We start from the raw sequence: 288358 nt of genomic DNA on the forward strand, positions 1-288358 counted from the left end.
CTGCCACAGGAGGGATGGACAATAGATGTCATGCAAGTTCTTTTCCCTAAGCACATATGACGACACACGGAATGCATGCCTACATCACAATTACGAACGGGAGCTAGCCACATATCTCTCCGTGTTATAACTGTTGCATGATGAATATCATCCAAACAAATCACCGACCCATTGCCTACGAGTTTGTCCCACTTCTGCTGTTACTTGTTTTGCTTTGCTATTGTTACTACTGTTGCTGCTGCTGTTACTTACTACTGTTGCTACTGTTGTTACTTGCTACTGTTGCTACTTGCTACTGTTGTCACTACTGCTGTTCCTTGCCACCGCTGCTACTCGTTATACTGCTGATACCTGCTACAATTTTGGTTCGCTAGTCATTGACGGGAAAAGACAATTTCCGTCAACGGGAAACTTCAGGCGCCATTGATACAATCGTTAGGAATAGTCTGCCGTCAACAGATCGTTTCTGACACCGTTGTTATCATACTACTTTGCTGCTGAAACTTTGCTTGCAGATACTAATCTTTCAGGTGTGGTTCAATCTGACACATTCAGCTGCTAATACTTGAGAGTATCCTCTCACCTCCTATCGGCAAATCAACAAATTGGGTTGAATACTCTACCCTCGAAAACTGCCTCGATCCCATGCGCTGGTGGGTTATTGCAAGACAATTTCTAATTGTTGAGCAATCGAGAACATCATTCGTCTAGCTATTGCCAGAGTGTGCTAGTCACCACTCGGTAGTCTTCCAGCCAGGTCTCTAGCTTTGACTCGCCAATGAATTTTCCGATCCCCCTGGCCAACTGGTAGTTGGAGGGGATTTCGACCTCTCGGATGTGTCGGCCAAAGCACTCGAGGTCGAACACTCCCCAGCCTGCTCGCGATCGATCGATCACCTCCTGCGTGATGAAAAATTGAGCTATAAACTCGGGGGCCCGGTAGTCGCCGCCCTCGTTACCACGTCGCCGATTGGGGCTTGGCTGGCGGTCATGAGGACGACGTCCGACTGAGCCACTCCCGTGAGGGGGTGACCTGCTTTGGTCTCGGTGACCTTGCCTCCAGTCTCCCAACGGTCCTCTCGGAAGAGGAGGAGACCTTTGGTGTCGCCTATGTGTTGGGGAATGTTGCATGGGAAACAAAAAATTTCCTACGCACGCGCAATACCTATCCATGGTGATGATCATCCCTTGTATATCGCTAAGCGGAAGCGTGTATAACGCGGTTGATGTAGTGAAACATCTCCGCGATCCAAATCGCAGCCCATCCCGCGATCTCATCACGATCCGTCCCGCGATCCCATCGCGATCTAGTGCCGAACGGACGACACCTCCGCGTTCAGCACACGTACAACTAGATGACAATCCCCGACTTCTTGATCCAGCAAGAGGGGCAGAGAGGTAGATGTGTTCTCCAACACGGTGGTGTGGTGGTGGTGGTGAACTAATCCTGGAGGGCTTCGCCTAAGTACCGCCAAACTAGACTAGAGGAGAAACAGATCTTGAGAGAAGTAGAGGGAGCACGTGGGAATTAGGGTTAGACCTCACCTCTAAAACCTCTAGTATATATAGGAGGGAGAGGAGAAGAGGTTGCCTTGGCCCTCCTCCAAGGAGAGGTTCGACCGAGCCAACAAGGGAGTAATCACCTCCCACAAGGGAGGTGGAATCTGATGACCCACAAGTATAGGGGATCAATCATAGTCCTTTCGATAAGTAAGAGCGTCGAACCCAACGAGGAGTGGAAGGCTCTAATAAACAGTTTTCAACAAGGTAATAACTGCAGGCACTGAAAGTAGCGGTAACAAGTAATGGTGTAGCAAGGTGAAACGTAGCAAGTGAAAAGTAACAAGTAACAAGTAGTAGCAATGGTGCAGCAAGTGGCCCAATCCCTTTTGTAACAAGGGACAAGCCTGAACAAAGTCTTATAGGAGTAAAAACGCTCCCGAGGACACACGGGAATTTCTGTCATGCTAGTTTCATCATCTTCATGTGATTCGCGTTCGTTACTTTGATAGTTTGATATGTGGGTGGACCGGCGCTTGGGTACTGCCCTTACTTGGACAAGCATCCCACTTATGATTAACCCCTCTTCCAAGCATCCGCAACGCATAGACTAGGGTTTAAGCTTCTGTCACTCCAGCAACCCATCATCTACTTACTACTCCCCAATGCCTTCCTCTAGGCCCAAGCATGGTGAAGTGTTATGTAGTCGACGTTCACATAACACCATTAGAGGAAAAGACAACATACAACATATCAAAATACCGAACGAATACCAAATTCACATGACTATTATCAGCATGACTTATCCCATGTCTTCAGGAACAAAAGTAACTACTCACAAAGCATAATCATAATCATGATCAGAGGTGTAATGAATAGCATCAAGGATCTGAACATAAACTCTTCCACCAAGTAATCCAACTAGCATCAACTACAAAGAGTAATCAACACTACTAGCAACCTTACAAGTACCAATCGGAGTTGCGAGACGGAGATTGGTTACAAGAGATGAACTAGGGATTGGAGAGGAGATAGTGCTGATGAAGATGTTGATGAAGATGCCTCCCCTCTGACGAGAGGAGTGTTGATGATGACGATGGCGACAATTACCCCCTCCGGGAGGGAAGTTTCCCAGCAGGATCGTCCTGCCGGAGCTCTAGACTGGATCTGCTCAAGTTCCGTCTCGTGGCGGCGGCAAAACCACGAAAAAGCTCCCTCTTGATTTTTCTGGAATGAAACCCTTCATATTGCAAAAGAGGGGGGCAAGTGGGTCGTCAGGCAGCCCACAAGCCTTGTAGCCGCCACCAGGGGGGTGGCGGCTACCAGGCTTGTGGGGCCCTGGTAGCTCCCCTCTGGTACTTCTTTTGCCTAGTATTTTTTATATATTCCCAAAAAAATTCGACGTAAATTTTCAGGGCAATTGGAGTTGTGCAGAATAGAGGACTCAGATTTGCTCCTTTTCCAGTCCAGAATTCCAGCTGCCTGAATTCTCCCTCTTCAAATAAACCTTGCAAAATAAGAGAGAAAAGGCATAAATACGGTACCACCAAGTAAGATAACAGCCCATAAAGCGATAAATATCAACATGAAAGCATGATGCAAAATGGACGTATCAACTCCCCCAAGCTTAGACCTCGCTTGTCCTCAAGCAAAAACCAAGTTCCATAAACATGTCCACATGTTTAGGGACGAAGGTGTCAATAAAACATAATACGTACATGAGGGCATCATGATCACACATAAAACAGCAATACATCATAAAGATTCTTATGGGAAAGTAACAATTCCTTCACAAAGCAAAGTATGAAGCAAAAACCTTACCGAGAAGTAACCAACAACAGTCCAAAGTCATTGAAACAATTGCAATTTATCATAACATCAGAAAGAGTCAAACAAGAGCTTGTAAGGCAAACCCACATACTCAATCATCTCTTTTATTTTCAACAATTGTTACAACTCACGTGGTACTCATGGTATCAAAGTTTCAGCTGGACACGGAGGAAGATAGGGGCTTATAGTTTTGCCTCCTAACTATTTACCTCAAGGGTAAAGTCAACAATAATAAAGCATAAGTACTCAACTCCAAGTTGATATATGAATATAGATCTTTCCCAAGCATGTGACGGTAGCCAAGACAAAGGCAAAAATAGGGAATTGGTGAAGATCACCATGACTCTTAGAAGGGCAAAAGGTAAAGGTACAAGATAGGCCCTTCTCAGAGGGAAGCAGAGGTTGTCATGCGCTTTTGAGGTTTGAATGCGTGTCCTCTTAGTGCGGAGGAAAGTCACTTTATATTGCCTCCTGTGATAAAGAACTTTATTATGCAGTCTGTCACTTTTCTGTCTTCCTCATCACAGGTTCGTATAAAGCTTATTTTCCACACACTAATAGATCATACATATTAGAGAGCAATTTTTATTGCTTGCACCGATGAAAACTTACTTGAGGGATCTTATTCAATCTATAGGTAGGTATGGTGGATACTCATGGTAAAACTGGGTTGAAGATGTGTGGATGCACAAGTAGTATCTCTACTTGGTGCGGGAGTTTTGGCTAATATGAGGTGGAAGCAATCGTCACATGCTAAGGGATCTCTAATCATATAACATTGTTTGGAACCAAGCAAACACAATTCATTATGTTGTCTTCCTTGTCCAACATCTACTCCTAAGCATGTAATAGTTTGGTGAGTGCTCACAATTGTAAAAAGTGTCTAAGATGATATATTTATATGTGAACCTCTCTTTCCTTATTACTTCTTATTAATTGCAACAATGACTGAGGTCTATGTTGATTTATCCTCAACAAGTTTCAATCATCATACGTGTCAGATGTGAAGCTATCACTTTCCATAAGATCATCTCATGATCTTTCATGCTATCGTTCTTTTCATACTTTTGATCACTACACAAAGCAAAGCCCTTGACTAAGATACTCTTTATTATATAGCTTGCAAGCTCGAATACATCGGGGGAGACACCAGGTAAAAGACTCAAACTAAACAATAAATACTTATTCCACTAAGAGAAGAAATAAAAACTGAAAAGGAAAGAACTAAAACAAAGGTAAAAGCAAAAGATATAAAGGTGATACGATACGAGGGCAACTCCCCCAAGCTTGGCCGAAGCCAAGGGGATTGCCCATACCAATGATTAGTTGTCTTCCTTTGGTGGTGATGGTGGTGGAGTTGTTAAAGCAATCTTGAGCTTGTCTAATTTTCACTTGAGCAAAAAATTCTGCTCCCTTAGATCATCATTTTCCTCCTCAAGTGCAACACTCTATGGCAAAGCTCCTGCTTACTCTCCTGCAAGAAACGAGAGGGGATAAATATGGTCTTAGGCTTCTTCCTGGAGTTGGGGAGGGTTGACTTCTTGAACTCCACATGGGTGTTTGCAGGTTGAGGTAAAGGAGCCTCCTCTTCATCGGAACTCGTTTGCTCTTTCCCCTTGGGCTCATAGTCCTCTTCCTCGTCAGTGGTCCAGCCATGTGGTTCCTAGTCCCCATTAATCCTAGAGTCAGCAAGATCATCGGCCACATAGATCTCTTCTTCTAAATCTTGAGAAGACATCTTGACCTAAATCTGCGGCAGACAACAGGCTCGAAATGAAAAACAGAGGAAAACTGCGCGATACAGAGATCTAAACCTTCGGGCGTATATATAATGATTTTTTCTGGACCATAAGGAGTGCTCCACAAGAAAACGGAGTCCGGGAGGCACACGAGGTGCCCACAAGCCCTGTAGCTGCCGCTAGGGGGTAGGTGGCGGCTACCAAGCTTGTGGCCGCCTCGTGCGCTCTCCGGACTGCTTTTTATTTTTCTAATTTTCCAAAAATTCCAAAACGGAGGAAATTTCCTATTGGAAAAGCTTCGGTGTCCAATTACTTACCGAAACAGATACCTCTTCGTTTTCAGGGTCTGAAACAGGCTGATAAACATCCCTTATGTACTCCTCTGGAATTATGATATTGATGATATTGGTCTCAACATTTATGGGAGTACCAGAGATATAATGCTTGATTCTTTGCCCATTTACCACTCTAGGAAAATTTCCTTCCGTGTTATTGATTTTGATGGCACCGGAACGATATACTTCCTCGATAACGTAAGGACCTTCCCATTTAGAGAGAAGCTTGCCTGTGAAGAATCTTAAGCGAGAATTGTATAGCAGGACATAATCACCTACATTGAACTCTCGTTTCTGTATTCGTTTATCGTGCCATCTCTTAACCTTTTCCTTGATCAACTTGGCATTCTCATATGCCTGGGCCCTCCATTCATCTAACGAGCTGATATCAAACAACCGCTTCTCACCGACAAGTTTAAATCGAAGTTGAGCTTTTTTATTGCCCAATAAGCTTTGTGTTTTAGCTCAAGAGGTAAATGACATGCCTTACCGTAAACCATTTTATACGGCGACATGCCCATGGGATTCGTATAAGCAGTCCTGTAAGCCCATAGTGCATCATCAAGTTTGCTGGACCACTTCTTTCGAGAACTATTGACAGTCTTTTGTAGGATCAATTTGATCTCCCTATTACTCAACTCCACTTGACCACTAGACTGAGGATGATAAGGATATGCAACTCTATGGTTGACATCATACTTAGCGAGCATCTTGCGGAAAACACCATGAATGAAGTGTGAACCGCCATCAGTCATCAAATATCTAGGGACTCCAAATCTTGGGAAAATGTCTTCTTTAAGCATCTTAATAGAGGTGTGGTGATCAACATTTTTAGTGAGGATAGCTTCTACCCACTTAGTGACGTAATCCACAACAACTAACATGTGAGTGTACCCATTAGAACTCGGGAAGGGTCCCATATAATCAAAGCCCCATACATCAAACGGTTCAATGACAAGTGAATAGTTCATAGGCATTTCCTGACGCTTACTGATGTTCCCTATTCTTTGGCATTCCTCACAAGACAAGACAAAGTTACGGTCATCCTTGAAGAGAATGGGCCAATAGAAACCTGATTGCAATACCTTATGAGCAGTTCTATCTCCAGCATGGTGTCCTCCGTAGGCTTCGGAATGAAAATTCTGGAGGATCTGTCCCTGTTCATGTTCATGCACACAACGTCTAATAACACCATCTACTCCTTCCTTATAAAGGTGAGGATCATCCCAAAAGTAGTGTCTCAAATCAAAGAAGAATTTCTTCTTTTGCTGATAGGTGAAACTGGGTGGTATGTATTTGGCTACGATATAATTTGCGTAATCAGCATACCACGGTGCACTATGTGAAGTGCGGATGACATTTAATTGCTCATCAGGAAAGATGTCATCAATAGGTCGTGGGTCATCAAGGACATTCTCTAGCCTAGACAAGTTATCTGCTACAGGGTTATCAGCACCCTTTTGGTCAACGATGTGCAAATCAAATTCCTGTAGCAGGAGAACCCATCTGATCAGCCTAGGCTTAGCGTCCTTCTTCTCCATAAGGTACTTAATAGCAGCATGATCAGAGTGAATAGTGACTTTGGAATCAACTATATAAGATCTGAGCTTTTCACATTGTAACATCCCAAATTTTGGAATGTTAAAATAATTATTAGATTGTTTGTTTGTTTGCTTGAGTGATTGAAACTTGTGTGAAATCTGAAACTTTTCAAAAACTTTTGAATGAGAGGGAATAAAATGACTTTCCCCATATCCGATGAATTCAAATTCAATCTTTTAAAAGCAATAAGAGAAGATGACATGACTTCTTCAACTATAAAGAATTTGAATGGAGCTGGCATTTGAATTTCCTTCGATTTTAATTTGCAAATTCTATTTTCCCTCCACTCAAGAAATGTCGGGGAATAATATTCTGTCAAACAGAAAAGAGAGGAGGAACATGACCCTCCAAAGCCAGGGCATTTGTTGAAGTATTTTGAGCCAAGGAAACAAAATTTAATTTGAGAAAATAATTGCAAAAAGAAATAATGCTTTTAGGGATTTTTTTTGGAAAAACATTTTTTTAAGTTTTTATTTTGGCCATGGAAAAATGCCCATCATTTAGATTTTATTTTTCTGATAATTTTAGTATATAGAAACTCTATATTCCGAATTGATTTGATTTCCCTTTTATCGTTTTAGTTTCCTAGTTTTGAAAAAGGAAAGAAATCGTGTTTAAATGGAAATAAACGGTGGCCCATTAAGACCTTCCAAAAAGTGGCCCAACGGGATCTTCTTCTTCTTCTATCTCCTTCCTCATGTGCACAGGACCTTCCTTAGCCATGGACAGAGAAATCCTCACTTCCGGAATTCGCGAAGTTCTTTCCCTCCTAGCCTCTCCCGTCGCCCCTATAAGAAGGCCCCGGTCCTCCTCGTTCCATTCCCGTTGGAACTGCCGCCTCTCCCCACCTCCTCCTCCCCCTGTGGACCTCGCCGGAGTCGGCCACAAGAACTCGCCGGCGACCTTCCCCATCGGCCCTGCACCCCCTCCCCACCCCGCCGACTTTCCCCATCGCCCCTGCACCTCCTCCACCACCCCACCCCGTCGCCCCCCCCTGCATCCCTCCCCATCCCCACCGAGCTCCCTGCCAGGAGTTCCTCGCCAGGACGCTAGGAGCACCGGAGCAGCCCCTGACGCCCCTCGCCCCTGCTTGACCAGGAGCTCCCTGGAGCCTCGCCGCCACTCCCCTACGTCGCCCGCACCCCCCCGGCGGCAACCCCACCCCGCCGGAGTTGTTCCCCCCCTCGCCGGAGTGCCTCCTCCTCGCCACTGCTTCTCTGAAGCACGAGGTAACCCCCTCTCATTTACTTTTTTTTCTTTTTCTTTTCTTTTGTTTTACTTCTACCGTTAGATCTAGAATCAACGCGGCAGATTAGAAGCCCCGATACCCTTTCGGTTTAGTTAAGAAAATCACTCAGATTTCTATTACATTAGTTTAGCCGAAGCGGTTTTATTATATTTCGGCCGTTTGCTTATATGTCTCGCAGCAAACACCCCTTTAGCCAATCAGAGAGCACCACGTGGACCCCTTGTTCACTAGTTGGATTTTTTCTATTTTCAGTTTAATTCAAAAACAGAGGCAGGTTCAATTTTCTTTTGATCATAACTTTTGATCCACAACTCCAATGGAGTTGATTCTTTTTCCAGTAGATCAAAAAATTTCTGTAGTTTTTAAAAACATATAATTTGTCTATGTTTGAAATTTGCAAATTTGAATTAGATCAGATTTAGTGTAAACCTTGTTTTGCCTATTCCAGGAGTTTAAAAATAGCTTTTAATTTGATTCCTTCTGCTACTGATCACTAGTGATCTTAGTTATCAGTGGTAAAAAATTCAGATTTATTTGAGTATTTTAGCTCATGGTTTCTTGTGAAACAATTTCTGTTTCACCTCTTTTAGGATTGTGACTAATTTCCTTTCTTTAGTTGTTTTTAAATTATTTTCTTTTATATTTCAGAAAGATTATTGTTTTGTTTATGTTAGTTAACAGTAGTTTTGCAACAAGTTTTGATTTTATTTTTATTTGTTATCATGGAATCAATTCTAGTTCCTTAGTAACTTGCAATTGGTTTCTCCACTGTTTCAAATCCCGTTTGGAATTACTTTCAAATAGTTTTGTGAAAAATACTTTATTTTATCTTAGTTAAATTTATATCTTAGTTCCTTGTTATTATTTTCTGTTAGACAAAAACTATTTAGTGTTTGATGTAGTAGAAGACTCCCTAGTCTTATTTGAAGTTTCTTTCGGATTCCTATTCGCTCTCTCTTTTGTTTTGATTGCTAGAATGATTGCTAGTATGAGTGCTTATGTGAATGATATGTTTGTGATATAGATTTCATCGGAGAGTGACGAGTAGTCTATCCAGTTATTTCTCGAGAAATTCTTCTTCGTCAACATCACCAGGCAAGTCACTTTGATCATACTATCACCTATGTTTTATGCATCGTAGTTCTACCATCCTATGCCCAATTGCATGCTGCTTAGGTACTTGGAAATTTTAGTATAGATTGTAGTATCATGTGGTAGGCACACAACAACCCCGATACTTGGCCCTGGGACGACAAATTTCATATTGCTATGCTTGAGTAGACGGGAATTCAGTTTAGTGCATAACACGAGTGATGCGAGGTTGATGAAATAATCAAGACCGGTTAAGATAAGATCTTCAAGACCTCGGACGCAATGCAACTCTGGGTGAAGGACGGTTGATCGGCTCCCTGGAGAAACCAGTGGATGACCCGGGATGCTGGGGACGGCCATGACATCCTGCGGAAAGCTTCACCCAGGCTCAAAGAGACGGACGACTATTTTCAAGACCCAAGGCTTACCTGCACAACCAGAAGTCATTATGGGCTCTGGCTTGGTTGGACAACGCGGCGACTCTGGACAGGCGGTGCTAGCAGATGTAGAAGAACGGTAGGAATGGATGGGCACCGACAGGGATTCAGAGGGACCCGTTGAAAGACCATGTTTTGATCATCCAGTCTTCAAACACCCTGGAGTGCGAGGACATACCCGAAGGCGATCAAATCTTGTGGGGAACGTGTGCAAAACTCTCCAGAGTACTCACACCTAATCGATTAGCCGTGTCCACGGGCATGGACAACTTGAGCCAAAGGAACTGAAGTTATCTGAAATTCTCAACACAAATAATAATATTGATGTGGGAATTATTGACAACTCGGGTACGAGAACTGGTTGGCGGAACCATCTCGTTAACAACGAACAACGTAGTAACATTTTGCTTTTAAGCCTCTCTTGATGTAGGAGAAAACTTGCTTTTCGCTAAAAACTTATAGCCCCACCTGCCATATATGCATATAGTATAGATGATTACTTTTCACCCCTCTCTTATGTGACTTGCCGGCATATTCAATATGCTGACCTACACGGCTGCAACGTCTTATGTTGCAGATATTTTTCTTCGACGAGTAAGAGTACGATTCAGGGTTACGGTCTACACTCAACTTGTCGTTGGTGTTTATTGGGACTCCACTCCCTTGACCGCTTCCGCTGACATATTTAAGGTATATATATCAGTTTTACGCTATTTACATGTGATTGGACTTGATATATACATTGATGTACTGTGTGTGCCAACATACTGATCCAGAGATGGCACAGAAACACAGAGGCTTGACTCGTTTTGAGTCGGGTCGCTACAGAAATGGTATCAGAGCACATGTTGACTGTAGGACGTGACCCTAGAAACTGGAATTTCTTAGGATAGGATCTCTCAAAAATCTTATTTTCGAGAACACCTTTCACTCCTGATCTCTTCTGATTTCATCAAATGTTCTCTCTCACCTCAAATAGTTATACAATCCCCTTACCCCTTTGACCTCATGAAGAATCAACGGAGTTCTACTTCAAAGTAAAGAGGATTTCACCACGCGTTTGAAGAATTGAAGCTACACCAACAGAAGACTCTCAAGACCCGAAGAGCTCACAGACCCTGAAGTGTTTGTATAATTATATGACCATTAGAAGTCCAAACCCCTTTTATGTACCCACGTTAGATACGATGATTTTTGAGCCGTCATTGGTGTGTGTTTTGCGACGGCCACAACTAAAACCTGTTATCAAAAATATTGTTTGTATTGTGTGTATCTCCCTCCCTCTTACACGTCTCATCCCCAAAACCTCAACCCTACCAGATGGAGTATGAAGTTGGACTTGTAGTCTCTGGACCAATGACCCAGCTGGAAGCTGAGATATGGATTCAAAACATGGAGAACCACTTCGGGAGCAACTTGATCTCAAGGAAGTATGGAGTGGAACACGCTCTCCAGCACTTTACCTAAAGTGCTGCTATCTGGTGGAAAATGCACCATGCCATACAAGGATTTAGTGGAGAAGAAACCTGGGACGAATTCAAGAAGACTTTGTTAAGATCCCATCTTATTCAAAAGTGTTATGATAATCCGAAGGAGAATACTTGTGCATGCAAGATCTATGGAGAAACAGGACACACCCAGGAAGAACACAAGGATGGATGCACTCATTGTGAAGAAAATCACCCAGCTGAGGAGTGCCCAAGTAGTCAGGTGACTTGTTTCCTTTGTGAAGGAACCACCCACTACCCAGCTCAGTGTCACATTTACCCCAAGGTGCAACAGGTTGTCAAGCAGCAGAAAGATGGAGTGAAGGAAATCCTCAAGAAGAAGATTCTAGAAGAACCGATGATGAACGGAAATATTGAAGACCCTGATGGACAAGGTCTGACCAGATTTTTCTCCAATGCATGCTACTCATGTGGAGAAGAAGGACATTATTCACAGGATTGCACGAAGAGAAGCCAAGAGTATCTGGGAAACTTCCCGACGGAAGAAGTGGAGTTTGATCCACTTGAAATAGAAGAACTGGCCAAAATAAAGGAGTCCGGAAAGAAGAAAAAGTACCCTCGGAAGAGCCAAATCTCTGCAGGCATAGACCTGAGTCATGTCAGATGTTAGAATTGTATGGACTTTGGCCACCACAAATACATGTGCTCAGGAAGGAAGCCGGGAACCCAAGGAGCAAAAGCAAACAGTAAGACGCCTCGAGACTTGTCAGAACTCATTTGCTTTTGTTGCAAAGAAGCAGGACATTTTGCCAGCGATTGTCCACAAAGGAAGAAAGCTAAAAAGGAGTAGTTAAGTTTTGACTGCGGCAATTAGTGTAATTTGAAGCACTCTTGTTTTTTTTCATGAGATCATGGAGTGAATTTTTTTTGTAACAGAAGTCCCTGACATTGTAATAACATCATGAATAAATGGAATTTCTTGTCTCATGATTGTCTATGTTGAAACTGTATGCGTTGTTTCTCTTCGAACAAAGATCTCTCAACAATTATGAGGATATGAGAAAATACGATCTATGCAGGCATGAGTATAATTCATTTAAGTGTGGTAGTAATCAGTAAACCCACAGGATCCACTGAGTAGGAATGTACCATGATTACCAAGGAGACATATACATTCCTCTGAGTACCTATTTACTGACACCTGCAGATGACAACTCTCTACGAGTCATTCCTCAAGGGCCCAGAAACGATCATGACCCTGACCAGTGACCATGATTACCCAAAAATCCTGAAGGACATGATGAAGCACATTCATCTTGAAGGAGATGCAGTCTACAAAGGCTACCCATTTGTGGAAAATGGAGTGGAACTTTGGTACATGGAAGTACACCTCCACCATGTGAAAGGAGTTTGTCCAAAGACTATGGGGCAATACTTTTTCATTTCACGTGTACCACGAGCAACCTTCTTTGATGCTGTTCGTGAAGCTGCCATGGAGGCCATACGTCAGATCGGAGAAATACTTGAAGCAAGACTCCGTCATACCCAGGAATACCTGAGTGAGGTACGTGCGGAGATGATGGAGATGAAGCTCATGGCCACCATGATGAAGCAAAATATGGATGATTTCAAGGAGCACCTCAGAAAGTTCCAGTGGAACTAAAGTACCTCCAAGAGAGATAGATGAATAAAGTTGGCAGAAATGCTTGACCATACCGAACAATGTGGATGGCAGCATTGTAATAGAGTACTTTTGAATTGGAGTTTTTGAGAAGAAATTAAGGATGTAATAAAGGATTGATTATGAAATGAATATGATTTATGATGGATTGGCAAATGTTTCCTTAGGAACATACGAAAGCCAGAGAGTTGTGAAGATACGATAGATGTTTTGTTCAGCTTGCAAAACCAATGGATTATCCGAACTTCGTTCGTGGACAAGAGAAATTCTGCAATGCTTGTGAGGAGGCCCAAGTGTTAGAATGCGGGATTCGCTAAACCTTATACAGAGAAATGATTTGGGTGCGGAATGGATTGATCACCATGACGACTTACTCTTATCATTTATCTTGCTATTCGGAATGGTAAATCTGAGAGACTTACCCATATAGAGAGACGACGTTCTTTGAAGCTTTTGTTTAAGCCTTAGAATGGTACAAGGAAAGCCCCATGTACATGGCAGTTGTTGTCACGCGTAGGAAATTTTACGGTGAGAATGAAACCAAGACCCCTCTCTCTACAGGATAACCACAAATGGTAGACCACCATGAGAACCATCGATATGTTATTTAGAATTGACCACGAGACTGTCAGTTAAGAAGACCCAGTAACGGAAGAATCTTATATCAACAGAAGAACCCTCATTTTTGATGGAGACGTTATGAATATAACGGAAGATATGAAGACTGTGAGGACTCAGATTCCAAAACCCCAGAGGATTGTTAAAATCTTAAGGGAGCAGTAACCTTCATTTTAAGTGTGGTAGCATCCCACTTTGCAGGAGATTGGAATTGTTAGAAGACCCCCAACCCTAACCTTTCTTTCTAGCCTCTTCGAATCTCGAGGACGAGATTCATTTTAAGTGTGGTAGGTTTGTAACATCCCAAATTTTGGAATGTTAAAATAATTATTAGATTGTTTGTTTGTTTGCTTGAGTGATTGAAACTTGTGTGAAATTTGAAACTTTTCAAAAACTTTTGAATGAGAGGGAATAAAATGACTTTCCCCATCTCCGATGAATTCAAATTCAATCTTTTAAAAGCAATGAGAGAAGATGACATGACTTCTTCAACTATAAAGAATTTGAATGGAGCTGGCATTTGAATTTCCTTCAATTTTAATTTGCAAATCCTATTTTCCGTCCACTCAAGAAATGCCGGGGAATAATATTCTGTCAAACAGAAAAGAGAGGAGGAACAAGACCCTCCAAAGCCAGGGGTATTTGTTGAAGTATTTTGAGCCAAGGAAACAAAATATAATTTGAGAAAATAATTTCAAAAAGAAATAATGCTTTTAGGGATTTTTTTTGGAAAAACATTTTTTAAGTTTTTATTTTGGCCATGGAAAAATGCCCATCATTTAGATTTTATTTTTCTGATAATTTTAGTATATAGAAACTCTATATTCCGAATTGATTTGATTTCCCTTTTATCGTTTTAGTTTCCTAGTTTTGAAAAAGGAAAGAAATCGTGTTTAAATGGAAATAAACGGTGGCCCATTAAGACCTTCCAAAAACTGGCCCAACAGGATCTTCTTCTTCCTCTATCTCCTTCCTAACGTGCACAGGACCTTCCTTAGCCATGGACAGAGAAATCCTCACTTCCGGAATTCGTGAAGTTCTTTCCCTCCTAGCCTCTCCCGTCGCCCCTATAAGAAGGCCCCGGTCCTCCTCGTTCCATTCCAGTTGGAACCGCCGCCTCTCCCCACCTCCTCCTCCCCCTGTGGACCTCGCCGGAGTCGGCCACAGGAACTCGCCGGCGACCGTCCCCATCGCCCGTGCACCCCCTCCCCACTCCGCCGACTTTCCCCATCGCCCCTGCACCTCCTCCACCACCCCACCCCGTGGCACCCCCTGCATCCCTCCCCATCCCCACCGAGCTCCCTGCCAGGAGTTCCTCGCCAGGACGCTAGGAGCACCGGAGCAGCCCTTGACGCCCCTCGCCCCTGCTCGACCAGGAGCTCCCTGGAGCCTCGCCGCCACTCCCCTACATCGCCCGCACCCCCCCGCCGGCGACCCCACCCCACCGGAGTTGCCCCCCCCCCTCGCCGGAGTGCCTCCTCCTTGCCACTACTTCTCTGAAGCACGAGGTAACCCCCTCTCATTTACTTTTTTTTATTTTTCTTTTCTTTTGTTTTAGTTCTACCGTTAGATCTAGAATCAACGCGGCAGATTAGAAGCCCCGATACCCTTTCGGTTTAGTTAAGAAAACCACTCAGATTTCTATTACATTAGTTTAGCCGAAGCGGTTTTATTATATTTCGGCCGTTTGCTTATATGTCTCGCAGCAAACACCCCCTTAGCCAATCAGAGAGCACCACGTGGCCCCCCTGTTCACTAGTTGGATTTTTTCTATTTTCAGTTTAATTCAAAAATAGAGGCAGGTTCAATTTTCTTTTGATCATAACTTTTGGTCCACAACTCCAATGGAGTTGATTCTTTTTCCAGTAGATCAAAAAAATTCTGTAGTTTTTAAAAACATATAATTTGTCTATGTTTGAAAGTTTCAAATTTGAATTAGATCAGATTTAGTTTAAACCTTGTTTTGCCTATTCCAGGAGTTTAAAAATAGCTTTTAATTTGATTCCTTTTGCTACTGATCACTAGTGATCTTAGTTATCTGTGGTTAAAATTGCAGATTTCTTTGAGTATTGTAGCTCATTGTTTCTTGTGAAACAATTTCTGTTTCACCTCTTTTAGGATTGTGACTAATTTCCTTTCTTTAGTTGTTTTTAAATTATTTTATTTTATATTTCAGAAATATTATTGTTTTGTTTATGTTAGTTAACAGTAGTTTTGCAACAAGTTTTGATTTTATTTTTATTTGTTATCATGAAATCAATTCTAGTTCCTTAGTAACTTGCAATTGGTTTCTCCACTGTTTCAAATCCCGTTTGGAAATACTTTCAAATAGTTTTGTGAAAAATAATTTATTTTATCTTAGTTAAATTTATATCTTAGTTCCTTGTTATTATTTTCTGTTAGACAAAAACTATTTAGTGTTTGACGTAGTAGAAGACTCCCTAGTCTTATTTGAAGTTTCTTTCGGATTCGTATTCGCTCTCTCTTTTGTTTTGATTGCTAGAATGATTGCTAGTATGAGTGCTTATGTGAATGATATGTTTGTTATATAGATGTCATCGGAGAGTGACGAGTAGTCTATCCAGTTATTTCTCGAGAAATTCTTCTTCGTCAACATCACCAGGCAAGTCACTTTGGTCATACTATCACCTATGTTTTATGCATCGTAGTTCTACCATCCTATACCCAATTGCATGTTGCTTAGGTACTTGAAAATTTTAGTATAGATTGTAGTATCATGTGGTAGGCACACAACAACCCCGATACTTGGCCCCGGGACGACAAATTTCATATTGCTATGCTTGAGTAGACGGGAATTCGGTTGAGTGCATAACACGAGTGATGCGAGGTTGATTAAATAATCAAGACCGGTTAAGACAAGATTTTCAAGACCTCGGACGCAATGCAACTTTGGGTGAAGGACGGTTGATCGGCTCCCTGGAGAAACCAGTGGATGACCCGGGATGCTGGGGACGGCCATGACATCCTGTGGAAAGCTTCACCCAGGCTCAAAGAGACGGACGGATATTTTCAAGACCCAAGGATTGCCTGCACAGCCACAAGTCATTATGGGCTCTGGCTTGGTTGGACAATGCGGCGACTCTGGACAGGCGGTGCTAGCAGATGTAGAAGAACGGTAGGAATGGATGGGCACCGACAGGGATTCAGAGGGACCCGTTGAAAGACCATGTTTTGATCATCCGGTCTTCAAACACCCTGAAGTGCGAGGACATACCCGGAGGCGATCAAATCTTGTGGGGAACGTGTGCAAAACTCTGCAGAGTACTCAAACCTAATCGATTAGCCGTGTCCACGGTCATGGACAACTTGAGCCAAAGGAACTGAAGTTATCTGAAATTCTCAACAGAAATAATAATATTGAAGTGGGAATTATTGACAACTCGGGTACGAGAACTAGTTGGCGGAACCATCTCGTTAACAACGAACAACGTAGTAACATTTTGCTTCTAAGCCTCTCTTGATGTAGGAGAAAACTTGCTTTTCGCTGAAAACTTATAGCCCCACCTGCCATATATGCATATAGTATAGATGATTACTTTTCACCCCTCTCTTATGTGACTTGCCGGCATATTCAATATGCTGACCTACACGGCTGCAACGTCTTATGTTGCAGATATTTTTCTTCGACGAGTAAGAGTACGATCCAGGGTTACGGTCTACACTGAACTTGCCGTTGGTGTTTATTGGGACTCCACTCCCTTGATCGCTTCCGCTGAGATATTTAAGGTATATATATCAGTTTTACGCTATTTACATGTGATTGCACTTGATATATACATTGATGTACTGTGTGTGCCAGCATACTGATCCAGGGATGGCACAGAAACACAGAGGCTTGACTCGTTTTGAGTCGGGTCGCTACACACATGCAAACACGATTGCTAAAAACTCCTTTTCCGTAGTGGCATAATTTCTTTGGGCACTGTCTAGAGTTTTACTAGCGTAGTGAATAACATTCAACTTCTTGTCAACTCTTTGTCCTAGAACAGCACCAACAGCATAATCACTAGCGTCGCACATGATTTCAAAGGGCAAGTTCCAGTCAGGTGGTTGAACAATAGGTGCGGTTATCAAAGCCTTCTTAAGTATTTCGAAAGCTTCCTCACAATCCTCATCAGAAACAAAAGGAACATCCTTCTGCAAGAGGTTGGTAAGAGGCCTAGAAATCTTAGAGAAGTCTTTAATGAACCTTCTATAGAAACCAGCATGACCTAGGAAACTTCGTATACCTCTGATATCTGTGGGGCAAGGCATTTTCTCAATTATATCAACCTTAGCCTTATCAACTTCAATGCCTCTTTCAGAGATTTTCTGTGCTAAGACGATGCCTTCATTAACCATAAAGTGGCACTTCTCCCAATTCAAGACGAGGTTGGTATCTTTGCATCTCTGTAAGACTCGATCAAGGTTGCTGAGCTAATCATCAAAGGAAGACCCGTAAATAGAGAAGTCATCCATGAAAACCTCGACAATCTTTTCACAAAAGTCAGAGAATATAGGCATCATACATCTTTGAAAGGTGGCAGGTGCATTGCATAAGCCAAAAGGCATACGTCTATAAGCAAAGGTACCGAAGGGGCAGGTGAAAGTGGTTTTCTGCTGATCAGATTGTGCAACACGTATTTGCGAGAAACCTGAATAACCTTCTAGAAAGCAGAAGTGTGTGTGTTTGGATAGCCTTTCTAGCATTTGGTCGATAAACGACAAAGGATAATGGTCTTTCCTGGTTGCCTTGTTCAGTTTCCGGAAGTCTATCACCATCCTATAGCCAGTAATAATCCTTGGTGGGATTAATTCATTCTTATCACTAGGAACGACGGTGATACCTCCCTTCTTAGGTACGCAATGTACTGGACTTAACCAATCACTATGAGTAACAGGATAAATGATTCCTGCTTCCAGAAGCTTTAATATTTCTTTTCTAATGACCTCTTTCATCCTAGGATTTAATCTCCTTTGATGATCAGCAACTGTTTAGAATCAGGATCGGTTTCAATCTTGTGCTGACATAGAGAGGGACTAATACCCTTAAGACCATCAAGACTATATCCAATAGCAGCACGGTGCTTCCTCAGACTTCTTAGTAACTTCTTCTCTTCGTGCTCTGAGAGAAGAGCACTAATAATAACAGGATATATCTCCTTCTCATCAAGATAGGCATACTTAAGAGTATCAGGCAACTCTTTAAGCTCGAATACAGGATCACCCTTTGGTGGGGGAGGATCCCCAAGCAGTTCAACAGGCAGATTATTCTTGAGAATAGGATATTGTTCTAATACAGTTTTATCTATCTCATCTCTTTCCTCCATATGTATATCATTTTCATTCTCAAGCAGATATTGCTCTAAAGGATCCGTAGGAGGTAAGGCAATAGAGGCAAGAGCAATGATTTCATCCCTACCAGACGACTCTTTTTCATGGGGTTGTCTTCCAAACTTGGAGAAGTTAAATTCATGAGACACACCCTCGAAACTAACATTGACAGTCTGCTTAATGCAATCAATGTGAGCATTGACAGTGTTGAGAAAGGGGCTACCGAATATGGTGGGACAAAAGCTATCTTGTGGAGTACCAAGGACGACGAAATCAGTAGGATACTTCATCTTACCACACAGGACATCTACGTCTCCCACAATTCCCAGAGGGCAGATAGTGTCTCTATTAGCTAGCGTAATAGTGAGATCAATGGGTTCTAGCTCAGCAGGTGCAATCTCATCTTTGATTTCATCATATAGGGAACGGGGTATTACACTAACACTAGCTCCCATATCACATAAACCATGGTAACAGTGATCTCCTATCTTGACAGAAACAACGGGCAGGCCAACTGCAGGTCTGTATTTGTCTTTCGCATGAGGTTTAGCAATTCTAGCGGAGTCCTCATAGAATTTGATAACTGGCCCATCTATATCTTCGGCTAAGAGATCTTTGATAATAGCAACACTAGGTTCAACTCTAATTTCCTCAGGGGTGCAAGTGGTCTAATGTAACCCCTACGTATCACAGTTGGAGCTTTAGAATAATCCTTTTTCCTAGCAGGGTAAGGTGGTTTCTCACCGTACGCAAAAGGAACAATAGGATCACTAAAAGCAATGACTTTCTCCTCAACTAGATTGGTTTTTACTATGTTGCTTTCTACAGGAGGATGATACTTAAACCACTTGTCTTTGGGAAGATCAACGTGAGCAGCAAAAGATTCACATAGAGAAGCTACTATCTCAGAGTCAAGTCCATACTTAGCGCTAAAATCTCTAGAAGTATTTGTCTCAACAAAAGATTTAACACAATCAAACTGGAAATTCATACCTGACTCCTTACCTTCTTCCAGCTCCCTATCTTCAGAGTTACGTTCGATTCTTTCCAATAAATTCCACTTGTGGTCAATATCCTTCTTCATGAAAGAACCGATACGAGAAGTGTCAAGCATGGTACGATCTTCATGAGAAAGCCGAGCATAAAAGTTTTGAGTGATAATTTCTATTGAGAGCTCATGATTGGGGCATCAATATAGCATTGATTTAACGCTCCCCCAAGCTTGAGCTATGCTTTCCCTGTCACGAGGCCAAAAGATATAAATATAATTCCAATCACGATGTACTAAATGCATAGGATAGAACTTTTGATGAAATTCCAATTTCAACCGATTGTAGTCCCATGATCCAGTATCATCACATGGCCTATACCATGTCAACGCCTTATCCTTCAAAGATAAAGGAAAGAATTTCTTCTTTACCTCATCCTCGGGCAAACCTGCAAGCTTAAATAAACCACAAACTTCATCTACATAGATTAGATGCAAGTCTGGATGTGAAGATCCATCTCCTGTAAAAGGATTAGCCAGCAGTTTCTCAAGCATACCCGAAGGAATTTCATAAAAGATATTTTTAGTAGGTACCTCAGGTTGAGGAACAACTCCCCCGAACAAACTCCTCAAAGGAACAGTTTCCATAGTGACAACTGACAATAAATTTCAGCACAGTATATACATGTTTCCTTACAAAATTCCACTTACCAAAGGCGCTTCACTCCCCGCCAACGGCGCCAGAAAAGAGTCCTGATGACCCACAAGTATAGGGGATCAATCGTAGTCCTTTCGATAAGTAAGAGTGTCGAACCCAACGAGGAGCAAAAGGCTCTGATAAACAGTTTCCAGCAAGGTAATAACTGCAAGCACTGAAAGTAGCGGTAACAAGTGATGGTGTAGCGAGGTGAAACGTAGCAAGTGAAAAGTAACAAGTAACAAGTAGTAGAAATGGTGCAGAAAGTGGCCCAATCCCTTTTGTAGCAAGGGACAAGCCTGAACAATGTCTTATAGGAGTAAAAACGCTCCCGAGGACACACAGGAATTTCTGTCATGCTAGTTTCATCATGTTCATGTGATTTGCGTTCGTTACTTTGATAGTTTGATATGTGGGTGGACCGAAGCTTGGGTACTTCCATTACTTGGACAAGCATCCCACTTATGATTAACCCTCTCGCAAGCATCTGCAACTACGAAAGAAGAATTAAGACAACGTCTAACCATAGCATTAAACTAGTGGGTCCAAATCAGCCCCTTACGAAGCAATGCATAGACTGGGGTTTAAGATTCTGTCACTCCAGCAACCCATCATCTACTTACTACTCCCCAATACTTTCCTCTAGGCCCAAGCATGGTGAAGTGTTATGTAGTCGACGTTCACATAACACCACTAGAGGAAAAGACAACATACATCATATCAAAATACGGAACGAATACCAAATTCACATGACTATTATTAGCATGACTTATCCCATGTCCTCAGGAACAAAAGTAACTACTCACAAAGCATAATCATAATCATGATCAGAGGTGTAATGAATAGCATGAAGGATCTGAACATAAACCCTTCCACCAAGTAATTCAACTAGCATCAACTACAAAGAGTAATCAACACTACTAGCAACCTTACAAGTACCAATCGGAGTCGCGAGACAGAGATTGGTTACAAGAGATGAACTAGGGATTGGAGAGGAGATGGTGCTGATGAAGATGTTGATGAAGATGCCTCCCCTCCGACAAGAGGAGTGTTGGTGATGACGATGGCGACGATTTCCCCCTCCGGGAGGGAAGTTTCCCCAGCAGGATCGTCCTGCCGGAGCTCTAGATTGGATCTGCTCAAGTTCTGCCTCGTGGCGGCGGCGAAACCATGAAAAAGCTCCCTCTAGATTTTTTCTGGAACGAAACCCTTCATATAGCAAAAGAGGGGGGGTCAGTGGGCCGTCAGGGAGCCCACAAGCCCTGTAGCCGCCACGAGGGGGTGGCGGCTACCTGTCTTGTGGTGTCGTGGTAGCTCTTCTCTCTACTTCTTTCGCCCAGTATTTTTTATATATTCCCAAAAAAATTCACGTAAATTTTCAGGGAAATTGGAGTTGTGCAGAATAGAGGACTCAGATTTGCTACTTTTCCAGTCCAGAATTCTAGCTGCCTGAATTCTCCCTCTTCAAATAAACCTTGCAAAATAAGAGAGAAAAGGCATAAATATGGTACCACAAAGTAATATAACAACCCATAAAGCGATAAATATCAACATGAAAGCATGATGCAGAATGGACGTATCAGAATCCTATTAGGACTCCTTCCTAATTTAGAAAGCCTTTCCACCTTTTGGCTTTTTGCCTTATTCCTCCACTCGAGCCGCATGGGATCTTAGGGGAGGCTTTGGCCAGCCCACTAGGGGCTGGTCTAGCTCCTCTCATAGCCCATGAAGCCTTTAGGTCGTCACACCCTTCCCGGCGGTCCCCCAGTACCCTCCCGGCACTCCCGGTACACTACCGATGAGCCTGAAACTTTTCCGGTGACCAAAACAGGACTTCATATATATCACCCTCTACCCCCGGACCATTCCAGAGCTCCTCGTGATGTCCAGGATCTCATCTGGGACTCCGAACAACCTTCAGTCACCAACACCTATAACTCAACTATACCGAAACATCACCGAACCTTAAGTGTGTAGATCCTTCGGGTTCGAGAACTATGCATACATGACTTGAGACATTCTCCGGTCAATAACCAATAGTGGGACCTGGATGTCCATGTTGTCTCCTACATATTCTATGAAGGTCTCTATTGGTTGAACCTCAATGTCGAGGATTCAGTTAATTCCGTATGCTCTTCCCTTTGTCCTTCGATATGTTACTTGCCCGAGATTCGATCGTCGGTATCTCCATACCTAGTTCAATCTCGTTACCAGCAAGTCTCTTTACTCGTTCCATAATGCAATATCTCGTTCCCAACTTCTTAGTCACATTGCTTGCAAGGCTTGTTGTGATGTTGTATTATCGAGTGGGCCCCGAGATACCTCTCCGTCATACGGAGTGACAAATCCCAGTCTTGATCCATGCCAACCCAAAGACACCTTCAGAGATATCTGTTGAGCACCTTTATAGTCACCGAGTAATGTTGCAACATTTGATACACACATGGTATTCCTCTGGGGACCGGGAGTTGCATGATCTCATGGTCATAGGAACAGATACATTCACATGCAGAAAACAGTAGCAATAAACTAACACAATCATATGCTATGTTTATAGTTTAGGTCTTGTCCATCACATCAATCTCCTAATTATGTGATACCGTTATCAAGTGACAACACTTGTCTATGGCCAGGAAACCTTGACCATATTTGATCAACGAGCTAGTCAACTAGAGGCTCACTAGGGACATTGTGTTGTCTATGTATCCACACATGTATTTGAGTTTCCAATCAATACAATTCTAGCATGGATAATAAACGATTATCATGAACAAGGACATATAATAATAACCAATTTACTATTGCCTCTAGGGCATATTTCCAACAGTCTCCCACTTGCACTAGAGTCAATAATCTAGTTCACATCACTATGTGATTGCAATGAATCTAACACCCATACAATTCTGGGGTTCGGTCATGTCTTGCTTGAGAGTGGTTTTTAGTCAACGGTTCTGAACCTTTCAGATCCGTGTGTGCTTTACAAATCTCTATGTGCTCCTATACATGCTGCTACCATGCACCATTTGGAACTATTCCAAATGACTGCTCCACTATATATACGAATCCGGTTTACTACTTAGAGTTATTCAGATTAGTGTCAAAGCTTGCATCGACGTAACACTTTATGATGAACTCTTTAATCACCTCCATTATCGAGAAAAAATCCTTAGTCCACTAGTTACTAAGGATAACTTTGACAACTGTTCAGTGACTCAATCCTGGATCACTCTTTGTACCCCTTGACAAACTCACGGCAAGGCATACATCAGGTGTGGTACATAACATGGTATACTTTAGAGCCTACAGCTAAGGCATCGGGGACGACCTTCGTCCTTTCTCTTTCTTCTGCCGTGGTCGGGCTTTGAGTCTTATTCACACCTTACAACACAGCCAAGAACTCCTTCTTTGGTGATCTGTTTTGAACTCCTTGAAAAACTTATCAAGGCATGCATTTGATTGAAAGTTCTATTAAGCGTCTTAATCTATCTCTATAGATCTTGATGTTCAATGTTCAAGTAGCTTAATCCATGTTTTCCTTTGAAAACTCCTTTGAAATAACCCTTTATGCTTTCCAGAAATTCTACATCATTTCTGATCAAAAATATGTCAATCACATATACTAACCAGAAATTCTATAGTGCTCCCACTCATTATTTGGGAAATACAAGTTTCTCAGAAACTTTGTATAAAACCAAAAACTTTGATCATCTCATCAAAGCGTGTATTCCAACTCCGAGATGCTTGCTCCAGTTCATAGAAGGATCACTGGAGCTTGCATACTTGTTAGCATCCTTAGGATCGACAAAACCTTCTGGTTGTATCACATACATACTTTCCTCAAGGAAACCATCGAGGAAACAATGTTTTGACATCCTATCTGCAAGATTTCATAAATAATGCAACAACTGCTAACATAATTCCAATAGACTTTTAGCATCTCTACGAGTGACAAAGTCTCATCATAGTCAACTCTTTGAACTTGTCGGAAACATCTTTGCGACAAGTCGACCTTTCTTAATGGTGAGTTTTCACCATCATCGCCTGTCTTCCTTTTAAAGATCCATCTGTACTTAACAGTCTTACGACCATCAATTAGTTCTTCCAAAGTCTACACTTTGTTTTCATACATGGATCCTCTGTCGGGTTTTATGGCCTCCAGCCATTTGACGGAATCTAGGCCCACCATCGCTTCTCGATAGCTTGTAGGTTCATTCTTTTCCAATAACATGACCTCCAAGACAGGGATATTATAGCACCCTAGAGCAGTACGCGACCCTGTCGACCTACGAGGCTTGTAGTAACTTGATCATGAAGCTTCATGATCACTATCATCAGCTTCCACTTCAATTGGAGTAGGCTCCAGAGGAACAACTTCATGTGCCCTACTACACACTGGTTGAAGTGACGGTTAAATAACCTCATCAAGTTCCACCATCCTCCCAGTCAATTCTTTCAAGAGAAACTTTTCCTCGAGAAAGGACCCGTTTATAGAAACAAAGACTTTGCTTCCGGATCAGAGATAGGAGATATACCAAACTGTTTTGGGTATCCTATGAAGATGAATTTATCCACTTTGGGTTCGAACTTATCACGTTGAAACTTTTTCACATAGGAGTCGCAACCCCAAACTTTTAAGAAACGACAACGTAGGTTTCTCCAAACCATAGTTCATACAATGTCGTCTCAATGGAATTACGTGGTGCCCTATTTATATGAATGCGGTTGTCTCTAATGCCTAACCCCCAAAATGATAGTGATAATTTGATAAGAGACAACATAGTATGCACCATGTCCAATAGGGCGCGGCTATGATGTTGTGACACACCCACTATAGGAATCAGCTTCTTTGCCGTCTGCCATAACCGACGGCAAAGAGGACTCCACCGATAGCATTGATCAATCCGCAGACGGCAAAGAGAACACCCGTCGGCAAAGATTCTGCGTCAGCTTACGATGGCATTGTAGCTTCTTTGCCGTCAGCCTACCCTAAGTAGAAGGCAAAGCTCTTTGCCGTCAGTGTCAGACAATCAGCTGTCGGCAAAGAATTTGAGATGACAAACGACAGGCGACGCCTTCGTTAGGGCTAACGGAGGCTTTGTCGTCTGCTTCCCTCCGCACCTTTGCCGTCTGCTTCCCTCCCCATCTTTGCCGTCTGCTTCTATGGGCCAGCACAGAGTTGGGCCAGCGCCTGTCGGCTTCTCTACCGTCTGCCTCCCTACCGCTTTGCCATCAGCCTACTGAGGCAGCGAACGACAAAGAGCCCATATGGCCAGCTGCTGCTGCCCAGGTTGCATAGCTGGGTTCCACGTGGCACCTTTGCCGTCAGCTGCCTGATGGCAAAGGCCTTTGCCATCAACTGGCACACGGAAAAGAGCCAATATTGTCAAATTTTTGTTTATTTTTTCTATTCAGAGCACATATATATATATATATATATATATAATTCATAGCACATATATTATATATAGGTCACAACACATATATGATATACATATAAAGTTCATCAATGCCATTTGTTCATCAATGTACATCCCATATATCGAAAGAACCGACACATACAAAGTTTCATCCATATATACATACATATAGTTCCACATATATTATTCATCCATATATACATATACATATAGTTCCACATTGTTCATCAACCAAAATAAAAACTAGAACTAAAGCACTCCAATGCCAGCTTCCATGCATGTAGTACATCCAATCTGCAAAATGGGAATAAGAATGTCAGAAGAAGAAGAAGAACAACATATATATGAAAAATAAGCTAAATTGAAGAAGAAAGAGAAGAAGCAAGTAGAGAAGGAGGAGAAAAACAAGAATAAGGAGGAGGAGGAGGAGGAGAAGGAAAAGGAGAAGGAGAAGGAGAAGGAGAAGGAGAAGGAGGAGGAGAAGAGGAGAAGAAGAAGGAGAAGAAGGAGGATAAGGAGGAGAGAAGAAGAAGGAGATAAAGGAGGGCTCCTTCTCCTTCTTCTCCTCCTTCTCCTTCTTCTCTTATTCTGCTCCTCCTCCTTCTTCTCCTTCTCCTTCTCTTCTGTTTCTCTTCTTATTTTTCTTCTTCCTTTTCATTTCTCCTCTTCTTGGAGCTAAATTAGCTAAATATGTCTTTTTGGAGCTAAATGGGCTAATTATGTCATTTAGGAGAGAACTTAGCTAATTATGTCATTTAGGAGAGAACTTAGCTAATTATGTCATTTAGGATAGAACTTAGAGAAGGAGGAGAAGGAGGAGAGAAGAAGGAGAAGAAGAAGGAGAAGAAGGAGGGCTCCTTCTCCTCCTCCTCCATCTCCTTCTTCTTGTCTTCTTCTTCTCTTCTTCTTCTTCTTCCATGTTTTCATTATTCCTCTTTCTTCTCCTCTTCTCCTCCTCCTCCTCCTCCTCTTCTCCTCTTCTTCCTCCTCTTCTTCTTCTTCTTCCTCTTATTTTTATTTCTATTTTTCTTTATCCTCTTCTTTTACTTATTCTTCTTTTCTTCCTTTTTCTCTTCTTCTCCTTCTTATTTTCTTCTTATTCTCTTCTTCTCTTAGGCCTTATTATGTCATTTAGGAGAGAAATTAGCTAAGCATAGGTCATTTTTTTATTAAATAGGTCAATTTGGAGCTAACTAAGCTAATTATGTCATTTTGGAGGATAATTAGCTAAGTTGTGAGCTAACCAAGGTTCTTATGATGTTTTTACCCTAACAAAGCTAATTATGTCATTTGGAGGATGATACGTCCATTTTGCATCATGCTTTTATGTTGATATTTATCGCTTTATGGGCTGTTATTACACTTCATGGTACAATACTTATGCCTTTTCTCTCTTATTTTGCAAGGTTTACATGAAGAGGTAGAATGCCAGCAGCTGGAATTCTGGCCTGAAAAAGGAGCAAGTTTGAGATACCTATTCTGCGCAACTCCAAAAGCCATGAAAATCAACGAGGAATTATTTTGGAATTTATAGAAAATACTGGGCGGAAGAAGTATCACAGGGGAGCCACCAGGAGGCCACAAGCCTGCTAGGCGCGGCCTACCCCCTGGACGCGCCTACGGAGCTTGTGGGCTCCCTGTTGGCCCTCTGGCTCCCCTCTTTTGCTATAAGGAGGGTTTAGTTCTAGAAAAAATCAGGAGGAAGCTTTCGGGAGGAATCGCCGCCGCCACGAGGCGGAACTTGAGCAGAACCAATCTAGAGCTCTGGCTAGGTCGTCCAGCCGGGGAAACTTCCCTCCCAAAGGGGGAAATCGTCGCCATCGTCATCACCAACACTCCTCTCATCGGAGGGGACTCATCACCATCAACATCTTCATCAGCACCATATCATCTCCAAACCCTAGTTCATCTCTTGTAACCAATCTCCATCTCGTGACTCCGATTGGTACTTGTAAGGTTGCTAGTAGAGTTAATTACTCTTTGTAGTTGATGTTAGTTGGATTACTCGGTGGAAGATTATATGTTCAGATCCTTGATGCTATTCAATACCTCTCTAGTCATGAACATAATTATGCCTTTTGAGTAGTTACTTTTGTTCCTGAGGACATGGGATAAGTCATGCTATAAGTAGTCATGTGAATTTGGTATTCGTATGATATTTGTTGCGTTGTATGTTGTTTCTCCTTTAGTGGTGTTATGTGAACGTCGACTACATAACACTTCACCATTATTTGGGCCTTGAGGAAGGCATTGGGAATTAGTAAGTAGATGATGGGTTGCTAGAGTGACAGAAGCTTAAACCCTAGTTTATGCGTTGCTTCGTAAGGGGCTGATTTGGATCCACTAGTTTAATGCTATGGTTAGACTTTGTCTTAATTCTTCTTTCATAGTTGCGGATGCTTGCGAGAGGGGTTAATCATAAGTGGGATGTTTGTCCAAGTAGAGGCAGCACCCAAGCACCGGCCCACCCACATATCAAACTATCAAAGTAGAAACGCGAATCATATGAACATGATAAAAACTAGCTTGACATAAATTCCCATGTGTCCTCGGGAGCGCTTTACCTCCTATAAGAGTATGTCCAGGCTTGTCCCTTGCTACAAAAGGGATTGGGCCACTTTGTTGCACCGTTGCGACTATTGTTACTTTCTACTTGCTACGAATCATCTTACCACACAACATTCTGTTACCGATAATTTCAGTGCTTGCAGAGAATACCTTGCGGAAAACCACTTGTCAGATCCTTCTGCTCCTCGTTGGGTTCGACACTCTTACTTATCGAAAGGACTATGATAGATCCCCTACACTTGTGGTTCATCAAGATTATTTTCTGGCGCTGTTTTTGGGGAGTGAAGCGCCTTTGGTAAGTGGAATTTGGTAAGGACACATTTTTATAGTGTGCTGAAATTTATTGCCACTTGTTACTATGGAAACTAATCCTTTGAGGAGCTTGTTCGGGGTATCTTCATCTCAAACGGAAGCACAAGGACTTGATCCTCAACCTGCTGCACCTACTGAAAATATTTGCTATGAATTTCCTTCGGGTATGCTTGAGAAACAGTTGGCTAATCCTTTTACAGGAGATGGAACATCACATCCCGACTTGCATCTAATCTATGTATATGAAGTTTGTGGTTTATTTAGGCTTGCAGGTTTGCCCGAGGATGAGGTAAATAAGAAGGTCTTTCCCTTATCTTCGAGGGATAGAGCATTGACATGGTATAGGCTATGTTATGATACTGGATCATGGAACTACAATCGATTGAAATTGGAATTTCAGCAAAGGTTTTATCCTATGCATTTGGTACATCGTGATCGTAATTATATTTATAATTTTTGGCCTCGTGACAGACAAAGTATAGCTCAATCCTGGGGGAGGCTTAAATCAATGTTATATTCATGCCCCAACCATGAGCTCTTGAGAGAAATTATCATTCAGAACTTCTATGCTCGGCTTTCTCATGATAATCGCACCATGCTTGACACTTCTTGTACCGAATCTTTTATGAAGGGAGATATTGACTTCAGATGGAATTTATTGGAAAGAATTAAACGCAACTCTGAAGATTGTGAGTTTGATGAAGGTAAGGAGTCAGGTATGAATCTCAAGTTTGATTGCGTGAAATCCTTTGTTGAAACAAATGCCTTTTGTGATTTTAGCGCTAAATTTGGACTTGACTCTGAGATAGTAGCCTCATTGTGTGAATCATTTGCTGCTCATATTGATCTCCCTAAAGAGAAATGGTTTAAATATGATCCTCCCTTAGAAGTCAATATAGTTAAACCTAATCCAGGTGAAGATAAAGTCATTGCTTATAATGATCCTATTGTTCCTAGTGCTTACACTGGGAAACCACCTTTCCCTGTTAGGATAAAAGATCATTCTAAAGTTTCAACTGTGATACGTAGGGGCTACATTAGGACACCTACACCCCCTGAGAAAATTAGAGTTGAACCTAGCATTGCTATTATCAAAGATCTCCTGTCCGACAATGTTGATGGCCATGATATTCACTTCTGTGAAGATGCTGCTAGAATTGCTAAACAACATGCTAGAGACAAACATAAGTCTGTTGTTGGCACGCCTGTTGTTTCTGCTAAGATAGGAGATCATTGTTATCATGGTTTATGTGACGTGGATGCTAGTGTTAGTGCAATACCTCAATCCTTATATGATGAAATTAAAGACGAGATTGCACCTGTTTGAGATGGAACCTATTGATGTCACTATTCAGCTTGCCAATAGAGATACTATCTGCCCTTTGGGAATTGTTAGAGATGTTGAAGTCTTGTGTGGTAAAACGAAGTATCCTGTTGATTTTCTCGTTCTTGCTACCACACAAGATAGCTTTTTTCCCATCATATTTGGCAGACCTTTCCTCAATACTATCAATGCTCGTATTGACTGTGGGAATCAAGCTGTCACTGTTGGCTTTGAAGGTGTGTCACATGAGTTCAATTTCTCCAAGTTTGGTAGACAACCTCATGAAAAAGAGTAGCCTACTAAGGATGAAATTATTGCCCTAGCTTCTATTGTTGTGCCTCCTACTGATCCTTTAGAGCAATACTTGCTTGAGCATGAAAATGATATGCATATGGATGAAAGGAATGAGATAGATAAAGTTATCTTTGAACAACATCCTATCCTTAAGAATAATTTGCCTGTTGAACTCCTTGGAGATCCACCCCCACCAAAAGGTGATCCTGTGTTTGAACTTAAGCAGTTACCTGATAGTCTTAAGTATTCTTATCTCGATGAAAAGAGATATATCCTATTATTATTAGTGCTAGCCTCTCAAAGCATGAAGAAAAGAAGTTACTAAAAACTCTGAGGAAGCACCGTGTGGCTATTGGATATACTCTTGATGATCTTAAGGGCATTAGTCCCACTCTATGCCAGCACAAAATTAAAAATGATCCTGATTCCACACCAGTTGCCGATCATCAACGGAGATTAAATCCTAAAATTAAAAATGGTGATTGATTTTAGGAAATTGAATAAGACCACTAGGAAATATCATTACCCTTTGCCTTTTATCGACCAAATGCTAGAAAGACTGTCTAAACACACACACTTCTGCTTTCTAGATGGTTATTCTGGTTTCTCCCAAATACCTGTTGCACAATCTGATCAGGAGAAAACCAACTTCACCTGCCCTTTCTGTACCTTTGCTTATAGACGTATGCCTTTTGGCTTATGTAATGCTCCTGCTACCTTTCAAAGATGTATGATGGCTATATTCTCTGACTTTTCTGAAAAGATTGTTGAGGTTTTCATGGATGACTTCTCCATTTACGGTTCTTCTTTTGATGATTACCTCAGCAACCTTGATCGACTCTTGCAGAGATGTAAATATACCAACCTTGTCTTGAAGTGGGAGAAGTGCCACTTTATGGTTAATGAAGGCATCGTCTTAGGACATAAAATTTCCGAAAGAGGTATTGAAGTCGATAAGGCTAAGGTTGATGCGATCGAAAAAATGCCATTCCCTACAGATATCAAAGGTATAAGAAGTTTCCTTGGTCATGCTGGTTTCTATAGAAGGTTCATTAAGGACTTTTCTAAGATTTCTAGGCCTTTTACCAATCTCTTGCAAAAGGATATTCCTTTTTTTTACGATGATTGTGAGGAAGCCTTCGAAATACTTAAAAAGGCCTTGATAACTGCACCTATTGTTCAACCACCTGATTGGAACTTACCTTTTGAAATTATGTGTGATGCTAGTGACTATGCTGTTGGTGTTGTCCTAGGACAAAGAGTTGATAAGAAATTAAATGTTATTCACTATGCTAGTAAAACTCTAGACAGTGCCCAAAGAAACTATGCTACTACTGAAAAGGAATTTTTAGCAATCGTGTTTGCATGTGAAAAGTTCAGATCTTACATAGTTGATTCCAAAGTCACTATTCACACTGATCACGCTGCTATTAAGTACCTCATGGAAAATAAAGACGCTAAACCTAGACTTATCAGATGGGTTCTCTTGCTACAAGAATTTGATTTGCATGTTGTTGACAGGAAGGGTGCTGAGAACCCCGTAGCAGATAACTTGTCTAGGTTGGAGAATGTTCTTGATGACCCACAACCTTTTGATGATAGCTTTCCTGATGATCAACTGAATGTCATCGATACTTCATGAAGTACACCGTGGTATGCTGATTATGCAAATTATATCGTTGCCAAATATATACCACACAGTTTCACATACCAGCAAAACAAGAAATTCTTCTTTGATTTAAGACATTACTTTTGGGATGATCCTCACCTTTATAAGGAAGGAGTGGATGGTGTTATTAGACATTGTGTACGTGAACATGAACAGGGACAGATCCTATAGAAGTGTCACTCCGAGGCTTACGGAGGACACCATGCGGGAGATAGAACTGCACACAAGGTACTGCAATCAGGTTTTTATTGGCCCACTCTCTTCAAGGATGCCTGTAAGTTTGTCTTGTCTTGTGACGAATGTCAAAGAATAGGTAATATCGGTAAACGTCAGGAAATGCCTATAAACTATTCACTTGTTATTGAACCATTTGATGTTTGGGGCTTTGATTATATGGGACCTTTACCAAAATCCAACGGGTATACTCGTCTCCTAGTTGCTGTTGATTACGTTACTAAGTGGGTAGAAGCTATCCCAACTAGTAGTGCTGATCACAACACCTATATCAGGATGCTTCAAGAAGTTATTTTCCCTAGATTTGGAGTCCCTAGATATCTACTGATGGTGGTTCACATTTTATTCATGATGCTTTCCGTAAAACGCTTGCTAAGTATGATGTCAAACATAGAATTGCATCTCCCTATTATCCTCAGTCCACTCGTCAAGTAGAGATAAGTAATAGAGAGATTAAACTAATTCTGCAAAAGACTGTTAATAGGTCTAGAAAGAATTGGTCTAAGAAGCTCGATGATGCACCGTCGGCTTATAGAAATGCTTATAAGAATCCCATGGGCATGTCTCCGTACAAAATGGTTTATGGTAAAGCATGTCATTTACCTCTTGAGCTAGAGCATAAGGCTTATTGGGCAATCAAAGAGCTCAACTTTGATTTCAAACTTGCTGCTGAGAAGAGGTTATTTGATATTAGCTTGCTTGATGAATGGAGAGCTCATGCATATGAAATTGCCAAGTTGTTTAAAGAAAAGGTTAAGAGGTGGCATGATATAAGGATACAAAAACGTGAGTTCAATGTAGGTGATTATGTCTTGCCATATAATTCTCATTTAAGATTTTTTGCACGCAAGCTTCTCTCTAAATGGGAAGGTCCTTACATTGTTGAGGAAGTATATTGTTCCGGTGCCATCAAGATCAATAACACGGAAGGTAACTCTCCGAGAGTGGTAAATGGGCAAAGAATCAAGCATTATATCTCAGGTACTCCCATAAATGTTGAAAGCAATATTATCTATACCATAACTCCGGAGGAGTACATAAGGGATCTTTATCAACCTGTTTTAGACTCCGAAAATGAAGAGGTATGTGATTCGTTAAGTAAACCGACTCCAAAACTTTTCCAGTATGATTTTTTCTCCGTTTTGGAATTTTTAGAAAAATAGAAAAACTTAAAGTAGTCCAGAAAACGCACGAGGAGGCGACAAGCCTGCCAGGCACGGGCCACCCCCCGGCCGCGCCTAGGGGGCTTGTGACCACCTCGTGTGCCTCCCGGACTCCGTTTTCTTGCGGATTACTCCTTCTGGTCGAGAAAAAAATCATTATATATTCTCCCGAAAGGTCCAACCCTCGTATCACGCAAATTTCCTCTGTTTTTGTTTCGAGCTGTTGTGCAGATAGATCTAGACCGCTATGGCGTCCCCAAAAGCTCCGACGGACAAGTTCTTCGAGAAGGTCATCAATCCCTACCTCGCGGGAGTGCTGCAACACCCTCAATCTATCGAGATGTGTGAGGGCGTGTTGCACATCCGTGATGTTGAGGGGCCCAAGAAGACCGGAAGCACGGAGGCGAGGCTCGAAGCAATGGAGCAACAAGTTTTCAAGTGCCAAGGGATGGTGGAACGCGGACTCAACGCCAAGCACATGATGACCATGGAGTTCACCAACAAGCACAAGATTGATCCCAATGACATCGCAAAACACCTCTCCAGACTCTATGACAGAATTGATCACCTCCAAGCCAGATCTATGACCTGCAGAACCAAAACTGTGAGTATGAGTATAGATTTAAATCAATACGGTTGGTTGCAGATTTGAGGATTCCAGAGACTCGATCATCTTTCCATGATGGAGAACCTATCCCTTGGAAGATGGAGGATCAAACCCAGGTTGCAACAACTCCACCACCATCACCTCCAAAGCAAGACAACTAAGCACGTGTATGGGCAATCCCCTTGGCTTGTGCCAAGCTTGGGGGAGTTGCCCCGGTATCGTATCACCATCACATCTTTTGCCTTTACCTTTTCTTAGTTCGATCCTTTTTGCTTTTATCTTTATCTAGTAGAATAAAGTTCTTAGTGTTTTAGGCTTGAGTTTTGCTTTGTGTCACCCCCGATGTATTCGAGTTCGTGAGTCATATAATAAAGAGTGTTTTAGTTAAGGGCCCTGCTTCATGCCATGATCTAAAGAAAAAATGATAAAAGAGCAAAAGCATGAAAGATCATGTAATGATCTTATGGGAAGTGATGGTTTCACATATAAAAAGAATGTTGATTGAAACTTGTTGCGGGTGGATAAACGTAGACCTTGGTCATTGCTGCAATTAATAGGAAGTAATAAAGAAAGAGAGGTTCACTTATAAATATATCATCTTGGGCACCATCTATGGTTGTGAACACTCACTAAACTATTGCATGCTTAGAAGTAGAAGTTGGACAAGGAAGACAATATAATGAATTATGTTTGCTTGGTTCCGAATAATGATTATATGACTAGAGATCCCTTAACATGTGACGATTTCTTCCACCCCATATGAGCCAAAACTTCCGCACCGAGTAGAGATACTACTTGTGCATCCATAAACCTTCAACCCAGTTTTTCCATGAGAGTCCACCATATCTACCTATGGGTTGAATAAGATCCCTCAAGTAAGTTGTCATCGGTGCAAGCAATAAAAAATGCTCCCTAAATATGTATGGTCTATTAGTGTGTGGAAAATAAGCTTTGTACGAACCTGTGATGAGGAAGACATAAAAGCGACAGACTGCATAATAAAGTTCTTTATCATAGGAGGCAATATAAAGTGACGTTCCTTCACACTAAGAGGTCACACATCCAAACCTCAAAACCGCATGACAACCTCTGGTTCCCTCTGCGAAGGGCCTATCTTGTACCTTTACTTTTTTCCCTTGAAAGAGTCATGGTGATCTACACCAATTCCTTTTTTTCCGCCTTTATCTTGGCTAACTTCATATGCTAGGGAAAGATCTATATTCATATGTCAACTTGGAAGTAAGTATTCATGAATTATTATTCTTGACATTACCCTTGAGGTAAATAGTTGGGAGGCGAAACTATAAGCCCCTATCTTCCTCTGTGTCCGACTGAAACTTTGATCTCATGAGTACCATGTGAGTTGTAGCAATTGTAGAAGACGAAAGGATGATTGAGTATGTGGATTTGCTTTACAAGCTCTTATTTGACTCTTTCCGATGTTATGATAAATTGCAATTGCTTCAATGACTAAAGGCTATTGGTTGTTAATTATCAATAAGGTTCTTGATCCATACTTTACTTTGTGAAGGAATTTTAACTTTAGCACAAGAGATTATATGATGATATTGTTGTTCTAATTATGATCATGATGCCTGCATGTCCGTATTTTGTTTTGTCGACACCTCTCTCTCTAAACATGTGGGCATATTTATTGATCTCGGTTTCCGCTTGAGGACAAGCGAAGTCTAAGCTTGGGGGAGTTGATAGTCCATTTTGCATCATGCTTTTATATTGATATTTATCGCTTTATGGGTTGTTATTACACTTCATGGTACAATACATATGCCTTTTCTCTCTTATTTTGCTAGGTTTACATGAAGAGGGAGAATGCTGGCAACTGGGATTCTGGCCTAAAAAGGAGTAAGTTTGAGATACCTATTCTGCGCAACTCCAAAAGCCGTGAAAATCAGCGAGGAATTATTTTGGAATTTATAAAAAATACTGGGCAGAAGAAGTATCAGAAGGGAGCCACCACGAGGCCACAAGCCTGCTAGGCGCGGCCTACCCCCCTGGTCGTGCCTAGTGGGCTTGTGGGCTCCCTGTTGGCCCTCTGGCTCCCCTCTTTTGCTATATGGAGGGTTTCATTCCATAAAAAATCCGGAGGAGGCTTTCGGGAGGAATTGCCGACGCCACGAGGCGAAACTTGAGCAGAACCAATCTATAGCTCCGGCAGGGTCGTCCTGTCGGGGAAACTTCCCTCCCGGAGGGGAAATCGTCGCCATCGTCATCACCAACACTCCTCTCATCGGAGGGGACTCGTCACCATCCACATATTCATCAGCACCATCTCATCTCCAAACCCTAGTTCATCTCTTGTAACCAATCTCCGTCTCGCGACTCCAATTGGTACTTGTAAGGTTGCTAGTAGTGTTAATTACTCTTTGTAGTTGATGTTAGTTGGATTACTCAGTGGAAGATTATATGTTCAGATCCTTGATGCTATTCAATACCTCTTTGGTCATGAACATAATTATGCTTTGTGAGTAGTTACTTTTGTTCCTGAGGACATGGGATAAGTCATGCTATAAGTAGTCATGTGAATTTGGTATTCGTTCGATATTTTGATGTGTTGTATGTTGTTTCTCCTCTAGTGGTGTTATGTGAACGTCGACTACATAACACTTCACCATTATTTGGGGCTAGGGGAAGGCATTGGGAAGTAGTAAGTTGATGATGGGTTGCTAGAGTGACAGAAGCTTAAACCCTAGTTTATGTGTTGCTTCGTAAGGGGCTGATTTGGATCCACTAGTTTAATGCTATGTTTAGACTTTGTCTTAATTCTTATTTTGCCGTTGTGGATGCTTGCGAGAGGGGTTAATCATACATGGGATGTTTGTCCAAGTAAGGGCAGCACCCAAGCACCGGTCCACCCACATATCAAACTATCAAAGTAGCGAACGCGAATCATATGAACATGATGAAAACTAGCTTGACAAAAATTCCCATGTGTCCTCGGGAGCGCTTTACCTCCTATAAGAGTTTGTCCAGGCTTGTCCCTTGCTACAAAAGGGATTGGGCCACTTTGCTGCACCGTTGTGACTATTGTTACTTTCTACTTGCTACGAATCATCTTACCACACAACTTTCTGTTACAGATAATTTCAGTGCTTGCAGAGAATACCTTGCTGAAAACCACTTGTCAGATCCTTCCGCTCCTCGTTGGGTTCGACACTCTTACTTGTCAAAAGGACTACGATAGATCCCCTACACTTGTGGGTCATCAGAGGGTAATTAGCTAAGTATATCTTTGTTGGGGAAAATAAGCTAAATGGAAGAAGAAAGAGAAGAAGCAAGAAGATAAGAAGGAGAAGAAAAAGAAGAAGGAGAAGGAGGAAGAGAAGAAGAAAGAGAAGAAGGAGGAGAGAAGAAGGATAAAAGGAGGGAGAAGAAGAAGGAGAAGAAGGAGAAGAATGAGGGGTCTTTCTCCTCCTCCTCCTTCTCCTTCTTCTTCTCTTCTTCTTCTCTTCTTCTTCTTCTTCCTTCTTTTCAGTTTTTCTCTTTCTTCTCCTCTTCTCCTCTTCTTCTTCTTCTTATTCTTCTTCTCCTCCTCCTCCTCCTCCTCCACCTCCTCTCCTCTTCTTCCTCCTCCTCTTCTTCTTCTTCTTCTTCCTCTTATTTCTATTTCCATTTTTCTTTATCCTCTTCTTCTAGTAATTCTTCTTTTCTTCTTTTTTCTCTTCTTCTCCTTCTTATTTTTTTCTTCTTCTCTTAGGCCTTATTATGTCATTTAGGAGAGAACTTAGATAAGTGTAGGTCATTTTTTTATTAAATAGGCCATTTTGGAGCTAACTAAGCTAATTATGTCATTTTGGAGGATAATTAGCTAAGTTGTGAGTTAACCAAGGTTCTTATGATGTTTTTACCCTAACTAAGCTAATTATGTCGTGTTGGAGGATAATTAGCTAAGTATTTCTTTGTTGGGGAAAATAAGCTCAATTGAAGAAGAAGCAGAAGAAGCAAGAAGAGAAGAAGGAGAAGAAAAATAAGAAGGAGAAGATGGAGAAGAAGGGAGAAGAAGAAGGAGGAGAGAAGAAGGAGAAGAAGGAGGGCTCCTTCTCCTCCTCCTCCTTCTCCTTCTTCTTCTCTTCTTCTTCTCTTCTTCTTCTTCTTCTTCCTTCTTTTCATTTTTCCTCTTTCTTCTCCTCTTCTGCTCCTCTTCTTCTTCTTCTTCTCCTCCTCCTCCTCCTCCTCCTCCTCTTCTCGTCTTCTTCCTCCTCATCTTATTCTTCTTCTTCCTCTTATTTCTATTTGTATTTTTCTTTATCCTCTTCTTCTACTCATTATTATTTTCTTCTTTTTTCTCTTCTTCCCCTTCTTATTTTTTTCTTCTTCTCTTCTTCTCTTAGGCTTTATTATGTCGTTTATGAGAGAACTTAGCTAAGTATAGGTCATTTTTTATTAAATAGTCCATTTTGGAGGTAACTAAGATAATTATGTCATTTAGGTGGAAGCCTAGCTAACTATAGGTTATTTCATAGCTAACTTGGGTTAAATAGGTCATTTCGGAGCAAACTATGCTTATTATGCCTTTTTGGAGCTAGCTAAGCTAATTATAGGCCATTTTATACCTAAGTTAGGGGGAATAGGTCATCTTGGATCTACGTAAGCCTTATTATGTAATTTAGGGAGAGAACTTAGCTAATTATAGGTCATTTTATTAAATAGGTCATTTTGGAGCTAACTAAGCTAATTATGTCATTTAGGTGGAAGCCAAGCTAACCATATGTCGTTTTGGAGCTAACTTGGGTTAAATATTTCATTTTAGAGGAGAAGGAGCTAAATTATCTAATTATGTTAAAATGAAATAGAGAAAACTTACCGTCGTGGTTATCAAGGAGGAGAAACACCAGGGTTTCTCGCGCCGGCTTCGTTTGGAGACGGTTGCCCTGGAGAAGTGTCGTGCGATGCGGCTCGAGAGTTATTCTGCAGAAAAGATATTTTGCAATATGTGAGTTAGCATGATGACACTAAATTTTTAATACTAGTTTATAATTACCATTTAAATAAAAATCACCGTGCCAATCGCAGAGAAGACAGGCATTGGCGGAGGGACTTGACCGTTCTTCTCGCAAGACTGTGAAGAGTCGGTCGTATTAGTTAGGAATGAAACAGACATTACAGACATGATTTGGCTAATGTGAAAAAAACTTACCACAAAAAGCTCGTACATGGCCCATTGACCCACGACATTCCGGGCCCTCTCCTCCTCAATCATTCGTGCCGTGGTCTGGTCCCTCTCCTCAAGAGCAACCTAGCTTGCCAATCTCTCTTTCTCAAGAGCAGCCTGGTTTGCCGCTCTCTCTTTTTGAAGAGCAGCCTGCAACACCATTCCTCGTTACCACAGTAATGATCGATGGTCACACACATAATGAAATAGATGAAAGTTTTTTGAGTCCGTACAACTAACCTCGATGGCAAGATCGACTGGCCATGGACCAGGCATTATCTCAGGACAGGAGCTTGACTGGCGCGCTTTGATCTCCGGGAGAGTGAGTGGAGAACGTATTATCCCTTCTCCAATGGCTATCGAGCCATGGGGCCTCCCGCCACCAGATATCATCACCAGCTGTGGATCCAAATGTTCCTGGCTCGGGTTAAAGTCCTCCCCTTTCCTAGCCTTCCCCGTGTCCCTGTATGTCACGATCTTGTGGTGGGATGATATGTTGGTGAAGTTATTTGGATCATCGAGGTCAGACACAGAGAATGCCTTCGCCTTCTTGTAGGAGGCACTATGGGCCATGCCATAAAGGTCGTACAAATGTGGCATCTGTATCTTATTGTGATGCGCCTAAAAGAGAGGAACAAAGTATTAGTAAGGGGCTCAAGCTAGCATGAAGAATGAATTGCATGAATCATGAAGCAAACCACATACCCAGTTTCGTCGGAACTGAAGTACGTTGGCGCTGCCTTGATGGTGTGGCACACCAACCATTTGGCTACGCCGATCCTTCGCATTGTCATGGACGGCTCGCTAGTTCCCTATGCACCACTCATCCACCAACGCCTCCCAACAATCCATCTTATCCGCACAACATCTCGGGGGCACCTATACGTTATTAGAGAGAATTTTGAGCGCTACACCTATGAGTCAAATCAAGAGAACTATGTAGAAGGCCTTAAGAATAGGTAATTATCTTCATGTACTGCTCCTTCTTCAGATACTTTCCGCGACACTCCTTCTTCTGCTTCTTAATACCACGCGCGGCGTAGTAGTCTCGAATAGCCTGCGACCGAGCCTCGTGGCGTAAGTTCTGTAATAACCGCATACACTCGGCCTCGAGAACCTTGGCCGCCTCCTACTCATATCCCTCCTCACACCTATAGAAGGTTTGCAATCAAACGAGACAACACCGATTAGTACAATAATTAGCTATATTGTTAATTTTAGATTGTGTAAAAGGATAATTTACCCAAAAGCTCTTGATCACCATCTCGGCCCTCGTGTGGCACAAGACACCATCTATAATTTCCTCCGGCGGGGCCTCCGCAGCCTGGTAGTGCTCCTAGGAAAATCTTGGTGTAGGAACCTGACCCTCACCAGGCAACGTGACAAACCCCGGAAAATTTGTCCGACAAAGCACACCAAAGACGATGTTCGGCTTGCGGACTCCACGAGGGTGTGCCCATCCCGTGCAGTATGATAAGGTCAACGCATTGGATATTTCAAGAAACTTGAAGGCAAAAGCTAAAAAAGAGTAAATGTACTTACCTATCCCCTTCAGGCTTAATCACCGACCTCTGCTCGCGAGTAGCCGGCACGACCGGGAGACGTGTACTACCACACTTGTACACGGTGACCTCGTCCACCTGCACAACGCCCTCACTATCCGTAAACTCATCCCCGCCATCAACAGAACAGCCACCCGGACCCTCGGTCCAATCCGGCACCTCAGTCCAATCCGACACCTTGGACCGATCCTCCTAGGCACCCCATCCGGACCTCTCCACGTCGGGCGAAGCGTGTGTGGCAGGAGTCTCCTGGGACGTAGCCTCAGGAATCGGAGTCTCGTGGGCCGAGGGCACCTCGACCCGAGGCTGATCCTGGACCGGAGTCTCATGGGCCGAATGCCTGTCCACTCGAGGCTCCTCGTCCGGAGTCCCCGTAGCCTCCTCCTCAAACGGGTCCACCATAGTAGTCGTGTGCTTGGGTGAATGAGCTGGTGGTGGTGGCGAGGATGGCGCAACAGTCCGCCTACCTCTTCCGCGGCCACCACCTCTCCCTGTAACCTTCCCCTTCTTCCCTACCCGACCAACACCTCTCCCAATGGGCAATGCCGCCGACGAAGAAGCACCTGCGGGTGGTGTCGTCAGACTGTCTTCCAAGGCTCTACGGAGATATAGGGGCGGAATGGAAGTACGACCCCTCGTGTGGGCCACCGAAGAAGAACCCGTCGAGCAATCTGGACCTGCGCCCACCATCTTTCAACACCTGCTGACGTGCCATGATAAATATTAAGAGAAATTAGTACAACATAAAAAAATTTGAAAAGCTAACAACTAAATAACAACTACAATAACATTAACCACTACTACAACAACTACAATAACTACTACAACAATTCCTAGCGCTGCCCATGTCGGTTAGCTTCTTTAGTCTGGTTGTGTAAACCAAGTTGGATGGGAGCAATATATATGCACACACACTAGATGATAGGTAGGTACAAGTCAATGTGATAAAAACACAGCGACAAGGTGGATGGTGTGTAGGCATAGCAATAAGATGAATTATTTATTTAACTTGCTATATGTTCTGTTAAATGAACTATAGTAGCGTTGGACAAACTGCACATCCACTCCTCCTACAAAGTGAGGTTGTGGTACTCCACTAGATATTAAGATGAAATATAAAATATACAAGGAAGTAATTTCATTTAGCTACAATTCTTTGTGTGAAAATCTTTTGGAAGCTAATATACCACATCTTGTTATGTATTGAATACATATAATCGAGAAAACCAATAGATGAGTCATGTTGTGATACAAAATGAACATGTACAGAGTATCATCTTTTATAGCTAGAGCCCATGGTACCGATGGTCTTAAGATGTTTAGTACAATGATGACGATATGGTGGACGTGCTCCATTGACTAAAAGGGAGCACACTGAATTTACTTTATGGTTTTTTTAGATACCTTGAATAAAAGAGAGTCCTCCAAAATTAATTCACTGGCTAGAATGAATGTTCATGCTATTCCTGAAAAATGTTCCTTACAATAAATGATTTTTTTTCTCATAATTAAACTATACATTGTTATAATATGTACTAATCATATGAATAAATCGCAACATATTCCGGATAACCAAATCTCAACAAAAAATATATATACTGCAAGCAATTCCAAAATATATATAATACATCCATTGCAAGAAAATCTCAACAAAATGTTGGAATTAAAATTTCTTTATAGATTCATATATAGGGGTGTGGGTGTGGGGGCTCACCGGCAGGGGCGGCTCTGGCGTCGTGGTCGGTGGGCCGGGGGTGTTGGGGCGGCGTCGGGGTGTTGGGGCTGTGGGGCGGCTCCGGGGGCGATGGGGCGGGGGCGGCGAGGCTGTGGGCACCGGGGAGGCTCCGGGGGCGCGGGGGGCGATGGCGCGACGGTGGTGGCGGCGATGGGAAGAAGAGAAGAAGAGAGTGAGAGAGAGAGGGCCGGGGTGGGGGCGGGACGGCCGTTACGAAATACTACGGCTTTGTTGTCCGCTGGCTGACGGAAAGGGTCTAAACTCTTTGCCGTCTGCCTCCGGACTCTTTGCCGTCCGCCAGTAGACGACAAAGAAGGTACTATAGTTTGACCTAGCGTTCACCCGGTCAGGTGGGCCCATTGCAAAGCTTTGCCGTCTGCTGTCCTAATCTTTACCGTCAGCCGCTGATGGCAAAGACTTTCAATGCCATCAGCCTGTTCTTTTCCGTCATCTTTTTGGCAGCGGACGACAAAGACACTCTTTGCCGTCAGCTAGCAGACGGCAAAAAACTGAATTCCAGTAGTGACTATCACATCATGGTGTTCTAGGTGGCATTAGTTGTGAAACTATTTCCACGATGTCTTAATTGTGTACCAAACTCGCAACTCAGATATTCATCTCTACGATCATATCGTAGATATTTTATCCTTTTGTCACGATGATCTTCAACTTCACTTTGAAATTACTTGAACCTTTCAATAATTCAAACTTGTGTTTCATCAAGTAAATATACCAGTATCTACTCAAATAATCTGTGAGGTAAGAACATAATGATATCCACTGCATGCCTCAGCACTCATTGGACCGCATACATCAAAATGTATTACTTGCAACAAGTTACTTTCTTGTTCCATCTCACTGAAAACAAGACCTTCAGTCATCTTGCCCATGTGGCATGATTTGCATGTCTCAAGTGATTCAAAATCAAGTGAGTCCAAACAATCCATATGGATGTCGTTTCTTCACGCGTTTACACCAATTAGCATGGTTCGCATGTCTCAAACGATTTAAAAACGAGTGAGTCCAAAGATCCATTAGTATGGAGCTTCGTCATGCGTTTTACACCAATATGACTCAAGGGGGAGTGCCACAAGTAAGTGGTACTATCATTACTACTTTGTATCTTTTGGCATCAATATTATGAACATGTGTATCACTACGATCGAGATTCAATATTATTAGGTGCAAAACCATTGAAGGTATTATTCCAATAAATAGAGTTAACCACTATTCTCTTTAAATGAATAACCGTATCGCGATAAACACAATGTAATCATGTCTATGCTCAATGAAAACACCAAATAAAAATTATTTAGGTTTAACACTAATCCCGATGGTAGAGGGAGCGTGCGATGTTTGATCACATCAACCTTGGAAACACTTCCAACACATATCGTCACCTTGCCTTTAGCTAGTCTCCGTTTATTCCGTAGCTTTTATTTCGAGTTACTAACACTTAGCAACCGAACTGGTATCTAATACCGTGGTGCTACTAGGAGTACTAGTAAAGTACACATCAATATCATGTATATCCAATATACTTTTGTCGACTTTGCCAGCCTTCTCATCTACCAAGTAACTAGGGTAGTTCCACTTCATTGAGCATTCCCCTTATTACAGAAGCACTTAGTCTCAGGTCTGGGTTCAACCTTGGGTTTCTTCACTAGAGCAGCAGCTGGTTTGTTGTTTCATGATGTATCCCTTCTTGCCCTTGACCTTCTTGAAACTAGTTTGTTTTACTACAATTCCCCAGATGTAACCCTTGCCATATTTGGATCCTTTCCTATTTTGGAACCATATTTTCAATGCTATAAGAGTTATCATTTCATGTGGCTTTGTATTGCACTAGTAGAAAACGGGCCTTTGGCATGGACCATTTAGTCCCGGAGTGCCTCTGGGCCGGGACTAAAGGCCCGGCCACGTCGCCCCAATTCTCAATGCCTCCCTCTAGGCTTTAGTCCCGGGCCGTAAGGAGCCTTTAGTCCCGGTTCATGTCCCAAAGCGGGACTAAAGGGCTACGCGGCAGGCGGTGGTGGTGGCAACCGTTCGAATCCCCCTTTAGTCCCGGTTGGTGGCTCAACCCGGGACTAAAGGCCTAACACGTGGCATGCCGTGGTTGTGGCGGCGGTTGGTATACCTCTTTAGTCCCGGTTGGTGGTTCAACCCGGGACTAAAGGACTAACACGTGGCCTGCCGTAGTGGGGCGACCGTTGGCATACCTCTTTAGTCCCGGTTGGTGGTTGAACCCGGGACTAAAAGCCTAACACGTGGCATGCCGTAGTGGTGGCAACCGTTTGGTATACCTCTTTAGTCCCGGTTGGTGGCTCAACCCGGGATTAATGGCCCAAAAGCTTTGCATCCCGCGTCGTTTCAGGCGATGAAAAGCACGAACGGAAGCGTACAGTCGCCATTTCTCTGTTCTTCTTCTCTCTCGCGTCGCCCTCTCTGTTCTTCTTCTCTCTCGCGTCGCCCTCTCTGTTCTTCTCCTCTCTTCTTCCCTTCTCTTCTTCCACCATGCCAACTATCTTTTGTGAGGTGGCCGCGCATGGCGCGACGAAGCTCCTTGTCGTGTACACGAACCTGAGCATGGAGGTGCCGTTTTTCCTTCAACAGTTGAAGGAACGATGGTTTAACCATGCACCGGATCATGAGAAGTTCTTCGGGCTTGATCTGGAGTACACGGCCGATCAACGTGGTGTCGCCGTCATCCAAATATGCTTCGCAACCCATGTATTGATCTTCCAATGGGCGAAGTAAGTTTTGAGGCTTTCTTTGATCCAAGATAATCCCTCCCCTAGGGTCACTACTCCCACGTTCACATGGATTTTTTGTATTTGTGTATCTGATTAAGTAGCGTAGTAGATTTTGTGTATTTGTACATTTGATTCAGTAGTGTAGTATGTGTGGAATACATTTGATTTAGTAGTGTAGTACATTTGATTTAGTAGTGTAGTACATTTGATTTAGTACTGGAATACATTTGATTTAGTAGTATAGTACATTTGATTTAGTAGTGTAGTACATTTGATTTAGTAGTGGAATACATTTGATTTAGTAGTGTAGTACATTTGATTTTGTGTATTTGTACATTTGATTTAGTAGTGTAGTACATTTGATTTAGTAGTGTAGTATGTGTGGAGTACATTTGATTTATTTGTGTTCATTTATAATTCACATTGGATCGAATTTTGTCAATCCGATAAGACTTAGTTTGTAGTTTGGATTTACTAGTTAACAAGCTTTATTTTGTTTGCATATTATGCATAATGTCCATAATCTATCATAGTGAATTCCACGTATAAGTTTATTTGTTTCTATCATAGTTGGTCCCCTTCAAATAGTTGTAGTGAAACATGTTTCCTTATTGCAGCAGTAGGTTCATAATCTATCTCTAGGTTCCATTGCATATGTGCTATATGAATCCTAAAGATAAGTTTCTCTTTAGTTGTAGTGAAACATGTTTCCTTATTGCAGCAGTATGTAACATTTGGTCCATTTTAATTTGTTTCTGTTGCAGGAGTGACAAGCATTGTCCAGGACTCATGGAGTTCCTTCGCAGCGGGGTCACTTTTGCTTCCGTTGACATAAGGAACTACAGGCTGAAGATGAGGCACAGCTTTGGTATTGAGATACGAGCTGGTTGCCTCGTTGATATCTAAACGATATTCAAGCTTCAACATGACAGGACTTCGATGGCTCGTATGGCAGTTGCCTTGATCGACGATTCATATGCTGATATGAAGACCAGTTTCCCAAGGTCTCAGCACAGACTTTAGGAGAAGGGCCCACTTGATGATATCAACATTGAGTATGCAGCAAAAGATGCATATGTTTCATACGAGTTGTACCGCGGGATTCGACTCATCCACTATGGCCAGCGTCACCTATATCCCCTCGAGGAAGGTGGACATTCTGATTCAGATGATTCAGACGAGTAGTGTTCTTAACGTCGAACACTTGTATATATATCTATTGTAGCTATTATTATGTACTGTTTGGACTAGTATCATGTACTTCTTGGACCAATTTATATATGTCTAGTTTCTGTTTGTGCCATTATAGTTTCCAAATTTGAATGGTTTAGCCCTTTCTAACTTCATTTGCTACTTTTGAATGGTTTAGCCCTTTCTAACTTCATGGTATCATGCATTTCGACGACATATATATACAAAAAGTCTTCAGTTCAAATAAGTTCAAAAAATGAAATCCCATTTGTAACAGATCTGTTTTTGATTAAAACACTCACTTCTGCTTCTTCTCCTTATGCTAGATATTGGTTATGCACTAGGGGAAGTAGGAGTAGCGACCATCATCGATGGTTGAAAAATCAGGTGAGCTAGTGTCCACCATATATGAGAGAAGAAGAAATCCCTTTGTGATGTGCCTTTGAATGGTGCATTTTGAGCACACAAAAAGTACGGAGTTCAAATAAGTAAAAAAAATGATATCCCTTTGTAAGAGATGAGTTCTCGTTCGAAACCCTGCCACTTCGAGAGAGATTGTCAGTTTTGTACACGAAGTGCATCCAGTCTTTGTCGTAGCCCTCTCAACTTTTTAACACATGCTATGTGGTTGAAATGATGATAGCATGCCAACTTTCAACATTTTCAGAGTTCATTTGTAGTGCTTTTCAATTTGAAGGTCAACTAGCTAAAAAAAAGTAAATGCAAGAAATATACCAAATGAAGTCAGAAATTGTTGAAATTTTGTGATGTGCCTTTGAATGTTGCATTTTGAACACACAAAAAGTATGGAGTTCAAATCAGTTTTAAAAAATGAAATCCCTTTGTAAGAGATGAGTTCTCGATCGAAACCCTCCTACTTCGAGAGAGATTGTCAGTTTTGTACACGAACTGGATCCAGTCTTTGTCGTAGCCCTCTCAACTTTTTAACACATGCTATGTGGGTGAAATGATGATAGCATGCCAACTTTCAACATTTTCAGAGTTCATTTGTAATGCTTTTCAATTTCAGGGTCAACTAGCTCAAAAAAAAAAGTAAATGCACGAAATATAACAAATTAAGTCAGAAATTGTTGAATTTTTGTGATGTGCCTTTGAATGGTGCATTTTGAACACACAAAAAGTATGGAGTTCAAATAAGTTTAAAAAAATGAAACCCCTTTGTCAGAGATGACTTCTCGTTCGAAACCCTGCTACTTCGAGAGAGATTGTCAGTTTTGTACACGAACTGCATCCAGTCTTTGTCGTAGCCCTCTCAACTTTTTAACACATGCTATGTGGGTGAAATAATGATAGCATGCCAACTTTCACCATTTTCAGAGTTCATTTGTAGTGCTTTTCAATTTCAGGGTCAACTAGCTCAAAAACAATAAGTAAATGCACGAAATATAACAAATTAAGTCAGAAATTGTTGAAATTTTGTGATGTGCCTTTGAATGGTGCATTTTGAACACACAAAAAGTATGGAGTTCAAATAAGTTTAAAAAAATGAAATCCCTTTGTAAGAGATGAGTTCTCGTTCGAAACCCTCCTACTTCGAGAGAGATTGTCAGTTTTGTACACGAACTGCATCCAGTCTTTGTCGTAGCCCTCTCAACTTTTTAACACATGCTATGTGGGTGAAATGATGATAGCATGCCAACTTTCAACATTTTCAGAGTTCATTTGTAGTGCTTTTCAATTTCAGGGTCAACTAGCTCAAAAAAAATAAGTAAATGCACGAAATATAACAAATTAAGTCAAAATAACAAAATAGATAATAGTTTGGATAGTCAAAATTATTAATTATGAAAATAAAAAATAGTTTTGCATTATTTATTCAATTTGAAACACTTTTCATTATCATAGTTTTGTCAAATTCTCAAATATGCAAAAAGAATTTTTAATAAACATAGTTTTTAATTGAAAATAACAAAATAGATAATAGTTTGGATAGTCAAAATTATTAATTATGAAAATAGAAAATAGTTTTGCATTATTTATTCAATTTGAAACACTTTTCATTATCATAGTTTTGTCAAATTCTCAAATATGCAAAAAGAATTTTTAATAAACATAGTTTTTAATTGAAAATAACAAAATAGATAATAGTTTGGATAGTCATAATTATTAATTATGAAACTAAAAAAAAGTTTTGCATTATTTATTCAATTTGAAACACTTTTCATTATCATAGTTTTGTCAAATTCTCAAATATGCAAAAAGAATTTTTAACAAACATAGTTTTTAATTGAAAATAACAAAATAGATAATAGTTTGGATAGTCAAAATTATTAATTATGAAAATAAAATAAATTGAAACTATATTCGAGATCATAGCGAAAATTCAATCTAAATTCTCATTTGAATTTAGATTGAATTTTCCCTATAATTTCTAATATAGTTACAATTTTCCGTGAGTTTAGGCCCGTAAGCCTGCTTTAGAGAGGAGCTCGATGGAGAAGGTGCGACGGGGCTTATAAACAAGTGTTAGTCCCCCCCGCTGGGCGAGGTGGGACTAAACTTATCGTACAGCCGAGGAGGGTCTTTAGTCCCGGCTGGTGCCACGCCCCGGGACTAAAGACCCCATTAAGTCCCAGCTGGAGCCACGCACCGGGACTAAAGACCCCCTGCTTCCCGCCTCTTGGTCTGCCCGAAAAGAGGCGTTTAGTCTCGGGTCGTGGCTCCACCCGGGACTAAAGGGGGTCTTTAGTCCCGGCCCGAGCCACGCACCGGGACTATAGATCCACCTATATAAGCGAGACTTCGAAAATTTCCAACCCAATTCGTCCATTTCTCGTTCTCCTGCCCGGCGCGGCACAGCGACGAATGTAACCGACGCCGTCAGGCTGCCCGCCGTTGCGCCGTCCTCCTCGCCGCCGCGCCGTCCTCCTAGCCGTCCTCCTCGCCGCCTAGCCGTCCTCCTCGCCGCCGAGCCGTCCTCCTCGCCGTCGCGCCGTCCTCCTAGCTGTCGCGCCGTGCTCCTCACCGTCGCGCCGTCCTCCGCGCCGTCCTCCTCGCCAACACTCCGGCCAGTAAGCCCCCCTCCCCCTCCTCCCCAACACTCCAGCCAGTATAGAAGAAAAGAAGAAAAAGGAGAAGAGAAGAAGAAAAAGGAGAAGAAAGGAAGAAAAAAGAGAAGAAAAGAAGAAAAAGAAAAGATTTTTTTGTCATTTAATTCCTATTGTTATTAGGTTTGTGCTAGATTATTAGGGTTAGTAATATTTAGAATTAGGTTAGGGTTACAAGAAGAAGAAATATGAACAAAAATAAGAAAAGAAGATTAGGAAAAATGAAAATAAGAAGAGGAGGAGAAGAAAAGAAGAAAAAGTATATATGCTTAAGTGTATAGTGTATATAGTGTATAGTGTATAAGGAGAGGAGGAATTTTGCTATACTGTATATAGTGTATAGTGTATAAGAAAAGAAGAAAATAAGAGGAGGAGAAGAGAAGAAAAGAAGAGGAGGAGAAGAGAAGAAAGAAGAGGAGGAGAAGAAAAATGAAAATAAGTGTTAATAGTTTAATTTTCCTATTGTATATGCTCAAGTGTTAATAGTTTATTTTTAGCAAGAAAATTAATAGAACTAGTTTATTTTTTAGTTCATTTTACGATGCCTATCCCGCATCCTCGTCATCGACTCGGCGGAGGACACCTGCTTGATCAGAGGGGCCCTGTCCGGGACTGGGCTCCGCCCGGCTGGTATTGGGAGGTGCTACCTTCCGGGGGGCGTAGGTTGGTGAGGAGCCAGCCCGTCGTTGACCCGATCCTTGTTTGGTGGCGGTCGCATGGGCCAGAGAGGGTGCCGAGGCTTTCGGACACCGCGGAGGTGGTACGTCACCGTGTCAGCGAGGAGGATGAGCACGTCCGTCGCTACATGGTTGCGTTGGAGGGCAGGTTCGGGCATACCTGGCAGGTTCTTCGGGGATCTCACTGGAGCTATGATCCTGTGATGGTTCCTTCTCTATGGGTGTCCACCGCCCGCGCCGATACCCGACGGGCGCTACGGTTCTAGATGTATTAGTGATGTTATATGTATGATAGTATTCGAGGAGTATTAATGATAATATTCGACGATGTACGGACAAAAGTGATGATGTATTAGCTTATAATTGAATGCATGCTAATTTGAATACTACTTTATTTTACGATTTGGTTTTGCTTAGTGAATGCTCAAATTGGAAATTTACTCCTACTTTGAATACCATGCAGAAATCTAGGAGTCTCAAATTGGAAAAGTACTCCTACTTTGGTTTTTGGTACAAAGGTTAAGAGAATCCGTTTTTTGCAGAACTATGGATCCACATATCAGGAACCTCGAAGAGGAAGAACTTCTGGAAGATATAATCAAAGACGGCCCCGACGTTGAACCAGTTGAATCTCCGTCGTTAGATCTAAACCAGGACGTTGGAATGGAGGTCGAGCGACACGAAGATGAAGCCGATGGGGCAGGAGATAGGTCCAATGACGGAGAAGGTGATAGCTCCACTGATGGAGAAGCCGGTGAAGAGGAGAAGTCCGGCGAGGTATACATATGAAGTTTGACAATCACTTGTAATATGTGAAAAATATTGGAGATAGCTCTATATTGTATACATATACATTCATTTGACAAATGTTTCTCCCTCTTAGGCCTCCACATCGAGCAAAACTACGAAACGAGGCCCAACTAGAAAGTTGGATGCACGGACGCATTACACATTTGAGGTGATATTTCCGACGGGCGAACCCAAGCTTCCTAAGAATGCTGCTGACACATTCAAGAAGCAATGCGGAGTTCTCGTTAGGGATCACGTCCCGATCAGCGTTCGGGAGTGGAACAAGCGCAAAGGGGCAGCCGATAGTGACTATGTCGCCGAAAGGTACAAAGATAATCTTTCGAATGATCTCATGTCACATTTCAACCTGCCAGAATGTGAGAATGAAGACGCCGCAGACAAACTGAGGGCCAAAGTCAAGCAGTGGACTCTGAAGAAGATGGCCGAACTGTTCCGTAGGTGGAAGAAGAAGCTATGGAAAAACTATCTGAAGACACAGAAGTGCCAGTATTCGAGGGGTTTCTAACCAAGCAGGCGAATCACTGGAAGGCATTTCAAGAGTACAAGGAGTCAGAAGATGCCCAGGCATTATCAGAAAAGAACAAGATAAATGCCGACAAGAAGATATATCACCACAAGCTGGGGCCAGGGTGTTGGGGATATTACCTATGGATGACCCGCCCTAGTTGGGCCAGGTCAACCATTGGGCGATTCACCCAAACATTTAGTTGGGCCTCGTTGTGGCCGAATCAAGGTCGTATGACGGTTGTGGCTCTTGGAAGGTCTCCAAGCTTCGGAAGATGGCGACTTAGAAACCACAGGGGTCACGAGTTGTAGGAAGGAAAGAATTCTTGTAAACCCTAGGGGATCGACCTGTATATAAAGGCAAGTCCCGGGGGACAGAGGGAGGTTAGAAATCATCGAGTGCTAGGTTTAGGCGAGTTACGCCTTCCTTGTAATCGAATCCATATCAATACACACCAAAGCAGGACGTAGGCTATTACCTCTTCAGAGGGGCCGAACCTGGGTAAATCGCCGTGTCTCTCCCGCTTAACCCCTTTGAGTCGCCACCAAGGTGTGATGGCTCCAGTACTAAGTCCTTTCACGAGGACATCTGCCGTGAAAAAACCACGACAGTTGGCGCCCACCGTGGGGCCTACGCACGGTGGAGTTGAGTTCTCAAAGGGAGCCCTACCAGGGTTTGGGAGTTACGCGACGACGCTCATGACTCGGAGCCGCCGCGGGATAACCTACATCGACAACCAGCGATGGGGACCTGAAGCGAATTCGATCGAATCTGGCTACAGGGTCCCCTTCGGCAAGATCAACATCTTCATCGGCATGACCGGATCATCCGTTCCTGAGCCGGACATCTCCACCGACATCGTCGAGCCGGCCAGGTACGTCCGCCCAGTCATAACACATAATTTAACTCGCCCGGTCTTTGTGGGGTTCACGCAGGGATCGGAGGAACCAGAACACTTGGCGACTCAGGAAGTTACCCCGGTCAACTCTGACGACGATTCATCCATGGGCGACTCAGATTCCATCCGGTCTCTCCATGGGGACGGTCTCGGAGGATTGTCGCTGGCCATGGATCCGGAAATCCTTGATCGAACCCGCCGCTAGATCGCCATCTACATGGCTGGGGCAACTCAACCCGCACAAAACCCTACCGGAGGCGATGGGACCGGCGGGACATCCAGAAGTGCATCCGCAGTCCTGGTGGATTTAGCGGCGGAAATCACAAGACTAATGGCGACTCCCCTCACGCCAGAGAACCAAGAGGAGATAAACGCAGAGTTAGCAAAGCTCAGAGAGGCGGTGGCAAAGGCCCACCAGGATGCTGAGATGGAGTCCGCCAGGATCGAGACTCGACAAGCCCAAATCACGGCCGAAAGGATGCGATTAAACACTGACAACTAGCGGCTCGAAAGACAGCAGCGCGCGTCCGACGCCATCCATCAGCGGAGACACCAGGATCGCCTGCCCCATGACCTCAACCCGACCCATCTGTTCGACACTCCCCGAACCCCCGGGATGGGAGCCGGCCCGGCAGGAGGACCGGGCCGCCCACCTAACCCGCCGTTTCAGCCGATTGAGGGTAAAATTCCTCGTTTCCGGACCCCTCAAGGCCACTTCTCCAACCCGGTGGATAACGTGCTTGCCGCAACTCGCCACCTGGAGTCCCTTCCGATTCATGGCAACACCCCGGCTGAGATTGAAGCGAGGAACGCCATCGAGATGTTGAAAACAGCGGTGGTTCAAAACGCCCAGTTCTCGCATAGCCTCGAGAGGTTGCACTCCACCCCTCAGGCAAGCTATACCAGGAGCAGGCCGGAGGACCAGCCTGCCGTAAACAGTGGGCCGCGACACTTCACGCAGGACAACCCGCCGGGCCGAGATCTCCCGAATATCCAAGATGCCCCGGCCCCCTCGTAGGGGGCGGAGGGCGAGTTGGGGTACCATGCTTATCCTCGGCCCTTCGGAACGAAAGGATGCCCAAAGACTTTAAGGGACCAAGGAAAGTGCCTAATTATACACCAGACCTTGAACCAACGTCATGGATCGAGGGTTACGAGATTGCGACGGACATGCTCGACGTAAACGAGGCGGTTTGCGCCCGATACTTCACTATGATGCTCGAGGGGTCGGCACGCACCTGGTTGAAAAATTTGCCTCCCAATTCCATCCAGTCCTGGGCCGAGTTAAAAGAGCATTTCATCAAAAACTTCCGGGGAACCTGCAAACGTCCAATGACGATTGTCGATCTACAACACTGTGTTCAATGCCCGGACGAATCAGCCCACCATTGGTCGCGGCGGGTGGTAGAAATTATTCATTCGTCAGATGGTATTACGGCGGCTCAAGCTATGCTCATCCTCGAGCACAATTGTCATTACGAGCCCTTAGTATAGAAGTTGGGGCGACTCAAACGGAAGGTCCAAGACATGGGCAAACTAATGGACACCCTCACTAGGTATGCCGAGGCCGATGATACTAAGGATCCCGGCGAGGATGGCAAGGCTAACTCACCCAAAAAGGGCGAGTCGTCCAAAAACCATACCCGTTTCCAGGGGCACAACCGTCACAATCAGGGGACCAATGGCAAGCGTAGACCGCAGTACCTTCGCAGATTCAACGAGGAACGACGCAAGGCGATTGGAGAAGAAGTCGGCCGCCTTTTAGCCGCCGGGTTCATCGTGGAAGTTTTTCACCCCAAATGGCTGGCTAACCCGGTGTTGGTACTCAAGAAGAATGGCACTCTCCGTATGTGCATTCACTATACAAACCTCAACAGGGCTTGTCCCAAAGATCCTTTCGCTCTTCCCCGCATCGATCAAATCATTGACTCGGTGGCGGGATGCGAACGATTGTGTTTTCTGGACGATTATTCAGGATATCACCAGATCAAGATGGCCGTGGAAGATCAGGAGAAGACGGCCTTCATAACCCCCTTCGGGGCCTTTTGCTATGTGTCCATGCCTTTCGGACTCAAAAGCGCGGGGGCGACTTATCAACGCTGTATCCAGAATTGTCTTTGTAACCAAATTGGTCGCAACGTCCATGCCTATGTCGACGATATTGTGATCAAGACCCGCTAGCGGGAGACACTATTGGAAGACCTTAAGGAGACTTTTGATAATTTATGGGTATATCAGATGAAGTTAAATCCTACCAAGTGCGTTTTTGGTGTACCTGCAGGAAAATTGCTGGGTTTCTTGGTATCGGAGCGCGGCATCGAGGCTAACCCGGACAAGATCGAAGCGGTTACCGCTCTCGGAAAGCCGGCGAATGTTAATCAAGTTCAACGGCTGGCAGGTCGCATTGCGGCTTTAAGTCGTTTTGTGAGTCGCCTAGGGGAAAAGGCGATTCCTCTTTATCAATTATTAAGGAAGTCTGATCGATTCGTGTGGACAAATGAGGCAGACCAGGCGCTTGAGGCCCTAAAACGCCAATTGGTTAACCCGTCGGTCCTGGCAGCCCCGACTGAAAAGGAGCCTATGCTTATGTATATCGCGGCGAATTCCAAGGCAGTAAGTGTGGCTGTGGTCGTTGAAAGAAAGCAAGAAGGGAAGGAATACCCAGTGCAACGCCCAGTATATTTTATCAGCGAGGTGTGAACTCTTTCCAAACAGCGATACCCGCATTGGCAAAAACTGGTCTATGGGGTGTTTATGGCGAGTCGAAAACTTAAGCATTACTTCCAGGAGCACCCGATCACAGTGGTAAGTTCTGCTCCCCTTGGTGACATTATCTAGAATCGGGAGGCAACAGGGCGAATCGCCAAATGGGCGATAGAGCTTGGGTCTCATCACATACAGTATACTCCCCGCACAGCTATCAAATCCCAGGCACTAGTTGATTTCGTTAACGACTGGACCGAGCTACAGGTTCCGGAAGACCGGCCTGACCTTACCTACTGGACTATCTACTTTGAAGGATCTAGGCAGCTGGAAGGCTCGGGGGCTGGTGTGGTGTTAGTATCCCCTCAAGGAGATAAGTTCTGTTACGTTCTCCGACTCATGTTTCCCTACACTAATAATGCGGCGGAATATGAAGCTTTGCTTCATGGCTTACGACTCGCGAAAGAGATGAACCTAACACGAGTCAGGTGTTTTGGCGATTCCGATTTGGTGGCGCAACAAGTTTCGGGTACCTGGGACTCTCGGGATCCCATGATGGCGGCTTACAGACGAGTTGTGTCTAACGTAGCGGGTTATTTTCATGGCTATCAGGTGGACCATATTGACCGGCGACTCAACGAGGCAGCTGACGCCCTCTCGTGACACGGCTCACAGAGAAAACCGGTTCCCCCTAATGTTTTTCTGGATATCTTGCATATGCCATCCGTGGTCTTACCCTCAGAGGAGGAATTGGCGATACCAGATCCCGAGTCTCAGCTCGTGGCAGCTCTGCATGTCATTCCGGATTGGGTTCTCCCTTATCTGGCTTATCTCACTCGCGGCGAGTTACCCACCGACGAAGTTTTGGATCGCCAGATCATTCGGCGCAGCAAATCCATGATCATCATTAATGGCGAGTTGTATAAACGGAGCGCTTCTGGGGTTTTTCAGCGATGTGTCTCCCCCGAAGAAGGATGCGCGATCCTAAATGACATTCATTCCGGAGACTGTGGACGTCACGCCGGGTCACGTTCTTTGGTATCAAAGGCTTTTCGTCATGGTTTCTTTTGGCTGACGGCTCACGCAGATGCAGAAGACATAGTTCGTCGGTGCGAAGGGTGCCAACGTTATGGGAGGCAGGCTCACGTGCCGGCTCAGGAATTGAGAATGATTCCCATTACTTGGCCTTTCGCAGTCTGGGGGCTGGACATGGTTGGTCCTTTTAAAATGTCCTCCAACAAAAAGACCCACCTATTGGTGGCGGTTGATAAATTCACCAAGTGGGTTGAGGCGGAACCTGTTGGACCTTGCGATGCGGAGACAGCGGTCAAATTTTTGAAGAAGCTGATTTGCCGGTTTGGATATCCGCACAGCATTATTACTGATAATGGTACGAACTTGTCCCAAGGGGCGATGCAGGATTTTTGTCGTCGAGAACATATCCGACTTGATATTTCTGTGGTTGCTCACCCGCAATCTAATGGGCAAGCAGAACGGGCGAATCAGGAGGTCTTGCGAGGGATCAAGCCCCGACTCATGGTTCCCCTGGAAAGGACTCCAGGGTGTTGGGTTGAAGAGTTACCTTTGGTATTGTGGAGTATTCGGACTACCCCGAACCGGTCCACGGGATTCACCCCTTTCTTTTTGGTCTATGGAGCAGAGGTTGTTCTTCCTACGGACATAAGGCATGACTCCCTTAGAGTCGCTGCATATGTGGAGCAAGATAATGAGCTGGCGCGTCAAGATTCTTTGGATGCCTTGGAGGAGGCGCGTGACCTGGCTGCGGCCCGTTCGGCTATCTACCAGCAAGATCTGTGGCGTTATCATAGTCGCCGGGTTAAGAGTCAGACCTTTCAGGAAGGCGACTTAGTGCTTCGTCTAATACAAGATCGAGCAGGCATGCACAAGTTGTCACCCCCTTGGGAAGGGCCGATCGTCGTCAGCAAGAACCTCCGCAATGGCTCTTACTATTTGGTGGATCTTCGACCTAATCGACCGACCACAGAGGCTGAGTCAACTCGCCCCTGGAATATTGCCCATTTGCGGCCTTACTACACTTAAGCTCTTAAACTTTACACTTTGTAAGTTTTTCAGTTTCATTATGAAGTAATAAAATATTCCCCGACTTGGGGGCTTCTCTATTAAAAAGCAAATTGTGTCATCCTGTTCCGACCATATGAGTCGACAGAATCTGTATTTAGGGTGGGTGCACGAGCTTTCTGACTCGCCTCCCCCTGTCGCGACCTTATGAGCCGACGAAACCTGCATTTAGGGTGGGTGCACGAGCTTTCTGACTCGCCTCCCCCTGTCGTGACCTTATGAGCCGACGAAACCTGCATTTAGGGTGGGTGCACGAGCTTTCTGACTCGCCTCCCCAAGTCGTGACCTTATGAGCCGACGAAACCTGCATTTAGGGTGGGTGCACGAGCTTTCTGACTCGCCTCCCCCTGTCGCGACCTTATGAGCCGACGAAACCTGCATTTAGGGTGGGTGCACGAGCTTTCTGACTCGCCTCCCCCTGTCGCGACCTTATGAGCCGACGAAACCTGCATTTAGGGTGGGTGCACGAGCTTTCTGACTCGCCTCCCCCTGTCGCGACCTTATGAGCCGACGAAACCTGCATTTAGGGTGGGTGCACGAGCTTTCTGACTCGCCTCCCCCTGTCGCGACCTTATGAGCCGACGAAACCTGCATTTAGGGTGGGTGCCCGAGCTTTCTGACTCGCCTCCCCCTGTCGCGACCTTATGAGCCGACGAAATTACTATTGCTATTTTTCGTTGTGGCATAGTTCTGAAGGTTTTAAGCCTTTTCTTTCTGATGCTTGTTGAAAATATCTATAGTTTGTTTGTTTTCACATATGCTTTTCTCAAGGCTTAAGACAGGAGGGTGATAAGAGTTGTTTCATCCATGGCGAATTACGCGCTATAAAAGACTCTTATAAAAAGTCGGGTCAAATATTTCAAGTCGTCTTAAGGGCTATATAAAGATTCTTGCAAGAGGTATCATCAAAGACAGTACTGACTTATGGAAAAGGGACCTATTACATGGCTCTCAGGCCAAACTCAATAAAATTTACTTTGCTGGCGCCTCGGGATCATCCTGATGTGAGCTCTGGCTGACTTCGATTTGCAAGTCGCCCAGTACCCAATTGCACTTGGCCAAAGCAGCAAAGTCATCTTCATCAGTCAGAATTGATGCCAGGTCCGCCTCCAAGTCGAAAGGATTCTTGGGTCGCCGAGGAGTTAGGCTGGTCGTCACAAAGGTTGGCGGGCTGATCTTCTTGTTTCTGCTATCATAAGCCGTCTGGTATTTTGTTAAGTCAAGGCTTGCGGCAAGTTGAGTCGCGGCTAGCCGAGAATTCTTGACGACTCGCTGATAGTCCTCTTCAACAAATTCGGACCCATCGTCCTTGAGCTGAGGAAAGCCTGCGGCTACTTCTTCTACGTTGATTTCTGGGGCATATGCCAAACAACGACTCAGGGCAGTCAGAATACCTCTCCGGGTGGCTGACCGAGTTAACTCGCCAATCTGAGGGGGAAGTGTGGACAAGCAGCCAAGCACCTTCTTGATGGAAGTGATAGGTTTTTTGGCACCCATCACAGCTTTCACTGTCAAGACACTGCATGTGTATAATTGCTCTGTCAGCGTGTAAATCGCCTTCAGCATCAACACACAGTCTTCTTGAAGGTTGGCGGCTCTTTGACCTGAATCATGATGATTAGCGACTTATCATAAGTAAAACAAAGAAGAGAGGAGGAGATCAAAGGTTTAAGTAAAGCTTACCAAAGACGGCTTGCGTCATGGTGGAGATATGACGCTTTAAGCCGGACAATTCCTGTTGTACAGTGGCCAGCCTAGCTTCAGCTTTCTCTGCCCTCTTCAAGGCGGCATTTTGTTCAGCCTGAGCTTCTTTTAACCCGGCCTTAAGTTTTACCAGTTCGGTCAAGGCCAATTGACATTTTTCCTCCGACTTAGCTCGGGCGTCTTGTTGTCCAGCTAAGTTTTTCCTTAAATCGCCCAGCGCCGATTCGGTCTGAGCAAGGTTTTCCTATTGAAAGTTTAAAATAAGAACAAGTCTCAGAATTACTACAAAGCAATATCCCTAACACTTGGGGGCTAATGTATAATTTTTTCAGGTGAAATTATACAAAAATCAAGACCCGACTCATCTTTTTACTGATGACCCAGCCCTTGGGGGTTACTGGTCGCGAAGCTTTTTCTAAATTTTCAAGACCCGGCTCATCTTTTTACTGATGACCCGGCCCTTGGGGGTTACTAGTCGCGAACGTTTTTCTAAATTTTCGAAGACCCGGATCATCTTTTTACTGATGACCCGGCCCTTGGGGGTTAATGGGAATAATATAAGTATAACAAAATTTACCTCATGTTTGTTGTTTAACATCTTCAACATGTTTTTCTCCATCTCATAGCTCGCCTCCAGGCGACTTGCAAAGCCAGAACAGAGTTCCTTAAACTCCAAATTTGCATAATCGAAAAGTTTCGCCTTGGAGAGCCCAGACTCGGGAATGGCCTGAGAGGAGGATGCTACATGTTTGGACAAAACTGTCGCCGCCGGCTTAGAAAAGCCAGAGCCACTAATAACTACAGCATCTGGGTCTTCTGTTGTCATCAATGGATTCGGCGATTTAGAGGCATCCATTGTTTCCTTCGGCGACTCAGGAAGATCCACTTGAATCGCAGGCTCAGCCTGATCCGGATTGTCTTGAGTCGGAGTTGATTTCTTCGGGGGTTCTGAAGTTGCATCAGGAGTTGATCCACTGGTTTTTCTTTTCTTGGCTTATGCCCTAACAAAAGGGAATAAGCATGTTAAGGAATTGAAAAGATCGTTATTCTCAAAAGTCGAGGCAAGGTTATCAAAAGACTTACCCCGGAACTCGAATCATTAGTGGAAGTGTTGACATCACTGAGTCGCCGGAAGTGGGAGGAGAGTTCTGCAAGAGTTATACATCAATAATACAGGCGGGTTACAAATGTGATCCAAAGGAGCATGAATAATGGTTACTCATAAAAGTACCTCGCTTGGCTTTCTTTTGTTCGTTGCTGGTAAGCCAGATACCAGATCGCCAGAGTGACTTCGTGTTTTCCGGTTTGAGGCGTGCTGTGCTTTCTTCAGTAGGAAATTTGGGTCCAAATAAGCATTTGGATGTGAGAAGGGAACTTTCCCACATATTCGCCGGGCCGGCTTAGGTGGAGAAGGAGATGAATCGGAGGAAACAGAAATTACCTCAAGAGAGTCTTCTTGGCTTTCGTTAACTTCATTCTATTACAAGGAGAGAGATATATATAAATACGAAGGTTAACAGCAATGAATGGCGAGTGAAAGGAGGACGAATTTTTACCTCTGAAAGTGCATCGCCGACTTGAGATTCATCAACTTCGGATGGCTCAGCTGCGGCAGATTTGCCCTTACCCTTGGTTTTCTTTGAGGGCGGCTTAGCACTTTTCATGGCTTGTTTTTTGGGCTTCCTGGACCAGAACTTATCGCCTTTCTGAAATGGCATATGTTACAAAACTACAAACACAAATGAAGCATAAAGCATAAAAACCAAGGGCGGTTTAGGTTTGTTTACCTTGGGTGCCGGGTTAGTTTTGCAAAAAGGCTTGAGGCCGATTTGGCCACATTTTCCCGCAGGCTCGCCAGTCAGCTTTTTGATAATGGTAACAATGTCCTTCTCCGTTAAAGACGTATGGAAGTAGCATTGAGGATGATCCAGGGTACCATCAAATTCGCACAGCAGCCCATCCCGGCGGCTCAGAGGAAGGATGCGCCATTCGACCAAACAACGGATTAGGTCAATCCCGGTAAGCCCGTTGTTCGTCAAGGATCTTAACTCGGACAATATTGGGATGAATTCCGATTCTTCCTCCTCGGTGAGCTTGTCTGGGAGCTTGAAATTGGTTGGAAGGCGAGTTGGCCTGTAGCCCAGAAGCTTGTTCTCGCCAGCAGGAGATGTCTCTTGACAGTAAAACCAAGACTAGCCCGAGCCTTTGGGATGGCTAGGCATGATAAGTGAGGCGAATGGGGTATCCCTGCGGCGCTGGACGTTGACACCACCAAGTTCCAAGCTGGGACCGTTGTGGAATTCCGTTTGGCGATTCAGATGGAAAAAATGCCAGAATAACGGGACAGAAGGCTCGATCCGCAGATAAGCCTCACAGAGAACTTGGAATTGGCACAAATTACTTATAGAGTTGGGTCCCAGATCCTGGAGGCGGACGTTCATGAAAGATAAGGCGTCTCTAAGAAACTTTGATCCGGGCGGCTTAAAACCTCGCTCCAGGTGTTCAACAAAAATGACTATCTCCCCTTCCTTGGGGTTAGGGAGGTCTTCTCCGAACCCGGTGCGCCAGCCAATAACGTCCTGAGGATCCAAGCTGCCCGTTTTCACATAATCGGCTAAAATGGAGTCGTCAACCTTGGTAGGAAGCCAGTCACTCTTGAAGACGGCGCCCATGCTACAAATAAGTAAAGTATGATATTACATGTCTTCGACGCCTATTGTATGGGATAAAATCAGTTCATTTAACCCGCCGGGTGCTTTGGTTAAAAAAGGGTTTTTGACCCGCCAGATCAAAGGGGCGGGTTGGATCACTATGGCGACTTATGGAAGGATGGCTATTCCCAAGGGTTGCATTCTGGGGACGGTGAAGGCATTCGTTTGAAGTACCACAAGATGAAGACTATCAGACAGACGCGAAAACCTAGAGAAAATGACTAGTCGTGACAGTTTATTATCAGATGATGCCCATCGCTTAGTGAAGATGTTGTTTTCAAGGATTCACAAGTACAGCGGATAAGTGAAAGTATTCGGGGTATTAAGCTATTCTACTGACACTCGTGTTAATCGATTCGAAGCAGATAACATCTATATGCGACGAGCTTCAAGAAAATCGAGGAGTAAGAAGAGGCCAATCAGTAATGGTTTGGCGACTTAAGGGATTTTCAGTGCCCAATGGCGGGTGTACGATTTTTGACATATGAGGAAAAATGAGGGATGAATCGCCTTCAATGGAGCAGAGGTGTTGGCATGAAAAACAAAAACTTCAAGTCAATTTGGGGCCTAATATTGGGGATATTACCTGTGGATGACCCGCCCTAGTTGGGCCGAGTCATCCATTGGGCGATTCACCCAAACATTTAGTTGGGCCTCGTTGTGGCTGAATCAAGGTCGTATGACGGTTGTGGCTCTTGGAACGTCTCCAAGCTTTGGAAGATGGCGACTTAGAAACCACAGGGGTCACGAGTTGTAGGAAGGAAAGAATCCTTGTAAACCCTAGGGGATCGACCTGTATATAAAGGCGAGTCCCGAGGGACAGAGGGAGGTTAGAAATCATCGAGTGCTAGGTTTAGGCGAGTTACGCCTTCCTTGTAATCGAATCCATATCAATACACACCAAAGCAGGACGTAGGCTATTACCTCTTCAGAGGGGCCGAACCTGGGTAAATCGCCGTGTCTCTCCCGCTTAACCCCTTTGAGTCGCCACCAAGGTGTGATGGCTCCAGTACTAAGTCCTTTCACGAGGACATCTGCCGTGAAAAAACCATGACACAGGGGGCTATGAGACTGCCATCCCAAAGTGGGGTAAGAAAGAGCAAGATCTGATAGATAAAGGCGTCGTACCTGAACTACTCCATGATGATTGGGAATTGAGAGCAAGAAATTGGTTCCTTGCGCATGATGGGTCGTACGACGAAACAACAGGGGACCTTATCTGCAATGATAATCTTAGGATACCGAGGGAGAATTGGAAAAGGATAGTGAAAGAAATTAAGGAGGGAAGAAGAAAGTTCACTGCAGATAGAGAGAAAGATTTGCTCACACTGGTCCTCGGCAATGATGAACATGGAGGACGAACGCGACGCTTCGGTCCTTCTTACCCGTGGTGGCTTGGGTTTTCCAGAGACCAAGACACTTAGAGAAGCCGAGAGAGAGCAAAGAAGCGGCAGCAGGATGAGGAGAATGACAAGTTCAACCAGTTGCTTGCCAGGATTAACGAGCAACAGAAGCAGATTGATGAGCTTAGAGGAGTACCGCGCCAGGAAGATCCTGCAGTTGATATTACCGGCGCCCCATCTAAGCGGAAAAGCAGCGTGGCTGAATCTGAGGCCCCGCCCGATGACGAACGAAGAATGATAGAGGGCGGTCCCGGCTACCCTGTGGATGGAATCAAGGATTCAACATCATGTGAACTCCATCAGAAATTCAAGAACATATCCATGAAGGTGGCCGTCGGACAAGCTTTACCTTCTGGCCCTCATGCACGCTGGCATGGCCGTGAGATTCCAGCTCGCTTTGCTAAAGTCGGGGTGGATGAAATCATGACGGGGTTTAATGATATGGAGCTCAACATAGCTGGACCCGAAGATGAGAGGACACTCGGAGAAGTATTGGGTGGAGTCATCCTATGGGACAAGAACTACATCAAGCTTCCAGGCTCAGCCCCAAGGACAACACCGCCTCCGAGTCGTCGCAGGTCACCTACACCTCCATTACCTCCAAGCCCTCCACATGACGTCGGCTAGCACAACACGAGTCCATCTAGATCACCGCCGCCGGACTTGGGTCGTCCGTCTTCGCCGCCGCCCGCATATGATACTAAGCGGAAGCGTGCCAGCAAGAACGCTTCGTCGATGATTTCTAAGCGACGGAGCTCCCCAAAGCGCAAACTTTCGCCCCTCCCAAAGGTACCTCACACTACTGGAATTCCTATATTTGCCGTCTGCCAAATCTTTGCCATCAGCCAGCAGACGGCGAAGAACCTCTTTACCGTGTGTTGGCATAAAACAGACGGTAAAGAAGAGGCTGATGGAAAAATACATATTTGCCATCAGCCACCTCTTTGCCGTGTGTCAACAGACGGCAAAGGTAGGGATGGCAGACGGGAAAGCTATCCCACCCCACCCCTCCTCTCTCCCCATCCCACCCCGGCACCACCCACCCCTTTGCTGTCTGCCTGACTAGCTTTGCCGTCCGTGGCAGACGGCAAAGGGGATGGACCCCCCAAACGTTAACGGTCGCCGCGCGCCCCACCTCTCTCCTCTCTCCCACGCACTCTCTCTCACTGCTCTCCCCTCAACGCCGCCGCAGCAGCCCCCGGCCCCCAGCGCCGCCGCCGCCCCACTGCCGCCGCCGCCCCACCGCCGCCGCCGCCGCCGCCACCCCCACCCCACCTCACCCCTCTCTGTGCGAGCGCCGCCGCCTCCCTCGTCGTCACCCTCCGCCCGCACCCTCGCCCTCGCCCTCCTCGCCGTCCTCCCTCCGCCCGCACCCTCGCCCTCGCCCTCCTCGCCGTCCTCCCTCCGCCCTCGCCCTCCCATCACCGGCCAGACCCCCTCCTCGCTCAGCGGCACTCCTCCCTCCACCGTCTTGGAGCAGCAACCCCATGGCAATGACGAGGTCACCCGGACGCCATTGACTCTCGAGACCAGCGTCGGAGCCAGGAGCAGCAGCCCTTCGACCGATTCCTCTCGCCCAAATCACAAGGTGAGCTCCAACAATGGATTTCTACCATTGTTTTTTGACTTTGGATAAGTACTAGTGGACTGGACAGGAACTTGTTATGTGTTGAATATCCCTTAATTAGTTTATGCCACCACAATCTTGTTTTAGTTTAGGTTTAGGTTTAGATTTAGTTTTAGTTTAGGTTTATGTTTAGTCTTAGGTTTATGTTTAGTCTTAGGTTAGTTTCCTGTTTAGTAGAAGAAAATAAGAAAAAGTAGAATAAGAAAAAAGGAGAAGAAGAAGAAGAAGAGCTAGAGGAGGAGGAGGAGAAGAAGAAGAATAAGAAGAAGAAGAAGAAGAAGGAAAATAAGAAGGAATAAAAGGAAAAGGCAAAAGGAAAATAAGAAAAGAATAAGAAGAAGAAGGAGAAAGGAGAAGAAAAAAAAAGAAGAAGGAAAAGAAGAAGAAGGAAAAGAAGATGAGGAGAAGAAAGAAGAAGAAGAAGAAGAAGAAGAAGAAGAAGAAGAAGAAGAAGAAAAATAGGAGAGGAAGAGAAGAATAAGAGGAAAAAAGAAAATAAGAAGAAGAAGAAGAAGAAGAAGAAGGAGGAGGAGGAGGAGGAGGAGAAGGCCAAGGACCTTCTAGTCCTTCTCCCCCTCCTCCTTCTTCTCCTTCTCCTCCTTCTTCTTGATTTCTTCTTCTTCTCCTCCTCCTCCTCCTTCTTCTCCTGTTTCATATTATCCTTGCTTTAATTAACCCAACAATGACATAATTAGCCCATTTAGCTCCAAAATACCATAATAAGCACAAAATGGCATAAGAACCTTGGTTAGCTCATGAATATTATATACTTAGCTTGTTTTTCCCTAAAATGACATAATTAGCCCATTTAGCTCAAAAAAGACATAATTATGTAATTTAGCTCCAACAAGAGGAGAAGAGGAGAAGAAATAGGCAAAATGAAAAGAAAGAAGAAGAAGAGATGAAGAAGAAGAGAAGAAGGAGGAGGACGAGGAGGAGGAGGAGGAGGAGAAGGCCAAGGACCTTCTATCCTTCTCCTCCTCTTTCATATTTAGCTTGTTTTCCTCTAAAATGACATAATTGGAATATTTGTGTTGATCGGGTGGATTTACATGTGATAGTTGTCTCGTCGCTGTGAGGTCTGCTGTGCGAAGATCTGCCCGTGCGTTGTACGAGCTCCGCCCCTGCATTCGTGGGTCAGTACAAATTTCATCTCCTCCCCGCCCCTTCATTTACTGTGGCTCGGTTTCCGGATGCAACTTTCTAGATTTAGGTAATTCAATTAATTTATCAGTATGCGTGACCAGTATGCGTCTCCCGTTCGAAAGGGCGACATCTATAAATGTGCATGTCTTTGCATATTGATAACCGCCATCCTTTTGAATTGTCCAACATTATCCATGGACAGCCCGAGTATGTTTAGATTGGGTTCGTTTTCCCGTATGCTGTGCTCTGGATCCGATGCGGAATTTCGTCAGTGCCTCCCTGTTGTTCTCTGGATGGACATCCTCTCCGTTTATTGCGGAGACATGTATCAGGAGAACAGCGGGGAGGTGCTGCCGAAATTTTGCGTTGGATCCAGAGCAGAGCATGGGAAAACGAACCCAATCTACACATACTCGGGTGGGATTAGGACCTATCTTTACCTATTAGCGTGTAGGTTGCCTGGACGTAATAAAAATGGCGAAAGATGAATATAAATGCTAAATTATATATAAATATATTTCTTCTGTCTTTAGTAGCTACGCAAGATGAGTGATCGTGCGTGGATGTATACCGGTTACCCTAGTCAGAAAGAGATGACGAAAGAATGGTTTTTAAAAACAAAGGAATTTGTGAAAGCCGCATTCGCAAATGGCCAGGCAAGAAACTATTGCCCCTGTCCTGGATGCGACAACTATAAAAAGACGACAGAGGTTGTAATGATTAAACACCTGCAGAGGAGGGGTTTTAAGCCTAATTATACGGTGTGGACATTTCATGGTGAGTCTATACAACGCACAAGAGCTGAGGTGGTCCGTCGTCGCACGGACGAGCATGGTACTGGGATCGAAGACATGGTGCAAGACTTTGATGATGCTCGGGATTCGGAAGATGAGATGGAGGAATCTCCAAAGGCCTTTTATGAAATGTTGGAGTCTTCAAAACGTCCTCTCCATGAGCACACCGAGCTCTGTCAGCTGGATGCAATTGCACAAGTAATGGCTCTGAAGGCTCAGTTCAACTTGGGAAGAGAATGCTACGACGCGATGATGACACTATTTGAACGTTTCCTACCCAAAGGCCATGTCATGCCTGCAAACCTGTACCAGTCGGACAAAATACTTCGTGTACTTAAGATGCCCTATGAGAAGATAGATGCATGTGAGAAAGGATGTGTCTTATTTAGGAAGGAGTATGCACACTTGGACTATTGTCCCAATTGCGAGTCTTGCAGGTATCTTGTGGTAGACAACGGTATGGGTGAGAAGAGGCAGACCAAAATCGCAGTTAGTGTTCTTCGGTATATGCCAATCGTACCAAGACTTCAACGTATTTTCATGGTCGAAGAGACAGCCAGAAAGATGACATGGCACAAATTGGGCAAAAGAACCGAACTAGATGCGGATGGGAATAAGATGATGGTACACACATCGGATGGGGAAGCGTGGAAACATTTCGATGGATTGCATCAAGATAAAGCGGCAGATCCAAGGAATCCTCGAGTCTGCGCCGCCACGGATGGTTTTAATCCCTTCGGCATGACGGCAACCCAATACAGTTGTTGGCCTGTATTTGTCATTCCACTGAATCTCCCCCCCGGGCAGATTATGCAAAGAAAGAACATATTTCTGATGTTGATAATTCCAGGGCCCAATTATCCGGGGAAGAATATGAATGTGTACCTGCAACCGCTTAAGGATGAATTGGAAGAAGCTTGGGAAAATGGGGTCAAGACATACGATGCCGCTAGAAAAGAAAACATCAAAATGCATGTGTGGTACATGTACTCTATGCATGACTTGCCAGCGTATGCGCTCTTCTCTGGATGGTGTGTGCATGGAAGGTTCCCGTGCCCCCAATGCAAGGCAGCTCTTCAGTTTCATTGGTTGAAGGAGGGTCGGAAGTATTCTTGCTTTGACTTGCATAGACAGTTCCTGGATCCTGACCATCAGTTCAGAAAAGACAAGAAGAACTTTACCAAAGGTAAAGTTGTCAAAAACTTGGCACCACATGCGTTCACAGGCCAACAGATCCTGGATCAGTTAAACGCCCTCGAGCCTGATCCAGAGTGTCTAGGGTATTTCAAGGGGTATAATTCAAAACATGCCTGGACTCACAAGCCATGCTTCTGGGATCTGCCTTACTTCAAAGACCTCCTTCTTCCACACAATATCGACATGATGCACACTGAAAAGAATATCGGAGAGGCTATTTTTGGTACATTATTCGACATAGATGGGAAGACAAAGGATAATATTAAGGCTAGAGTCGATCAAGAGACACTATTTCATAGACCGTTACAAAACATGCAAGAAGGCAAAGGAATGCAGATGTGGTCGAAGCCAAAGGCCTGGTTCAATCTTGGAAGGCCAGCTATGAGGGAAATTATCTTGTGGGTCAAAATGCACTTGATGTTCCCTGATGGGTATGCAGCGAATCTAAAGAGGGGAGCGAGTCTTGAAAAATTAAAAATCTTTGGTCTCAAGAGTCATGATTGGCACATATGGCTAGAGCGGGTAATGCCGGTGATGTTACGTGGCTTTATTCCTGAGGATGAATGGCTAGTACTGGCGGAGCTGAGCTATTTCTTCCGTGTTCTTTGTGCGAAAGAATTTTCGCCTGGCGTGGTAGAAGATCTTTCCACCGGGCTTCTTTAATCCAATGCAGCATTTGATTTTACATCTACCGACCGAGGCAAGATTGGGTGGGCCCGTGCAAAATCGTTGGTGCTTTGCAACTGAGAGGATGCAGAAGACCCTTCGAGCTAAATGTAAAAATAAGCGTAGAACTGAAGCATCGATGGCTGAGGCAGTCATTACTGAGGACGTGGCAAACTTTGTGACAACACACTACGAAGCCAAAATTCATCATTTGCATAATCCGAAGCCTCGGCACAATGATGGAGACCCTAAAAAAGGTGGGTCCAACCTCGGCCTATTCAAAGGGAAGCTCGCACCAGCCGGTGCTTCGAAACCAATAATGTTGGATATCAAAGAATGGCGGAACATTTCGTTGTATATCTTCAACAACCTAACAGAAGTGCGGCCGTACATCGAGTGAGTTCTCGGCACATTTTCCCGTAACTTCTAATTCATTTGAACTGCTCTTATTCCCGGATATTTCAAACAGCCGTTACGTCGTCAAATTCTCGGATGGAGCGGTGATCGAAAATGATTCCGTCGAAGAGTATGAGCTTCTGTCAAAGACAGGAGGCGGCTATCCCGGTTTCATCTCTTGGTTCAAACAAACGGTAATTATCAATAATGGACCATTTCATTCTTGGTCTAACTTGCGGCTAATGCAACAACCGTTTCGTATTAAACTTGTAGGCTAATTCAGAGTCTATGGACGCCGAATTGAGACAAGTCGCTGATGGTTTTGACTATAAGGTCCGTTCATTTGAGAAATACAACATCAACGGGTATCTCTTTTGTACCTTTGGCAAAGAGCTATCTATGCCCGACCGGAAATCTACAAATTGTGGTGTCTCTGCTATCGGCGAAGGTGTTATCGAGTATTATGGAAGAGTTGAAGCAATTTATGAACTTCAATTCTATGGTGAAAACCCACCGAACGTCGTAGTCTTCAAATGTTATTGGTTCCAGCCGAAGGAGACTAGAAGGACTCATGAACATATAGGACTAGTCGAAATCAATCCAAACACCCATTTAGATGTTCCCGATGTCTATATTACGGCTCAACAGGCGACCCAAGTTTTCTACCTACCGTGGGCATGCCAAACGGATAAGAATCTGGAAGGTTGGTATGTTGTTTATGAAGTGCCGCCACATGTCAGACCACCTCTCCCAAATGAACAAGATTATGAACCTCACATTAACCCAGACACATATGATGGAGAATTCTTCCAAGAAACACGTCTTTCCAAGAAACGTTTCAAGAACTACCGTGCTTCATCCAAGAACATGGAAGTAGACAGCGACAATGAATCCGACTCCAGCCCTGAGCCAGAACCAGAAGACCTGGAACTCGTAGAGGTTACTGATGCGGATGACCTGTCAATGCTTCAACGATTAAAGGAAGGCATTTCACAACTTCACGCTGTTGAACCCGATGAGCACGTCATTCATGAAGACATGCGTGATAGTGATGATGATGATGCATTTATTGATGATGATTATTAGTTTGTAAGATTCACAACTTAAATTATATATATTTTAATCTTTATTATTCATGTATATATTATTATTCATGTCAGTCATTCAATTTTTTTCATGTTGTACTAATTTCTTTTAATCTTTATCATGGCAGGTGTTGAAAGATGGTGGGCGCGGGTCCAGATCGCTCGACGGGTTCTTCCCAGGCGCCCCGCACGAGGGGTGGTACTTCCATTCCACCCCTATCTCTCCGGAAAGCCTTGGCAGACAGTCTTTCGACACCAGCCGTGGGTTCTTCTTCGTCGGCGGCATTGCCCGCTGGGAGAGGTGCTGGTCGGGTAGGGAAGAAGGGGAAGGGTACAGGGAGAGGTGGTGGCCGCGAAAGATCCAGGAGGACTGTTGAGCCGTCCTCGCCACCACCACCAGCTCATTCACCCGAGCATAGGACTAGTATGGTCGACCCGTTTGCGGAGGAGGCTACGGGGACTCCGGTCCAGGAGCCTGGTGTTCACGGGCATTCGTCCCATGAGACTCCGGTCCAGGAGCAGCCTCGGGTCGAGGTGCACTCGGCCCAGGAGCAGCCGGAGGAGATTACGGTTTTGGAGGCTTCACCCGACCTGGAGAGGTTCGGATGGGAGCCTTGGCCGGATCGTACCGAGTTGCCGGATTGGACCGAGGGTCCGGGTGGCTCAGGAGGTGGGGATGGCGGGGATGAGCTTACGGATAGCGAGGGCGATGTGCAGGTGGACGGGGCCCCGGCTACCGTGTACAAGCATGGTAGTACATGTCTCCAGGTCGCCCCGGCTACCCGCGAGCAGAGGCCGGTGATTAAACCTGAAGGAGATAGGTAAGTACATTTGCCTTCAAGTTTGTTCAAATATCTAATGCGCTGACCTTATCATACTGCAGGGGATGGGTACACCCTCTTGGAGTCCGTAGGCCGAACTCCGTCCTTGGTGTGCTTTGCCGGACAAATTTCCCGGGGTTTGTCACGTTGCCTGGTGAGGGTCAGGTTCCTACACTAGGATTTACCTGGGAGCACTACCAGGCTGCGCAGGCCCCGCCGGAGGAGATTATAGATGTTGTCTTGTGCCACACGAGGGCCGAGATGGTGATCAGGAACTTTTGGGTAAATTATCCTTTACATAATCTAAAATTAACAAGATAGCTAATTATGGTACTAATCGGTGTTTTCACGTTTGATTGCAGACCTTCTATAGGTGTGAGGATGGATATGAGGAGGAGGCGGCCAGGGTTCTCGAGGTCGAGTGTAGGCGGTTACTACAGAACTTGCGCCCCGAGGCTCGGCCGCAGGCTATTCGAGATTACTACGCCACGCGTGGTATTAAGAAGGAGAAGAAGGATTGCCGCGGAAAGTTTCTGAAGAAGGAGCAATACATGAAGGTAATTACCTATTCTTAAGTCCTTCTACGTAGTTTTCTTGATTTCATTCATAGGGGTAGTGCTAAAAATTCTTTCTAATAACTTACAGGTGCCCCCGAGATGGTGTGCGGATAAGATGGATTGTTGGGAAGCGTTGGTTGATGAGTGGTGCACAGGCAGCTAGTGAGCCGTCCACGATAATGCGAAGGATCGGCGTAGCCAAATGGTTGGTGTGCCACACCATCAAGGCAGCGCCAACTTACTTCAGTTTGGACGAAACTGGGTATGTGATTTGCTTCATGATTCATGCAATTCATTCTTATGCTAATATTTTGTTCCTCTCTTTGAGGCGCATCACAATAAGACTGAGATGCCACACTTGTACGACCTTTATGGCATGGCCCATACTGCCTCGTACAAGAAGGCGAAGGCATTCTCTAAGTCTGACCTAGATGATCCCAGTAACTTCACCAACATATCATCCCACCAGAAGCTCGTCGCATACAGGGACGCGGGGAAGGCTACGAAAGGGGATGACTTTAACCCTAGCCAGGAACCTTTGGATCCAGAGCTGGTGATGATATCTGTTGGCGGGAGGCCCCATGGCTCGATAGCCATTGGAGATGGGATAATACGTTGTACACTCACTCTTCCGGAGATCAAGGCGTGCCAGTCGAGCAACTGTCCTGAGATAACGCGTCGTCCACGGCCAGTCGAACTTGCCATCGAGGTTAGTTGTACGGACTAAGAACACTTTCATCCATTTCATTATGTGTGTCACCATAGATCATTACTGTGGTAACGAGGAATGGTTTTTCAGGCTGCTCTTCAGAAAGAGAGAGCGGCAAACCAGGCTGCTCTTGAGAAAGAGAGATTGGCAAGCCAGGCTGCTCTTCAGGCTACTCTTGATGAGAGGGACTAGAGCACGGCACGATTGCTTGAGGAGGAGAGGGCCCGAAATGAGGCGGGTCAACGGGCCCTGTACGAGCTTTTTGTGGTATGTTTTTTTTCACATTAGCCAAATCATGTGTGTAATGTCTGTTTCAATACTAACTAATACGACCCACTCTTCAGGGTCTGTGCGAGAAGAGCGGTCAAGTCCCTCCGCCGATGCCCGTCTTCTCTTCGATTGGCACGGTGAGTTTCATTATAAATTAGTATTAATAATTGAGTGTCATCATGCTAACTAAGACATTGCAAAATATCTTTTCTCCAGAATAACTCCCGAGCGGCATCGCACGACCCTTCTCCAGGGCAACCGTCTCCAAACGAAGCCGACGCGAGCAACCCTGGTGTTTCTCCTACTTGATGACCACTACGGTAAGTTTCTCCTCCAAACTTAGCTTGTTTTCCTCTAAACTGAGATAATTAGCCAATTTAGCTCCAAGAAGACATAATTAGGTAATTTAGCTCAAAAAAGACATAATTAGGTAATTTAGCTCAAAAAAGACATAGAGAGGAGGAGGAGGAGGAGGAGGAGGCCAAGGCCAATTTCGCGTCCCAGCCGCCAGAATGTCATCGTGAGGGCGTCGAAGTCCCACACGATGGGCCCGAGGGTCCGGAGAAAGTCCACACCGAGGATGAAGTCGAAACAGCCGAGGTCGATGCCGGCACAGCTAATGGAAAAGTGTTCGCCCCCGATGGTGATGGGAACGTCGCGGGCGAGTCCATGACACTGGAGGCGGTCACCGTTGGCCACCGTGATCCGAAGGCGCTCCCCGCCCGTGGTCGGAATAGCTAGACGACGCATGGTTGCCTCGGGCATGAAGTTATGAGTGGAGCCCGTATCCAGCAGGGCGACCAGCTGCTCGCCATGGATCGTCACGGGCAGCAACATGGTCCGCTCATGGCGGATGCCGGCGAGGGCGTGGAGAGAGACGACGCAGGCCGTCGCCGTAGAATCTGCGGCCGGGTCTGGTGCGTCGTTCGTCTCGTCCGCCTCGGTGTAGTCGACCGTCTCCAAGTAGAAGAGGCGGGGGCAGACATGTGTCCGCGTGTAGGGCTCATCGCAGTTAAAGCAGAGACCGTGTGGCGGCCGGAGGTGCGGCCGTTGCGGCTGGCGGAGGCCGGCCCGGTGCTGGAAGGGTCGGCACGGGTCGACTGAGCTGGCGGCCGCCCCGTCCGGGCGGTTGCTGCAGTGCCTGGGCCCGCTGCTCGAAGGCCCGGGCGTAGTACATGGCGGACTGAAGGTCGGGGGGTTCCCGGAGCTCGACATCCACGCGAATATGGTCCGGTAGGCCACCCACAAATAGCTCAGCGCGCTGAGACGCGGATATGCCTGGCGCGTGGCATGCTAGGGCTTGGAATCGGTCGGCGTAGTCCTGGACCGTTGAGGTAAACGGTAAGCGGCCGAGGGCTGCCAGTCGGCTGCCACGGATGGGGGGGCCAAACCGGAGAAGGCAGAGCTCGCGAAAGCGGTCCCATGGTGGCATGCCGCCCTCGTCCTGCTCGAGGGCGTAGTACCAAGTCTGGGCAGTACCACGGAGATGATAGGACGTGAGCCAGGTGCGATCCGACGCGAGCGTCCGCTGCCCCCGAAAGAACTGCTCGCACTGGTTGAGCCAGTTGAGGGGGTCTTCCGCGCCGTCGTAAGTGGTGAAGTTCAGCTTAGCGAACCGAGGAGATGTCGGCCCGCCGTGTCCGGGAGCCGCGGATGTCGGTGGCCTCGCGTATGCCGGGTCGGGAAACTCTGGGCCGTAGGGCGCCGAGCTGGAGGACCGCTCGAACGGCAGAGAGGGCGCCGGGTGTTCCGGTGCCGGGGTATAGATCGGACCCGAAGATGATCCGGCTGCCCACGCGCGAATTGGCGATGGCGATGACGGGAACTGCACTTGGTGCAGGGGCCGACCGGTGGTTCGGGGCGCTGGAGGTGCTGCTGTCGATGGCGGCGGCGGCTGCTGGTGCGGCGCCGGAGCCTACGCCGTGGTGGCCGGTAGCGACTGGTGGGGCAGCCCCCCCAGCGGCGCGGTGGTGGCCGGCCACACCGGCCAGGGAGTGCCCGCGGCGTGGTAGTGCTGCAGAAGCAGCTGCGGCGGCGCCCCTCCGTGGAGTGGCTGGAAGGCCGGGGTGGCCCACGGCAGCGACGACGGCCCGTAGGTAGTGGGGGCGACGCTCGGCGGTGGGGGTTGGGTCCCAGCGAGGTAGAGGCTGATGCCTCGGACCGCTTGGACAAGCTCCCGCAGGGTGCCCGATATCGCCTCGGGCGAGAGTATGGGGAGCGGCTCCTCCGCGGTGATGATCGGCACTGGCGAGGGAGCGGTCCCGGACGTGAGCGCCAGCGGCGGCGGGGCGGTGGTGGTGGTTTGCGGCAGTGGGGCGGTGGTGGTGTTGAGCGGCGGCGGTGGTGGAGGGAGCGACATGATCAGCCTGGAATCTCTGGATACCAAATTGGTAGGACTAGGGTTACTACCGGGCCTCCGGCGTAGGTTGTAAGGGCAGGGAGGAGGGGAGCGAGGGCTGGAGTGGACGCGTCGGCGAGATGGTGCCGTCGCGGCTAGGGTTAGGTGCGGCGGAGGCTAGGGTTCCGGCTCCTTGGAGAGCCGGGCAACAGAAGATAATATCTTTATTGCTTGATCTCAATTGATGTCTTACAACTAGTATTTATAACTCGAGCCTAAGATAACTTTCCTAAAGTAATTTACCTAAGATAACTTGCGGGCCAAGCCGCTAATATTAACGCCCAATGGGCCTACGCTGGCCATAGGCCAAGCCGGTCATAACAGAGGAGGAGGAGGAGGAGGAGGAGGAGGAGGCCAAGGACCTTCTATCCTTCTCCTCCTCCTCCTCCTTCTTCTTGATTTCTTCTTCTTCTCCTCCTCCTCCTCTTTCTTCTCCTCTTTCATATTATCCTTGCTTTAATTAACCCAGCAATGACATAATTAGCCCATTTAGCTCCAAAATACCATAATAAGCTCAAAATGGCATAAGAACCTTGGTTAGCTCATGAATATTATATACTTAGCTTGTTTTCCTCTAAAATGACATAATTAGCCCATTTAGCTCAAAAAAGACATAATTAGGTAATTTAGCTCCAACAAGAGGAGAAGAGGAGAAGAAATAGGCAAAATGAAAAGAAAGAAGAAGAAGAGATGAAGAAGAAGAGAAGGAGGAGGAGGAGGAGGAGGAGCAGGAGCAGGAGAAGACCAAGGACCTTCTATCCTTCTCCTCCTCCTCCTTCTCCTCCTCCTCCTCCTTCTTCTTGATTTCTTCTTCTTCTCCTCCTCCTCCTCTTTCTTCTCCTCTTTCATATTATCCTTGCTTTAATTAACCCAACAATGACATAATTAGCCCATTTAGCTCCACAATACCATAATAAGCTCAAAATGGCATCAGAACCTTGGTTAGCTCATGAATATTATATACTTAGCTTGTTTTCCTCTAAAATGACATAATTGGAATATTTAGCTCAAAAAAGACATAATTAGGTAATTTAGCTCCAACAAGAGGAGAAGAGGAGAAGAAATAGGCAAAATGAACAGAAAGAAGAAGAAGAGATGAAGAAGAAGAGAAGAAGGAGGAGGAGGAGGAGGAGGAGGAGGAGAAGGCCAAGGACCTTCTATCCTTCTCCTCCTCCTCCTTCTCCTCCTCCTCCTTCTTCTTGATTTCTTCTTCTTCTCCTCCTCCTCCTCTTTCTTCTCCTCTTTCATATTATCCTTGCTTTAATTAACCCAACAATGACATAATTAGCCCATTTAGCTCCAAAATGCCATAATAAGCTCAACATGGCATAAGAACCTTGGTTAGCTCATGAATATTATATACTTAGCTTGTTTTTCCCTAAAATGACATAATTAGCCCATTTAGCTCAAAAAAGACATAATTATGTAATTTAGCTCCAACAAGAGGAGAAGAGGAGAAGAAATAGGCAAAATGAAAAGAAAGAAGAAGAAGAGATGAAGAAGAAGAGAAGAAGGAGGAGGACGAGGAGGAGGAGGAGGAGGAGAAGGCCAAGGACCTTCTATCCTTCTCCTCCTCCTCCTTCTCCTCCTTCTTCTTGATTTCTTCTTCTTCTCCTCCTCCTCCTCTTTCTTCTCCTCTTTCATATTATCCTTGCTTTAATTAACCCAACAATGACATAATTAGCCCATTTAGCTCCAAAATACCATAATAAGCTCAAAATGGCATAAGAACCTTTGTTAGCTCATGAATATTATATACTTAGCTTGTTTTCCTCTAAAATGACACAATTGGAATATTTAGCTCAAAAAGAAGGAGAAGGAAGAAGAAGAAGAAGAAGAGAAGAAGAATAGAAGGAGAAGGAGAAGAATAAGGAGGAGAAGGAGAAGAATAAGATGGAGGAGCAGAAGAAGAGAAGAAGAAGGAGAAGGAGGAGAAGAAGAAGGAGAAGGAGAAGGAGCCCTCCTTCTTCTCCTTCTTCTTCTCTCCTTCTTCTCCTCCTTCTTCTCCTTCTTCTTCTCTTCTTTTTTCTTCTTCTCCTCCTCCTTCTCCTTCTCCTTCCCCTTCCCCTCCTCCTTCTTGTTTCTCTTCTCCTTGTTCTCTTATTGCTTCTTCTCTTTCTTCTTAAATTTAGCTTATTTGTCATATATATGTTGGTGTTCTTCTTCTACTTACTTTCTTATTCCCATTTTGCAGATTGGATGTACTACATGCATGGAAGCTGGCGTTGGAGTGCTTTAGTTTCCGTTTTTATTTGAGTTGATGAACAATGTGTTGGTTCTTTGTATGTGTTGATGAACAATATATGTGCAACTATATGTATGTATATATGGATGAAACTTCATATGTGTTGGTTCTTTTGATATATGGGATGTACGTTGATGAACAAATGGCATTGATGAGCTTTATATGTATATCATATATGTGTTGTGATCTATTTATGATATATGTGCTCTGAATTATATGTATATGTGATGTGAAATAGAAAAAATAAATAAAAATGGGACAATATAGGATCTTTGCCGTCTGCCAGCTGATGGCAAAGGCCTTTGCCATCAGCCAGCAGACGGCAAAGGTGCCACGTGGCACCCAGCTGTGCAACCTGGGCAGTAGCAGCTGACCATATAGTCTCTTTGTCGTCTGCCTGCTGGGTGGGCAGACGGCAAAGAAGAGGGCACCGAGGAGGGGGCAGAAGACAAAAGTGGAGAGAGGGGGGATGGGAGGACACGGCAGACGGCAAAGATAGTCAAGGGGGCAGACGGCAAAGCTTGACCGGGAGGCAGACGACAAAGATTGCCGAGGAGGCACACGGCAAAGGCTCCGTTAACCCCTAACGGAGGCAACGCCTCTCGGCTACCGTCCCAAACTCTTTGCCGACTGCTCCTCAGGAAAGCTGACGGCAAAGAGCTTTGCCGTCCTCTTTAGGGGGGCAGACGGCAAAGAAGGTCCTATGCCGTCGTAGGCTGACGCAGAAAATTTGCCGGCCGTGACAATCTTTGCCGTCTGTGGTACTGTCTTTGCCGTCCGGGTATTTGTCTTTGCCGTCTGTGATGGCAGACGGCAAAGAAGGTGATTCCTGTAGTGTCATGCTAATCTTCCTATCAGACCTTATGATCGTACCCCCGAGGAAAACGCCAGGATAGCAAAGGAACAACATGAGGCGCAGATGAAAAGGAAGGAACCCGAGCCCAGCCCGAAATACACTGAGAAGAACATAGCATGGGAAAAAGACTCCATAACCACTCCATCACAGTATGACTTACACTATAAGCCTGATGACTATACACGCACATTGCAGAAGGAAGTGAAAAAGAGAAAGTCACATGCAAGTGCAAGTGGGAGCAAATCAAGTTCAACTACAAGCAAGAAAAAATCAGACGTTCCTCAGCTTGGACAACAGGACAAACAGTCGATCCCACCCCTCAAGGTGTTAACCGAGAATGTTACCCCTCCGGTGCAGGGGCAAGCTTTTGAAAACGCAAAGGAGTTGGCGGATGAATGTGGTATCTCGGTTGAAAATTTGCTGGCTAATTCCCAAGACGACAGGATACCCAAGGCTGTGGTAGCCCCTAAGCCACAGTTTGTCATGGGAGAGCCTTTGCTCAGCAAAGATGATCTCCCAACAAATATGCGTTACTTGCATAAATGGTACTTAAGTGAATCAAAGAATGGGAGAACGATGATCGTGCTGAGTGTCCCACAGGAGTACTACGGCCGCTCCAAAGAAATCCATATCGACTTTGATGAACTCTTCCAGATGTACAATGGCGACGCCCTCGACAAATCGCTTATGAGTTGCTATTGTCTGTAAGTTTTTCAATTCGTTGTCTACATATAACTTGTTTAGTTATTTCAATTCATTGTCTATATATAACTTGTACTCTATTATGCAGAATGAAGATTCTGGAGTGTAAAAGTAAGAGCATCATAAATATTGGGTTTATTGATCCAGATAAAATACATATAGCAACGCTAACTAAATATCCCAAGGAGACGGAGGAAAACCTTCTAAGGTTTCTAAGAGATCAAAATTTCTGTGACCACATACTGTTTCCATACAACTTCAAGTGAGGGTCTTTACTCTGTTGTGTCCATTCACTTATAAGTGTAATTGATAAGTTACTCACACACACATATATATATATACATGTGCAGCTTCCATTGGACTCTGTTGGACATTCAAATTGATAAGGGAATAGTTGATGCCTTCGACCCATTATCGAGACCCTTGGAACAGTTCCAAAGCCTGCAGGACACGCTCCAAGTGTAATTTTAATCATTCTTGCGCTCTATCGGTCTCTTTCGATGATTTTATGATATATCAATTAATGAAAAACTTAGCAAATCATTATCCTTGTCGGGCAGGGTTTGGAATCGGTTCAAGTGCGTGACTCCCGGTAACTTTCCTGAGAAGCTGACCTTTAGAGCGGCTCAGGTAAGTAGTAGTATGATATACTTCTATTAATTTTCAATACATTTATGATGCTAGATTATTATTTTGATTATATATATTCCATTCTTGTAAAGTGCGACCAGCAGCCACGGGGAACGCATCTATGCAGATACTATGTTTGCGAGACCATTCGCACGTTTACCTCTGAGTTCAAGGAGCACAGATTCGACGTAAGCAATGAACATTCACACCTCTATTTTTACCCGTCATTCTTTGTTATCATGATTGATATACATATTCATCTCCTCTTCTTATATAGCACGAGGCCATGAGGATGAAGGTCCTACCAGAGCAACGCGCGATTGCTGTTGCAGAGGAGCTTGTGGGATTTCTGAGGATGGAAGCTATAGAAGACAAAGGACGATTTAGTGTAGCTAAGGGCCATTACTGATGTTCGTCCATGTAATCGAATAGACGGGCTCTAGTCCCAATAATTCAGATCTCCATATAATTGTATATGATCGCTTGTAAGATGAGTTAATCTTATATATATATAAATATATGCATAATTATTTCTATTTTAAATTATATGAAAACTAATTCCCGAACACAAAACGAGTCATCACGTTAATCTCCTGAACACCTAAACCCTAAAAACCTAAAACCCAAAAATAATTTCATTCAAAAAAAAAGCCAAAAACCAGCAAAATCTGAAAATCTTGAGTCCCGGTCCGTGTAACGAGCCGGGACTAAAGGTCCTGCCCCTGGGGCGCTACGAGGCGCCCACGTGGAGCACCTTTAGTCCCGGCGTGTAAGAGGGCCGGGACGAAAAGGTTAGGCCTTTAGTCCCGCCCCTTTAGTCCCGGATGGTGAACCGGGACTAAAGCCCCTTATGGGCCGGGGCTATAGGCCCTGTCCCCACTAGTGTTGTGTCTCCATTTTGCATCATAGCATTCATTTGCATGCATGGCATTCCATTGTGATCTTGTTGTTGCTTGATCCATTAAGAGTGCTAGTGTGGTTGTGTTGATGATTTCAAACTATGTTGTTTTCAAACAAGGTTTCAAAACCCCCTTCTCCATTAATATCTGAACTCATGAATTCACTTTGTTTAAACCTGTTTTAAAAATGCTGATCATCTGGTGTTTTATCTTGTGTTTGAAGGGGTGTTGTCTTGGGGTTTTAAAACTTAAGTCATATAGGGTTTTATAAACAAAACAACATATTAAATTCAGTTTTGAATATAATCTAGTTGCTCCAAAAATCAGTTTTATATTTTATTTAAATAGGGCATAATTCCCTTATGCCCTAAGTATTTTTATTTTATTTTCTTCAAACCCGTGTGTGGCTATTGCATTTTGTTTGGTGTTGTTTATTTAAAAAATAGAAAGCCTTTTGTTCTTATTCAGTGAGGCCCAGGTGGGCTGGCTCCCTCCTTCTTTCCTGGGCCGCATGTCTTCTGTCGCCAGCGCAGCCCGCTCGCCTTTCCTTCTTCCTCCTTGCTGTCGTCACCCAGTATGACTCCACCTCCACCACCGATCCTTTCCCTCTTTGGTCCGGCGGCTCCAAGCGCGCATCCCGAGGCCATATAAGTGGCTCGACGCCCTCTCCACCCCTAAACCATTCCATTTTATCCCTCCTCTCTCCCTCGCGCTGTCAGGGGTGACCCTTCGATGCCGACGCCATAGAAGGGCTCCGGTGAGCCTGGTAGCAGGTAGCAGATCGGCCTCCTCCGCCTCTTCATCGGCGCCAGGAGCACACGGTGGCCATGGAAGCTCCGTTCCCGCAGCAACCGGACGCCGATGGCTCCTTCCACGACGTCCATGGCGATGAATTCTTCCTCTGCTTCCTGCAAGCTCCTCTGCTCCGTCTCATCGCCCTCCCTCCTCTCCTGTGCCGGATCGTCGCCTAGACCCTAGTTGAGCCGCGCATCGTTCTCCCCCGCTCCCCCTCTCTGTCCGCGCAGGTAGATGGTCGAGGCGATGCCCTGCCTGAGTTGAGCCGTAGGAGCGCGAGCAGTAGATGCCGAGGCAGCTCCTCGCAGTAGTAGCAGTGCAAAGTTGGGGTTTTTCCCGCGCTAGCTTCGGGAATCGAACGCCCGTGCTCCCCGCATCCCTCGCCGGTGATCAGTCCCGCCGTTGTGTCCTCGTGTGCTCGCCGGCGGCCACCTCTGCTTCGTTCAGTGGAGTAGCAGGTAGCGTTGAGGGGCCCGCTCAAAAGAGCAAGGAACCCCTCTCTGTCAAGTGTCTGTCTGTAGCCTGACTGATTTAGCATCTGGGCTCGTTCGCCACAGGTCTGGGTTCGATCCCCCGTAGACCCCCTTTTTCTTTTCTGTGGTTTCGCTAGTAGTAGTGCAGTGCAGAGGTTACCTTGTTTCCTTCCTCTCCTCTGTCGAGAGCCGAAGGATAGCCCAATGGTGCAAGTGTGTATAGTGCTAGAGGTCGTGGGTTCGAAACCCAGGGGCCTCCCCTTTTTTTCACTTGTTTTTTCCTTTTTCTTTCTTTTGTTGCTTTGTGCTGTTTTGTTCTTTACAAGAAAACTAGGGGGTGTTATTCCTTTAAAGGCCTAGAGTGCATATGTGTGTGTGGGGTGTTTGTATGCACCTATATGTATATGTGCATGTGAGTGTGTGTGTGTGCATGTGGTTGCACATGCACATGTGCAAGAGGGCCTAGCCTCTCATGTTGCACCTCTTCTTGTAGTGTTTGTGTGTGTATGTACACTTGTGTGTGTGAGCACATGTATGAGTGTGTGTATGCTCATGTAGGTGTGTGTGTGTGCATGGGTGCATATGCACTTAGGCATGAGCGCCTAACCCCTCATGCTTGCCACTATGAAGTTATGTAGTGGTGTGTGGGGTGTGTGTGTGCATGTGTAGGTGTAGATGTTGCTACATGTACTAGTGTACATGTGATATTATTCCTATATAGCATATTGGATTCTAGGTGGTAGTTTTCGAGCTAGTCTTGTGTCTTGATGTTACATGCAAGTACCCATGTATTATATATTATTTTGGGGTAGAATCATCCCACAAATTCATTGGTGCAATAAAATTTCACTTTAGAGCAACTTCATAAAACTATTATTTTCTCTCATGATGCCATGATTAGTGCTTTGTATTAGGTGGTGCCTTGACCCTTTGAGGGTGAATCCTTGATGTAGAGGTAGTGGGTGAACCCCTCTACAACATGGGGTCTTTGTTTTGTTCTTAGGAATTTGTGTGCACCTATTGTGCCTTGTGAAAGTTTACACTTGGCTGAGACTGACAGATTTGTGAAACCTTGTGATGTTCACTAAGTCTGAGAATCTGATGTTATTTTCTCCCCCTGTTGTCTTGGTTGAATTAGGTCCCGTGTTGGGAATAAGCCCATGCAACAAACTAAAGTTTGTGAGCTTTTATTTTTGTCTAGCTCCCTCTTAAATCTCATGCTTATACACGTCCTGTAGATATCATTCTGGAGGCTACCAAAATGCTTCAGAGCATAAGCAGCTGGAGAAAATCTGTGATTTTCACTAAGTCCCAGAATCTGAAATACTTCGTCCAAGTTTGTGTCCATAGATCTGGTCATGGCTGACTCCTTTGTATTAATTTCTTGTTCAGGGTTGTAGAGCTTTTGGATGGATTTTGCCTCATATCTTGTTTGGCTCATTTGGATGGCTATAGCTACTTTAAATATTGTAGAAAAACTGCTATGATGCTATTAAAAACAGATTGCATGTTGTTGTTGATTTGAAGCTTGTGTGCGCATTGTTGATGGTGTGGTGTGTTTCCATGCACCACCCCACTTATATTTTGTTGCTTGAACATGTGGCAACCTGGTAACACCTGGGGAGTGCCATTGGAGTGTCGTTGTGACTGATTTGAACCGTAGGTCTCCATATCTTATTTTGTAGTTTCCGGTTGATCCGTAACTCTGTTCTCTACGTTCTTTATATGCTTTTGCATCGTTTTCTCGTGATGCACATGCTCATGCCATCTTCGTGCATGTCAAGATAACTTAATATGAGGTTCTGTCCAGAATTCAATTAACTCAACTAATGCATATGAAAGTGACTAGAATAGTGATGCATGCTTCCTTCTTCACACATGCATCATATCGCTTGTTGCATTATGTTGTGTTAGTGTTCATTGTATGTTATCTTATATTGGGTAGTATCGGAATCGGAGAGCGAGTACGTGAATTCTGGAGAGTACCTGCAGGAGGATCAAGAGCAATTCCAAGCTGAAGACATCACAGGCAAGATGACCGTGACCTTGATACCATATCTATCTTTGTTATGCTTAGAATCACGTTTCCTTCGACACATGCTCGCTGCCTACCACTTGATATAATGCCACATGTCTTTGCCATGAACCCCAAACACCTTCCTCTCCAAGCAAATGTTGTTTGGGTAAGCAGGCTTGCTGAACCTCTAATGAGTAGCTTTGGTAGTTGCAGCTGCCAGCTGTCTCATGTGATAACATGACTATTTTGATATCATTATGTTAACCTGCTATTTAATTAATGCACCTATGTACTTGGTAAATGATGGAAGGCCTAGCCTTTTGCCAGGTGATTTGTTCCGTTGTTGCCGCCTTCGTTTCGGTTACCGGTGTTTGATTCCATAACTGATCACTCCTAACATGTTCGGGGTTGTTATGGGGAACCCCTTGATAAATAGTGTAGTGTTAAGGCTTGTCTGGCAGGACCCAACATTGGTTTTAATCTGCTAATCACCTAATAATAATTTGCATAGGGAATAGCTACCCCGAGGAGTGAATCAACAACCCGGGCCAGTGCTCCTCATGAGTGTTGGTCCAAACTAGAGCACTATGCGGGGCCAACTCAGGTCAACTTGAGTGATTTCTATGAGGCTACTCTACGCGTCGCTTATCCGTCATGTCCTGAGACTGAGATACGCGGCTATTATCGGGGTCATCGACATGATGGGAGGTCCTGCTAGATTTGTCTTACCTTAGCAATATATCTTGCATATAGGAATCCTGGTGAAACTTGGGGTCTCCTCAAAGTTGAGGTTTTCCTCTAAGGTATCCGACGAGATCACGAGTTTCGTGATAGAGGATTACTTTGCGGCCCATGGCAGTTTGTGATGGACTAGTTGGAGCACCCCTGCAGGGTTTAATCTTTTGGAAAGTCGTGCCCGTAGTTATGTGGCAAATGTGGATACTTTGTTAACATCCGGTTCTAGACTAATTAAATTAACTCTAATAAAACTGCCAACTGTGTGCGTAACCATGACTATCTTCTTTGAAGACCACTCTTCGATCGGGAACACGGTGGGGTTATGTTTGACGTAAGTAGATGTTCAGGATCACCTAGTGACCATCTAGTCTTCGATCGCTCGCGTAGTCCACCATATAATTACTTTGATCATTGTAAGTTAGCCACCATATATGCTTAGGTTGCTGCAAACCCATACACTAAACCTTCCTCACCTAATAACTTGACTAGATTCAGTACTAAGGTCATTAGATTGCTAAGTCCCCGTGGCTCACAGATTACTACAAACCCCAACAAGTACAGGTACGCCCGACGCGGGAGATCCTGATGAGAACCAGCTGAAGTGGGAGTTCGATGAGGACTCTGGCCGTTTGTATTTGAACTATCCGGAAGACTGAGGCCGAGGTCGTGATCGTGGGCTAGCATACGGGATGTGTTAGATCATCTGTTTTTCTGTTTAAGTCTGTAGCTGGACTTGCTGCTACTGTGAATAATGTGTGTCTGTAAGCTATATGATATATCCCTAATAGATGGCAAGTGTATACCATACTTGTTAATCTTTATTTATGTATTGTGATGATTATCCCATTTGCGAAACGCATAGATGCACCCCTTTCCCCTTTTGAGGCCTTGTCCCCAAATAAGGAAAGGGTCGCATCTTAGTCGTTACAAGTTGGTAATCAGAGCCTTACGACCATAGGAGCCTTTGTGTGATTGAACTTGGCCGAGTCGAGTCAAGTAAAATATTTTGAGTCTTAGTTATATCGGAGAGTAGGTTTCTTTTTTTCTACTCTTCTATTTTCTGGTGAGGTTCTCGACTTAGCAAATCTTAATTCTACTCCTCTTCTTGATCAATTTTTTTTAAGGATCACGCGGGTATTTTGAAATCTATATGATATCGATGTGACGGATTTCTGTCTTGGTGCCTCCTTTCTGACATGAGTTCTTCCGGGTAGCTGAGCTCCAGGGGATTCTTGTGCACATCGCCGTCATTCAGATTTCTTAGTATCTTAGGATGAAGGATGTTTGTAATTTCTTCAATACTAGTTGTGACGAGAGGAGTCCGGCTTCCCCAGTACTGGTGCAAAGAGTTCCGGATGCATCACCACACTTTGTATCGTTGTGATTATGAGGGTCTGTAGTAGATGAAGGTCCGAGATTCTGGTTATGTGTTGATGGATCTGATACACTAGACAGGTTAGTATAGGAGTTGTGTGACATATTACTGCTTGTATCCGTATACCGGATTGCATGACCAGATATTTCGGGAATTCATAGGTGGGATATCAAGTAGTGACTTATAGGACAATTTTCCTACAGATGCATGATGTGAGGTTGGGATACGACATTCAGTGGGTACGTTTGTTCAGGTCGTCTTACAACGGTTCTCATTGTGTCTTAAAGAGTCCTTGTAGCTTGCTACGACTCGCGGATGCTTCGTAAGTCGTGTGCACTGCCTTACACAGGATGGCTACCGTAAGTTCGAGCCCGTGCGATCATATCCACGAAGATATCAGATGGAATCTCTGTCATACTTCCGAGCAGTTCTAGCTCATACTTGATTTGCAAGTGGTCCTAATCAGATTTTGTCGACAGTCACTTTGAGGAAGCATTCTTACTATTTCGCTCGAGTGCAATTGCTTATATCCTGCCTTTTTGATTCAGCTTTACCTTGAATGTTATTCTCTGGTGTAATGTGTTGTGCGCCTTCAGGATGGCTCCACCAACTTGTCAGAATCCGGGTCGCGAGGGTGCTGATGTTCCGCCACCATCCCTCCGCCTCCTCCTCCGCCGCCTCCTCCTCCTGCAGAGGCTTGGCAAGCGGTGATGGCTGCAACAAATTCTAACACCCACATGTTAATCCACCTGTTGCAAGAGAGGACCAATCAGTAGCAGGGCAATTTAAACCATGGTGGTAATCAGTTTGCATCTCTAAGTCAATTCCTGGCAAACCAGCCGAAGACCTTCACATCGTGGGATCAGCCGTTTGACGCTGAGGACTGGATTCAGGACATGAACAAACACTTTGAGTGCAGCAATGTCTGTCTAGAGGACTTTGTCAAGTTTGCAACGTTTCATCTCATGGGGCAGGCAACAGTTTGGTGGTAGCAGTTGAAGGACACCAGGGGTGGCAAATTGATCAGTTGGGATGAGTTCTGCAGAGATTTCAGGTCTCACTATATCCCGTCTAGCTTTGTGGAGGAGATGCGTGAGAAGTTCAGACGCTTGAAGCAAGGTGGTTCCTCTGTGTACAAGTACAACGTCGAGTTCCACGAGCTGGCTCGATATGCCTTGCAGGACATTCCAGATCAGAATAGCAAGATCTATCAGTTCAGAGGTGGTCTGAGAGAGGACTTACAGCTGGCCCTCGCATTGCACGATCCCGATGAGTTTGATAAGTTCTATAACTTGGCTCTCATGGCTGAGGCAGCGTTGCTCAGGGTGGAGAATTCGAAGAAGCGTTTCAGGGAGTCCAGTTCGTCGCCCTCAACTCAGGTGGTTCCGAAGCAGCATAAATACTGGGTGTCTCCTCCTCCTCGGCAGACTCAGCAGTTCAAGAAATCAGGTGGTCGTCGTTCTTCCCACCCACACAACCCAGCTTTCCAGCAGAGGTTTCAACAACAGAAGCAAGGGAATCCTCAGACGCAGTTTCGTCACCCGGCAGATGTTACTTGTCACAAGTGTGGGCAGATGGGTCACTATGCCAACAAGTGCACCTCTGAGTTGGTCTTCTGCCCCTCCTCCAGGGAAGCCTCCAAGCAATGCTATAGTGAAGTTCCACTCCAGGTTTGCGAGAGTCAATATATGGTGAATGCAGCTGAAGCAGACAACTCCTCAAACATGATTACGGGTAATCTCCTCGTTAATGATATTCCTGCTAAGGTTCCGTTTGATTATGGTTCTTCTCATTCATTCATGTATAGAATGTTTTTTTCCGAGCATGATTTTGATTCTGATTATTTGAGCAAGGCTTTGCGTGTGGTGTCACCCGACACTCTTATGAGCGCCAACAATGTGGTTCGGGATGTCACTGTCAAGATGGGTGATTATGCCTTTCTGGTTTCTCCTATTGACCTTGGCAACTCTGATATTGATTTGATCATTGGGATGGATTGGTTGGCTATGAAGAAGGCGTCTATTGATTGTGAAGCTAAAGAAGTGAAGCTAACTCATTCTTCGGAGGACGTGATTATCTTTGCAGCGCGTGATGACACGGTCCGTCTGTTATCTTTGAATGAGAAGGGTGAGATCTCTCCAATTTCGCAAGTCCGAGTGGTCTGCGAATATGAAGATGTTTTTCCGGAAGAACTGCCAGGAATGCCTCCGCACCGAGTAGTTGAGTTCGTAATTGAGCTTGAACTAGGTACTGAGCCTATGTGCAAACAGCCGTACAAACTGGGTCCAGAAGAGCTGAAGGAGCTGAAGAAACAACTTGATGAGGAAGAGCGTCTGGGTCTGATTAGACCAAGCTCATCTCCTTGGGGATGTGGAGTTCTTTTCGTCAAGAAGAAGCATGGTACGGAACGACTCTATGTCGATTACTGTCCATTGAATAAGAAGACGATAAAAAAAGTATCCACTTGCTAACATCAATGAGTTGTTTGAGCAATTGAAAGGGGCTAAGTTCTTCTCAAAGCTTGATCTCAAAATGGGTTATCATCAGATTCGCATTCGCGAAGAGGACATTCCAAAGACTACATTCAGATCAAGCTTTCGCTCGTATAAGTACACGGTGATGTCTTTCGGTCTGGCCAATGCTCCACCGACCTTCTGTCGGATGATGAATTATATCTTCCCCCCATTCAAGAATGAAATCGTCTTGTTGTATCTTGATGATATTCTGGTCTTTTCGGAAACTGAAAAAGTGCATGAAGAACATCTTAGGCTTGTGATTGATAAGCTAAGAGAGCATAAGTTCTATGCTAAGTTTTCCAAATGTGAGTTCTGGTTGAAAGAAGTTGTCTACCTTGGGCACATCATCTCTTCCGAGGGCATCAAAGTTGATCCGTCGAATGTGTAGGCCATTGTTGAGTGGGAACCTCCGCAAAATGTGAAGCAGCTTCGAAGCTTTCTCGGGCTTGCAAGCTATTGTAGAATATTCGTTGAGAATTTCTCCAAGATTGCTAAGCCTCTCTCAAGTCTTATTCAGAAGGGTGTGAAGTATGTCTGGTCTCCAGAATGTAAGTTGGCTTTTGACACACTCAAAGAGAAGCTCACTTTTACTCCAGTCTTGGTTCCTCCCGATGACTCCAAACCTTATCAAGTGTCCTGCAATGCCTCTCTTAAAGGTCTTGGTGCAGTGTTGACGCAAGACAAGAAAGTTGTAGCTTATACCTCGAGGCAGTTGAAGCCAAGTGAGAAGAATTACCCCACTCATGATCTTGAGTTGGCGGGAGTGGTATATGCTCCGATGACTTGGAGACACCTCTTGTTGGAGAGAAAGGTTGAGGTGTTTACCGATCACAAGAGTCTCAAGTACATCTTCACCCAGCCTAACCTCAATCTTCGGCAAACTCGTTGGGTGGAAATGCTCCAAGATTTTAATCCGAGCATTGAGTACACTCCAGGCAAAGCTAATGTTGTGGCTGATGCTTTGAGCAGGAAGGCTTACTGCAATAGTCTCATTCTGAAGCCTCTCCAGCCTGATCTTTGTGAATCTTTCAGAAGTCTCAACCTTCAGTTAGTACCTCAGGGATTTCTTGCTAATCTTCAGATTTCTCGTACCTTGGAAGACCAGGTCCGACAAGGTCAACTTCTTGACGCAATGGTGAAGAAAGTTAAGATTGGCTTGGCAAAGGGAGTTCCCAAGTATAAGTGCTTCAGTGTTGATGCCAGACATACATTATTCTTTGAGGATCGTCTTGTCTTTTTGAAAGGGGATCTAAGAAAGGTTATCATGGAAGAAACTCATAACTCTCTTCTCTCGATACATCCAGGAAGTTCCAAGATGTATCCGGATTCGAAATAGAGCTTCTGGTGGACTCGCATGAAGCATGAGATTGCTTAGTTCGTAAATGAATGTGATGTATGTCGAAGGGTGAAAGAAGAGCATCAACGTCCAGCAGGTCTTTTGCATCCATTGCCCATTCCTGAGTGGAAGTTCAACCATATTGAGATGGATTTCGTCACCGGGTTTCCGAAGTCCAAGAAGGATAACGATGCCATCTTCGTCGGCATCGACAAGTTGAGCAAAGTATCTCATTTCCTTCGAGTCAAGCAGTCTATCTCGGCAGCTCAACTTGCAGAGTTATATACTTCCAGGATAGTCTCATTGCACGGCGTCCCAATGCTGATTTCTTCGGATCGCGGAAGCATCTTTACTTCCAAGTTCTGGGACTCATTTCAATCCGTGATGGGCACTAAGATTTGATTCAACACAACCTTTCATCCTCAGACTAGTGGGCAAGTCGAGAGAGTCAATCAGGTCCTCGAGGATTTGCTAAGATCCTGTTTCATTTCCTCTGGCATGAAGTGGGAAGACTTCCTACCTTTTGCTGAGTTTTCTTATAACAACAACTATCAGGAAAGTTCAGGCAAAGCTCCGTTTGAGATTCTCTATGGCAGGAAGTGCCATACCCCGCTCAACTGGTCAGAGACTGGCGAACGTCATATTCTTGGGAATGACTTGATTGAAGAAGCAGAAGAGATGTGTCGTGTCATTCGGGATAATCTCAAAGCAGCGCAGTCCCGTCAAAAGAGCTACTATGATAGCAAGCATCGTGACATGTCTTATGAGCTCGATGACTTCGTCTATCTTGAAGTGTCTCCTATGAAGGGCACTCAGCGTTTTGGCATCAAAGGCAAGCTTGCTCCTCGTTTTGTTGGGCCTTTCAGAGATGTTGGCAAGAGAGGCGACCTTGCATCTCAATTAGACCTCCCTTGAAACTTTGCAAATGTGCATGACGTGTTCCATGTCTCTCAGCTCCGGAGATGCTTCAAGACTCCCGAGCGCACAGTTGATCTTCAGGATATCGACCTTCAACCCGACCTATCCTATCGTGAGCATCTAGTTGCAGTTCTTGAGACGACTGAGCGCAAGACCCGTAATAAGTCAATCAAGTTTCTCAAGGTGCAATGGTCACATCATTCCGATAAAGAGGCCACTTGGGAGCGCGAGGATCACCTCCGTTTCGAATGTCTAGATTTCTTTCAGTCCTAGCTCTCGGGTCGAGATCTTCTTGTAGTGTCGGAGAGTTTGTAATGCCCTAGATGTAGCCCTTGCCATATTTGGATCCTTTCCTATTTTGGAACCATGTTTTCAATGCTATAAGAGTTATCATTTCATGTGGCTTTGTATTGTGTCTCCATATTGCATCATGGCATTCATTTGCCTGCATGGTATTCCATTGTGATGTTGTTGTTGCTTGATCCATTAAGAGTGCTAGTGTGGTTGTGTTGATGATTTCAAACTATGTTGCTTTCAAACAAGATTTCAAAAGCCCCTTCTCCATTAATATTTGAACTCATGAATTCACTTTGTTTAAACCTGTTTTAAAAATGTTGATCATCTGATGTTTTATCTTGTGTTTGAAGGGGTGTTGTCTTGGGGTTTTAAAACTGAAGTCATATAGGGTTTTATAAACAAAACATCATATTAAATTCTGTTTTGAATATAATCTAGTTGCTCCAAAAATCAATTTTATATTTTATTTAAATAGGGCATAATTCCCTTATGCCCTAAGTATTTTTATTTTATTTTGTTCAAACCCCTGTGTGGCTATGGAATTTTGGTTGGTGTTGTTTATTTTAAAAATAGAAAGCCTTTTGTTCTTATTCAGTGAGGCCTAGGTGGGCTGGCTTCCCCCTTCTCTCCTGGGCCGCATCTCTTCTGTCGCCAGCGCAGCCCGCTCGCCTCTCCTTCTTCCTCCTCGCTGTTGTCACCATGTACGACTCCACCTCCACCATCGATCCTTTCCCTCTTTGATCCGGTGGATCCAAGCGCACATCCCGAGGCAACATAAGCGACTCGTCACCCTCTCCAGCCCTAGACCATTCTATTTTCTCCCTCCTATCTCCCTTGCCCCGTCAGGGGAGACCCTTCGACGCCGACGCCATGGAAGGGCTAAGGTGAGCCTGGTAGCAGGTAGCAGATCGGCCTCCTCCGCCTCTTCATCAGCGCCAGGAGTACGCGGTGGCCGTGGAAGCTCCATTCCTTCAGCAATCGGACACCGACGGCTCCTTCCACGACGACCACGACGACGGCTTCTTCCTCTACTTCCAGCGAGCTCCTCTCCTCCGACTCGTCGCCCTCCCTCCTCTCCTGCGCCGGATCGTCGCCTAGACCCTAGGTGAGCCGCGCACCGTTCTCCCCCGCTCCCCCTCTCTGTCCGATCACGTAGATGGTCGAGGCGATGCCCTACCGGAGTTGAGTCGTAGGAGCATGATCAATAGATGCTGAGGCAGCTCCTCGCAGTAGTAGCAGTGCAAAGTTGGGGGTTTTCCCGCGCTAACTTCGGGGATGGAACCCCCGTGCTCCCCGCATCCCTCGTCGGTGATCAGCCCCGCCATTGAGTCCCCCTGTGCTCGCTGGCGGCCACCTCTGTTTCGGTCAGCGAAGTAGCAGGTAGCATCGAGGGGCCTTCTCAAAAGAGCAAGGAACCCCTCTCTGTCAAGTGTCCGTCCGTAGCCCGACTGGTTTAGCATGTGGGCTCGTTCGCCTCAGGTCTGGGGTTCGATCCCCTCAGACCCCCTTTTTTCTTTTCTGTGGTTTCACTAGTAGCAATGAAGTGCAGACGTTACCTTGTTTCCTTCCTCTCCTCTGTCGAGAGCCGAACGATAGCCAAGTGGTGCAAGTGTGTGTAGTAGTGCTAGAGGTTGTCGGTTCGAAACCCAGGGGCCTCCCCTTTTGTTTTTTTCACTTGTTTTATTTATTTTCCTTTTTCTTTCTTTTGATGCGTTGTGATGTTTTCTTCTTTACAAGAAAACCAGGGGGTGTTATTCATTTAAAGGCCTAGAGTGCATATGTGTGTGTGTGGGTGTGTGTATGCACCTGTATGTATATGTGCATGTGAGTGTGTGTGTATGCATGTGGTTGCACATGCACATGTGAAAGAGGGCCTAGCCTCTCATGTTGCACCTCTTCTTGTAGTGTTTGTGTGTGTATGTGCACTTGTGTGTGTGTGAGCACATGTATGAGTGTGTGTATGCTCATGTAGGTGTGTGTGTGTGTGCATGGGTGCATATGCACTTAGGCATGAGGGCCTAACCCCTCATGCTTGCCACTATGAAGTGATGTAGTGGTGTGTGGGGACGTGTGTGTGTGCATGTGTAGGTGTAGATGTTGCTACACGCGCTAGTTTACATGTGATATTATTCCTATATAGCATATTGGATTCTAGGTGGTACTTTTCGAGCTAGATTTGTGTCTTGATGTTACATGCAAGTAGCCATGTATTATATATGATTTTGGGGTAGAATCATCCCAGGAATCCATTGGTGCAATCAGATTTCACTTTAGAGCAACTTCATAAAACTTTTATTTTCTGTCATGATGCCATGTTTAGTGCTTTGTATTAGGTGGTGCCTTGACCCTTTGAGGGTGAATCCTGGATGTAGTGGTCGTGGGTGAACCCCTCTACAGCATGGGGTCTTTGTTTTGTTCTTAGGAATTTGTGTGCACCTATTGTGCATTGTCAAAGTTGACACTTGGCTGAAACTCACAGATTTGTGAAACCTTGTGATTTTCATTAAATCTGAGAATGTGATGTTATTTTCTTCCCATGTTGTCTTGGTTGAATTAGCTCTTGTGTTGGGAATAAGCGCATGCAACAAACTAAAGTTTGTGCACTTTTATGTTTGTCTAGCTCCCTGTTAAATTTCGTGCTTATACACTTCCTGTAGATATCATTTTGGAGGCTGCCAAAATGCTTCAGAGCATAAGAAGCTGGTGAAAATCTGTGATTTTCACTAAGTCCCAGAATCTGTAATATTTTGTCCAAGTTTGTGTCCATAGATCTGCTTATGGCTGACTCCTTTGTATTAACTTCTTGTTCAGGGTTGTATAGCTTTTGGATGGCTTTTGCCTCATATCTTGTTTGGCTCATTTGGATGGGTGTAGCTACTTTAAATATTGTAGACAAACTGCTATGATGATGTTAAAAACAGATTGCATGTTGTTGTTGATTTGAAGCTTGTGTAGGCATTGTTGATGGTATGGTGTGTTTCCATGCACCACCCCACTTATATTTTGTTGCTTGATCATGTGGCAACCTGGTAACACCAGGGGAGTGCCATTGGAGTGTGGTTGTGACTGATTTGAACCGTAGGTCTCCATATCTTGTTTCGTAGTTTCCGGTTGATCCGTAACCTCATTCTCTACGTTCTTTATATGCTTTTGCATCGTTTTATCGTGATGCACATGTTCATGCCATCTTCATGCATGTGAAGATAACTTAATATGAGGTTCTATCCAGAATTCAATTAACTCAACTAATGCATATGAAAGTGACTAGAATTGTGATGCATGCTTCCTTCTTCACACATGCATCATATTGCTTGTTGCATTATGTTGTGTTGGTGTTCATTGGCTAGTATCTTATATTGGGTAGCATCGGGATCAGAGAGCGAGTATGTGGATTCTGGAGAGTACGTGCAGGAGGATCAAGAGCAGTTCCAAGCTGAAGACATCACAGGCAAGATGACCGTGACCTTGATACCGTATCTAGCTTTGTTATGCTTAGAATCACGGTTCCTTCGATACATGCTCGCTGCCTACCACTTGATATAATGTCACATGTCTTTGCCATGAACCCCAAACACCTTCCTCTCCTAGCAAATGTTGTTTGGCTAAGTAGGCTTGCTGAACCTCTAATGAGTAGCTTTGCTACTTGCAGGTGCCAGCTGTCTCATGTGATAACATGAGTATTCTGATATCATTATGTGTAAATGACGGAAGGCCTAGCCTTTTGTCGGGTGATTTGTTCCGTTCTTGTCGCCTTAGTTTCGGTTACCGGTGTTTGATTCCATAACTGATCGCTCCTAACACGTTTGGGGTTGTTATGGGGACCCCCTTGATAAATCATGTAGTGTTAAGGCTTGTGTGGCAGGACCCAACATTGGTTTTAATCTGCTAATCACCTAATAATAATTTGCATAGGGAATAGCTACCCCGAGGATTTAATCAACAACCGGGCCAGTGTTCCTCATGAGTGTTGGTCCAAACTAGAGCACTGTGCGGGGCCAACTCAGGGGAACTTGAGTGATTTCTATCAAGCCACTATACGTGTCGCTTATCCGTCGTGTCCTCAGACTGAGATACACAGGTCTTATCGGGGTCGTCGACACGACGGGAGGTCCTGCTAGATTTGTCTTACCTTGGCGATATATCTTGCGTATAAGAATCCCGATGAAACTTTTGGTCTCCTCAAAGTTGAGGTTTTCCTCTAAGGAATCCGACGAGATCACTAGTTTCATGATAGAGGATTACTTTGCGGCCCGTGACAGTTTGTGATGGACTAGTTGGAGCACCCTTGCAGGGTTTAATCTTTCGGAAAGCCGTGCCCGCGGTTATGTGGCAAATGTGGATACTTTGTTAACATCCGGTTCTAGACAACTCAAAGTAACTCTAATAAAACTGTCAACTGTGTGCGTAACCGCGACTGTCTCCTTCGAAGACCACTCTTTGATCGGGAACATGGTGGGGTTATGTTTGACGTAAGTAGATGTTCAGGATCACCTAGTGATCATCTAGTCTTCGATCGCTCGCGTAGACCACCATATAATTACTCTGATCATTGTAAGTTAGCCACCATATATGCTTAGGTTGCTACAAACTCATACACTAAACCTTCCTCACCTAATAACTTGACTAGATTCAGTACCAAGGTCATTAGATTGTTGAGTCCCCGTGGCTCACAGATTACTACAAACCCCAACAAGTACAGGTACGCCCGACGTGGGAGATCCTGATGACAACCAGCTAAAGTGGGAGTTCGATGAGGAATCTGGCCGTCTGTATGTGAACTATCCGGATGACTGAGGCCCAGGTCGTGATCCTGGGCTAGCATATGGGATGTGTTAGATCATCTGTTTTTCTGTTTAAGTGTGTAGCTGGACATGCTGCTACTCTGAATAATGTGTGTTTGTAAGTTATATGATATATCCTTAACATATGGCAAGTCTATGCCCTACTTGTTAATCTTTATTTATGTATTGTGATGATTATCCTATTTGCGAAACGCGTAGATGCGCCCCTTTCCCCTTTTGAGGCCTCGCCCCCAAAATAAGGAAAGGCCGCATCTTAGTCGTTACATTTACTAACCATCAACAATTGATGCTCCTATTTGATTTCTACTTTCGTGGTGTCAAACACCGTGAACAGGTAAAAGATCATCATATCTATCCTTGATATTTTATAGTTCATCATGAAGCTCTAGTAGCTTGGTGGAAGTGACTTTGGAAAACCATCATTATCTCATCTGGAAGATCAACTCCCACTCGATTCAAGTGATTGTAGTACTCAGACAGTCTGAGCACATGCTCAACGATTGAGCTTTTCTCCCTTACTTATCAGTCCATGAAACTTGTCGGAGGTCTCATACCTCTTGGCGTGGGCATGGGCCTGAAATCCCAATTTCAGCTCTCGGAACATATCATATGTTCTCTGACGTTCAAAACGTCTTTGACACCTGAATTCTAAGCCGTTAAGCATTACACATTGAACTATCACGTAGTCATCAAAAACATGTATGTCAAATGTTCGCAACATCCATAGACAATGTTCGGGATTCAGCACACCGAGTGGTGCATTAAGGACATAAGCCTTCCGTGCAGCAATGAGGACAATCCTCAGTTTACGGGCCCAGACTACATAATTGCTACTATCATCTTTGAACTGAATTTTCTCTAGGAACATATCTAAAATAGCAGAGCTACAACGCAAGCTACAACATAATTTTCAAAGACAGTTTTAACTATGTTCATGATAATGAGTTAAATTAGTCATACTCCCTTTGTCCCAAAATAACTATCTCAACTTTATACTAGCTCTAGTATAAATTTATACTAAGCTTAAGGCAATTATTTTGGGACGAAGCGAGTATTACTTAAGAACTCCCACTCAAATAGACATCCCTCTAGTCATTCGAGTGACTCATGATCCAAATTCACTAACAAAAGTCCGATCATCACTTGAGTTGAGTTTAGCTTCAATGGTGAACATCTCCATGTTGATCATATCAACTATATGATTCATGCTCGACCTTTCGGTTTCTTTTCTTCCGAGGTCATGACTGTACATGCTAGACTCGTCAAGCTTAACCTGAGTGTTCTGCTTGTGCAGCTGTTTTGTAGCTGTTGTATGTGAACGTTGAGTCTATCACACCCGATCATCACGTGGTGTCTCGAAACGACGAGCTATCGCAATGGTGCATAGTCGGGGACAACACAATTTTATCTTGAAATTTTAGTGAGGGATCACCTTATGATGCTACCATCGTCCTAATTAAAACAAGGTGCATAAAAGTATTAACATCACATGCAAATCATAAGTGACATGATATGGCCATGAACTTGTGCTTCTTGATCTCCATCATCAAAGCACCGACATGATCTCCATCGTCACCGGTGCCACACCATGATCTCCATTATCATGGTCTCCATCATTGTGCTGCTATCGAGGTTGTCGCGCTAACTATGATGTTACTACTAAAGCTAGTACTAGCGATAAAGAAAAGCAAATCCAAGCGCAAAAATAATTAAAGACAACCCTATGGCTCCTGCCGGTTGCCGTAGCATCGACGTGCAAGTCGATATTTAATTATTACAACATGATCATCTCATACATCCAATATATCATATCATGTCTTTGGCCATATCATATCACATGCATACCCTCCAAAAACAAGTTAGATCTTATATTTACTAATTGGATACATCATACGAGCTTCCATATTAATCTGCATCATTAAAAATATCTTAACCGTCTGATCTATTTAATTATATATCTTAGTTGTACAATAAACATTATTGTTCTAGGAAAAATAAAAGACCCAAACTGGTCCAATCGACATGTAAACCTAACCACGTAAAGTGCACCAAAAAAGCCTCCATTATGTAACTTCAAAAGGAAAAAAAGAGGCCTCCACGTCATTTAACTTCAAAAAAGATAAAAAGAACTCCACGTTGATTTTGCTTTAGAGTTCTAGAGGCTCACGTTTAGTATTCAGATAGAAATTAATTAGGTAAAAAATATCAAATTCCCATCACGTAGGCAAACCTTGCTACTCAAGTACATGTCAAAGTTCGTTGGTTTAAACCTTCTCCCATGGGAGGAGCCATCGTCACGTAAATCCTCCATCACGCCTTCAGCCTTATCTGGTGATCAAACTTCTGCTCCTTTCTCTCTCTCATATACGATTCAATCTGGTATGTCTTCAAATTTGGTACTACTGATGAAGTTGGAGGCTGATGAAAGCCACATCGCCCATAGCCAAGATGTGTACACAGGGTAGAACTGCACATCTACTTGGACTTACACGCTAGCAGTCAGTACATGACTAATCTCATAAAAGCTGGAACTTCTGATTTGATTGATGCATGCATACACGTGAATAGAACCGATGCATGAGCATCGCCGCTAAGATATGGTGTCACTACAAGCTCCTAAGACATTTGAATGTAAAAATTGTATCGTTACTTTCTGACCCTTTTTTGCAACTGCTTCATTTGTGACACATTCGCTAGACTAGAGGTGAATCCAATAATGACGAGCAGGCTCTTTGTAGTGGAGTCATACTTTGTTCTCTCTACCTACAGAAGTTGAGTTTTCCCCACTCATATTAAAATTCATATCTTCCTTTCTTTTGATATTTTCATATTTTCAAACTGCAATAAGTTCGTTCCCCTCCTAAATTCCTTATAACGAGTCGTTCGAATGGTCCAGTATAGTTCCAACAAGAATGTGTGTATATCTGACAAATTTTAATTGCAAAAAAACATGAATTTGCACCAAGTGCTTTACACCAATAATTAATATCAAATGTATAATTCCGTACATATTTACATGTAAATACAACTCTTAAAGAACTGTAACTTAATTATTCAAGACCCATTAGTATATAATTCTTAAATCGGTGCCATAACATCTCATTCAACACATTTATTGAAGAAGTCAAAACTAATTATATGTTGTAAATTTGTAATTACTACTAGACCATGCCGGTGCATGGATTTATGACTAGTGTCCTCGAATTTGTTGTGCATGTTTTACGTGGCTGCATGCGTATCACATGCGTGTCTAGTATGATCGCATCTTAGTTACGCAAAACCACAATGGTGATATGCAAGTTGCTATATAACCTTCTCCGAGGACCGCCTCGGTCAAATCCGATTAAATTTAAGTTGAAGAAACAAGCACCCACCAGTCATATTTATGCAACAAGTTGCATGTCAATCGATGAAACCGGTCTCTCGTAAGCGTACGAGTAAAGTTGGTCCGGGCCGCTTCAATCCAACAATACTGCCGAATCAAGAAAAGGTTAAGGAGGGCAGGAAATTGAAAATCAAAGCCCACAAATGCTTTTGTGTTCTACTCGAGATGTCATCTATGCATGGACCAAGCTCATGATGCCACTGTTGGGGAACGTTGCATGGGAAACAAAAAATTTCCTACGCACACGCAATACCTATCCATGGTGATGATCATCTGCGAGAGGGGAGAGTGAATCTACATACCCTTGTAGGTCACTAAGCGGAAGCGTATATAAGGCTGTTGATGTAGTGGAACATCTTCGCGATCCAAATCGCAGCCCTTCCCGCGATCTCATCACAACCCGTCCCGCGATGACATCACGATCCATCCCGATCAAGTGCCGAACAGACGACATCTCCGCGTTCAGCACACGTACAACTCGATGAGGATCCCCGCCTTCTTGATCCAGCAAGAGGGGAGGAGAGGTAGATGAGTTCTCCAGCATGGCGGTGTGGTGGTGGTGGTGGTGAACTAATCTAGCAGGGGTTCGCCTAAGCACCGCCGAACTAGACTAGAGAGAAGTAGAGGGAGCACGTGGCAATTAGGGTTAGCCCTGACCTCTAAAACCTCTAGTATATATAGGAGGGAGAGGAGGGGAGGCTTCCTTGTCCCCTCCTCCAAGGAGAGGTTCAGGCGAGTCAACAAGGGAGGAATCCACCTCCCACAAGGGAGGTGGAATCCTAATAGGACTCCTTCCTAACTTAGAAACCCTTTCCACCTTTTGGCTTTTAGCCTTATTCCTCCACTCCAGCTGCATGGGCCCTTAGAGGAGGTTTTGGCCAGCCCGCTAGGGGCTGGTGTACCTCCTCTCACATCCCATGAAGCATTTGGGTCATCACACCCCTCCTGGTGGTCCCCCGATACCCTCTCGGCACTCCTGGTACACTACCGATGAGCCCGAAACTGTTCCAATGACCAAAACTGGACTTCCTATATATCAATCTTTACCCCCGTACCATTCTGGAGCTCTCCGTGAAGTCCAGGATCTCATCCAGGACTCCGAACAACCTTCGGTCATCAACACCTATAATTCAACTATACCGAAACGTCACCGAACCTTAAGTGTGCAGACCCCGCGGGTTCAAGAACTATGCAGACATGACCCGAGACATTCTACGGTCAATATACAATAGAGGGACCCGGATGTCCATATTGGCTCCTACATATTCTACGAAGATCTCTATCTGTTGAACTTCTATGTCAAGTATTCAAGTAATCTCGTATGCTGTTCCCTTTGTCCTTCGGTATGTTACTTGCTTGAGATTCGATCGTCGGTATCTCCATACCTAGTTCAATCTCATTACCGGCAAGTCTATTTACTCATTCCGTAATACAAGATCCCGTGCCTAACTTCTTAGTCACATTGCTTGCAAGGCTTGTTGCGATGTTGTATTACCATGTGGGCCCTGAGATACCTCTTCATTATACGGAGTGACAAATCCCAGTCTTGATCCATGCCGACCCAACAGACACCTTCGGAGATACCTGTAGAGCACTGTTATAGTCACCGAGTAACGTTGCGACGTTTGATACACACAAGGTATTCCTTCGGTATCCGGGAGTTGCATGATCTTATGGTCATAGGAACAGATACATTGACATGCAGAAAACAGTAGCAATAAACTGACACGATCATATGCTACATTTATATTGTAGGTCTTGTCCATCACATCATTCTCCTAATGATGTGATCCCGTTATCAAGTGACAATACTTATCTATGACCAAGAAACCATGACCATGTTTGATCAACGAGCTAGTCAACTAGAGGCTCACTAGCGACAATGTGTTGTCTCTGTATCCACACATGTCTTTGAGTTTCCAATCAATACAATTCTAGCATGGATAATAAACGATTATCATGAACAAGGAAATATAATAATAACCAATTTATTATTGCGTCTAGGGCATATTTCCAAAACTGTACACGTGCGCGCTATGGGCCGGCTACATGGTGTCCGCGTGAACGGACTTGCTATTTACGCGGTGCCGCGACTGCAACACTGCAGAATTCTGCTGTAGGGTGTTCTTCAGCAAAGCTTGGATTTGCCGAATGCCTTCCCCGACCGCGCTGTCACTTGGCTGAATGGAATCAGAGATCCGAGTGGAAGCGGCCAGGTTCAGCAGAGGAGTACACATCAATTCGATGTGCCGCGGGCGGTTGTTCAGAAACAACTACCTGCGACTAGATCTCGGCTGGTCTCTCCCAGCCCGAGCGTTAAGTGAGCGCTAGAGCCGCTTGATGCGCTCGCGCTCTGCCAAGTTGGCCAAGCGCGCGTTCTCCAGCACGATCTCCTCGGGGGTATTCTCGGTGATGGGGGTGCGAATGTCTTGGTCGCTCCTCCACGTAGTTCTTCACGCTGCTACTCGATGAGCGGTTCCGGAATGCGGTAATTGCTGCCGTCACCGTGGTGACGCTCCCTGTTGTCACGCTCGAGAGAGTTCTCCGAGGCGTGGTTAGGGTTGCCTCCCCTGTTGGTGTTGGCCATCAGGATCTCGGCTGCACCCCTGCTGCTCTAGCAGTTGGGGTCGCCGAGTGACTCCTCGCTCGACAAAGGGAAGAGGCTAATAGTGGGCTCATCAGAATTGAGCATGGCCACCTGTCTGGAGATCGCCTGGTTGGACATAGCATGCTTGATCCCTTGCTGCATCCGTGAGCGCTCAGGGCGCATGCGGCGGACGGCAGCGGGTGGTGGCGATGCCGAATGATATGGCACCGACGACTGCCGGATCAGGACTCCGTGCAGTACTACACTGAAGTGTGACGAACCTCAAGCGGGGAGGGCGCTAGTGTCTAGTGGCGCATCCTGCAGCCATGCCGAATCATCGACGAAGAAGCCGAGTGAACCAAAGAGAATCTCTCTGCCGATGTCATCATAATGACGAAAGTGTGAAAAATCTCCAACTACGGTGAATTTACTAGAAGCGCAGCCCCACGGTGGGCGCCAACTGTTGTGGGAATGATCCTGACAATAGTACCGGGGGTACGAACTAAGGGGCGATGTCTAGCTAGGCGCAGTGGATATACTCGGATTTATGAGTTCAAGCCCCACTTGGAAGTGGTAATAGCCCTACCTCTCGAGCCCTCAGGCTAGTGTTTTCTTATGGGGGTGTAAAAGATTGCAAGTGGTGAACCCTTGAGCCAGTGCCCGGGAGTGGTTTATATAGTGGCTGACACGACCGGACGAGCAACATCACAAGGCAATAAATTATAATAAAGAAGGAAGTTACAAGTAATGGCGACCTTAATCCCTCGCGTTACTCGTAACAAGGGTCTTCACTACACTTCATGTGGTGGGTTAAGTCCTTAGCTGTTGCCACCTCTTCGGTGCCTTCACCTTGCTATAGTCCGAGGGAATGGAGCCTCGGACTGGCGCGAGGAGATCCGAGTGACTCCAAGCACACCGAGTGATGGTTGCTGAATCGAGTGAGGTTGAGAATGTCTTGGTGACTTTAAGGACACTTATGTCCGTAGGGGTCCTAGGTAGGCCTAAGGAAACAGGTATGCGCGCCTACCCCTAATGTGCAACACCATCACTTCCCATGGTCATTCTTTGATGTCATGGTCCATATCACTGTGCACCTTGTGTATGAGATAAAGTATTATGGTCATGTGTTTCTTCTAAACATGTATCCTTTCGAGTGGGAGATTGGAATATTGAAGACCTATTGTCAGAACCGATGTCATCCAGAGGCAAGCATCCTACAAGGTTATACCGCTGAGGACGTGGTTGAGTTTTGCACTGAATACATTTTCACAAATTCATTTGAAATTAAAATATGATTATTGTTCATAAACAAATACCACACAGTTCATACATTAAAATAATATGCTTCCAAAACCGTGTCCGATGACACCTAATGCATGTATAGTGAGTCGTGCGTTCTGCTTGGCTGAAACACAAACCACACAGGTCGTATGTCTGCACCATAGGATCCACCCAGATCAAACAACACTCCTTACCCCTCTCATCAACAGACATAGTTGCAGTTCGGATTTGATTTATATGCACCAAAAACCCTGTAAATTGTAAAAATGACTTAAATATAGAAAACGAGCCTATAAATGTGGGAGTAAATCAAACGTGGCATATAATGATGATTGTCTACAGTGTATAAAATTGGAGAGAGGCAACGGAGACACCATTAATTGGAGTTCGATTTGCCACTTCTCTCTTTGGAACTATGATCCTTCTACCGAGATGTTATGATTTCCAAGGAGCAATCATCCTAACTTCTGTCAAACTTAACCAAAAAATTTCCACGTTGTCTCCAGATCACGCCATGATGACACACCGATTTCAGTGATTTTTGAGTCCATCTACATTTCCTGCGATTAAATTACTAACATGCCTTATGTAGGTGGATGTATCTTGCAACCGAAATGTTTGAAAAATATATTAATTCCTAGGACAACGAATGAAAGCACACAAACAGACACAAAAATGACTTTTAGTGCCTTCTTTGCCAGCACCCACATTTAGTTGCAGTTGGGATTTCTTTCGTATGCACTAAACGTCCGGTAAATGAAAAATGCCTAAAACATATCAAATCGTAAATGAAATGCGGCACAAAATCAATACTAGGGTACAACAATAGTTGCATATACTGCGAATTTATGAGACAAAACGATGAGGGCATTGTCGGTGTTTTGGGAATGGGGGTACCGAGACCTGCCTGCCTGCGGCCCAAGGCTGGCCCACTTCATTGACACAAGATCGACTGGCACGACAGCACCCAGGATAAGGTCCTCGCGAGGGGCCAAGCCTCGAGAGGAAGAGCGATATCAAGACCCGCAGGGGGCCTCCTAAGGACCCCTCCGGAGCGGCGGATATTCCGAGGCGCGGCCCGACCTCAGGAGTCAAGGCTGGCGTAAAGGGAGGACAGGTGAGCAACAAGCAACAGGCGACGCAATTTCCCCTTTCGTGCAAAGAGGGCAAACGCGAACGCTGGTTCCCGAGGCCTCTTCAAAAGGTTTCCCTTTCGGTGCAACAAGACCATGGCCGCCCGCCGATAAGACGGGTGTCACCCCTATGCCCACCTCTTCAGTGCTCGCAGCTACTTTGCATGCGAAGACCGCTTTTGACAGGGGAAGAATGTTCCTTTGTCCCCCTTCGAAATTGGCGGCTGTGGGATCCCTTCCGCCAAAACGATAAGGGAAGAGGACCCGGGTCTGCACTATAAATAGAGATGGTAGGATACTTAGTAGTGGGGTCAGTTCATTCTGACGGAGATAACAACACACAAAGCCACCAAACCCTCGGAGGCTCGAGAGCACTATACTAGTTCATCCACCAACCTCCGCGAGAGGCAATCCACTCAAAGCAGGAGTAGGGTTTTACGCTTCGCAGCGGCCCAAACCTGGGTAAACTGTTGTGTTCTGTGTTTCCCTCACCATCGAGTGAGTCCTTCTCCGTTTCCATCAAGTAGTGAGCTAGGTGAGGCCGAGCAGGGAGAGATCTTCGTACACACCCCTTTGTTCGAATCCTTAGGGTTTCGCGGAGCCCGAAATCTCACATTTGGCGCGCTAGGTAGGGGTTGTGTGAAGGTCTTCTCCTAGCTTCCTCCTTCCCAGGCCGTTGCTACGATGGCCGGCGACCAACCAACTTCTCCGAGCGTCGTCAAGCTGGTCTCCGACCGCCACATCACCGTGCGGGAAGCACCCATGCCGGTGTCGTGGTACTAGGCGACTCGTACCAGGTCCTCAACATCATTTCCACTATGGCGGCCACCCGTTCCACCCAGGCACACGGTGGCTGGGCGGCGGCCTAGGCACCCGCAGCGTGCCGCATGAACTTGGGGACCTCGGCGCACACGACGCGTTGAGGATGGCAAGAGAGATGCTCCGCCAACAACCGACACTAGAGGGCTTTGACGCCTGGACGAACCACATCATGGAGCTGATCGCCATTGCCCAGAAGACCATCCAGCCCAGTGCTTCCTCAAGGCCACACACGTCGGGCGCCAGGGGCTCGGACCGCGAGTCGGTCCCCGGGCCTACAAGTATCAGTGCCCTACCCGCGCCAAGCAGGGCTGAGAGAGACGCGCTTCACGCTGCCCTCCTCCTCCTCCACACCCAGCGACCGGCTCCGAGGTGCACCACACCGACAACCACCAGGGGCACGAGGAGAACGGTGGGACGGCCGATGCGTACACTAGTGCACATCAGCAAGACCAGGTGGGCGCTCGATAATCTAGGGCAGCTAGGCAGGAGCGCTCTCTCCGTGACAACCAACAGAGGGCGGAGGCGATGGCGTGGGCGAACTACAACAACGGAGGCACGCTGGGGCACCAAAGAGGGAATCAACACCGAGCGATGTCGGGGCCGATCGATGGTAGCAACAGGAACAAGCGACTTCGAGCGGAGGCCTTTCACAAGAAGAACTCAGAGCAATACTGTCAGGGGGATCCCCCTCCGCCACCAAGGGGGACCGCCATCGTCGCACTGCTGAACGACTTCGGAGGACGGGCGAGCGCCTACATGAAGCCATACGTGTCGGAGTATGCGGCATTACCTGATCCTCCCGAACAGGGAGAGCTTCAGGCGTCTCCCCTGGGCGCATACGGTCCCCAGGATCGAGGAATGCTTCGGAGCCCCTCCTTGAGCCAGGCCCAAGTGGCGTAGGCAAGGAGGCGCCCTCGAGCCGCGGGACGTGGCGCCTATCGCCTTCCGCATGGAAGAGCCACATAGGGCCAAATCCCAGGCCTCAGGAGGACGAGTCGAGTGCAGTGACGAGACGCAAGTGGCACGGATCACCCGCGACAACCACGATGCAGATGTGGTCGCCTAGGGCGAGGCCTCGCAAGGCGCTCCTCAGGCGCAAAGGAGCTATTCGAGGTAATTTTTGGATTTACTACCTTAGGAAGTGTCTGCAGTCCGCGGGGACTTCGAATACTCAGGGCATGCTTCTGCCCGTCGTACCGTTGCGCAATCTTTTATAACTTCTGCTGCATCTTTGGGCGACTTGACACACTATCTTTCTTGCATATTTTGGCGATCTACCTCTCTCGCTCGGGGGCTCCGGCCGGTACTCGTCGCCCCAAAGCGGGGACGGGAGAAGCCCCGCGGCTCCTCAGGACCACAATCGACATGATAAAATCAAAGTCGCTTGAGCATCAAGGGGGGCTCCTCAGCATCACGCCTCAGGGGCCTTACCGGACAGAAGGCCACATGTCGCCTTTGATATCATCCTCAATGATCCTGTGGTTATCAGGGGTGGCAGGGCTTAACCCCGTGGCTACATCCGTTCACTCGGTCCCATGCAACGGCGGTTGGGAAATGTGTGGGACTGGATCCTAGCGACCTAGAGCTCCTTGAACATTAAGGGGACTCCTGAGCATCGCGCCTCAGGAGCCTTACCGGTCACAAAGCCACTCGACCATCCCAGTGTCGTCCAGGCTCGGCTGGCATTGGGGGTGTCGAGGCCTTGCCTCGTGAGGCGCCTCAGGACGGCAGGGAAATGTGTGGGACTGGGGCTTGTCGACGTAGAGCCATAAAAGCCCTCAATAGGCCTCCGGAGAAGGAGCGCACAAGACCTGCATCAACCCGTCGCACCCCTGCATCATCCTTCAATCCTTCCGGAACCTACTTCAGCCCGTGACACTCTCACGTAATAACGAGGCGAGGTTGTATACGCCTAGGGCCCCCCAAGGACGCGGAAGGGGTCCACCCCGCACCCATTGGCAGCCCTGTGCTCCGCCCTGGGGAGAAGATCAGTCCACCAATGACTCGGGGGTAGGGACACTTGCGAGGCCAAAGCGTCCTCGCGACCTCGCATATACACCCCCACCGTGACACTCTCACGTCATAACGAGTCGAGGCTGTATATGCACAGGGCCCCCCGAGGGTGCGGAAGGGGTCCATCCCATGCCTACTGGTAGCCCTACGCTCCGTGCTGAGGAGAAGATGAAGGCAATCAGCATGGCTCGCTAGTGACCATGCTCGCAGCTAGCACGGAAACCCAGATAGTCTGCCAATGACTATGCCAACCTAAGTTCCGGACGTGGCTTTTGATTGCTTTTCTTGGATTTAGAACTATCTTTTGCTAAGTTTAAATTGGCCAATTTCAAAAGTTGGTTATTTCAATCTCAATGCCTAACGCTTGAAAAACAAAAAGGGGGGAAAACTTTCTGTTGCGTTCCTTCTTTCACTGGCTTTGAAACATCCCATCCGGAGGACTTGTTTGGAGTTAACCGCTCCGCATCGCCCCTAGGAGTCAAGGAGCATGAAAGAAAGGACTTGCCACCCCAGGGTCAAACGTTTTTCAGTAGTCAACCCCTGCTCGGGGGTCCAAACCGAAACTTGATACCACCACAAAGAGTCTCGGGAGGCCTCCGGGCCCCCTGTGCGATGACCAAAGGAACGAAGTGCGGAATCGCTCGGGTGCCAGAAAGGGGGATCATGGGCACGCCTGAGGAGCCTTACCAGCTGTAATGCCACCCGCTACTGTTGGCGCTGTCTGGGAGCCCCGGATGGCGTCAAGAGTGGCGGCCCCTGCCCTGTGAAGCACAAGCCTAACGAGAGTGGGCAGATGTTCGGGATCGGGGCCTGACGATGTAGAGCGCCTTGAATGTCAAGGGGGGCTCCTGAGCACCGCGCCTCAGGATCCTTACTGTTTGCAAAGCCACTCGGCCCCCAGGGCGTCGGTGCTTTGCCCCGTGAGGAGCAACCTTGGTAACAGGTTGTGCCTCACTACGGGAGGGAAATGTGCGGGACCAGGACGTGCACACATAAAGTGCCGAAACGGTCTTCACCTCGTCCCACGTACGAAACAGGAGCTGCACATGAAGGACTATGCAAGGGACAGGCGGAAACCAACGAGCTAAGTACCCCGCAAGCCCAGACTGGGACCCTCTCGTCTCACGTCAAACTAACAATGAATTAAAAATGTTTGTACTAATGAAGGGATGCAGAGCCTAAAGATTTAGCTGTGGCAAGGAAGGAAGCCACCGACTGAGCGTTCGGCGACACGAGCGGTGCCTCGGGAGGACAGGACCTCCTGAGGGTCCTGGCCACTGTCATCCCCGAGCGATGGTTGGGGAAATGACGGATTCTAAACCTCGAAGCCAAGCCACGGAGGCCACCGAGGAGCAAGCCATAAATCCAGGAGCAAAAGGGAAAAGGAGAACGACGAAGGTAAACAAAAGCTGGGGGTGCCTAGGGGGAGAAGCCGCCGATGCCGCCCTTGGCGCATGCAGGCTTGGCGTTGGAGCCCTCCTCCCCGCTGGATATTGGCACCTAGACATTGCGCTCCACTAGGACGCCCATATGTGGGCGGACTTCATCCTAGAGAAGACGACGCGACTCAGCGGGCGTCGGCTCGACGATGTGCCAAAGGTCGAGCTGCAGGGCGGCATACGCCATTCAATAAGGACAATGATGGCCTGCACGATTTTCGGAGATTATGCCATCATCGCCTTGCACCATGGACGCCTCGAGGAGCGAGCGCGTCGCCACAGAACCGCTGGACACGTGTGCCGCCTGGCCCGCCGGCTACTAGGGCCCGCGACACTTCAGGCCGCCCTTAAGGCTTGGCCGAGAAGCCAACCCAGGCATGCCTTAGGTGCGGGGGCTACTGTCGGCGTTCTGGGAATGGGGGTACCCAGACCTGCCTGCCTGTGGCCCAAGGCTGGACCACTTCATCGACACAAGATCGACTCGCATGAAACCACCCAGGAGAAGGCCCTCATGAGGGGCCAAGGCTCGCGAGGAAGAGCGATATCAAGACATCCAGGGGGCCTCCTCAGAACCCCTCCCAAGCGGCGAATATTCAGAGGCGAGGCCCGACCTCAGGATTCAAGGCTTACGTAAAGGGAGGACAGGTGAACAACACACAACAGGCAGCGCAGCTTCCCCTTTGGTGCAAAGAGGGCAAAGGCGAACGCTGGTTCCCAAGGCGTCTTCAAAAGGTTTCTGTTGGGGATATTACCTATGGGTAACCCGCCCATAATGGGTCGGGTCACCAAAGGGGCGACTCGCCATTAGCTGCGCGTCCCATGGCCCAGGAGCAGAAGGGCGGTTCAAGAGATCGTGCGGATGATGGGATATCAAGGAAGCTCCTGATCGTGGGGAACACGGCGACTTAGAGATAAAGAAAGCTACAAAGAGTAGAATGGTAGGACTTTGTAAACCCTAGGGCCTCGACCTGTATATAAAGGCGAGTCCCGGGGAGAGGTCAGGCGAATTAGAGAGAATCGAGAGCTAGGTCAGGCGAGTTACGCCCTCCTTGTAATCGAAACCACCATTAATCCACACAAAGCAGGACGTATGCTTTTACCTCCTCACGAGGGGCCGAACCTGGGTAAATCTGAGTCTTGGTTTCGCTCACCCCCGTCGAGTCGCCACCCAGGTGCGATGGCTCCATCTCTAAGTCCTTTCACGAGGACATCTGTCATGACAAAACCACGACAGTTGGCACCCACCGTGGGGCTAGCGCACGGTGGAGTTGAGTTCTCGAAGGGAGCCCTACCAGGGTACTGAGGCTAGGGAGACTTAAGCGAAAGGTACAGGACATGGGCGAGCTAATGGACGCCCTTACCAGGTATGCTGAGTCAGACGACACCAAGGATCCTGGAGAGGGCGACAACAAAATTAATGCCGCCAGGAAGGGCGAGTTACACAAGGGCCATTCCCAGTTTCAAAACCGGGGCAATAACCACCATGGCGGGCATGGCAAGAAGCAGCAACAGGAGGGTCCTACGGAGTTTGTTGCTAATACTAATACCGGCAACGCGAACCCAAGTCAGAAGAACCGGGGCTTTAGTGGGAAGAAACCACGTAATTACCATGAAATGCTTAAAGGCCCGTGCCCACAGCACGCCACGGCCGAAGGACCTGCGTCTCACTCGTGGGAAGATTGCTATGTGATGCAAGAATTTCGAGCCGAGGCGCTCAATAGAAGTCAAGGCGGCGAGCAGGGCCAGCGGGAGGAGCAACCTGGCGCGTCCGGGTCACGCCAGGTCACGTTCGGGGTTTTCCTAACCAAGGACCACAGGGCAGGTCGCAGCACAATGCTGGCCAATACCAAGTTCATAACCAGCAGTACCACCCATCGGGAATGTTCCAACAACCCACCCTCCCCCGCAAGGAGACCCCCAGCGACAGGAGGACCGGGGCGGGTTCCAAAATAACCCCAAAGAATTGAACAGTGGGCAGTACCACGTGTTCACCACCAACACCTGTAAGCGGGATCATCAGGTAAAGCATAGAACTTTCGTAGCTGAGCCGGCGCTCCCCCGATACCTTCACCGGTCTGAGCAATCCATAACATGGAGCAGGGAAGACCATCCACCCCGAGTGGACAACACTGGCGACTTAGCTTTGGTCATGGCTCCCCAAGTCGGGGGATACACCCTTTCTAAGGTCCTCATGGACGGAGGGAGCAGCATCAACATCCTATATTTCGACACTTTCTGGCGGATGAACCTCTTGGAGAAGGACCTGATGCCATCATCCAGAGTTTTCCACGGCATTGTTCCCGGCAAGTCGGCATATCCAATTGGGCGGATTAAGCTTAAGGTGGCTTTTGGCACGGAGTCGAACTACAGGAGCAAGCCCTTATGTTCGAAGTGGTCAAAATCAAGAGCCCCTATCATGCGTTGTTTGGGCGGCCGGCGTATGCCAAGTTCATGGCCCGCCCATGCTATATTTACCTTAAGCTCAAGATGCCTGGACCTAAGGGCCCTATTACCGTCCACGACGACAGGAAAATAGCCCAAGAGTGTGAAGAAGGAGACGCGGATTATGCTGAGTCGGCTTGCCCGGCTGAGGAACTCAAGTTTCAGCAATCCAATGTTGACCCGGCGGACATGACGCCGCTCAAAAAGGCCGACCATCAGTTCTAAGCCGCAGCTCAAGTTTAAACCAACGGACGACACCAAGGTTATCGACTTTACGTCGGGCGACTCCACCAAGCAGTTCACTATTGGGGCGGGTCTCGACCCCAAATAGGAAAGCGCGCTCATCGAATTCATCCGTGAGAATCGGGATATCTTTGCCTGGAAACCTTCTGACATGCCGGGTGTACCGAGAGAATTAGCTGAGCACCATCTTAATACTGACCCTAGAGTTAAGCCAGTTCGGCAGTACCTTCGCAGGTTTAACGAGGAACGCCATAAGGCGATCGGAGAGGAAGTAGCCCGGCTCCTTGCCGCTGGGTTCATCATCGAGGTTTTCCATCCTGAATGGCTGGCTAACCCGGTCCTAATGCTCAAGAAGAATGGCACCTTCCGCATGTGCATTGATTACACCGACCTCAACAGAGACTGTCCGGAGGATCCTTTCACCCTTCCCCGCATTGATCAGATTATTGATTCAACGGCAGGTTGTGAATGTCTGTGTTTCTTGGACGCTTATTCAGGATACCATCAGATGGAGATGGCGGTGGCGGATAAGGAGAAGACAGCCTTCATCACCCAATTTGGAGCCTTCTGTTACGTGTCCATGCCATTTGGGCTCGAGAGTGCGGGGGCGACTTACCAGTGCTGCATCCAAAACTGCTTACACAGCCAGATAGGCTGTAACATCCATGCTTATGTGGATGACATCGTGGTCAGGTCTCACCGCAAGGAGTCGCTCTTGGAGGATCTCAAGGAAACCTTCGACAACCTGCGCGTTTACTAGATGAGGCTTAACCCCACCAAGTTTGTTTTTGGTGTCCCTGTAGGGAAGTTATTAGGTTTCTTGGTATCAGAGCGTGGCATTGAGGCCAACCCGGACAAAATTGAAGCAATTACCTCGCTTGGGAAACCGGCCAACGTCAACCAGGTGCAGCACATGGCGGGTCGAATCATGGCCTTGAGCCGCTTCATAAGTCGCCTTGGGGAGAAGGCCATCCCTCTCTACCAGCTGCTCAAGAAAACTGATCGTTTCGTATGGACGGACAAAGCCAATGAAGCCTTCGAAGCCTTGAAGCGATAATTTGCTAACCCGCCAGTGTTGGCGGCTCCGACAGACAAGGAACCTATGCTCCTGTACATTGCAGCCAACTCCAAAGCAGTCCGCGTGGCAGTAGTTGTTGAGCGAAAGGAAGAAGGAAAGGAGTACCTGGTCCAGCGACCGGTGTATTTCATTAGCAAGGTCATCACCCTCTCCAAGCAACGCTACCCACATTGGCAGAAGTTGGTTTTTGGGGTGTTCATGGCGAATCGAAAGCTGAAACATTACTTCGAGGAACACCCGATCACGGTCGTTAGATCCGCCCCCTCGGCGACATCATACAAAATCGAGAGGCTACTGGACGGACTGCTAAGTGGTCCATCGAGCTCGGATCCCATCAGGTGCGATAGACGCCTCGAACGACCATCAAATCTCAAGCACTCGTGGACTTCATCAATGATTGGACCCCTGAGGAAAGACCAGATCTTACATATAGGATCATCTATTTCAATGGGTCCAGACAGTTGGAAGGCTCGGGGGCTGGTGTGGTGATAACTTCGCCTCAAGGTGACAAATTTTGCTATGTCCTTCGGCTCATGTTTCCATGCACAAACAATGCAGCAGAATACGAAGCTTTGCTCCATGGTTTGTGACTCGCCAAAGAGATGAATCTCACACGAGTGAGATGTTTGGGCGATTCAGATCTGGTGGCGCAACAGGTTTTTGGCACTTGGGATTCACGAGACACTCTGATGGCAGCTTACAAACGAGCTGTGTCACACGTGGCGGGTCACTTCAACGGTTATCAAGTGGATCACATCGACCCACGGCTTAATGAAGCAGCAGATGCTCTTTCCCGCCTTGGTTCACAACGTAAGCCAGTTCCCCCCAATGTCTTTTTGGATGTATTATATAACCCTTCAGTAAAACTGCCTTCGGAGGAGGATTTAGCGGTACCGGATCCCGAGTCTCAACTCGTGGCGGCTCTACATGCCACTCCAGACTGGGCGATCCCTTACATGGCGTACCTCACCAGAGGCAAGTTACCAGCCGACGAGTTGCTAGCTCGCCAAATCGTCTGTTGGTGTAAATCCATGGTCATACACAATGGCGAGTTACACAAACGAAGCACCTCGGTGGTATTTCAAAGATGCATCTCTTTTGAAGAAGGATGTACAATCCTCAATGAGATTCACGCGAGCGACTGTGGTCATCATGCTGGGTCCCGATCCTTGGTTTCTAAAGCTTTCATACATGGGTTTTATTGGCTAACGGCTTACGCAGACGCAGAGGAGATGGTTCGTCGATGTGATGGCTGCCAAAAGTTTGGATGCCAGTTGCATGTGCCGGCTCAGGAATTGCGGATGATACCAATCACTTGGCCGTTTGCAGTCTGGGGGCTTGATATGGTCGGTCCCTTCAAGATGTCTTCCACCAAAAAGACTCACCTATTGATGGCGGTTGATAATACCAAGTGGGTGGAGGCGGAACCTGTTAGCAGTTTTGACGCTGATACGGCCGTCAAGTTCTTGAAGAAACTGATTTTCAGATTTGGTTATCCTGATAGTATCATTACTGACAATTGTACTAACCTATCCAAAGGTGCAATGCAAAAGTTCTGCTCACGAGAGCATATCAGCCTTGATGTTTCCGCGGTTGCGCATCCCCAGTCTATTGGACAGGTAGAGAGGGTGAATCAGGAAATATTGCAGGGGATCAAGCCTCGGCTCATGGTACCTTTGGAACGTACACTAGAATGTTGGGTTGAGGAGTTGCCATCAGTACTTTGGAGTATCATGACGACTGCGAACCGCTCCACGGGCTTTACTCCTTTCTTTCTGGTCTACGGGGCAGAAGCGGTGTTACCAAGTGACATCAAACATGATTCCACACGAGTCGCCGCCTACGTGGAGCAGGACAACGAGTTACCACAACAAGACTCGCTGGACGCCTTGGAGGAGGAACGTGACTAGGCTGCGTCACGGTCGGCGATTTACCAGCAGGACTTGCAACGTTACCATAGTCGCCGGGTCAAGAGCCGAGCTTTCCAAGAAGGCGACTTAGTGCTCCATTTGACTCAAGATCATACTGGTATGCACAAGCTATCACCTCCATGGGAAGGACCGTTTGTTGTCAGCAAGAACCTTCGGAACGCTCATACTATTTGGTGGATCTTCGCCCAGATCGGCCAACTAGAGAGGTTGAGACAACTCGCCCCTGGAACATAGCCCATCTGTGGCCTTACTACACTTAGAGCCATGAGCTCCCACTTTTTTCTTTATCAGTTTTTAGCAAATTGTAATTCATGAATTATGAAAGCAATAAAGCCGGGACCCACGAACTTCGGGGTCCTTTGCCGTTTCAGCTTTTGAAAGCATGCGTCTTTATTGTTCTATAAGTTGCCCAAACATGGACGCTATTAAAGTCAAAGAGCGTAAGTCGCCATGCTGCACTTACTTCAAAACTAGGCTTTGATAAAAGCCAAAGAGGATCAACGTTGCCACGTCGCACGGTCCAAACATAGGCGCCTTATATGTTTTTGAGAATTAAGCCGGCTTCCTTGGGGGCTACTAGTCCCCAAGTCATTTTGCAGTAAGAGCGTATACGCTTCTGTGATCCTATGCCTAGTTTATTCCTAAATCATAGGTCACTTGGGGGCTTCCACTCATTGAGTTTAGCGTGAATACCCTCTTGGCTAGCAAAAAATTACCGCATTACAAATGGTTATACTGGACTGTGTGTTGAACAAGTCGCCACATGGACCTATGTACTCAAGACGAGTCAATCTGTTATTTGGACCCTGAACTCGCCTTGGTTGAAACATAAAAGGTACCGGCCAGAGTCACACATGGGAAATAGAGAAACCATTGGTTCATTGAACCTGCTTCACAGAAGCTTGACTCACGCCTGATCAGCCGGTCTAAAAAACAAAGCTTTTTGCAAAAAGCTTCCTAAGGGTAACACTAGAGTTTTGCAAACTCGTCGTATCCTATCGAAACTCACTGAGTCGATAAATCTTTTACCTCTTGATGAGAAGATCACAAGATTTATTAACATATCTTTGAGCCAGCTTTGATTATAACTCGCCCAGCCTCATGTTTCTTGCCATACCCAGGGGGCTAATTTATTTCTTGCCAAGATCCAGGGGGCTGGTTTATTCCTGGCCATACACTTACTGACTCGGCTGTTGTTTTTCCTAACATACCAGGAAAAAAATTATTTGTCACATTGAGCCATTCCTTGGTCTATCAAATATTGCAGGCGAGTCATGCATATATTCAGGGACTACCTGTGGTTCCATCAAAAAACAATACACAATACTTGGTGTTTCACAGACACTAACAAGGCTATTACATGGCTCGCATGGACAGAATGGGTGTCATCCCCCAGTGAAGGAAGTATCCATGGGCGAGTCAGGCCGCCGCTGAGTCACCTTGCCTTGAGCTCTCCCCGCCTTCGATTCGTAAGTCGCCCAGCTTCCAGTTACACTTCGACAAGGCAATTAACTCGTCTTCATCATCAAGGAAGAGAGATAGGTCCATGTCAAGATCAAAAGGATTCTTGGGCTGACTAGGAACGAGGCTAGCAGTTGCATATGAAGGAGGCGTCACCTTCTTTTTGTTCTCGTCATAGGCGGCTTGATATTTGTTCAGATCTAAACTGGCTGCCAATTGAGTCGCCGCATAGAGAGATTCTACGATGGTTCGGTGATAGTCCACCTCGGTGAATTCGGACCCGTCATCTTTCAGCTCAGGCTAGCTGGCAACTATTTCTTCGATTTTGAGCTCAGGGGCCTATGCTAAGCACCGACTCAGGGTGTTCAACACTCCCTTTCGGGCGGCTGATCTTTTTACTTCCTCAATCTGAGGATGCAATGTAGACAGGAAGCCAAGCATTTGCTTGATGGTCGTCACTGGTCTCTTATTGCCCATCAATACCTTGATCGTCAGCACGCCCCCGGTGTATAGCTGCTCAGTGAAGGTATATATGGCTTTTAACTTAAGCAGGTAGTCGTCTGGAAGATTGGCGGCTCGCGTACCTGCAAAGGGTACATCAGTATTTGATAATTTTTATTACAAGATTAGTTAATCAAACAGTCAAAGGATAACGCGTACCAAACATGGCGACTGTCATATTGGACACATGCATTTTTAAGCCGGTTAGCTCTTGCTGGCCGGCTTCCAATTTCTCCCCAGCCTGCTCAGCACGCTTAAGAATGGTGGCTTGATCGGTCTTGGCTTTCTTCTCAATTTTTTTATGGTCAGCCTTCATCTTCTCCAGCTCAGCCAGATTTTTCTTTAAGTCGGCCACCGCCGACTCAGTCTGTGTCACAGACTCCTACACATCAAATTTGGGGAGACAAGTTTCAGCACTACTGCAAGCAATACTCCTGAAACTTGGGGGCTAATGTATGATTTTCATCAAAATCATACCGTATGCAAGACCCGGCTCATCTTCCAAAAGATGACCCGACCCTTGGGGGCTACAGGTTGAAGCTTTTTATCTAATACAAGACCCGGCTCATCTTCCAAAAGATGACCCTACCCTTGGGGGCTACAGGTTGGAGATTTTTATCTAAATACAAGACCCGGCTCATCTTTTCAAAAGATGACCCAACCCTTGGGGGCTACAGGTTGGAGATTTTTATCTAAATACAAGACCCGGCTCATCTTTTCAAAAGATGACCCGGCCGTTGGGGGCTACAGGTTGTAGATTTTTTAAAGACCCGGCTCATCCTTTACAAGATGAGCCGGCCCTTGGAAGGATAATGGGTGCAGGAAAATACGTCAACATACGTACCTCATGTTTAGTCCTCATGAGACGGATCAAGCTCTTGTTCAGTTTGAAATCCCTCTCCATATGACTTGTGAAGCCGGAACAAAGTTGGTCGAATTCTATTTTCTCATATTGGGGAAGCTTGAGGGTGTCTGTGTCTTCACCGGGAGAATGGCGAGTTGCCTTGGAGGTATATTTGGAAAGCACTGCAGTCTGAGGGCTGGAGTAGCCAATGCCAGTAACCACAACGTCAGGATCGTCAGTCGCCTTGAGAGGGCTTGGCGAGTTACTCTTACCAGTGGTCTCCTTCAAAATGACGGGCGAGTCATCCTGGGCTTCGGGAATATCGTCCTCAGGAACAGAAGTGCTTGTGCCTAAGACGTCAGCTGTTGGGAGAGCATAAGATGGGTCGCCGGTTTTTCTTCTCTTTTCTTGTGCCCTGCGAAAAAAGCACCAAGGTTAAAAGCACATATCATTTTTTAGAAAAAATTGGGTTAACAAAGAAGACTTACCGTCGCACACGAATCATCGGCGAGATATCAGATATTGCCGAGTCGCCAGATGTAGGAGGAGAAGTCTGACAGAACAAAGGCTTGAAGTTTACAAAGTGGCGAGTTATATTTCACATGACAAAGGGTATGATAAAACAAGAATGTACCTCGCTGGTGCGTTTCCGACCGTGTAAGTGCATCTAGTGCCCCTTAGTGATTTTGGTGGTTTGAAGACTTATAGGTTAAGTATCTAATGTGTTCATGAGTGTACACAAGATCTATAAGTCGCTGAGGAGTTTGAAATATTCGATGAATATCGACCCCTAAAAATGTATATCTTCGGTTGAAGAAATTGGTCTGAAGTTGAAGAATTTGTGATGAAATTGATATTCCTCATGAAGATATTGAAATCGAGGAATTCGGTGTGTCCTGAAGAAAATCAATCTGAAGACTTTGAAGCATGAAGATTTATCCTTTCTGTTTTATTTTCCTCACACTTGAGTAATAGGAACACCGTAGTGTTAAACGGGGTCGAGGTAACACATTGGAATGAATTTCCTCATGATGCTCAACCCAAGCCTAATCCTACCAAAGGCCTCAAGTGAGGAATATGAGAGACATGAGGACTCTCACAGTTGAGGGTTCCGACCGTTACCGATAGTCATGTCACATCTTTGGTCTTATTGACACCAACGGTCACATTATTTAAGGGCATCAATGTCAAATCATGTCGGGATGCTCCCAGGCTATAAATAGCCGCCCCCACAACCATTAGTTGGTTGGTTGCTCCATTAGAAATTGACACATGGCATAAGAGCAACCCAAATTCCTCAGAGTCTTCGATAGTAATTCATGAGCGAGGAAATACCCCAAACACCAAACCACAGAAGTAAAACCAAGTGATTGAGACTCACTGAAGAAGTTGTTCCTGTGTGGGACTGAAGCCTTTTACCTTTGAGGATTGTGCATCATCCACACGGTTAGGCGTCATGGTATAGAGCAATCCAGCAGTCAATTGTGGATCGCCACGTGACCAAGTTTGTGAGGGTTTGGAAGTCTGCCCTGAAGACTTACCACGAGTGTTGGGCGAGGCCTGTGTGTTCTTAGACCAAGGAGAATACGGTAGGGACTGTGTGTCCTGGGACTGTGTGTCTTTTGGTTTCAATACCAAACCGCTCCAAACCAGATGTACAACTGTCACAGCAGTTGGAACTGGGTCATCAACCATTGTCTTCACTGTGAAACGGGTTCTATTTCCTCAACTCTTTATATTCCTGTTTTAAGAATTTGCTGAAGCCTTTCTCTGAAATTCCTCAACCCCAAATTCTTCACGCGAGTTAATCCTCATCTGTTTTCTCCATGCCTACATACTGTGCAAACTGTTTTCATATTCTTCATCCTGATAAACTGATGTAGTGATACTTTGCACACCTGATCCTTTGCTGTTTCCGTTGTAAGTTAGTCATCAGTGAGGAATTTCCTCAAAAGGAATTTCCTCAGTGATGAAATTCTAAAAATCTCCTATTCACCCCCCTCTAGTCGATATAACGCACTTTCAATTGGTATCAGAGCAAGGTACTCCCTTGTTCTGTGTGATTTTGGTTTAACCACCTGAAGTTTTAGTTATGTCGACAGCAGGCATGAGCAAGGTTACTCTAGCATATCCTACTTTTGAAGGAAAGGACTTTCCCTTGTGGAAGACCAAGATGCAGATGCATCTACAAGCTATTGACAACGATCTCTGGTATATTGTGGAACATGGCGTCCCTATTGTCACTGCTACTGTCTCTGCCGCTGATGTGAAGAAATTCAAGCATCTTGATTCTCAAGCGAAGAATATCATCTGTGGCCATCTGAGCAAGGGTCAGTATGGCACAGTAAGTGCTTTGGGCTCAGCGAAACTTATCTGGGAAAGACTGTCCAAAGTTAATGAAGGAGTATCAACCCAACGTGATTCTCGTGTTGATGTTCTTCGTAATCTCTTCAATCCCTTCAGGTGGTTTGACAATGAAAGCTGCCAAGATACCTTTGATCGCCTCACTGACATATCAAATGAACTGCAAGCACTGGGAGCTCGAGACATTACTGATCACGAAGTTGTGCAGAAACTACTAAGATCCTTGGATTCTTCATTTGATACTTTAGTTCTCATGATTCAAGAAAGACCAGACTACAAGATGCTTGATCCAGCTGATATACTCGAAAGACTCAATACTCATGAATTCCAACAAGAAGAAAAGAGAGATCTATATGCACCAAGCCATTCTGGACCACATGCACTGAAGGCCAAAGCAATTTCCTCATCTAAAGAAGAAGACTCGGATAGTAGCATTGGTGATCCTGAAGAATTTGGACAGGAGATTGCAATGCTCGTGAGGAAATTCCAGAAGTTTACACGACATGGCTAGTTTGGTAAATATTCAGGAAGAGATATGAGGAGCTCAGAATCTTCATCTGAGGACTACAAGAAAAGAACCTGCCACAAATGCAAGAAATAAGGTCACTACATTGCCGATTGTCCTCGTTGGGGAAAGGAATCAAACAAGAAGAAATACAAGGATGAAAGTTCTGATGACTCGAAGAAAAAGAAGAAACCTTCAAAATCCTCATCTTCAAAGTCCTCATCGCACAAGAAGACCAGTTTCAGAAAGGCTCGGGCACTTATTGGCAAGGAAATGGACTCCGAGGCAGAATCCGAGGAATGTGATGAAGAGGAGGGTTCCGATGAAGACTCAGAATCTGCACAGGCTAGCCTTGCACTTGCAACCACATTCGTGAGCAAGTCAATCTTCAACCTTGAAGAAAATGATAACACCATCCACACTGATGACTATGCTAATGACTTCGCTCCAACCTATTGCTTCTTGGCAAAAGGTTCAAAGGTACCGAATGATGCTTCCTCCTCTGATTCAAGTGACTGTGAACTTGATGATTATAAAAAACCCAGTTACAGTAAACTTAATATCATTGCCACTAAACAACAAACTGCCCTGGAAAAGCTTCAGAAACTGCTAGATAGAAGTGATGATCTGTTGAATGATGAAATGAACCCCAGACACCTTCAGTTGCCTTGAGGAATATTTGGGTTCCCAAAAATTGCCTTGAAAATCTTCAGGTGAATGTCCTCATGATACCACCTATGAAGAATTTGAACCCCAGATCAAATTCCTAAGGAGGACCAAAGTTTCAAGAGGATCAAAATTCTCAACTGGTCAAAACTATGCTCGTACCCGTGCTAATGCTTCTAACATGCAGGGAAATTACAAGGAATATGAATATGAGCGTTATTCTTCAAATCATTATGTTCATAAATCCTCAAACAAGTTCTCTGCATATTCATATGAGTACTTTAACCCCCTACTGTTAAGAGAAGTGCATTAGCTTCAATGCCCCCTTTCTCATATGGTGCTCGCGGGATGATGAATGCTTTACCACCCCTCCAGATGTGGGTGGTGAAGAAATTGAACTAATCACTTCTGCAGGTCAGGTCTCCAGATGAAAATCATCATCTCAAGAATTAGCTGGAGACCCGAGGAAATGCTTGATAGGACGCAAGCTAATATTAATGAAATAGAAATATTTCACACGTCCTTATAATTCTGTTTATGATGAAATTCCTATCTGATGAAATTGATATCATATTCTTCAAGTCTGAAGCATATGAGATGGTAAGTAGTACTAATTCATCTGAAGGATGAGAAACCCAAGAGTACTCAGTGGGTTCTTGATAGTGGCTGCACACACCACATGACTAGTGACAAAAGCTTGCTATTGAATAGGCCACAAACTCCATCACCCCTGAAGCAAATCACATATGCTGACAAAGGTAAAAGCAAGGTATTGGGACTTCACAAAGTGGCTATTTCCAAGGATAGGCACATGGACAAAGTAATGCTTGTTGAATACCTTGGATTTAACCTCATGTCAGTCTCAATGCTTTGTGATCTTGATATGATTGTTATTTTTGGAAGATATAGATGTGTTGTTATCTTGGAATCTCACAGAACCAAAGTCTTCGAAGTTGTTAGAAGAGGGGATTTGTACATTGTTGATTTCTCTACAGGTCCTCAACCAGCCACTTGCTTACTAGCAAAAACATCAGAAGGGTGGCTATGGCATTGAAGACTCCGTCATGCAGGCATGAGGAATTTGCACACGCTCGCGAAGAAGAAGCATGTCATCGGCATCGAATCAATCAAATTCCTCAAGGACCACCTCTGCGGTGCTTGTGAGTCTAGGAAAAGGACCAGATCCAAGCATCCCTCGAAGACTATCATGACCACTACTCGTCCATTTGAATTGCTTCACATGGACCTATTTGGACCTACTCATTATGCCACTTTAACAAATGCAACATCTTTATATGGCTTTGTCATTGTTGATGATTATTCCAGATATACATGGGTGCATATCATTCTATATAAAACTGAAGTGCAGGAAGTCTTCAAACGATTTTCTTCAAGTGCCTCAACGAACTTCGGCATCAAGATCAAACACATCAAGAGTGATAATAGAACAGAGTTCAAAAACACTGGTCTTGATAATTATCTTGATGAACTTGGTATTACTCACGAATTGTGTGCTCCTTATACTCCTCAACAAAATGGTGTCCTCGAAAGGAAGAACATGAATCTGATTGAAATGGCAAGAACCATGCTTGAAGAATATCAGACTCCTCGTCGCTTTTTGCCTGAAGCAATCAACACTGCATGCCATATCATCAACAGGGTATATCTTCACAAATTCCTCAAGAAAACGTCATATGAACTCCTCATAGACAAGAAACCAAATAGAGCAATTGCCTCCTGATCCAGATAAGTTGTCTCCTGAGGAAGCCATAAAGCTCAAAGCTACTAAAGATATTGTTCCCGCTGAGGAAATTGATGAAGAAATCATTCCCAACACTGATGAAAATCAAGAACATGCTCCTGAGGAAATTGCTCCAGAACTAATTCCTCAGCCCAGACGAAATCCTCAACTAGCTCATCCGAGGATTGCAAATGAAGTAGAACTTGAGAAAATCCTCAATGTCATCAACGCGCGAGGTCCTCTCACTCGCTCAAAAGCTTCACTCTTAGTTAACTTTTGTGGGTATTTCTCCTTTGTGTCTATCACAGAACCTTCAAAAGTTGTTGAGGCTTTCCTGGAACCAGAGTGGATCCAAGCTATGCAAGACGAACTTCTTCAATTCAAGCTTAATGACATATGGGAGCTCGTCAAACGACCAGATCCTCGCAAGCACAATATCATCGGAACCAAGTGGATTTTCCGAAACAAGCAAGATGAGGATGGTCAAGTGGTGAGGAATAAGGCACGACTTGTAGCTCAAGGCTACACACAGGTTGAAGGAATATATTTCTATGAAACTTTTGCACCTGTTGCTAGACTTGAAGGTATTCGAATACTACTTGCTTATGCTAATCATCATAGCATCATCTTATATCAAATGGATGTGAAAAGTGCATTCCTCAATGGTAAGCTTGAGAAAGAAGTATATGTTGCTCAGCCCCCAGGTTTTGAGGATCCAAAGAATCCAGACAAAGTCTTCAGACTCAAAAAGGCGTTCTATGGTCTCAAACAAGCCCCTCGGGAATGGTATGATACATTGAAGGCATTCCTCATGAAGAAAGGCTTCAAACCTAGTTCACTCGATCCAACTCTTTTGACTAAATCCTATGATAATGAACTATTTGTGTGCCAGATATATGTCTATGACATCATATTTGGTTGTACTGACAAACGTTACAGTGATGAATTTGCTTACATGATGGGTGAAGAATATCAGATGTCTATGATGGGGGAGCTGAAATTCTTCTTAGGTCTTCAAATTCGTCAACAGCGCAATGGAATCTTCATATCATAGGAGAAATACCTCAAGGATGTTCTGAGGAAATTCGACATGCATGAATGCAAAGGTGACAAGACTCCAATGCCTACCAACGGCCACCTCTGCACTAACGAAAAAGGTAAAGAATTCGATCAGCAGGTATATCGCTCTATGATTGGCTCTTTACTGTATTTATGTGCATCTAGCCCAGATATAATGCTTAGTGTTTGTATGTGTGCACGTTTTCAAGCAAAACCGAAGGAATCACACCATAAGGCTGTGAAGCATATTCTTCGATACTTAGCTCACACACCAACACTAGGATTATGGTACCCCAAGGGCTCAAATCTTCATCTTGTGGGAAATTCTGATTCTGACTATGCTGGTGACCGTGTGGATCGCAAATCAACCTCTGGCACATGTCATTTCCTCGGAAGATCACTAGTCTGCTGGTCCTCAAAGAAGCAGAACTGCATTTCACTCTCCACTACCAAAGCTGAGTACATTGCTGCTGGTTCATGTGTGCTCAATTGCTATGGATGAAGCAAACCCTCAAGGACTACGGCATCAACATGAAGAATATGCCTCTCTACTGCGACAATGAGAGTGCAATCAAGATTGCATACAACCCAGTACAGCACTCGAAGACCAAGCACATCCAGATTTGTCATCATTTTCTTCGGGACCATGTCCTCAAGGGCAATATCCTCATCGACCATGTGAAGACTGACGATCAACTGGCAGATATCTTCACTAAGCCCTTGGATGAGAAAAGGTTTCGCAAGTTGCAGTGTGAGCTAAATATCTTACAGTCTTCAAATGTTTTGTAAAAACATGCACACATCCTAACACTTATGCAAAATTGATGAGTTAGATGTGCAACACACGATGAATCGATTTTCTTCAATCAATGAAGAATATCACTCTTAGTGTGAGGAAATCAACGAAGAAATTGATTCTCAGGGCCCTACGACAATTGTATGCGGCGTGTGTAATCAACATTCTTATATGGTGGGTCACGCCACCACCCAACTTGAAATTCCTCAAGTTGAATTTCTTCAAAGCTGAATTTCTTCACGAGTTGATTTTCTTCAAAACAGTTGTTCTTCAAACTTATTTTTCTTCAAAACTGAAATTCATCATGGTGATGCTTTGTCACGAAATCCTCAAGTGAATCAAAATCTTCAAAAACACTTGATGATTTTCGTTTACCTATATAGACTGTGATTTCAATGTCCTCAACAACATTCACTTATAGCTATTTCTTCAATCTGATATTTCATCTAAGTGAATGTGATCGGACCCTACTTTCCCTCTATGCTACTCTCACCCAGTCTATTCAATTCTTCATATGCATTCTACTTGAAACTTTGTTCAAATCCTCACTGCGTCCTTGTCAGCTGATGATTTTGTAACAAAATCCTCAAATCTTCAAAAATATTTTTTTAAGTAACTGAACCCCACTTTTCCCGTTCGGAAAACCACAATCTCCACCGCTTCGGTTGTGGGCTACATGTGTCCTGCGGGGATGTAGATACAAGGGCTATTTGGCCCGATACTTTCGCGCCAACAGTTATCGCCTGGCTATAAATATGTCCCCATCTCCCTTCGGTAAAATCTTCTTCGTCCCATCGCCCTCCCGCTACAGCAAAGCCCTCCTGCTACACCAAATCCCTAGCACCAACGCTAGAAGTCTCGTCGCCGGCAAGTAAAAGCTTGACTGCCTTGACCTCTCCGTCGCTGAAACCACGCCGGAACCGGACCATCTTCGTCCGCCGCCGCCGTAGCTGTCCTCTGTTGCCAAGTTAGGGCGCATTGGACTCGCACCGAAGAGCATCTACTGCTACTCCCTTCTCTATTCTTCGTGCGCGCCATCTAGGGTAAATAAAAACCCTATTTTTACAGCTCGTTTGATCTACTATTTTACCTTAGAGATGTGAAATCTGTTTTCCCTCAAGTATCCATAAGTTTATTTTTCCTCAAACACTGCCTATCACCCAACTATTGATGAACTTCACTAAGCATCTAAGATTTTCACGAGATTCCTCAATTGTGCAAATTTTCGAATCTATACAACTCTGGAACCCAAGAACAGTGTGCTTAGACAAATTCCTCAACCACTGATGAAATTCCTCAACTTTCAAAAAATTTCATTTCATCAAATCTGAGAACGCATACGACCTCTCCAAATTCCTCGCAACTATACTCTGTTCAAAGGTACAAACATGTCAGCTGATGAATCTCTAGGTTCTCATCAACTTAACTCATTTGCAGCGTTTCTTGAAGAAAATCTGCAAGTTTCATCAGAATCCTCAAGAGTTCAATTTCCTCAGCAAAAGCCTCAGCTAAAGAAAATGGAAGATGAAAGGAAGCAAAAGGGTGGCAAGAAACTCGAGCAAAATACTCCCATAGATATCCCTGAGGATATATACCTGGAATACTGCACACCTGATGAGCAAGAATCTATGCCCAAGAGGAAGATAAAGCTTTAAAAGATAGAACGCCGGTGGGCTAAGGAGTGGAAAGAGTACAGATTCGTCACTCCCAAATATGCGAAGAAATTCGCTCTGAAGCCTCCTAGCAAACGGCCTCTTCTTGAGGATTATCAGGATGCACACCCCTCAAGGCTCAAGACAATTGATGACTATCCTGAGGAAAAGTCAAAACACTTGTCAAAGCTTCAGAAGCAAGAAGAAGCTGCTGTGAGGAAATTCAATGAAGAATCTTCTGCTGCTGCAACTGCCGCCACTTCCTCTACAGCTGAGACTTCTGGTACGGCCATTTCTCAAATGAAGTATGTGCCACTAAAACCAAAGGCTTCAAAGCCTCAAGAGAAAATGCCTCAAAAAGCTGCACCAGCATCAGCACGAAAACTCTCAGCACCACCAAAGGCTTCAAAGCCTGAACAGAAGTAGATAGTGAAGCAACTGCCCACTGTCTCCAGCTCCTCAGTCCCGTCTGCAACAAGCTCCAAGACAAAGTCTTCACCGACTCCACTGAAGACTAAGGTGACTGCTGGGTGAGGAACAAGACCAAGCCCAAGCAAAATCATCAAAGTTTCTTCTGCATCAGAAGGTAGTGATGAATTTGATGATGACACTCTGCAAGCCATCATCAGAAATAAGCAGGAGAGGTTAGCTCAAGCTTCTGGCAGCTCCATTCCTCTGGCCATGGACCCAAAAGTCCTCCTGGATTACATCAACATCTGGTATGAGGACCCCAACACTCCAATCGATGATTTGAAGCTTCCCCCATGCATTAGCCACATGGTGGCCACATTCATCAACGAGGCCAAGTGGAAAGAGCAGCAAGCCAAACAGGCTAAGGTTGCAATGCTCAAAAAGGAGAAATTCCTCAGACATAATCTCCTCAACCTGACGCCTGATGCACTTGTGTCAACACAGGCTGAATTGAAGACTTTGACTGACAAGTACTCTAAGCTCTCTGATCGTCAAAGTCTCAAAAACAATTTCATCAAATTTGCCACTAACGTAGTTGACAAGTACAAGAAGAAGGCCGCCCCTCTAGCACCAACACCTCAGCCTCTGATTAAGGAACCAGCTGATGACACTACTCATGCTGAGGAAATCCCTCAAGAAAGCCGTGCTGATGAACCGGCTATTGAGTAAATTGCCAAGGAAAATCCAGCTGATGATTCTGCTACAGCTGGTGAAACTGCTCCAGCTGCTTCTAAGCCAGCTGATGACTCTGCTCCAGCTGAAGAAACTACTTCAGATGAGAAAACGATTCCACCAAAAGCTTCAAAGTTGAAGATCTGCATTAGACATGAAGAAGACTAGAGCTGCTGAAAAGGAAGCCAAGAAGAGAAAAGCTTCCTCAACAGAAGAATCCACTCAGGCCAAGCGCCTCAAAGCTCTTGAAGAAAATGCACCTCTCGAACCTGTGCCTCTCAACGTTGCTCCATCATATGAGATGAGTCCCTTTGAAAGCGAAGACAAGAAGCACGTGGCTAATGAGGAAATGAAGAATGCTGAGTCTGAGGAACACAGTGATGAGGAAATTTGCATTGATGATAGTCCTCACACCTTCATTCCTCCTGAAGAAACTTCACAAGGATCAGCTGTACCAGCTGATGAATCAGGCTCCTCCACCAAGGAAGCTCCTCAAGCTGAGGAAAAACAAAGTGAAAATCCTCAGCCTGATGAAATTCAAAATCCTGAGCAAAATCCTCAACCCAAGGCTCATGCTGACCCAATTCCTCCTCCTAAGCAAAATCCTCAACCTGAGGCTCAGAATGAACCAATTCCTCCCCCAGAGCAAAACCCTCAACAAGATGCTCCCGTTGATGACATTCCTCAACCAGAGCATGCTCCTCAGCCTGAAGCACACGCAAATGAAATTCCTCAACCCGAGGAACATGTTGAGGACAATGCACCAGATCCAGAGAATGCTCTTGTCGTCCTCAATCCAGAAACTGCAATGATTGTCTCTCCTTAAGGCAAGCCACAAAATCTTCAACCAATGTAGCGTCAGCCGTTCTCCAAGCGGCCAAAGTTTCAAAAGGAATCTGTTGGGGATATTACCTGCGGTGTGACCCGCCCTAGTTGGGCCAGGTCAGTAAGTGGGCGACTCATCCTTTGGCGAAGCAAACTTTGGCCAGAAGGCCTAGGAGCTGGATGGTGGTTCCAAATCTACATGCAGGATAAGTTGTCGAGGAGGTTTCCAATCTTGGAAAGGACGACGACTTTGAGATAGAAAGAATCATGGTTTGTATTAAGGCATGGAATCTTATAAACCCTAGGGTCTCGACCTGTATATAAAGGCGAGTCCCCGGAGAGGAGAGGCAGGTTAGAAATCATCGAGAACTAGGACAGGCGAGTTACGCCCTCCTTGTAGTCGCAACATCATCAATACAACACAACACAGGACGTAGGCTTTTACCTCCTCACGAGGGGCCGAACCTGGGTAAATCTGAGTCCCACTCTTGCTCAACCCCTTTGAGTCGCCACCAAGGTGCGATGGCTCCATCAGTAAGTCCTTTAACTAGGACATCTGCTGTGACAAAACCACCACAGTTTGTGCCCACCGTGGGGCCTACGCACGGTGGAGTTGAGTTCTCGAAGGGAGCCCTACCAGGGTCAGGGAGCTACGCGGCTGGACTCATGACCTGGAACCGCCGTGGAAAGTACTACATCGACAACTCGTTGTGGGGACCCGAGGCCGATTCGATCGAATCCGGCTACAGAGTCCCCTTCGGCAAGGTCAACATCTTCATCGGCATGGTTGGAGCACCCATGCCTGAGCCGGACATCTTCACCGACACCGTCGAGCCGGCCAGGTATGTCAGTCCCGTCGTGCCGCCAAGCCTGACGCGCCTAGTTTTCATCGACTTCACGCTGGGATCTGATGAGCCGAAGCGGTCAGCGACTCGGGAGGCCACACCGGTCAACTCTGACAACGAGTCATCCATGGGCGACACAGATTCAATCCGGTCCCTGCATGAAGGCCGCCTCGGAGATCTGTCCCTGGCGATGGATCCCAAAGTCCTCCACCAGACCCATCGTCAGATCGCCATATACATGGCGGGGGCGACACAGTCCCAGCAAAACCCTGCACGCAACAATGAGGCTGACGGCCCATCCAAAAGCCTAGCTGAGGTCCTGGTGGACCTATCGGCGGAGATAATGAGGCTAATGGCAACCCCTGGGATGGCTGAAAACCAGGAAGCAATCAATGCCGAGTTGGCAAAGCTGTGAGATGAGATGGTGAAGGCCCAGCGAGGTGCAGAGGCCGAATCCGCCAGGATTGCGACCCAGCAAGCTCATATCGCCGCAGAGACGGCCCGCTTAAACACCGAGAACTGGTGACTTGAAAGACAGCAGCGCGCGTCCGATGTTGTCCATCACAGGAGGCACCAACGGCGTTTACCCCCTGATCTGAACCCAACCCGCCTTTTCGGCACTCCGCGTACCCCCGGGACGGGAACCGTTCCAGGGGAGGGCCGGCTCAGCCACCAAACCCGCCGCATCAGCCAGCGGATGATCGTGTTCCCCGTTTCCAGACGCCTCAGGGCCACTTTTCGAACCCCATGGACAACGTGCTCGCAGTGACTCGCCACTTGGAGTCCCTTCCAATTTATGGGAACACCACGGCTGAAATAGAAGCAAGAAACGCCATCGAGATGTTGAAAACGGCGGTGGTCCAGAACGCGCAATTCTCACACAGCCTCGATCGGCTGCACTCCACCCCCCAGGCAAGCAGCAGGAGAAGCCGGCCGGAGAACCAACCTGCCATAACCAGCGGACCGCGACACCTACCTCAGGGTAACCCGCCTGACCATCGGGACCCTCCCGCCAGCAACATCTTTGGTGCGACGGGCTAGGATCATCAAGGCAACATCCAAACCCACCCAGCGCCACTCAGCGGAGGCAGCAGGCAAGTCGGGGTGCCATGCTTGGCCCTTGCCCTGCGCAACAAGCGAATGCCGAAGGACTTTAAAGGACCAAGGAGGGTGCCCAACTACACACCAGATCTTGAGCCGACATGATGGGTTGAGAGTTACGAACTCGCGATGGACATGCTCGACGTGAGTGAAGTAGTCTGTGCCAGGTACTTCACAATGATGCTCGAAAGAATGGCGCGCACTTGGTTGAAAAACCTACCACCCAACTCCATCCAGACTTGGGCTGAACTGAAGGAGCGTTTCATCAAAAACTTTCGGGGAACTTGCAAAAGCCCGGTGACGATCGTCGACTAACAACATTGCATTCAGAGGCCCGATGAGTCGGCCCATCATTGGACGCGGCGGGTTGTGGAAATCATCCACTCGTCAGACGACATCACGGCGGCTCAGGCCGTGCTAATCCTGGAGCAAAACTGCCACTATGAGCCCTTGGTACAAAAGCTGGGCGCCTCAAGCGCAAGGTGAAGGATATGGGCGAATTGATGGATACCCTCACTCGGTACGCCAAAGCAGACGATACTAAAGATCCCGAAGAGGACGGTAGCAAGGACAGCTCGCCGAGGAAAGGCGAGTCATCCAAGAATCACTCCCGGTTTTGGGGACGCGCCCACCATAATCATGGTGGCAATGGCAAGAGAAGGCAGCAGGAAGGATTGATACGTCTCCATCGTATCTACTTTTCCAAACTCTTTTGCCCTTGTTTTGGACTCTAATTTGCATGATTTGAATGGAACTAACCTGGACTGACGCTGTTTTCAAAAGAATTGCCTTGGTGTTATTTTTGTGCAGAAATGAAAGTTTTCAAAACTTTCTGAAAATTTACGGAGAATATTTTTGGAAAATATGAAAAAACCCTGCGCAAAGATCCACCAAAGGAGGTGGGCCAGTGGGTCACAAGCCCTGTAGCCGCCACCCCCCTGGTGGCGAATGGCAAGCTTGTGGGGCCCACGTGGCTCTGCCGCCCTCAATCTCAGCTCTATAAGTTCACTTTCTTCCCAGAAAAAATTAGGAGAGAAAATTTCGTCACGTTTGCGATACGGAGGCACCGCCACATCCTGTTCTTCATCTGGAGGGCAGATCAGGAGTCCGTTTTGGGCTCCGGAGTGGGGAAATCGTCGCCATCGTCATCATCATCCTTCTTCCCTCTCCAATTCCATGAAGCTCTTCGTCGTTCGTGAGTAATCTATTTGTAGGCTCGCTGGGCGGTGATGAGTAGGATGAGATCTATCATGTAATCGAGTTAGTTTTGATGGGGATTGATCCCTAGTATCCATTATGTTCTGAGATTGATGTTGCTACTACTTTCCCATGCTTAATGCTTGTCACTAGGGCCCGAGTGCCATGATTTCAGATCTGAAATTATTATGTTGTCACCAATATATGTGTGTTTTAGATCCGATCTTGCAAGTTGTAGTTACCCACTATGTGTTATGATCCGGCAACCCCGGAGTAACAATAACCGGAACCACTCCCGGTGATGACCATAGTTTGAGGAGTTCATGTGTTCACCAAGTGCAAATGCATTGGTCCGGTTCTTTATTAAAAGGAGAACCTTAATATCCCGTAGTTTCCTTTTGGACTCCGCTGCCACGGGAGGGATGGACAATAGATGTCATGCAAGTTCTTTTCCCTAAGCACGTATGACGACACACGGAATGCATGCCTACATCACATTGACGAACGGGAGCTAGCCACATATCTCTCTGTGTTATAGCTGTTGCATGATGAATATCATCCAAACAAATCACCGACCCATTGCCTACGAGTTTGTCCTACTGCTGCTGGTACTTGTTTTGCTCTGCTGCTGTTACTACTATTGCTACTACTGTTACTTGCTACTTTTGCTACTTGCTACTGCTGTCACTACTGCTGCTACTTTGCTGTTCCTACTTTGCTTGCAGATATTAATCTTTCAGGTGTGGTTGAATCTGACACATTCAGCTGCTAATACTTGAGAGTATCCTCTCACCTCCAATCGGCGAATCAACAAATTTGGGTTGAATACTCTACCCTCGAAAACAGCCTCGATCCCACGCACTGGTGGGCCGTCAACAACATTCTTCTAGTTTCGATTGCCGGAGAGTGCTAGCAGCATTCTTCTGATGCGTTGCAGGGGAAGATCTGCTGTCACAGAATCAACATTTTTCTGGCGCCATTGCCGGGGAGGTATTGCTATATTCTCTGAGTCACTTGGGATTTATATCTGCTGATCACTATGAAGAATCTGAAGGATCCAAAAACCAAAGTCTTGCCCTGAGCTACGAGGGGAGGTAAGGAACTGCCATCTAGCTCTGCACTTGATTCACCTTCACTTATGAGTAAGTTTGCGACATCACCTCCTGCTAGAAATCTTGATATGTCGCCTGTGCTTGATGATGCTTGTGATGCTGCTGCTAGAGATACTATGCTTGATATTATGCCTGATGATGCTATGCCTGATACTGCTAGAGATGCTATGCCTGATGATGCTAGAGATGCTATTATGGCTGATGATGCTATGCTTGGTACTGCTAGAGATACTACTTTGCCTGATGTTCCACTAGGGGTATTCCTAGATGCTCATATTGCTAGAGTTACTGCCAATGCTCGTGATGCTTCTGAAACTACCGATACTATTGTGATAGAACCTGCTTTTGCTCCTGCTAGATCTAGCTCTCCTAGATATGAATTGCCTGATATACCTGAGGGTTACGTTATGGGGGGAGAGATAGCTGAGGAGTTTCTTGCATGTAAGGATGCCTATGACGCTGAGAAATTACTTCTCAAGTGGAAGGAAAATTCTCTGAAAGCTAGGATGAAATACGACCCCAAGTTTGCCACTTCACCTATCTTTATCACCGATAAGGATTATGAATTCTCTGTCGATCCTGAGATAATCTCTCTAGTCGAATCTGATCCTTTCCACGGTTATGAGTCTGAGACGGTCGTAGCCCATATTACCAAACTACACGATCTAGCCACCCTTTTCACTAATGAGGAGAAGATCCGCCACTACTACATCCTTAAGCTGTTTCCTTTCTCTTTAAAGGATCACGCTAAAGCCTGGTTCACCTCTCTTGCTCCTGGATGTGTGAGTAGTCCCCAGGATATGGTCTATTACTTCTGTGAGAAATATTTCCCTTCCCATAAGAAGCAAGCTGTCTTGCAGGAAATATACAACTTTGCTCAACTCCAAGAAGAGAGTCTCCCACAAGCTTGGGGGAGGCTCGTCCAGCTACAGAATACTTTGCCTGATCACCCTCTTAAGAAGAATGAGATACTTGATATCTTCTATAACGGACTTATCGATGCCTCTAGAGACCACCTATATAGTTGTGCCGGTTGTGTTTTTAGGGAACGACCTGTAGAACAAGCTGAGACCCTACTGAGTAACATCTTGATCAATGATAATGCTTGGACTATTCCCGAACCACCTCCTAAGCCAACTCCGAAGAAAAGAGGTATTCTATTCTTCAGTCCCGAAGATATGCAAGAAGCCAAGAAATCTATGCAAGAGAAGGGCATTAGATCTGAAGATGTCAAAAATCTACCACCTATTGAAGAGAACCATGGTCTCGATAACCCGATACAGGTAGTAGAACTGAATTCTCTGCATAGGTTTGATGAGAGTGATATTTGAAAATGCGTTATATCGACTAGAGGAGGGGTGAATAGGAGATTTTTAGAATTTCATCACTGAGGAAATTCCTTTTGAGGAAATTCGTCACTGATGACTAACTTACAGCGGAAACAGTAAAGGATCAGATGTGCAAAGTTTCACAACAACAGTTTTTCAGAGTGAAGAATGTGAAAACAGATTGCACTCTGAGCATGCACGCAGAATACAGATCAGGATTAACTAACCTGAAGAATTTGGGGTTGAGGAAATTCAGAGAAAGTCTTCAACAAATTCTTCAAACAGTCGCAGTGAAAGTCATCAACACATAATACAACGAAATTAAGGAGTTGAGGAATTAGAACCCGTTGCTCAGTGAAGACAGTCGTTGATGACCTAGTTCCAACTGGTGTGACAGTCGTACGTCTGGTTTGGAGCGGCTTGGTATTGAAACCAAAGGACACCCAGTCCCGGGACACACAGTCCCTACCGTATTCTCCTTGAGCTAAGGACACACAGTCCTCGACCTACACTCGTGGTAAGACTTCAGGGCAGACTTCCAAACCCTCACAAACTTGGTCACCCGGTGATCCACAATTGACTGCTGGAAAGCTCTAGACCATGACGCCTAACCGTCTGGAGGATGCACAGTCCTCAAAGGTAAAAGGCTTCAGTCCCACACAGGAACAACTTCTTCAGTGATGCTCAATCACTAGGTTTGGTTTGTGGTTTCGGTGTATGGTGTATTTCCTCACTGATGAATTACTCTCGAAGGCTCTGAGGAATTTGGGTTGCTCTTACGACAATTGTCAGTTTCTAACGGAGCAGCCAACCAGCTAGTGGTTGTGGGGGGTGGCTATATATAGCCTGGGAGCATCCTGACATGATTTGGCACTAATGCCCTTAAATAATATGACCGTTGGAGTGGATAAGACCAGTGACTTGGCGTGTCTATCGAAACGGTCGGAACCCTCAACTGTGAGAGTCCTCATGTCACTCATATTCCTCACTTTGAGGCTTTTGGTAGGATTAGGCTTGGGTTGAGCATCATGAGGAAATTCATTCCATAGTGTAACTTCAACCCCCGTTAACAGTACGGGGTTCCTATTACTCGAATGCGAAGAAAGTAAAACAAAAAGCGTAAATCTTCATGCTTCAATTCTTCAGAGTGATTTTCTTCAGGAACCGCCGGACTTCTCAATATCAGTATCTTCATGTGGAATATCAATTTCATCGCAGATTTCTCGCGATTCATTTCTTCAACTTCAGACCAATTTCTTCAATTGAAGACTTATATTTTTAGGGGTCGATATTCTTCAGATATCTCAAACTCCTCAATTGACTTATAGATCCTGTGTACACTCACAAACACATTAGATACTTAACCTATAAGTCTTCAAACCACCAAAATCACTAAGGGGCACTAGATGCACTTACAATCTCCCCCTTTTTGGTGTTTGATGACAATTAGGTTAAGTCTTCAACAGGGATAAAAAATATGAAGTGTAAATACTCATTTGAGGAATTTGAAATCAAGATTCACAGAGACTCCCCCTGAAGATGTGCATATCTTGAGGATTTTGCTTTTATAGCAAATGGACATTGATGATTTATATCATGGAGATCTCCCCCTGAGTCTTGTAAATCATGCATACATGTAACATATCATATGAAGAATATGAAGATGCATGATGACAAATGGTATCTGACGAATTCCAGCATGCGTGCATTAAAACTTGAGGAATAAGCTTGCGAAGAAAAACGTTCAAAAGCGTCAGAGTACCATCGGGCTTAAGTTACAACTCATTACATTAAAACTTCAGAAGAGCCAAGAGTTTGTAACTTAAATATAGTTCATAAGCCCCAAAAATATCCCGCTTGAATACTAACTCTCAAGTTTCTCCCCCTTTGTCATCAAGTCACAAAAAGGGACAAACTGAGGACTAACGCCCGTGAAGACTTCACTTCTTGGCGGTTGAGGAAGAGCCGTGATGCTTCTTGGGAGTAGTCTTCTTTCTTGGACCGGTGGCAGTGTCGAGTTGTTCTTCATCAGTCTCAGCAGTGCAGAATGAAGAAAAGGAGATGTCTTCAAGGTTCCGGCGACAGAGGACGTATACGGTGACGGCGGACGAAGATGGTCCGACTCCGGCGTGGTTCCGGCGACGAAGAAGTCGAGGCAGTGAAGCTTTTCCTCACTGGCGACGAGACTACCAGCGGTGGCGCTAGGGTTCGATGGAGTGTGCTGTGGAAGGAGAGCGATGTAGCGAAGAAGAGTATGCCGTGGAGGATAAGGACATATTTATAGCCAAAAGTTACTGTTGGCGCGAGAATTTCGGAACAAACAGCCCCTGGCTCTACGTCTCCGCAGGACACGTGTACCTCCCGCACGATGCGGTGGAGATAGTGGAGATCGTGGTTATCCGATCGTGGGAAGTGGGGTTCAGTTATGTGTCTTAAAGAAACAATTTTTGAAGATTTGAGGATTTTTGTTACAAAATCATCAGCTGACAAGGATGCAGTGAGGATTTTGAACAAAGTTTCAAGAAGAACGCATATGAAGAATTGAATAGACTGGATGAGTATAGCATAGAGGGAAAGTAGGGTCCGATCACATTCACTTAGCAGAAATATCAACTTGAAGAAATAGCAATAAGTCAATGCTGTTGAGGACTTGAAATAACAGTCTATCTAGTCAAATGAAAGTCATCAAGTGTTTTTGAAGATTTTGTGATAAATCATCACAATGAAGAATAGCTGTTTTGAAGAAAAACACATTGTGAGGAAATAGAACATTTGAATAAAATCAACTTGAGGAATTTCACATTGGGCGGTGGCGTGACCCACCATATAAGAATGTTGATTACAGACGCCGTGTACAATTGTCGTAGGGCCCTGAGAATCAATTTCTTCGTTAATTTCTTCACATTCAGAGTCACATTCTTCATTAGTTGAAGAAAATCGATTCATCATGTGTTGCACATCTAAGTCATCAATTTTGCATAAGTGTTAGGATGTGTGCATGTTTTTACAACTATTTGAAGACTCTAAGATATTTAGCTCACACCGCAACTTGCAAAACCTTTTCTCATCCAAGGGCTTAGTGAAGATATCTGCCAGTTGATCATCAGTCTTCACATGGTCGATGAGGATATTGCCCTTGAGGACATGGTCCCGAAGAAAATGATGACGAATCTGGATGTGCTTGGTCATCGAGTGTTGTACTAGGTTGTATGCAATCTTGATAGCACTCTCATTGTCACAGTAGAGAGGCACATTCTTCATGTTGATGTCGTAGTCCTTGAGGGTTTGCTTCATCCATAGCAATTGAGCACAGCAAGAACCAGCAGGAATGTACTCAGCTTCGGCAGTGGAGAGTGATACGCAGTTCTGCTTCTTTGAGGACCAGCAAACTAGTGATCTTCCGGGGAAATGGCATGTGCCAGAAGTTGACTTGCGATCCACACGGTCACCAGCATAGTCTGAATCAGAATACCCTACCAGATGAAGATTGGAGCCCTTGGGATACCATAATCCTAGTGTTCGTGTGTGAGCTAAGTATCGAAGAATATGTTTCACAGCCTTATGGTTTGATTCCTTCGGTTTTGCTTGAAAACGTGCACACATGCAAACACGAAGCATTATATCTGGGCTAGATGCACATACATACAATAAAGAGCCAATCATAGAACGATATACCTGCTGATCGAAATCTTTACCATTTTCATCAGTGCCGAGGTGGCCGTTGGTAGGCATTGGAGTCTTGGCACCTTTGCATTCGTGCATGTCGAATTTCCTCAGAACATCCTTGAGGTATTTCTCCTGTGATATGAATATTCCATTACTTTGTTGACGAATTTGAAGACCTAAGAAGAATTTCAGCTCCCCCATCATAGACATCTAATATTCTTCACTCATCATGTAGGCAAATTCATCACTGTATTGTTTGTCAGTACAGCCAAATATGATATCATCGACATATATTTGACATACAAATAGCTCATTATCATAGGATTTTGTGAAAAGAGTTGGATCGAGTGAACCAGGTTTGAAGCCTTTCCTCATGAGGAATTCCTTCAATGTATCATACCATGCCCGAGGGGCTTGCTTGAGACCATAAAGAGCATTTTTGAGTCTGAAGACTTTGTCTGGATTCTTTGGAACCTCAAAACCTGGGGGCTGAGCAACATATACTTCTTCCTCAAGCTTACCATTGAGGAATGCACTTTTCACATCCATTTGATATAAGATGATGTTATGATGATTAGCATAAGCAAGTAGTATTTGAATAGCTTCAAGTCTAGCAACAGGTGCAAAAGTTTCATCAAAATCTATTCCTTCAACCTGGGTGTAGCCTTGGGCTACAAGTCGTGCCTTGTTCCTCACCACTTGACCGTCCTCATCTTGCTTGTTTCGGAAAATCCACTTGGTGCCGATGATGTTGTGCTTGCGAGGATCTGGTTGTTTGACGAGCTCCCATACGTCATTCAACTTGAATTGAAGAAGTTCGTCTTGCATAGCTTGGATCCACTCCGGTTCGAGAAAAGCCTCAGCAACTTTTGAGGGTTCCTGTTGATGATATGGCATGCACTCTTGATTGCTTCAGGCCAAAAGCGACAAGGAGTCTGATATTTTTCAAGCATAGTTCTTGCCATCTCAACCACAGTCATGTTCTTCCTTTCGACGACACCATTCTCTTGAGGAGTATAAGGAGCAGACAATTCGTGAGTAATACCAAGTTCATCAAGATAATCATCAAGACCAGTGTTTTTCAACTCACTGCCATTATCACTCCTAATATGTTTGATCTTGGTGCCAAAGTTCGTCGAGGCCCTTGAAGAAAATTGTTTGAAGATTTCCTGCACTTCAGTTTTATACACTATGATATGCACCCAAGTATATCTGGAATAATCATCAACTATGACGAAGCCATATAAAGATGCTGCATTGGTTAGTGTGGCATAGTGAGTAGGTCCAAATAAATCCATATGAAGCAATTCGAATGGACGTGTAGTGGTCATGATAGTCTTAGAGGGATGCTTGGATCTGGTCATTTTCCCAGATTCACAAGCACCGCAGAGATGATCCTTGACGAATTTGACTGATTCGATGCCGATGACATGCTTCTTCTTCGCGAGCGTGTGCAAATTCCTCATGCCTGCATGACCTAGTCTTCGGTGCCACATCCATCCTTCTGAGGTTTTTGCTAGTAAGCAAGTGGTTGGTTGAGGACCTGTAGAGAAATCAACAATATACAAATCCCCTCTTCTCACACCTTCGAAGACTTTGGATTTGTTAGATTCCATGATGACTACACATCTATATCTACCAAAGATAACAATCATATCAAGATCACAAAGCATCGAGACTGACATAAGGTTAAAACCAAGGGATTCAACAAGCATCACTTTGTCCATATGCTTATCCTTGGAGATAGCCAATTTGCCAAGCCCCAATACCTTGCTTTTACCTTTGTCACCATATGTGATTTGCTTCAGAGGTGATGGATTTAGTGGCATATTCATCAGGAAGCTTTTACACCAATCATGTGATGTGTGCAGCCACTATCAAGAACCCACTCAGTATTCTTGGGTTTGTCATCCTTTGAACCTTTTGCCATGAAGCAATAGGTTGGAGCGAAGTCATCAGCATAGTCATCAGTACGGATGATGCAATCATTTTCTTCAAGATTGAAGATTGACTTGCTGACGAAAGTGGTTGCCAGTGCAAGACTAGCCTGTCCGGATTCTGAGTCTTCATCAGAACCCTCTTCTTCATCACATTCCTCTGATTCTGCCTCGGAGTCCATTTCCTTGCCAATAACTGCCCGAGCCTTTCTGAAACTAGTCTTCTTGTGTGATGAGGGCTTTGAAGATGAGGACTTTGAAGATTTCTTCTTCTTCTTTGAGTCATCAGAACTGTCATCCTTGTATTTGTTCTTCTTTGATTCCTTTCCCCAACGGGGACAATCAGCAATGTAATGACCTGATTTCTTGCACTTGCGACAGGTCCGTTTCTTGTAGTCCTCAGATGAAGATTCTGATTTCCTCATGTCTCTTCTTGAAGATTTACCGAACTGGCCACATTGTGTAAATCTCTGGAATTTCCTCACGAGCATTGCAAGCTCGTGTCCAAATTCTTCAGGGTCACAAATGCTGTCATCTGTGTCTTCTTCTTCAGATGAGGAAATTGCTCTAGCCTTCAGTGCACGTGTTCTGGAATAGCTTGGTCCATATAGATCTCTCTTTTCTTCTAGCCGGAATTCATGAGTATTTAGCCTTTCAAGTATATAGCAGGATCAAGCATCTTGTACTCTGGTCTTTCTTGAATCATCGGAACTAAAGTATCAAATGAAGAATCCAAAGATCTCATCAGTTTCTTCACAACTTCGTGATCAGTGATGTCTCGAGCTCCCAGTGCTTGCAGTTCATTTGATATGTCAGTGAGGCGATCAAAAGTGTCTTGGCAGCTTTCATTGTCATGTCTCTTGAAGCGATTGAAGAGATTGCGAAGAATATCAACACGAGAGTCATGCTGGGTTGATACTCCTTCATTTACCTTGCACATTCTCTCCCAGATCAGTGTTGCAGAGCCCAAAGCACTTACTCTTCCAAACTGGCCAGGGCTCAGATGGCCACAGAAGATGTTCTTCGCTTGAGAATCGAGTTGCTTGAATTTCTTCACATCAGCCGCAGTGACACTGGCAGAGATGATGGGGACGCCATTTTCCAGAATATACCAGAGATCATTATCAATAGCTTCTAGATGCATTTGCATTTTGTTCTTCCAGAAGGGAAAGTTCTTTCCTTCGTAGGTAGGACATGCCGCAGTCACCTTAAAGATGCCTGCAATCGACATAACTAAAACTCCAGGTGGTTAAACCAAAATCACACAGAACAAGGGAGTACCTTGCTCTGATACCAATTGAAAGTGCGTTATATCGACTAGAGGGGGGTGAATAGGAGATTTTTAGAATTTCATCACTGAGGAAATTTCTTTTGAGGAAATTCCTCACTGATGACTAACTTACAGCGGAAAAAATAAAGGATCAGATGTGCAAAGTTTCACAACAACAGTTTTTCAGAGTGAAGAATGTGAAAACAGATTGCACTGTGAGCACGCATGCAGAATACAGATCAGGATTAACTAACGTGAGGAAATTCAGAGAAAGTCTTCAAGAAATTCTTCAAACAGTCGCAGTGAAAGTCATCAACACATAATACAACGAAAGTAAGGAGTTGAGGAATTAGAACCCGTTGCTCAGTGAGGACAGTCGTTGATGACCCAGTTCCAACTGCTGTGACAGTCGTACGTCTGGGTTGGAGCGGCTTGGTATTGAAACCAAAGGACACCCAGTCCTGGGACACACAGTCTCTACCGTATTCTCCTTGAGCTAAGGACACACAGTCCTCGCCCAACACTCGTGGTAAGTCTTCAGGGAAGACTTCCAAACCCTCACAAACTTGGTCACCCGGCGATCCACAATTGACTGCTGGAAAGCTCTAGGCCATGACGCCTAACCGTCTCGAGGATGCACAGTCCTCAAAGGTAAAAGGCTTCAGTCCCACACAGGAACAACTTCTTCAGTTATGCTCAATCACTAGGTTTGGTTTGTGGTTTCGGTATGGTGTATTTCCTCACTGATGAATTACTCTCGAAGGCTTTGAGGAATTTGGTTTGCTCTTATGACTAGTGTCAGTTTCTAACAGAGCAGCCAACCAACTAGTGGTTGTGGGGGTGGCTATTTATAGCCTGCGAGCATCCTGACATGATTTGACACTAATGCCCTTAAATAATATGACCATTGGAGTGGATAAGACCAGTGACTTGGCGTGTCTATCGGAACGGTCGGAACCCTCAACTGTGAGAGTCCTCATGTCACTCATATTCTTCACTTTGAGGCTTTTGGTAGGATTAGGCTTGGGTTGAGCATCATGAGGAAATTCATTCCATAGTGTAACTTCGACCCCCTTTAACAGTACGGGGTTCCAATTACTCGAATGCGAAGAAAGTAAAACAAAAAGCGTAAATCTTCATGCTTCAATTCTTCACAGTGATTTTCTTCACGAACCGCCAGACTTCTCAATATCAGTATCTTTATGAGGAATATCAATTTCATCGCAGATTCCTCGCGATTCATTTCTTCAGCTTCAGACCAATTTCTTCAACTGAAGACTTATATTTTTTGGGGTCGCTATTCTTCAAATATCTCAAACTCCTCAATTGACTTATAGATCCTGTGTACACTCACAAACACATTAGATACTTAACCTATAAGTCTTCAAACCACCAAAATCACTAAGGGGCACTAGATGCACTTACAATATTCCTTTTGAAAAACCTGCTAGCCTATGCTTTGATTAATTTGACAACTTTGTTGCCAAACAATAGAGTTTCAATGATTATGTTTGGAGACATTTGGAACAAAGTACTCGTATGCTTAGCCATTTAAGTGCTTGTGTAGACAGAAATGTCAATGATCTGAAGCTTGTGAGTAAACATGCCTCTATGATTACTACTCAGGTAGAACAAGTACTTAAAGCTCAGAATGACTTGCTCAATGAATTAAATGACAACTCTATAAGAGTCATTACTAGAGGAGGCAAAATGACTCAGGAACCTTTGTATCCTGAAGGTCATCCTATGAGAATTGATCAAGGTTATCAAGGAATTAATGCTGATACACCCAGTCATCCTAAGGAGAAGAAGAAGGATGATAGAAACCTACATGCAAGTTCACCAAATACTGTCACACCTGAAGAACCTAATGATATTTCTGCGTCTGATGCAGAAACACAATCTGGTGATGAACATGAACCTGGTGACAATATGGACAGTGATTTTCATAATAATGCTCAACCTACCAATGATGAGGATGTGGAGATTGAACCTACGGTTAATCATGATAACCCACAACCTAAGAGATACGATAAGAATAACTTCACTGCTAGGAAGCATGGTAAACAAAGGGAGCCATGGGTTCAGAGATCTATGCCCTTTCCTCCTAAGCCATCCAAGAAAAAGGATGATGAGGGTTTTGAGCGCTTCGTTGAGATGATAAGACCCATCTTTCTGCAGATGCGGTTAACTGATATGCTCAAGATGTATCTGTATGCCAAGTACTCAAAGATATCATGCCTAATAAACGGAAGATACCAGATCTTGATATCTCCACCATGCTTGCCAACTACACTTTTAAAGGTGGAACTCCTAAGAAACTTGGTGATCCTGGAGTGCCCACTATACCTTGTTCCATTAAAGGAAACTACATAAGAACTGCCTTATGTGACCTTGGAGCAGGTGTTAGTGTTATGCCGCTGTCTCTTTATCGTAGACTTGAATTGGATAAGTTGACACCCACTGAAATTTCTCTGCAAATGGCCGACAAATCAACTGCTTTCCCTATCGGCATTTGCGAGGATGTGCCTCTTGTGGTTGCTAACACCACTATCTTAACAGACTTTGTTATCTTGGATATTCCCGAGGACGATGCCATGGCTGTCATCCTCAGAAGACCCTTTTTAAACACTGCAGGGGCTGTTATAGATTGCAACAAAGGCAATGTCACTTTCCATGTCAACGGTAATGAGCACACCGTGCACTTTCCGAAGAAACGATATCAAGTACATTGCATCAATGCTATCGAAAAGACTTCATCGATTCTTATTGGGCGCTTTGAATGCCCTATTCCTCGTGCCAAGATGAAGTATGATTTGCTTGTTGGGGAGATACATATCCCCATTGACGTGACTTAGTGGCTATTTGAAAATTATCCGTTCTCTCTTGCGATTCGAGAAGGTTTTGTCATGAGGACTTGATCAACCCCATTGACGAAGTTCTTTCGATGACCATGAATGGATGAATCAAAGAAGAAAAATGATAGAATTAGTTTAGTTTTTCCTGTTTTCTGTTTTAGCGTCCCAGAGAAAAATACCCTGAAAATAAAAGTTCTCCGATGGTCCTGAAAATTTAGTATGATTTTTTATAGAATATTTGAAAAATATTGGGCCTGAGAGCTGGCCTGGGGGCCAGACCAGTGGGCCACAAGCCCTGCCACCGCCACCCCCTGGTGGCGGCTAGCAAGCTTGTGGGGCTCACAGGGACCCCCTCCACTCATTCCAGCTCCCATCCTCTTCTTCCACCTCCAGAAAAAATTGTTTCGCAACTCAAACCCTTGTTCTTGCTCATTTGGCTGTGATTTTTGATCTCCTTGCTCAAAGCACCATTCTCCGAACCGTTTTGGGGAAAGTACTCCTTGGTAAGTGACTCCTCCATTGGTCCAATTAGTTTTTGCTCTAGTGCTTTATCCTTCGCGTATTCTTGCTACCTTGGTGACCCTGTTCTTGAGCTAGAAATGTTGATTTAGCTGGTCCCAAGTAGTTTTAGCGCGTGATACGGTCTCTAGGCACTAGTAGGAGTAGTTGCGAATGGCCTTGTGAATGGCCTTCCGATGAGTTCATGATCGAAGCAGGCTTCAAAGATGAGTTTGATTCACTTGTCCGCAATGCCGGGTTAGAAGAATTCCTCTCAGATAAATGTGAACAGTATGCTATGCTCACTACCTCTTTCGTGCGTAGATTTAAATTTTCAGTTGGCCGTGACTCATCCATACTGTTTGATCTGTACGATAAATTCGACGCCACGGATTTGGAGGATTTCAATAGGATTTGCAAGATACCCGATGGGGGTTGTATTAATGATCCTTCTAAGTCTTCGGTCAGAGACTTTGTCTCCAGTATAACTGTTGGAGAAACCAGAGATATCACGCAAGCCACCATAGGAAGCATTCATTTCCCTGCCTTGCACTACTTTGCCCTCTTCATAGGTAGGTGCATTAATGGCAAGGGTGCACATTGTCACCTATGCGCTTCCGACCTTAGTATCCTTAAGAGCGCAGTAACAGGTGACAGGAGCTTCAATATGGGAGCCATAATAGCAAGGAGGCTGAATAATAATGCTAGTGAGGGGGATTTCTTTGGTATCCATCCGTTCAGAAGACCCTCCTCTCCGTACAACCTTCCTTGATCGTGTCGCTCTAACACACTACCAGTTCCTTGAGAGAGATCATGGATCCCTCCTATACTGCTTGATATTTAACCGGCAGCGTGTTTTCCATATTACCCTTCCTGCTCCTGTTTTCTTTGACTTTCAGGTAAAACGAAGATACTACATAACCATAGGAGAGGCAGAGGAGTATGAGAGGGAGGCGACGGCTGCTCGACTTCGTGAGGAGCTCACACAGCAGTGGCATCCACAATCTACTCCGGAGTATCCTGGAGCTCGTTATTTCCCACCTTGGGAGTAGATCAAGCTAGGCTAAAAGCCTAAGCTTGGGGGAGTATGTGTTTCTCACCGACTTTATATTCATGCTTATGCTTTCACTTTGTTAGCCGGTGTTTACACTTTGCCACTGTATTATCCATGCTAGTTTATTCTCGTTTTCTTGTTTTGTGTCCTTTTGAGAAAACCCAAAAATATTTTTCTTTCTTCTTTTGCTTGTTGGGAGCTTTCCCGTGTAAATAGTTTTCTTTTTCTTTGGGTCAAGGTAGAAGATATTGGTTACAATGTTTAGTGGTTCTTGCATGCATACCTGTTTAGCTTTCAAAGAGCCATATTACTTTGTCTTGTCCTTTGTGTTTGCCTGCAGATTCAGCTTAGTCCAATGCTCTTATTATTGTTCACATCGTTCGATCGTGCAAATGAAAGGCAATAATGATGCTATATGATGAAGTGACTGAGACTGAAAAGCTGGTATGAACTCTATCTATTTTGTTTTTGTGAATATGACTAGCTTGTCGACCCAGATTCAGCTTTGTTGTGAGAGAACCATGTTTGCAATGACAACTTAGAGATCATAGTTTCTGATGCCATGCTTAATTAGATGAGAGTTTATAATGGGTTCTCTTGAATGCCAACATAGATTTTGAGATGACTATGATGTAGTATGATAGGATGGTATTCTCCTTTGAATGGTTCAAGTGGCTTGACTTGGTGCATGTTCATGCATGTAGTTGAAAACAAAATCAACATAGCCTCCATGATGTTCGTGTTCATGGTGATTTATATCATGTTCATTCTTGCATTCAATGTTAGTCAAACTCATTGCATCTTGATGATTGTTGTCGCTCTCTAGTTGGTCGCTTCCCAGTCTTTTGCTAGCCTTCACTTGTACTAAGAGGAATGCTGCTTGTGCATCCACTTCCATAAACCCAAAAGTTCTTCCATGAGAGTCCACCATACCTACCTATTTGTGGTATCTACCTGCCGTTCCAATTAAATTTGCATGTACCACTCTCTAAACCTTCAAGAAATAATCTGTTTTGCATGCCCGAACCGCTCATGTGGTGACAGGGGGCTATTGGTATCTTCCATGCTAGGAGTGTTATCCTCGACATGTGTTTATTCACTGTCATTCACGAGAAAGGGGACGGTAATTGGAATGCCCAGTTCCACGCTTAAATCGAAAACATAACTGTAAAACAAGACTCCCCCCCGGATTGATGTTAGTATGGACGGTACCCGAGGATTCGGCTAGCCGTGGAGTGTGATTGATTGGTGGTGGCGGAGTTAAAACTTTACTTTTCTGTTTGGGAACCGCCTAGCATGAGTAGCATGGAAGATATTGAGAACTCTTGGTCATTGCGTTGACAATGAAAGCATGCCACCCAAAATTATTATCTCTGTTTTCAAAGCTTGTGCTCTGGCACGTGTGCAAATCAATGCTTCCCTCTGCGAAGGGCATGTCTATTTATTTTCCTGTCGAGTCATCCTCCTCTTTTATAAGCACCAATTAGAAAGCACCTGTGTCATTTTTATGATTTGCTTTTGATTGATATTGAGTATGAATATGACTGGATCTTCGTTGCTATGAATTACAATGTTTAGTCAGCCCTTGATCTTTGAAAGTCCTCTGCATTTATGTTTTGCGGTCTCAGAAAGAGCTAGCGAGATACCACCTATTCATATTGCTTCATGCTTGTTTTGATCGAAGTTTTGGTATTTGAAACTCATTATTATTTGCTCGTTAGCTGATTATGCCATTGATATCAGTTTACCATGAGACCTTTGTGTTACTTGCTTATCTGGTTAACTTGTGATCTTGCTGAAATTCTGGTTATGAGTTAGACATAGTTGCAACAACAAGATCAAATAGAGTTTGTCAAAGTTTTTCTTTCTCTCTCAGTTTGTCAACTGAGTTGCTTGAGGACAAGCAAGGTTTTAAGCTTGGGGGAGTTGATACGTCTCCAACGTATCTACTTTTCCAAACTCTTTTGCCCTTCTTTTGGACTCTAATTTGCATGATTTGAATGGAACTAACCTAGATTGACGTTGTTTTCAGCAGAATTGCCTTGGTGTTATTTTTGTGCAGAAATGAAAGTTCTCAGAACGTCCTGAAAATTTACGGAGAATATTTTTGGAAAATATGAAAAATACCTGCACAAAGATCCACCGGAGGAGGTGGGACAGTGGGCCACAAGCCTTGTAGCCGCCACCCCCCTTGTGGCGGATGGCAAGGTTGTTGGGCCCACGTGGCTCTGCCGCCCCCAATCTCACCTCTATAAGTTCACTTTCGTCCCAGAAAAGATTAGGAGAGAAGATTTCGTCGCGTTTGCAATACAGAGGCACCGCCACATCCTGTTCTTCATCTGGAGGGCAAATCTGGAGTCCGTTTTGGGCTCCGGAGAGGGGAAATCGTCGCCATCATCATCATCAACCTTCTTCTCTCTCCAATTCCATGAAGCTCTTCATCATTCGTGAGTAATCTATTCGTAGGCTCGCTGGGCGATGATGAGTAGTATGAGATCTATCATGTAACCGAGTTAGTTTTGACGGGGATTGATCCCTAGTATCCACTATGTTCTGAGATTGATGTTGCTACTACTTTCCCATGCTTAATGCTTGTCACTAGGGCCCGAGTGCCATGATTTCAGATCTGAAATTATTATTTTGTCACCAATATATGTGTGTTTTAGATCAGATCTTGCAAGTTGTAGTTACCTACTATGTGTTATGATCCGGCAACCCCGGAGCGACAATAACCGGAACCACTCCCGGTGATGACCATAGTTTGAGGAGTCCATGTGTTCACCAAGTGCTAATGCGTTGGTTCGGTTCTTTATTAAAAGGAGAACCTTAATATCCCGTAGTTTCCTTTTGGACCCCGCTGCCATGGGAGGGATGGACAATAGATGTCATGCAAGTTGTTTTCCCTAAGCACGTATGACGACACACGAAATGCATGCCTACAACACGTTGACGAACGGGAGCTAGCCACATATCTCTCCGTGTTATAGTTGTTGCATGAGGAATATCATCCAAACAAATCACCGACCCATTGCCTACGAGGTTGTCCTACTGCTGATGTTACTTGTTTTGCTCTACTGTTGTTACTACTGTTGCTGCTGCTGTTACTTGCTACTGATGTTACTTGCTACTGTTGCTACTTGCTACTGCTGTCACTACTGCTGCTACTTTGCTGTTACTACTTTGCTTGCAGATATTAATCTTTCAGGTGTGGTTGAATCTGACACATTCAGCTGCTAATACATGATAGTATCCTCTCACCTCCAATCGACGAATCAACAAATTTGGGTCGAATACTCTACCCTCGAAAACTGCCTCGATCCCACGCGCTGGTGGGCCGTCAACAACATTCTTGTAGTTTCAATTGCCGGAAAGTGCTAGCAGCATTCTTCTGGTGCCGTTGCAGGGGAAGGTCTGCTATCACGGAATCAAGGATCCATGGACTTCGTCGCCAATACCAACGCTAACAATGGCAACCAACACCAGAAGAAGAGGGGTTACAGTGGCAAGAAGCCGCACAATTATAACGAGATACTTAAGGTCCCCTGCCCGCATCACGCCACGGCGGAAGGACCGGCGACCCACTCTTGGGAAGACTGCTACGTAATGCAGGAATTTCACGCGGAGGCACTCAAGAAAGGCCAAACCGGTGACCAGAGCCAACGGCAGGAACAATTCGGTGCGCCTAATCAACGCCAGAATCCGTTCGGCGGCTTTCCCGAACCAGGGCCCAAGGGCGGCTCGCAACCAAGCAGTGGCCAGTACCCTGTGCATAACCAGCAGAGGTATAACCCGCCCGGAGTGTTTCAGCAGCCACCCCCGCAGGGGGCTCCCCAGGGGCAAGATGATAATGGCGGATTCCGCAGCAATCCCAAACAATTAAACAACGGACAATACCATGTGTTCACCACCAGTGCCTGTAAGCGAAACAAGAAGGTGAAGCACAGGACGTATAGCCTGTCCGAGCCGGCGCTCCCCAGGTACCTCCATTGGTCTGAGTAGACTATCTCTTGGAGTAGGGAGGACCACCGGACCCTAATCGACAACCCCGGCGACTTGGCTTTGGTCGTGGCCCCCCAAGTCGGGGGATATACCCTTTCAAAGGTTCTTGTGGATGGTGGCAGCAGCATCAAAATACTATATTTCGACACCTTTCGAAGGATGAACCTCTTGGAGAAAGACCTAATGCCATCAACCACGGTATTCCATGGTATTGTCCCGAGTAAGTCCGCATATCCAATTGGGCGGGTCAAACTTAATGTGGCTTTTGGTACATCATCCAACCATAGGAGTGAGTCGCTTATATTTGAAGTAGTCAAGCTAAAGAGCCCTTATCATGCGTTGTTCGGGCGTCCGACTTAGGCCCGGTTCATGGCTCGTCCCTGCTATGTCTACCTCATACTCAAGATGCCTGGCCCTAAGGGACCCATTGCTACTACAACAAAAGACCATACAACGGCGCCAGAAATAGGCGTGTTGACGACACCAGGAATCCTTCTGCTATGGCTATGCCTTAAGGGACTTCCTAGGCAAATATGCAAAGGATTTCCCCCGTGGCCTTGGAGCCTTGCGTTGGTGTTCCCTCGAAGCGGAAAGTGTGATGTAGCGCAGCGGTGGTAAGTATTTCCCTCAGTTTGAAAACCAAGGCATCGATCCAGTGAAGGAGTATCTCAAGTGCCTGCACAAAGACAAAAATCTTGCTCCCAACGCTATGAAGGGGTTGTCAATCCCTTATAGATTGTTCGCCAAGTGAGAACTGAAAGCAACAAAGTAACAAAGCAAAGTAAAAGCAAAAGTGGAAACGATATGTGTGAATAGACCCGGGGGCCGTAGTGTTTACTAGTGGCTTCTCTCATGAAAGCAAGTAGACAGTGGGTGAACAAATTACTGTCGAGCAATAGATAGAACTGCGCAAAGTCGTGACGTCATCTATGGCAATGATTATATCTATAGGCATCACGTACAAAACAAGTAGACCAATACTTTCTGCATCTACTACTATTACTCCACACGTCAACCGCTATCCAACATGCATCTAGTGTATTAAGTCCAAAAGAACAGAATAACGCCTTAAGAAAGATGACATGATGTAGATGGACAATCTCATATCTACGACAAAGCCCACCTTGTTACCCTTGAGGGCAACTACACGATGTGTGCCTTGCTGCCCCTACTGTCACTGGGAAAGGTCACCACACAGTAAGAACCCAAAACCAAGCACTTCTCCCATTGCAAGAATCATAGATCTAGTTGGCCAAACAAAACCTAATACTCGGAGAGACTTACAAGGATATCAAATTATGTATATAAGAAATCAGCAAAAACTCAAATATATATCATAGATAATCTGATCACAAATCTACAATTCATCGGATCTCGACAAACACACCGCCAAAGAGGATTACATCGGATAGATCTCCATGAAGATCATGGAGAACTTTGTATTGAAGATCCAAGAGAGAGAAGAAGCCATCTAGCTACTAACTACGGACCCGTAGGTCTGAAGTGAACTACTCACGAGTCATTGGAGGGGCGATGATGTTGATGTAGAAGCCCTCCAACTCGAAAGTCCCCTCAGGTAGGGCATCGGGAAGGGCCTCCCGATGAGATCTCGCGGAAACGGAAGCTTCCGGCGAGGGAAAAGTATTTTCGTGGATCCCTGGATTTGTTTCTGTATTTTAGGGAATATATAGGCGAAGGATCTAGGTCAGGGGGCGCCAGGGAGGCCACAAGCCTGCCATCCGCCGCCCCCCTGGTGGCATATAGGGGGCTTGTGGGCCCCGTGTAGCCCTCCTGGCTTGGCCCTCAAGCCCCCTGATCTTCTTCCGTTCGGGAAAAATTTATTTCGGGGATTTTATTCCTTTGGACTCCGTTCCAAAATCAGATCTGAAAAGAGCCAAAAACACAGAAAAAACAGGAACTGGCACTTGGCACTGAATTAATAAGTTAGTCCCAAAAAGGATATAAAAGGTACATAAAACATCCAAGGATGACAAGATAACAGCATGAAACCATCAAAAATTATAGATACGTTTGAGACGTATCAACCATCCCCAAGCTTAACTCCTGCTCGTCCTTGAGTAGGGAAGTGATAAAGAATGAATTTTTGATGCTTTCATGACACCTAGCATAGATGTGCTTTGTAACTCCTCTTATGTGACGTGAATGTTCAGATCCATTAGATTCAAAACAATAGTTTTCTATTGACGTGGAAACAATAATAATTCAAGCAAACTAGCAAGGTAATCATGAACTTTCAAAATAACAAGGCCAAAAGGAAGTTATCCCTAGAAAAGCATGTAGTCTGGCTATGCTCTGTCATCATTGCACAACGAATTTAAATCATGCACAACCCTGGTATTGGCCAAGTAATTGTTTCACACCTTTACTTTCTCAAACCTTTTCAACTCTCATGCAATACATGAGCGTGAGCCATGGTTTTAGCACTATAAGTGGTGTGGAGTGTGGTGGAGGTTGCAAGACAAAAAAGGAGAAGATGATCACATTAACTAGGCATATCAATGAGCTGTGGAGATGCTCATCAATAGATATCAATGTGAATGAGTAGGGATTGCCATAAAAATGATGCACTAGAGCTAAGAGTATGTGAACGCTCTTAAAGAAAACTAGTGGGTGTGCATCCAACTTGCTTGCTCACGAAGACCTAAGGCAATTTTGAGGAAGCCTATCATTGGAATATACAAGCCAAGTTATATAATGAAAATTTCCCACTAGCTATATGGTGGTGACAAAACTAGAGACTCTCAATCATGAAGATCATGGTGCTTAATATGCAGAAGTGTGGAAAAGTGGTAGCATTGTGCCTTCTCTCTTTTTCTCTCATTATTTTTGGTGGGCTGTTTGCCCTTTTATTATTATTATTATTATTATTATTATTATTATTATTTTATTTTGGTGGGCTTCTTTGGCCTCTTTTATCTCCTCACATGGGACAATGCTCCATTAATGATGATCATCACACTTTCAACTCAAAACTTAGAGCAACGATGACTCTATATGGAATGCCTTCGGTAATGTACCGTGACAATGATCTAGCATGGCATAGACATTAGTGGAAACATCATGTCGGCTATCTTATGATCATGCAATGGCAATGTAGACGTGGTGGCACGTGTCATGGTGGTAGTTGCATGGCAATATATCTCTGAATGACTTTGAAAAAGCCAGAGTACGTAGGTATGGTGGTTGTTTTGAGGGAGGCTAATGGTGGGTTTTGTGCACCGGCGAAAGTTGCACGACACTAAGAAGATAGTGATGGTGGAAGGTGAAAGTGCATCTAAACCATGGACTCAACATTAGTCATGAAGAACTCATATACTTGTTGCCAAAGTTTTTTTAGTAATCGAATCAAAGCATTCAACGCATACTCCTAGGGGAAGGGTTGGTAGGTATAAACCATTGCGCGATCCCGACCGCCACGCAAAGGATGAAAATCAATAGACTAATCATGCTCAAATTTCATCACATAGCGGTTCACCATACGTGCATGCTATGGGAATCACTAACTTCAAAACAAGTATTTCTAGATCCACAACACCTTACTAGCATGACTTCAATATTACCAAAACCACAACTCAAAACTAATTGAGAGGAATCAAACTTCTCTAACTATTCAATGCACGTGAAGGTGGAAGTTTTCGTATCCCTTTGGATAACTACCCCTTTTGAGACTACTTTCAAAGCATAGGTTAACTACCAAGCCACGCACCGCTGTGCTCTAAAAGATATAAGTGAAGCACATAGAGCAAAAGTATCTAGCTCAAAAGATATAAGTGAAGCACATGTGAGCTCAATTGTCTACCAGAGGATATAAGTGAAGCTCGACAAAATTATGGTCAGTGCATGTCTCTATCTCTAGGTGGGCGGCAAGGATGATTGTGACACAACAAAAATAAAAGACTCCTACGATACAAGACGCTCGAAGCAAGAACACATAACATGTGGTGAATAAAAATATAGCCCCAAGTAACGTTACCGATGGATTGAAGACGAGAGAGGGGATGCCTTCCCGGGGCATCCGCAAGCTTAGGCTTTTACGGCATCCTTGAATGTCTTGGGGTGCCTTGGTCATCCCCAAGCTTGAGCTCCTGCCACTCTTTATCTCTTTTTCCATAAGAACTTCACCCAAAACTTGAAGACTTCACAACACGAAACTTAAACAGAAACTCGTGATAACATTAGTATGAGAAGGCATACCACCACTTCCTTAGGTAGTGTAGAAAAATTAAATTCTACTTATGATGATGTTGGGTTACTGTATTTTCAATCTTCCATGGCTAATACCCCCCGATACTATCCATAGTTTCGGCAAAATAAGCAACCAACACAAGAAAAACAGAATCTGTTAACAGCAGACCAGTCTGTAGAAATATGTATATTTCGTATACTTCTGTTACTTCAGAAATTCTTAAAAATTACGAAAGTCTGAAGAATTTGCTTAGAAATCAGAAGCAAAAAGAATCAACTCAAAATATGTTACAGAACAAAAACGAAAATTCTTTTCGTGAGCAGAAAGTTTCTGTCTTTTTGAGCATGACCAAACGATCATCCCCAAGACTAATCATAACGGTTTTGCTTGGCACAAACACAAAAAGAAACCCAAAAAACACAATCATAACAGAATTATGAAAGTGTGAAAAATACAAAACATAAAGAAAAAGGATAGATTCGTTGGGTTGCCTCCCAACAAGCGCTTTTGTTTAACACCCTTAGCTAGGCGAAAAGTGATGGAATCACGTATAGTCATCTTTGGTGCTGAAACCATAAGTAGCCCTCATCATAGATTCATAAGGCAATCTTATTTTCTTTCTATGAAAGTGCTCCATGCCCTTCTTTAAAGGAAATTGAAATCTAATATTCCTTTCCTTCATATCGATGATAGCACCAATAGTCCTTAGGAAAGGTCTACCAAGAATAATGGGACATGAAGGATTGCAATCTATGTCAAGTACAATGAAATCCACGAGTACATAGTTCTTATTTGCAACAATAAGAACATCATCAATCCTTCCCATGGGTTTCTTGACAGTAGAATCCGCAAGATGCAAATTAAGAGAACACTCTGCAATCTCATGAAAACCAAGAATATCACATAAAGACTTTGGAATCGCGGAAACACTAGCACCCAAATCACACAAAGCATTGCACTCATAGTTTTTGATCTTGATTTCTATAGTAGGTTCCCACTCATCATGAAGTTTTCTAGGTATAGATAATTCTAATTCGAGCTTCTCTTCAAGATATTTCATCATAGCATCTACGATATGCACGGTAAAGGCTTTTCTTTGGCTATAAGCATGTGGAGAGTTTGCAATGGATTGCATCAAAGAAATGCATTCGAACAAGGAGCAATTATCATAATTCAATTCCTTGAAATCCAAAGTGGGAGTTTCATTGCTACCCAAAATTTTGATTTCTTCTACTCCACTCTCCACACCTTTATCATCGAGATAGGTGGACTCCGAATCATTGGGGCGTTTTTCAACCAAAGTGGATTCATATCCAGCCCCTCCATCAATAGGTTTGACACGCGAAAACAAATATTCAAGAGGAGACACACCAAGCACTATAAGATCTTCGTGATTTGCATCACTAGAACGCACCCTTTTAAACCATTCATGCCTAGCGCGAATTTGGGCGGTTCTTTCTTTGCTCTCATTCATGGAGACACGCATAGCTTTCAAAGTTTCATCCAAGTTCACCTTGGGAGGAGCGCATCTAACTTTCAAAGCATCAATATCACAAGACATCCTATCAATGCTCTTAGCCAAATCGTCTATTTTGAGTAGTTTTTCCTCTATGGACGCATTGAAAATCTTTTGAGAGTTGATGAACTCTTTTATATTACTCTCTAAATCAGAGGGTAATTTATTGTGATTTCCATAAGTGTTGTTGTAGGAATTGCCATAATTGTTAGAGGAGTTACTAGGAAAAGGCCTAGGAACATAGTTTCCTCTAAAAGCATTGTTTTTGACAAAATTGTTCCTACCAACAAAATTCACGTCCAAACTAGCGTTGCTACTCTCAATCAAGGAAGATAGTGGCATGTCATTAGGATCTACAGTAGCGTTTCTACTAGCAACCAAATTCAGCAACTCGTCCATCTTAGCACTAAGCGAGTTAATTTCTTCTATAGCATGCACCTTTTTGCTAGCACGCGACCTTTCTGTGTGCCACTGAGAGTAGTTGGTCATGATATTGTCTAGGAGTTTTGTAACGTCTCCTAACGTGATTTCCATGAACGTTCCACCTGAGGCGGAGTCCAAGATATTGCGAGAAGCGAAATTCAAACCAGCGTAAAAGATTTGTATAATCATCCACAAACTCAAGCCATGAGCGGGACAATTTCTAATCATAGGCTTCATCCTCTCCCAAGATTGTGCAACATGTTCATGATCAAGCTGCTTGAAATTCATGATATCGTTACGGAAGGAGATGATCTTAGCCGGTGGAAAATACTTGGATATGCAAGCATCTTTGCACTTATCCCAAGAATCAATACTATTTTTAGGCAAAGAAGAAAACCAAGTTTTTGCACGATCTCGCAACGAGAAAGGAAAACATTTCAACTTAATCACGTCATTATCCACATCTCTTTTCTTTTGCATATCACAAAGCTCAATGAAGGTATTGAGATGGGATGCGACATCTTCACTAGGAAGGCCAGAGAATTGCTCTTGCATAACAAGATTCAGCAAAGCTGCGTTGATTTCATACGATTCCGCACTAGTGGCGGGAGCAATCGGAGTACTAATAAAATTATCATTATTCAACAAACAAACAAGCACACAAGCAAGCAAGAAAACCGGCAAAGGAAAACGGCAAAGGAGAAAGGCAAATGAAAACGGAAAATGTGAACTGGGTGAGAGGAAAACGAGAGGCAACTGGCAAAAAAAGTAAATGCAAGAGATGAGTTTGTGATACGTACTTGGATAGATCTCTCCCTCCCCTGCAAAGGTGCCAGAAATACTTCTGCTACTTCAACAAAAGACCTTCCAACGGCGCCATAAATAGGCGTGTTGATGGTACCAGGAATCCTTCTGCTACGGCTACGCCTTAAGGGACTTCCTGGGCAAATATGCAAAGGATTTCCCCCGTGGCCTTGGAGCCTTGCGTTGGTGTTCCCTTGAAGCGGAAAGGGTGATGTAGCGTAGCGGTGGTAAGTATTTCCCTCAGTTTGAGAACCAAGGTATCGATCCAGTGAAGGAGTATCTCAAGTGCCTGCACAAACACAAAAGGCTTGCTCCCAACGCTATGAAGGGGTTGTCAATCCCTTATAGATTGTTCGCCAAGTGAGAACTGAAAGCAACAAAGTAACAAAGCAAAGTAAAAGCAAAAGTGGAAACGATAGGTGTGAATAGACCCGGGGGCCGTTGTGTTTACTAGTGGCTTCTATCATGAAAGCAAGTAGACGGTGGGTGAACAAATTACTGTCGAGCAATTGATAGAACCACGCAAAGTCGTGACATCATCTATGGCAATGATTATATCTATAGGCATCACGTCCAAAACAAGTAGATCGATACTTACTGCATCTACTACTATTACTCCACACGTCAACCGCTATCCAGCTTGCATCTAGTGTATTAAGTCCAAAAGAACAGAGTAACGCCTTAAGCAAGATGACATGATGTAGATGGTCAATCTCATATCTACGACAAAGCTCACCTTGTTACCCTTCATGGCAACTACACGATGTGTGCCTTGCTGCCCCTACTGTCACTCGGAAAGGTCACCACATGGTAAGAACCCAAAACCAAGCACTTCTCCCATTGCAAGAATCATAGATCTAGTTGGCCAAACAAAACCCAAGACTCGAAGAGACTTACAAGGATATCAAATCATGCATATAAGAAATCAGCAAAGACTCAAATATATATCATAGATAATCTGATCACAAATCCACAATTCATCAGATCTCGACAAACACACCGCCAAAGAGGATTACACCAGATAGATCTCCATGAAGATCATGGAGAACTTTGTATTGAAGATCTAGGAGAGAGAAGAATCCATCTAGCTACTAACTACGGACCCGTAGGTCTGAAGTGAACTACTCACGAGTCATTGGAGGGGCAATGATGTTGATGTAGAAGCCCTCCAACTCGAAAGTCCCCTCCGACAGGGCATCGGGAAGGGCCTCCAGATGAGATCTCGCAGAAACGGAATCTTGCGGCGGCGGAAAAGTATTTTCGTGGATCCCTTGATTTGTTTCTGTATTTTAGGGAATATATAGGCGAAGGATCTAGGTCAGGGTGGCTCCAGGAAGGCCACAAGCCTGCCATCCGCCGCCCCCTGGTGGCGGATAGGGGGCTTGTGGGCCCCCTGTAGCCCTCCTGGCTTGGCCCTCAAGCCCCCTGATCTTCTTCCGTTCGGGAAAATTTTATTTCGGGGATTTTATTCCGTTTGGACTCCGTTCCAAAATCAGATGTGAAAAGAGCCAAAAACACAGAAAAAACAGGAACTGGCACTTGGCACTGAATTAATAAGCTAGTCCCAAAAAAGATATAAAAGGTACATAAAACATCCAAGGATGACAAGATAACAACATGAAACCATCAAAAATTATAGATAAGTTTGAGACGTATCACCCATCACGGTCGATGGTGATAGGAGGATAGCAAAGGAGTGTGAGGAAGGAGATGCGGCTTACACAGAACTCGCCTGTGCTGCAGAAGAACTCAAGTATCACCAAGCCAATGTTGACCCGGCGGATATGTCGCCTCTCAAGAAGCCTACAACTGATGCCGAGCCGCTCCTCAAGTTTAAGCCGACGGATGACACTAAGATGGTGGACTTTACTCCTAGCGATTCATCCAAGTTGTTCACTACCGGGGCGGGTTTGGATCCCAAATAGGAAAGCGCGCTCATCGAATTCATCCGTGAGAATCGGGACATCTTCGCATGGAAACCTTCTGACATGCCTGGTGTACCGAGAGAATTCGCTGAGCACCATCTTAATGTTGACCCTAAAGCAAAGCCGATTCAGCAATATCTTCGCAGGTTTAATGAGGAGCGACGCAAGGCGGTCGGAGAATAAGTCGCCCGTCTTTTGGCCGCCGGATTCATCGTTGAGATCTTCCACCCTAAATGATTGGCTAACACGGTCCTGGTGCTCAAGAAGAATGACACTTTCCGCATGTGCATCGACTACACTGACCTCAACAGAGCTTGCCCAAAATATCCTTTCGCCCTTCCCCGCATTGATCAAATCATTGATTCGGTTGCGGGATGCGAGCGTTTGTGTTTCTTGGACGCCTACTCCGGATATCACCAAATCAAGATGGTTGTGGAAGATCAGGAGAAGTCATCCTTCATAAACCCGTTTGGGGATTTTTGCTATGTATCCATGCCGTTTGGGCTCAAGAGCGCTGGGGCGACTTACCAGCGTTGTATTCAAAAATGTCTCCACGGCCAAATCGTACGCAACTTTCATGCTTACGTTGATGACATCGTGGTTAAATCTCGCAAGAAGGAGATGCTCTTGGAGGATCTCAAGGAAACCTTTGACAATCTGCGTGTGTATCAGATGAAGCTTAATCCCACCAAATGTGTCTTTGGCATTCCTGTAGGAAAGATTTTGGGTTTTCTGGTGTCCGAACGCGGCATTGAGGCCAACCCAGACAAAATCGAAGCCATCACCTCGCTCGGGAAACCAGCGAATATTAATCAAGTTCAACGCATGGCGGGTCGTATTGCGGGCTTGAGTCGCTTTATAAGCCGCCTGGGGGAGAAAGTCATTCCCCTCTATCAGTTGCTTATGAAAGCTGATTAGTTTGTTTGGACGGACGAGGCCAACGAAGCTTTTGAAGCCCTGAAGCAGCAACTGGTCAACCCTCCGGTTCTGGCCGCCCCGACTGAAAAGGAGCCTATGCTTTTGTACATCGCGGCAAATACCAAGGCGGTGAGCGTGGCAGTGGTTGTTGAACGGAAGGAAGAAGGAAAGGAATACCCGGTACAACGCTCGGTGTATTTTATCAGCGAGGTGCTAACCCTCTCCAAACAACGTTATCCACATTGGGAGAAGTTGGTTTATGGGGTCTTTATGGCGAGTCGGAAGCTAAAACATTATTTCCTAGAACATCCTATCACGGTGGTTAGCTCCGGCCCTCTTGGGTACATCATCTAGAACCGAGAAGCAACAGGACAAATCACCAAATGGGCAATTGAGCTCGGGCCGCACCACGTGCGGTATACGCCTCGCACGGCTATCAAGTCCCAGGCATTGGTCGACTTCATCAATGAATGGACCGAGTTGCAGATTCCCGAAGACAGGCCTAATCTCACGTAGTGGACCATTTATTTTGATGGGTCTAGGCAATTGGAAGGCTCGGGGGCTGGCGTGGTGTTGATTTCACCCCAGGGAGACAAGTTATGTTATGTTCTCTGACTCATGTTCCCGTGTACCAATAACGCTGCGGAGTATGAAGCCCTGCTTCATGGTTTGCGACTCCCCAAGGAGATGAACCTCACACGTGTTAGGTGCTTGGGCGATTCTGATATGGTGGCTCAACAAGTTTCAGGTACATGGGATTCCCGGGACCCCCTGATGGCAGCCTACAGAAGGGATGTGTCTGATGTGGCGGGTCATTTTCATGGTTATCAAGTCGATCATATGGACCGGCGACTTAACGAAGCAGCTGATGCTCTCTCGCGTCTCAGCTCGCAACGTAAGCTGGTTCCTCCTAATGTTTTTCTGGATATTCTACATAATCCTTCCGTAAGGTTGCCTTCAGAAGAGGAGTTGGCGATACCAGATCCTGAGTCCCAGTTTGTGGCGGCTCTCCGTGTTATGCCGGATTGGGTTCTTCCTTACTTGGCGTACCTCACACGAGGCGAGTTACCTTCAGATGAGGTGTTGGCCCATCAAATCGTTCGTCGGAGCAAATCCATGGTCGTCATCAACGGCGAGTTATATAAGCGAAGTACTGCTCGGGTATTTCAAAGATGCATTTCTTCTGATGAAGGGTGTGTAATTCTCAACAAAATCCATGCAGGATATTGCGGGCATCATGCCGGGTCACGTTCCCTGGTTTCCAAGGCGTTCCGACATGGGTTCTTTTGGTTGACGGCTCATGCGGATGCAGAAGAGATAGTTCGTCGATGTGATGGCTATCAACATTTTGGACAACAGGCTCATGTGTCGGCTCAAGAACTAAGGATGTTCCCCATCACTTGGCATTTTGCGGTCTGGGGGTTAGATATGGCTGGTCCTTTTAAGATGTCATCCAATAAAAAAAATCATCTACTGGTGGCGGTTGATAAATTCACCAAGTGGGTCGAAGTAGAGCCTGTTGGTAGCTGTGACGCAGAAACGGCCGTCAAATTCTTGAAAAAGTTGATATTCCAGTTTGGATACCCACACAGCATTATCACTGATAATGGTACCAATTTATCACAAGGGGCGATGCAGAAGTTTTGCAACCGGGAGCATATCCGGCTTGATGTGTCTGCGGTCGCTCATCCACAATCTAATGGGCACGTAGAACTGGTGAATCAAGAAGTGTTGCGAGGAATCAAACCCCGACTTATGGTTCCCCTGCAACGCACCCCAGGGTGTTGGGTTGAGGAGTTGCCTTTGCTATTATGGAGCATTCGAACCACCCCGAATCGTTCTACGGGTTTTACTCCTTTCTTCCTGGTGTACGGAGCAGAAGCCGTTCTTCCTAGTGACATTAGGCATGACTCGCCCCGAGTCGCCGCTTATGTGGAACAGGATAATGAGTTCGCACGTCAGGATTCTTTGGATGCTTTGGAGGCAGCACGCGATTTGGCTACCTCCCAATCGGCTATCTATCAGCAATACTTGCGGCGTTGTCATAGCTGCCGGGTCAAAAGCCGAGCTTTTCAGGAGGGCGACTTAGTGCTCCGTTTCATCCAAGATCGCACTGGCATGCATAAGTTGTCACCGCCATGGGAAGGACCATTTGTCATCAGCAAAAACCTTCGCAATAGGTCATACTATTTGGTGGATCTTTGGCCTGATCGGCCAACCACGGAGGCTGAGTCAACTCACCCCTGGAACATAGTCCATCTGCGGCCTTACTACACTTGAGCTATTGGCTCCCCTTTTTCCTTTCTCTCCCGTCTTTGAAAATTGTAAATCTTTCATTTATATAAAGCAATAAAGTCGATACCCACAAATTTTCGGTTTTTCCTGCCACTTCAGCTTCTTGAAAGCATGGATCTTTATTGTTCTTCGACAAGTCGCCCTAACATGGACGCTATCAATACTAGAGAGCATAAGTCGCCATGTTGCACTTACTACAACACTGGGTATCGATAAGCCAAAGAGGATCAAGTCGCTACAAGCACACGATTCAAACATGGGCGCCTTATATGATTCTGAGGATTAGGCCAGCTTACTTGGGGGCTATCAGCTCCCAAGTCGTTTTTTCGTAAGAGCGTATACGCTTCTACAATCCTATGACTGGTCTTTCCCCGAATCATAGGTCACTTGGGGGCTTCCTCTCACTGAGATCAGCCTAACTACCCATTTGGCTAGCAAAAAATTACCGCACTACAAATGGTTATACTGGACTGTGTGTTGGCCAAATCGCCATATGGACCCATGAACTCTTGGCGAGTCAATCCGCTATTTGGACCCTGAACTCACCTTGGTTAAAACATGCATGGTACCGGCTAGTGCCCCACATGGAAAATAGAGAAACCATTGGTTCATTGAACCTGCTTCACTGAAGCTTGACTCGCGCTTGATCACCCTGTCTAAATACTTGAGCTTTTTTATACAAAAAGTATCCCTTGGGCAGCACTTGAGTTTTTCTAACTCGTCCTATCCTGTCGCGACTTGAACGAGCCGACGAAATTCTTACTCTCACCTTCCTGGCACTGCCACAAGGTTTCACAGATTTATAAGACTCGTCGGATCTCCTTGAGCCGGGTTTCTTCATACAATTCGCCTAGAAACCTTGAGTCGGTTATTATTTATTGTCATCCATTACTTATTGAGATGGTTTGATGTATGCTTTTGTTAGCCAAACAGGTTGGTGATCGAATCTTTACTAACATGGAGGGTCAAGCATCATGGCACCCCAAGGGCGGCACAAGGTTTTTCAAGGATCACAGAAGAGTTCCACAACAGGCATAAGCAAGGGATTGTTTTCTACAAATACCTATTACATGGCTCAGATGGCCAAATCAGTAAGGTCTATTCTGATAGTGCCTCCGGGTCAACTTGCCTCGAGCTCTGGCCGACTTCAAGTTGTAAATCGCCCAGTACCGAATTACCCTTGGATAGAATGGAAAATTCGTCTTCATCATTCAAAAATGCCGAGAGATCGGACTCCAAATCAAAAGGGTTCTTGGGCCGACGAGGAGTTAAGCTAGTTGTCACAAATGACGGCGGGTTTACTTTCTTGTTCTTGTCATCATAAGCGGCTTGGTACTTTGATAAATCCAAGCTCGCTCCTAGCTGAGTTGCCGCAGAGCGTGATTCCTTGACAATGTGATGATAGTCATCTTGAGTAAACTCTGACCCGTCATCCTTGAGATTTGGAAAGCCTACTTCTACCTCTTCGGGCTTCAGTTCTGGAGCATATGCCAAACACCGACTCAAGGTAGTCAGCGCCCCCCTCCGGGCGGCTGATCGGGCTAGCTCACCTATCTGAGGCAGAAGGGTGGATAGGCAGCCAAGCATCTTTTTGATTGATGTGATTGGTTCCTTGGTGCCCATCACTGCCTTCATGGTCAACATGCTCCCAGTAGACAGCTGTTCAGTCAGTGTGTAAATCGCCTTTAACTTCAAGATGCAGTCGTCCTGAAGGTTGGCGGCTCTCGGGCGTGCGTGAGAAAGACAATGATGGTTAGTACTTTGTTTTTTTCACACTAATCTTTTCTTTCAGAGATACAAAACCAGGGATTCCTTCTTACCAAAGATGGTATGTGTCATGTTGGCAATATGTTTCTTTAAACCGGCCAGCTCTTGTTGCATGGCTCCCGGTTTTGTTTCAACCATTTCAGCTTGCTTTAGCGCGGTGGCTTGATCAGCCTGAGATTTCTTGTTGGCAGCTTTCAAGTTTTCCATATCAGCTAAGATCGCCTGGTATTTTTCTTCTGCTTGAGCCCGCACGTCTTGCTGGTCGGCTAAACTTTTCTTTAAGTCGCCCAACGTCGACTCGGCTTGGGCCAGAGATTCCTGTCAACATATTTTGGAGGGACAACTCTCAGAATTCTTGCAAGCAACATCCCTGACACTTGGGGTATAATGTATAATTTTTTTAACATACAAAATTATACCACATCAAGACCCGGCTCATATTTCAAAAGATGACCCGACCCTTGGGGGTTACAGGTCGAAGGTTTTTTCTACATCAAGACCCGACTCATCTTTCAAAAGATGACCCGGCCCTTGGGGGTTACAGGTCGAAGGTTTTTTCTACATCAAGACCCGGCTCATCTTTCAAAAGATGACCCAGCCCTTGGGGGCTAATGAGGAGGGTATGCATTAAGGCGTACCTCATGTTTATTCTTCATCATATGGAGCAGGTTCTTCTCCATTTCATAACTTGTTTCCAGGCGACTTGCGAAGCCGGAGCAGAGTTCATCAAACTCAAGTTTTTCATATTGAGGGAGTTTGGCCTTGGAAATCTCATGTATGGTGGAAGGATGGGACGATGTTGGTACATGCTTCGATAAGATTGCCGAAGCCGGATTAGAGAAGCCAGTACCAGTAATGACCACAGCATCAGGGTCTTCAGCCGCCTTCAACGGACTTGGCGGGTTTGGTGTTTCCATGCCTTCCTTGGGAGAACTTGGAAGGTCAGTTCGGTCATTAGGTATATCTTTTGCCAGGTCAGCACGAGCCGGTGCTGGGTTTTCTTTAAGCTCTGGAGCAGAAAGAGTGGAAGTTGGGCTCTAAGAAAAAGAGGGTCATGCTTAAAGCAAGCATCATTATCATCAGGAAAGACATAAGTATTATAAGGACTTACCCTTGTACGCGAATCATTGGCGGAAGGGCCGACATCACTCAGTCGCCCGACGAAGGGGGAGAAGTCTGCAAAAGTAATATCTCAAAATGTGTGCGAGTTTCAAGTGTGACCCAAAAGAAAACGAAGGTAGAAATTGATAGAGGGTACCTCATTTTGCAGTTTCTTGGTAGGGGTTTTTACTGGTAACCCGGACATCAAATCTCCAGAGTGACTTCGAGTTTTCCAAAAGGAAATGTGTTGTGCCTTATTCAAGAGGAAATTAGGGTCTAGACAAGCATTTGGGTGAGACATGGGAACTTTCCCACAAACTCGCCTTGGCGGCTTAGGCGAAGGAGAAGTTGAGTCGGAAGAAATGGAAATTACCTCTACGGCGTCATCCTGGCTTTCGTTATCATCATTCTATACATGGAAATGCACAGATATAAGCACAAATTAGAGCAAAAGGGCTTCAAGACAAAAAGGATAAAATTTTACCTCTCAAGATGCTTCGCCGACTTGGGATTCGGCGACATCGGTTTTGTTTTTACCCTTGGACTTCTTTTTTGGAGGCGGTTGGGTTTGCTTCAGGGCAATCTTCTTAGGCCTTGGTGACCAGAATCGGTCGCCTTTCTGAGGTGGAATTGTCACTATGCAAGTCAGAATCCGAGTAAGTCGAAAAGAGTGAACCAAGGGCGGGTCAAATTATTTACCTTAGGAGCCGGGTTAATTTTGCAAAACGGCCTAAGCCCTATTTGGCTACACTTGGCCAAAGGCTCGCAGGTTTGCTTCTTGATGATGCTCACAATGTTTTCCTCTGTGAGCGCTGTGTGGAAGTAGCATTGGGGATGGTTCAAAGTACCAACAAACTCACACATCAAGCCGTCTCGGTGACTCAAGGGAAGGATGCGCCATTCCACCCAGCAGCGGATCAGATCAACTCCAGTAAGACCATTGTTTGTTAAAGATCGTAACTCGGATAGCACTGGAATGAAATCCGTTTCCTCTTCTTTGGTGAGCTTGTGAGGAAGTGTGAAGTTTGTGGGCAGACGTTCCTTCCTGTAGCCTAGGAGTTTGTTTTCACCCGCAGGAGAAGTCTCCCGGCAATAAAACCAAGACTCGCCCCAGCCTTTGGGGTGGCTAGGCATGGCGAGTGATGGGAATAGTCTGTCCCTGCGTCGTTGAACGTTAACCCCTCCAAGTTCTAAGCTAGGGTCGTTGGAGAACTCGGTCTGGCGATTCAGGTGGAAGAAGTACCAAAACAAAGTGACTGACGGCTCCATTCGTAGGTAGGCCTCGCAGAATACCTGGAATTGACACATATTGGTGATCGAGTTGGGGCCCAGGTCCTCGAGGCGGACGTTCATGAAGGACATAGCATCTCTGAGGAACTTTGACCCTGGCGGCTTAAACCCTCGTTCGAGGTGTTCAGCAAATACAAATATTTCCCCTTCGGCCGGGTTGGGGATTTCGTCGCCTAGTCCAGATCGCCATCCAATGACTTCCTACGGGTCAAGGTTCCCTGTTTTTATGCAATCCTCAAGGAAGGCGTCATCAATTTTGGTCGGGAGCCAGTCGGCCTTGAAAACGGTACCCATAGCTACAGAGGAAAAGGTCATGGGTAAGTTAACCCGCCAAACACTTGTCGAGTGGCTAAGAGAATCTAGTAACCCGCCAAACACTTCTCGAGTGGCTAAGAGAACCTATTAACCTGCCAAACACTTGTCGAGTGGCTAAGAGGATCTATTAACTCGTCAATAAGGGACCAGGTTTGGGCACGAGGGTGATTCAGGAATTTCTTGTTACCCAAAGGAGGTATCCCAGGGCATTTAACGACAAGTGGTGAAGTGTAGATCTACAAACAAGTTTCTACGCGGCAAGCAGAGAGATATAGATCTACAAACGAAGCTAAAATAAGCGGAAAGAAGGCATAGATAAGGTGAAATAGGCCATGGCTAAAAGTAACTACGGCAAAGGTGACTAGACCGAAACCTTCTTGGTTCTTCAAACTGGGATTGATTGATTAGGGATACGGCTAGTACTACTATGCTTGTTACCACCATGAATCAATTGGCATGCAAAAGTGGCGCTCGAGGAGTTCTACGAAGCAGCAAATGACGAACACCGAGGAGTTGAGATCTGTTTATAATGGCGAAGGGCTAACCTGTTGATGGCGTCCGGAAGAAGTTGTGAGGGAACCGCGACGACGATGGCGTCCTTGTTTGGTTCGGAGATGCGTCGGACGCGACGGCCGGTGGCGGAGTTCTTCGGGCGGCGATGGAACTCCTCGGGCAGCGACGGAGTTCTTCGTGTGGTTGCGAGGAAGAAGGGACAAATGAAATGGGTAGGTGGAGATTCCTTTCGCTCCCCTTCCCGAGCCTATTTAATGGGTCAGGTGCTGGAATCGAGGCGCCTCGCGCAGGAACCGAAAGGACAGGTTGAAGATTTGCAATCATGGCGCCAAGATTTTCGGCATATTTGTGCCGTGGGATCCATTGGAGATTGCGTCATCTTTTCCCAAAATTAAAGGGATAAGGTGATGTCATCGGAAACGGTTCGGCGACTTAGATGTTTTCATGAGGAATGGCGGTTTAATCATAAGGTGCATGAGAGCAGTGGAATGAGTCGCTCCTAAACTGGATAAAAGTTTATTGGCGTGAACAGGTTCAAGTCAATCTGGGGCCTAATGTTGGGGATATTACCTGTGGTGTGACCCGCCCTAGTTGGGCTGGGTCACTAAGTGGGCGACTCATCCTTTGGCGAAGCAGGCTTTGGCCAGAAGGCCAAGGAGCTAGATGGCGGTTCCAAATCTACATGGAGGATAAGTTGTCGAGGAGGTTTCCAATCTTTGAAAGGACGGCGACTTAGAGTTAGAAAGAATCACGGTTTGTATTAAGGCATGGACTCTTGTAAACCCTAGGGTCTCGACCTGTATATAAAGGCGAGTCCCTGGAGAGGAGAGGCAGGTTAGAAATCATCGAGAGCTAGGACAGGCGAGTTATGCCCTCCTTGTAATCGAAACATCATCAAGACGACACAAAGCAGGACGTAGGCTTTTACCTCCTCACGAGGGGCCGAACCTGGGTAAATCTGAGTCCCACTCTCGCTCAACCCCTTTGAGTCGCCACCAAGGTGCGATGGCTCCATCAATAAGTCCTTTCACTAGGACATCTGCCGTGACAAAACCACGACAGAATCCTTCTTTGAAGAACGCATGTTCTTCATCGGAGAAAATCCCTATGACAAGCCTCGCATCAGGCAGTTGAAGTTTTGGACCAGGACACAGCTCAACTACTACGCCTCTGTGTTGTGTGGAAGAAACAAGATTTTCCAGCACAGACACATTCCTCACGTTGAGCTTGAATAAATTCCTTGCTACGCCCTAGTCCTCAACGTTCTTTATGAAGCAGGACTCCTCCCTATGTGCTCAGATATCTGCGATTGGAATAGTGAAATCATTCTTCAATTCTATGCAACTCTGCACATCTTTGGAGATCCAACAGACATCAACACTTGGGTGCTGGATTGGATGACACACAACACACACTTCAAGGCTCCTCCAATGAGCGGCTGCGTGAACTTCCGGTGTCAATTCCCTCAGAGCAGGCAGTAAAGCTGTATGATGAATGTGAACTGGCAAATAAGCCGATGGAAGTCATCATGAAGCCTTTGGCTAAGGGGATACCACAAAGAACAACCTTCCTCGTCCATGAGCTGAAGTATGAACCCAGGACAGTTTAGAGAATCCTCTTCAGCGTTCTTGCGCCAATCAAGGATCATGATGATGAAGAAGACATCGTAGGCATCATGAAGAATATCCTCTTCAACATCACACATGGCATTCCCATCAACATCCACGATTTCTTCTTGAGGACTCTGGCAGAAAATGCTATGGCCCCTTTTGACCTAAAGATTTACGCTCCATGGATCATGAGATTCATCACACGCAGGTCAGGCATCAACTATCACGCTAATTTCAACAATCATATCGGTTATATGCCTCCTCTAAGGGTCAACAAGAAGACTTTCGAGGTTGTTGAAGGAAAAGGCAAGTCTGTCATTGATGAAGGCAGTCGGCCCCTTGATGGCCAGTTCCGAGAGCCAGAGGCTTATTCCTCATGGGATGACACTGAAACCCATCCTCCAAGTCCTGTTGCTCCTAGGGTGATGAATACAAGAGAGCTTCTTCTCAGTCTTCACCAGAAGGTGACTCCGAATCACAAGTGGGTCAAACGCCAGTTCAGCGCCAATGTGAAAACCCTCAATGAAACGCAAAATGCTGTGAAGCTTAACCATCGTTATCTTCGTGAGGTTTTGATCGCAGTTGGGCCACACTGGCTCAATTGAAGACTCCAGCAGAACTTGAAGAAATGGAATTTGTGAAGGACTTCGACTGGTCGTGGCCACCAAAGAAGAAATTCAGGCCAATTCCAGTTCCAGACCTTGAGGACAGTTCGTTTTCTTCATTCCGCACTGCTGAATCAGATGAAGATCAACAAGATACTGCCACCAGTCCAAGGAGGAAGTCTGCTCCCAAGAATCCTCACGCGTCTTCCTCAACTTCCAAGAAGTGAAAGTCTTCACGGGCGTTAGTCCTCAGTTTGTCCCTTTTTGTCACTTGATGACAAAGGGGGAGAAACTTGAGAGTTAGTCCTCATGCGAGATATTTTGGGGGCTTATAAACTTTATTTAAGTTACAAACTCTTGGCTCTTCTGAAGTGTTTTATGTAATGAGTTGTAACTTAAGCCCGATGGTACTCCGACGCTTTTGAACGTTTTTCTTTGCATGCTTATTCCTCAAAATTTTAATGCACGCATGCTGGAATTAGTCAGATACCATTTGTCATCATGCATCCTCAATTTCTTCATACTATATGTTGTCTATATGCATGATTTACAAGACTCGGGGGTGATCTCCATGATATAAATCATCAATGTGCATTTTCTGTGAAAAGCAAAATCCTCAAGATATGCACATCTTCAGGAGGAGTCTCTCTGAATCCTGATTTCAAATTCCTCAAATGAGTATTTACACTTCATATTTTTTATCCCTGTTGAAGACTTAACCTAATTGTCATCAACCACCAAAAAGGGGGAGATTGTAAGTGCATCTAGTGCCCCTTAGTGATTTTGGTGGTTTGAAGACTTATAGGTTAAGTATCTAATGTGTTCATGAGTGTACACAGGATCTATAAGTCGCTAAGGAGTTTGAAATATTCGATGAATATTGACCCCTAAAAATGTATATCTTCGGTTGAAGAAATTGGTCTGAAGCTGAAGAATTGAATCGCGAAGAATTTGCGATGAAATTGATATTCCTCATGAAGATATTGAAATTGAGGAATTCAGTGTGTCGTGAAGAAAATCAATCTGATGACTTTGAAGCATGAAGATTTATCCTTTCTGTTTTATTTTCTTCACACTTGAGTAATAGGAACACCGTACTGTTAAAGGGGGTCAAGGTAACACATTGGAATGAATTTCCTCATGATGCTCAACCCAAGGCTAATCCTACCAAAAGCCTCAAGTGAGGAATATGAGAGACATGAGGACTCTCACAGTTGAGGGTCCCGACCGTTACCGATAGTCACGCCACAACATTGGTCTTATCCACACCAACGGTCACATTATTTAAGGGCATTAATGTCAAATCATGTCGGGATGCACCTAGGCTATAAATAGCCGCCCCCCACAACCATTAGCTGGTTGGCTGCTCCGTTAGAAACTGACACTTGTCATAAGATCAACCCAAATTCCTCAGAGTCTTCGAGAGTAATTCATCAGTGAGGAAATACCCCAAACAACAAACCACAAACCGAAAACCAAGTGATTGAGCATCACTGAAGAAGTTGTTCCTGTGTGGGACTGAAGCCTTTTACCTTTGAGGATTGTGCATCCTCCAGACGGTTAGGCGTCATGGTCTAGAGCAATCCAGCAGTCAATTGTGGATCGCCACATGACCAAGTTTGTGAGGGTTTGGAAGTCTACCATGAAGACTTACCACGAGTGTTGGCGAGGACTGTGTGTTCTTAGCCCAAGGAGAATACGGTAGGGACTGTGTGTCCTTTGGTTTCAAGACCAAGCCGCTCCAAACTAGATGTACAACTGTCATAGCAGTTGGAACTAGGTCATCAACCACTGTCTTCACTGTGAAACGGGTTCTATTTCCACAACTCTTTATATACCTCAGATTGTGTGTTGATGATTTTCACTGTCACTGTTTGAAGAATTTCCTGAAGCCTTTCTCTGAAATTCCTCAACCCCAAATTCTTCACGCGAGTTAATCCTCATCTGTTTTCTACGTGCCTGCATACTATGCAAACTGTTTTCATATTCTTCATCCTGAAAAACTGTTGTAGTGATACTTTGCACTCCTGATCCTTTGCTGTTTCCGCCGTGAGTTAGTCATCAGTGAAGAATTTCCTCAAAAGGAATTTCCTCAGCGATGAAATTCTAAAAATCTCCTATTCACCCCCCTCTAGTCGATATAACGCACTTTCTGACATGTTGTCTTCTCAGGCAGTCCGGTGATGAAGTCGCCAGAGCGACTACGGGTCTTGCGCGAGGGGGTAAATCTTGCTTTCTTCAAAAGGAAATGAGGATCCATATAAGCATGTGGCTGAGACATGGGCACTTTTCTGCAAATCCTCCTGGCTGGTCTAGGGGAAGGAGAAGGTGAGTCGGAAGAAATAGAAATTACCTCGACTGCATCATTTTTGCTCTCATTGTCGTCACCGTACACATAAGGATGTACGGTGTAAACTTAAGTCGGAACACATAGATGAGGAGCGACGGGAAAACCTTACCTCTGAGTGTGCCTCGTCTGCTTGTGAATCGCCAACAAAAGATGAATCTTTTGTGGCGGCTTTCTTTTTGCTCACCATCTTCTTCTTTTTTGGCGGCGCCTTGCTGGACTTCGGGGCGGCTGCTTTGGGGCCCCTTCGCCAAAACACATCGGTTTTCTGATGGATAGAGGTAAATCTTAAGCCATGAACATTGTTAAGCATAAAGAAGACAGAGGGTGGCTTGTATTCTTATTGGTGGCACCAGGTTGGCGCGGCAGAAGGCTTTAAGACCAATCTTGGCGCATTCTTCCAAGGTCTCGCCGATTAGTTTCTTGATGACTCTGACAATTTCGCTCTCCGAGCGTCTGTGGCGGCTAACGCACTGTGGATGGTCTACTATACCATCGTAGCCATACATCAGCCCGTCACGGCGACTCACGGGAAGGATGTTCCATTCTATCTAGTAGCGGAATAGGTCGATCCTGATGAGCCCGTTGTTGTTCAGAGATTTCAACGCGGAGAAGATTGGGATAAACTCCGACTCTTCCTCTTCTATGAGCTTATCGAGAAATTTGAAGTCCATAGGCAGGCGGTCTGCTCTGAAGCCCGGGAGAGGGTTCTCGCCCGGTGGAGAAGTGTCTCGGCAGTAGAACCATGACTCGGCCCAGCCTTTGGGATGGCTGGGCAGAAAAATTGTCAGGAATCCACGTTCGCGGCGTCTTTGGATGTTGACTCCTCCAAGCTCATGGTTGGGACCGTTGGGAAACTCGGTTTGGAGGTTTAGATGGAAAAAGTTACAGAATAAGGGGATCATGGGTACTCTCTGCAAATATACTTCACAGAAGACCTGGAACTGGCATAAGTTGCTGATGGAGTTGGGTCCCAGATCTTGAGGATGGACGTTGAGGAAATGCACGATGTCCTGGAAAAACTTTGACCCGGGCGGTTTAAAACCGCGCTCAAGGTAATAGGTAAAGATTACTACTTCTCCTGGAGCAGGCTTGGGAGTCAACTCGCCCGAGGCGGTTCTCCAACCACTGGTTTCCTTGCTGTCAAGGAGACCCGCCTTAACAAACTTCTCAAGCGTGGCATTGTCAATTTTGGTTGGTAACCAGTCACACCTCGTGACGGCCATGACTACAAAAGAGAGGGGAACGAGGCGACTCGGTAAAAAACTAGGAAATGTTCTAACCCGCCGGTATGGGTCTACGGTGTTCGGTAAATATTTAGTAACCGCCAAATGGTTGACGTACATTGTAGCCTGTTATTTGGACGATTCATGGGCATATTGTCAAAGGTATTATAACTCGCCCTTCAAACTAGAAGAGAAGGTGTCATAACTATGGCAATAAAACTAAGTTGCTATGAAGGCTGGAGCTAAACGGCGACTCTCAGAGGTGTTTTCTTCCTTCGAGATATTCTCAACGGATGAATAAACATGTTTCTAAAGATAGGCAGTAAGTTATGGATCTACAGACAAATCAAAATAGAAGGATATTGCCTGGAATAATGATAGCGAACTATGCACATAACACAGCGACAACGTTGGGTCTGCAGTATGTAGGTTTAAGTTGGCGAAAGGACATGATTAAATGGCCGAAGCCTGCTATTGCCAAAGGTCAATCACGAGAACATGAAATCGATCTAAAACAGATAAGGGTGTTCATCGCATTGTGGAAGATAGTTTGCAAGAGGCTACAGTCATGGCATTCTCGGCCTAACCCTAAATGAAGGGAGGGTGCGTACCTGAGAGCAGGAGATCGGTGCCAGGGACGAATGCTCGGTGCTTGGTGTTCCTTGACGCCCGGAAGGTCGCGGTCGAGGAAGAAGCTCCAGGTGCCGGAGGCGACGCCGGGGCGTTGGTGCTCGGAGACGAAGCGCACGAGGAAGACGAAAACGAGATGGAGGTTGGTGACGGGATTTCCTTCCCCCCATTTCCCTTGTTATTTAAAGGGCAGGAACGGAAATCGACATTGCCGAGGTGGAAATCGAGGCGACAAGTCAGAGATGGCGATGATGGCGCCTAGATTTTCGGAATAAGCAATTATGAACAAAAGATCCGTTGACGGTTATGGTGTTAAGAGCCCTGGAACCAAGGGGACAAGGTGACGCCATTCAATACTACATGGCGACTCAGATCAAGTACAATGGATGGCGACTTAACATTCGCCGAAGGTTAGAAATGAGGAGAGTCGCCCGAATGAATTCAGGATAATATGGGGCTTAATGTTGGGGATATTACCTATGGGTAACCTGCCCTTAATGGGCCAGGTCACCAAAGTGGCGACTTGCCATTATCTACACGTCCCATGGCCCAGGAGCAGAAGGGCGGTTCAAGAGATTGTGCGGATGATGGGGTATCAAGGAAGCTCCCGATCGTGGGGAACACGGCGACTTAGAGGTAAGGAAAGCTACAAAGAGTAGAATGGCAGGACTTTGTAAACCCTAGGGCCTCGACCTGTATATAAAGGCGAGTCTCGGGGAGAGGTTAGGCGAGTTAGAGAGAATCGGGAGCTAGGTCAGGCGAGTTACACCCTCCTTGTAATCGAAACCACCATTAATCCACACAAAGCATGACGTAGGCTTTTACCTCCTCACGAGGGGCCGAACGTGGCTAAATCTGAGTCTCGCTTTTGCTCACCTCCTTCAAGTCGCCACCAAGGTGCGATGGCTCCATCTCTAAGTCCTTTTCACGAGGACATGTGTCGTGACAAAACCACGACACTTTCCCTTTTGGTGCAACAAGACCATGGCCGCCCGCCGGCAGGACGAGCGTCATCCCTGCACCCACCTCTGCAGCGCTGGCATCTACTTTGCAGTCGAAGACCGCTTTTGATAGGGGAAGCATGTTCCCTTGTCCCCCTTTGAAGTTGGCCACTGTGGGATCCCTTCCCGCCGAAACGGTAAGGGAAGAGGACCCGGGCCTCCACTATAAGTAGAGAGGGTAGGATACTTGGTAGTGGGATCAGTTCATTCTGACGGAGATAGCAACACACAAAGCCACCAAAACCCCGGAGGCTAGACAGCACTGTACTAGTTCATCCACCAACCTCCACGAGAGGCAATCCACCCAAAGCAGGAGTAGAGTTTTACGCTTCGCAGCGGCCCGAACCTGGATAAAGTGTTGTGTTCTGTGGTTCCCTTACCATCGAATGAGTCATTTTCCATTTCCATCGAGTAGTGACCTAGGTGAGGCCGAGCAGGGAGAGATCTTCATACGTGCCCCTGTGTTCGAATCCTTAGGGTTGCGCGGAGCCCGAAATGTTACACGCATGCCTACATTTTAAAGTTGTCATGTTTTCATTTTAAACGAAGTTATGCTCCTTGTGCACACAGGTTACTCTACAAAACCGTCTGCATAGGTTTTCCACGGGGCGCCCGACGCTCTTTTTCCACCATTTTTACCAAAGCCGCCAACATGCCCCTCACGCCCTCCTCCGTTTCACTCAACAACCCACATATTCTACGCAAACTTCATCTTGAAAGCTCCCTCCCGTCCCCCAGATCCATAGCCGAACCTTTTCAGGCATCGTCATTCTCAACCCGGCCGTGTACCCGCTTGCTGACGCCAAACCTACCCTTCATTGTGGCTCCGAACACGCGGCTGCCCGCGCCTAGCCGTATTTATTGGTCGGCAACTACTTGTAGGGGATACACATAACGGGTAGGTCCATGAAGGGTCGAATTACAATAATAGCATGGGGTCCACACATGAGGTGGTTCCAGAAAAATACATACATACTATCCACTCACACAAGTACATTCCATCCACTCGGATGATAGTCAACCACTTGAACATATATCTCACTCGAGTGTGCAAAGACCAACAAGACAGTCGAAGCATCCTCCTCATTTTAAGTGTGGGCCTGTTTTAGCAATTATGACTAGTCAAGTACACCCTACACACGCACATATAAGAGTATAGCAGCGGAAACTAAAACATGCAAGTGTAAAGTAGAGGGAAAGGTAGGGAGATCAAATACAAAGGTTGACATGACAATTTTTGGCATCGTTCCGATAGGTGGTGCTATCGTATGTCCATGTTAGTGAAGACTTCAACCCACAGAGGGTAATGGCTACGAGAGTCCACAGAGGGCTCCACACACAAGGGGTCCACGAAGAAGCAGCCTTGTCTATTCCATCACGGCTTTCGTCCACACATGATTAGCCTCACTCACGGTAGATCTTCATGAAGTAGGTGATCTCCTTGCCCTTACAAACATCTTGGTTCAACTCCACAACATGTAGTAGGAGGATCCCAAGCGACACCTAACCAATATAAGAGGCACCACCATCCAAAAGGTAATAGATGTGGTAGAACGATGAACTCCTTGCTCTTGTGCTTCTAAAGATAGTCTCCTCAACATTCAATCACTCTCTCTCTCTCTCTTTCTATCACAGATTTGGCAGGGGTAGGAGAGATTGATCTTATGGAAAGCAACTTGGGGAGGCTATAAATCAAGGTTCAAATGGTTGGAATGGATTCTCTTGATTTCAACACATGAGTAGGTGGCTCTCTCTCAGAAAAATGGATCTCGCAAGTGTGTCTCTGTGTGTGTGTGTATGTGTGTGTGTGTTCTGAGTGCTTCCTTTACGAATGAGAGGTAGGTGGAGGGTTATATATAGGCATCCCCCAAAATCCAATCGTTACAACATTATTTCCCAACTTGGTGACACCAAAATGAATATCGATGGTACCGAGTTGCACTAAATGTGGCAACTTTTGAATTCTCGGTGATACCCATATAGGAATCTCGATGGCACTGATGCGATGGCCTAGACTAGTTTTCAAATCTTGGTGAGACCTATTTCAAACTCAGAAATTTTGAGTCTTAAAATCTTATTAATAGAAAGTAGGTCACGGAATCTCGGTGGCACCGATAGGAATGTTGGTGGTGCCCATATGGTAGGGTTTGGCATAGGGTCTGTCAAGTGTAAAATCGGTAGGTCCGAATGGAAATTGTTGATGGCACCAATTTTGCTGGTTTGGGTTTGGACAAAGATATTTTGTGAGAGAGTGGCTGAATATTTTTGGTGGCTACCTCTAAGCACTTGAGCAATCAATTCATCATAATACCTCATCTACTTTAAATAGTATTGGTTTCCTGTGGACTCAAAGTGATCTCTCACAAAGTATAAAATGAAGAGTCTTCTTGCTTGAAGCTTGAGCCAATCCTATTCCCTCCTTCATCATGGGGCATCTCCTCACAATCCTATAGCCAAAGCATCTTTGAACTTTTCTAAAATATACTTGAATAAACTCATTAGTCCAATGATCCATATGTTGTGATTAATTACCAAAACCACCTTATGGATCAATTTTGCTTTCAATCCCCCCTTTTGGTAATTGATGACAACATATAGATGAAAGCTGCGACACAAGATATAATCAATGATTAGCATCGATGCTTTGAGAAGTATGTGAAAAGCAAAAGCTCCCCCTAAATTTGTGCATTATTTGGAATTTGTGTTTGAATGCAAATGCACAATCGATTAGGATCATGGGTTACTCTTCCTTGTCACATAAAGCTTGGTGATGCACATAAATGATATGAATGAAAAGTAATGCACATAACACCAAACAAGACGTGAATGATCAACATGTAGATAGCTCAAAAGTAATAACATGGTAGCATCAAACAACTGTAGCATATGATCACACACCCCTCTCAGTGGATAAAGTCATCCAAAAGACCAAAAGTGTTGGAAAACCAAAAGAGAGAAAATAATAAAGCAAAGCTATATCTCTCCAAGCCCTATTTGATCTATACACTTCTCCCCCTTTGGCAACAAGTTACCAAAAAGTTCAAAGGTCTAGAACTAAGCGTCTGTGTGGGCAGAATCTCCTCTGGTAGGTGAAGATGGAGTGTAAAGATAGCATCGACAAAGGCTTCCGTAGATGTCGTTGGAGCTGGAGGTGTAGACACTACAGGTGGAGGAGCAGGAGCTGACAAAGATGGTCTTGCTTCCGGAACTGGCATAGCTGTTGACCTAGTCTTGGTCTTGAACTAAGTGGTAGTAGGAAGAGGCAACTCATCACCATCATCATTGCTGGAGCTTGGAATCTTCACTAAGTCAACTTCATGCTAAAGTTGCTGAACAGTGGTTATCAACTCTGTCACCTTAACATCCAGGTCATTGAATTTTGTCTCCACGATCCTCTCTAGGCTCTTCTGGTTCAACAAAATTTCAAAAACTTTCTGCTCCATAGCTTGTATGGTGCTGACCAAGAAGGACATCTGATCATCTCTGGTTTTGAGCTGTGGGGGTTGAGTTGGAGCATTCCTAGCAGCCTCTGCAGCTGCTACCTTTTCTGCCTCTCTACCAGTAGCTGAGTTGGGATGGGTGTCATCCATCACAACTTCATTATCCTCAAAATCAGGTTGAAGTGAAAGGTGAGGATGATCAAGTAGATTTGCATGCTTGCCAATCTTGGCATTTATGATCATCTGAATATATGGAGCATATCCAGAAGAACTCTTCTGATCTACAGCAGTCCTCGTGTCAGTCTTAACTATCAAGTTCATCACTCGAAACCGGGTGTGGGGGTCTAGAAGATGTAGCATGTTTATGGAATATCCTCTAATCATCTTGTCATCACCTGACTTGGGGATCAGGGTGTGTCTCATGATAGTGTTTGTAGTGGGTTTTCCTGCTTCCAAAAAGTAGACAGAGCCAAATTTGTGAGACGACATAAATTCATTGGGCACAACCTTGTACATGTTAGCCATGGAGTTGTGATTAATCTTGAGCTTGGAATACACATCAAGGTATTCTTCACGTGCTTTAGGAGCACCAATGATACTGGCACATTCATCAATAGTGGCTTCATAGTGGTGACCGTCACTCATCCAAACAATTCTTCCATCGAAATAGAATGAGTGGTGGAATAAAAAATTGCATGAATAGCTCATCATTCCAAGGACTCACCTCTTTGCCAACAAAATCTTCAATATCAACCATCCTGAAATTTTCTCTCACATGAGAAAAGTAGTGTTCAATGGCTTTGATGTATTCCCAATTGACATATCTCATGTCGCTGACTGCAGGACTCTTGTCAAGCAAAACTGTCTCATAGAAAACTTGTTGTTCCCTTGTGTGAAAGCGGGGATCAACATCAGTTCTCCTTCTCACAGCATATGGATCAACAGATCTCCACTTCCTCAAACTTGGATCTTTCCTCTTCTTCATGTCCTCATCAGCTGGGTGAGACGCGTCATGGGTGGCCATATGAGGTCTCGGCTTCATAAGCACAAGTGCATCCTCATGTAGCAAAATCTCTCATCCACAGCTTCTTAGGAGATGAAGACTTCTTGGGAGCAGAAGGCTTCTTCGTCATAGCATGAGCCATCAACTTTGTCTTCTTTGGAGGAGGGACCTTAGCTAGAATTTCTTCCTCATCATCAGCTTCAGCATTTTTTGCTGGATCTTCATACATTGAGGTTTTCCTTCCAATAACATGAATAGTTCTCTTCCGGTCTCTCTTCACACCTCGCTTCTTTGCAAGCCTAGCTTCAGAAGATTTAGCATAATCCTTGCTCATAGACTTCTTGACTATGGTCTTCTCCTTCTGCTTCTCGGGAGCAGATTCTTCAAGGATGAAATAAGCATCTCCTTCATCAAAATGAAGCTTCCTTCTCGACCTAGTAGCTGCCTTGGGCCTGCCATGGGAGCTGGGAGTACCTGGGTAAGAAGTGGTCCTCTTAGGACCAGTGCCTGAGTCCGTTTCACCATGTGGCTCACTGAAGTTGTTCTAACTATCATTTGAACCTGACATATTGCAAGACCAAGCAGACAAGAAGACTGGGAGACAAGCTCACCGCGTGAAAAGATATAGAAGGTCTGCAAAGGATAAGGATCACAAAATTGCAGAAGTTTTGTCAAATTTGAACTCTGAAAATTTTAGTTTTAAATTTCAGCAAAATAGGATTTCAGTTTCACTAAGTCAGAAATTTTGGAGCCACCGAGACACATGTTCTCTTTAACAGAAACTTGGCACCCAAAGGAGAACTTGGTTCCATCGAGAACATTCTATGTAACCCTAAGACCAAAATCAGTAAGACCGATTTTTGTAACTTGGTTACACCGAGATTCAATCTTGTGGACTACTAACCCTAAAGTTTTCTTTGTTTGCTAGACTAGTGGAGTTCTATGCTAGATAGAACTTGTAACAATCGTGGAAATATAATGGCAATGCCAAATTGTGCAAAGAATCAGATGGGAGCGTAAAAAGGTGTCGATGAAGGATCGACACCTATGGGGGCCTCAACGGTTCCCTTTTTCTGGTTTGGCAGGAAGAGGGGTCGCGACAAGAGTAGAACCAACAGTTAGGGCCTGACAAGATCTTTTTACCCAGGGTCGGGCCGCATGGTGCGTAAAACTCTACTCCTGCATGCGTTTAGTTAGTCATTTTGGGTTACTGTAGATCTATCCCTTTTTACAGTAAGGGCGAGGGAGCCTGAAGCAAACCCCATCGAGCTCGAGAAGGACGCCTCGGAGCTCAGGACCGAGAGGGAAAAGATCCTCTCTAGCCTGACGGAGGCTCAAACTGTCGCCTCCGATGCTTCTGCCAAGCTCCTCTCCACCGACGATGCCGTCGGCATGCTGCAAGGGAAACTGGTCTCCTCGGAGCAAGCTCTCTAAGAAATTCGAGCTCACGAGGAGGCCCTGGTTGTGAAGCTCTAGGGCGAGGCTGACGAGCTCAAGTCCGTTACCACTGCTAGTGCAACTTATGCGCGTGACGTCGAGCAGTGGACTGAGCGTCTTGTCGACATGGCTTGAAGGGTTGCCGCGCAGATGTCCGCCGTGGGCATCCAGGGCTTCGACTACACTTCGGACTCGATGGTGTCCCATAGCGCGGGGCTGACCTTGTTCTTTGAAGGCGTGGTGGACACTTTGAAGCAGCGCTAGACCGGTGAATTAGTGCACCTTGCCGACGAGTCTCGCAAGCTCTGCCGAGGCGTTATCTTGAAGGTGCTCACCAAACTGGCGTACTGGAACCCTGGCATGAGCTTCTCCCTTGGGCGCATACCGGAGGGTGTGGACCTCGAGTTGCTCGAAGAGCTCGTAATGCCCATCGTCAATAGGGTGGACTGAGTCAAGAGGGTGCAAGGCTCCCACCAGGATTAATTGCTTCACGTACCCCTATCCCTGCGACCTTATACTCATGGACAATTTTAAGCTTAAAATGCGCTTATCAGCGTTTGTAATATACTCATTACTTTTCTCAAATGGGTGTGATCTCCTTTCAGCCGACCTTTCTTTGTATGGTTTATCCTTGTGTTGCGCTTCCGTCGGCATGTCTTGTAGGAGATTCCACGGAAGATAGGCCTTGGCTTCCTTGCCGGGGTCGTCACTACCGACGAGGTGCCTTGTTGCCTCCGTGTTTTTCTTCGCACTACAGAGCACGCCTCTCTTCAATGAGGGCGACCATCAGAGGTCGCTAGTTGACAGGCACGCTTCCAGATAGTATTCAGGGCATCCGTGGCTAAGCTCTTCGGCGCACAAGTTTTCCATACAATAGTTTGAAGGCACTGGTAAGGAGTTGTACCTTGAACCAGGAGTTTGTTCGGAGTTTCTGTCACTTATCACTTGGACCGCGACTCTCCTTTTGACTCCAGGCTCGTTCTTGTCCTGTATGCTGTATGCCTCCTCCTCTTCTCCGCCGGGCAAACTTGTGCGTGGAGAAAAGCCTGTCCTTTGTGGAAAGAAAGAAGAGAAAATAGACATAGATATCTTGGTGTTTGTTAGTTTATGCACTACACCAAACCCTAGATTATATACATGAATGATTTAATCATGAGAAATCTAGAAGATGCAGGACGCTAAACTTTATTTGACTATGCTCAGGATCTTCGCCAGGCTTTGTACAAAGGATTACATGCAACATCAGCAAGACTTGCACAAAAGGTCGTCGCCGGTCTCGGCGGCCTCTCCCTACGGGTAGAACTTGGGAAGATGTTTGATGTTTTAGGAGTTGCTCACCAGAATTCCATCCTCTGTCTCCAGCCGGACCGCGCTAGGCCTGGTTACTCGCACTACCCGATATGGGCCTTCCCACTTTGGCGTCAACTTGTTTGAGTCCTTGGCCGACTAAACGTGCCGAAGTAAAAGGTCACCTTCCTCAAGACTTCGGGCTCGCACCTTGCGGCTGTGGTAGCAACGCAGGGCTTGCTGGTAGTGACAGGCTCGCACAGCTGCCTGAAGACGGCTTTCCTCGAGGAGCATGATGTCATCTTGGCGTTGTTGCTCTTGTTCGAGCTCATCGTAAGCGAGCACCCGAGGCGATCCGTAAATGAGTTCTGTGGGAAGAACTGCCTCCGCCCCGTTGACTAGTGAGAAGGGTGTGTAGCCGGTGGCTCGATTTGGTGTCGTTCTGATCGACCAAAAAACCACTTGCAGCAAGTCAATCTAGTTCCTTCCATGATTGAAGAGCTTGTCAAAATTCTTCTTTTTAGTCCTCGCAACACTTCAACATTTTCCCTTCCTGCTTGCCCGTTGCTCCTTGGGTGGGCAACAGAAGCAAAGCATATTCGACATCCGAGATCTTCGGCGTACTACATGAAGGGGCGGCTCATGAATTGGGTGCCATTGTCCGTGATAATTCAGTTTGGGACGCAAAAACGGCAGACTATTCTCTTGAAGAACTTAATGGTTGACTGCGCAGTCACATTCCTCACTGGCTCCACTTCCGGCCACTTTGTGAACTTGTCGATTGCCACATACATGTCCTCAAAGCCCCCGGCAGCGCGGGAAAGGGGGCGAGAATATCGACCCCCCCAGACCAAAAATGGCCAAGAGAGAGGGATTGTCTGGAGTGCTTGAGATGGTTGATGAGCTTTCTTCGAATGGAACTGACACGCTTCACATTTGGTTACTACTGTCGTTGCATCCTGGAGAGCTGTGGGCCAAAAGAAACCTTGCTGGAATGCTTTGCGGGCAAGCGCTCTTGACCCTATGTGGGAGCCACATATGCCTTCGTGTATCTCGGCCAACAGCTCCAGGCCTTCGCCTTGGGGATGAATTTCAATTTCACTCCGTTCAGTCGTCTTCTGTATAGAGTGTCATCGATGAATGATACATCTCCAATGTATGTATAATTTTTTTATGGTTTCATGCTATTATCTTGTCAAACTTCGGATGTTTTGTATGACTTTTATATCTTTTTTGGGACTAACTTATTAACTCAGTGCCAAGTGCCAGTTCCTGTTTTTTTCCGTGTTCTTGACCCTTTTCAGAGGAGGATTTTAAAAGGAGTCCAAACGGAACGAAACTTCCAAAAATATTTTTTCCGAAACAGAAGCAGATCGGGAAGCTTGAGAACCAAGGCAGGGGGTCTCCAGGGAACCCACAAGCCCCCTAGCCGCGGCCAGGGGGCGCCTCCCAGGCTTGTGGCCTCCCTGGGCCTCCCTTGACCTAGGTCTTTCGCCTATATATTCCCATAAATTCCAAAAAAATCAGGAGATCATCGAAAGTACTTTTCCGCCGCCGCAAGCTTCTGTCTCCGCAAGATCCCATCCGGGGCACGTTCTGGTGCCCTGCCGGAGGGGGGATTCGGATACGGAGGGCTTCTTCATCAACACCATGACCTCTCCGATGATGCGTTAGTAGTTCACCATAGACGTACGGGTCCATAGCTAGTAGCTAGATGGCTTCTTATCTCTCTTGGATCTTCAATACAAAGTTCTCCATGATCTTCATGGAGATCTATCCGATGTAATCTTCTTTTGCGGTGTGTTTGTCGAGATCCGATGAATTGTGGATTTATGATCAGATTATCTATGAATCTTATTTGAGATTCTTCTGATCTCAATTATGCATGATTTCATATCCTTGTAATTCTCTTCGAGTTGTGGGTTTTGTTTGGCCAACTAGATCTATGATTCTTGCAATGGGAGAAGTGCTTGGTTTTGGGTTGATACCGTGCGATGACCTCACCCAGTGACAGAAGGGGTCGCGAGGCACGCATCATGTTGTTGCCATCAAGGGTAAAAAGATTTGGTTTTCGTCATTGGTTTGAGATTATCCCTCTACATCATGTCACCTTGCTTAAGGCGTTACTCTGTTAGTCATGAACTCAATACACTAGATGCATGCTGGATAGCGGTTGATGTGTGGAGTAATAGTAGTCGATGCAGAAAGTATCGGTCTACTTGTCTCGGACGTGATGCCTATATGTATGATCATTGCCTTAGATATCGTCATGACTTTGCGCGGTTCTATCAATTGCTCGACAGTAATTTGTTCACCCACCGTAATACTTGCTATTTTCAGAGAAGCCTTTGGTGAACACTATGGCCCCCGTGTCTACTCCACACCATATTTTCAGCCTTACACTTTTACTTCGTTGCACTTTCCACCTTCAGATCTCAGTTTGCAATCAATCTTGAAGGGATTGGCAACCCCTTTATAGCGTTGGGTGCAAGCTCGTTTGTGTTTGCGCACGTACTCTGGACTTGACGCGATTCTCCTACTGGATTGATACCTTGGTTCTCAATTGAGGGAAATACTTACTGCTCCTATGCTGCATCGCCCTTTCCGCTTCAAGGGAAAAACCAACGCAAGCTCAAGGGGTGACAGAAAGGTTTCTGTCGCCGTAGCAGAAGAGTTTCTGGCGCCGTTGACGGGGAGGATCAAGTCAAGAATTCATCCAAGTAAGTGTCGCAAACTCATCTCTTGCATTTAATTTTTTTCCTCTCGTTTTCCTCTCCCCCGTTTCTGAAAAAACAAAAAATTACAAAAAAATATTTGCCCTTTTCTCCGTTTGCCTTTTTCGTTTGCCTTTTTTTTCGTTCGCCCTTTTCTCTCACTTGCTTTTTTTTCGCTTGTGTGATTGCTTGCTTGTTGAGGTCACCATGACTGAAAAAACCAAACTTTGTGACTTCTCGAATACTAATAATAATGATTTTATTAGTATTTCGATTGCTCCCGCCACTAGTGCGGAGTCATACGAAATCAATGCTACTTTGCTGAATCTTGTTATGAAAGAGCAATTCTCCGGCCTTCCTAGTGAAGATGCCGCATCCCATCTTAACACCTTCATTGAGCTATGCGATATGCAATAGAATAAAGAGATGGATAATGATGTGATTAAATTGAAGCTTTTTCCTTTCTCATTGCGAGGTCGAGCAAAAACTTGGTTTTCGTCTTTGCCCAAAAATAGTATTGATTCTTCAGATAAGTGCAAAGATGCTTATATATCCAAGTATTTTCCGCCGGCTAAGATTATCTCTCTCCGTAATGATATCATGAATTTTAAGCAACTTGATCATGAACATGTTGCACAATCTTGGGAGAGAATGAAATTGATGATTAGAAATTGTCCCGCTCATGGCTTGAGTCTTTGGATGATTATACAAATCTTCTATGCTGGCTTGAATTTCGCTTCTAGGAATATCTTGGACTCCGCCTCAGGTGGAACGTTCATGGAAATCACGTTAGGAGAAGCCACAGAACTCCTAGACAATATCATGACGAACTACTCTCAGTGGCACACTGAAAGGTCACCTACTAGTAAGAAGGTACACGCTATAGAAGAAATTAACTCGTTGAGCGCTAAGATGGATGAGTTAATGAATTTGGTTGCTAGTATAAGTGCTCCTTTAGATCCTAATGATATAGAGTAGCAACGCTAGCTTGGACGTTAATTCTGTTGGTAGGAATAATTTTGGCAACAACAATGCTTTTAGAGGAAACTATGTTCCTAGGCCTTTCCCTAGTAACTCCTCTAATAACTTTGGCAAATCCTACAACAATACTCATGGAAATTACAATATATTACCCTCTGATCTAGAGATTAATATCAAAGAGTTTATCAACTCGCAAAAGATTTTCAATGCGTCCATAGAGGAAAAACTACTCAAAATTGACGATTTGGCTAAGAGTGTTGATAGAATGTCTAGGGATATTGATGCTTTGAAAGTTAGATGTGCTCCTCCCAAGATCAATATGGATGAAACATTGAAAGCTATGCGTGTTTCCATGAGAGCAAAGACAGAACCGCCTAAATTCGTTCTAGACACGAATGGCTTAAAAAGGCGTGTTCTCGTGATAAGAATCACGAAGATCTTCAAGTGCTTGGTGTGACTCCCATTGAATCTTTGGTTTCTTGTGTCAAACCTAATGATGATGGGGCTGGATATGAATCCACTTTGGTTGAAAAACGCCCCAATGATTCGGAGTCCATCTATCTTGATGCTTAAAGCATTGAAAGTGGAGTATAAGATATTAAAACTTTGAGTAGTAATGAAATTACTACTATGGATTGCAAGTAATTCAATTATGATAGTTGCTCCTTGATTGAATTCATTTCCTTGATGCAATCCATGTTAAACACTCCACACGTTTATAGCCAAAACAAGGCCTTTACCGATCATAACGTCGAAGCTATGATAAACCTCTTGAAGAGAAACTTGAATTGGAAGTGTCTATCCCTAGAAAGCTTCATGATGAGTGGTAACCTACTATCAAAATCAAAATAAAAAACTATGAATGCAATGGTTTGTGTGATTTGGGTGCTACTGTTTCCGCGATTCCAAAGTCTTTATGTGATGTTCTGGGTTTTAATGAGATTGAAGAGTGTTCTCTTAATTTGCATCTTGGGGATTCTACTGTTAAGAAACCCATGGGAAGGATCAATGATGTTCTTATTATTGCAAATAGGAACTATGTACCCGTGGATTTCATTGTGCTTGACGTTGATTGCAATCCTACATGCCCTATTATTCTTGGTAGACCTTTCCTAAGGACTATCGGTGCTATCATCGATGTGAAGGAAGGGAATATTAGATTTCAATTTCCTCTAAACAAGGGCATGGACAACTTTCCTAGAAATAAAATAGGATTGCCTTATGAATCCATGATGAGGGCTACTTACGGTTTGAGCACCAAAGACGACGATACGTGATTCTATCACTTTTATGCCTAGCTAAGGGCGTTAAACAATAGCGCTTGTTGGGAGGCAACCCAATGAATTTATCTTTTTCTTTCTGTTTTGTTGCGTCCACACCATCATAATTATGTTGTGATTGTGTTTTTTGTGTTTCTTTTTGTGTTTGAGCCAAGCAAAACCGTTATGACTAGTCTTGGTGATGGTTGTTCGATCCTGCTGGAAAAAGACAGAAACTTTTCTCTCACGAGATGATTTTCCATTTTTATTCAAAAAGAGCTTTTGAGTTGATTCTATTTGATGCTGGTGGATATGCCTTTTACCCAGGCAGTCGTGAATTTTCAGAATTTTTGAGGTACCATAAGTATACAAAGTATACAAATTGCTACAGACTGGTCTGTTTTTGATAGATTCTGTTTTTGTTGAGTTGGTTGCTTGTTTTGATGAAACTATGGATATTATTGGGGGGTACTAGCCATGGAAAAGTGAGAATACAGTAGCCCAACACCAATATAAATAGAAAACAATAATTCTATAGTACCTACAGGGGTGGTAGTTTGTTTTCTTGTGCTAATGTTATCACGAGTTTCTGTTTAAGTTTTGTGTTGTGAAGTTTTCAAGTTTTGGGTGATGTTCTCATGGACAAAGAGATAAGGAGTGGACAGATCTCAAGCTTGGGGATGCCCAAGGCATCCCAAGCCAAATTCAAGTACACCAAAAATCCTAAGCTTGGGGATTCCCCGGGAAGGCATCCCGTCTTTCGTCTTCAATCCATCGGTAACATTACTGGGAGCTATATTTTTATTCACCACATGATATGTGTTTTGCTTGGAGCGTCTTGTATATTAGGAGTCTTTTCTTTTTGTTGTGTCACAATCATCCTTTCTGCACACCTTTAGAGAGATACATGCACTCATCGTGATTTTGCTAGAATGCTCATCGTGCTTCACTTATATCTTTTGAGCTAGATATTTTTGCTCTATGTGCTTCACTTAGATCTTTTAGAGAACGGCGGTGCGTGACTTGGTAGTTGACTTATGCTATGAAAGTAGTCCCAAAGGTGATAGGTACCCAAAGAGGATACAAGAACCTCCATCTTCATGTGCATTGAGTATAAATAGAAGTCTTGATTCCTCTCAATTAGTTTTGAGACGTGGATTCGGTAATATTAAGAGTTATGTTAGTAGGGTGTTGTGAATCTAGAAATACTTGTGTTGAAGTTAGTGATTCCCGTAGCATGCACGTATGGTGAACCACTATGTTAGGAAGTCGGAGCATAATTGATCTATTGATTGTCATCATTTGTGTTGAGGTCGGGGTCGCGCGATGGTTAACACCTACCAACCCTTCCCCTAGGAGCATGCGTTCAACACTTTGTTTTGATTACTAATAAAAAATTTCGCAACAAGTATGTGAGTTCTTCATGACTAATGTGAGTCCATGGTATAGATGCACTTTCACCTTTCGCCATTTCTAGCCTCTCTAGTACCGCGCAATTTTCGCCGGTGCACAAACCCACCATATGCCTTCCTCAAAACAACCACCATCCCTACCTACTATGGCATTTTCATAGCCATTCCGAGATACATTGCCATGCAACTCTCACCGTTCCGTCTCATGACTTGTGTCATCACTCTCATATTGCCATTGCATGACCGTAAGATAGCTAGCAAGATGTTTCAACGTCGTACGCCAAGCTAGATCGTTGCACATTCCGGTACACTGTCGGAGGCATTTCCTTTAGAGTCATCACCGTTCTAAGCTTTTGAGCTATGAGTAAATAAAAGTGTGATGATCATCATTATTAGAGCATTGTGCTTCATAATAGCACCATGTTCTCCATGATTGAGAGCTTCTCGCTTTGTCACTACCATATGCTAGTGGGAATCTTCATTATATAACTTGGCTTGTATATTCCAATGATGGGATTCCTCAAATTTCCCTAGGTCTTCGTGAGCAAGCAAGTTGGATGCACACCCACTAGTTCTCCTCTTGAGCTTTCACATACTTATAGCTCTAGTGCATCCATTGTATGGCAATCCCTACTCATTCACATTGATATCTATTAATGAGCATCTCCATAGCCCTTTGATACGCCGAGTCAATGTGACCATCTCCTCCTTGTTGTCTCACAACCACCACCACACTCTATTCCACTTATAGTGCTATATCCATGGCTCACGCTCATGTATTGCATGATAGTTATACAAAGTTTGAGAAAGTAAGGGTGCGAAAACAATTACTTGGCTAATACCGGGGTTGTGCATGATTTACATTAGTTGTGTGAGGATGATGGAGCATATCCAGACTATATGATTTTGTAGGGATAACTTTATTTGGCCTTGTAATTTTGAAAGTTCATGATTACCTTGCTAGTTTTCTTGAAGTATTATTGTTTTCATGTCAATAGCAAACTATTGTTTTGAATCTTACGGATCTGAACATTCATGTCACATGAAAGAATTTACAAAGGAAAACTATGCTAGGTAGCATTCCACATTAAAAATTCAGTCTTTAGCACTTCCCTACTCGAGGACGAGCAGGAGTTAAGCTTGGGGATGCTTGATTCATCTCCAACGTATCTATAATTTTTGATGGTTTCATGCTATTATCTTGTCAAACTTTGGTTGTTTTGTATGCCTTTTATATCTTTTTTGGCACTAACTTATTAACTTAGTAACAAGTGCCAGTTCCTGTTTTTCCGTGTTTAATACCCTCTTCAGAAGAGGATTTTAAATGGAGTCCAAACGGAACGAAACTTCCAAAAAGATTTTTTCCAAAACAAAAGAAGATTGGGAAGCTTGAGAACAAAGGCAGGGGGTCTCCAGGGACCCCATAAGCCCCCTAGCCACGGCCTGGGGGGGACCACGCCTCCCAGGCTTGTGGGCTCCCTAGGCCTCCCCTGACCTTGGTCTTTCGCCTATATATTCCCACAAATTCGAGAAAAAATCAGGAGATCATCGAAAGTACTTTTCCGCCGCCGCAAGCTTCTGTCTCTGCAAGATCTCATCTGGGGCACGTTCTGGTGCCCTGTCGGAGGGGGGATTCAAATACGGAGGGCTTCTTCATCAACACCATGACCTCTCCGATGATGCGTGAGTAGTTCACCATAGACCTATGGGTCCATAGCTAGTAGCTAGATGGCTTCTTCTCTCTCTTGGATCTTCAATACAAAGTTCTTCATGATCTTCATGGAGATCTATCCGATGTAATCTTGTTTTGCGGTGTGTTTGTCGAGATCCGATGAATTGTGGAATTATGATTAGATTATCTATGAATATTACTTGAGTTTCTTCTGATCTCTCTTATGCATGATTTCATATCCTTGTAATTCTCTTCGAGTTGTGGGTTTTGTTTGGCCAACTAGATCTATGATTCTTGCAATGGAAGAAGTGCTTGGTTTTGGGTTGATACCGTGCGGTGACCCCACCCAGTGACATAAGGGGTAGCGAGGCACGCATCATGTTGTTGCCATCAAGGGTAAAAAGATGGGGTTTTCATAATTGGTTTGAGATTATCCCTCTACATCATGTCATCTTGCTTAAGGCATTACTCTGTTCGTCATGAACTCAATACACTAGATGCATGCTGTATAGTGGTCGATGTGTGGAGTAATAGTAGTAGATGCAGAAAGTATCGGTCTACTTGTCTCGGACGTGATGCCTATATGTATGATCATTGCCTTAGATATCTTCATGACTTTGCGCGGTTCTATCAATTTCTCGACAGAAATTTGTTCACCCACCGTAATACTTGCTATTTTTAGAGAAGCCTCTAGTGAACACTATGGCCCCCGGGTTTAGTGCACACCATATTTTCAGCCTTACACATTTACTTCGTTGCACTTTACGCCTTCAGATCTCACTTTGCAATCAATCTTGAAGGGATTGACAACCCCTTTATAGCGTTGGGTGCAAGCTCGTTTGTGTTTGCGCAGGTACTCTAGACTTGACGCGATTCTCCTACTGGATTGATACCTTGGTTCTCAACTGAGGGAAATACTTACTGCTCATGTGCTGCATCTCCCTTTCCTCTTCAAGGGAAAAACCAACACAAGCTCAAGGGGTGACAGAAAGGTTTCTGTCGCCGTAGCAATGAACCGATACATGTTGGACTGATGGGGTACTCTTTTTGCTTCTTGCTGCTATTCGGGCAGGTTCCCACTCTAAAGGTACTGGACGATTTGCTATGCCCATGCCGGAGCGTGTGGTTCGACGGCAAGGACCAAAGGCATGTCTGCCGCCGGGGTGGTATTGTCACGCCCAAGATGCCACCCTATCCTCAATTTGGCACGAAGGCCTCGTCAGGGATAGAAGCGCATCTCGTCATGTCGCAAGAATGGATATCGTTACAAGTACATGTACTGAATAGAAGAGATATATATATAGAATTGGCTTACACTCGCCACAAGCTACATCAGAGTAACAGCAGTACAATATATTAACATCATGATTAAGAGCAGGGTCCGACTATGAACGAAAACAAACGAGAAAATAAGAACGACGTCCATCCTTGCTATCCCAGGCTGCCGGCCTGGAACCCATCCTAGATCGATGAAGAGGAAGAAGAAGGAGCATGTCCAAATGAACAATCAACGCGCTCGCGTCAAGTAACCTTTACCTGTACCTGCAACTAGTGTTATAGTAATCTGTGAGCCACAAGGGACTCAACAATCTCATTTCCAAAGGTATCAAGACTAGCAAAGCTTAATGGGTGAGGTAAGGTTAAGTTGTGATATTGCAGCAGCGGCTAAGCATATGTTTGGTGGCTAAACTTACGAGTACAAGAAATAAGAGGGGGATAATCTATGCATAACGTACATGAACTACTGATGATCAAAAGAATGATCCTGAACACGTACCTACGTCAGACATAACGCCACCGTGTCCTCGATCGGAGTAAGAACTCACGAAAGAGAAAGTCATGGTTATGCACACAGTTGGCATATTTTAATTAAGTTAACTTCAAGTGTTCTACAACGAATGTTAAACAATGTTTCCATGTTGCCACATTACCGCGGGCACGTCTTTCCGAAAAGATTTAACCCTGCAGGGGTGCTCCAACTAGTCCATCGCAAAATTACCACAAGCCGCATAGAAATCCTCAACCACGAAGCTCGCGATCTCATCAGATTCCCTAGTGGAAAACATCAACTCTGAGATTACCCAAAGCATCACCGGAATCCCGATGCACAAGATATCTCGTCAAAGGTAAAACTAATCTAGCAAGGCCGCCCGACGTGTCGACGAACCCGATAGGAGTCGCATACCTCGTTCTCAGGACACGACGGATGAACGATGGTTACCACGCCAAATGCCGAGTTGCCCCGGGTAGCGTTAATAAGGTGCTGTGTTTTGGACCAACACTCATGAGGAGCACTGGCCCGGGGGTTGATTAAATTATCCTCGGGGTTCGGAAAGTCCCTATGCAATTTTATTCGGTGATTAGGCAAATGTAGTACCAAAGTTGGGCCTTGCCAGACCAGCTTTAATCTAAAACGAATTATCAAGGGGGTCCCCATAACAACCCCGGTCGTGTTAGGAGCGCTCATTTATGGAACATAACACCAGTAGACGAAACTAAGGGGGAAAAGGTGGAACAAAACACCAGGCTAGAAAGGCCGAGCCTTCCACTTTTTACTAAGTATATAGGTGCATTAAATTAAATAGCATTTAATATGGTGATATGACAAGGGACCCTTGTTATCACATGGAAGCAACTGCACCTGTAACTAGCAACGCTAACACAGGGTTAAGTAAGCGGTACATAGCCAATCAGTGGTTTGCTAGGTTGAACAGTTGAAGGTTTTCATGGCATTGTTGAGAGGCTGATATTTAACAAGTGGTAGGCAACGGGACATAAACGATAGAAGAGATAAAACTAGCATGGCGAAGATAGTAATGGTATCTGGGGAAATGGTCATCTTGCTTGAGATCCGGCCCGCTTGGAAGAAGAATGACTCCATGAAGCAGACGAACCAACGTAGTCGAACGGGTCCTTACAATCCGGCACGCTGCGGAACTCTATCGATACGAAGCAAACCGGAAACACAAATCATCTCACGGAATTCACCACATTATGCACTACACAAATGATGCATGAGCAGCTGAATACATGCAAGTCACGGCATGACAATTCACACAAACAAACACTACACATTAAGTGAAGTTCAATATGCAACAAGTTGCATATTGACGAAACTCCACGTTTAATTATTTAGTTCTATCCCGATTGGATACACGACAATATTAAATCTGGTTTAACATGGCAAGAGGTGAAGCGTAATTAAACTATCTATCTAGGCATTTTAAATGAGGTCGGAAATGACATATAGCATCTCCGAAACGACCTCACATGTTAATTTACAATTCTGTCCAGATCTGAACTAACACATTTAATTGGTTGTTAAATAGCAAAAACAAATAGGTTCACGTGATTCTACGCGTCATTTCAAGCAACTTACACATAGAGAACATCTCCAACGGAGCTACGGATCAAAAGATACAAGCACCGCAAGATATGATGGCATGAATGCAATATGTGTGCAACGGCGGACACGAGCACTTCAAAACATACAACCAACAAGAGAAAATGAAACTACATGAGATTCTTAGCAAGTTTCATGTAGGACACAATCAAAACGGAGGTACGGATCAAAAGCTACGAGCAAAACAAGAAAACACTACAATCTGCCAAAATCAGCCACATAGCATTTTCTACGCCCCATAACTACGGGCTACACAACTCCGATAAACTCAAGCAAGGTATGACACGAAAGAGGGCAAGAAGCAATACTATAAACAACTAACAACAACTAGCATGGCATCATGGATCACTAAGGAAAGAAGACACAAAATGGCATCCCACACACCATTTCAGACTTAGTGAAAATTACACCTCATGAAAGTGCAGTTTTCGATCTGAAGCCATATTGACAGCAGAAAAACCATAAGCTACAGGTCTCCAAATGGCAGGAATATTCACAGCATTCTACAGAAACACAAGGTTTACAACTTACTCCATTGCACCAACCTCAAAAGAGCTACAGATCACAAGATACAAGCAAGACAAGACAACAACAAAATATAACAGATTCCAGACTTAGAAATATTTCAGCACCTCCAAATCAGCACTATTTCTAGCATCTTGAGAGAAATAAAACCACACCTAAACATGCATATCTATTGCAACCAAAAATACCTAGGGCTAGAGTAAACATCAAAGATCAACTCTCTAGTTGACAACTCCCTCAAACGAAGCACGGAATAAATCCTACGAAAAAGACAAGAGGGCAACATCGCAAAATATCGCGCGAACTAACTTACTCAAAAGATAAAACTAATTGCACAGAAAAATCCAATGGATTTTTCTACCCCGGAAATATATAAGACATGTGTGGTTGCGCAACAAATAATGCCACACGTCAATGCGAGATAATGGCCTAGACACAGAAAATAATCTAGCGGCAAATCCCTACACACAAAAATACCAATGACCGCTCTAAAATACATGGAAAATAGGTTCCTAAAACATGGACATTTCTATTACGGCGTACGAGCAATCCGAACACGCACGGCAAATAATTACGGGGCGAAACCTACAGAAACAACACGTTATTCTAGGCACACGGCACGCTAAACGGCGTAAAAAAATTATGCAAGTTGCGCCAACGTATTGTACGCGCGAAACTACACGAAAACCATATGCTACACGCCTCGTTCCGACTTACGGAATTAAAGATACGGGCATCTAAAAATACGTCTAATCCCTGAAATTAACTAAACCGAAAAAAAACTACTAAACCCTATCGGGCCGAGACCTGTGGCGCACTATAGCAAAAATGCGCCAGGGCGGGGGCTAGGGAGGCTCACCTTGGGCCTGGCCCGGGAGAGGAGGAGATCGGTCGTGGCCTTGGCCGGCTTGGGCGATGGGGTCTGCCTCGGCCTGGTCGTTGGGTCGCAGCGGGGGAAGGCCCAGAAGGGCGAGGGGGGGCCCAGGCGGGTGCTGTGCTGCTGCTCGTCTCCTCCCGTGCTCCCCTGGAGCACGAGGGCACGGGAATTGCGGCGGCGCACCCACTGCCGGCGGCGTGCGGCGCAGGGCCATGCAGGGGAGGCAGATCCAGTAGTCTGGGGGCGGATCCGACCTCGGGGACCCGTTCCCAATGACGGAATGGCGGCGGCGAGGGCACGGAGCGGAGGACCACGGCGCGGCTGGTGACCGGAGGCTGGCGCACGGCTCCGGCGGCGGCCTAGGATGACGCAACAAGGCGAGGCGGGATAGGGCGGCGCGGCGAGGCGCAAGGCGGCGGCGCATGGCGGCAGCGGCGAGGGTGCACCGGCCGGCGACGGGATAGAGCGGCGCGGCGAGGGAAGGCTCGGGCGAGCTCCGGGAGGGAGGCAGGTGCGGCGGCGCTTGGGTCCAGATGGGTTTCGGGCGGGCCCGGCGGCCGGTGGGAGAGAGAGAGCACTGGGGTGGCGGCTAGGGTTTGGTGGGCGGCGCGGAAATCAGGTGGAGAGGGGTTGGCTGCCTAAACTGCACTGGGGAACTATATATAGACAAATGGGGGCTAGATTTAGTGAAATCTTGACCTGGATCCAACCGTGCGGTCGGATTCGAGTAATTTCGAACGCGGGAACGGTTACGAGGCCGTGTAGAGTGGTTATATGAAGACGAGAGGGAGAACGGGCGGCGCGGCAATGAATTTTTAAAACACCGACAAACGACCGACGGTAGACCGGATACGGTACCGCTAGGGTCGACCGTTCGGGTACCAGACGAACTCCGATCGCGACGGAATTCGACAAGCGGCCTAGCTACATCTAATTACGACCGCATGCCAAGTTTCACGCCGATCAGAGAAAGTTTTCAACACGCTTTTAAAACAGGGGTTCAACGATGCCGCGGGCGCGTGCGTGTGCGGTAGGACTCAGAGCGGACAAGACGAGATCCGGCAACTACTAACGAATGCAAGTTTTGAAAACTGGCGGCAACAGAGGTGCCGATGCAATGTAGATGATGCGCATGATGCGATGATGATGTGACAAAAGAAAATAGACACACGACGAAAACAGAAAGAAAGGGGAATCTTCTGGAACGTCGGTCTCGGGCTGTCACAGGTATCCCCCCGGCAGGCTGGAGGCCTTCCCCGGCAACCTCTCCCCTGGTAGGACCCTTGCCAAAATTTCCCGACAGGTCTGCTGGGAAGTGATTGCCGGAGTCCAAGTTCCTTCTCTTTTCTTGTCGGGCTGATGTCATCACGGATGGTTGGGTGAGCAGTAGCACGGAAGTCCCTGGTTCCGCAGGTAACTTAAGGGTTGCATGCTTTGACATGTCATCGATGATAGTATTTTCGGAACAAGGGATGTGCTCTGCCTATAGACCATCGAACCGCTCTGCCAGCTTCCTCACTTCTTTGACGTACGCCTCCAGCAGCGGGCTCTGGTAGTCCTTGTTGATTTTCCGGACGACCAACTGCGAGTCGCCTCTGATGATCAACTTTATGATTCCGAGGTCTATCGTGATCCTGAGACCAACGAGGAGCCCCTCATACTCGGCAGTATTGTTGGTCGACTGCTCTCGGGGTAAATACATCTGCACCACGTACTTTAGGTGTTCTCCGATGGGGGCGACAAGCATCACGCCGTCCCCAGTCCCTTGGAGCGAGAACGCGCCGTCAAAGTACATGATCCACTATTGGCTTGCTTCCTTGCCCGGGAGGGCTGATTCTTGAATCTCGTCATCGGGTGTTCGAGTCCACTCAAGAATAAACTCTGCCAGGGCTCTGCTATGGATGGTTGATGTGCTCTCGAACTTTAGGCCAAAGCTGGATAACTCCAATGCCCATTCCACTTTCCTGCCGGTGGCATCAGGGTTCCGTAGAACCCTTTATAGCGGAAAACGGGTGACGAACGTGACCTTATGTGCTTGGATGTAATGGCGCAACTTTCTTGAGGCCATGAAGAGGCCAAAAAGCAATTTTTGCACCCCCCAAGTATCTAGACCGCGCTCCCTGTAGGAGGGAGCTGACGAAATAGACGGGGCACTGCACCACTTTCTTCTTCCGCATCGGCTCGCCGGATGGTGGCGGTCCGGCATCGCTGGTCCCCTCCTTTGTTGGGGATCTTTGCTCGCGGGCCGGCTCTGCTTCGCTCGATGGTGCAGCTTCTGTCGGCATAGCTTCAGCCTCTTCCCTCTGCGCCACCAAAGCGACGTTGACCACTTGGTTAGTCGCGGCCAGGTACAGGAGCAGCGGCTCCTGTGGCCTAGGCGCGACCAGGGTTGGCGCAATGAAGAGATACTTATTCAGGTCTTGCAACCCCGCTTCCGCCTCCGGGGTCCACTGCATGGGCCCTATCTTTTTCAAGATTTTGAAAAAGGGCAAGGAGTGTTCAACGGACTTGGAGATGAATCTGCTCAAAGCAGCGACACGGCCGGCTAGGCGTCGTACATCCTTGACGCGCTTCGGTGCCTCGATCTGTTCGATGGCCTTGATCTTGTCATGATTAGCTTCTGTTCCCCATTGGGACATGAAGAACCCGAGAAGCTTGCCAGATGGGACACCGAAGAGGCACTTTTCAGGGTCGAGCTTGAGGTTGATCTTGTGTAGGTTGGCAAACGTCTCCTCCAAATCTTGTATGAGCGTCGCCTTGTCCTTGGTTTTGACCACTATGTCATCCATATAAGCTTCCAAGTTTATGTGGAGCTGGGGCTCAAAACCATTCTGGATCACCCTCGTGAACGTGGATCTGGAGTTCTTCAACCCGAAAGGCATACGCATGAAGTGGTACGTGCCGCACAGGGTAATGAACGCGGTCTTCTGTTCATCTTTCTCGGCCATGAAAATCTGGTGATATCCCGAATAGGCGTCGAGGAAGGACAACAGATCACAACCAGCAGTGGATTCCACAATCTGGTCGATGCGCGGCAAGGGGAAAGGGTCTTTTGGGCAAGATTTTTTGACATGAGTAAAATCAATACACAGCCGCCACTTCCCGTTCGCCTTGCGCACTACGACCGGATTGGCCAACCATATAGGATGGATGACTCCCCTAACTAGGCTTGCTGCTTCTAACTTCTTGATCTCCTCGGCAATGAACTCTTGCCGCTCCAGAGCTTGTTTCCTCACCCTCTGTTTGACCGGCCGCGCGTGAGGGCAGACAGCTAGGTGGTGCTCGATCACCTTCCTAGGAACGCCGAGGATATCTGATGGTTTCCAGGAAAACACATTGAGATTCTCCTACAGCAAGGCGATGAGCGTGCTTTCCTATTTGCTATCCAGGGTGGAACTTATGGTGAAAGTCCCACCCATACCATCCACCCATGCGGGCACCTTGTTGGTCTCATGCGGGGCAGCTTTTGACCTCTTGTCCTTGCCGGCGGATCTCTCTGGCGCCTCTGCTCCGGCAGCGCGACACTCTGATGAGATGCGTTTGCCGGGGGCGGCTTGACGGGCCTCCTTGCCGGTCTTCCTCTTCCTGCCAGAAGCCGAGGTGGCGGGAGTGAGCGCCTTGTCCACGGATGCCGCAACGGCTTCCCGGTAGAGGCGGTTGGTGCAAACAAGCGCGTCCTTATTGTCGGCGTTAACATTAATGACGCCGATCGGACCGGGCATCTTCAACGTATTGTAGGTGTAGTGTGATGCCGCCATGAACTTGGCCAATGCGGGGCGCCCGAGGATCCCATTGTAGGCGGATGGGTTGTCGGCGACATCGAAAACGACCTTCTCGGTCCTGTAGTTCTGGTCACTGCCGAAAGTTACCGGCATCATGATCTTCCCCTTCGGCTCGGTCTTCCAGGGGTTGATCCAATGAAACGCTCCCGTTTCCTCGAGATCCTCGTCTGGGATTTGCAGCGTCCGGATGATGTCAGGGGATCTGAGGTTCAGGACGGCTCCGCCATCCACCAACATCTTCGTTACCTTGAGGTTGCGGATCGTTGGAGAAACCAACAATGGCAAACACCCGACCGCAGTAACTCGGTCAGAGTGATCCTCAGAGTTGAGGATGATGGGTGTGCTCGACCATTTAAGGGGCTTATAGATCCCGATCGAGGTATCGGCCGCGCTCACTTCTCTCGCCCACCTTTTTAGTTGGCGGTGGGAAGAGTGTAGCGACGCGCCTCCGTCGAGGCACATCATAGCAGTGGCCCTCTGAAATTCATGGTTGCTGGAGTCATCCTCCGGGCTGCCTTCGTCCTCATCTTCCTCCTTCTTGCCTAGCCCGCGCGCAGGCGCCTCCCGCTTGTTTCGGGCCTTGCCGGGTTATCCTCTGCGGCCACCCTTCTTCCTGCCGGACCCCTCCGCACCATCTTGGGCTTTCTCCTTGACGCGCCTCTCATGCTCAGCCTTTTGCTTTTCGGCGAGTTGCTCAACTTGGCGGCAGTCCTGGAGTTTGTGGCCCTTGGTACGGTGGATCTTGAAGTACTGTTTGCCGGAGCCATCCGGCTTATCGGCGGCCGCCAAGGCATGGCAGGAGTCGCACCCGGCAGCGTCTTTACCGGGGGTCTCCGCCTTAGCCTTCTTGGTGGCGTCAGCGTCGACAGAACTCTCGACAGCAAACACGGCCTTGCCCTTCCTCTTCTTGTTGCACTTCTTCCCCTTCCTCGATGGAGGGTCGGCGTATTTGTCTTGGGAGTTCGCTTATGCACTGGCGCCTTCGCCAGGAAGCCTCCTCCCTTCCTCTGCTCGTGCGCACTTGTCGGCTAGAGCATAGAGCTTGGCGACGTCGCGGCTAAATCTCTGGATGTACTTGTGCAGAGTTTCTCCTTCCTTCTGAGGGATGATGTGCAAGTCGCTCTCCTGGCCAGGGGCTCGGCGGCCGCCAGTGAAGGCGCCAACGAAATCCTGGCATAGGTCCTTCCAAGAGGATATGGAGTTCTTGGGCAGGTGCGTCAACCAAGACCTCACATTGGGCTTAAGCACCAACGAGAATTAGTTGGCGACTATCTTGTCGTCCCGGGCCCCGACACCCTGCACCCCGATGGTGTAGATGTTGAGGAACTCGGACGGGTGAGACTTTCCTGGAGCTGGGCACTTCTCAGGTATCTCTGGCTTGAAGGCACAGGAGTTGGGCCACTATACTCGTCGGAGCTTGGGGGTAAAGGCCGAGCAACCCACCTCATAGGGTAGAGCGTCGGGGTACCCCGAGGATGGCGTGTCCGCGACGGTCTCAGCTCATTTGTCCGAACGGCGGCGCGTCTCCTGCCACCACTCGATGAGATTCCTAGCATCTTCCTTGCATCTCTCTCGTAGGACGTGACGCTGGTCGCGGTGGGTGCGCGTGTCGGAGGATCCAGTGGAGTCGTCGGAGACGACGACCTATTGCCTCCGCCTCGACAGGGAATGCACCATGGCGGCAACATTTCCGCCCTTCTCTGCGCGGTCGTGGGCAGGCGTGTGGGAGGGTCGTTTCAATGTCTCCAGCTGCTTTGGCCCGTCTCCATTGGTGAGGGCGGTGAGGCTCTAGATGGTGGCCTTCCATTCCTCGAGCTTGTCCGCCATCGGAGGAAAATCTAGGAGCAACTGCGCGCTCCTTAGCGCTTCCGCCCGTGAGGGGGAGGTGACACGTGAGGGAATTCTTAGGGATGTTGAAGTCTTGTGTGGTCAAACGAAGTATGCTGCTGATTTCCTCGTTCTTGCTACCGCTCAAGATAGCTTTTGTCCCATCATATTTGGCAGACCCTTCCTCAATACCGTCAATGCTCATATTGACTCTAAGAAGCAAACTGTCAATGTTGGCTTTGAAGGTGTGTCACATGAGTTCAATTTCTCCAAGTTTGGTAGACAACCTCATGAAAAGGATTTGCCTTGTAAGGATGAAACTATTGGCTTAGCTTCTATTGTCGTGCCTCCTACTGATCCCTTAGAGCAATACTTGCTTGAGCATGAAAATGATATGTAGATGGATGAAAGGGATGAGATAGGTAGAGTTGTCTTAGAACAATATCCTATTCATAAGAATAACTTGCATGTTGAACTACTTGGGGATCCACCCCCACCAAAGGGTGATCCCGTATTCGAGCTTAAACACTTGCATCATACTCTTAAGTATGCTTATCTTGATGAAAAACAGATATATCCTTTTATTATTAGTGCTAGCCTTTCGGAGCATGAATAAATGAAGTTACTAAAAACTCTGAGGAAGCACCGTGCTGCTATTGGATATACTCTTGATGATCTTAAGGGCATTAATCCCACTCTATGACAGCACAAGATTAAGACTGATCCTGATTTCAAACCAGTTGCTGATCATCAAAGGAGATTAAATCCTAAGATGAAAGAGGTAGTAAGAAAAGAAATACTAAAGCTCCTGGAAGCAGGTATTATCTATCATGTTGCTCATAGCGATTGAGTGAGTCCGGTGCATTGCGTCCCTACGAAGGGAGGCATTACCATTGTCCCTAATTATAAGGATGAATTGATCCCACAGAGGATTATTACTGGCTAAAGGATGGTGATCGATTTTACGAAATTGAATAAAGCCACTAGGAAAGATCATTACCCTTTGCCTTTTATGGACCAAATGCTAGAAGGACTGTCTAAACATACACACTTTTGCTTTCTTGACGGTTATTCTGGTTTCTCTCAAATACCAGTTGCACAATCTGATCAGGAGAAAACCACTTTCACCTACCCTTTCTGTACCTTTTCTTATAGACGTATGCCTTTTTGGCTTATGTAATGCACCTGCCACCTTTCAAAGATGTATGATGGCTATATTCTCTGACTTTTGTGAAAAGATTGTTGAGATTTTCATGGATGACTTCTTCGTTTACGGGTCTTCCTTTGATGATTGCCTCAGAAACCTTGATCGAGTCTTGTAGATATGTAAACATACCAATCTTTTCTTGAATTGGGAGAAGTGCCACTTTATGGTTAATGAAGGCATAGTCTTAGGACATAAAATTTATGAAAGAGGTATTGAAGTCGATAAGGCTAAGGTTGATGCAATCGAGAAAATGCCATACCCCACAGATATCAAAGGTATAAGAAGTTTCCTTGGTCATGCTGGTTTCTATAGACGGTTCATTAAAGACTTCTCTAAGATTTCTAGGCCTCTTACCAATCTCTTGCAAAAGGATATTTCTTTTGTCTTTGACGATGATTGTGAGGAAGCCTTCGAAATACTTAACAAGGCTTTGATAACTGCACCTATTGTTCAACCACCTGATTGGAACTTACCTTTTGAAATCATGTGTGATGCTAGTGAAGATGCTATTGGTGCTGTCCTAGGGAAAAGAGTTGATAAGAAGTTGAATGTTATTCACTATGCTAGTAAAACTCTAGATAGTGCCCAAACAAACTATGCTAGTACGGAAAAGGAGTTTTTAGCAGTCGTGTTTGCATGTGAAAAGTTCAGGTCTTACATAGTTGATTCCAAAGTCACTATTCATACTGATCATGCAGCTATTAAGTACCTCATGGAGAAGAAAGACGCTAAACCTAGACTTATCAGATGTGTTCTCTTGCTACAAGAATTTGATTTGCACGTTGTCGATAGAAAGGGTGTTGATAACCGAGTAGCAGATAACTTGTCTAGGTTGGAGAGCGTTCTTGATGACCCACAACCTATTGATGATAGCTTTCCCGATGAGCAATTGAATGTCATCAATGCTTCACGTAGTGTGCCGTGGTATGCTGATTATGCACTATATCGTTGCCAAATATATAGCACCTAGTTTCACATACCAGCAAAAGAAGAAATTCTTCTTTGACTTGAAACATTACTTCTGGGATGATCCTCACCTTTATAAGGAGGAGTAGATGGTGTTATTAGACGTTGTGTACCTGAACATGAATAGGGACAGATCCTACAGAAGTGCCACTCAGAGGCCTACGGAGGACACCATGCGGGAGATAGAACTGCACACTAGGTATTGCAATCAGGTTTCTATTGGCCCACTCTCTTCAAGGATGCCCGTAAGTTTGTCTTGTCTTGTGACGAATGTCAAAGAATAGGTAATATTAGTAAACGTCAGGAAATTCCTATGAACTATTCACTTGTCATTGAACCATTTGATGTCTGGGGCTTTGATTATATGGGACCTTTTCCAAAATCCAATGGGTATACTCATATCCTAGTTGTTTTTGATTAAGTCACTAAGTGGATAGAAGCTATCCCCACTAGTAGTGCTGATCACAACACCTCTATCAGGATTCTTAAGAAGTTATTTTCCCTAGATTTGGAGTCCCCAGATATCTAATGACCGACGGTGATTCACATTTCATTCATGGTGCTTTCCATAAAACGCTTGCTAAGTACGATGTCAACCATAGAATTGCGTCCCCCTATCACCCTCAGTCCAGTGGTCAAGTAGAGCTAAGAAATAGAGAGATTAAACTGATTCTGCAAAAGACTGTCAACAGGTCTAGTAAGAATTGGTCTAAGAAGCTCGATGATGCACTGTGGGCTTATAGAACTGCCTATAAGAATCCCATGGGCATGTCTTCGTACAAAATGGTGTACGGTAAAGCATGTCATTTACCTCTTGAGCTAGAGCATAAGCCCTATTGGGCAATCAAAGAGCTCAACTTTGACTTCAAACTTGCTGGTGAGAAGAGGTTAGTTGATATTAGCTCGCTTGATGAATGGAGAACTCAGGCATATGAGAATGCCAAGTTGTTCAAAGAAAAGGTTAAGAGGTGGCATGATAAGAGGATACAAAAGCGTGAGTTCAATGTAGGTGATTATTACTTGCTATATAACTCTCATTTGAGATTCTTTGCCGGCAAGCTTCTCTCTAAATGGGAAGGTCCCTATGTTGTTGAGGAAGTATATCATTCCGGTGCTATCAAGATCAACAACACAGAAGGTAATTGTCTGAGAGTTCTAAATGGGTAGAGAATCAAGCATTATATCTCAGGTACTCCCATAAATGTTGAAAGCAATATTATCAATACCATAACTCCGGAAGAATACCTAAGGGATATTTATCAGCGTGTTTCAGACTCCGAAAACGAAGAGGTATGTGATTCAGTAAGAAAACAGACTCCAAAACTTTTCCAGTAGGAAATTTTCTCCGTTTTGGAATATTTGAAAAAATACAACAATTGGAAGTAGTCCGGAAAGCGCGCAAGGAGGCGACAAGCATGCCAGGCGCGGGCCCACCCCCTAGCCGCGCCTGGGGGGCTTGTGACCACCTCGTGCGCCTCCCGGACACCATTTTCGTGCGGAGTACTCCTTCTGGTCTGGAAAAAATCATTATATATTCTCCCGTGTGGTCTAATCCTCGTATCACATAGATTTCCTCTATTTTCGTTTCGAGCATGTTTTCTGCCGCAGATTTAGGGCAAGATGTCTTCTCAAGATTCAGAGGGGGAGTTATGTGGCAGATTACCTTGCTAACCCCGAGGTCTATGGGGACTTCGATCCTTATGGCTGGACCACTAATGAGGAAGAAGATTATGATCCCAAGGGGAAGGAACGAACAAGTTCCGATGAAGAGGAGGCTCCTCTACCTCAACCTGGACACATGCATGTGGAGTTCAAGAAGTCGAGCCTCCCTGCCTCAAGGAAGAAGCCTAAGACTTTGTTTATCCCTTCTCGTTTCTTGCATGAGAGTAAGCAGGAATTATGCCAAAGGGTGTTGAAGCTTGAAGAGGAAAATGATGATTTGAGGGAGCAGCATTTTATGCCCAAGTGGAAATTAAACAAGCTCAATACCTCTACAACAACTCCACCACCATCACCTCCAAATCAAGACAACTAAACATGGGTATGGGCAATCCCCTTGTATCGTATCACCATCACATCTTATGCCTTTACCTTTGTTTTAGTTTGTTCCTTTTTAGTTTTCTTTTTCTCCAGTAGAATAAAAGTCTTAGTGTTTTAGTCTTGAGTTTTGCTTTGTGTCACCCCTTATGTATTACAGCTCGTGAGCCATATAATAAAGAGTGTCTTAGTTGAAGGGCTTTGCTGCTTGCCATGATCAAAAGATTGAGATAGAACAAAAGCATGAAAGATCATGTAATGATCTTCTGGGTAGTGATGGCTTCACATATAAAAACAATGATGATTGAAACTTGTTGAGGGTAGACAAACGTAGACCTTGGTCATTGTTGCAATTAATAGGAAGTGATAAAGAAGGAGAGGTTCACATATAAATATATCATCTTTGACACCATCTATGATTGTGAATACTCACTAAACTATTTCATGCTTAGAAGTAGATGTTGGACAAGGAAGACAACATAATGAATTGTGTTTGCTTGGTTCTGAACAATGTTACATGATTAGAGATCCCTTATCATGTGACGATTGCTTCCACCTCATACTAGCCAAAACTCCTGCACCAAGTAGAGATACTACTTGTGCATCCACAAACCTTCAACCCAGTTTTGCCATGAGAGTGTACCATACCAACCTATGGATTGAATAAGATCCCTCAAGTAAGTTATCATCGGTGCAAGCAATAAAAATTGCTCCCTAATATCTATGATCTATTAGTGTGTGGAAAATAAGCTTTGTATGAACCTATGATGGGTTAGACATAAAAGCGACAGACTACATAATAAAGTTCTTTATCACAGGAGGCAATATAAAGTGACGTTCCTCCGCACTAAGAGGACACACATCCAAACCTCAAAAGCGCATGACAACCTCTGCTTCCCTCTGCGAAGGGCCTATCTTGTACCTTTAATTTTTGCCTTGAAAGAGTCATGGTGATCTTCACCAATTCCTTATTTCGCCTTTATCTTGGCTAACGTCATATGCTAGGGAAAGATCTATATTCATATGTCAACTTGGAATTAAGTATTCATGAACTATTATTGTTGACATTACCCTAGAGGTAAGCAGTTGGGAGGCAAAACTATAAGCCCCTATATTTCTCTGTGTCCAGCTGAAACTTTGATCTCATGAGTACCACGTGAGTTGTAGCAATTGTAGAGAACGAAAGGATGATTGAGTATGTGGATTTGCTTTACAAGCTCTTATCTGATTCTTTCTGATGTTGTGATAAATTGCAATTGCTTCAATGACTAAAGGCTATCGGTTGTTACTTCTTGGTAAGGTTCTTCATCCATGCTTTACATTATGAAGGAATTATCACTTTAGAATGAGAGATTATATGTTGGAATTGCTGTTTTGATCATGATCATGATGCCTGCATGTTCGTATCTTGTTTCGTCGACACCTCTCTCCCTAAACATGTGGACATATTTATTGAGCTAGGCTTATGCTAGAGGACAAACGAGGTCTAAGATTGGGGGAGTTGATACGTCCATTTTGCATCATGTTTTCATGTTGATATTTATCGCTTCTTGGGCTGTTATTTCACTTCACGGTACAATACTTATGTCTTTTCTCTCTTATTTTGCAAGGTTTACAAGAAGAGGGAGAATGCCGGCAGCTGGAATTCTGGCCTGAAAGTGGAGCAAGTTTGAGATACCTATTCTGCGCAACTCCAAACAACGTAAAAATCAAGGATGATTTTTTTCTGGATTTATAAAAAATAATGGGCGAAAGAAGCGCCAGAGGGGCGCCAACAGGTGGCCACAAGCCTGCTAGGGGCGGCCACCCCCCCCTGGGCGTGCCTAGGGGACTTATGGGCACCCAGCTGGCCCTCTGGCCCCCCTCTTCTGCTATATGAAGGGTTTCGTCCAGAAAAAATAAGGAGGAGGGTTTTTCGTGGATACAGATCCGCCACGAGGCGAAACTTGAGCAGAACCAATCTAGAGCTCCGGCAGGACGATCCTGCCGGGGAAACTTCCCTCCCAGAGGGGGAAATAGTCGCCATCGTTATCACCAACACTCCTCTCATCGGAGGGGACTTGTTACCATCAACATCTTCATCAGCACCATCTCATCTCCAAACCCTAGTTCTTCACTCGTAACCAATCTCCGTCTCGCGACTCCTATTGGTACTTGTAAGGTTGCTAGTAGTGTTAATTACTCTTTGTAGTTGATGCTAGTTGGATTACTTGGTGGAAGAGTTTATGTTCAGATCCTTGATGCTACTCATTACCTCTCTGGTCAAGAATATGATTATGCTTTGTGAGTAGTTACTTTTGTTCCCGAGGACATGGGATAAGTCATGCTAATAGTAGTCATGTGAATTTGGTATTCGTTCGGTAATTTCATGTGTTGTATGTTGTTTTTCCTCTAGTGTTGTTATGTGAACGTCGACTACATAACACTTCACCATTATTTGGGCCTAGAGGAAGGAATTGGGAAGTAGTAAGTAGATGATGGGTTGCTAGAGTGACAGAAGCTTAAACCCTAGTTTATGCGTTGCTTCGGTCCACCCACATATCAAACTATCAAAGTAACAAACACGAATCATATGAACATGATGAAAACTAGCATGACAAAAATTCCCGTGTGTCCTCGGGAGCGTTTTTCCTCCTATAAGACTTTGTCCAGGCTTGTCCCTTGCTACAAAAGGGATTGGGCCACTTTGCTGCACCGTTGCTACTTTTGTTATTTGTTGCTTGCTACGAATCATCTCACCACACAATCACTTGTTACCGACAATTTCAGTGCTTGCAGATTTTACCTTGCTGAAAACCACTTGTGAGATCCTTCTCCTCCTCGTTGGGTTCGACACTCTTACTTATCGAATGGACTACGATTGATCCCCTATACTTGTGGGTCATTAGTTGGTCACACCGATATGCACTTTTGGAGGTTTTGGAATTCATCCCTTGCCGAGACGGATCCCCGAGTGCTCCACACACAAAGTGTCCCTAAAGTGCTTGCTCAAATTGGTGTGATGTTGCATCAATAGAATTTGAGACAAAAAATCATAGATAGCTAGAGGAGGGTACTTAGGCATTCTTGTATATCCAATTGCCCAAAAGAAATAGAAACCCAAATAACAATAATTGGATATCCTCGAATGAGCAAAATATGCATAACATGCTCACACAATAGAATGCCAAATAAAAACATGGTGAACATGCACAAATGTTCTAGCATCTATCAAGCACTTTGGTGATGGCAAAGTCATCTAAATATGAGTATATTGACTATAAGAATACTTGATCATAGGTCATACTCATCGTGTAAGCACAAGTGGGGTTACCACTTTTACATAATGCATTAATGTGTTCACATCATTTAGGAGACACTTATACTCAAGTACTAGAGTAAAGCTCCCCTAGATGTGACACCCCCCCTAAGAGGGATAAAATAACCTTAGGTTTTATCATAAAATACTTCAAGTAGGTGTAGTAGGGGTGGATGCTCATTGTTGATGAAGATCATCTTGAGTTGGGAGCAATCCTTGTTGTTTCTTAGTCTTCTCACCTACATGGGTTAGTCCCAAAGCAAAAGGAACAAATGCAAAGATATCTATGGAGATGGAGTGAAATATATGGGAGGTGATGTCTAAAGATGCATAAATTACCTTGTCCCTTGCTCACATTTGAGGGAACATGTGACTCCTTGAACTAATGCATATGGTTGGAGTTGGTTGCATACAGTTCTTGCCAAAATGAATGAGAGTGAATTTCATTGGCAGATCACCCCTCAAGAGCTTTCTAGTTCTTCCTCTTGCGGACCCACATCACCTTGATGGGGATCCTTGGAGTTGTGGTAGCACCAGATGAGGTAGTACTAGAAGTGTCCTTGGGAACCCACTCGACCTTGGCTTGGGGTTCTTCCTCAAATGAGTCAATCTTCTTGAAGCTTTGCCTTGGCCTTGTGGTCTTGTAGTAGAAGGCCATCTTGAGATCTTGTACCCTTAGAAGTTAATTTTCAATATTATCACTAGTCTTATCAAGGATGACTCCCTTGGGACCTGGCATGTTCATCTTGAGATACACGTAACATGGGCGTGCCATGAAACATGTGTAAGCTGGGCGACCAAGGATGGCATGGTAGGCACTCTAAAAGTCCACAACTTCGAAAGTTATATTCTCCTTGCGAAAGGTCTTGCCTGAGCCGAATACCATATCCAACACAATGTGGCTGAGTGACCTGGCCTTTTTTCCAGGAATGACCCCATGAAAGTGCCTACTCATTTCACTCAGTCGGGACATCAGAATGCCCATTCCCTTAAGGGTATCTGCATACAGAATATTCAAACCACTCCCTCCATCCATCAAAACCTTGTGAAGATGAACGCTTTCAACAACTTGATCTACCACCAAAGCTTGTCGACCAGGGGTAGCGACGTGAGCAGGATGATCCGACTGATCAAACTTTATGGGAGTCTCAGACCACTTGAGGTATGATGGGGTGGTCGGAACTACCATGTTGACCTCTCTGTTAATGACCTTCAACCGACTTTTGCTCTCTACATCAGCAAAAATCATCAGAGTAGCATTGACCTCTCGGAAATGATCGTTATCTTCTACATCCTCCTTCTTAGGAGTCTTCTCACTTGACGGATTCTCTTTGAACTGTTGGATCAACAGTCTGCACTGACGAGTAGTGTGTTTGGGCAATATCAGATTGCCATCTTCATCTTTCTTCCTATGGGTTGCACACGGTAAATCGAGTACATCTGACTGATTCTTTGACTTTTTGGGAGGAAATTGCCCTTTGGGCTTTCCCTTGAACTTTCCTTGTGCCTCCATGGCGGCCGCTCCTGCCGGAGCGGAACCATCAGCCTTGCACTTCTGTTTCCGATTGGAATTGCCGTGAGCATCATCATCGACTGCTTTTCCCTTACTGCTGCAGAGGCGGTCTTCTTCTTCACCATTGGCTTATCGGGCATCAATCTCCATCATCTTGCTCATGGACATGTCACCTGTCCGACCGAACTTCAGCTATAATTCCCTCTACCTCACACCAGCCTTGAAAGCGTAGACTGCCTGGTGCTGAGAAATAGTTTTCCACCGTGTGATAAAGGGTGGTCCAAAGCTGGAGACAATCTCTCAAGGACTCATTTGACTTCTGCACGCAATGCTGCAACTCGATCAAACCAACAGGGCGCCTGCACGTACCCTCGAATGTTTTGACGAACACTCTGGCAAGATCTTCCCAACAATAGATGCTAGAAGGAGCCAACTGATTCAGCCATGCTCTGGCCGAACCATCCAACATCAGGGACAAATGCTTCATGGCAACATTGTCGTTACCTCCGCCAATCTGCATTGCCACTCGGTAGTCATCGAGCCATGTTGAAGGCTCAGATTCTCATGTAAATTTACTTATTCCAGACACAAACCTGAGGTTGGGGAGAATATCAGCAGAACAAATTGCTCTATTGAAACACTCGGGACCGCAGACCACAATGCCTCTTCCACTTGGACGATATCTATCAAAACCATCTCTGTGAGCTCTGCCTTCGTCGATCCACCTCTACGCGAGTAGATTCCTCACATCAAACCCAGGACTCCGCTCATCACCGAATGGACGCCTATCATCGTAGTGTCGGGACACATACGAACCACTCCGTGGGGGAGAATGCACCCAACGGCGGTCACCACGATGGTAATAGGGAGCAAAATGATTTCGCCCCTGATCTCTACACTGACCCTCTGGGTAACCTCCGCCTCTACGAAGCTGGGGTGACCCTGGACTATAAACCAAATGAACTGTATCTGCCCTGGGTGAATTACTGTGCAATCTATTGAGTGACTATGATACAACTGAGTATTGTTGCTGCTCTGCTTGAAGCAATGTGCGAATCTCCTCCAAGCCTCTTCCAGCCTATGAGTTTGACGGCTGAATAGAATATGTTATCTTATTGGCAGCTGCAACATTTAGAACCGGAGTACGAAATACCTCGACATTGTTGTACGGTCCACTCGGGAACAGTTGATGCTGACGTCGATTGGAAACTGGAGGACGTTGGCGGGCGTGTCCACTCGATGGCTCTCTAGCCTCGCATCTGGTGCGACCGAACCCATGCGGGTTCTCCATAGAGCCCGCCATGAACACCTCCGCTACAGGATCGCAGCTCTCGGACTCGAAAGGGACATCAGACTGGTCTGACGCCGAGTCGATCACGTCGCGAAGAAATTCGGTGGGCTCGATTGCCCGCCTGGCGAGCCACCGCGTGCTTCATCCATTACTGGAGTTGCGAGCAACCCGATCACTTGTGGCGACGAGGAGCATGGAGAACTGTCGACACCGGGGTCAATGGCTGCTGAAGGAGAATGCCGCAGGAACTTGCACGGAAGTGCGTTGCCCCGCGGAACAGGAGCGCCTCAAAGTCCAGAGGCCCCTCCTGAAGCCATGTCGATTCATCGGCAACAAAGATGAGCGCGCCGATATGGAACTCGCAGCCCAAGAACGAATCGCCGCCAGAATACATGACAGAGAATGTAAATCAAAAACTTGTCAGAAGTCGCTTAGACGCCTGCCCCACGGTGGCCGCCAACTGTTGTGGGAATGAACCTGACAGTAGAGGTGAGGGGTACAAAAGGAGAGGGCGGAGTCCTAGCTACGGCAAGCTTTTACACACGATGTATGAGTTCAGGCCCCTCTCATGGAGGTAATAGCACTTCGTCTTAGTGTTCGGGAGCTCTTGTAGTTTTGAGTGTGTGTTACAGGGGGTGCGAATCCTCATGCCAGAGGGGAGGGGTGGCTTATATAGAGTGCGCTACCCCTCATCAAGGCCCCGACTACCAAGGGTTTGAGTAATGAAGGTAAAGGTGTGTGTTACCGATAATGTACGTAATAAATGCTACTTATGACGACCAGTCAAATGCCTGCTCTTTGGCCTCCCTGGGGTGACTTCTGAACATCTGCGATCGACTAGGATCTTATCCTTTCGAGTGGAAGTCTTCTATCGAGTGGAAGGAGAAAGTCTCTGAGTGGGTGCTCTACCGACTGACCCATGGCGAGTTAGAAGGAATCTTCCCTGAAATCTTTAAGTCTTTCATTTTGTGCATTTAGGAAGGACATGTAGGTCAGGCTTATGACCCTACCCTAGGTACATATCCCCATCACCGCGCGCCGTCCCTCAGTGGTACGCGCCGTCAGCACTTGACTGCCATGTGCACCGTCGCTCACTCGGACGCGTCCTCGTCAATTGGCCGACCTGCATGCTGGCACTCAGTCGGATGCGTCGTCATCACACAACCGCCTTGCGCGGCATCGCTCAATCAAACGTGTCATCATCAATCGGCCTCCCGACGCGTTGTCGCTCAGTCGGACGCGTCGTCATAACTCGACAGCCTCGTGTGCCATCCCTCAGTTGTACGCGTCGTTATCACTCGGCCACCCTACATGTTGTCGCTCAGTCGTCCGCGTCCAGTTGGCCATCCCGCGCGCCATCGCTCAGTCGGACGCGTCTTCATCACTCGGTCGGCATGCACGCCGTCGCTCGGTCCTACGCGTCATCATCAATCAGCCACCTCGCGCACCTTCGCTCAGTCAAACTAGTCATCATCACTCGCCTGCCCTGCGTGTCGTCCCTCAGTTGTATGCGTCGTCATCACTCGGCCTCACTGTGCCCCATCGCTCTGTTGGACACGTCATCATTTCTACACTCTTGCACTATTATATTTACATACCGTTCGGTCGTGCAAGTGAAAGGCAATAATGACGATATTTGATGAAGTGTTTGTGGCAGAGAGAAGTGGGTATGAATTCAACTTGTTTTTGTTTTTTTAAATGTGTTTTGACTAGTATCAACGATTTAGCATATTATGACCAAACATGTTTGCAATGACAATTAGAGATTATAGCTTTTCATGCCATGCTTAAGTATCTAGGAGTGGATAATAATTTATCTTGGATGTCAACATGCATTAAAATGGTTGTGATATAGTATGATGATATGGTATCCTCCTCTGAATGTTAGTGTGGCTTGAATTGGTGCACGTTCACGCATGTAGTTGTATCAAAACCAACATATCCTCCACAATATTTATGTTAATGGTGTTTATATCCTACTCATACTAGTATGAAACGATAATTATTCATAAGCATGTTCATGACCGTCTTCGCTCTCTAGGTGTTTGCTTCCCAACCTATTTGCTAGCCTCTGCCTGTACTAAGCGGGAATACTGCTTGTGCATCAAAATCCTTGAAACAAAGTTATTCCAAATGAGACCACTATACCTACCTATATGCGGTATTACCCTACCTTCCCAAGTAAGTTTGGATGTTCCATACTTAATACTTCAAATCAACGTTTTGTTTTGTGTACCTGGACCGCTCATGGAGCGACACGGGCGGTCGATATCTTCCATGCTAAGGGAGTTATTATCATGATGAGTGTTTATTCACTTGTCCTTGCACGAGAGGGGGTGGTAAAAAGGGACTCCCAATCCCAAAATCATAAATCACAAATAATTAAACAAACACCCTGGATTGTTGTTGGTATGGACGACACCCGTGAATTCGGCTAGCCGTGGAGTCTGTTTGTTGGTGCAGGGGGAGTAAACCTTTACTTTTACCTCTTGGGAACCGCCGCTAATTCCTTTAGTATGGCAGATATTGATAACTCTTGGTTGTAACATTGGCAGGAAGGGTATACCTCCCAAAATAATTTATCCTTATTTTTCACTTTCGAAGTCTGGCACCACTTCAAATCCCTGCTTTCCTCTACAAAGGGACTTTCGATTTACCTTCATGTTATTTTATTTTTACTTACTTTGAGCCATCACCTTCTCAAATAAGTACCACACCTGAGAGCAGTGTTATCATCATCATGCTTTGTGTCTAGTTAGACATTGTTTGCAGCATGACTGGGTCTCTTCTACCATGAATTACAATATCTAGTCGCTACTTGAACATTGGAGGTGCTTTGCATTTATGTTTTGTGGTCTCAGAAAGGGCTAGCGAGATACCATTATTGTCATATTATATCATGATTTTTTTGACCAAGTGTAGGTGTTTGAGTTATCTTATTATTGCTCGCTAGTTGATTATGCCATTGATATGCGCTAATACAGTTTCTAAGGGTTATTGCTGATATGATTAGTCATGATTTCTGCTGAAAACATAGGTGCTCTCTAAGCATGTATATGTAAACAAGAACAAAAGAGTTCGTAAAAGTTTTTCTTTTTCACTTTCAGTTTTTCAAGTGAATTGCTTGAGGACCAGCAATGGGTTAATCTTGGGGGAGTTGATACGTTTCCATCGTATCTACTTTTCCTAATGCTTTTGTTCTCGTTTTGTACTCTAATTGCATGATTTGAATGAAACTAACCCGGACTGACATTGTTTTTAGCAGAACTACCATGGTGTTGTTTCTATGCAAAAATAGAAGTTCTCGGAATGGAACAAAACATTTTGGATATTTTTTATGGAATAAAATAAAAATATTGGAAGCAAGACACACCAAAGGGGAGTCCCCACGCGCCCACTAGACACAAGGGTGCGATAGCTCCCCTAGCGCGGCCTGGTGGCTAGTGGGGCCCACGGGGATGTGCTGACCCTAATTCCAGCGCTATAAAATCCTATTTTCGAAGAAAAAATATCAAAGTAGAAGTTTCATCGCGTTTCACGATACAGAGCCACCACCACCTCGTGTTCTTCATCGGGAGGCAAAATGTGGAGTTTGTTTGGGGCTCCGGAGAGGGGAATCTTCGGTCTTTGTCATGAGCAACCCTCCTTCATCGCCAATTCCATGATACTCTCACCGGGAGTGAGTAATCCCTTTGTAGGCTTGCTGGTTGGTGAAGAGCTGGATGTGATTCATCATGTAATCGAGTAAGTTTTGTTAGGGCTTGGTCCCTAGTAACCTCTATGTTCGGAGATTGATGTTGCTATGACTTTGCCATGCATAATGCTTGTCATTACGGCCCGAGTGCCCTGATTTCAGATCTGAACCGTTTATGTTTTCACAAATATATCTATGTTCTTGATCCGATTTTGCAAGTTATATGCACCTACTACGCGTTAGGATCCACATACCCCAAAGTGACGATAATTGGGATTCTTTGCGGTGATTACCTTAGTATGAGGAGTGCATGTATTTACTATGTGTTAATGCTTTGTTCCGATTCTCTATTAAACGGAGGTCTCAATACCCCTTAGTTTCCTTATGGACCCCGCTACCATGGGAGGGTAGGTCAAAATATGATATGGAAGTTCTTTTCCATAAGCACGTATGATTATCTACGAAATACATGCCCACATTATATCGATGAACGGGAGCTAGTTCTGTGTCGCCCTATGTTATGACTGGTAGATGATGAATATTATCCAACAATATCACTGATTCAGTGCCTACGAGTTTCCACATATTGTTCTTTCTATGTTACTACTTTTGTTACTGCCGTTACAACTGCTATCACTATTACCGTTACTGTTGCAAATTTTACCACCCCTATCAAAACTATCATATTACTGTGCTACTGATCACTGTGCTACATATACTAAATCTCCAAGTGTGGTTGAATTGACAACTGAACTGCTAATACCTGCAAATATTCTTTTGCTCCCCTTGTGTCGAATCTATAAATTTGGGTTGAATACTCTACCCTCGAAAACTATTGCAATCCCATATACTTGTGGGTTATCAAGCCACCCCATGTGTCGTCCCTCAATTTGTACGCGTCGTCATCAGTCGTTCGCCCTGCACGCCATTATTTGTCGGACTGGTCCTTATGACACGGCCGCCCCATGTGTCGTCTCTTAGTCGGACGCGTCATTATCACTCGAACACCCTACGCACCGTCCCTCAGTTATATGCGTCGTGATCACTGTCAGCCCTGGGTGTCGTCGTTCCATGAGGCACGTCTTCATCACATGGCTGCCCCGTGCGTCGCCACTCAGTGAGACATGCCTTCATCACCCGGCCAACCCGTGCGTCGCCACTATGTGAAACACGCCTTCATCACGTGGCATCCTTGTGCATCGCCACTTGGTGAGGCATGTCTTCATCATCGGGCACCCCACATATCGCCATCAATTTAACATGTCTTCACCACTCAGCCTCTTGTGCATCGTCAGACAGCTAAGTCATTCTTCATGCAACGCATTCTATTAAATAGTGATCTCCACATTCTCGAGCGTTACATAAGTCGCACATGACGTTCATTCGAAGGCCATGCCACCAAGTGTATCTCTGCGCTTGGTTCTTTATTTTCATGTCGAAACACTGCACTACCGCTTCAATTCGGTGTAGTACTCTAACGACTTAAGTCGGATTCTTCACTTCGACAAGTTCAGTTGGATCCTTTACTCCTTTAGACTCTTGCTGGTTCCTAACTACAAACCACCTCGCACACCCAACGGGTGTCTATGGATGTTTTTTACACAAATTAAGTCAGCAAACTCAGAGTATTTCGAAATTTTTTATATTGGCATGTACTATTTTTTATACACAAGTTACACGATCAATCAGTGCCTCTGGTGCACCATCTTCATTGCTACCCGGATCCAGTCACTGCGTCGGTCACGATGCATGGCAACCAGCATTGTCCGCCTCATCTTCGTCTCCGACCTCGTCCCTGACGTAGCCGACCACACCTTCATGCATTGTCACCAGCTTGGCCGCCCGCACGCCGTCACTCCACTAAACTGTAATGCCCCAAGAGTGTATCTTTCCCTTTTTGGAACCTTCCCTATGTGGGTCGAACTTGTCATTGATATGAGAGCTATCCTATGCATATGATTTTATGTGATGTCACTTTGTTTACTCTTCCTTTGCATGCATGCCTGCCATATCATTTCATGTCTTTGTCTTGTGTTGGTGCCTTGTGAGTATATGTGTGTATGTGCATTGATGATTGTGTCTTGTGATGATGGTGTGTGTGAGAGTTGGAGTGGTGCATTTCTAGTAGTAATGCTATATGGTTGCACTAGGTTTTAAAACCTTCCCTCTCCCTTTTATACCAAGGCCAAGTTTCACTTGAGTCTACCCTGTTTTTAAAATGCCCAAGGTTTAGCATATTTTTGTGGTGGATTTGTATATGTCAAGTTGTTGTTTTGATCCAAGTCTAAAAGGTGTAAATATTCACAAAACAGAGCAAACATATTCCGTTTTGTAAATATTTATTTGCTCCTAAAATTCCTTTTCTATTTTTCTTAAATAGGGCATATTCTCTTATGACCAGGGGTGTGCTAGTTTTATTTTCAGCCTTTATAGAATTGTGTGTGCTTTCTTTTCTTTCTCTGGTCTTTTCTGTAATTGGAAAACCCCATGATTTATTTTCCGTCTATATGGCGCCAGTGGTGGGCTCTCTCCCTCCTGTGTGGCCCGTCTCATCTCATTCCCGCGGCAGCCCAAGCGCGTCCTCTTTCTCCTTCGTGACGCAGTCTACACCCCCCCCCCCCCCCCCCCGTGCATTCTTTCCGCCAGGCTTCAGAGAGAGGACCGAGCCGCCGTGAGGGCTACAGACTTCGAGGACCCCTCTTATATTCTTGGCGTCCGTGCCCCCCCTTCTCCTAGGGTTCCGCGCCTCCCTCTTGCGCCGCCGCCACCTCTATCCATCTCCCTCCATCTCTTCTTCCCTCTCACGTAAGGGCGATGTACTTAGGTTGCAGAGAGAGAGAGAGGAAGAGCTCCGCAGTCGTCTACCCCTTCTCCCGTCGTCGTCTGGCGCCGCCGCCATGTACAGGGGCTCGGGGGAGCACCCCCGCTCCATTCCCGTCCTCGGTGAGGCCGGGGAGCGACCTCACCGATGGGCAAGACCTCGTCTACGGCTTGGTCCCGGCTTTATCCTTCCTCTTCTTTGGTTCTGCGACAGATCACCTTCGGTCTTCGTCAGGCGTCTTCTTCCGGCTTCTTCTGCTCGATCGCCCTCTTCTTCCTTCCCCGAGGTGAGCTAGCCTCCTCTCCCTTCCCCCTCGAGTAGATCGGCCTAGAGATCGTGGCATGCCTCTGTTTGAAGAGGAGGATGGCAGGTCCTGCATATGTGCATGTGTGTGGTGTATGTTGTGTGTGGTGTGCTCGTTAGTTGCATTTACAGAGAGAGGTTCTTCTTCGTACCCGTAGTGGTTCCCCCCTAGCGGCGCAGCGTAGCAGAGTGGAGATAGCTCCAGTGATCTTCCCTGTCGGCATCCTTGCGCAGGCAGAGTAGTGCACGCTGCCGTCGTAGAATACCTGGTAGACTTCCTCCTCTCTGTCACATCCCGAAGTGTAGCCCAGTGGTTAGTGTGTTGGGGTAGTTGTGGAGAGGTTGTGGGTTCGAGACCCAGCCGTGCCCCTTTTTAATTCTTGTTATTCGGTACAGTAGCTTAGCAGCAGCAGAGGACTTATCCTGCTGTCTTCCTCTGTCCTGTCGAAAGATTGGTTCATAGTGCAGTGGTGCTAGTTGTGTGGCTTGTGTGGTGGATCCAGGGGGTGCAGGGTTCGATCCCTCTCCCCCTCCTTTTACATTTTTGCAGCTTATTTTCTGTTTTTGCTTCGTAAGCTTGCATAGGTGTAAGAGGGTGTTAGATATTCATGTGGCATATTTTTTGCTTGCCACCAACAGCAGGTGTTGCTAGTGTTGCTAGATAGGAGTGTATGCATGTGTAGGTGGAGTGGTGTAAGCATGTGCAAGTGTGTGTATGAGGGTTAGTTGCCATGCATGTGTGTTTTTCTTAGGCTAGTGCTTTATATGGGTGTGCTTTTGGTGATGATCTTGTGCAAGTGCGCGTATGTGTGTGAATGGGTTTTCCCCCTCCCCACATACCCTGTGTGTGTGTAGGTAGTTGATCTTGTGTTGTCGTGTGTGTGTGTGTGTGTGTGTGTGTGTGTGTGTGTGTGCATGTGTGTGTGTGTCACACACATGTCCAAGTAATGTTGGGCCTTGATAAGCTCATGTGCATGTGTGTGTAGATGTAGTGGTGCTTGATGTGAATGTAGCTAGTGGGTGTTCTTTTATTATGTGTAGGTGCCTTCTTGCTAGTGCTTGATGTGTGTGGGTGTGTGGTGGTGTGCTAAGGCACAAGAGCATGAGGTCTACCCTTTATGTGCACCATTGAACTTGTCAGAGTGTGCAATAGCTTGTGTAGGTGTAGATCTAATGAATAGCACGTGTGATGATGCACTATTCAGTATATGTGATTCCATGTAGGATTTCTTTTCTATTTTGTGCCCATTTGTTCTATGCAAGTACATAGTTATTATATATGTTTTTGGGGTAGAATCATCCCAGGAATCCATTGGTGAAGTAAGTTTTTCCTTTGGAACACTTTCTGGAGATGACATATTTCAGATTTGTTCTATGTTTGGAGCTTGGTTCCATGAGATGTGGTGAGCCCAAGAGGTTGATTCCTTGTTGTGGCATTAGAGGTTGACCCCGTCTATGGCATGTGGGTTTTGTTTCATGCTTAGTAGTTCATTTGTGCAAGTGGTGCTTAGTCAAAGTAGGCATGTGGCTGAAATTCCAGATTAATGAGAATCTGTGATTTTCACTAAGTCTGAGAATGTGCTTATATTTTCTTCTCCTGTTGTTGAGCTTGTGCAGGTCCATGTGTTGTGATTCAGCCTTAGCTTTCAACTGGGAAGTTGTAGCTTTTGTGGTTGTCTAGCTCTTTGTATATTTTCATTCCATTTGGAGCCATGTAGATATTATTCCGGGTGCTGTCAAAATGCTTCAGAGCATAAATAGGTAGTGAGAAACTGGAATTTTCACTAAGTCCGTGAAAACTGATATTTTTGGCCAAGTTAGCAGTTGTGTAACTTTCTGTGTGTTTGCATTATCTTTTTTGCTTGTGCTTGTAGTACTTTTGAATAGCTTCTGCCACTTATCCTATTTGGCATGTTTGGGTGGCTATAGGTGCTTTGCATGTAGCTCTCAAAAGGCTATGATGCTGTTTATGGCAGATTGTATAGTTTTGATGTTTTGATGCTTGTGAGTGCATAGATGATGGTGTGGTGATATTCCTTCCACCACCCCATCCATGTTGGTTTGTCTTATGTCTTGTCAACCTAGAAACACCAGAGTTATGACGTTGGAGTGTGTTGAGATGTATTTGACACGTAGCACTTCATTTTTTGTTTCGTTGTTTCCCATTGATCTGTAGCTCCGTTTGTAATGTTCTTTATATGCTTTTGCATCGTTTTCACGTGACGCATCTGATCATGTCATTCTCATGCATGTCAAGATAGCTTAGGGTGCAGTTCTATCCAGGAAAATGTATTTACTGCTCATGCTTGTGCTAGTGAGTAGAATAGAGATGCATGTTCATATTCATCTCATGCATCATGTGCTTGTTGCATCTTGAGGTGTTGTTGTTCATTGTATGCTATTTTTATGTTGGGTAGCACCGGGATTGGAGAAAGAGTACGTGGATTCGGGAGAGTACGTGCAGGACGAACAAGATCAGTTCCAAGCTGAGGACATCACACGCAAGATGATTTGACCTTGATTCCATCTCTAGACTTGTTATGCTAGATTACGTTTCTTACGTCATATGCTCGCTGCCTACCACTGAAATAAATGCCTCCTGATATTTCCATGAAACCCAAACACTTATCCCTTCCTAGCAAATCTTGAATGGCTAAGTAGGCTGTCCTAAGCTTCTAATGTTAGTGTTGCTAGTTGCAGGTGCCTTGTCTCATGTGATAACATGAGTTGGTATCATTATGTTAAATCTGTTATTTAATTAATGCACCTATATACTTGGTAAATAATGGAAGGCCTAGCCTTTTGCCAGGTGTTTTGTTCCATTATTGCCGCCATAGTTACCGGCTACCGGTGTTTGATTCCATAATGATCGCTCCTAACACGTTCGGGGTTGTTATGGGGACCCCCTCGATAAATCGCGTAGTGCTAAGACTTGTCCGGTAGGACCCAACATTGGTGTTAATTTGCTAATCACTTAATACTCTGCATAGGGAATGGCCTCCCCGAGGTATTTAATCAACAACCCGGGCCAGTGCTCCTCATGAGTGTTGGTCCAAACTAGAGCACCGTGCGGGGCCATCCCGGGGCAACTCGGGAGATTTCTCTGGCCACTGTATTCTTCGCTTATTTGGCGTGTCGTGAAACTGAGATACGCGGCTCTTATCAGGGTCGTCGACACGTTGGGAGGTCCTGCTAGTATTGTCTTACCTTAGCGATATATCTTGCGTATAGGAATCCCGATGAAGCTTTGGTTCGCCCCAGAGTTGAGGTTTTCCTCTAAGGAATCCGACGAGATCACGAGATTCGTGATAGAGGATTACTTTGCGGCCCATGACCGTTTGTGCTGGACTAGTTGGAGCACCCCTGTAGGGTTTAATCTTGCGGGAAGCCGTGCCCGCGGTTATGTGGCAACTTGGAATATTTGTTAACATCCGGTAATAGACAACTTAAACATAACTCTTATAAAATTTCCAACTGTGTGCGTATCCCTGACTGTCCCCTTCGAAGACCTCTCTTCGATCGGGAACATGGTGGGGTTATGATTGACGTAAGTAGGTGTTCAGGATCACTTAGTGATCATCTATCATCTATCGCTAGTATAGACCACCTTCAATGCATGTTCTACGTAAGTTAGCCACCATATATACTTAGGATGTTGCAACCTAAATACTCCACCTTCCTTACCTAATAACTTGACTAGTTCTGGCACCGAGGTCATAGATTGCTGAGTCCCCGTGCCTCATAGATTCCTTCCAAACACCAACAGGTTCAGGTACCCCTGAGATAGGTGATCCCGACGGCACGCAGCTGGCGTGGCAGTACGATGAGGAGAACAACCACCTGTACGTGAACTATCCAGAAGACTCAGGCGTGGTCGTGATCATGGGCAAGCATGCAGGGTAGCATAGTCATTTCTCATGTTTTATAGTCCGTAGCGGAACTACCTTGTTTGGATGCGTGATGTAACTCTGATATATTTATGAGATGGCAGTTGAACCCCTTATTGTCGTTCTTCTATTATTATGTATGTGCTATGTTACTGTGCTTGCGAAACGCTTAGATGCACTTCTTTCCAATTCGGGGCCTCATTCCCCAAATCGGAAAGGATCGCATCTTAGTCGTTACATAAACGCGCCTTTGTCACATGGCCGCCCCATGCGCCACCAATAAACCGGATGGGTCTACATCACTCGGCCGCACCGCGCATCCCCACTTAACTGAACGGTCTACATCATTTGGCCGTCCCGCGCCGCCACTCTGCTGGATGTGTCTACATCACTCGGTAGCGTCGTGCGTCGTCACTTAGTTGAACGGTCTACATCACTCAGCCGCCCCACGTGCCGTCACACCATTGGACGCACCTTCATCGCTTGGCTGCCCAGTGTACCGCGGGTCACCACTCAGTCGAACGGTGTACATCACTTGGCCGCCTTGCGCGTCGCCACTTCGCTGGATGCATCTACATCACTCGGTCGCACCGCGCGTCGCCACTCTGCTGAATGGTCTACATCACTTGGTCACCTCACGCACCATCACTCCGCGGGGCGCACCTCCATCACTTGGCCGTCCCACACACCATCACTTTCCTGGACCTGCCTTCGTCACTTGGCCGCCCCATGCATCGCAACTCCGCCGGACGAATACATCACTGGCCGTCCCACATGTATCACTCCGCTGGATGTGCCTTCGTCACTTGGATGCCCCGTGTGCCGTCACTCCGCTCGATGTGCCTTCATCACTCCCCGCCCCGTGCATCGCCACTCAGCGGAAAGATATACATCAGTTGACCGCCCCGCGCTTTGTCATCTGCTGGACACGCCTTCGTCACTTGGCTGCCCCTCGCGCCGTCAGTTTGCTGGATGTGTCTTCTTCACTTCGCCACCCCATGTGTCGTCACTCCACTCGACGCGCCTTCGTCACTTGGCCGCCCCGCACGTCGCCACTTCGCCAGACACATCTACATCACTGGTCGCCCCGCACGCCATTACTCCACTAGACGCGCCTTCGTCACTTGGGCGCCCCACGTGCCGCCAGTCTGGCGAACACGTCTACATCAATGGCTGCCCCGTGCACCATCATTGCGTTGGACGCGTCTTCGTCCCTTGGCTTCCCTGCATGTCGTCCCTTTGCTCGACACGCCTTCATTACTCGGCCGTCTCGCACGTCGCCACTTAGCAGAACTGTCTACATCACTCGGCCACCCCGCGCGCCCTCACTCCACTGGACGTGCCTTAGTCACTTGGCTGCCTTGCACGCCATCACTCGGTTGGACATAACAGGCTTGTACATTAGGGGTAGTCCTATGGACCTGCATCCCAAGGCCTACCTAAGACCTCACATGAACATGAGCATCCCAAAAGCCACCGGTGCAGTCATGACTTTACTCGGGAAAGCTTGTCTTCACTCGGCTTGTAGAAGGTCACTTGGGGCATCTCGTGTTAGTTGGAGGTGCCCCAACACTCGGACTACAGCAAGGCATGGGCGATGGAGGGACTCCAATGACTACACACTTAAACTATCACATGAAGTGCAGTGAAGACGTGCGTTACGAGTAATGCTGGAGTTAGAGTTGTTGTTACTAGTAACTTCCGTAGTTATTAGCATTAACTCACCCTTGTAATGAGGCTTGGTTGGTCATGGCGCATTCTATATAAGCAAATCCCGGGCTCATGGCCAAGGGTTCAACTTCTTGTATTACCACATATCCCATAAGCAAACATCAGCCTCAGGGTTCAAGACGTAGGGTTGCTACCACTCCCGAGTGGGGCCAGAACTCGTACATCTGAGTCTATCCACTGCGCCCTAGCTAGGCTCTGCCCCTCATTCATACCCCTAGGATTATTGCCAAGATCATTCCCACGACAGTTGGCGCCCACCATGGGACTGCACATTTAGCAAATTCGACGCAGTTGGAGTTTTCACCTTCTTCGTCATCATGATGACAGTCGACAGAGAGATCCTCTTCAGTTCCCTCAGCTTTGTCGTAGATGAATCCACATGGCTACAGGACGCGACGCTAGACACCGACGCCCTTCTTGCTTGAGCTACTTCACACTTCAGCGCAGTTGCGCACGGGGTCCTGATCTGGCAACCATCGGTACCGTATCACTTGGTACCCCCACATCCTCTTACGGCCCGTTGCAAGCACTTCGGGCGCTCACGGCCGCAGCGGTGGATCAAGCATGCGGTGGCCCATGCTAGTGCGACAATAGACCTTCCCTGGCAACGGCGCCAGGAATCCTGCTGCTACGGCTACGCCTATATGGACTTCCTTAGCAAATATGCAAAGGATTTTCCCGCGGCCTTGGAGCCTTGCATTGGTGTTCCCTTGAAGAGGAAAGGGTGATGTAGCACAGCGGCGGTAAGTATTTCCCTCAGTTTGAGAACCAAGGTATCAATCAAGTAGGAGGAGAATTCAAGTACCTGCACAAACACAAAGAGCTTGCACCCAACGCTATGAAGGGGTTGTCAATCCCTTATAGATTGTTTGCAAAGTTAGAACTGAAAGCAAAGAGTAAACAAAGCAAAGTAAACGTGAAAGTGGAAACGATTGTTGTGAATAGACCCGGGGGCCGTAATGTTCACTAGTGGCTTCTCACATGAAAGCAAGTAGACGGTGGGTGAAGGAATTACTGTCGAGCAATTAATAGAACCGCGCGAAGTCGTGACATTATCTAAGGCAATGATTATATCTATAGGCATCACGTCCAAAACAAGTAGACCGATACTTTCTGCATCTACTACTATTACTCCACACGTCGACCGCTATCCAGCATGCATCTAGTGTATTAAGTCCAAAAGAACAGAGTAAGGCCTTAAGCAAGATCACATGATGTAGATGGACAATCTCATATCTACGATAAAAGCCCATCTTGTTACCCTTGATGGCAACAACACGATGCGTGCCTTGCTGCCTCTTCTGTCACTGGGAAAGGTCACCACACGGTATGAACCCAAAACCAAGCACTTCTCCCATTGCAAGAATCATAGATCTAGTTGGCCAAACAAAACCCAAGACTCGGAGAGACTTACAAGGATATCAAATCATGCTTATAAGAAATCAGCAAAGACTCAAATATAATTCATAGATAATCTGATCACAAATCCACAATTCATCGGATCTCGACAAACACACCGACAAGGAGGATTACATCGGATAGATCTCCATGAAGATCATGGAGAACTTTGTATTGAAGATCCAAGAGAGAGAATAAGCCATCTAGCTACTAACTACGGACCCGTAGGTCTGAAGTAGACTACTCACGAGTCATTGGAGAGGAGATGATGTTGATGTAGAAGCCCTCCAACTCCAAAGCCCCCTCCAATAGGGCACCGGGAAGGGTCTCCAGATGAAATCTCGTGGAAACGGAAGCTTGCGGCGGTGGAAAAGTGTTTTCGTGGATGCCCTAATTTTTTCTAGATTTTTAGGGAATTTATAGGCCAAAGTGCTAGGGCAGGGGAGCGCTAGGGAGGCCACAAGCTTGGTTGCCGCGGTCCCCCTGGCCGCGGCAACAGGGCTTGTGGGCTCCCTGTGGGCCCCCTACCTTGACCCTCAAGTCTCCCGATCTTCTTCCGTTCTAGAAAATTTTATTTCGGGGATTTTATTCCGTTTGGACTCCGTTCCAAAATCAGATCTGAAAAGAGTCAAAAACACAGAAAAAACAGGAACTCGCACTTGGCACTGGATTAATAAGTTAGTCCCAAAAAATATATAAAAGGTAAACAAAACATCCAAAGTTGACAAGATAATAGTGTGAAACCATCAAAAATTATAGATACGTTTGAGACATATCATCCCACCAGGCCACTTCAGGACAGGTGGCTATGCTCAATTCTGATGAGCCCATTGTCAACCTCTTCCCTTCATCGAGCGATGGATCATTTGGCTGTTCTGATTGAGAATGTAGTGGGGATGTCGCGGAGGTCTTCATGGCCGACACGACCAGGGGAGGAGCCCGTGGATTCTCCATCGAAAACTCTCTTGGGCTCGACGACGGGGAGCGTCGTCATGGAAACGACAGTCTTCCCGTCTTGCAGCCGCTCATGGAGCAGCAGTGGGAGGAACTTCGATGGAGGAGAAAATTAGCTCTTCATACTCCCATCACCAAGAATGCCCCGGAGGAGATAGCGTTGGAAAACATGCAGTTGGCACTCTAGTCGTATGCGAACGTCTCGAGCGGCTCCAGCAGTTACTTGATGCTCGAGCCATGAGGGACCAACCCAGTTCTATTCGCCATCGCCGACAGTTGTTTCCGAACAACCACCAGCGCCACATCGAGGTGATGCGGACACCTTTGTTGAACCTAGCCACTGCCACTCGGATCGGTGGTTCCATTCAGCCGAGTGAGTCCGCGGCCATAGAAGGCATTTGGCAGATCTAGGCTCTACTGAAGACTGCCTTGGAGCAAAACTCCGCGGTGTTGCAATCACGGCACAGTGTCCATAGCAGGTCCGTCCAGGCAGATGGTGTAGTCGATTCATAGCTGGCATGCACCCGGAAGATGTCAAAGATCCCCCTCTTCCGAGAGGCCCACACGGGGTTTAGAGACATGATCACCGAGTTCGTAGCAGAACACCTCCTTCGGGGAGTGGTTCATTTCGACATCGACCCCATGACCACCAGCCAAGCGCCAATCGACACAGAGGTTATGGGCATGATGGCTATCAGGCCCCTCAGTTCAGCGCGATGTCCATAATCACGTAGAATGTGGTTGACCCATCACGAGAAGGTCATGGAGTATCTGGCCTCGAGTGTTTCGTCTGCACATCCATGAAGCGGAGATCCCCTCCAATAATCGATTCACCACGGGGATAGGCAAGTTCAACGGTGAGTTCAAACCAGAGACCTAGCTTGAAGATTACCGGGTGGCCGTCCAGATTGGTGGTGGCGATGACTTTGTCAAGAAGAAGCATCTGCCCCTCTTGCTAGAGGGATCGGCAAGCGCATGGCTCAACCAACTTCCTTCCAAAAGTATCCACAACTAGGGGATCTAGCCGAAGTGTTTGTCAAAACATTTGGGGGCACCTACAAGCACCTGGGTGGCCTAACAGAGATACAACACTATGTCTATAAGCACAACGAGAGTCTCCAAGAGTACATCCAACGTTGGACCATGTTGCACACCATGGTTGAAAATTTCACTGAGCATCAGGCCGTGTGCGCTTTCAAAGCGGGCACTTGGTACCACGAGCTCATTCTCAATTTTGGCTGATTGGGGGATCTGTCTCTTAGTCGGGCATTGGAAACCAGCAATGGATACGCGAATGGCAAAGAAGAAGACCGTCTCCGCAGTGGTAAAGGCCGAGCCAGCGAAGCCCCTCAGTCGAGCAACGCCGGTAAAAAATAGAAGCGAAAGGGCGCCCATCGGGCAAAGTCGAAGTAGCAGCTATCCCAGGGCAAATCCAAAACAAGCCAAGCAGCAGAAGAAGAAATATTGGACAGGTACAAATAATACCGAGTCCAAGAGTCACGTATTGGGCCAACTGTGGCACCCCGATTCAATGAGTCGGATTGCCAGTGTTTCCAACCTAGAGATCATGTCTTCTGCATACACTCAACAACTTGGAACAGAACTGAACTGACTTTATTGATAGCATAAGGTGGCAGGTACATATCTTACAATGATAGCGAGGGCAAAGGCACCCTTGGTGCTACAACAGTATCTACATTATTTATGAGACATAGTGGGGCCTCGAAACTACTATGTACTTCTGCAGCGTAGAGGAACATAGCGGCAACTCCATACACAGGGACACTGCTGTGGACACTTCCTAGTACGCATCATCAGGACCTCCGTCCTCGGCTTCTCCTACATCTGGCATTATACGCCAGGTGATTACTTGGAATGTACTCGCAAGCTCATAATAACCAAGTAATGCAGCAAACAATAACATGGCAACAAATTAGGAATAATACCACTTGGCTTTATAATATCCACTTACTCATGTCCGGGGTCGTCACACAACCACCGGAATGCCTACCAAGCATCTCCATTCAATTGAAGGGTTCTTCCATCATTACTAACATCCACATGGTTGACCATCTACTGAGGTCTGGTCAGGCTGTCCATTACCGTGGACACGGCTATTCGAATAGGTTTGACACTCTGCACAGGTTGCACACTTTACCCACACTATGGAGCACTAACCTCGTGATCCCATTCGGGTGGACCAGTGTTGCTCCAATGAAACTTGCCTGTCCCGTGACTCTCTCATCGTATCCCCGGCAATCACTCCCTTCCGGAGTCTTGCCCTGGGTGGCCCTGTGTCCTCATGACACCTTCCACCGTCGTGGCCAAACTGAACTGCCCCACCTAGGGACGGGCCCAACTCAACTTAACTGCACTCAAAGGGTTATCACCGCCCATCAGGCCAAGGTTGCACGCGTGCATAACCCTCCCTCTTTGGGGATATCGGTGAAAGATCACGTGGACAGCCCAAGTCACGGCCTTCCCATATGGGCAAGACGTGGTTGTATGATTATGCCCGGATAGGTGACTCATGATCAACCACTAAGCCATGGTAACCATAGTGATTTATAACAGTAAGCACATATTTCTATATGATTGTTTATTAGACGATTATTTCCTAACAAGTTAAGTAAGTATAATGCATGAAGATGTGAGTTATGCTATGCAAAACTACATCACAAGGATATGATGGCTTGCCTTGATCAGTGGGGTTGTTCAAACAATCCTAGTCTTCAAAGTTTCCCTCTGAAAATTTATTTGAAACAACAAAAGAAAAGAAAAGTCATTCAATACCTTTTTATTAATCAGAAATTCTATAAGTTTGGCAAAAATACCAAAATTTACCAGATTGTAGAGAAACTCAATACCAACTCAATGCAAAAAGAATCAAGTGATTTCGACATGTGAATAAAAAGATTTAAATGGTGAAAGTTTCTGTTTGAATCTGGAATTAATAAAAGAAAAGAAATCCTGGCAGGGGCCACGTCGAAGGCGTAAAGTGGGGGGCGCCTCCACTTACCGTTTCGGCCGCGGGACACAACCACTAGCAGGTGGGGCCTGCCGCAAGAACAAAGACGGGGCAGAGGGGAACAGAGGCGAGGTGGCCTTCCAGCGATGGTCGCCGGTGACTGAGACGTCGGCGACGCCTGGGATTGGGCGGAATGGAACGGCCGGTCGACGACAAGCACGCATGTACCCGCAGCTTGGCGAGAGGTGAACAGACGACGTCGTCCCCTTCTTCTCCGGCAACGGCGACTTCGGGTAGTCGTCGGAGACGAGCATTCCGGTGGGGAAAATCTTGGGAGAGGGGTCGAGAAGCACCAGGGGAACATCCCAAACTCGACGGTGGGGTTGATTGGGCTCTGGAGGATGTGGTTGGTGCTGTCGACGGTCAGGCTGCAGGCGGCGGAGCTCCGGCGATGTTCGAGGCCAGAGGGCCTCTAGGCCTTGGCTCGCTCTTGGGGACGTCAATAGGGAGAAGCAGGAGGGGTGTGGAGAGCTCGAAGGGGTCGGGCACTCCTTTAAATAGGCCGGGGGAGGAGAGCCGGGGGCGATGGGATAGCTCCTGGCCATTAAGAGCTTGCGGACGAGAACAATGGATGGAGCTGACAGTTCGATCCCGTGGTGGAGCTTGGCCGGGAGGGGTGGCGGCGTTCTCAGGCGTCCCAGCACCTTCGAGAGGTGCCACGCGGCTGCCAGGGACCTCGTCGGCGCTCAGGACAAGGATGGGGCAGCGAATGACGGCTCGGGGCGGCTCGACTGTAACTGGAGTTGCGCAGAGCGCGCTCTATGGCATGCCAGCACCGTGATCACCATGGTTGTGGCCACCCTGATGTCACGCGGGCCTAGAGACCTTGTCCATTGCGTCGACCAGCCTCTCTTTAGTCACCATCCACAACTTTCTCGATCAGTCACGCTCTCCTGAGACTTTGAACATCAACAACAGTTTCTGTCTACAGAATTTGGGTGGTTTTAGAGCTCAACTGGGTTGGGTTGGAGTAAGATAGGATGTCCGGGAGGATCAACATAGAAAAGGCTCTAAGCTGGCAAAGTTTGGCAAGGTTTGAAGATCAAATGAATATAGTTCCTTTGAAAACCATCTTTTTGGTCCAGAACACAAATGAGCTCCTAGCACTCAATTACAAGCTTTGCTATAAGTGAGACTTGGTGGGGAAGTGTCATTTGGTAGTGCACACATGCCCAAAAAGTTGTAGCTCCATTGTGCACTCCTAGCTAGCACTTCCTTCATAAGGGTGTAGTTTTAGCAGCAACTTAACAGAGTTTTCCTGCTCAAAATTTGTATTGGACCATTGGATGTTTTTACATATTGGAACTATATATGATCCCTAGTAACTACAGGAATTTATTGGGAATTTTCGAAAACAGGAATCCTGGGGTTGCTTCACAAAGGGACAATTCTGGTCAGAAAAGAAATAATTATTATGGCCAAAAATCTACATTGGACAAAGAAATATTTTTGAATATTTTGAAATCATATGGTGTCGAGAAGATGTTGTAAAAGTTTTGGGTCTTAAAGCTCATCTAAGCTATAGGTTGCTTCCCAACCCATAGTGATGTCATAATTCCCAAAAATAGAAAGAGAATTATTTGGAGGAATAAAATATTGCAAATAAATCTCAGAAAGGTTTTGGTAAGAAGCAAAAGGTTTTGGGTTGCTTGAGACAAGAATTCAGAGACTTCACAATCCAACTTGCTTTGAGAATTTGAAAATCCACCAAATTGCAAGTGATCCTCCAAAATATTTTAAAAACAAAAACTTTGAAAAATCAGGGTGTTACAAACATACCCCCCGTAGGATGAATCTCGTCCTCGAGATTCGGTTTCTCAGGGAACAAGTATGGATATGCGGATCTCGAGAAATCTTCTCTCTCCCATGTAGCTTCTTCCTTAGTATGGTGTTCACACTGTACCTTATAGAACTTAAGCACCTTACTCCTGGTAGTTCTTTCCATCTCATCCAAGATTCTGACGGGTTTCTCCTCATAGGTCAGATCCTTAGCCAATTCTAGTATTTGATTCACTCTTTCTGTTTGTCCATCCGTCTAAGGGTGGTATGCGGTGCTGTGTTTTAGCATGGTTCCCAAGGCTTGGTGTAGTCGTAGCCAGAATGCTGAGGTGAATAGAGAGCCTCTATCTGAGGTGATCGACTTGGGTACCCCATGTAGACTTACTATCCGGGACATGTATAACTGTGCCAGTTGGTTGGCGTTGAAAGTAGTCTTTACCGGCATAAAGTGGGCTACTTTAGTGAGCATATCCACAATGACCCAGATAGCATCATTGCCCCTTGTCGACTTGGGTAGTCCGACAATGAAGTCCATGCATATGTCATCCCACTTCCATTGGGGAAACGGTAAAGGTTGTAGTAACCCAGCGGGCTTTTGGTGTTCCACCTTAACCTTGTTGCATATATCACAGCAGGCGACATAATATGCTATATCCTTTCGCATTCCTGACCACCAAAATGTCTTTCTCAGATCCTAGTACATCTTCGTACCTCCTGGATGAATAGAATATGCGGAATCATGCGCCTCTCTGAGTATTTGCTGTCTCAGGCTATTTTGGTCGGGGATGCATATCCGTTTTTCGAACCATAGGATGCCTTGGTCATCTACTCGGAAGGATTTGTCCTTACCTTTTTGCCGCGACTCTTTGATTTTCTTGATTCCTTTGTTTGATCCTTGAGCTTTCTTGATTTCTTCCATGAGGGTGGGGGTAATTTCCAGGGTCTGTGGGGTGATTGGACCGCATAGTATCATGTTGAGACTAACAAATTCTTCTTGCAGTCTCGGATGCATACTTCCCAATAATGCATTTACCGTGATTGGATTTCGACTAAGAGCGTCTGCAACCACATTGGCTTTTCCAGGATGGTAGTTCATCCCAAGGTCATAGTCCTTGACTAGCTCAAGCCATCGTCGTTGCCTGAGATTCAGATCTGGCTGGGTGAAAATATACTTAAGACTTTTGTGGTCCGTATATATCTCACACCGTTGTCCAATGAGGTAATGCCTCCAAATCTTCAAGGCATGAACCAGGGCTGCTAGCTCCAAGTCATGAGTGGGGCAGTTCTCTTCATGCGACCGTAGCTGTTGGGATGCGCATGCTACAACCTTCCCTTCCTGCATCAGCACACGGCCAATTACTCGTCGGGAAGGATCACAATAAATGTCAAAACTCTTGTGAATATCCTGGAGGATTAAAACAGGTGTGGTCGTTAGTCTTGTTTTTAATTCCAGGAAACTTCTTTCACATGCTGTCGTCCATACGAATCTCTGGTTTTTCTTGAGTAATTCCGTCAGTGGTTTGGCTATCTTGGAGAAGCCTTCTATGAATCGTTGGTAGTAGCGTGCCAATCCCAGGAAGCTACGAACTTCGGTCACCGAGACTGGTGTCTTCCAATTTAGCACTTATGTTACCTTACTGGGTCGATGGCCACACCTTGTTCTCACAGGATGTGTCCCAAAAATCCCACTTCCTTCATCTAGAACTCGCATTTACTAAACTTAGCATACAGTTGATGGGATCTGAGTCTTTCCAAGACAACACGGAGGTGACGCTTGTGATCCTCTTCATCCCTATAATATATCAGGATGTCATCAATGAACAATACCATGAATTTGTCCAAGAAATCCATAAAGACCTTGTTCATCATGCTCATGAAATAGGATGGAGCATTTGTTAGTCCAAATGACATGACCGTAAACTCATACAGGCCATATCGTGTGGTGAACGTTGTCTTAGGTATATCTTCTTTTCTGTTTTTTAGCTGATGATAGCCAGTCCCGAGGTCAATTTTGGAGAATACTCGTGCTCCACTCAACTGGTCGAATAGGTCATCGATGCGTGGTAGAGGGTACTTGTTTTTAATAGTGACCTTATTTAGCTGACGATAGTCTATGCACATTCGCAAACTTCCATCCTTCTTTTTGACAAACAGTACTAGTGATCCCCATGGTGAGATGCTTGGGCGGATGTATCCTTTTTGCAGTAATTCGTCCAACTGTTTCCTTAGCTCTGCCAATTCCGATCCTGGCATACAATAGTATTTCTTGTAAATTGGGGCAGTACCGAGAACTAATTCGATTGCGAACTCCAACTCCCGGTCAGGTGGCATTCCTGGCAATTCCTCGGTGAACACATCTGGGAATTCACATACCACCAGAATCAAGTTCATATTCGTGACATCTGCTTGGTATGCCATTCCGTTCCTTGACTTCATGTGGTTGGCGAGAAACTCGACTGTTTGACCGGCCGGATTGACCAGCGTCATAGTTCTGGTGGCACAATTGATGCACACTTGATGGGGGTGTCAACCAGTCCATCCCCACTATTACGTCTAATCCCGAGGATTCGATGGCAATTAGTGCAACTGGAAAGGTAGCTCCTCGTATCCGTATTTCTAGATCCCGGTAAACGAGATTTGTTCTGAGCATAGAGTGAGGGGATTGGACCACCATGATTTTATCCAACAACGAAGGGGAAAATTGGTGTATGGCGGCAAAACTCCTCGAAATAAATGAGTGGGAAGCCCCTGAATCAAATAAAACTATTGATGCTATGTTGTTAAGAGGGAACATACCGATAACGACTTTTGGACCTTCGCACGCTTCTTCGGCAGAGATATGGTAGACACGTCCTTGTCTAAACTTAGGGTTAGAGCGGCGTCCAATAGTGTTGACCTGCAGTTTGATGTCGGAGGATAGTTTTCCGCTATTGGTGGGGCACTGTTTTGCATAGTGTCCACTTTGGCCGCAAGTGAAACAGGTGTTGTTGCGGCGGCAATCCTCTAGCACTGGTTGTTTGCCGAACGCCTTGTTCTGGCTCACTGTCTTGTTGGTATTGTTATCGTTGTTCCAAGTGGGCTTGTAGACAGTGGTGTTTGGTTGCCAGGTACGTGGCTTTTGTGCAATCTGCTCCTTGCTGTCCTTCTTGGGTTCAAACTTCCTCTTGCGGTCATCTTATGCAGTCTTAAGCTCTCATTCGGCTATGAAGGCTTTGTTTACCAGCGTCTGGAAGTCTGGGAAGTCCAGCATACAAAGCTGACAACGGAGGGTATGGTTTAGACCGCCTAGGAAGCGATCAATCTTCCTTTCCTCAGTGGATACATCATGAGTAGAATATCGTGCCAGATTGTTAAACTTGTTCAGATACTCAACTATAGTCATGTCTCCTTGTGTAAGAGCAAGGAATTCTCTTTGCTTCACTTTCATGATACCTGTAGGGATATGATATTTGCGGAATGCTTCCTTGAATCTTTCCCGTGTAATCTCTTCTCCACAGGGCCATGTTACCTTGGTATTATCCCACCATATGGCTGTTGGCCCTTCTAGGTAGTGAGTGGCAAAAGGAACCTTCTCTGCTTCCTCACAACGGGCTATGTCTAGCTTCTTCTCCATAGTCCTTAACCAGTCGTCGGCTTCAATTGGATCCATAGCTTGGCCAAAACTGGGAGGCTTAGTATGTTGAAAATCTGACAACTTGGATCGTGCCCCGTTGTTGTTATTCTGACTTACCATAGCCTGCATGCTTCTCATGAATTCCATGAGGTCCTGATTCCTCTTTTCCTCAAACATCCTCATGATTTTCTCAATATTTGGTGCCTGGGGTGATGGAGGAGGTAGGTCTTCTCGTGGTTGACCTGCCTGCCTGGCGGACCGATGGATAGGGGTTCCATCGCTGCCTTGACTACAGCTTCCTTTCATCCTAAATTATTGTTCCCATTGCAAAGTACCGAATTTGATGAGCAACATCCATAAGGGAAAAGCATCGTCATAAAACACCCAAAAAAATTCCATGAAAAACCAAATGACATAATTATACAATACGACTCAACATTATTCCTGGCAAGCTAGTAGGGGAAACATATCATGACTAGACTGCTCACATGGCAGTTGATATATGCAAAGATGCATGCTCAACAACTCCAACCTAGACTCTAGTGGCGCGGATGGAACGAACACTGGAAGACCTCTGACTCCTCGTCGTCTGATCCTGAGTCGGAGTCTAAACTGATGATGTTGACCTCAATCTCCGGAGCAAAGGCTACACGGCGACGCTGACGAAATGATCCTGCTCCCGAAGGAGCACGATGCCTCAGCAAACGGACAGCAGGGGTGGCAAGGAGTGAGGCCCACTCAGAAGGAGTCTCACGGCGACTGCCAGAAAAAGTGCCTGGCATTGCTGAAGAACTAACTGGGATCTCAAATCCAGGTGGTGGTGGAACTGGTGGTGCATGTGAGGGTGGAACATAAGACTGGGGTGGGGTGGCACTCCAGTTGCAATAACAAGTGCCACCTAGGGACGTGATAGCTCCTCAGCTAGGGACACAATCGTACAATAGTTGGCGCTCACATAGCGAGACAGCACAACAGTCGCACGGTCACATGCCGGGTCTACGGGAGCAAAAATAACTCGCCCTGTGGAAGGCGACATGGTGGGGTAGTGGAAGAAACTGGATGAGTGTGCATCTCAACCTCGTGGTAGCGCAAGTCGGTGAGAGCCTCCACTGCAGCAAATTGGATTGCCATCTCTGGAGTAGAAGTGTAAGTGCATCTAGTGCCCCTTAGTGATTTTGGTGGTTTGAAGACTTATAGGTTAAGTATCTAATGTGTTTATAAGTGTACACACGATCTATAAGTCATTGAGGAGTTTGAGATATTTGAAGAATATTGACCCCTAAAAATATATGTCTTCAGATGAAGAAATACTTCTTAAGGTGAAGAAATGAATCACGAGGAATCTTCGATGAAATTGATATTCCTCATGAAGATATTTATATTGAGAAGATCGGTGGTTCCTGAAGAAAATTATTTTGAAGAAATTGAAGCGTGAAGATTTACGTTTTCAGTTTTACTTTCTTCGCATTTGATGAATAGGAACACCGTACTGTTAAAGGGGGTCAAAGTAACGCTATGGAATGAATTTCCTCATGATGCTCAACCCAAGGCAAATCCTACCAAAAGCCTCAAGTGAGGAATATGAGTGACATGAGGACTCTCACAGTTGAGGGTCCCGACCGTTCCGATAGCCACGCCAAGTCACTGGTCTTATCCACTCCAACAGTCATATTATTTAAGGGCATTAATGTCAAATCATGTCGGGATGCTCCGAGGCTATAAATAGCCGCCCCCCCCCACAACCACTGGCTGGTTGGCTGCTCCGTTAGAAACTGACACTTGTCATAAGAGCAACCCAAATTCCTGAGAGCCTTCGAGAGTAATTCATCAGTGAGGAAATACACCACCCACCGAAACCACAAACCGAACCTAGTGATTGAGCATCACTTAAGAAGTTGTTCCTGTGTGGGACCGAGGCCTTTTACCTTTGAGGACTGTGCATCCTCCAGACGGTTAGGCGTCATGGTCTAGAGCAATCCAACAGTCAATTGTGGATCGTCGAGTGACCGAGTTTGTGAGGGTTTGGAAGTCTGCCCTGAAGACTTACCCCGAGTGTTGGGCGAGGACTGTGTGTCCTTAGCTCAAGGAGAATACGGTAAGGACTGTGTGTCCCGGGACTGGGTGTCCTTTGGTTTCAATACCAAGCCGCTCCAAACCAGATGTACAACTGTCACAGCAGTTGGAACTGGGTCATCAACGACTGTCGTCTCTGAGAGTCGGGTTCTAATTCCTCAACTCTTTACTTTACCTGTATTGTTCGTTGATGACTTTCACTGTGACTGTTTGAAGAATTTGCTGAAGACTTTCTCTGAATTTCCTCAACCCAAATTCTTCACAATATTTAATCATCATCTGTATTCTACGTGCCTGCTTACTGTGCGATCTGTTTTCACTTTCTTCACTTTGAAATACTGCTGGTGTGAACGTTTGCACATCTGATCCTTTAGTGTTTCCGCTGTAAGTTAGTCATCAGTGAGGAATTTCCTCAAAAGGAATTTCCTCAGTGATCAAATTCTAAAAATCTCCTATTCACCCCCCCTCTAGTCGATATAACGCACTTTCAATTGGTATCAGAGCGAGGTACTCCCTTGTTCTGTGTGATTTTGGTTTAACCACCTGGAGTTTTAGTTATGTCGAGTGCAGGCATGTTCAAGGTGACTGCACCATGTCCCACCTACGAAGGGAAGAACTTTCCTTTCTGGATGAACAAAATGCAACTGCATTTACAAGCTATTGACAATGATCTCTGGTATATTGTGGAAAATGGCGTCCCCATCGTTTCTGCTAGCGTCTCTGCAGCTGATGTGAAGAAATTCAAGCAACTTGATTCTCAAGCGAAGAACATCATCTGTGGCTATCTGAGCCCGGGCCAATTTGGAAGAGTAAGTGCTTTGGGCTCTGCAACACTGATCTCTGAGAGACTGTGCAAGGTAAATTAAGGAGTATCAACCCAGCGTGACTCTCGTGTTGATATTCTTCGCAATCTCTTCAATCGCTTCAAGAGACATGACAATGAATGCTGCCAAGACACCTTTGATCGCCTCACTGATATATCAAATGAACTGCAAGCACTGGGAGCTCGAGACATCACTGATCACGAAGTTGTGAAGAAACTGCTGAGATCCTTGGATCCTTCATTTGACACTCTAGTTCTGATGATTCAAGAAAGACCAGACTACAAGATGCTAGATCCAGCTGATATTCTTGAAAGGCTAAATACTCATGAATTCCAGCAAGAAGAAAAGAGAGATCTATATGGACCAAGCTATTCCAAACCACGTGCTCTGAAGGCTAGGGCAATTTCCTCTTCTGAAGAAGAAACAGATGACAGCAGTTGTGACCCTGAAGAATTTGGACAGGAGCTCGCAATGCTTGTGAGGAAATTCCAGAGATTTACACGCCGAGGTCAGTTCCGTAAATCATCAAGAAGAGACATGAGGAAATCAGAATCTGCATCTGAGGACTACAAGAAACGGACCTGTCACAAGTGCAAGAAATCAGGTCATTACATTGTTGATTGTCCCCGCTGGGGAAAGGAATCAAAGAAGAAGAAATACAAGGATGACAGTTCTGATGACTCGAAGAAGAAGAAGAAATCTTCAAAATCCTCATCTTCAAAGTCCTCTTCACACAAGAAGACTAGCTTCAGAAAGGCTCGGGCACTTATTGGCAAGGAAATGGATTCCGAAGCAGAATCAGAGGAACGTGATGAAGAAGAAGGCTCTGGAGAAGACTCAGAATCCGGACAGGCTAGTCTTGCACTAGCAACCACTTTCGTCAGCAAGTCAATCTTCAATCTTGAAGAAAATAATTGCACCATCCATACTGATGACTATGCTGATGACATCGCTCCAACCTATTGCTTCATGGCAAAAGGTTCAAAGGTATCAAATGATGCCTCCTCCTCTAATTCAAGTGACTGTGAACATAATGATTATAAGAAACCGAGTAACAGTAAACTTGCTATCATCGCCACTAAATAAAATGGAAAAGCTTCAAAAACTGCTAGACAAAAGTGATGATCTGTTGAATGATGAAATGAATCTTAATCAAATCCTCGCTGATGACATGAAAAATCTTCAGTCTAGATTTGATATTCTTCAGGATCGTTATGATACTCTCCTCACTGATCATGAGAAGCTTTCCTACGAATTTCTTCAAAGGAAGCTTGATCTTGAGAAACTGAGGATGTCTCATGATGATCTTCGCATGGAAAATGATTCATTACTAGCTCATCACATCAGCGGTAGTCAAGTTGAATTTATTCCTCCATGTCTTAAATGCATTGAACGAGAAACTGCTAATTCCTCACCAGAATCATCAAATGCTACTAATTCTTCAACTGCACCTGTTGTGTCTATTTCCTCACTTGAGGAAAACACAAATGTTACTGATGAAAATGCAGGGTTGAAGGAATTGTACGTGACAGGCATGTACAAAAGCCTCAAGGGACACCAAACTCTTTGTGATGTGCTCAAAAAGCAGATCTTGAACAGGAACCTGAGGAAAGAAGGAATTGCCTTTGAGAGGAAATTAAATGCTGATGGAACCTATTGGAAACCTGAGCAGTATCCCAAAACCTCATGGGTTGCTGCTACTGGGCCCCCTTTTGATCCATCTAATCTAACTGGCTTCTCATGTGAATTATCCTATTCCGCGGATGAGTCATTTGACTCCAACTATAAACTGTTCAAAAATCAATCTGGTGAAGTATTTGCTCGATATGTTGCAACTAACTCCAGGAATGGCCCTCCTCTGAGGAAAATCTGTGTTCCCAAAAGTTGTCTTGAAAATCTTCAAGTGAATGTCCTCATGACACCACCTCTGAAGAATCTGAACCCCAGATCAAATTCCTCAGGAGGACCAAAATCTTCAAGAGGATCAAAATCCTCAACTGGTCAAAACTATGCTCGTACCCATGCTTATACGTCTAACATGCAGGGAAACTACAAGGAATATGATTATGAGCGCTACTCCTCAAATCATTATGTTCATAAATCCTCAAACCAGTTCTCTGCATACTCATATGAGTACCTTAACCCCCCTACTGTTAAGAGAAGTGCATTAGCTTCAATGCCACCTTTCTCATATGGTGCTCGCAGGATGATGAACGCTTTGCCACCCCTTCAGATGTGGGTGGTGAAGAAATCAAACTAATCACTTCTGCAGGTCAGGTCTCCAGATGAAAATCATCATGTGAAGAATTTGCTGGAGACCTGAAGAAACGCTTGATAGGAAGCAAGCTAATGATTGATGAAATAGAAATATTTCACTCGTCCTTACATTTCTGTTATGATGAAATTACTGAACTGATGAAATTAGTATCATATTCTTCAAATCTGAAGCATATGAGATGGTAAGCTGTACTAATTCATCTGCAGGATGACAAACCCAAAAATACTGAGTGGGTTCTCGATAGTGGCTGCACACATCACATGACTGGTGATAAAAGCCTACTGATGAATATGCCACTAACTCCATCACCTCTGAAGCAAATCACATATGCTGACAAAGGTAAAAGCAAGGTATTGGGACTTGGCAAAGTAGCTATTTCCAAGGATAGGCATATGGACAAAGTGATGCTTGTTGAATCCCTTGGTTTTAACCTCATGTCAGTCTCGATGCTTTGTGATCTTGATATGATTGTTATCTTTGGTAGATACAGATGTGTAGTCATCATGGAATCTGACAGATCCAAAGTCTTCGAAGGTGTAAGAAGAGTGGATTTGTACATTGTTGATTTCTCTACAGGTCCTCAACCAGCCACTTGCTTACTAGCAAAAACCTCAGAAGGATGGCTGTGGCACCGAAGACTAGGTCGTGCAGGCATGAGGAATTTTCACACGCTTGCAAAGAAGAAGCATGTCATCGGCATCGAATCAGTCAAATTCCTCAAGGACCATCTCTGCGGTGCTTGTGAATCTGGGAAAATGACCAGATCCAAGCATCCCTCTAAAACCATCATGACTACTACACGTCCATTCGAATTGCTTCATATGGATTTATTTGGACCTACTCATTATGCCACACTAACCAATGTAGAATCTTTATATGGCTTCGTCATAGTTGATGATTATTCCAGATACACTTGGGTGCATATCATAGTGTATAAAACTGAAGTGCAGGAAATCTTCAAACGATTTTCTTCAAGGGCCTCGAGGAACTTTGGCATCAAGATCAAACGCATCAGGAGTGATAATGGAACCGAGTTCAAAAACACTGGTCTTGATGATTATCTTGATGAACTTGGTATTACTCACGAATTGTCTGCTCCTTATACTTCTCAACAGAATGGTGTAGTCGAAAGGAAGAACATGACTCTGGTTGAAATGGCAAGAACAATGCTTGAAGAATATCAGACTCCTAGTCGCTTCTGGCCTGAAGCAATCAATATTGCATGCCATATCATCAACAGGTTATATCTTCACAAATTCCTCAAGAAAACCTCATATGAACTCCTCACTGACAAGAAACCCAATGTAAGTTATTTCGAAGTCTTCGGTGCAAAATGCTGGATTAGAGATCCTCACCATAGCTCAAAATTTGCACCTAAGGCACATGAAGGTTTTATGCTTGGTTATGGAAAGGACTCGCACACCTACAGAGTCTTCAACAACTATCACAACAAAGTTGTTGAGACTGTAGATGTGCGGTTCGATGAAACTAATGGCTCGCAAAGAGAGCAATTGCCTTCTGATCCAGATAAGCTGTCTCCTGAGGAAGCGATAAAGCTTACACCTACTGAAGACATTGTCCCCATTGAGGAAATTGGAGAAGAAATAATCCCCATCGCTGATAAAAACCAAGAAGATGCTCCTGAGGAAATTGCAACAGCCCCACTTCCTCAGCCCAGACAAAATCCTCAACCAGCTCATCCGAGGATTGAAAATGAAGTAAAACTTGACAAAATCCTCAACGAAATCAACGCACCAGGTCCTCTCACTCGCTCAAAAGCTTCACACTTAGTTAAGTTTTGTGGGCATTTTTCCTTTGTATCCATCACAGAACCCTCAAAAGTAGCTGAGGCTTTTCTGGAACCGGAGTGGATCCAAGCCATGCAAGACGAACTTCTTCAATTCAAGCTGAATGACGTATGGGAGCTCGTCAAACGACCAGATCCTCCAAAGCACAACATCATCGGAACCAAGTGGATTTTCCGAAACAAGCAAGATGAGGATGGTCAAGTGGTGAGGAACAAGGCACGACTTGTAGCCCAAGGCTACACCCAGGATGAAGGAATAGATTTTGATGAAACTTTTGCACCTGTTGCTAGACTTGAAGCTATTCGAATTCTACTTGCTTATGGTAATCATCATAACATCACCTTATATCAAATGGATGTGAAAAGTGCATTCCTCAATGGTAAGCTTGAGGAAGAAGTATATGTTGCTCAGCCCCCAGGTTTTGAGGATCCAAAGAATCCAGACAAAGTCTTCAGACTCAAAAAGGCTCTGTATGGCCTCAAGCAAGCCCCTCGGGCATGGTATGATACATTGAAGGAATTCCTCATGAAGAAAGGCTTCAAACCTGCTTCACTCGATCCAACTATTTTCACAAAATCTTATGATAATGAGCTGTTTGTATGTCAAATATATGTTGATGATATAATATTTGGCTGTACTGACAAAAGATACAGTGATGAATTTGCCTACATGATGAGTGAAGAATATCAGATGTCCATGATGGGGGAGCTAAAATTCTTCTTAGGTCTTCAAATTCGTCAACAAAGCAATGTAATCTTCATATCACAGGAGAAATACCTCAAGGATGTTCTGAGGAAATTCGACATGCACGAATGCAAAGGTGCCAAGACTCCAATGCCTACCAACGGTCACCTCGGCACTGATGAAAATGGTAAAGACTTCGATCAGCAGGTATACCGTTCTATGATTGGCTCCTTATTGTATCTATGTGCATCTAGGCCAGATATAATGCTTAGTGTTTGCATGTGTGCACGTTTTCAAGCAAAACCGAAGGAATCACACCATAAGGCTGTGAAACATATTCTTCGATACTTAGCTCACACACCAACACTAGTATTATGGTATCCCAAGGGCTCCAATCTTCATCTGGTAGGGTATTCTGATTCAGACTACGCTGGTGATCGTGTGGATCGCAAGTCAACGTCTGGCACATGCCATTTCCTCGGAAGATCACTAGTTTGCTGGTCCTCAAAGAAGCAGAACTGCGTATCACTCTCCACTGCCGAAGCTGAGTACATTGCTGCTGGTTCCTGCTGTGCTCAACTACTATGGATGAAGCAAACCCTCAAGGACTATGGCATCAACATGAAGAATGTGCCTCTCTACTGTGACAATGAGAGTGCTATCAAGATTGCATATAACCCAGTACAACACTCGAACACCAAGCACATCCAGATTCGTCATCATTTTCTTCGGGACCATGTCCTCAAGGGAAATATCCTCATCGACCATGTGAAGACTGATGATCAACTGGCTGATATCTTCACTAAGCCCTTGGATGAGAAAAGGTTTTGTAAGTTGCGGTGTGAGCTAAATATCTTAGAGTCTTCAAATGTTTTGTAAAAACATGCACACACCCTAACACTTATGCAAAGTTGATGACTTAGATGTGCAACACATGATGAAACGATTTTCTTCAACTGATGAAGAAAGTCACTCTGAATGTGAAGAAATTAACGAAGAAATTGATTCTCAGGGCCCTACGACAATTGTACGCGGCGTATGTAATCAACATTCTTATATGGTGGGTAACGCCACGGCCCAATGTGAAATTCCTCAAGTTGATATTTTTCTTCAAAACAGCGGTTCTTCATTGTGATGATCTATTACAAAATCTTCAAAAACACTTGATGACTTTCATTTGCCTAGGTAGACTGTGATTTCTAGTCCTCAACAGCATTCACTTATCGCTATTTCTTCAAGTTGATGTTTCTGCTAAGTGAATGTGATCGGACCCGACTTTCCCTCTATGCTATACTTATCTAGTCTATTCAATTCTTCATATGCGTTCTACTTGAAACTTTGTTCAAAATCCTCACTGCATCCTTGTCAGCTGATGATTTTCTAACAAAAATCCTCAAATCTTCAAAAATTGTTTTCTTTAAAAGAATAGTAACTGAGCCCCCACTTCCCACGATCGGATAACCACGATCTCCACTATCTCCACCGCATCGTACGGGAGCTACACGTGTCCTGCGGAGACGTAGAGGCAGGGGCTATTTGGTCCGAAACTTTCGCGCCAAACAGTAACTTTCGGGCTATAAATATGTCCCTATCCCCCTCGGTATCATCTTCTTCGCCTCATCGCTCTCCTGCCACAGAACACTCCACCGAACCCTAGCGCCACCGCTGGTAGTCTTGTCGCCGGTGAGGAAGAGCTTCACTGCGTCGACCTTTTCGTCGTGAGGATCACGCCGGAGTCGGACCATCTACATCCGCCACCGCCGTAGACGTCCTCTGCTGCCAAGTTAGGGTGCATTGGACACTCGACCGAAGAGCCTCTCCAACACCACTCTCTGTGTTCTTCGCTCGCACTGTCTAGGGTAAATATACCCCATTTTTACAGCAGATTAGATCTAAAATTTTACCTCTCCCATGTGAAATCTGTTTTTCCTCAAGATACGATGCACACATGATTCCTCAAACACTACCTATTACCGCAATCACTGATGAACTAGCTAAGCATCTAAGATTTTCACGAGATTCCTCAATTGTGCGAATTTTCGGATATGTACAACTCTGGAACCCAAGAACAGTATGCTTAGACAAATTCCTCAACCACTGGTTATATTCCTCAAACTGTCAAACTTTTTCATTTTCTTCAAATCTGAGAACGCATATGACCTCTCCAAATTCCTCGCAACTATACTCTGTTCACAGGTACACACATGTCAGCTCATGAATCTCTCGGTTCTCATCACATTAACTCATTTGTAGCGTTTCTGGAAGAAACTCTTCAAGGCTCATCAGAATCCTCAAGAGTTCAAAATCATCAGCAAATTCCTCGACTGAAAAAAATGGAGGAAGAGAGGAAACAGAAGGGAGGAAAGAAACTGGAGCTGAACACAGCTGCAGATATTCCTGAGGACATATACATGGACTATTGCACGCGTGATGAAGAACCTGAGACAATGGCCAAGAGAAAGATTAGGCTGCAGAAAATTGAGCGCAGATGGGCAAAGGAGTGGAATGAGTACAGGTTTGTGACTCCAAAATATGCGAAGAAATTCGCTTTGAAGCCTCCTGGCAGAAGGGCCCCACTTGAGGATCATCAAGTAGCACATCCCTCAAGTCTCATGACAATTGATGACTACCCAGATGAGAAAGAAAAGCATCTGGCCAAGCTCAAGAGGCAAGCAGAAACTGCAGTGAAGAAGTTTAATGAATCCTCAGCTGCTGCCTCCGGTGCTGCTCATTCCTCAGCAGCAGAAACCTCAGGCTCAGAGATTCCTCAACCGCAGTCTGTGCCAACTAAGCCAAAGACTTCAAAGCCTCACGAGAAGTCTGCACACACCTCTGTCACAAAACCCTCAGCTCCAAAACCCTCGGTTCCAAAACCGTCAACACCAAAACCATCAGCGCCAAAACCCTCAGCACCCATCTCATCTATGCCAAAATCCTCAGCTCCACCTCCAAAGCCAGTACAGAAGAATGTCGTGAAGCCTACGACAGCCAGCTCCAGCTCCTCACTCCCAGCCGCAACAAGCTCGGAGACAAAGTCTTCAACACCTCTTGTGAAGACTTTGACAACTGCACAACCTGCACCTCTGCCAAGCCCCAGCAAAATCATCGCAGTCCCGTCTGCATCAGAGGGAAGTGATGATTACGATGATGAAACCCTGGAAGCCATCATCAGGAACAAGCAAGAACAGGTAGCACAAGCATCAGGCAGTGTTATTCCTCTGGCCATGGACCCCAAGGTCCTCCTCGAATACATCAACATATGGTATGAGGACTCTAACACCCCCATTGATGACTTGAAACTTCCTCCTGGCATCAGCCACATGGTGGCCACCTTCATAAACGAAGACAAGTGGAAGGAACAGAAGGCCAAGCAGGCAAAGATTGCAAAGGCCAAAAAGGAGAAATTCCTCAGGCAAAATCTCCTCAAGCTGACGCCTGAAGCACTGGTGTCAACCCAGGCAGAGCTGCAAGTCTTGACTGACAAGTGTGACAAATTGTCAGACCGCAAAAGCATCAAGCGCAATTTCATCAAGCTAGCCAATAGTGTTGTTGATGACTACAACAAACGACACCCACCACCAACACCAACTCCCCAGCCCCTGGTTGAGCAGCCAGAAGATGTATCTCCTGATGAGGAGGAAATTCCTCAAGCTGAGGAACAACATCAAGAGCGTCGTGCTGATGAGCCGGCCATTGAAGAAATCATCACCAAGACCGCCACTCATGAAATTGCAACCCCTGATGCAACTGCTCCTGATCCAGCTGCTTCACCAAAGCAGGCTGATGACTCTGTTCCAGCTGGTTCCTCACTACCAGCTGAAGAATCTGTAGAGAAAACACCTTCACCAAAAGCTTCAAAGGTGAAGAAGTTAATCCCGTCTGCATCAGACGCGAAAAATACAAGAGCTGCTGAGAAGGAAGCGAAGAAGAGAAAAGCTTCCTCAGCAGAAGAAAAGATTGAGGCAAAACGCCTCAAGGAAACTGAAGAATCTGCCCCTCTGGACCCGGTGCCTCTAAATTTTGCACCTTCATATGAAATGGTCGTCATTGGTGACCAAACTACAAGGGAAGATGAGGAAATGAAGGATGCTGCCTCTGAGGAGCATACTGATGAGGAAATCCAGATCGATGAAAGTCCTCAACCTCATGTTCCTCAGACAGAGAATACTCAAGCTTCAGCTGCAGCAGCTGATGAATCTGCTTCTGCCACACAGTCAGCTGATGAAAACCAAGCTGAAGAAAATGTCCAGTCTGAGCAGGCTCCTCCCACTGAACAGGCTGACCAAACTCCTCAAGCTAAGAAGGAAGAAGAAATTCCTCAGCCTGAAGCTCAGCCAGAGCAAGAAATACCAGCTGATGAAATTCCTCAACCTGAGGAAACTACTGAAGAAAATGTTCCCGCCCTTGACAATGACTTCATTGTGCTCAACCCGGAGACTGCCATGGTTGTTTCCCCTCCCATTCCTCAGCAAAATATCAAGCCAGTTCAGCGCCAGCCATTCTCGAAGCGGCCAAAGTTTCAGAAAGAAGATTTCTTTGAGGAACGCATGTATTTCATCGGAGAGAACCCTTATGACAAGCCTCAAATGAGGCATCTGAAGTTTTGGACAAGGACTCAGATGAACTACTATGCTTCAGTGCTCGGTGGACGCAACAAGATATTCCAGCACAGGCACATTCCTCATGAGGAGCTTGAAGCAATACCCTGCGTGGAACCAGTCCTCAGTGTCCTTCATGATGCAGGTTTGCTCCCTATGTGCTCAGATATATCAGACTGGAATAGTGAACTTATTCTTTAATTCTATGCAACTCTGCACATCTCTGGCAACGCTGATGACATCAACACTTGGGTGTTCGACTGGATGACTCAAAACACTCACTACAAGGCTCCAGCGTCTGAACTCCTCAGAGAACTGCCCGTACCAATTCCTTCAGAAGGGGCAGTGAAGCTTTATGGCGAGCTTGAGCAGCCAAATGGGATGATGGAAGTCCTCATGAAGCCTTTGGCTGCAGGAAAACCCTCAAGAACCACATTCCTCGTCCATGAGCTCAAGTACACACCTCGGTCTATCTACCGCATTCTCTGAAGTGTGCTAGCGCCAATCAAAGGCCATGATGATGAAGAAGATGTCGTCGGCCTCATGAAGAATATCCTCTTCAACATCATTCACGGTATCCCCATGAATATCCATGATTTCTTCTTGAGGACTTTGGCTAACAATGCAATGTGCCCCTATGATCACAAAATTTATGCACCATGGATCATGAGATTCCTCAGGACAAGGACAGGCATCAACTTCCACGCAGATTTCCAGAACCATGTTGGTTATATGCCTCCTATCCGGGTCAACAAGAAGACTTTCGAGCCCATTGAGGGAAAAGGAAAGTCTGTGATTGATGAAGGCAGCAGGCCTCTTGATGGTCATTTTAAAGAGCCAGACGCATATTCTTCATGGGACGATACTGAGACTCGTCCACCCAGCCCTGTTCCTCCTCGCGTGCTAAACATCAGAGAGCTTCTTCCCAGTCTTTATCAGAAGGTGGATCACAACCACAAATGGGTCAAACGCCAGTTTGGTGCCATTTTGAAAACCCTCACTGAAACCCAGAATTCTGTGAAGATTAATCATCACTATCTGCATGAGGTTTTCGATCGCACCTGGGCTACACTTGGACACCTGAAGACCCAGACTGACCTTGAAGAAATGAACTTTGAGCAGGACTTTGACTGGTCGTGGCCTCCCAAGAAGAAGTTCAGGCCCATTCCAGTGCCAGATCTTGAAGACAGCTCCTTCTCGTCATTCCGCACCGCCGAATCTGATGAGGAACAACTCGACACTGCAATAGGCCCAAGGAAGAAGACTACACCCAAGAAGCGTCAAGGATCTTCATCAACCGCCAAGAAATGAAGTCTTCATGGGAGTTAGTCCTCAGTTTGTCCCTTTTTGTCACTTGATGACAAAGGGGGAGAAACTTGAGAGTTAGTCTTCAAACGGGATTTATTTTTGGGGCCTATGAACTATATTGAAGTAACAAACTCTTGGCTCTTCTGAAGTTTTTATGTAATGAGTTGGAACTTAAGCCCGATGGTACTCTGACGCTTTTGAACGTTTTTCTTCGCATGCTTATTCCTCAAGTTTTAATGCACGCATGCTGGAATTCGTCAGATACCATTTTCCATCATGCATCTTCATTTTCTTCATATGATACGTTATATGTATGCATGATTTACAAGATTCAGGGGGAGATCTCCATGATATAAATCATCAATGTGCATATGCTATAAAAGCAAAATCCTCAAGGTATGCACATCTTCAGGGGGAGTCTCTGTGAATCTTGTCTTCAAATTCCTCAATTGAGTATTTACACTTCACATTTTTATTCCCTATTGAAGACTTAACCTAATTGTCATCAACCACCAAAAAGGGGGAGATTGTAAGTGCATCTAGTGCCCCTTAGTGATTTTGGTGGTTTGAAGACTTATAGGTTAAGTATCTAATGTGTTTATGAGTGTACACAGGATCTATAAGTCATTGAGGAGTTTGAGATATTTGAAGAATATCGACCCCTAAAAATATATGTCTTCTGTTGAAGAAATTGGTCTGAAGCTGAAGAAATGAATCACGAGGAATCTTCGATGAAATTGATATTCCTCATGAAGATATTTATATTGAGAAGATCGGTGGTTCCTGAAGAAAATCATTTTGAAGAAATTGCAGCGTGAAGATTTACGTTTTCAGTTTTACTTTCTTCGCATTTGATGAATAGGAACACCGCACTGTTAAAGGGGGTCAAAGTAACGCTATGGAATGAATTTCCTCATGATGCTCAACCCAAGCCAAATCCTACCAAAAGCCTCAAGTGAGGAATATGAGTGACATGAGGACTCTCACAGTTGAGGGTCCCGACCGTTTCGATAGCCACGCCAGGTCACTGGTCTTATCCACTCCAACGGTCATATTATTTAAGGGCATTAATGTCAAATCATGTCGGGATGCTCCTAGGCTATAAATAGCCGCCCCCCCCCCACAACCACTAGCTGGTTGGCTGCTCCGTTAGAAACTGACACTTGTCATAAGAGCAACCCAAATTCCTGAGAGCCTTCGAGAGAAATTCATCAGTGAGGAAATACACCACCCACCGAAACCACAAACCAAACCTAGTGATTGAGCAATCCAGCAGTCAATTGTGGATCGCCGGGTGACCGAGTTTGTGAGGGTTTGGAAGTCTGCCCTGAAGACTTACCCCGAGTGTTGGGCGAGGACTGTGTGTCCTTAGCTCAAGGAGAATACGGTAGGGACTGTGTGTCCCGGGACTGGGTGTCCTTTGGTTTCAATACCAAGCCGCTCCAAACCAGATGTACAACTGTCACAGCAGTTGGAACTGGGTCATCAACGACTGTCGTCTCTGAGAATCGGGTTCTAATTCCTCAACTCTTTACTTTATCTGTATTATGTGTTGATGACTTTCACTGTGACTGTTTGAAGAATTTGTTGAAGACTTTCTCTGAATTTCCTCAACCCAAATTCTTCACAATAGTTAATCATCATCAGTATTATGCGTGCCTGCTTACTGTGCGATCTGTTTTCACTTTCTTCACTTTGAAATACTGCTGGTGTGAACATTTGCACATCTGATCCTTTACTGTTTCCGCTGTAAGTTAGTCATCAGTGAGGAATTTCCTCAAAAGGAATTTACTCAGTGATGAAATTCTAGAAATCTCCTATTCACCCCCCCCCTCTAATCGATATAACGCACTTTCAAGAAGCCATTCCGCCCTTAGTAGAGCGAGAATAGCTGCCAATATCCGAGCTGACAACCATGTAAGCCTGAGCATGCAACTCGTACACGGACTCGGCAAGCTGCTCCCGAAACACCTGGTACACTGGTTCGTCGCCATGCGGGTATAGTCGAAACCAGACGTTCCGCAACAGTATTGGAAGCAGGATGGTGCAGGCTCATACTGGAAATGATACGGAAGTGGTGCCATCTACACTCACAAAGCCAAAGGTTAGTAAAACAATGAGTCATGATGCATGCCATGCAACAATCAAATGCAGCATTCAGAATGGAACAAGCAAATGCATACTCACGCCCCTATACTACCCGTTGTGCTAAGCGACTGCTAGGGTGTCCTACAGTCAGCGTGGCTCTGATACCAAGCGTTGTGGCACCCCGATTCAACGAATCGGATTACTAGTGTTTTCAACCCAGAGATCATGTCTTGTTGAAACACTCAACAACTTGGAACAGAACAGAAGTGACTTTATTGATAGTATAAGGTGACAGGTACATATCTTACAATGAGAGCGAGGCCAAAGGCACCCTTGGTGTTGCAACAGTATCTACATTATTTAAGAGACATAGTGGGGCCTCAAAACTAAGTACTTCTACAACGTAGCAGAACATAGGGGCAACTCCATACACAGGGACACTACTGTGGACACTTCCTAGTACGCATCATCAGGACTTGTGTCCTCGAATTTTCCTGCATCTAGCATCATACGCCAGGTGAGTACTTGGAATGTACTCGCAAGCTCATAATAACCAAGTGATGCAGCAAACAATAGCATGGCAACAAATTAGGAATAATACCACTTGACTTTATAATATCCACTTACTCATGTCCGGGGTCGTCTCACAACCACCAGAATGTCTACCAAGGATCTCCATTCAATTGAAGGGTTCTTCCATCATTACTAACATCCACATGGTTGACCATCTATCGAGGTCCGGTCGGGCTATCCATCATCGTGGACACGGCTATTCGAATAGGTTTGACACTCTGCAAAGGTTGCATACTTAACCCACACTATGGAGCACTGACCTCATGATCCCGTTCGGGTGGACCAGTGTTGCTCCAACGAAACTTGCGTGTCCCTTCCGGAGTCTTGCCCTAGGTGGCCCTGTGTCCTCATGACACCTTCCACCGTCGTGGCCAAACTGAACTGTCCCACCTAGGGACGGGCCCAACTCAACTTAACTAGGCTCACAGGGTTATCACCACCCACCGGGCCAAGGTAGCACGCGTGCATAACCCTCCCTCTTTGGGGATATCGGTGAAAGATCACGTGGACAGCCCAAGTCACGGCCTTCCCATACCGGCAAGATGTGATTGTGCGATTATGCCCGGACAGGTGACTCATGATCAACCATTAAGCCATAGTAACCATAGTGATTTATAACAGTAAGCACATATTTCTATATGATTGTTTATTAGACGATTATTTCCTAACAAGTTAAGTAAGTATAATGCATGAAGATGTGAGTTACGCTATGCAAAACTACATCACATGGATAGGATGGCTTGGGTTGATCAGTGGGGTTGTTCAAACACTCCTGGTCTTCAAAGTTTCCCTCTGAAAATTTATTTGAAATAGAAAAACAAAAGAAAAGTCATTCAATACCCTTTTATTAATCAGAAATTCTATGAGTGTGGGAAAATTACCAAAATTTACCAGATTGTAGAGAAACTCAATACCAACTCAATGCAAAAAGAATCAAGAGATTTGGACTTGTAAATAAAAATATTTAAATGGTAAAAGTTTCTGTTTGAATCTGGAATTAATAAAAGAAAAGAAATCCTGGCAAGGGCCATGTCAAAGGCGTAGAGGGGAGGGGCACCTCCACTTACCGCTTCGGCCGCGAGCCACAGCCACTGGCAGGTGGGGCCTACCGCGAGAACAGAGAGGGGGAGGAGGGGAACAGAGGCGAGGCGGCCTTCCGGCGATGGTCGCCGGCGACTGAGACGGCGGCGACGTCTGGGATCGGGCGGAATGGAACGGGCGGTTGACGACAAGCACGCACGTACCCGCAGCTTGGTGAGAGGTGGACAGACGACGTCGTCCCCTTCTTCTCCGGCGGCGGCGGCTTCGGTTGGTCGTCGGAGACAAGTATTCCGGCGGGGAAAAGCTTGGGCACGGGGTCGAGAAGCACCAGGGAACTTCCTGAACTCGATGATGGGGTTGATTAAGCTCTAGAGGATGTGGTTGGTGCTGTCGACGGTGAGGCTGCAGGCGGCGGAGCTCCAGCGATGTTCGAGGCCAGAGGGCCTCTAAGCCTTGGCTCGCTCTTCGGGAGGTCAATATGGAGAAGCATGAGGGGTGTGGAGAGCTCGAAGGGGTCGGGCACTTGTTTAAATAGGCCGGCAACGAGCTCGGCCGATATCTCCCGAAGCGGCGAGGATAAGCTCAACCACAGTCGCCCGGGGGCTGAGATGGCCGTCGTGGAGTGCGCTAAGGTGACGGAGGAGAGTAGGGAGGTGATGGGATAGCTCCTGGCCATTAAGAGCTTGCGGACGAGAACAGTGGCCGGAGCCGACGGTTCGTTCCTGTGGCGGAGCTTGGCCGGGAGCGGCGGCGGCGTTCTCCGGCGACCCAGAACCTTCGAGAGGTGCCACGCTACTGCCAGGGACCTCGTCGGCGTTCAGGACAAGGATGGGGTAGCGAATGATGGCTCGGGGCGGCTCGGCTGTCACTGGAGTTGCGTAGAGCACGCTCTATGGCATGCCAGCACCGTGATCACCATGGTTGTGGTCACCCTGATGTCACGGAGTCCTGGAGACCTTGTCCATTGTGTCGACCAGCCTCTCTTTAGTCACCATCCACTGCTTGCTCGATCAGTCATGCTCTCCTGCGACTTGGAACATCAACAACAGTTTCTGTCTACAGACTTTGGGTTGTTTTATAGCTTTACTGGGTTGGGGTTGGAGTAAGATAGGATGTCTGGGAGGATCAACAAAGAAAAGACTCTAAGCTGGCAAAGTTTGGCAAGGGTTGAAGATCAAATGAATATAGTTCCTTTGAAAACCATCTTTCTGGTCCACAACACAAATGATCTCCAAGCACTCAATTGCAAGCTTTGCTATCAGTGAGACTTGGTGGGGAAGTGTTATTTGGTAGTGCACACAGGCCCAAAAATTTGTAGCTCCATTGTGCACTCCTAGCTAGCACTTCCTTCACAAGGGTTCAGTTTTAGCAAAAACTTAACAGAGTTTTCCTACTCAAAATTTGTACTGGACCATTGGATGTTTTTACATATTGGAACTATATATGATCCCTAGTAACTACATGAATTTATTGGGAATTTTACAAAACAGGAATCATGGGGTTGCTTCACAAAGGGACAATTCTGGTCAGAAAAGAAATAATTATTCTCGCCAAAATTCTCCATTGGACAAAGAAATATTTTTGAATATTTGAAATCATATGGTGTGGAGAAGATGTTGTAAAAGTTTTGGGTCTTAAAGCTCATCCAAGCTATAGGTTGCTTCACAACCCATAGTGATGCCATAATTCCCAAAAATAGAAAGAGAATTATTTGGAGGAATAAAATATTGCAAATAAGTCTCAGAAAGGTTTTGGTAAGAAGAAAAAGGTTTTGGGTTGCTTGAGACAACAAATCAGAGACTTCACAATCCAACTTGCTTTGAGAATTTGAAAATCCACCAAATTGCAAGTGATTCTCCAAAATATTTTAAAAACAAAAACTTTGAAAAATCAGGGTGTTACACCAACCGTGTCCCATCCATGCCAGCAAGGACGACGAAGGGGAGACCATCCCCGCCAAGCACACGGCTCGAGACTATCGCCCACTCCGGCAGGAGATGGGCAGAGAACCCTCCGAGGACAAAGACGACGAGGACGATTAGGATGATACCCCTAGGTAGCCCAACATCGAGAAGATCCTCAAGATCTTCGCCGACGTCGAGAGCAAGAGCCGATTGAAAGTCATCAATCGGGAGGTAAACATGGCAGCTCCAACTGTCATGAAGTACCTCCATTGAGCAGAAACGCCTCACACGTTCAATTAGTCAAATCACACGACTAACATTGCCACCCGTGGGAGACAAGCATTGGTCGTCGATCCGGCTGTCAACGGGGTACGACTGCAAAAGGTCCTCGTGGACGATGGTAGTAGCCTCAACATCATCTATGTAAACACGCTCGACGCCATGGACTTCTATTGTCCTAGTTGAAAAAGAGCAACATGCAGTTCCATGGGGTCATCCATAGAAAGAAGGCCAAATCACTCAGTCAGATTACCTTGAATGTCATATTCTGCAGTGAGAAGAATTACAGGATGGAAAGACTGACCTTTGAGGTGGTTGACTTCCGAAGTTCCTATCACGCCGTCCTGGGTAGGTGTGCCTATGTGCGTTTCATAGCCCATCCATGTTATGTGTATCTTAAACATAAGATGCCAGAGCTGGAAGGCATGATTATGGTAACCGGCAATCGATAGATCACCGAAGAATGCCTCCAGCAGGGCTCTACGATCGCCAACGAGCAATTCCTTGCAGCCGAGCTGGAAGGGTACCAGAAGGCGGTGGACTCTGCTAAATTACTCAGGTCCAAGCAGACGACTACTGAGTCTGCCTTTCAGTCATCCGGGGAGACCAAACAGGTCTACATCCGTCCGATCTGACTACCTCCGGGAGGAACATCTCTAATTCACTCAAGGGCAAATAGGAAGCCGAGCTCATCCAGTTCCTCCGTGAGAACTAGGACATCTTCGCATGGAAGCTGTCTGACATGTCGCGTGTTACCAAGGAACTGGCTGAGCACCGCCTCTAAGTGGACGCCAAAGTCAAGCCCGTCAAGGAACACTATCACCGCTCCTCCATGGAGAAGTGCAAGTCAATCGGCGAGGAGATTGCTCGGCTCCTAGCTGTCGAGTTCATCCGCGAGGTTTACCACTCCGAGTGGTTGGCGAACGTGATCATGGTGGCTAAGAAGAGAATAATTCACTCCGAATATGTATTTACTTCAAACACCTCAACCGGGCCGGCCCGAAGGACCATTTCCTTTTACCTCACATAGATCAGATTATAGATTCTACTGCCAGATGTGAATGCATGTCTTTCCTGGATGCGTACTCCGAGTACCACCAGATCCGAATGTATGGACCTGATGAAATATAAACGGCCTTCATCACCCCACTCGGGTGTTTTTGCTACATCACCAAGCCATTCGGCTTAAAAAATGATGCGTCTATTTTTCAGTGCATGATCCAGAAGTGTGTGCAGGAACAGATTAGTCGGAACGTCGAAGCGTATATGAATGGCATTGTGGTCAAGTCGAGGAAAGGTTCCGACCTCCTGACCGACCTCGCTGAAACCTTCGTGAATCTCCGGTGCTTCAGGATCAAGCTTAATCCAGCCAAGTGTACTCTCTAAGTGCCGGTCGATAACTACTCGGTTTCACCATTTCTAAATGAGGCATTTATGCCAACCTCAATAAAATCAGTGCCATAGTCCAAATGATACGACCAGAGCACATCCATGATGTGCAGAGGCTTACGGGTTGCCTCGCGGCTCTGTGCCGCTTCATCTCAAGACTCGGCGAGAAGGCCCTGCCTCTTTACCGATTGATGAAGAAATGTGACAGATTCGAGTGGACCAACAAATCGCAAGTCACTTTCAACCAACTCAAGGCTTTGCTATCCATCCATCCGGTGTTAGCTGCTCCGAGCAGCCATGAGCCCTTACTCATGTACATTGCTGCCACTAGCCAAGTGGTTAGCAGCATTCTCATCGTGGAGCATGAAGAAGCAGGCAAAACATACAAGGTACAAAGCCCATCCATTACATCTTGGGGGTACTGACTCCCTCCAATCAAAGGTATTCACATTACCTAAAGGCGGTTTATGGTATCTATCTGACCGTAAAGAAGGTAGTCCATTACTTCCAAGATCACTTGGTCGCTGTCATTAGTGACGCTCCCTTGGCGGAAATCCTACACAACAGAGACACAACTGGCCGAGTGGCCAAATGGGTGATTGAACTTGTCCCGCTTGAGATTAAGTTTGAAGCCAAAAAAGGGATCAAGTCCCAGGCCCTGGTGGACTTCCTAGCCGAATGGATGGAACAAGAGTAGCCGACTCCTGACACCCCCAAGCATCATACTATGTTCTTCAATGGGTCCAAGATGCTTGATGGCTCGAGGGTTGGAGTAGTTCTCGTTTCCCCTAGGGGAGACCGACTGAACTATGTGCATAAAATCCACTTCGACTCATCTAACAATGAGGCCAAGCACGAAGCCCTCCTATACGGGCTCTGCTTGGCCATCTCACTCGGTGTGCGATGCTTAATGGTTTATGGTGACTCGGTCCTTATCGTCAATCAGGTGATGAAGGAATGGGACGTTCAAAGCTCGGCCATGATGGTCTACTACAACGCGGTCAGAAAGCTATAGAAGAACTTTGAAGGGTTTGCATTACACCACGTGCCTCGAGCTAAGAATCAAGCGGTCGATGACTTCGCAAAGATCGGCTCCACTCAGAAAGTCGTTTCGAAAGGCGTGTTCCTCAAAAAACTGCGTGCCCCCTCATTAAAAGAAGGTCCTTTTATGGGATAACCTCCGCACGCAATCGTTCCATAAAATCTGACTGAAATCGATGCCCCGACCGTGGTCGACCTCATCCATGAGATGCTGGTCATCATACCCGAATGGACTCAGCCTTATCTGGCTTACTTGCTCCGGCAAGAGATCCCTAAAGACGTAGAGGAAGCCCGTAGGATCGTTTGATGGTCTAAAGCTTTCCAAGTCCTCAAAGAGAAATTATACAAGAAAAGTGTTACATGAGTGAGTCAAAAGTGCATTCCCCAGAGGAAGGACTACAGATCTTGCACGAGATTCACTCGGGATAATATGGACATCACGCGTCCTCTCGGACACTCGTGGTCAAGGCCTTCCGAGCAGGTTTTTATTGGCCCCGAGCCAATGAGGCAACAAGAGGCCTGGACGAACTATTTATGGGATGCGAGTTCTTTAAAAATCAGTCGCACAAACCCATATCCGCGCTGAAAACGATTCTGCTCACTTGGACATTCGTTGTCAGGGGTCGCAATATGGTTGACCCTTTACGGACCGGGAGGAGCAGATTCACCCACTTGCTAGTTGTGGTGGATAAGTTCACCAAGTGGGTCGAGGCGAAGCACATCAAAAGCTTGGATTCAGCGACTGCCATCAGCTTCATTCGGCAGATTATCTTCAGATTCAGAGTACCTCATGATACCATCACCTACAACGGGTCCAATTTCAACTCAGATGAGTTCCTCGAGTTCTATCATTCTGAGGGCACTCAGGCCAATTAAGCATCCGTGTCTCATCCGCACTCTAATGGGCAGGCAGAACAAGCGAATGGCATGATACTGCAGGAACTGATGCCCCAGGTAATGAGAGATCTCAAGTACACCGCGGGCGCATGGGTAGAAGAATTACCATCTGTCTTATGGGGTATGCGGACGAGTCCAAATCGTTCAACCAAGCATACCGCTTTCTTCATGGTGTATGGATGTCAAGTTGTTTTGCCGAATGACCTACGTCACAACTCCCCCGAGTGGAGCAGTACAATGAAGATGAGGCCAAAGCCGCATGACAAGATAGTTTGGATGTCTTGGAAGAGGATATAGAGCTAGCCGTCATTCGGTCCACACTGTACCATTAAGACCTGAGGCGCTACCATGACAAGCAAGTCAGGGGCTAAGTTTTTCAGGAAGAAGACTTGGTCCTTCGACTGGACCCAAAAAAACCATAAGCTGGCACCTCCGTGGCAAGGGCCCTACACCATCGCCAAAGTCCTGCACATAAGATGGAGCTTATCGATTATACAATCTCCAGAATGGAACAAAAGAACCCAAAACCTGGAATGTGAACCTGCTCTGCAAGTTCTATAGTTAGAACATATCTTTTCATTCTTGTAGTGGATCCAAATGGATAGAGGAATAAAGTACCTTCTTTCTACAACTATTGTCGGACCTTTCGCTCCGGTGAAACGCACACCCAATGGTTGTGAAAAATCCTTCATAGTGAACCAATTTTGGCCTAAGGTATAACCATGCCCCGAGTGAGGACAACCTCCACACTCGGGGGGGGGGGGGGGCTTAGTCATGAACCAGCTTTCGCCTAAGATAAAATTTGCCACAAGAGAGGACAACCTCCACACTCGAGGGCTTAGCCGCGAACCAGCTTTCGCCTAAGTTAAAATCTGCCCTGAGTGACGACAACTTCCACACTTGGGGGCTTAGCCACGAACCACCTTTCACCTAAGTTAAAATCCGCCCCGAGTGAGGACAACCTCCACACTCGGGGGCTTAGCCGCGAACCAGCTTTCGCCTAAAAATCTTCCCTGAGTGAGGACAACCTCCACACTCGGGCGCTTAGCCGCGAACCAGCTTTTGCCTAAGCTAAAATCAGCCCCGACTGAGGACAACCTCCACACTCGGGAGCTTAGCCGCGAACCATCTTTCACCTAAGTTAAAATTCGCCCTGAGTGAGGACAACCTCCACACTCGGGGGCTTACCCGCGAACCAGCTTTTGCCTAAGTTAAGATTCGCCTTGAGTGAGGACAACCTCCACACTCCGGGGCTTAGCCGAGAACCAGCTTTCGCCTAAGTTAAAAGCTGCCCCAAGTGAGGAGAAACTCCACACTCGGGGGCTTAGCCACGAACCAGCTTTTGCCTAAGTTAAATCCGCCCCGAGTGAGGACTGTTGGATTTCGGGCTCCACCAAACCCTAAATATTCGAACTCACGGGCGTGTACGAAGATCTCGCGCGGGCTCGCCTCCCCTAACTTGCTACTCGTTGGGGATGGCAAAGAACTCACTACATGGTGAGGAAGACACATAACACAGCAGTTTACCCAGGTTTGGGCCGCTGAGAAGCGTAATACCCTACTCTTGCTTTGGTGGATTGTCTCTCATGGAGGTTGGTGGATGAACTAAGACAATGTTCGAGGGCCTCCGGAGGCTGGGTGGCCTTTGTCTGGTGTCGGTGGGCGAATGAATGAATCTGGTCCCCTATGCAGTAAGCTACTCTCTCTATATATAGTGGCAGCCCCGGTCATCTTCCCTTATCGTTTTGGCGGGAAGGGACCCCACAACGGCCAATTTTCAAGGGAGACAGGGGAACATGTTTCCCCTGTCCAAAAGTAGTCCTTGCCTGCAAAGTGGCTACCAGTGCTGTAGGGATGGGTCCAAGGATGACGCGTGTCCTGCTGGCAAGCAGCGATGGCCTTGTTGCACCAGAAAGGAAACACTTGGGAAGATGCCTAGGGAACCTCGGTTCGTCCTAGCCCGCTTTGCACTAAAGGGGAAACTGCTCCGTCTTGCTGTTTGCTGCTCGCCTGTCCTTCCTCCGCGTCATCCTTGATGCCTGAGGCCGGGTCTTGCCTCGGAATATCCGCCGCTCTGGAGGGTCCTGATGAAGCCCCCTGCGGGTCTTGATGTTGTTCCTCCACGCGAGGCTTGGCCCCTCGCGAGGACCTTGCCTTGAGTGGTGTCGCACCCGATTGTGCTTTCTTGATGAAGTGGGCAAGCCCTCCGCCACAGGCAGGCATGTGTGAGAACCCCATTCCCAAAACACCGATAGTAGTCCCCGGGCCCAAGGCGCGCCTGGGCTGGCTTCTTGGTGAAGCCTTCAGGGCGGCCTTAAGCATCGTGGGCCCCAAATGCCTCTGGGCCAGGCCTTTTAAATGGAGGACCCGTCTTATCCGTGCAGAACCTCCCGACCCGCGTCTGCAACCGTCTCTGCCTCCTGTCGATTTCGTCGCCGGTTCTTCCTCCTATTCGGTCCTGGTTCCCCTCTCCGAGCCTCGCGCCGTGTCATTTTTTACCCTTTATCCTCCTCTCCATGCCTCCGAGGGGGGTGGAAAGGGGGTCCGCAGGATCCGATCAATCGGTCGGTGCTTCAGCCCGCGCTAGGCCAACCGACGGTTGGGAACTCTGAGGGGTTGGAGAAGGTTCGCATGGTAGTCGTTGTCGGCTCCAACGAGTGGCGGGGGGCTACCAGGATCTCGCCAGGCTAATGGCCTCGGGGAGAGATGGCGGCCCCGACAATTCCCCTTCACACCCATGCTCTTCTCACTACGGTACTGCCGCTATTCTCTAGCTTCCTCGTCGCAGTGCTCTCGCATTACCATATCCATGCCCTCCACCTTGACCCCAGGTCTTTTGTTCTCCTCTCGGCCTTCGAGTTTCTGTGCGAGGCTTTTGTTGGTGTTATCCCTTCTGTGGCATTGCTTCACCACTTCTTTTCTGTCGAACTAGTTTCTAAACAGCAATGCTCCGGGTGCACATCGTTGAAGGCAGCCTACGGATTAGCCCTAGGGGCTCTCGATGCCGTGCTCCTGCCCGAGGCGGAAGGGTTCCGACAGTAGTGGGTACTAGTTGAAGCAACCGAGAAAGGAGCTCTATTCCGACCCCCGTCGACCCCCGCCACGCCGAATCGGGGGTGGACACGCCGGGAGCTCAACGACTCTTGATTCGCACCGGTCCTTACTCGGGTGGAGGAGCTGAAGCAGGCGGGGGTGACGATGGAGATGGTGGTGTTGGAGTTCATCTGTCGCCTAATTGCTCCTCTCCAACGCCACTCCCGCTCAAAGTGGACCTTCCGGGGGCCTCGGGACCCAATGAGGATCCATGTTTTGCCGCATCCTCCTGACGTCTTGTGTGAGCTGCTCCGCCGACTAACGGGCAGCGATCCCGACGACCTTCCCCTGAACGGTCTTCCTCTGTACAAGTTCAAGGCCCCGAAATCCCTCGTCGTGGAGATGCCGCTCTTTGATGAATGGGGGTTCCTCCATGGGAGGGACGCGCGCCCCCGAGGGCCCCACCTTTGGGGTTCAAGCCTTCGTGAGTTCCAGTCACGCTAGCCCTTCCGCGGCTAGGGCGAGTGGTATTTTGCCACCCGTCTCCAAGGCTGTTCCTCCGGGTCAAGCCGGGGCCTGTGGTGGCAATCGGCTGACGGCGGAAGTTGTCGTCCCCATCTCCAAGCTTCAATCGTGAGTTTCTGAGCCTACGCGCCAGGTCCCCCACGTCGGCCGAAAGATGAGGTCGCCGAAGGACGGCCGTCCTTCGATGCGATGGGCCTCGGTGAAGAGAAAATGGGTCGCCGTGGACGAGTAAGCGCTCAAGCCCATTTTTCGTCTTTCTTTCAGCACCTCCCTCCTGAGACTATGTTCTGCAGGCTCCCTACTAGCGAGAGGAGAGGCGAGTCAGCACTGCCGACCCCTATGTCCGTCGAACATCCCGTGGTTTCTTCTTTCGTACTCTGCGAGGTCCTTCCTCCCAAGCTCCCGACGCGTGAGCCTGCCGCGTTCTTCTTGGACTCTGGCCTGAGGCTCCCCGGGAGGGGGCCGTTCCCCTCGCCTACGACCCCTCGTAGAGCCATGCTGCGCCCCCCTTCCTGCTCCCTCATGCCTAGTGATGTGGGGCCTCAGGGGGTACTTACCTCGGACGTAGCGCATGCACGGGAACCCCCAACCCCCGAGGATAGGATTGGGCTGTGGGGCCCCTCGTGCCCTTCTCCCATCCGCCATGAGGAAGGCGAGAGCTCTCACTCGCCCTTGGAACCTGTATAAGGTTTGTGTGCCGTGCCGTGGGGCTTGCTTCACACCGCGATAGACGCGCTTCAACGTCTGGGGGGGCTTGCCAGCAACGAAGACTGTCTGGAAGGTGAGAGCCGGCACCTTGCGTTAGGGTGGCGCCAGCTTGAAGTTCATGTCAACCTTGGCCGTCTGTAGCATGAGCGCGCCCGCGCGGAGGTAGAGGGGTCCCTTTCCGCAGTGGCAGAAGCCCGCGAGCGTGCTCTCTCTGAGGCTCAGCAGGCTGATTATCGGTGCAGGGCTTGTGAGGATCGCCATAGGGAGCATTGCACCCTCAATGCGGATCTTGAAGAGAAGGCTCAGCTGAGGGCCACCCTAGGGGGTCCGCCTGCTGAGTTCTTCCCTGCCGGCGTGGGATTTCGGGCATCCTCCGATTCGCTAGCGCTTGTAGAGGTGGAGCAGAGCCTGGAGCAGGAGCGTCTGGAGGTGAGGGAGCGCCAGGTGTCGCTTGCTTAGGAATCCCTTGCCTCTCATGAGGTGAAAATTCAGGAGGAAATCGATAGGGGGGTGGCGGAGGCTCAGCGTTCCCTTCTTCTTGACTATCTTGTGAAGCTAAGGCTCCAGGAGTCCCACTTCCACGAGCGCCACGGCCACCTGAAAAACGAGGTCGATGTCCTCCGGAAAAGGTTGGATCAGGAAGTGAAACATCGGCAGGTCGCGCTAGATGCCCAGGCTACTGCCAAAGGTAGATTGTCCCTTCTTTACAAACAGGTGAAAGGGGTGGCTTCCCTGGTGGGAGAGGCCTCCGAAAAGGCGATCCATGCTCGCGGCCTCCAGCTTGAACGCTCCCGGATGTTCCAATCCCTCGAGCGTAGAGCCTCCCGGGCTTTGAGTGACATATGTGGCGAGGGTGTCTCAAGCCCCCTCGTCCCCGACGATGCTGGGTACTTGGGCTTCTTCTTCCGTGTTGTGGAATGTCTTGATGTGGGTGCTGAGAAGGCCCATGCGCTCGCAGAGGAGAAGAGTCGTGACCTCTTGGGTCAAGCAGCCTCGGGCGTCTTCAGCCACCTCCTTCGCCTCGACCCAGACTTCGACTTCACCGCAGTGTTGGATCTGGTGCCAGAAACGATCCGCGCTGCCCTGGACGAATGGGTCGAGGTCCACGTGGAAGACCTGGTGACAAGGCTTGCTCGTGAAGGCTGCGGCGTGAGCTCTGGCGACGATGCATCCTCCTAATCCGCCGCCTTGTTCTCCTCATAGGCTTATGTACTACGCTTAACAGCAACTTTGATGTATTTAGACGGTACATTTGAATGTGTTCTCTAAAGACGAGGTGTGCACAGTGCTTTCCTCCTGGCTGCGGCCACTACGAGCCCCGTGTTGTCGCGACGCTGACGGTCTAGACGACGAGCATGGCTCCGTTTGTGGCGCTTCCTCCCTGCTTGTGGGGCGGTTTGAGGAACCTTTCGGCACTCTTTGTCTGTAGGTCCCGGTCTCGCACATTTCCCTGCCGCCGTGAGGCGCAACCAGTTACCAAGGCGGTTCCTCACGAGGCAAAGCCCCGATGCCCTAGGTGCCGACATGGGCGGCACCTGGGTGGCCGAGTGGCCTTGAGACCAGTAAGGCTCCTAAGGCATGTTTCTCAGGACTCCCCCTTGACAATCAAACCGCTCTACGTCGACAGGTCAAGTCCCCCACATTTCCTCGCCACCGTTAGGTACGGCCACGAAGGGCGCGTTTAAGTGGCGGGGCCACGACTCCCCTAATATCGACCGGAATTCCAGGACGGCATCAAAGAGGGCAAGTGTCCTTATGACCAGTAAGGCTACTGAGGAGCGCCTAAGGACTTGCCTTTGATGCTTGAGCGATTCCCCATTCTGCCCTCTTGTGGTTGCCTCGGGAGGCCCGGCTGTCTCCCGAGGTTTCCGTGAAACACCAATCAAACCAAAGGGAGAAAGAGAACTCGAGTTTGGTAAAACGAGAGAACATACAGAAGAAATTTCTCCCCTTCTTTTTTTCGAAAACATTAAGCAAAGAGATCTTCGAGCCTTTGATAGCTCAAAATAAAAAAAGGGAAGGCCCTTTAGGGTCACAACTTGAAACGTAAGAAAGGAACGAGAAAACGGCCGCGTCCGGCACCTAAGCTATTCACTGCCTCCGTCTTCCCCCACCGCGGATCATAGGGCTTCTACTCGGCATGGGAGGGACCGCTCCGCGTCCTCTGGGGGGGGCTGGAGTATACAGCCGCAACTTGTTATTACATGAGATTGTCACGGGGGGTGTATATGGGAGGTCACAAGCACGCTTCGGCCTCGCGAGTGTCCCTCCCCCGAGGCATAGGCGCCTGATTCCTTTTGGGTCATTGGTAAACCCTGTTGACTTCTTCTTCTTCGGGAGTGAGGCAGAGTGTCACGGTCTTCACCCAGCGCAGACTACTAGGGAAAACCCTACTAGTAGCGCTGGATATATGAGTAGCTGTAGTGCTGGTCCAAGCGTTACTGCTATCGCGCTACACCTAAAAACTAGTAGTAGCGCCGATACCGACAGCACTACTGGTATGTTTAGTAGCAGCGCTTGCTCATAGAATGCGCTGCTGCTAAGTAGCGCTACTGCTAATATTTTCCAGCGCTACTGCTAATGTTTACTATCAGAATGCATCATCACCATCGACAATATTAGCAGTATTCAGAATATTCACAATGCATCATCATCGACAATATTAGCAGTATTAAGAATATTGAGAATATTTTCAAGCTCTACGTATTGAGCATCATCATCATCATCATCGACAATATTTGCATCATCATCATCTATATCAACAACATGGGGATCAGATTATCGGTAGCTCATACTCATTTAACTCATATAACTCGTACTCATTTAACAACTCATATAGCTCATATTCATATAACTCATACTCATACAACTCATACTCATATAACTCATACTCATATAGCTGATACTCATATAACTCATACTCATATAAGTCATATTCATATAACTCATACTCATATAACTCATACTCATATAGCTCATACTCATATAACTCATACTCATATAGCTCATATTCATATAACTCATACTCATATAACTCATACTCATATAACTCTAACTCATATCACTAATAATAATCCAGTTGACGCCTCATGGTGCAGGCGGTGGCAACCCAAAGATAAGGAACCATCACCGGATCATAGGTCGGGTGATGTCCCTGGAGAACCTGCCAGGTATTGGAGAACCTGGCATCCAATGCAGCCATGTAGCGATAGACGTGCTCGACCTCCTCCCTGACACGACGACGTACCACCTCCGTGGGGGCCGGCTCCCTCGTCACCGATAATGGCCCACGCGACCGCCACCAAAGAAGCTCCGGGTCAACGATGAGACCCGAATTCCGCACCAAGGTGCGCCCCCCGGAAGGTAGCACCTCCCAGTGCCAGCCCGGCGGATCCCAGTCCCGCACATGCTGTAGCCTATCAAGCACGTGGCCGTCACCGAGTCAACGACGAGGATGCGGGATGGGCATCGTTGACATCGAGACAAATTCCTTTGAGAAAATTTTCTTATTGTTTAATGTTTGAACCGAATATTACATGGCAACATCATATGACAAATTAACCAAATATTACATAGGCTATCTCAAGAGAACATGGCAACATCATATGACAAATTAACCAAGTTCATATGACAAAAGCTAATTAGCTCATGTTCAGGGGATCAACGCTCATGACAACTTCATATGACAAATTAACCAAATATGATTCTGCATGTTTGCATGTTTGAGGTAGTATGAACTAGAGGGGAGCGAGAGCGTAGTAGTACCGTGCGGGGGCAGGGTCGGAGGTGGCCGGGGGCGACGTCGGAGGTGGCCGGTGGCGACTTCGGAGGTGGCCGGAGGCGGCGATGCTAACCCTAGGAGAATGACATAACTAGAAATTAAACAATAAGAAATTAGTTGTCAAATATTTTTAAATAAATGACATAAATTACTTAATAAATATGGTTGAGGAACTTAAATAAATGGCATATGATGGACACTCTTCTCTCATGTATGGTGGACACTCCCTCGCCGAATTTTCGACCGTCGATGATGGTCGCTACTCCTACTTCCCCTAGTGCATAAAAAATATCTAGCATAAGGAGAAGGAGGAGAAGCGACCCCCACGTCAACAGTCGGCATTCTTCTTCTCTCATATATGGTGGACACTCCCTCACCGATTTTTCGACCGTCGATGATGGTCGCTACTCCTACTTCACCTAGTGCATAACAAATATCTAGCACAAGGATAAGAAGGAGAAGCGACCCCCACGACAACAGTCCACATTCTTCTTCTCTCATATATGGTGGACACTCCCTCACCGATTAAACTATTTCTATTAAACACTTACTAAATAAACTATTTCTAATAAACACTTACTAAAAACAGTAAAAAAACTACATTATACTTATACTGAAATATAATGTAGCACAAGGAAATAAACGAAGAAATTAGTGATTTTGCCACTAAAAAAACTACATTATACTTATATTGACGCTAGTATACTCTTAGTGATTTTCCTTTCCTTCTAATTTTTTTGTATAATTTGTAGGGGAACGACGCATGGGAAACAACAATTTTCCTACGCGCACGAAGACCTATCATGGTGATGTCCATCTACGACAGGGGATGAGTGATCCACGTACCCTTCTAGACCGTACAGCAGAAGCGTTAGAGAACGCGGTTGATCTGGTGGAACGTCCTCACATCCCTCAATCCGCCCCGCGAACAATCCCACGATCTAGTACCGAACGGACGGCACCTCCGCGTTCAGCACACGTACAGCTCGACGATGATCTCGGCCTTCTTGATCCAGCAAGAGAGACGGAGAGGTAGAAGAGTTCTCCGGCAGCGTGACTGCGCTCCGGAGGTTGGTGATGACCTTGTCTCAGCAGGGCTCCGCCCGAGCTCCGCAGAAACGCGATCTAGAGGAAAAACCGTGGAGGTATGTGGTCGGGCTGCCGTGGAAAAGTCGTCTCAAATCAGCCCTAAAACCTCCGTATATATAGGTGGGAGGGAGGGGGCCTTGCCTTGGGGCTCAAGGAGACCCAAGGGGGTCGGCCGAGTCCAAGGGGGAGGACTCTCCCCCCCCCAAACCGAGTTGGACTACGTTTGGTGGGAGGGAGTCCCCCTTCCTTCCCACCTCCTCCTTTTTTTTCTTTCTCTCTTGATTTTCTTCTCCTTGGCGCATAGGGCACTTGTGGGCTGTCCCACCAGCCCACTAAGGGCTGGTGTGTCTCCCCCAAGGCCTATGGGCTTCCCCGGGGTGGGTTGCCCCCCTCGGTGAACTCCCGGAACCCATTCGTCATTCCCGGTACATTCCCGGTAACTCCGAAAACCTTCCGGTAATCAAATGAGGTCATCCTATATATCAATCTTCGTTTCCGGACCATTCCGGAAACCCTCGTGACGTCCGTGATCTCATCCGGGACTCCAAACAACATTCGGTAACCAACCATATAACTCATATACGCATAAAACAACGTCGAACCTTAAGTGTGCAGACCCTGCGGGTTCGAGAACTATGTAGACATGACCCGAGAGACTCCTTGGTCAATATCCAATAGCGGGACCTGGATGCCCATATTGGATCCTACATATTCTACGAAGATCTTATCGTTTGAACCTCAGTGCCAAGGATTTGTATAATCCCGTATGTCATTCCCTTTGTCCTTCGGTATGTTACTTGCCCGAGATTCGATCGTCAGTATCCGCATACCTATTTCAATCTCGTTTACCGGCAACTCTCTTTACTCGTTCCGTAATACAAGATCCCGCAACTTACACTAAGTTACATTGCTTGCAAGGCTTGTGTGTGATGTTGTATTACCGAGTGGGCCCCAAGATACCTCTCCGTCACACGGAGTGACAAATCCCAGTCTTGATCCATACTAACTCAACTAACACCTTCGGAGATACCTGTAGAGCATCTTTATAGTCACCCAGTTACGTTGCGACGTTTGATACACACAAAGCATTCCTCCGGTGTCAGTGAGTTATATGATCTCATGGTCATAGGAATAAATACTTGACACGCAGAAAACACTAGCAACAAAATGACACGATCAACATGCTACGTCTATTAGTTTGGGTCTAGTCCATCACGTGATTCTCCCGATGACGTGATCCAGTTATCAAGCAACAACACCTTGTTCATAATCAGAAGACACTGACTATCATTGACTAACTGGCTAGCCAACTAGAGGCATGCTAGGGACGGTGTTTTGTCTATGTATCCACACATGTAAATGAGTCTTCATTCAATAAAATTATAGCATGGATAATAAACTATTATCTTGATACAGGAATTATAATAATAACCATATTTATTATTGCCTCTAGGGCATAATTCCAACAGTCTCCCACTTTCACTAGAGTCAATAATCCAGCCCTCACATCACCATGTGAATTACATTGTAATAAATCTAACACCCATACAGTTCTGGTGTCGATCATGTTTTGGCCGTGGAAGAGGTTTAGTCAGCGGGTCTGCTACATTCAGATCCGTGTGCACCTTGCATATATTTACTTCCTCTTCCTCGACGTAGTCGCGGATGAGGTTGAAGCGTCGTTTGATGTGTCTGGTCTTCTTGTGAAACCGTGGTTCCTTTGCTAAGGCAATGGCACCCGTGTTGTCACAGAACAAGGTTATTGGATCCAGTGCACTTGGCACCACTCCAAGATCCGTCATGAACTGCTTCATCCAGACACCCTCCTTAGCCGCCTCCGAGGCAGCCATGTACTCCGCTTCACATGTAGAATCTGCTACGACGCTTTGCTTGGAACTGCACCAGCTTACTGCACCCCCATTAAGAATAAATACGTATCCGGTTTGCGACTTAGAGTCGTCCGGATCTGTGTCAAAGCTTGCATCGACGTAACCTTTTACGGCGAGCTCTTCGTCACCTCCATACACGAGAAACATCTCCTTAGTCCTTTTCAGGTACTTCAGGATATTCTTGACCGCTATCCAGTGATCCACTCCTGGATTACTCTGGAACCTACCTGCCATACTTATGGCCAGGCTAACGTCCGGTCTAGTGCACAGCATCGCATACATGATAGAACCTATGGCTGAAGCATAGCGGACGGAGCGCATATGCTCTCTATCTTCATCAGTTGCTGGGCACTGAGTCTTACTCAATCTCGTACCTTGTAAAACTGGCAAGAACCCTTTCTTGGACTGTTCCATTTTGAACCTCTTCAAAACTTTATCAAGGTATGTGCTTTGTGAAAGTCCTATCAGGCGTTTTGATCTATCCCTATAGATCTTAATGCCTAGAATGTAAGCAGCTTCTCCTAGGTCCTTCATAGAGAAACTTTTATTCAAGTAACCTTTTATGCTCTCCAAAAACTCTACGTTGTTTCCAATCAGTAATATGTCATCCACATATAATATTAGAAACGCCACAGAGCTCCCACTCACTTTCTTGTAAATACAAGATTCTCCAACCACTTGTATAAACCCAAATGCTTTGATCACCTCATCAAAGTGTTTGTTCCAACTCCGAGATGCTTGCACCAGTCCATAAATGGATCGCTGGAGCTTGCACACCTTGTTAGCATTCTTAGGATCGAAAAAACCTTCGGGTTGCATCATATACAACTCTTCCTTAAGGAAACCGTTAAGGAACGCCGTTTTGACATCCATCTGCCAGATTTCATAATCGAAAAATGCAGCTATTGCTAACATGATTCTGACGGACTTAAGAATTGCTACGGGTGAGAAAGTCTCATCGTAGTCAACTCCTGGAACTTGTGAAAAACCCTTTGGCACAAGTCGAGCTTTATAAACGGTCACATTACCGTCAGCGTCCGTCTTCTTCTTAAAGATCCATTTATTCTGAATAGCCTTGCGGCCCTCAGGTAGTATCTCCAAAGTCCACACTTTGTTCTCATACATGGATCCTATCTCGGATTTCATGGCTTCTAGCCATTTTTTGGAATCTGGGCCCACCATTGCTTCTTCATAATTTGCAGGTTCATTGTTGTCCAACAACATGATTGATAAGAAGGGATTACCGTACCACTCTGGAGCAGCGCGTGATCTCGTCGACCTCCGTGGTTCAACAGAAACTTGAACTGGAGTTTCATGATCATCATCATTAACTTCCTCCTCAACCGGCGTCGCAACGACAGTGGTTTCCCCTTGCCCTGCGCCACCATCCAGAGGGATGAGAGGTTCGACAACCTCGTCAAGTTCTATCTTCCTCCCACTCAATTCTCTCGAGAGAAACTCCTTCTCGAGAAAAGCTCCGTTCTTAGCAACAAACACTTTGCCCTCGGATTTGAGATAGAAGGTGTACCCAACTGTCTCTTTTGGGTAACCTATGAAGACGCACCTTTCCGCTTTGGGTTCCAGCTTTTCAGGCTGAAGCTTTTTGACATAAGCATCACATCCCCAAACTTTAAGAAACGACAACTTTGTCCTCTTGCTATACCACAGTTCGTATGGTGTCGTCTCAACGGATTTTGATGGTGCCCTATTTAAAGTGAATGCAGCTGTTTCTAATGCATAACCCCAAAATGATAACGACAAATCAGTAAGAGACATCATAGATCGTACCATCTCTAACAAAGTACGATTACGACGTTCGGACACACCATTACGCCGTGGTGTTCCAGGCGGTGTTAACTGTGAAACAATTCCACATTGTCTTAAGTGAGCACCAAACTCGAAACTCAGATATTCACCCCCACGATCAGACCGTAGGAACTTGATCTTCTTGTCACGATGATTTTCCACTTCACTCTGAAATTGCTTGAACTTTTCAAATGTTTCAGACTTGTGCTTCATCAAGTAGACATAACCATATCTAGTTAAATCGTCAGTGAAGGTGAGAAAATAACGATATCCGCCGCGTGCCTCCACGCTCATTGGACCACACACATCGGTATGTATGATTTCTAATAAGTCACTTGCACGCTCCATTGTTCCGGAGAACGGAGTCTTAGTCATCTTGCCCATGAGGCATGGTTCGCACGTGTCAGAATCAAAGTCAAGTGACTCCAAAAGTCCATCAGCATGGAGTTTCTTCATGCGCTTTACACCAATATGACCCAAGCGGCAGTGCCACAAAAATATGGCGCTATCATTGTTTACTCTAACTCTTTTGGTCTCAATGTTATGTATATGCGTATCGCTATCAAGATTCTATATGAACAATCCTCTCACATTCGGCGCATGACCATAAAAGATGTTACTCATAGAAATAGAACAACCATTATTCTCATACTTAAAAGAGTAACCGTCTCGCAATAAACAAGATCCAGATATAATGTTCATGCTCAACGCAGGCACTAAATAGCAATGATTTAAGTTCATCACTAATCCCGATGGTAGCTGAAGTGACACTGTGCCGACGGCGATTGCATCAACCTTGGAACCATTTCCTACGCGCATCGTCACTTCGTCTTTCGCCAGCCTTCGTCTATTCCGCAGTTCCTGCTTCGAGTTGCAAATATGAGCAACAGAACCGGTATCAAACACCCAGGCACTACTACGAGAGCCGGTTAAGTACACATCAATAACATGTATATCAAATATACCTGATTTTTCTTTGCCCGCCTTCTTATCTGCCAGATACTTGGGGCAATTGCGCTTCCAGTGACCCATACCCTTGCAATAGAAATACTCCGTTTCAGGCTTAGGTCCAGCTTTGGGTTTCTTCGGAGGATTGGCAACAGGCTTGCCGCTCTTCTTCGAATTGCCCTTCTTGCCTTTGCCGTTTCTCTTGAAACTAGTGCTCTTATTTACCATCAACACTTGATGCTCTTTACGAAGTTCAGACTCTGCGACCTTCAACATCGCAAACAACTCGCCGGGAGACTTGTTCATCCCTTGCATGTTGTAGTTCAACACAAAGCCTTTGTAGCTCGGCGGCAGTGATTGAAGGATTCTGTCAGTGATAGCTTCTTGCGGGAGTTCAATCCCCAGTTCAGCTAGACGATTTGAGTATCCAGACATTTTGAGCACATGTTCACTGACAGACGAGTTTTCCTCCATCTTGCAAGCATAGAATTTATCGGAGGTCTCATACCTCTCGATCCGGGCGTTCTTCTGAAAGATAAACTCCAACTCCTGGAACATCTCAAATGCTCCATGACGCTCAAAGCGACGTTGAAGTCCCGGTTCTAAGCCATACAAGACTGCACATTGAACTTTTGAGTAGTCCTCCTTTCGTGCTAACCAAGCGTTCTTAACATCCTGATCAGCCGTAGCGGGTGGTTCATCTCCTAGCGCAGCATTAAGGACATAATCCTTCTTCCCAGCTTGTAAGATTAGCTTAAGATTACGAGCCCAGTCTACAAAGTTGCTTCCATCATCTTTCAACTTAGCTTTCTCTAGGAACGTATTAAAATTCAGGATGACTGTCGCGTGAGCCATGATCTACAACACAAATATATTCAAAGTGGACTTAGACTATGTTCAAGATAATTAGAGTTTAACTTAATCAAATTATATGCTAAACTCCCACTCAAAAAGTACATCTCTCTAGTCATTTGAGTGGTGCATGATCCACTTACACTATCCCAAGTCCGATCATCACGTGAGTTGAGTATAGTTTCAGTGGTAAGCATCCCTATGCTAATCATATCATCTATATGATTCATGATCGACCTTTCGGTCTCATGTGTTCTGAGGCCATGTCTGCACATGCTAGGCTCGTCAAGCTTAACCCGAGTGTTCCGCGTGTGCAACTGTTTTGCACCCGTTGTATGTGAACGTTGAGTCTATCACACCCGATCATCACGTGGTGTCTCGAAACGACGAACTGTAGCAACAGTGCACAGTCGGGGAGAACACAATTTCGTTTTGAAATTTTAGTGAGAGATCACCTCATAATGCTACCGTCGTTCTAAGAAAAATAAGGTGCATAAAAGGATTAACATCACATGCAATTCATAAGTGACATGATATGGCCATCATCACGTGCTTCTTGATCTCCATCACCAAAGCACGGGCACGATCTTCTTGTCACCGGCACCACACCATGATCATCCATCAACGTGTTGCCATCGGGGTTGTCGTGCTACTTATGCTATTACTACTAAAGCTACATCCTAGCAAAATAGTAAACGCATCTGCAAGCACAAACGTTAGTATAAAGACAACCCTATGGCTCCTGCCGGTAGCCGTACCATCGACGTGCAAGTCGATATTTCTATTACAACATGATCATCTCATACATCCAATATATCACATCACATCGTTGGCCATATCACATCACAATCATACCCTGCAAAAACAAGTTAGACGTCCTCTAATTTGGTTGTTGCATGTTTTACGTGGTGACCAAGGGTATCTAGTAGGATCGCATCTTACTTACGCAAACACCACAACGGAGATATATGAGTTGCTATTTAACCTCATCCAAGGACCTCCTCGGTCAAATCCGATTCAACTAAAGTTGGAGAAACCGACACTTGCCAGTCATCTTTGAGCAAAGGGGGTTACTCGTAACGATGAAACCAGTCTCTCGTAAGCGTACGAGTAATGTCGGTCCAAGCCGCTTCAATCCAACAATACCGCGGAATCAAGAAAAGACTAAGAAGGGCAGCAAAACGCACATCACCGCCCACAAAAACTTTTGTGTTCTACTCGAGAAGACATCTACGCATGAACCTAGCTCATGATGCCACTGTAGGGGAACGACGCATGGGAAACAAAAAATTTCCTACGCGCACGAAGACCTATCATGGTGATGTCCATCTACGAGAGGGGATGAGTGATCCACGTACCCTTGTAGACCGTACAGCAGAAGCGTTAGAGAACACGGTTGATGTAGTGGAACGTCCTCACGTCCCTCGATCCTCCCCGTGAACAATCCCGCGATCAGTCCCACGATCTAGTACCGAACGGACGGCACCTCCGCGTTCAGCACACGTACAGCTCGACGATGATCTCGGCCTTCTTGATCCAGCAAGAGAGACGGAGAGGTAGAAGAGTTCTCCTGCAGCGTGACGGTGCTCCGGAGGTTGGTGATGACCTTGTCTCAGCAGGGCTCCGCCCGAGCTCCGCAGAAACGCGATCTAGAGGAAAAACCGTGGAGGTATGTGGTCGGGCTGCCATGGAAAAGTCATCTCAAATCAGCCCTAAAACCTCTGTATATATAGGTGGGAGGGAGGGGGCCTTGCCTTGGGGCTCAAGGAGCCCCAAGGGGGTCGGCCGAGTCCAAGGGGGAGGACTCTCCCCCCCCAAACCGAGTTGGACTAGGTTTGGTGGGAGGGAGTCCCCCTTCCTTCCCACCTCCTCCTTTTTTTTTCTTTCTCTCTTGATTTTCTTCTCCTTGGTGCATAGGGCACTTGTGGGCTGTCCCACCAGCCCACTAAGGGCTGGTGTGTCTCCCCCAAGGCCTATGGGCTTCCCCGGGGTGGGTTGCCCCCCCCCCCCGGTGAACTGCCGGAACCCATTCGTCATTCCCGGTACATTCCCGGTAACTCCGAAAACCTTCCGGTAATCAAATGAGGTCATCCTATATATCAATCTTCGTTTCCGGACCATTCCGGAAACCCTCATGACGTCCGTGATCTCATCTGGGACTCCGAACAACATTCGGTAACCAACCATATAACTCATATACGCATAAAACAACGTCGAACCTTAAGTGTGCAGACCCTGCGGCTTCGAGAACTATGTAGACATGACCCGAGAGACTCCTTGGTCAATATCCAATAGCGGGACCTGGATGCCCATATTGGATCCTACATATTCTACGAAGATCTTATCGTTTGAACCTCAGTGCTAAGGATTCGTATAATCCCGTATGTCATTCCCTTTGTCCTTCGGTATGTTACTTGCCCGAGATTCGATCGTCAGTATCCGCATACCTATTTCAATCTCGTTTACCGGCAAGTCTCTTTACTCGTTCCGTAATACAAGATCCCGCAACTTACACTAAGTTACGTTGCTTGCAAGGCTTGTGTGTGATGTTGTATTACCGAGTGGGCCCCGAGATACCTCTCCGTCACACGGAGTGACAAATCCCAGTCTTGATCCATACTAACTCAACTAACACCTTCGGAGATACCTATAGAGCATCTTTATAGTCACCCAGTTACGTTGCGACGTTTGATACACACAAAGCATTCCTCCGGTGTCAGTGAGTTATATGATCTCATGGTCATAGGAATAAATACTTGACACGCAGAAAACAGTAGCAACAAAATGACACGATCAACATGCTACGTCTATTAGTTTGGGTCTAGTCCATCACGTGAGTCTCCCGATGACGTGATCCAGTTATCAAGCAACAACACCTTGTTCATAATCAGAAGACACTGACTATCATTGACTAACTGGCTAGCCAACTAGAGGCATGCTAGGGACGGTGTTTTGTCTATGTATCCACACATGTAAATGAGTCTTCATTCAATACAATTATAGCATGGATAATAAACTATTATCTTGATACAGGAATTATAATAATAACCATATTTATTATTTCCTCTAGGGCATAATTCCAACATAATTATCAAAAATAAATTGTTGTATATTTATATGATACAAGTTCATATTAATATCATATCTAATAGGATTAAGTTCCACCTCATATAAAATATATCATCTTTCAAGCCTAATCCTAACTACTAGGATTAAATTCATATGCCTAACATATCTAATAGGATTAAGTTCATATACCTAGGATCATATCAATATGCTACAAGTTCATATCAATAGCATATATAATAGGATTAAGTTCCACCTCATATAAAATATATCATCTTTCAAGCCTAACCCTAACTACAAGGAAAAACCTTAACTACTAGGATTAAGTTCATATACCTAGCATATCTAATAGGATTAAGTTCATATATCTAGGATTAAGTTCATATACCTAGCATATCTAATAGGATTAAGTTCATATACCTAGCATATCTAATATGATTAAGTTCATATACCTAGCATATGTAATAGGATTAAGTTCATATACTGATTTCACATATATAAGAATGACATTGATTAACTCGAACGGGAGGAGGGAGGAGAGAGGAGGACGAGGGAGGACGGAGGAGGAGAACCAGGAGCGGCGGCAACGGGCGGCGGGCAACGGGAACGGCGGTGACGGCGGACAACGGGCGACGGGAACGACGGTGGTGGCGGCGGACGGCGGGCCGGCGGCGTCGACGGACGACGGGCGAGGTGCACAGATGGGGGGAGAGTGTATTGGAGTGAAGAGGGGAGTACGTGGATAAGTGGATAAGGTATGTTGTATCAGCAGCGCTTGTTTAAGGAAAGCGCTACTGCTAGTCAACTTATCAGTAGCGCTTTACACAAGCGCACGCTGCTACTAACACTACCATCTGTGCACCTCGTTGGGCCTCCTTTAACAGTAGCGCTGGATATATAACCAGCGCTACTGCTAAGGTGTTAGTAGTAGCGCTTAGCAAGAGAAGCACTACTGCTAATTAGCAGCAGTGTTTTTTGTTTTCCAGCGCTACTACTGAGGTCGTGCCAATAATGTTTTTCCTAGTAGTAGTGGAGCATAGGTCATCCACTAGGCGTGGGAGGGACCCCTCCGCTTCCTAGATGGCCCCAGGCGTATACAGCCGCAACTCGTTATTACGTGAGAGTGTCACGTGATGAAGTAGGTTCCGGAAGGATTGAAGGACAATGCAGAGACGTCACGGGTCGATGTAGGTCCCGGGAACGCTTCGGGAGCCCCATGCCTCACACGCGCATGCTCTTATCGTGGCCCCTGGGCTCGTAGCGGTATGGCGTGGTCCGCCTTGAGCGAGCCCTCGAGCGTGGGAGGAGCCCCGAGCGCTCGCTGACCGGAGAGCTCGTCCAGACGGTAGGTCCCGAGTCCCCGAGGCGCTGCCCCAACATGCCTCGCTAGGGCCCCCAGGTTCCTACGTTGGTACCCTGGGCCATGTCCCCAGGCCGAGCTAGCCCTACCTGAGGGCAACAGCTAGTACCCGAACACCTGCGTGTGATCAAACGAAGCCCGCAATAGCGACATGGGCGTGTGTTCCACCCTCCGTCCCCATGCGGGCGTCACGCACCCCGGAGGTAGGGGCGGATATACCACCCCGACCTCCAGGTTAGCATCGTCTCGCTCAGAAACATGGGCGTGTGCGCCACCCTCCATTCCCAGGCTCGGGCATCTCGGCCTTGATACAAGGGTGCGTCAACCCAGTCCCAGGAGAGACGTCCACTGTCCCTAGACCCAGACGTCTGCCTGAAGCAGCTCCCGGCCAGCAGGTGTGCCCTGCGAGGACACCCGCCATCTGCGTCCCCGCAAAGTCACCCCCACGGTGTTGTTCATACCTGTTTGCGCGGGGGCTGCGTGATACGTCCATTTTCCATCATGTTTTCATCTTGATGTTTATCGCTTCTTGGGCTGTTATTTCACTTCACGGTACAATTCTTATGCCTTTTCTCTCTTATTTTGCAAGGTTTACATGAAGAGGGAGAATGCCGGCAGCTGGAATTCTGTCCTGAAAGTGGAGCAAAGTTGAGATACCTATTCTGCGCAACTCCAAACGCTGTAAAAATAAATAAGGATTTTTTTCCGGATTTATAAAAAATACTAGACCGACGAAGCGCCAGAGGGGCGCGTGCAAGTGGCCACAAACCTGCATGGCACGGCCACCCCCCAGGCCGTGCCATGAGGGCTTGTGGGCAGCCTGCTGGCCCACTGGCCCCCCTCTTCTGCTATATGAAGGGTTTTGTCCAGGAAAAGATCAAGGAGGAGCATTTTCGTGGTTTCGCCGCCGCCACGGGGCGGAACTTGAGTAGAACCAATCTAGAGCTCCGGCAGGACGATCCTGCCGGGGAAATTTCCCTCCCAGAGGGGGAAAACGTCACCATCGTCATCACCACTACTCCTCTCGTCGGAGGGGACTCATAACCATCAACATCTTCATCAGCACCATCTCATCTCCAAACCCTAGTTCATCTCTTGTAACCAATCTCCGTCTCGCGACTCCGATTGGTACTTGTAAGGTTGCTAGTAGTGTTGATTACTCTTTGTATTTGATGCTAGTTGGATTATTTGGTGGAAGAGTTTATGTTCAGATCCTTGATGCTACGCATTACCTCTTTGGTCATGAATATGATTATGCTTTGTGAGTAGTTACTTTCGTTCCTGACGACATGGGATAAGTCATGCTAATAGTAGTCATGTGAATTTGGTATTCGTTCGGTAATTTGATATGTTGGATGTTGTTTTTCCTCCAGTGGTGTTATGTGAACGTCGACTACATAACACTTCACCATTATTCGGGCCTAGAGGAAGGCATTGGGAAGTAGTAAGTAGATGATGGGTTGCTAGAGTGACAGAAGCTTAAACCCTAGTTTATGCATTGCTTCGTACGGGGCTGATTTGGATCCATTAGTTTAATGCTATGGTTAGACTTTGTCTTAATTCTTCTTCCGTAGTTGCGGATGCTTGCGAGAGGGGTTAATAATAAGTGGAATTCTTGTCCAAGTAAGGGCAGTACCCAATCGCTGGTCCACCCACATATCAAACTATCAAAGTAATGAACGCGAATCATATGAACATGATAAAAACTAGCATGACAGAAATTCCCGTGTGTCCTCGGGAGCGTTTTTCCTCCTATAAGACTTTATCCAAGCTTGTCCCTTGCTACAAAAGGGATTGGGCCACTTTGCTGCACCGTTGCTACTTTTGTTATTTGCTACGAATCATCTCACCACACAATCACTTGTTACCGACAAATTTAGTGCGTGCAGATTTTACCTTGGTGAAAACCACTTGTCAGATCCTTCTGCTCCTCATTGGGTTCGACACTCTTACTTATGAAAAGGACTAAGATTGATCCTCTATACTTGTGGGTCATCAAGACTCTTTTCTGGTGCCGTTGCCGGGGAGTGAAGCGCCTTTGGTAAGTGGAACTTGGTAAGGAAACATTCATATAGTGTGCTGAAATTTATTATCACCTGTCACTATGGATACTAATCCTTTGAGGGGCTTGTTCGGGGTATCTTCACCTGCTGCACCTACTGAAAATATTTTCTTTGAATTTCCTTTGGGTATGCTTGAGAAACTGCTGGCTAATCTTTTTACAGGAGATGGAACATCACATCCAGACTTGCATCTAATCTATGTAGATGAAGTTTGTGGTTTATTTAAGCTTGTAGGTTTGCCCGAGGATGAGGTTAAGAAGAAGGTCTTTCCTTTATCTTTGAAGGATAAGGCGTTGACATGGTATAGTCTATGTGATGATACTGGATCATGGGACTACAATCGGTTCAAATTGGAATTTCATCAAAAGTTTTATCCTATGCATTTAGTACATCGTGATCGAAATTATATTTATAATTTTTGGCCTCGTGACAGAGAAAGCATTGCTCAAGCTTGGGGCAGGCTTAAATCAATGCTATATTCATGCCCCAGTCATGAGCTCTCGAGAGAAATTATCATTTAGAACTTCTATGCTCGGCTTTCTTATGATGATCGCACCATGCTTGACACTTCTTGTATCGGTTGTTTTATGAAGAGAGATATTGACTTCAAATGGAATTTATTGGAGATAATTAAACTCAACTCTGAAGATTGGGAGCTTGAATAAGGTAAGGAGTCAGGTATGAATTTCACGTTTGATTGCGTTAAATGCTTTGTTGAGACAAATAATTTTTGTGACTTTAGCGCTAAGTATGGACTTGACTGTGAGATAGTAGCTTCATTGTGTGAATCCTTTGCTTCTAATATTGATATCCCCAAAGAGAAGTGGTTCAAATATTATCCTCCTTTAGAAATCAATGTAGTTAAACCCACTCTAGTTGAAGAGAAAGTCATTGCCTATAATGATCCTGTGGTCCCCAGTGCTTACATTGACAAACCACCTTTCCCTGTTAGGATAAAGGATCATTCTAAAGCTTCAACTGTGATACGTAGAGGCTATATTAGAACACCTACACCCCCTGAGAAAATTAGAGTTGAACCTAGCGTTGCTATCATCAAAGATCTTATGTCCGGCGATGTTGAGGGACATAATATTCACTTCTGTGAAGATTCTGCTAGAATTGCTAAACCGCAGGTTAGAGACAAACATAGGCTTGTTGTTGGCATGCCTGTGGTTTCTGTTAAGATAGGAGATCATTGCTATCATGGTTTATGTGACGTGGGAGCTAGTGTTAGTGCAATACCTCAATCCTTATATGATGAAATCAAAGACGAGATTGCACCTGTTGAGATAGAGCCTATTGATGTCACTATTCAGCTTGCCAATAGAGATACTATCTGCCATGTGGGAATTGTTAGGGATGTTTAAGTCTTGTGTGGTAAAACGAAGTATCGTGCTGATTTCCTCGTTCTTGCTACCGCACAAGATAGCTTTTGTCCCATCATATTTGGCAGACCTTTTCTCAATACCGTCAATGCTCATATTGACTGTGAGAAGCAAACTGTCACTGTTGGCTTTGAAGGCGTGTCACATGAGTTCAACTTCTCCGAGTTTGGTAGACAACCTCATGAAAAGGAGTTGCCTAGTAAGGATGATACTATTGCCTTAGCTTCTATTGCATTGCCTCCTACTGATCCCTTAGAGCAATACTTTCTTGAGCATGAAAATGATATGCATATGGATGAAAGGGATGAAATAGATAGAGTTGTCTTAGAACAATATCCCATCCTTAAGAATAACTTGCCTGTTGAACTGCTTGGGGATCCACACCCACCAAAGGGTGATCCTATGTTCGAGCTTAAACAGTTGCCTGATACTCTTAAGTATGCTTATCTTGATGAAAAAGAGATATATCATGTTATTATTAGTGCTAGCCTCTCAGAGCATGAAGAAAAGAAGTTACTAAAAACTCTAAGGAAGCACCGTTCTACTATTGGATATACTCTTGATGATCTTAAGGGCATTAGTCCCACTCTATGCTAGCACAATATCAAAACTGACCCTGATTTCAAACCAGTTGCTGATCATCAAAGGAGATTGAATCCTAAGATGAAAGAAGTAGTAAGAAAAGAAATACTAAAGCTCCTGGAAGCGGGTATTATCTATCATGTTGCTCATAGCGAGTGGGTGAGTCTGGTGCACTGTGTCCGTAAGAAGTGAGGTATTATCGTTGTCCCTAATGATAAGGATGAATTGATCCCACAAAGGATTATTACTGGCTATAGGATGGTGATCGATTTTAGGAAATTGAATAAAGCCACTAGGAAAGATCATTACCCTTTGCCTTGTATCGACCAAATGCTAGAAAGACTGTCTAAACACACACACTTCTGCTTTCTAGACGGTTATTCTGGTTTCTCCCAAATACCAGTTGCACAATCTGATCAGGAGAAAACCACTTTCACCTGCCCTTTCGGTACGTTTTCTTATAGACGTATGCCTTTTGGCTTATGTAATACACCTGCCACCTTTCAAAGATGTATGATGGCTATATTCTCTGACTTTTGTGAAAAGATTGTTCAGGTTTTCATGGATGACTTTTCTGTTTATGGGTCTTCCTTTGACGATTGCCTCAGCAACCTTGATCGAGTCTTACAGAGATGTAAAGACACCAATATTGTTTTGAATTGGGAGAAGTGCCACTTTATGGTTAATGAAGGCATCGTCTTAGGACATAAAATTTCTGAAAGAGGTATTGAAGTCGATAAGGCTAAGGTTGATGCAATCGAGAAAATGCCATACCCCACAGATATCAAAGGTATAATAAGTTTTCTTGGTCATGCTGGTTTCTATAGAAGGTTCATTGAAGACTTCTCTAACATTTCGAGGCCTCTTACCAATCTCTTGCAAAAGGATATTCCTTTTGTTTTTGACGATGATTGTGAGGAAGCCTTCGAAATACTTAAGAGGGATTTGATAACTACACCTATTGTTCAACCACCTGATTGGAACTTAACTGTTGAAATCATGTGTAATCCTAGTGATTATGCTGTTGGTGTTGTTCTAGGGCAAAGAGTCGATAAGAAGTTGAATGTTATTCACTACGCTAGTAAAACTCTATATAGTGCCCACAGAAACTATGCTACTACGGAGAAGGAATTTTTAGGAGTCGTGTTTGCATGTGAAATGTTCAGGTCTTATATAGTTGATTCCAAAGTCAGTATTCACACTGATCATGCTGCTATTAAGTACCTCATGGAGAAGAAGGACACTAAACCTAAACTTATCAGATGGGTTCTCTTGCTAGAAGAATTTGATTTGCATGTTGTTGACAAGAAGGATGCTGATAACCCAGTAGCAGATAACTTGTATAGGTTGGAGAACGTTCTTGATGACCCACAACCTATTGATGATAGCTTTCCCGATGAGCAATTGAATGTCATCAATAATTCACGTAGTGTGCCGTGGTATGCAAACTATATCGATGCCAAATATATACCACCTATTTTCACATATCAGCAAAAGAAGAAATTCTTCTTTGACTTGAGACATTACTTTTGGGATGATTCTCACCTTTATAAGGAAGGAGTAGATGGTGTTATTAGACGTTGTGTACCTGAACATGAACAGGGACAGATCCTACAGAAGTGTCACTCCGAGGCCTACGGAGGACACCATGCGGGAGATAGAACTGCACACAAGGTATTGCAATAAGGTTTCTATTGGCCCACTCTCTTCAAGGATGCCCATAAGTTTGTCTTGTCTTGTGACGAATGTCAAAGAATAGGTAATATTAGCAAACGTCCGGAAATGCCTATGAACTATTCACTTTTCATTGAACCATTTGATGTTTGGGGCTTTGATTATATGGGACCTTTTCCCAAATCCAATGGGTATACTCATATCCTAGTTTTCATTGATTACGTCACTAAGTGGGTAGAAGCAATCCCCACTAGTAGTGCTGATGACAACACTTCTATCAGGATGCTTAAAGAAGTTATTTTCCCTAGATTTGGAGTCCCTAGATATCTAATGACCGACGGTGGTTCAGATTTCATTCATGGTGCTTTCCGTGAAACGCTTGCTAAGTATGTCAACCATAGAATTGCGTCTCCCTACCACCCTTAGTCCAGTGGTCAAGTAGAGCTAAGCAATCGATAGATTAAACTAATTCTGCGAAAAATTGTCAACAGGTCTAGAAAGAATTGGTCTAAGAAGCTTGATCATGCGATGTGGGCTTATAGAACTGCCTATAAGAATCCCATGGGCATGTCTCCGTACAAAATGGTGTACGGTAAAGCATGTCATTTACCTCTTGAGTTAGAGCATAAAGCTTATTGGGCAATCAAAGAGCTCAACTTTGATTTCAAACTTGCCGGTGAGAAGAGGTTATTTGACATTAGCTCGCTTGATGAATGGAGAACTCGGGCATATGAGAATGCCAAGTTGTTCAAAGAAAAGGTTAAGAGGTGGCATGATAAGAGAATACAAAAGCGTGAGTTCAATGTAGGTGATTATGTCTTGCTATATAACTCTCGTTTAAGATTCTTTGCAGGCAAGCTTCTCTCTAAATGGGAAGGTCCCTATGTTGTTGAGGAAGTATATCGTTCCGGTGCTATGAAGATCAACAAAACGGAAGGTAATTGTCCGAGAGTTGTAAATGGGCAGAGAATCAAACATTATATCTCAGGTACTCCCATAAATGTTGAAAGCAATATTATCAATACCATAACTCTGGAAGAATACCTAAAGGATATTTATCAGCCTGTTTCAGACGCCGAAAACGAAGAGGTATGTGATTCGGTAAGAAAACAGAGTTCAAAACTTTTCCAGTAGGAAATTTTCTCCATTTTGGAATATTTGGAAAAATACAAAAATTGGAAGTAGTCCGGAAAGTGCACGAGGAGGCGACAAGCCTGCATGGTGCGGGCCCACCCCCTGGCCGCGCCGTGCGGGTGTGTGGCCACCTCGTGCACCTCCCGGACTCCGTTTTCATGCAGGGTACTCCTTCTGGTGTGGAAAAAATCATTATATATACTCCCGTTTGGTCTCACCCCTGCATCACGCAGATTTCCTCTATTTTTCGTTTCGAGCCTGTTTCTGTTGCAGATCTAGATCGCTATGACTTCCCCAAAAGCTCCGAAGGACAAGATCTTCAAGAATGTCATCAATCCCTACCTCACGCGAGTGCTGCAACACCCTCAATCTATCGAGATGCGTTAGGGGATGTTGCACATCCGTGATGTTGAGGGGCCCAAGAAGACCGGAAGCGTGGAGACGAGGCTCGAAGCAATGGAGCAACAAGTCTTCAGGTGCTAAGGGATGGTGGAGCGTGGACTCAACGCCAACCACATGATGATCACGGAGCTCACCAACAACCACAGGATTGATGCCAATGACATTGGGAAACACCTCTCCAGGCTCTATGACATGATTGATCAACTCCAGGCCGAGATCTATGACCTGGAGAACCAAAACTGTGAGTATGAGTATAGATTTAAATCAATACGGTTGGCTGCAGATTTGAGGATTCTGAAGACTCGTTCATCTTTCCATGATGGAGCACCTATGCCTTGGAAGACGGAGGATCAAACCCACGTTGCAACAACTCCACCACCATCACCTCCAAAGGAAGACAACTAAACATGGGTATGGGCAATCCCCTTGGCTTGTGCCAAGCTTGGGGGAGTTGCCCCGGTATCGTATCACCATCACATCTTTTGCCTTTACCTTTGTTTTAGTTTTCATTTTCAGTTTTCTCTTTTTCTAGTAGATTGAAAGTCTTAGTGTTTTAGTCTTGAGTTTTGCTTTGTGTCACCCCCGATGTATTCGAGCTCGTGAGCCATATAATAAAGAGTGTCTTAGTTGAAGGGCTTTGCCTCTTGCCATGATCAAAAGAGTGAGAATAGAACAAAAAGCATGAAAGATCATCTAATAATCTTATGAGAAGTGATGGCTTCACACATTAAAAGAATGATGATTGAAAGTTGTTGAGGGTAGGAAAACGTAGACCTTGGTCATGGTTGCAATTAATAGGAAGTGATAAAGAAGGAGAGGTTCACATATAAATATATCATCCCTGACACCATCTATGATTGTGAACACTCACTAAACTATTACATGCCTAGAAGTAGATGTTGGACAAGGAAGACAACATAATGAATTATGTTTGCTTGGTTCCGAACAATGTTATATGATTAGAGATCCCTTAGCATGTGACGATTGCTTCCACCTCATATTAGCCAAAACTTCCCGCACCAAGTAGAGATACTACTTGTGCATCCATAAACCATCAACCCAGTTTTTCCATGTGAGTCCACCATACCTACCTATGAATTGAATAAGATCCATCAAGTAAGTTGTCATTGGTGCAAGCAATAAAAATTGCTCTCTAATATGTATGATCTATTAGTATGTGGAAAATAAGCTTTGTATGAACCTGTGATGAGGAAGACATAAAAGCGACAGACTGCATAATAAAGTTCATTATCATAGGAGGCAATATAAAGTGAAGTTCCTCAGCACTAATAGGACACGCATCCAAACCTCAAAAGCGCATGACAACCTCTGTTTCCCTCTGCAAAGGGCCTATCTTGTACCGTTACTTTTTGCCCTTGAAAGAGTCATGGTGATCTTCACCAATTCCTTATCTCGCCTTTGTCTTGGATAATGTCATATGCTTGGGAAAGATCTATATTCATATGTCAACTTGGAGGTAAGTATTCAGGAATTATTATTGTTGACATTGCCCTTGAGGTAAGCAGTTGGGAGGCAAAACTGTAAGCCCCTATCTTTCTCTCTGTCCAGCTGAAACTTTGATCTCATGAGTACCACGTGAGTTGTAGCAATTGTAGAGAACGAAAGAATGATTCAGTATGTGGATTTGCTTTACAACCTCTTATTCGACTTTTTCTGATGTTGTGATAAATTGCAATTGCTTCAATGACTAAAGGCTATCGGTTTTTACTTCTCGGTAAGGTTCTTGATCCGTGCTTTACTTTGTGAAGGAATTATCACTTTAGCATGAGAGATTATATGTTGGTATTGCTGTTCTAATCATGATCAGGATGCCTGCATGTTCGTATCTTGTTTTGTCGACACCTCTCTCCCTAGACATGTGGACATATTTATTGAGCTAGGCTTTCGCTTGAGGACAAGCGACGTCTAAGCTTGGGGGAGTTGATACGTCCATTTTGCATCATGTTTTCATGTTGATATTTATCGCTTCTCGGGCTGTTATTTCACTTCACGGTACAATTCTTATGCCTTTTCTCTCTTATTTTGCAAGGTTTACATTAAGAGGGAGAATGCCGGCAGCTGGAATTCTGGCCTGAAAGTGGAGCAAAGTTGAGATGCCTATTCTGCGCAACTCCAAACGCTGTAAATATCAACGAGGATTTTTTCCGGATTGATAAAAAATACTGGGCCAAAGAAGCGCCTGAGGGGCGCGTGCAGGTGGCCACAAGCCTGCACGGCGCGACCACCCCCCAGGCCGCACCATGAGGGCTTGTGGGCAGCCTGCTGGCCCACTGGCCCCCCTCTTCTTCTATATGAAGGGTTTCGTCCAGGAAAAAATCAAGGAGGAGCTTTTTCGTGGATTCGCCGTCGCCACGAGGCGGAACTTGAGCAGAACCAATCTAGAGCTCCGGCAGGACGATCCTGCCGGGGAAACTTCCCTCCCGGAGGGGGAAATTATCGCCATGGTCATCACCAACACTCCTCTCATCGAAGGGAACTCAGCACCATCAACATCTTCATCAGCACCATCTCATCTCCAAACCCTAGTTCATCACTTGTAACCAATCTCCGTCTCGCGACTCCGATTGGTACTTGTAAGGTTGCTAGTAGTGTTGATTACTCTTTGTAGTTGATGCTAGTTGGATTATTTGGTGGAAGAGTTTACGTTCAGATCCTTGATGCTACTCATTACCTCTCTGGTCATGAATATGATTATGCTTTGTGAGTAATTACTTTTGTTCCTCAGGACATGGGATAAGTCATGCTAATAGTAGTCATGTGAATTTGGTATTCGTTCGGTAATTTGATATGTTGTATGTTGTTTTTCCTCTAGTGGTGTTATATGAATGTCGACTACATAACACTTCACCATTATTTGGGCCTAGAGGAAGGCATTGGGAAGTAGTAAGTAGATTATGGGTTGCTAGAGTGACAGAAGCTTAAACCCTAGTTTATGCGTTGCTTCGTAAGGGGCTGATTTGGATCCACTAGTTTAATGTTATGGTTAGACTTTTTCTTAATTCTTCTTTCGTAGTTGCGGATGCTTGTGAGAGGGGTTAATCATAAGTGGGATGCTTGTCCAAGTAAGGGAAGTACCCAAGCGCCGGTCCACCCACATATCAAACTATCAAAGTAACACACGCGAATCATATGAACATGTTCAAAATAGCATGACAGAAATTCCCGTGTGTCCTCGGGAGCGTTTTTCCTCCTCTAAGAGTTTGCCCAGGCTTGTCGCTTGCTACAAAAGGGGTTGGGCCACTTTTCTGCACCGTTGCTACTTTTGTTACTTGTTGCTTGCTACGAATCATCTCACCACACAATCACTTGTTACCGAAAATTTTAGTGCCTGCAGATTTTACCTTGCTGAAAACCACTTGTCAGATCCTTCTGCTCCTCGTTGGGTTCGACACTCTTACTTATCGAAAGGACTATGATTGATCCCCTATACTTGTGGGTCATCACTGCTCGCGGGGTCGCGTGCGTGCCTCGTGCCGCAGTGATGGTCTGTGTTGTTTCCTCCATAGCCCGGACGTGTGCCAACGCGGTCGTCGTCTAACTGGGTGCGCCTCCAGGGGTTGATGTAGTCGGGAGTCCGGTACTCCCTCCTCATTCCGTGAAGTGCATCGGGCGACGCTGGACGAGGCCTAACCAGCGTGGCCAAATCTCGTGTTTCCAGCACCTCCCGCCGAATCCCCAATGGGGGCAGGCCTGAGTGGATGTTTGGGACGTGTCCGTGTGGTTCCCCATTGTAGCCCCTCGCGATGTAGGCCAAAGAGCGCGGTTCCCACGGGGGGATACCATATGCTTGGTGAAGGCGGCAGCCCCCAACGCTCGTTGGAAGCCCGTCCAATGTGAACGTCGGCTGATGGGGTGGCGGAGCGTCGCAGGGCGTCCCGGCCCGCCTGCACCGGCCGCGCCACACGAGCGGCCCACCTCTCCGCACGGATTCGCCGTCTCCATACCATGAGTGTGACCAGCTCCAGCGGGCCAAGACGTGGGAGAGACCTGGCGTGCTGTCTCCCTGGAGCGCCAAATGTTGGATTTCGGGCTCCGCAAAACCCTAAAGATTCGAACTCAGGGGCGTGTACGAAGATTTCTTGCGGGCTCGCCTCACCTAACTCTCTACTCGCTGGGGATGGCAGAGAACTCACTCGATGGTGAGGAAGACACATAACACGGCAGTTTACCCAGGTTCATGTCGTTGAGAAGTGTAATACCCTACTCCTGCTTTGGTGGATTGCCTCTCATGGAGATTGGTGGATGAACTAATAGAGTGTTCGAGGGCCTCCGGAGGCTGGGTGGCCTTTGTGTGGTGCCGATGGGAAAATGAATGAATCTAATTCCCTATGAAGTAACCTACTCTATATATATAGTGGCAGCCCCGGTCCTCTTCCCTTATCGTTTCGGCAGGAAGGGATCCCACAACGGCCAATTTTCAAGGGGGACAGGGTAACATGCTTCCCCTGTCCAAAAGTAGTCTTCGCCTGCAAAGTAGCTGCAGGGATGGATCCATGCATGACGTCTGTCTTGCTGGCGGGCGGCGATGGCCTTGTTGCACTAGAATGGAAACCCTTTGGAAGATGCCTTGGGAACCCCGGTTCATCCTTGCCCCCTTTGCACTAAAGGGGAAACTGCTCCGTCGTGTTGTGTGCTGCTCGCCCGTCCTTCCTCCGCGTCATCCTTGACTCCTAAGGTCGGGTCTCGCCTCGGAATATCCGCCACTCCGGAGGGATCCTGGTTAGCCCCCTGCGGGTCTTGATGTTGTTCCTCCTCGCGAGGACCTTTCCTTGAGTGGTGTTGTGCCCGATTGTGCTTTCTTGATGAAGTGGGCCAGCCCTGGGCCGCAGGCAGGCAGGTCTGGGTACCCCCATTCCCATAACGTCGACAAGGACAATCTCCACACTTGGGGGATTAGCCGCGAACCATCTTTCACCCAAGTTAAAATATGCCTCGAGTGAGCACAACCTCCACACTCGGGGGCATAGCCGCGAACTAGCTTTCGCCTAAGTTAAAATCTGCGCCGGGTGAGGATAGCATCCACATGCGGGGACTCGGCTGGGAACCTTATTTCGCCCTAGTGGAAATGACCCCGAAAAAGGACAATGAAGCAAATAAAATCCAAGTTCAAATAGAAACGAGCCAAATTGCGTTCTAGTTCAAGAAAAAAGGTCCACATAAAAGGAGCCCAAGGCTCGTTCAAAGTTTGGAGGTTACATTAATCACTCAGCACTCTGAGGCAAATTGAAACTTAATGTTTTTTTCCTTCAAGCGTCACTTGGAGGCTGGAGGTCGATACCGTCGGTGATCCGAATAGCTACTGCCATGAACGTCTCCATGAACTCCTCAAACTTGGTGCTCTTCCTGTTGATGACCCGAAGGTTATTTAGCCTCTCCTTATACACTCCTTTACAATGGATGCAAACGAGTGAAAGGGCGATGTCGGCTCCCGCCCATGCCGCTGGCTCCTTCCAGGATTGGAGTTGGCTGGGGATTTCCTTCACCCAGTCCAGTATGGTCTCAGCGTCCTTGGGGATTTCTTTTGCAGGAGTGGCCTCTTGATCAATATCCGCAATGACCGATTGGAGCCACTTGAAGCAACCCAGCACATAGTCGACATGAGCTTCCAGTTTGAGAAGAGCTAAATTGTCACTGTCCTTCAAAAGACCTGCCTTTGGGTCTAGCTCCTTCTCGAAACGCACTGTCTCCTCGTCGACACCGATACAAAAAGTTGGCTTCAGTCAAAAAACAACAGATGATAAATACACTTGGAAATCACTATTCAACAATGAAAGACCACTCGGATTAGCAACATACCTTTGAGTTTCTCGCTGAGCTCTAAAGTCTTCAACAAACTGCTCCAGTTCGACCTTCTTGGCGGTGAACTCTCCGAACTTTCTCTCCCACTCGGCGTAGTGCTTTTTCTGTTTAGCAAGTTCCTTAGCAGATTTTTCCGCGATAACCCTCAAAAGCCAATTCTTTTCTTCAAGTTTATGGACCGTCTTGAGCTTGGTTTTGGCCACCTTAATTTTCTCATTGGCCTCCCTCTAGGTTGAGGCCAGATATTTGTCCCTCTTCTCGAGGGCTTACTTCATGGTAACTAAAGAAATGGTTATCTTCAGCCTCTCACAAAGGCAATCTTATAAGATAGCCACAGTCAGATGGGAAGGAAGATCAAATCAAGGGACAGTTGGACAGCAAAAGCTTACCTTCGATGGCACATATCTTCTGCTATAGGCATTTGCACCTGGACCTTTGGGCATCAAGGATGAGACGCAACCTTTGCAAGTACCGCACCACAACATCATCATGGCGCTCGAGTCCGTAGGCAGTCTGCCATCAACAAATGGAAATCAGGCAGAATACAAAAATGACAACTCTAAGACTATCTCCGACTGCTTCACTCGTTGGCAGCCTCGAGGACTACACCCAGTAGGTGCGCTCAGCGCACCCACACTCGAAGGATAAGAGATGGGACAAAGGGCCCCACACCCTATCAGCATCTCTCAAATCAACACATAACTGAGACTACCGTCGACTTCTTCAGTCGATGGTAGCCTCGGGGACTACACCCAGTGGGTGCGCTCAGCGCGCCCATACTAAAAAATCACACCCAGTGAGTGTGCCTCGGGACAAACCCACTCGGGATTGGAATAAAAAAACATGCGTGTATGCAAAGTACTCAACCGAATGTTCTTCGTCACGGCTTCGCTCGCAACATATGCTTCATTCAGACGCCCAACCAGCACTTCCAGCTGGGCCAAGGCTTCCTTGTGTGCCCCCTCTTGGTCCTCTGGGACATGGTGCATCTGGAAAATGTTGCGGTCACTGGGATAAAGCGACGGAGTGACAGACAGACCAAGTCTGGATGATGCTCCGGCCAAAGTAGCCAAGGGATCAACCACTCGGCTAGGAGTTGCGGCTTGCTTAGATGCTTCACCAACTACTAAAGGACTTACATGATTGAGTTCGATCATGTTTGGGGCCCTGCACAAATCCAAAAACGTTCAAATAGTCATTTCATGCCTAATTCTCAAGTCCCGAATGACGCATAAATAAGCCCAAGGTCTACCTTTGGAGGAAGCGACGTTGGCATCCACCTGCCCTTTATCATAGGTCTTTGGCACCGTAGAAGGAGTCGAGGTATCTAGCCTGAAAAGGAGACAACAAGAAAACAGACCATTACTCGGAATACCTTGATAAACAAAGAAAGAATCACTCGGCACAAGTACTTATGTCGAAGCGACAGGCACGTCGACCATGATGCACGGTAGAACAACCTTCCAAGGTTTTGAGGTCGTCGTCTTGGGCTACTTGGCACCCTTCTACGGTGATGCCTATGGCTCACCCGACCTCGTTTGGAACTGTGGGTAGGCATGGCCGACACAATCGGCTTCGCCCCCTTCGGGGTCCTAGCACCCCTAGTACGGACCCTAGGGTCTTGGCATGCCTTGGCATGAGCCTTTGGCGGGACT

Source organism: Hordeum vulgare, chromosome 5H (genome assembly GCF_904849725.1).
Source record: "Hordeum vulgare subsp. vulgare chromosome 5H, MorexV3_pseudomolecules_assembly, whole genome shotgun sequence".
Classification (NCBI taxonomy): Eukaryota; Viridiplantae; Streptophyta; class Magnoliopsida; order Poales; family Poaceae; genus Hordeum; species Hordeum vulgare.